Source organism: Monodelphis domestica, chromosome 6 (assembly GCF_027887165.1).
Source record: "Monodelphis domestica isolate mMonDom1 chromosome 6, mMonDom1.pri, whole genome shotgun sequence".
Lineage (NCBI taxonomy): Eukaryota > Metazoa > Chordata > Mammalia > Didelphimorphia > Didelphidae > Monodelphis > Monodelphis domestica.
Window position 1 is genome coordinate 118340937 of NC_077232.1, and position 288358 is coordinate 118629294.

At 33.4% G+C, this 288358-nt stretch overlaps 1 protein-coding gene across 1 annotated transcript; it reads right to left on the minus strand.

Annotated features, from left to right (window-relative positions):
- Positions 1-13632: 13632 nt before the first annotated feature.
- On the minus strand, positions 13633-129989 carry ZC3HAV1L (zinc finger CCCH-type containing, antiviral 1 like). Its single transcript, XM_056803797.1, has 2 exons — positions 129284-129989; positions 13633-13817 (listed from the first exon to the last, which is right to left on the minus strand). The coding sequence occupies exons 1-2, from the start codon at positions 129987-129989 to the stop codon at positions 13633-13635; spliced, it is 891 nt and encodes a 296-aa protein (XP_056659775.1).
- Positions 129990-288358: the final 158369 nt, after the last annotated feature.

A 288358-nucleotide genomic window follows, 5' to 3' on the forward strand; every position in this document is an offset into this window, starting at 1 on the left:
TAGAAGAAGCCAGAAAAAGACAATTTATATATAAAGGATTGCCAATCTGGGTCACACAAGACCTTGCAAGTTCCACTCTGAATGACCGTAAGGCATGAAACATGATTTTCAGAAAGGCAAGAGAGCTGGGTCTTCAACCAAGAATCAGCTACCCATCAAAACTGACTATATATTTCCAAGGCAAAGTATGGGCATTCAACAAAATAGAAGATTTCCAAGTTTTTGCAAAGAAAAGACAAAAGCTCTGTGGAAAGTTTGATATCAAAAAACAAAGAGCATGGAATACCTGAAAAGGTAAATAGGATGGAAAAGGAAAAGGAGAAAATTTTATATTTTCATTTATTCAAACTCTCTTCTATAAGGACTACATTAATATTAATATATATTAAATATATATTAATAGATGGAAAATGTAATGTGTAAATAGGGGGAAAAGAAAAATCAAATAGAATAAACTTTCTCACACAAAGATTCACATGGGAAGGGAAGGGGAAGAAAACTCCTATAAGAAGGAGAGGAAGAGAGTTTTTACTTAAACCTTACTCTCAGGGAAATCAATTCTGAGAGGGAAAAACATACAGATCCATTGGGATCTTGAATTCTATCTTACCCAACAAGGGTAGGGAGAAGGGAAAACCAAGGAGGGGAGGGAGGGAGGGAAAACAAAAGCTGAGGGAAGGAGAGGGGGAAGCGGGAGGGAACAAAAAGGGAGAGTCTAGAAAGGGAAACATATCAAGGGAGGGTACACGGGGGACTGATTTAAAGTAAATCACTGGATTAAAAGTTTAGAGCTAAAGAAGAAAGGTTAGAATTAGGGAAGGATATCAAAATGCCAGAGAATTCACAAGTGACAATCATAACTTTGAAAATGTATGGTATGAACTCACCCATAAAATGTAGATGAATAGCAGAATGGGTTAGAATCCAAAACCCTACCATACATTGTCTTCAAGAAACACAAATGAGGTGGGTAGATACCCACAAGGTCAGAATTAAAGGATGGAATAAGACCTTCTGGGTCTCAAGTGATAGAAAGAAGGCAGGAGTTGCAATCATAATATCTGATAAAGCCAAAGCAAAAATAGACCTGATTAAAAGGGATAGGGAAGGTAATTATATTTTGTTAAAAGGGACTTTAGATAATGAGATATCACTAATCAACATGTATGCACCAAATAATAAAGCACCCAAATTTCTAATGGAGAAACTAGGAGAATTGAAGGAAGAAATAGACAGTAAAACCATATTAGTGGGAGACTTATACCAACCATTATCAAATTTAGATAAATCAAATCAAAAAATAAATAAGAAAGAGGTAAGAAAAGTGAATGAAATCTTAGAAAAATTAGAGTTAATAGACATATGGAGAAAAATAAATAGGGACAAAAAAGGAATACACCTTCTTCTCAGCATCATATGGCACATTCACAAAGATTGACCATACACTAGGTCACAGAAACATGGCACACAAATGCAGAAAAACAGAAATAATAAATGCAGCCTTTTCAGATCACAAGGCAATAAAAATAATGATCAGCAAAGGTACTTGGAAAACCAAATCAAAAATTAATTGGAAATTAAAAAATATGATACTCCAAAATCATTTGGTTAGAGAAGAAATCACAGAAACAATTAATAATTTCATTGAGGAAAATGACAATCACGAGACATCCTTGCAAACCTTTTGGGATACAGCCAAAGCAGTAATCAGAGGTAAATTTATATCTCTGAGTGCATATATTAACAAACTAGGGAGAGCAGAGATCAATCAATTTGAAATGCAAATGAAAAAAACTCAAAAGAGATCAAATTAAAAATCCCCAGCAGAAAACTAACTTGAAATCCTAAAAATTAAGGGAGAAATTAATAAAATAGAAAGTGATAGAACTATTGATTTAATAAATAAGACTAGAAGCTGATACTTTGAAAAAACAAACAAAATAGACAAAGTACTGGTCAATCTAATTAAAAAAGGGAAAGAAGAAAAGCAAATTAACAGCATCAAAGATGAAAAGGGGGATATCACCTCCAATGAAGAGGAAAACAAGACAATCATTAAGAATTACTTTCCCCAATTATATGGCAATAAATACACCAATTTAGGAGATATGGATGAATATATACAAAAATACAAACTGCCTAGACTAACAAAAGAAGAAATAGAATTCTTAAATAATCCCATATAAGAAAATGAAATCCAACAGGCCATCAAAGAACTCCCTAAGAAAAAATCCCCAGGGTCCGATGGATTCACCAGTGAATTCTATCAAACATTTAGAGAACAGTTAATCCCAATACTATAAAAACTATTTGACATAATAAGCAAAGAGGGAATTCTACCAAACTCCTTTTATGACACAAACATGGTACTGATTCCAAAACCAGGCAGATCAAAAACAGAGAAAGAAAATTATAGACCAATCTCCCTAATGAATATAGATGCAAAAATCTTAAATAGGATACTAGCAAAAAGACTCCAGCAAGTAATCAGAAGGGTCATCCACCATGATCAAGTAGGATTTATACCAGGGATGCAGTTCTGGTTCAATATTAGGAAAACCATTCACATAATCGACCATATCAACAAGCAAACCAATAAGAACCACATGATTATCTCAATAGATTCAGAAAAAGGCTTTGATAAAATACAATATCCATTCCTATTGAAAACACTAGAAAGCATAGGAATAGGAGGGCCATTCCTAAAAATAATAAACAGTATATATCTAAAACCATCAGCCAATATCATCTACAATGGGGATAAACTAAATGCATTCCCAATAAGATCAGGAGTGAAACAAGGATGCCCATTATCACCTCTACTATTTGACATTGTACTAGAAACACTAGCAGAAGCAATTAGAGAAGAAAATGAAATTGAAGGCATCAAAATAGGCAAGGAGGAGACCAAATTATTGCTCTTGGCATATAACATGATGGTTTACTTAAAGAATCCTAGAGATTCAACCAAAAAGTTAATTGAAATAATCAACAACTTTAGCAAAGTGGCAGGATACAAAATAAACCCACATAAGTCATCAGCATTTCTATATATCTCCAACACAGCTCAGCAATAAAAACTAGAAAGAGAAATCCCATTCAAAATCACCTTAGACAAAATAAAATACCTAGGAATCTATCTCCAGAGACAAACAGAGGAACTATATGAACACAACTACAAAACACTCACCACACAACTAAAACTAGACTTGAGCAATTGGAAAAACATTAACTGATCTTGGGTAGGATGAACTAATATAGTAAAAATGACCATCCTACCCAAACTTATGTATCTATTTAGTGCCATACCCATGGAACTTCCAAAAAATTACTTTACTGATTTAGAAAAAACCATAACAAAGTTAATTTGGAATAACAAAGGATCAAGGATATCCAGGGAAATAATGAAAAAAAATACAAAGGAAGGGGGCCTTGCAGTCCCAGATCTCAAACTATATTACAAAGCATCAGTCATCAAAACAATTTGGTACTAGCTAAGAGACAGAAAGGAGGATCAGTGGAATTGACTTGGAGCAAGAGACCTCAGCAAGACAGTATACGATAAACCAAAGATCCCAGCTTCTGGGTCAAAAATCCACTATTTGATAAAAACTGCTGGGAAAACTGGAAGACAGTGTGGGAGATTAGGATTAGATCAACACCTCACACCCTACACCAAGATAAATTCAAAATGGGTGACTGATATGAACATAAAGAAGGAAACCATAAGTAAATTAGATGAACACAGAATAGTATACTTGTTAGACCTTTGGGAGGGGAAAGACTTTAAAACCAAGCAAGACATAGAAAGAGTCACAAAATGTAACATAAATATCTTCGACTACATCAAATTAAAAAGCTTTTGTACAAACAAAACCAATATAACAAATCAGAAGGAAAGCAACAAATTGGGAAGCAATCTTCATAATAACCTCTGACAAAGGTTAAATTACTCAAATTTACAAAGAGCTAAATCAATTGTACAAAAAACCAAGCCATTCTCCAATTGATAAATGGGCAAAGGACATGAATAGGCAGTTCTCAGCCAAATAAATCAAAACTATTAATAAGCACATGAAAAAGTGCTCTACATCTCTTATAATCAGAGAGATGGAAATCAAAACAACTCTGAGGTATCACCTCACACCTGGCAGATTGGCTAACTTGACAGATATGGAAAGTAATGAATGCTGGAGGGGATGTGGCAAAGTAGGGACATTAATTAATTGCTGGTGGAGTTGTGAACTGATCCAACCATTCTGGAGGGCAATTTGTAACTATGCCCAAAAGGCTATAAAAGACTGTCTGCCCTTTGATCCAGCCATAGCACTGCTAGGTTTGTACCCCAAAGTGATAATAAGGAAAAAGGCTTGTACAAGAATATTCATTGCTGTGCTCTTTGTGGTGGCCAAAAATTGGAAATTGAGGGGATGCCCATCAATTGGGGAATGGCTGAACAAATTGTGGTATATGTTGGTGATGGAATACTATTGTGCTAAAAGGAATAATAAAGTGGAGGAATTCCATGGAGACTGAAACAACCTCCAGGAAGTGATGCAGAGCAAAAGGAGCAGAACCAGGAAAACATTGTACACAGAGACTGATACACTGTGGTACAATCGAAGGTAATGGACTCCTCCACAAGGGACAATGCAATGTCTCTTAACAATCTGCAGGGATCTAAAAAACACTATCCACAAGCAGAGGATAAACTGTGGGAGTAAAAACACCCATGAAAAGCAACTGCTTAACTACAGGGGCTGAGAGGAAATGACTGAGGAGAAACTCTAAATGAACACTCTAGTGCAAATACCAACAACATGGAAATGGGTTTGAACCAAGAACACATGTGAAACCCAGTGGAATTTTGCGCTGGCTATGGGAGAAATGGTGGGAGGGAGGTGGGGGGAGGAAAAGATAATGATCATTGTTTCCAATGAATAATGTTTGTAAATAACCAAATAAAATAATGTTTAAAAAGTAAAAAAAAAAACAAAAAAATAAAATCCAGTCACTTTTAATCTTTTTTCCCTTCTATTCTATTTTCTATATCATATAATCAATTTTTTTGTGCTCACTTTAATTTTGAGGGACCTCTTACTTTATCTTTTGATGTCCTTATACTCTTATACTCTTGTGATGTTGATTTAAAGAAGTTCTTACCCCCAAAAGTTATACTTAAAAATTCTTCAAGTTATTGATCTAAGCAATTCCACATACCAGGATGACTTTCATTAAAACACAAATATTGCTTCTATAATAATTTCCTCTCATATTCGTAAAGAAATAGGAATTGTTAGTAGCCAAAGTAATCTCACTTTCTCATACTATTTATTTTACCTTGCCATCTCCACTCTTATGACCTTATGACCTCCAACCCAAAAAAGTACAGGAAATGATTCTGATGATTGGAAGAAAAATTAAAAATCAAGATGATATATTTAAAGAGAGGAAACCTCATGATTTATTGGGCAGAAGTAACAGGAAATAAATATTTAAGATTAAAGCCTACTCTGTGTCAACTATATGCAAAATAATCTGATTATAGATTGTAAATTCCTTAGGTGTTGCACTATTGCTATAATAATCATTATATCTGAAGTCATCATATTCCTTTCTTATGTATATATGAATTTTTGAAGATCTGTGATTCTTTAGTGGAGAAGAAACTCCACGTTTAGACATTCCCTCTGCTCATGCAGATTATAATGATATGACTAGGTAAATAAACCTAAGGAGTTTCTTGAGGCAAATTAAAGATTAAATGATTTACATAGAATATGTAACTAATAAATATAAAAGTAGAATTGTAAAGCATGTATGATTGATTCTATTTTTAGTATTGTGCCCATTAAACATGTTGCTTCTAATAGTGACTGAAAGTTTGTAACACAGCTAAGTAAAACCTATGGAAGACACAACAGAAATGAAATGAGTTCTCTTACTGTGCTAGTATATCTTGGCCAAATTATTTTTTTCTGTTTCTGAATTAGCTTTTAATATACACTTTTTGAATTGATTAACTGTTCTATGTTATTGAGGTGTGAAGTTGGTCTATTATTTGTTTGACTCTTTTCTTTCCTTTTCCTAAAAATGTGTCTAAACTTGTGAAGGAAAATTTTAATTAATTTTTAAGAAAAAATGGGAAGTAAGATTTAATTCATATAATTTCCCTTTAATGGACTACTTGGGATTTTCACTCTGATTAGGTTCTCATCATTTACAAGATCTGCTTTTTAACTGTCTCTAGGGCTATACCTAACTTCAAACTATTTTGTTAACTGTGACAATTATAAGATAACATATTATAGTTTATGTTTATATCTAGTTTTAAGATAATGTTTATAGTTTAAAAAGACACACTGCCTTTATGAGGCAAGTATTTCTACTAACTGTCAATTAAATCAAGAAGAATTTATTTTTTAAATGAAAAATAAATTAGGTCTTTTTCTAATAGATTTTTCATTCTGATAGGAAAGAATATGTAAAAAATCTGAAACAGATGAAATACACACAAATTAGGTGGAAAGGTAGATGTGTGAACCAAGAAAGGCTTCCTTTATAATATGAGACTTAACCTGAGTCTTGAATGAACACAGGGAAGACAAGAGGCAGAAATGAAGGGGAAGGTCATTCCAGGGAATAGGAATAAAAAACATGAAGTCATGGAGAGAGCAGACAGAGTATCATATTTGAAGAACTACAAGTAGAATAGTGTAGCTTAGTTGCAGTGTGCATGGTTGGTGGTAGTGTAATGAGATTAGAAGGGCAGAAATTAGGCAGATTATGAACAGATTCATGTAAATAGGATTTTTACATTTCATCCTGGAGGCAAAAAAAGTCACTGTTTAATTGAGTGGAAGTGTGATAAGAAAAATCACCTTGGCAGTTGAGTGGAGTGTAGTCTGGAGTAGGGGCAGACTTGAATCAAAGAATCAAAAAGTGATAAGGGCCTGAACTAAGGTTTGGTTGAATGGGTGGGAAAAGGATATATATATATATATATATATATATATATATATATATATATATATATATATGGGAAATAATGTAAAGGAAGAAATGACATATTTTTACAATGTATGTGGAAATATAAGGTGAGACAAATTATTAAGTTAAAGTGCATTCTGAGGACACAAATCTGAATGACAGGGTGGTGGTGCTCTCAATACAATGGAAGAATTCTGAAAATGAGAGGGTTCAGAGGGAATATGATATCTGATCTGAACACACCAAGTTGGAGGTATTTAAGAGCTTATAGTAAGAGATGTTTAAGAGGCAATTCTTGAGGTATGACTAGCCCTGCAGAGAGACTAGGGCTGTATATAAAGATGTGAGAATTATTTAAATGGAAATTATATATATTCATGAGGGTAGATTACCAAAAGAGATAATAAAAGAGACAAGAAAAGGGCCCATGACAGAATGTTAGGTGGTAGGCATGGTTAATGTGAGTGATATGACTGAAATCCTACAAAGAAGACAGAGAAAGAGTAACTGGAGACAACATATGAATATTCTGAAGCTCACACATTTATTTGTTTTTACTAAGATGACAAAGGTAGCAAGTGGCAGAACAAGAATTTAAACCTTCTCTAATGAATGATATTCTGATTCTGAAGCTATTATGCCATGCTAGTTAAGAGGCTGCAAGGATCTGTGATTTTTATAAAAACAGTGCTTTCCAGACAGGAATACCCTCAACCAAAGAGGACTGATTTATGAGTTGATAAGTCATAGGAATTTACTAGATAAACAGATGTGGGATTGGAGTATAGGATAGATAATAATTTGAGAGACCTGCAGAATAGCCAAACAGGTTATGGCATATGCTTGTAATGGAATACTATCCTGCCAAAAGAACTGACAAACAAGATGACTATACACAAAACAAACAAACATACAATCAAACAAACAAACAAAAAAAACCTTGGAAACACTTCTTTAATTTGATACAAAGTAAAGTAAGTAGAACCAGGGAAATATTGTACAAAGTAGCAACAATAATGCATCATGTTTTATTGTAAGTTAACTTTTATCAATAAAAAGGATCCAGGACAACTCCAAAGGATTCATGTAAAAAAAGGATATCCACCACCACAGAAGGAATAGACACAGTCTGAATGCAGATTGAAATATACCATTCTTCACTTTATTTCCTCCATGAATTTTTCTGTTGGGCAGAATATTTCTTTTTGTTTCACATGATGAACATGGAAATAAGTATTGTATTATTTTATACATGTATAAACATATATATGTACATATGATCTATACCATATCACTTGCCTTCTTTAGGAGATGGTACAGGTTGTAGAATGGGAAAGAATAAGATTGTAAAATTTCAGAAAATAAATATCAAAAATTGTATCAAGATATAATTTGAAAAAAATTAAGAGTCAGAAAGGAAATATGAACCCAAGAGTCCCTTGAATCCAAGCCTCACTGTCTGTCTTTGTCCACTAATCTTTGTTCTGCTTTTCAGATTTGTTTAAATAGACACTGGGGGTTTTAGAAGAGCAGGATTATTAATCATAACTAATCCTTAAAGTTTCCTTTGAGAAATTTCCTCAATAATTCTTCCAGGACATTCTTCAGAACAACTTGTTAAAAGAGATTCCCTCCTCCCCCCCCAAAATAGCATAATACAGTTATGTTAACTTACATAGCTATTTAATTGCATCTATTAAATTTTATAGACAACACAAGCATCTTTTATAATGCAATGGCCAGCATAAAGAAAAACATCAGGCAAGGCACAAGTGAGAGCTAATTTGTTGCTTGAAGTTAGATGTTGAATAAAAAGCACTTTAAATTGGATTTGACTCATAATTTCCAATCATCTTCATCTTCATCAATTCTTTGCCTGAATTACACTTCAGCTCTTTAAAAATTGCACACACAATGCTGACATGGATCTAATTTTTTTTTATTCACCCCAAAATCTGAGGTTCTGGGAGTTAGGTTATTTTTTCCATCCTGATTTTTTTTTCCATTTTGATGCCATTTGTCATGAAACTGAACTGGACAGCTTAGTTCTTTATAAACAGACCATTCTATCCATCATTCCTATAAAAGCTATGACATTAACACTATAGACTTCATATTATTGATTATTTCTCTAAGTTATGATTTCAGAGCTTCCATGATATAGCATGACCCTATTTCACTAGTCAGAGGGGCCGAGGAAGAAAGGGTAAATGTGTGTTTCTATGTCACCAAACTAGTTTGGGACACTATAGGGGATGATTTTAAAAGTCCATTGCCCAAGTCTATTCAACATGCTGCTTTCAAATTTATTCAAGGGGATACTAGGTTCTTGGGGAAATATTGGCATTTGAAAATATAATTAATCTAGCCACCCCATTGCACAGAACAAACACAATTCCTGATATTATGGTGCCATAATAAGAATGTCACTATGTTGCCAGATCATTCTGATTTATATAAAACAATTAAACAATTATTCAACTTGGTGATATCAGGTTAAATTCTCAGACCCTTAGCCAAGGCCACACAGGACTCCTTTGCTAATTGCATAATAAATATTTCATAGACACTTATTTCTGTTTCAATGAATCTCTTTCCTGTTCTCCCAAGTCACTAGCTCTCTACAGAATGAAATTCTCTCATTTTAATTTTGTCTATATTGTGTAGAAGAAAGCTCCACTGTGAAAGGGTAAGCTTCTTGAGAACAGGAACACTCTCTCTCTCCCCCTCTCTGACCCCCCCCTCCCCCCTTAACAGTGCCTGGCACTTAGTTGTTTATTAATAAATGCTTGTTCGTTGATTTCAGTGTAATTTTGTGTGTAAGGGTTGACCTATTTTTAGGTTCCAGATGAGATAAGTGACTATGTATTTGAACACTGATTTACTTACCTATGCACTAAGAATTTTCTATGTATCCAATAATTCACTTTGTCAGATATATTTAGGGTAATGAATGCAATGTTAGCAATCAATTTAAAAACTTCATCTAATCCATGTATGCAAGGTTAGCAAACTTTCCTAATGATAATGCCCTTGTGGTTGGAATAAAGAGACAGAGGATAGATTGCAGTCCATACCACCCACTGATGGACTGCCCATAAGTTGTCCCTTTTAATTAGTCCTTACATAACTGCCCAGAAAGGTCCTATATAAGGGCAAACACAAAAGATATCTGGTCTCTCAGTAAGAATACTCAATCTGCAGCATAACCAGACACCATTCCTTCAATGTCAAAGGGAAGAGAGACTTTAGGGTTAGACAACTGGGCAACTCCATTCCAGGGAGTAACAAATTGCCAAATTGTGGTCATTTGAGTACTTATATTCCTTTTAGGTATCATTGAACCCACACTCTCCTTCCATCCCATTGTAGATATATTTATTGCTACTAAATTATTCTACAATTAATTGGTGCAGGACCTTATGCCACATTAGTACATTAAGCTGAGTCATAGAACCCAGAGTTGTAAAGGATTTGGGGGTTCATTTAATTTATCCCCTCATTTTTCAGATGAGACAAAATCAATTGTAGAGAGGTGAAATGACTTCAGAATTCAAACCATGTTTTCTAATTCCAAAGTCCTAGTATTCAGTCTCCTATATCATGATGCCTCTTAGTTCCTGTCCCTAAAATTGAGAAAATGTGATACTCACAAAAGGGACACAGAAAAGTTAATTAGCATATGAGGGCAGGAACTGCTAACTGCCAAATTACCTCCAGTAGACAATAGGTGCAAATGGAATGCAGAAGCAGGAGAGCTACTTTCTTAAACTCATTCAGGGAAGATGAAGAGCAAGTCATTCCAAAAAGTCCAGTTCTGATCATCTTTTTCCTCATTATCCTTACTTTGCACAGTACTAACTAGCACAGATGTCCGTTGTGAAGAATCATTATGCCAGAGAACTGGTTTAATTCTGTTTTAATTGCATAGCTCCAGGATCACAGCAGTGGTAACAAGCTGTGGAAGCATATTCTAGGCAAGATCTATATCTTGTGAAGTTCAAGTTCCTTGACCTAAAGTCTTAAAAAAAGTCACACTAGATATGTCATTACAAAAGACATATAAACAACTGAATGCAGTTCCCAAAGTCCTCCCAAGCATCCATTACTTGCTTCGTGGATTACATTTAGTTCACTTATGGCTTGTTTTTGTAAATTTGTTAAGGATAATAAATCATCAGAACTCCTTTAAATGTGCTATATTCACAGGGATTAGTGCAATTCATAAAATATTTAATGTCATATTTTGTAATTTGAAAAGGGGATCTACATGGCAACTAGGTGACTAAGTGAATGTTGGTCTGAGGAGTCAGGAATACCTGAATTCAAATTAATCTCAGACACTAAATCGCTGTTTGAACCTCTGCATCTTATTTGACATTCTACCTCAGTTTCCACATTCATAAAATGGTGACAATGATTGTATATACTACATAATCTTGCAGTGAGGATAAAATTAGATAACATTCTACAGTACTCTGCAAACTTTACACTGAATATACATACCATTATTATGATTATAAATATGTAAAATTTAAATATATATAGTACACACACATTTATGTATATGAACATAAAACTAATTCTTAAAACATACTAGTGTAATAGAAATTTTATTATTTTCACTTACCACAAAAAGTAGAATTAACTTGCAGAAAGTATAACCATTGTAATATATACCTATTTTCACAAAAGCAAAAATAAAAACTTATTCTGGGACATATCTAGGAGGAAGAATTAATAATATGCATTTGATATTATCAGAGCACAAATGTCAATTTATAACAATAAGAATGAATGGATATCTGGGTAAGATTTACCAGAAGCTAAAATAAAAGCACTGTAGTGGAGTAACTTTTACAAGACCCACATATAAGATTTCTAGGTACAAAATGGCAAAGGAAAGAAAGATCTTGCCTAATAGCTTCCCAAATGGCTTCTAAACCACTTTGAAATAAAGCCTCTTATTGAATTTTGGAAAAATATATCTGTTTTCCAACTCAAATGTTTAGAGACTCAACAGGGAAAAGGTTTGTCTCTCTGGAATAGAATGTGAAACAAGAGGTCTGAGAAGGATAGGCCACACAGCAGTGTAAAAGAGCTTTAAAAAATTCAAAAATGTAGCTTATAATCATTGACACTCTGTGTCAGCTAAGAAAATAAAGATTTCAAGGCTTTCCTACCAAAAATGAGATTCATTTCCTCTTAATATCTGGCCATGATCACTGTGAGTAGAAGGCAAATGAATTGAACAAGGTTAACAATTTTTCATTTTTAAAAATACAGTAGTACAAATATGTAAATATCAATATCCCCAAAATTCTCAATAGCCCAATTAATTACAATAGCAAACAAACACACTTTCACATTTCACATAAGTTGTATGACATTTAAAAGCCTATGAATTGATGGATATTTGTCACAATTTTTTACAATCATAGCAAATCCTTCAACCTTGGTTATATATATATGTATATATATATATACATATATATATATTTTTTAAACAAGGTAAAACTTATCTTGGGTTAAGAACATAATCAAGAAATCTATATATCATTCTGGTAGAAGTAAAATAGTGAGCTGAAGAGTATAAATAAAGGGGTGCTCCTTTTTCTTGGAGGCTTTTTAGGGGTACAAATGCCCTGAGATTAACTGCCCAGCTTCCATTCACATGTGGGAAGGTTGGGGTTTATAAAATGTATTTCACTTCAGCTACTAGAATGGGCCTTACCTCGTGGTAGGGGCAGGCAAAAATAACCAGAGATTGTTAAAAAAATTTTCCAAAAATCCTATTTAAAAAACCCTTAAAATCATTTGAGATATTTAGCACATTGATTTTTCCAAAGGTTGTTCTAACAATTGTAACCAGTTCTGAAGTCAATCTATGTAATAATTTACAAAGTCAAAATAGAAAGGCTGTTTTTTTTTTTTTTCATATAGGCTTAATTACAATAATATTTTTTCAGCACAGTTATAGGGGAAAAACAGAATTGTAAAACTCACTACATTTAAAATAAATTCAATCAACCTTCAGTGTAACAGAATATTGAATCCAGTAATATATGAACTTAAAATCACAAAGTTAAAACATAACAAAAAATGCAATAGAATACAGAGATTTTTATAAACCATTGGAGTCTGAAATGCCTTAAAATTTCCAGTCTTTAAGTTCCTTGGGTTCTTATCCATTTAAATGTCTATTGTCAGAAGGCAGAATAGTAAGGGCTAGGCAATGGGGGTTAAGGGACTCATCCAGGGCCCCACAGCTGGGAAGTATCTGAGGCCAGATTTTAACCCAGGACCACATGTCTGTAGGCCTGGCTCTCAGTTTGCTGAGTCACCCATTTGCCTCCCCAATGTTGAATCTTTGGGCTGAATCTTTCTTCTGGCACACAGGTAAAATCAATGAAATTACCAGAACAGTCAAAAGGTATCCTTTTAAACAGTCCATTACTTTTTATGTTTCTGTTTGAAAAGTCTGTTTCTTCTCTCCCCCTGCTATGAACCCCCTGTGGTCAATACCCCCATCTACCTGGAGGCTTAGCCTAAGGGAAAATTACCCGTTCTCCTTTCCCTCTCCTCTCTCCCCTCAGCCCACTTGGCCAATACTGCTACCAGCTGGTCGCAATGAGTCCTGAGCTATGTGCTCCAAAGATCTGGGTGATGAGCCGGCTGGGGTCGAGCTCCTGAGTCTGGGGCTGGGGTGAGCAGGGCCGGGGCCAGAGCCAGAGTGCAGACAAGCAGGGCCAAGCAGAGTGGGCAGCCAGGGTGGGGCCGGGAGAAGTGGCTGTCTGAAGCAGATGGTGGTGGCAGGCAGGCAGAAGCTGATCAACAGCTTTGAGAGGGTAAAAAAAGAGACAAGCAGGGCCGGGAGCTCGGGCACCAGGTGAGAGGCTGCAGAAGCAGGAGCAGGAGAGGGCCACAGGCAGGAACTGATCAAGATAGTTTTCTAAAAAGCATATTGGACAGATGTGGCTTAAAAAAAATTCTAGGCACTAGCTATAAAGATTAAATCAGAAGATTGAGAGATTTTTTTTCCCATTAGGTCACCAACTGTAACAGTTAAAATTTAGGGGAGACTGAGGCAGGTAGAAATTAGTTTCTCTCTGCAAGGAGTATTATATTTTTTAGAGGTTTATTAGAGATTAAGGATTAAAGAAAATACAGGATAAGGAAACGTGCCTAGGCCAGAGGCCTAGATAAGACCTCACCTACATTATGGAAAAAGCCACATCTGCTCCAAAATGGAAGTTCAAAAAGAAAGACCCAAAAACCTTTGCCACCAGGTTAAATACCTTCTTGATCTCAGCCCAGGTGAGATTACAAAGCATTCTGGGGAAGTGGAGCAAAGGCTTGTGGGGATTGAAGTCCTGGATTCCAGTCCATTTTTACACCAGGAATGTATACACCCCTACTTAAGGATTAAGTGTTGAGGAGGATGGCCTATGACCGACATGTGCTAGCTAGTGACAAATAAGAAACAACTGACAAACCCCCTGGGCTGTCCTAAGTCAAGCTTAAGCTACCATTGGTACATGTGAGATTCAGGAAATGATGTAAAGAATCGTCTATATATTTCACTTCCTGTCTCTCTTTCTCATGGAGATGTTGGGTTCTTTCAGCTTTGGGAGCTTGTGGTGGCATTCTTAGTGTGTTTGCTGAGTGGTTTAGGCTGATTCCTCTTTTTCTTTACCTCCTAAAGCACTATCCTCCTAGGAGGCCCCTCATCTCGGAGGAGACCTCATGGCTGGAAGCCAATCTAGATTGAGAAGGCCCCTTGGCCTAGGCCTCTGAATTTGTATTGGCTTGCCAGAGCAATCCAATTCCCTTTCCTCTCTCTCTTCTTAATTTCTTCCTTCTATTGTAATTAAACCACCATAAAAATCCCAAACAGATGTGAGTATTTTATTGGGATTTAATTTTAATCCCTGGTGACCATTAGTTTAATATATTCAGTCAACAACCCTAATTTTACCCCTTACAATGGGAAAGCCAAAAAAATACAGTATCATAAAAATGATAATTATACCTTCATTAATTATTCAGTGCCATATCAAACTATCCAAAATATTTAATTGAATGAGAAAAATAACAAAATTCATATAGAAAAACAAAAGATTTATAATATTAAGAGATTAATGAAAAATATGAAAAATAAAACATGAATGAATATAGCCTAGCTTTACCAAATCTCAAAATTATTATAAATCATCAATCGTCAATAGAATCTGGTACTAGTTAAGAAATAGAGTGGTGGATCAACGCAATGGTAAATGACCATAGTTGCCTAGTGTTTGACAAACCCAAAGATTCAAGCCAAAAGACTAACTCACCCTTTGACAAAAAACTCCTGGGAAAACTGGAAAATGTCATGGCAAAAACTATGCATAGTTCAAAACCTCATGCCATTTACCAAGTTAAGTCAAAATGCATACATGATTTACAAATAAAATTTTAAAATGTCATAAACAAATCAGTGGAGCATAAAACAGTTTACCTTTAACATCTTTGAGTATAGGAAGAATTTAAGTCAAAATAATAGGTAGAGAACATTATGAGATATAAAATATATAAATTTAACTAGATTAAATTAAAAAGGTTTTGCATAAACAAACAATGTAATCAGGATTAAAAGGAAAACAATGAGCTGGAAAAATCTTTATCCCAAGTCTCACTGACAAAACCACAAGAGCTTCATTTTGAAAATAAAGAACTTAGACAAATTTATAAGAATACAACGCATTTCCCAATTGACAAATGGTCAAATAATATGAATAGGCAATTCCCAGGTAAAGAAATTAAAATTATCTTTAATTATATGAAAAAATGCTCCAAATCATTATTAATTACAGAAGTATAAATTAAAGCAACTCTGTGGTATTACTTCATATATGGCTAACATGACAAAAAAGAAAAATGATAAATATTAGAGGGGATATGGAAAAATTGGGAGATGTACTTTTGGAGGAGGTGTGAACTGATGCAACCATTCTGGAGAGCAAGCTAGAACAATGTGCAGAGGGCCATAAAATTGTACATATTCTTTGACTTAGCAATACCAATACTAAGAAGAGTAAAGAACTTATTTGTACAAAAATATTTAAAGCAAGCAGCTCTTATATGATGGCCAAAAATTGAAAACTGAAGGGATGTCCATCATTTGGGCAATGGCTCTACATATTGTGGTATATGATTGTAGTGGAATGCTATTTTGCCAAAAAGAAAGAGAAACAAGATGATGATTATGAAAAAATCAATAAACACTTATATTAAGGAGAATAAATATAAAAAATGTTATGAGTAGTAACAACAATAATGTATGATGATCAACTGTGCATGTGACAATAGAATCCAAATAAAGATTGAAACATACCATTCTTAACCCTATTTCCTCAATGATTTTTCTCTTGTGGAAGGTAAATATGTCTTTTTCCACAGATTGAATAAAAAAGTATGATATGATAACAAATGTACAACTGATATCATATTAACATCTTACCTGCCTTTTGGGGGGAAGGCGAAGGATTGGAGGGAAAGAACATGAATTACAAGATGTCAGAAAAAATGTTAAAAATTGTATTGATGTGAGCTGGAAAACAATGAAAATATAGAAATAGAAAAAAATTATATTGTAGTTATTGGGTAAAGATCACCATCTCCATAGACTTAAGTAAGGTCAATATTGATGAATGATTTAGAAATAGTGATACTATAAGCAAATTTGGGGAGCACAGAATAATTTATCCATTAGATCTACTGATAGGGGAAGAATTTAGGGCCAAACAAATGTTAGAAAATGTTATAGGAAGTAAAATAGATCATCTTTATTATATTGAACTAAAATAGTTTAATAAAAAAAAGAAAATCCAATGAAATCAAGATTAAAAGAAAAACAGAAAGCTGGGGAAATTTTCAAAGCATGTTTCCCAGATAAAAATCTCATTTCTCAAATATATAGAGAACCAAGTCAAATTTATATAAATAGAAGTCATTATCCAATTGATAAATAGTCAAATTATATATGTGTGTGTATGTATGTATGTATGTATAGGCAATATTCAGATGAAGGAATCAAACTAGTTATAGTCATATGTAAAAATGCTCCAAATTACTCTTGATTAGAGGAATGCAAATTAAATGAATCTGGGGTAGAATTCAAATTTGCTACTATGACAAATAAAGGAAAATGACAAAATCTTGGACGGGATGTGGGAAGTGGGAAACTAATACATTATTAGTAGATTTGTGATTTGATCCAACAATTCTGGAGAACAATTTAGAACTATAGACAAAGAGTTCTAAAACTATTCATATCCTTTCAATTAGCAAAAACCATTCCTAAGTTTGTATACAAATTTGATTTTTAAAATGGAGAAAGGCATTTATTTGTACAAAAATATTTATTACAGTTCTTTTTGTGGTAGCAAAGAATATGAATTTGAGGGATTGTCCTTCAAGTAAGGAATGGGAAATATCTAGAAAATTTGTATATGATAATGACAGATGACTATTATGTTATCAGAAATGAGAAATTACATGACTCCAAAAAATTGAAAAGATTTATGTGAACTTATGCAAAGTGGAGTGACCAAAACCAGAAGAACACTATATATAGTGACATCATCATCATTATTATTATTATCATTATTATTATTATATAAAAACACCTTTTATTCTGTCTTAGAATCAATACAAATATTGGTCCCAAAGAAGAAGAGCAGTAAGGGCTAAGCAACTAGTGTTAAGTGACTTCTCCAGGGTCACACAGCTAGAACATGTCTGAGGCCACATATAAACCAAAGACCTCCCATTTCTAGGCTTGACAGTGTATCAACTGAGTCACCTAGATGCCTTTCTAAGCAATATATTATGAATGTAGCCCAATTATTTTTAGCAATGCATTGATCTGAGACAATCCCAGTGATACATCAAAAATTCCATTTGCCTCCAGAGAAAGAACTTTTGGAGTACAAATGCAGAAAAAGGCACACACTATTTCATTTTCCTCTTCTTCCTCCTTTTTGTTCCTTTGAGATCTCTTCCACAAAATGACTAATAGACATTTTTTAAACAAATTGCACATGTATAATCTACATAACATTGCTTACCATCTTAGGGAGCATGGAGAGGTGGGAACAATTAATGGAGGGAGGTTGAAATGGAGAAGGAAATTTGGAACTCAAAATTTATAAAAATGAATTTAAAATTGATTTTATATTTAATTGGGGAAAAATGAGTACTAAAAAAGAATACTCAGATCCAAATCATAGCTTAACTATTTTAGGTTTAACTCCATAACCTATAAATTACAGATGATAATATCTCAGCCTGTAAAAATTAAATCATATTTCTAATAATAAAATATTATATTTCATGAGTTTTATTAAGGATCATTAAAAAATCAAGGAATAAAGATGATACAAAATAAAAACCACGTGCCCATGGCTGATTAGCCTGCTTAAAATCCCCATGCTTAGCTTACCACTATACTTGCTACATCATTGCAAAGGAAGGAAGAGCTTGTGGGAGGTGTTACTGCCAGTTAAATACCAATTGTGATCTCGCCAATATGGAGACTCAGGAGAGATTATAGGGAATTCTGGGAACTACCAAGGACTTCTGGGGAATGAAATCTAGGGTTCCAAATCTCCATTTATACAAACCCTACCTTCAAATGAACTCAAAATAATATTACCTCTGGTAAATATTTTCAAACCTGTTAACATGTAGTTTCTTTGAAGCTTCCAATATTTTGTTCTGCCATTTTCTCTCTCATAAAGGTATTATTTTCTAACTTATTTTATAATTTATTAGTGTATTTGGAGGGAACACACTTAGGAACACACACACAAAGGAAACAGGCAGTATATTTTATTTTATTTTTTAATTTTTTAAAATTTAATTTATTTAGTCAATTTAGAACATTTTTCCTTGATTACAAGAATCATATTATTTCCCTCCCTCCCCTCCCCCTACCCTTCCTGTAGCTGACACTTAATTTCACTGGGTATTACATGTATAAATCATCAAAACCTATTTCCATGTTGTTGGTGTTTGCATTAGGATGTTCATTTAGAGTTTACATCCCCAAACATATCCCCTCGACCCACGTAATTAAGCAGTTGTTTTTCTTCAGGCAGTATATTTTAAAATGGCATTGTCCATGCTAAAAGAAGATAACCACTTGTATATTCCTCATCTTCAAACTCTTCTGTATCATCAGGTTCAGAAGCAAAACTTTTAATAAAACTCATTAAAAAGCTTACATGATGCTGACTCAAGCAATTGGAAATCTAGTTTTAAATTAGAAGCTATTATACAAGTCCACAGTGAAGAAGCCTATTCCTTATCTTCTTTGCATGCCCCACATAACTGATCAGAGGGTGGGGATCCAATTTGAAAAATCATTGACAATGATAATATAAACAGGACTCAGATTTTAAATTAGGACTAGCCTCAATGGCTCTGCATTTTTTAAAATAGAAGATTGATATAAGGTCATTTTTATTTCTTTCCTGACTTGTGCTTTAAATGAGCCTGGGTGTGGATGTGGGTCAGGGTATATAGGAGGGACAGAATCTTAAATGACAAATGGATAAAATGTAAGTCATCCTTAAATCATTTCCTTCAACTTTTTTTTTCAGTATGATTTAAATGTCTTATAGTTCTCTGTCATCCTTCTTCTCCAATAAAATGGGAAACAAATTTTGCAGATTATTTTGGGAATACTTATGTTAAGTCAAGGGAATATTTTAAATTTGGAAATTCAGATTTTAGAGCAAGTTTTCACAGAAGTTAACCTTAAAGAAATATTATGTAACAATCCCCATATTAGGGAAAAGCCCAAGATTTTCCTTAAGCTAAGGAATGTATATACACATATCTATATGTAAGATATGTATATGTATATATAAATTTATATACATATGGATGGATAGAAAGCATTGTTTGCTTTACCCTAAAATTCCAAAACAGAAAAAAAAATTGATGAAAAGCACCTATATTATAAGATAATCTGCACTTGGATGGCCAGCATTAGAACAAATGCATAGACTCACAAACACACACACACACACACACACACACACACACACACACACACACACCTGACTGAGGTCATGAAGAAAAACTTAGAATTGAACAGAAAGAACAGAGTTAGTTGGGATGCATTTATTAATAAAATGCATTGTGCTTTCAATGTTCCCAAAATGTTTTTTGAAATGAAAAACAAGAACATTTCATAAGCACAGTTATTCTTAACAACATTACTATATGGCACAAGATTTTATAATACTGTAATTTGAAAAGAATCAGAGTTGTGGGTGCTCTAAGAGGCAATAGAGAAATATATGTTGGTTGTAGATGACATTAAATTGCCTATAATTATATAAGCTTAAGAAGTGGCATAAGGGAATGAAAGAAAGTCATGATATGGATAGATGAGATGGCTCAGTCATGTAATTAGAACATGTACTTTTTATCAGTACATATCAAATATATACATGTGTGTATATAAATATATATATATATATATGTAGAGAGAGAGGGGGGAGTGGGGAGGGAGGGAGGGAGAGAGAGTAGGGGGCAGAGAGAAGACAGGCTTCTGGCACATGGGTGGATCTTCTAAGGGGGTTCAATGAATAATCATAGAAATAATTGTATGGGATGTAAAGGAATAGCAGGGCTGTGATCTGCATGATGGTAGCAAGGTAACTTGGATGAGATCAGATCCCCAGATCTAGAATTAGAAAGATAAGGAAACTGGGGTCATAAAAAGAAATGCCCCCCCAACCCCTTATGTCAGATTTTTAAAAAGATACAAAACAATGATTTAAATTCCCAAATTCTATTCCAAATTCAGGGCTCTTTCACTAGGATAATGTTTCTTTTATAGATCAGGTAGTAACACAAATTTTTATTCTCAGAGTCCATGATAGTTCTCAAAAACATGTCTTTTGCAATTTGGATAAAAGTAGCTCAGAGCAAAAAAAGACAGAAGAACATTTAAACACAACCCCAAACATCACCAAGAATTTCTTTTGTAGTAGATGACTAATTATAGGTCACCTAGCCTCTTTTCAAATATTTCAAATATGTCCCTAAGGAAGAGCTCTCTACTTCCGAGGATGGTGCATTTTACTTTGGGGGCAGTTCTAATTGTTAGGAAATTCTCTTTTAAATCCATCTGAAATTTACCTCTTCATAATCCCTGCCGATTACTCCATCCTGCTTTCTGGTATCAAGCTGAATAAATCAAAAGACATCTTCTAACATAAAAAGCCACTCATATTTTTGAAGATAACTGCCAAGGTATGCCTATTTTCCTTTCTTCAGTCCTAACATTTCTAATTATATTACTTTATACGACATGGTATCTCAGCGTTCCCTCTTTCACATTCCCTCGAATATTGGAGCCCTCTTCTGAATATATTTTAACTTCTCAGTGTCATTCATTGTAGGTGGTAACCATAACTGAACATAAAACTACAGGTATGGCTTAATAGGACAGAAGGTAAAATAGGATTATCACCTACCCTATATTGGATAATTTTTTTCCTATATTTGAAACATAATTAGGGAGAGAGTTCCACAAAATTGGGTATTTTTTTCTTGATTTTGTGTGAAAATCAGCATAATTTTATTTTCTGCTATATTTTTGTTAAAATGCCAGTAGAGGCAAAACTAGCTTACTCAGCTTAGCTTGGAAAATTTCAGATTTGTGCTTACAGGGAGATTGTCTGTGGAAACTGGACTTGTTTTTGTCTTTATGTCTGAAGTTTCTCTTTCTGCTCAATAAGACCTCTTGGAATTCCCAGCTCCAAAGGATTAGTTAAGGAACATTTTCTCTGTGAGTCCCCCTGGTATTCTCTGTACCAAAATGAGATTGTATTTACTTTTCAACATACTTTAAATTTACTTTTTTTCCCCTTCTGAGTGAATACAATCCTGATTCCTCCCTCATCCCACCTTGAAGAGAGGTACTGTTTTGTCCCTGACATGTACAGTGGCCCTGAATAAGAGATTTTGATAAACTTTCAAAGTGTAATTTTCTTGGTATAAAGAACTTGTGAATTAGGAGCTGTTTTAATGCTTTTGATGGGAGCCCGACTAAAGTCTTGGAAGGGTATTAGACTGGAAATACTTTAATGACCATTTCAACGTTTAAGATTCAATGGAGTCTAGTTGTTAAGCTACAGTCTAATGGAGTATATTGAAGTGAGATGACTATAATTAATATAACATTAGAATAGATATCAGTTAAGCTTGTGGGCTTGTAAGACTTTCTGAAGGCAGGTTAAGTGGGCATTCTGCCCTTGGAATTGTGGCTGTGGAGCATTATGTATGATTTATGATTATGTCTTTAGAGGGAAAAAACACTACAAAACTGGATTGGTGATGGTGTGGCACTGTGGCTGCCAGAGATGCCATTTGACCTCAAGATATAAACCAATAAATATAAGAATGTTACAAGCTGTGGTCAATCAACTGTGTTTATGATAAATTGCATTAACTTGGTCAATTACAATAGTTTATAGGATGAAAAGAACCCCAGAAAAGTGGGTACAAGTAGCACAAAAATGATGACTGGGAAAATGGAAAACATTTTTAGTTGCCCAACTTTACTCACTTTGTATCTGTTTTGTTTTGTTTCTACCCTTAAAATTCTGGCTAATTGTACAAGTTCCCATTATCATTGTATATAGCTCCAACACCATTGTTTTAAATAGTCAATAAACATTTATTAAGTGACCGCTATATATCCAGTACTGTTCTAAATGTGAGGATACAAAGTTAATGTAAAAGACAGTTACTATCTCAAGGAACTCATAGGTCAATGGGGGAGAAACATATAAACAGCTATGTTATAAATAAGTATTATTGGAAATAATGAACAGAGGGAAGCTATCATAATTGAGGGGTATCAAGAAATGCTTATACTATAAGGTGGGATTTTATCTGGGATATGAAGTTTGTCAGGAAGCAGAAAGTAGTAAGAAGAGTGTTCCAGTCTTGGGATAATCATTGTAAATGCCTGGAGTAATAGGATGGAGTGTTTCCTTGGAGGCACAGAAAAGAGGATAGTGTCACTTGATTCAATCAAGCAAGAGAATATGGCGGGATGAGTGGATGAGAAAGGTATAAAAAGACTAGAAAAATAAACAAATTCATTAAAAGCATTTACTGAAAACAACAGAAAAACCATCACTTAATTATTTTAAAGTATGTTCTTATAATAAACTATCAGTACAATTAGATTTGCTTAAAAACTATTTATATATAAATTAATTAATTTTAAAGAATAAAAAACTTTATAAACTTTTCATCAAAGGTTTTCTTAGGATTTTTTGTTGATTCATTCTTACTCTATTTCTTTATCTTATATATAGATATATGTAAATAATTATATCTTATTATATTGATCCCACTTCATTTATTTTGCAATATTTCATAAAGTTTTCCTACAGATGTTTAAAACTTTTCATGTACCAAGATTTGCAGAAAATTATATTTGCTATTATTATGTTTACTATTATATATTATTTCTCTTAACTGTAGCACATTTCATTTTAGTCATCATGTACTATTTTTTCTCTTGTTAATGTGCTGAACTCTTTCTACAGATAATTTCTTTAACTAAAACCAGTAACAAAGAAAGTAGCCTTACTTAACACCCCAATCCCAATGTTAGAGAGCCACCATATGCATTTACATTTTCTGCATTTAACCAAACTTTTTATTAACTCTGTTAGACTAGTCTTTCAAATGATGCTGGCACATCCAATGTGTATGGTTGTGGGAAGAGAAGTCTTAGACATCTGGGGACATTTCTTTTCAGAAAACCAAATTATAAAAATAAAATACTGTACTCATATCTAAAGATATAATTTTTTATTGATACTTTTTTTGAGAAAATTACATTTAAGGTAAAGTTCTTTTTAAAGCAATTTAATTTACTTACATGAATGATTTTCAATAAATTAATGGAAGTAAATGTAACACTAATTTTTTAGGCTGATCGTTATCAAAATTAAAAACAACATACTAAAATATTCATTCAGTAGACTCCATTAGAGAACATGTCATGAGCTCATACCCGTTGAAACATCATAAAATATTTCCAGTATTCTAGAATGTGACAAGCCCATTATGAGTTAATTTAATGCACAATATTTTTGCAAATACATACAAGTTTTATTATTTTCAGGAATTAAAAGCCATTCATAAAAATGGTTTATAAGAAACAAGCTTAATTAAGTCATTTTCATTCCCTGGTGACAGTCTTTACACTTGATTGAAGACATGAACTGAATAAGCACCATCATTTTAAATAATTTTTAACATGTCCTCCTAAATACAGTAAACATGATGGTATTAAACTAATTCACACTTATGTTAAGGAACTGGTCAGAATAGAAGCTTGGTGTACATCATAATCTTGAAAATGTTATTACAAATGGGACACACATGGGAGAGATATGCAAAGTGCTTTATTCATGTTGCAGATCCAGGGTTAAGCAGGATAAATAAAATCATATTCTGCAAGTTTTTTATCCCTTACATGATTTTGCCTTCAGAAAATTTCACACAATGACATCACCACATAATTTTGATGCTTTGTCCAGAAACTCAAGATAAAGAATTCAGAGGAAAAAAAGATTTTACTTAAATAGAAGTAAGAGTCATTTGTATATCAGCTTTGAATTATATTTTCTTCTAAATTTGAGTACTTTGTATTTCTTCAATATTTACTTTTAATTGTTTAATGGTTATTGTTTTTTCCATTTACATTGTTGTAGTCATTGTTAGTTGTCATTTTCTTGGTTATGTTGACTTTATTCTTCATTGGGACATATAAGGCCTTTCATCTTTCTCTTTATAATTATAGTCAACATTTCTTATAGTATTAATAATATTCAATTAAATTCACAGCCTCAGCTAAGAGATATGAGAAGATATCATCCTCCCCCACAATTTTGTAGAGATGGGAAATAAAGAGGTATAGAATATTGCATATATAATCAGATGTTTTCATTGATTTAAAAATGTTCTCTTAAAATTATTATATGGGAATGGTTCTTTGGAGGGGAAGGGATAATGGAATATATTTAGGTAACATAAAATAAATTATAATAAAATATTATTTTAAAAATGAAAATTCCCTGCACTAGTTCTACCCAGGTAACATTTTTTTTATGTGAGATGTGTCTATGTTCATATGTACTTTAAGGTGTAGACAAGAATAGAGTATTATCATTGTAGATTCTAGTTAAATTTAGTTGAATCTAGAAGAGACTTTGGAAGTCTTCTCTGCCTTCATTATTTTTAAGAAGACAAAAAATGGTGAAGTGAGAAAATTATTGTCAGTGGAAGACCTAGATTATACTTCATGAATTTTTAATTTTAGGCATTCCTAGGATGCAATCATGAGATCTTTTTACATTTCATTTTCTAAGCAGCATCATGGAATTTCCAAGTCAAGAGTTGCAACAGGGTCTAGTCTACTGATATCTACAATATCCTATAGATAGAGGTCTTTTAACCTGAAATAATGAGTAAAAGAAACCTGAAATGTCCTGAAACAACCTATTTTATTTATTTATAGTTATGTTTTTTTAATTCTATAAATTACTAAATTACTATATAAATATTAAATCACTTTAGCCTAAAAAGAGGAAAATAAATATCTTATAATCATACAGTTTAGCCTTAATTCTTTAAAATATTCAAATTGAAATATTCAAAAATATACAAATTCAAATCCATATCCGTCCCCAATAACTTTTAGTAAAGTCACCTCCTTTACTAGTTAACTCCTAATTCCTAGATTCTTGGAATTTAAGCCTAGATAGGTTCTTATGAGCTTTTGGGTAAACCTTATTAAGGTGATAAAATCTAAATAGTGTAATTATAGGATGATATAATGAAAGTAATCATTTAAAATAATCACAACATTAAAATATTTATTTGAAATAAAATACAGAAATACAAAATCAGAGTTAAGAGATCAATTTTATCCCATTCACTTCCAAACATGAAAAAGAAAAAACAAACCTTCTACAGCATTCATTATATGTAGCTTGTACAGGTTCTACTTGAGGAACTTACTGAGAAAGTCCCATTGTTAAGGTAGTTAGTTATATTTCATTTACTTGATGCAATCAGTGGAAAACTGCCACAGGGAAATTTTTCATTAACCAGGCCAGTCAATATTCTTAAATTCCATCATTGCTAATTGATTATATTAAGGGTTCAACAAGACATGGATACATTTTGAATTGAACTGATACAGCATGTACATCAATGATCAAATTTAGTAAATTGCATAGAGATTTTAATGATCTGCTATATGATATTTGTGCAACAATTCAACCTTTTCACATAAATATTCTCAGTGAAATTCTAAAGGGTTGTGAATCTCGGAACATCATCATTTCTGAGAGTTGAGTGACTTTAATAAGTTACAGTAAGGCTCAAGAGACTAGATGCATATTTAAGGGATGAAAAATACACAAGAATAATCAATGAAATAATCCCATGCCCTATCTATCACTCTTATGTCCTAAGTCTTATTTCCTATTATAACAACATATATATTAAGAAAAAGAAGTAGTCTGAGTCTGGGTCAAGAATAAGATACTCCATTTCACTGATATTCACAATATATAAAATATATATAGGATAATTGAACAGATTGATGGATTACTTGTGGAAGATTTCAGAAAGAATATGTATAAAAATCAGATGGGATGAAAAGATATGGGTGTATTTTTATCTTCACTAATGTAGAAAATGCCCTTCTTCCTGAGGCTGTAGATCCATAGAAATTTGTGGAATTTGTTACCCAATTACAATACAAATAAGTTTTGATGAAACATCTCCTAACCCTCTCATATTACAGTCCTCTAATATATCCAAACTTGCTTACTAAGTATTCTTAAATATATGTCTTCTTCATTTAAGGATATATTCATATATTACAGATAGTAAGAAAATAATGCATATATGCTGAATTGTCACATTAAAGTCTTTTTTTTTGTTTGTTTGTTTATTCAACAGGCCTTAATGATTTTTTAAGTTTAAAATTTCAAGGGGGGTTTTCTTCTTAGAATACTTTTCTCTCTTCCCAGCTGTGTGACCCTGGGCAAGTCACTTAACCCCCATTGCCTAGCCCTTACCACTCTTCTGCCTTGGAGCCAATACACAGTAAATACTCATTTTCTGCACTTAGTTTTTACTCTTGATATTATGAACCATATTAACTTATATATATTTATATATGTGTACATATATATAAATATATATATATATATATATAACAATTATTTAATACATAGCATAGGTTCCTTTACATATTCACATTTGTCATTTTTTTGGAATATGCCTTACTTCCTCAGTTAGAGTAAAAGAACGACAATGACATGGAGAGTGCCATATTAATTTCTAAACTATCACCAATTCTTATGCCTTGGAAATAGTAAATTTCCATTGTTGGTATTGATTTGGATTACTTCATATGTAATCTATTTCAGATATATATTTATAGAGGGAGGTAAATAGTTATATGTTTCAAAATTTATTAAAATAAACATAGCATGAAAACTTACATTTGTTCAAGAGAAGTTGTAGAGCCTGTTTTATCTAGGTAGGTTTGTGGTAAACCATGGGACAGTCAATAAATATTTAAGAATAGTTTTATTCCTCTAGGCAAATACCTTCAACTTAAAAGGTTTGAGTATAACAGAAATCATCAGTAATGTATAGATGTATACTTCAATAAATAATATAACAACATTATATGTAATAAACATATATATATCACATGTGAGTGTGCATTCATTTGTGTATGTGTATACATACATGTGTGTACACATATAAATGTCCTATACAAAACAGTACAAAAATACAAGCCGGCACCAAAAAAAAAGAATAAGAACCCTTTTTCAAAGACAGTAAAGTGATTACATCAAAGAAGCTTTATTTGTGGCTTAAGATCTTCATGCGAGATACTGAATGTAATACTACCCTGACTAACTGCTATTTTTATGAGAAAAAAGTAATCCATAGTGAGTTAAAAATTCTATAAAGTAGGGAAGAATCAAATAGAATATCTAAGACATCACTGTAGGACTAAGATTTATAAGTCAGATGATACATTTCCATAGTTGCATGCATTATTAAAAATATAAAAGAGTACTATAAATTAAGTACCAGCAACTGCCTTTCCTTCTACCTGCTCATACATATAATTTAGTTAGGCAGTATATCATTATCTAAAAACCTCTAGCAAGATAGACTTTTGGACTTAATTTCTGCTTTCATAGTGGTTTAGATTTATTATGGCATGAAGTAACCCTTTGCTTCAATGTACAATGTATTTTTTTTTTTTTGCCCCTGGTGTCTTAAATCCATTCCTTTGTTTTCCCTTGTTTCATCAGTATAGACTTTTCCCTTTAATGTTTGGTTGGATATGGATACTTCTCTAAGTCCTGTCAATTTCTTGTTTTCGACTTGTTTGGTGTGCTATCAAAAATTCCATAATATACACTATGAATTATCAACTTTATGTTAATAGTAATAACAATAACTGCCATGTATATAAAACTTTAATGTCTGTAAAACACTTTACACATATTATCTAATTTGGTTCTAATAACGACTTTAGGAGGCAAATGCTAGTATCTACATTTTATTAATGAGTAAAAGAAGACAGAGGGGTAAGTATTTGAGGCAGGATTTTAAATAAGGTCTCACTGACTCCAAGCCCCGGCACTCTAACCAGCTGTCACTACATATCTCATAAATGTACAATAGGGGTTTACAAAAAGGAAAGTAATTTTTTCATCCTATGTGGTTATCTTTTCTTATAATTTGGAGGCACCTAGAAAGATAGAGCACTATACTTGGAATGAGAAAGAACTGAGTTCATATCTGGCTTCAGATACTTACTAGCTGTAGGAGATTAGGAGAGTCATTTTATTTCAGATTTTCCCACAATTTCCTGATCTTTAAAATGAGGATAACAATAGCACCTACTTCATAGAGATAAAAGGAACAAAGAAAACATGTTCAAATTACTGTACAAATCTTAGTGCTGTATATTTGATAGCTATTATTAGAAATTTGTTGTGCAGGATCTTGAACATCCAAATGGATAAAAGAAGTCTTTTCTGATAAAAGGTTTATAAATAAATTTGTCAGATTTCAAAAAGGGGAAAATGCATATATATATATATATATATATATATATATATACATTTAAAAATAAGTGGGAGGCAAAATGTTTTATTTATTTTATTTATTTATGCTACTCCTTTGCTATGCTAACTGAGGTAAATCACTAGGCCTTTCTTGGTGTCATCTTTATAATCCTTCAGCTATGTGACACAGTGGATAAAATCCTAGACCTCGAGTTAGGAAGTCCTGAGTTAAAACTCATCCCTAAACACTTATGACCTGTTTGAACCTGGGCAAGTCACTTAGCCACTGCCTATTTTGGTTTCCTTAACAGTAAACTCAGGATAATAATAGCATCTCTTTCCCAAGTGTATTATGAGGACCAAATGAAATAATATTTGTAAAGTATTTAGCACAAGAACCTGACATGTAATGGGCACTATAAAATTGTTAACTATTATTCTAATTATTTTCAGTGAGTATATTGGATTAGATATATGAGATTCTTTTCAGTTACTGTGTGCTTTTTATCAATTATTATTCACATTTAGTCATGTGAACAGTAATTCTAGAGAAACATGAGAAACCATAGTGGATAAAGGCATTGATAGTAATAGTAACCATGAAGGATTCTTTAACTCAGCAGTCATTGAACCCTAAATTTGAATGAATCAAACCCTTTAGGTATAACTGACAGTGTTTTTTGGTTTAACAACTGTTTATATATTTTACCTCATTTCTTCTCCCTACTCTCTGCTTTTTTCAGATTTGGAATCTGAAACTAAGGGAAATTAAATTACATTTCCCAAAGTCGCAAGGCTGGGATCATCAATTCACTCAAAGGAAAGTACTTTAGTGAAAATTAAGCTGTTCAGAAGAAGGGGCATCTGAAAGCCAAAGAGGACTAAGCAGAAAAAAAAGGTAATTCATCATCTAGTTCCATCATTGGAGTGAAATGTCATGAAACTATATTAAGTGGTCAAGCAATAATAGCATGGAGGGTGGGGTATAGGGTCATTTGCTCCATTTCACCTTTTCTAAATGGAAGAACAAATGATCAAGTTCCTAAATGATAAGCATTACCAGAGACACAGTACAAGAAGGATGTGACTGTGTATTGTCAGAAATAGGAGTAGGCAGTCTTGAATAATGGTGCTTGCTAAGGTTTATTGAAAATATAGAATAAAAATGTTATGATTAGAGGTAGCCACATAGAATACCTTGTACTGCATAGATATTTAATGACTATATATGAGATTTTTTTATATTGAGAAAATGCAAGACTTTTTAAGATTATTTAACCTGAGGAAAAATTAGAGGTAAAAATATATACAGTGCTACAAGCAAGCTTTATAAACTTTTTGCATATAATTGTCCATTGTGATATGCTGGAAATAAGATGGAAGATGCAGATTTAATATCTGTCTCTGATGGTTACTACTTGTCATTCATTAGAAGGCAAGACCTATCTTTTGACTTTTTTTTATTTACAGTTCTTATCACAATGTCTGGAACACAGAAGGCACTTAATATTTTTTAATTGGCTAACTTTAGCAAGTCACTTAGCTTTCCTAGCAAATAGTTTCCTTTTGTTTGAAATATAGGCATTGGCCTACATGGTATTTGAGATTCCTTTTAGCTCTTAGTTCAGGATCCCAAGAACAATTCTAAAGGTAAATAGTATGGGTAGAAAGTTCTTTGTTTTAATGGCAAGTAAAGTGAAGCTATGAGAATCCAAGATATTTGCCCAGGGTCACTTGGCCAGTAAGTATAAGAGGAAAAATGGTAACCCAAATCTCTTTTGTTCTCAAATAGAGCACTCTTCTCCAAATCATGCTGCCCACATCAACTACATAAATTCAATTTTAAAAGCAAAAACAAGGCATAGTTAATGACCACCAGGAGTTTAAAATATATTAAGAGAAATAAACTCAGAAAAAGTGAATTCATAAAGGTGTCTGTGGTAAATGTCATATTAATGACACAAAAGAAAAAAAAAAGTATAATTTAAATCATTGTGATTGGAGAACATATCATTGAGGAGTTGTAGGTATTTCTGTATATGTCTTAACTCCTTTCAGAACCATAAGCTTTTTGAAATTAAGAAGACTGTATTTGATCATTCACAATACTGAACACAATTTCTTGCGAGCCCTTGATAAATATTTGTTGAATGAATGAAAAAAAACTCAAGGCCCTGAGAGAGAACACCTGCAGTAATGACTGTGGAGAGTCAGCTTATAAGAAAGCTAGAAGTCTGAGGTTTAAGCAAAAAGTAACAAAAAGAACAAGTGCTTCAGCAGAGACTGGGCCCAAATCAAGGCATTCCTTTCCTCTGTTCCTTTGTCCTATTGTTAAAAGTTAAAAGTCTATATTCTAGACCCACTTCTCCCTCAGATCAGGTGAGTGATTTTAATCCAGTCACTTCATCAGTTCTTACATGTAAAATGAAATGATCATACAAAATCATATTCCCTTAAGGTACAAAATACTATGAACCTTTATAAAATTGAATTTTGATGAGTATGAAGTAGTTTTAAGAATGCACCTATTAAAAAATAAAATGACACTAAAAAATCTTAAAGGTCCCCAGTTGAACCAGTTTAGGTAAGTGAGTTATTTTCAGGTTAGGTCATAGCTTTTCCTAATGTATTCCTATTACAAAGATACCTAAAAATACTCATTAGAAAAAAGCTTCTCATCAAGGTTACAAGTTATTATTTCTGGCTCTCCATTCTACCATCATTTTGTGGTGTCCATTTTCCTCACCCCACTAGGAAGATGGTTAGTCTCATCCATTTTGAGTGAACATCATTAAGGTTATCCTACAATAATTTTGGATTAGTATGGTCACCACAATATTATCGAAAAAACTGGAGCAACTGGAGGAACTCATAATCTGTAGGGGATCCTTCTGGAGAGAGCATAGAACATCTTTGACAGAACAAAAAAAAAGATAAGTGAGAAAAATTGATTTATATTATTTCTGTTGTATCATTCAAATGATCTTGTAGGATTTTAACATAATTATGGGAGCTTCCTTATTTGAGAAGTGCCTTTGAATCTTGAACATTCTCTATTGTATTCTTTTTTGGAACAAGTAAGAGAATGGTATCATGTATTGTTTACCATTCAGTTAAATGCATAATTTTGAACATATGTTTAATGGTGGTAAATTACTTAGGAAAACCTGTCCCTTCCATTCCCATACTTTCATCTAGAATATCCTTGATATTGTAAAGGATAATTTTATATTGTTTTGGGATGTTAGAGAAACACTGATAATTAATGAGTAAAAATCTTACCTTAGAATCATGGAATACTGAATTGAAGTCCTGTTTCTGCTCACAACAAATTCTAGGATATTTACTAAGACCTTATAACCTATACGGAGTTTGCAAATCTGTATCAGCAAAAGGAAATCTCACCTGGAAATTCTATGTTCTAATGAAAAACTAAATCCAGTCCATAATTTCTATTCTCTTTTGGGATAAGGATGACAATTGGTACATGATATAGAGCTCTCAATGCCCTTCTTTTGATAACAAAACTCAATTAGGGTTATTTTTATTTGTTTAGTATTATTTCTTCCCTCCCCTTCTATCATAAAACTTGATAGTTCAATTCTCACAAAACTATGTCACTTCATATATGAATTGCAATTCTTAACTTTATCTTGCTGAGTATCATTTTGGTTTCCTCATACTGCACATATGGTACTCATCTGTCCAATTATAAATGTAGTGATTCCATTGTCATCAATTATGACAATAGATTATTATAGAAATGCTGACCTATCTGTTCCATTTTCTATTTATTGCCTTCTTTTCCATTTCATCTATGAATTCATTTCAGTTCATCTGGATTAGTTGCATCACTTACCAAGCTTTTAGCATACTTTTTTTAAAATGACCACAACTTTTTTATCTTTTGTGAAGTGATATTATCAGTAATTTTAGCCACCTTGTGACTAAATAAGCTTATTCTCCAAAATAGTGCTTTTCTTGCCTTATATGTCCTTCTGTTTCTCAAGATGAACTATTCTCTAACTGAAGTGGCTTCTGAGCTCATTTGCCCCCTACTTGTGATTTTCCTACATAAGTTAGCCCTCCATTAAAATGGTAATAAAGTCAGTGACTAAATATTGAAAAATGAAAAATAGAACAAAATAAGTAGCTTATTTAAATAGGTCAAATTTAAGAGCTATACAAGTTTATCCTTCTCATCCTTATCTTTTCTTCTAATTTGAACTAGATTTTGACCTTCAATTTGATATGTTATCACATAGATACTTTATCTAGAAATGACATTGAAATCAAGCTGTTTCTTGTCATTTGGTAATGTATTACATATTATTCACTTTCTATAATACTCACAAAATCTGGTCCTTTATGACTTACTTCTTGAAAATATGATTAATGCTATAAATGCATGAAAAAATTGTACTCTCCTAGACTTTGGCCTATTTCTTTTTCTTAATCCTTAATTACCCATCAGAAGTTTTCATTGTCTTCCTATGTTCATCTACATGTTGAAATTCGTAGTATGAAATCGTGTATTGTTATGTTTAAAGGATCTTGTAAAATTTTCCAGATTTTAACTTTATCTTCTATTATTTATGTTGGCATTTAAATTGTAATTATCTTCATGGGGAACTTGTGAACCATCCCTCTATATAGCTGCAATTTTGTTATAGTACCTAGTGTCATTTATGTAGAGAAAGTTAATACTGAGGTGACTCAGGTCAGGGTAGTGTTAGATCCAGCAATTTAAAATTTTTCCATATGAGTATTTATGCCTCATAAATCACCAAACACTATAAATTAATACTTATTGTTTTGTTCATTGTCTACACTTATGAAAGAGATAGAGAACATTCTAATGATGCATAGTAAAATTTAATTGTGGATACACTTGTGATTTATGCAGAGTTGATTGTTAAACATTCAAAAGTATTATTGTTCAGTTTTCCTCTGTCATTGCATTGAGATTTCAGAATACAAAGAGCTACATTAATGTTTATAAATGATACGAAAATTGAAATTTTATATTTAAAAATGGGCACTCACTAAAAAGGACTCATATTTTAGTTAATAAATATTTTTATTTCATTTATTTGAAAATGTTGAATATGTTCAAGGTAATCAACTAGACATATTTTTATTTTAAAGCAAAATAAATAGCATCTGACCTCAAAAAGCTTATACTCTAATTGGGAAGATAGTTTATGTTCATAAAAGGTGACTACTAATTCAAGTTTAATGCTAATTGAGGGATGCTATAAGACACTAAATTCTATAGAATTTCAGGCATCAATTCTGTGGGTTTGTGGTATCTAGGTAAGGCTTTAAAAATGTTGAGATTTGAGCTGAATTTTGAAGGGTATAAATGATTCAGATAAGATTAGTTAGAGACTAGTGAATAAAATAATCAAGCAAAAAGGCATATGCTTAGCATCTAATGTGAGCAATTTGGCTGGAAAGAAAGTTTCAGGTTGAGGAACTATGAGCAAAAAAGGTGCAAAGTTAATAACATTTTTATTTTAATAATTTAATAAAATTCAATACATTTAAATTTAATAACGGAAGATCTTGAATGATTGTTTTGGGTGGTTTATATGTAACTAAAATCTTAGTTTAAATCAAGGTTTTCTGTACAATAGAAAGTTAAAATTTACCTATTAAGTTGCATTCAGTTTGGACTAGAAGGGGGACAGAGAATATTCAATTAAATGGGTATGGGATAATACCAAACCAAGCTGTACCCTTTATTATGTAAAACTACTCTGGAAATATCTTGAGAAGATTTCATATGAAAATTTCAACATATTTTACTTTTGGTCTTTTCTCCCCCCTCTTTTATGTCAATTTAGAAACTGAAATAGTATTTGGAGAGGGGGAAATTTTTTGAAAAAAGTTGATGATGGAGGGAACTGACATATTGAACTTTAAGTTTCATGAAAATGAATTAAATATGGTAAGGAATCTATGACTATACAAATATTTAAATAAGTCTTTCATATTCAGTATTAATACATTGGGTTACATAAAGAGGCTTGAATTCCAGTTCTGTCCCTGCTTCTAAGAGCAGAGGCAGAAAATTAATGGCACTGTTATCCACTTCACTTTCAGTGTGCTGCCCCACTTTACCATAGGTCCTTGTCAGAATATCTGGCGATTAATTTCAATTCTGATTACACATTAAGAGACTTTGCTATGGAGAAGAGTAGCCCAAAGACAGAATTAAATGGTGAGAAATAGAGATTGCACCATTTAAGTTTCATTTGAAGTAAATGTATATGTAAAGTCCAAAGAAGAAAAGATTTAAGGGGGTGTAGCATGATATTTATTTTTCTATTTGTACTATCAGTGGATCACACAGCACCTGACCCATAGAAGGTACTTAATAAATGCATATTGGTAAGTTGATTCAAGTATTTGAAGAGTTGCCATATGGAAAAAGAAATTAGATTCACTCTACTGGATCACAGAAGGCAGGGTCAGGAGCATTACTTGGAAGTCATAGGTAGATGGATTTAGGCTTAATTCAAGGGAAAATACAAATGGAGCTCCAGAAAGTTAGTGGGTTTGTGATTACCGGAGGAGGTTTTCACTTAGAGGCTGTATGCCTACTACTTAAGGATAAAATACAAAGTTCTTTTAAGGACAAGGTGAATGAACAAGATTTTAATATTCATTCTACTTCTTTGATTCTGAGATTCTGAACCTGCTGTGGATGTACCTTTCCATACATCTTCTCCAACAGAAAGCATAGTCTATTGTCAGAATTGTTTAAATGTGAAGCTAGTCCTTAGTCGCTGAATCTCTGTTGCTGAAAATATTTGAATATTATTATTTTTAAACCTTCCAACAAGTTTGAAAAAATGAAAAATTCAGTACTGCATGTTGATATCCACGAATATGCAGCTATGCAGTTCTAAACACTGACTTCCCTAAGATTTATTATGAAATAATTGGTTTTTAGAATCAGAAAGGCACTAGTGTTTGTTTGGGCCAAGCTATATTCCCTCAACCTTGACCCATGACAATATCCTTCATAGTTTATTACCATTCAGCTACCACTTGAATACTTTCAGTTATAGGTAGATCTCTACCTCTGAAGACAATTTCATTTTTAGACTATTCCATGTTTTAGATAAATTTTGATTAGTTTGAGGCAAAACTTACTTTCCTTTAACTATTATCCATTGGTCCTCATTATATACTCTGGAGTTTTATGGAATAAGTCTAATCCCTCTTCTACATGACAGTCTTTTAAATATGTGAAGACAGCTATCATATCACTGATAAGTAATTTCTTCTCCAGGCTAAATATCTCCAGTTCCTTCAAGGTTCTTAATATGACAAGGTTTCCAGACCTTTTAACATCCTGGTCATACTCCTTGGACATTCTCCAGTTTAATTCTCCCTTCCTTTTCTAAAATGTGGTGCCTAGAGCTGAAAACACTTTCCCACATGGGGTCTAATCATTATAAACTACATTGCAACTATTGTTTACCTTTTTTCTGACTGCTATCTTAAGAAGTAGTAGTAGTAGTAGTAGTATCAAAAATAACTAGTATGTCCGTAGATATGTATATATGTATATATGTGGCAGGTAGGTATTATATTTATGTGTGTGACATATAAATATGCACATTGCTTTAAGGCTTTCATAACATTTTACATCAACTATATCATTGGATTCTAATGAAATCCAAGATATATAAGATATATCCTTAGAACATGTATCTTTTCAGCCTTGCAATCCTTTCTTTTCTTATAAGAGGATTCCAAAATAGAATTTACTTTTCATAATTAAGGGAATTTAAAATTTTAGCTCAAGTTCAATTTTGACCTTATGCTATCTTTTGTAAAACATGAAATACATTTTCTTCTCTAAGCTTAAAATAAAATAGTTGGGTTGGGGTATTGCCTTTATGTCCTTTGTTAATTTGACTTGAATTCTCTACTGAAATATAACACCAAAGAAAGAAAATTAAATGATACAACATTTTGTTAATAAAAAAAAAAGTTCTTCCCTACCATCATTTTGTAGCTTCCTGAATCAAAAGTTTCTACTTGTATTTTTGTATATGAAAACAAGAAAATAATGTAAAAATAATTCCTTTTATTCCCCTTATAACCTCCCACCCACAATGTTTCTCCAGAATACAACCAGATTTATTTACATTTTTCCATGAAATAATTAGTGGAATACATCTCTTTTAGAATCCAATGTCCTTAAAAATATCCTATCTCCACATTATTGCTTGTACTAATGAATTACAGAAACAATGTGACTATCTTCCATTTAAAATTACATTCATTTCTTTAAGAGAGAATAAGGTATAATGGATTGTGTATCGGACTTTGGATCAGGCAGATTCAAGTTGCAATTCTACTTCAAGCAAAAATGTTCAATATGAACCTGGGCAATTCTTTTAACCTCTGTATGCTTAAGATGACTCCTAGAAATTCTTATCCAAGTCTTAGTGTTGGTAGAGGAAGTTTATAAGAACTTAAGTATAGAGCTGGAAAAAAAAAATCTCAGAGTCAATTTGCAAATAAAGAAATTAAAACCCAGTGAAATTAATCAATTTAATCAAATGTCAGAGGCAGGTTTTTGAAGCTCTGGAAATAGCAGATTATTAACATAATCATGTTATGCCTTGTGAATTCATCCAAATCTGAATACTCCCCTGAGATAAATGTTTTACATAAAAAAGCCTCTTGGGAATTGGAATTTTCCCTTCCCCTATTGCTTTAGCATGGAAGAAGATGAAGTTATAACACATGAATTTGGGACAAAAGCTATGAGATTTGGCATCATGCTGAGCTGAAGAGGAATCCTAGCCAGAAGTAATGTAGGAGACAAATAAGTAGAGATGGGAAGAAAGACCATGGCTGTTCAATGGGTTTGAGAGTATTCAGACGGTTTAGAGGAGGGATATGGGGCTGTGACATTATGTTTGTATTAAATGTATGAGACATAATGAACTCCTTCCATGCCAAGTGCATCCTTTTTGCTTTCTTCTCAACTGCCTCCCCCAAACTTTTAGGCTATAGAAAAGCAAAACACAAAACAAAGCAAAATTATTATTTTTCAACCTCTGGCTTAAAATCAATCAACACTGTGCATTTATTCCAAGGCAGAAGAGTGGTAAGGGCTAGAAAATGGGTGTAAAGTGAGTTGCCTAGGGTCACACAACTAGTGATTATCTGAAGCTAAATTTGAATCCAGAACCTCCATCTCTAGGCCTTACATTTTATCCACTGAGCCACCTAGATGATTATATAGTTGGAAAATCTTGAATCCCAGGACTATGTTCCCCAGAATTCCTTCCATATTTCCCAGCATCCTTTACTCTTCATTTATGTGTGTCTTTATGTAATTGTTTATACAATTCTGTGGCTCCTCCCTCTTTCTCTTCTTTCTTTCTCATGGCTTGAGTGAGTTAGCTCCCTTTTAACTATAGTTTTTTTTTATTTTTTTAATAAATTTTATAAATATAATACTTGAGGTCATTGTATATTAATTTTAATTCTTACATGACCCTTCATTCTCTTTTTATACAACAATTTCTTTCCAATAGAGGTGTGCCTTTAATTGAGATCAGAAAATGGAGGAGTAGCTCAGAGAGGTCTTTGTATGTCAGAGACTACCAACTGTAGGGATTCAGTTATAAGGAATCATGAAGATGTTAAAGATATATTCAAAAGCTGACTCTAATGAGCAAAGTGATCATGGGCCAGACTTATGGGTATATTTCTAATATTTCACATGATTGATTTCTGAATCCTTAAATTGGCTGGTTCTCAAATTTTGTGGAACTCAAACCTCTACTATTATCTGCAGTCTGGAAGGCTGGCAAGCAATTTGAATAGTTTCTTTGTAATGTCAAAGACATCCACTCAACATCTGAATGAGATGGTGCCAGTGTTCTGGAAGAAGACAGACTTTCAAATGAGCTTCTTACCTGGGCACTGGCTATATACCATTGTGTTGGTATCAGTTCCTTTATCTTGCAATTGATTGCCAATATGATACTAATATTTCTGTCATGTCACCTGTCTGATTGACATCCCACAACCCCCATTGCTACTTTCCTTAATAAAGGCAGTTCAGCTCACTCACACACTCTTGCCATCTGAGGAGAAGCTGACAAGCTGACCTGATGACACCAAGACAATGTCTTGTCTCTGAGTTTCTTGTTTCTTGCTTCTTGATCCTTCCATGTCTCATTCTCTCTAGTCTCTAGTCCTGATTACTTTCCAGCTTCCAGACTCTCTCTACAGGTGATTCAAACCCAGGTGAGAATTATATGTATGAGCTGACTCTCTACACCAACACTACTACTTTGCCATTTTGGTAGTAGAAGTTAAAAGACTTCCTTGGAGTTCAATAACAGTTGGATAACTTACATAATTGTATAAATCTCTTAAATAGAACTCTAAAACTTCAAAATCAAGGCTTCTTTACCTCCCCTTTAAAATAAGTATTCTTAGACTTTTTGTGTCATGAAGTTGGTTGAAACCAATAGACAATTTTTATGAGTGTTGTTTATAAATACATAAAATAAAAATTAGGATTTTAAAATAATTAGAATTATATTAAAATATGACTATAGAATGCAAATCCCATTACTGTTTATTGGGGCACCTTTGGAAAAAGCTCCAGAACAGACCTGATGAAGTAATTTATATTTGTTGTCTGAACATCAGATACTTTAAGTTTTGAGAAACATTTACTAAGATGGTTGAAAGGAGAGTTCATTTTGTTCACCCCATTTTTAAAGTATAATAACCAAGAAATGAAGCAAATAATTTTTAATAGAAAAATCAAAGATCTTTGTTTAAAAAAAGTTGAAAAATTCAAAAGAAAAATCTAAAAAGAAATAGTATACTCTCAACTTAACAAAAAATCATTATTCACAAATAATCTGTGACCTCTTATACTTTTTAACGTGAACTGAAATATTTTATTTTTTAAAAAAAGTTGTCTCTTTTTGATGAAGTAATCAGAAATGTGCCAGTTATAGAGGACATAGTGATTTTCTATGTATTTTTATAACAACAAAATGATATTTTTGTAACATTTTAAAAAATGAATTGAAAAATGATTGTATTACTCCTTAGTTAGTGACTAAGTGTGAGGGAAATCTGAAATATTTACTATTTATTTTCCACCTGCATCACTTCAGAAAAAGGAGATAAAAAGGTAGATTTGCCACAGAATGAAAAATGTTATATCTAAGTAACTGTAGCATGAGAAGAGAGAAATTCCCACTTTGTGTCTAGCACTGCCTTTCTATGACTTTGAAAGAGAGTTAATCTAATGACTTTATGTAACTCTGCCTTGCATAGATTCAATTTACGCATGAAACAAAATATATCACTAGTAACATTACTTCTGTTGTCTTTAATTACTAAGGAAAATGATGAATCAAACTCATAACACCTTGCCCCTATATTCCAGGCAAACAGGCAAATTCTAAAATACTAAAAACATTATTTCTACTCACTATCTGACTTCTCTGGCCCTTATTACATCACTTTTGTTTGTACAATGAATGTAGCCAATCTTTTTAATACTCACCTTAAGTCCTGCTTTAATTTATTTTCTGAATGCTTTTTCCCTTCTGTCAACCAAAAGTGATAATCTCTCCTTTGATTTTCTCATATAATTTTCCATTGAACTCTTCCTTGTTCCCATGCAACTATCTTATATTAATTTTATAACAGTTATTTGTGTACTTATCACTGTTACAAGATTGGAAGTTTGAAGTCAAGTATCATATCTTATTTTCTTTTTCTTTCCAAATTATCGAGTACATAATCAAAGCAAATATCTGTTTAAGGGAATAGATTGAGTAGAATAAGCTAGCAGTGTATAAAATATTTTTTTTCTAAAAATAATGGTTGTACAAGGCATCTGACAGATTTATCTCTAAGTAGGACATGGATCTGATGAAATTGTTTGAATCTAGTCCACCACTGAGGTCATCTAATAGTATGTTTTCATGATCTGTTATAGTGCAAATGTTTGTCATATCCAGAATTATTAAAATTCTGCTAATTTTCTAGACATTTTGGATAATTTTCTTTTATTTTTTAAATAATTTAAAAAGTTGAAATAGCCTTTCCAGCTTGTTTATTTTATATTTCAACAAACTGGCAATATATAACTAAGCAGAGAGGCTTATTGAATCCTGGAGGTCAACAAGAAAAAGAAGTACAAGAAAATTGTAGCTATGTTTTTTTATATACTTAAAATAAAAATTCATGTTCTTCCTGTGAGATTTAAATCTAAGATTCACAAGGCAAAGACCATCCAATAATAAATATTATTCTATGGCATATTTCTGAGATTTAAACTTCCTTCAATTAAAGTGAACCCAAAGCTGTAAACATCTTTTCAACTTGCCAATATTTCACATTGATTGGACACTTGAATTCTTTTTTAACTAAGATACTAGTTAGGGTGAATATCTAAGGTCATTTAGAATTTTATAAGTTAAAGTACAAATGTTTTCCAATAGCTGTCTTGAAAAAGTTCCCTTCAAAAAGTCCTTAATCTTCATTTTAAGTTTTAATTTTAGCCAAAAACTTCTCTATTAAGTATATTGTTGATTCTCTTCCATTTCTCTGCTGTACTGAGCTTAAGCATTTTTTGTTTAGCCAAGCATACTTCTGACCTGCTTTGTCTCAATGAACATCAAATGTTGTCAAATATAGTAGGCATATGGCATCATATTTGATCTTAACTTCCCATTTACTATTGCCATTTTTTACTTTTTTGCAGGTTTCCCAACATCTATCCTGAAAGCTACCTCTTCTTTTAAATAAAAACGTCAATGTTGATATTCTTCAGGAAATAAATTTCAGTGAAAGGGAACTGAATTAAGAGTCTTAATCTCACTTAATACTGCACTGAAATCAGATGATTGATTGTAGGGTCAAGAAACGAAAGTCCTTTGTTCATCCATTCTCCATGTGATGGAAAACCCCTTCAGTATCCAATTCTTTGACAGTATAAAACAAATATGCTAAAAGTATTTTATAGAAGTAGTCCCTTTTGCCCTCTCTCTTCTTTTGGGGATATAGATCCAGTGTGGTATTGTGGAATGAAGGGTAGACTTAGTTTTATAATTCTTTGAGCATGTTTCCATAATTCTCTCCAGAATGGTTGTATCAGTTCACTGTTCCAAAAAGAAGTGCAGTAGGGTTGCAATTTTCCCACATCCTCTCCAACATTTATTATTTTCCTATTGAGTCAAATCCAATAGTGTGAAGTGGTAACGTAGAGTTACCGTAAGGTTACGTTACAGAGGTAACGTAAAAATTTGCATTTTTCTAATCAATAGTTTTTTGTAACATTATTTTAGAGCATGTTAATACCCTTTGATCATTCTTCAATTGAAGAATGCATTGTAGTGTTATAATTGACACAATTCTCTATATATTTAAGAAATTAAGCCCTTTTCAGAGATATTTGTTATGAATTTTTTCCAAATTTTGTTTCCCTTCCTAATCTTGGTCACATTATTTTTGTTTGTATAAAACCTTTTTAATTTAAAGTAATAAATAATCAGCCATTTGATTTTTTGTAATGTTCTCTCTCTTGTTTAGTCATAAATTCTTCTCTTTTCCATAAGTCTGACAAGTAGGCTTCTCTAACTTGTTCATGCTTTTACTCTTTATTTTTAGATCAAGTATTCAATTCAACTTTATTCTGATATGAGATGTTGGTCTATGCCGATGTTTTGCCATATTACTTTCTAGTTTTCCCAGTAGTTTTTTGTCAAATAATAAGTTCCTTCCCAAAAAAAATTATCTCCTGAGATTTATCAAACACTAAGTTACTATGAACATTACCCTCTATTGATTCCCTAACCTATTTCATTAATCTCAATAACCTTTCTCTCCCTTTTCACACTCCCCTCCCCTCTACCTTCATTATTCCACTTTTACTTCTCTATAGGGTGAGATAGAATTCTATCCCACTATACATCTCTCTGTTTTTCCCTCTCACTACCTATTCCAGTAAGAATGAGATTTAAGTAGTAAAGTTAAGTATTACCCTCATCCTCCCCTTCTTGTAATAGTATTCTCCCCCTTCACCAATAGTCCTCTTTATGTAATATAATTTATCCCATTTTACCTCTTCTTTGCATTTCTCTAAGTAAAATCCTCTTTCCCTCCCCACCTTTTTTTAACATATCATCCTAAATAGCTTAATACCACACCCTCTGCTGATGTATATTTCTTCTATCTACTATGATAATGAAAACAATTTTTAAGAGTTACAGATATCGTATTTCCATATAGGAGTATAATCAATTTGAACTTAATTTTTTTCTCTTTTTCATTTACCTTTTTAATGATTTTCTTGAATTTTGTATTTAGACATTAAATTTTCTAATTAATTCTGGTATTTTCTTTAGTAATGCTTAAAAATCTTCTTTTTTATTAAATAGCTATACTTTCTCCTGAATGTATATAATCAGTTTTGATGAGTAAACGATTTTTGGTTGTAGACACAGTTGTCTTGCCTTCCAGAATATAATATTCCAAGTCTTGCAGTCCTTCAGTGTGGAGGCTGCTAGAGACTATGCAAATCTGACAGGGGCTTTAAAGCATTTTATCCTAAGGCTATCTTTCTAGTTCCAGCTACCATGGCTTGTTAGCCTCACTTCTTCCCAAGTTCTGAGCTCTTCTGTCCAGGCTCTGTGCTTCTCAGCCTTGAGTCTCAATTCTCTCTGCCAAGGTTTTGTTTGTACTGCCCTCAGATGAAAGTCTGTGGTGCCCTCAGCCAGCCCCTAAGAATTTAGAGATTGCCAGGGCCCACTCTCTGACTCTGGAATGGTACATGGTGTGGGGGGAGGGGTGATCAGCTTGTGCTTTAAAAGTATAGTTTTGCCTCCTTATAGCATGGGAATCTCCAAACACTTCCCACCTTTAAGGTTGAAACCAGTGGGAGAGCCCCTTTATTCATTCAATTTTGATTTCTGTCCTTTTGAGATGCTTTGGAATGATCAGTTGGAAGAAGATTAATAAGGCACCTTCTTACAGAGACTGATACACTGTGGCATAGTTGAACATAATGGACTTCTCGAATAGCAGGATAATTCTAAGGGACTTATGAGAAAGATGCTATCTGTATCCAGAGAAAGAATTGTGGGAGTAGAAACCAAGAAGAAAAACATTTGCTTGATCACACTTGATCACATGGTTCAATGGAGATACGGTTGGTGATAGAGGCTCTAAATTAATAACTCTATTGCAAATATTAATTACATAGAAATGGGTTTTGATCAGTGATACCTGTAGAACCCAGTGGATTGCTCATTGACTATGGGAGGTGGGAGAGAGGAGAGAAGGGAAAGAACTTGAATTTTACAACTATAGAAAAATATTCTAAATTAAATAAATAAATATATTTAAAAAAAAAAAGAAGAAGGCTTGTGCTACTATGTTACCGTTATATTTTTGCCAGTTTTATTATTGATATGGTCAATTATTCTGGTTTTCCTAATATTGAGCTATCCTTGCAATCCAGGTTGGAAACCCACTTAGTGTATGATTCTTGTGATATAATGCTGAAATATCCTTAGTAGTATTTTATTTAAAAATTCTGTATCCTTTTTCATTAGAATGATACGTTTACAGTTTTTTTCTTTGTTTTAGCTTTAACTAATTTAAATATCAGTACCATATTTTCGTCATAAAAAATAATTTAGAATCTTTCCTTATTCCATTATTTTCCTAAATAGTTTAGTAGTATTAAAGTTAGCTGTTCTTTGTATGTTTGGTATAATTCATTTGTAACTCCATATGATCCTCTTGCCTTTTTCATGAACATGCTTTGAAAATTTGTTCATTATTTTTTGTAAATACTTATAATACTCAGAGTATTATAAGTTTAAGTATTTAAATTATTTCTTCTTTAATAAATTGGAGGTTGCTATTTTGTAAACATTTATCTATTTCACTTATATTGTCTCATTTTTTGGAACATATTTGGACAAAATAACCCCCCAAAATCTCTTCAATTTCTTTATTATTTGTGATTTCACCTCTTTTAGTTTTGATACTGGTAATTTAATTTCCTTCTTTCTTTTTCAAGTTAACAAATGTTTTAAATATTTAATTAAAAAAAACAAACCAATTCTTTGTTTCATTTATTAATTTAATATTTCTCTTGCTTTCAGTTTTATTAATCTCTCACTTTAATTTTAGAGTTTCCAGGTTGGTGTTTAATTGGGAATTTTAATTTTTTTTCTTTTCCTAGTTTGTGATTTATTTGTGATATGCCCAATTCATTAACCTGCTTTCCCCCTGTTTTTATTGATATAAACACTTAAAGATATCAATTGCCCTCTCAGTACAGTTTTGGCTGAATCATATAAATTTTGGTATGTTATATCTCCACTATAATAGCAATGAGGGGAATATATGAAGAAAGAAGGAAGGAATGGAATGGAATAAAATTAATTGATATTCAATGATATCAATGGACAGAAAAGAAGAACACATGGAGGAAAGAGAAATGAAGAGAAAAAAGGGAATATACTATCTTTCATAAGAAGGCAAGTAAGAGGCAAAAGGATAAATGAAAACATGAAGAGCATCAGGTGATACTTTGACCTTTTTTTCCTCTTTCCACATATATTCCTCTTCATTGTTATAATAGTGATCAAGTTCTTAAGAATCTTAAATACTTTAAGCATGTTGCATACTTTAAATGTCTTAAGTATTTCAAATGTCACAGATATCTTAATTATTCAAATTATCATCTTTCCAGGAATGAATCTTCTTAATTCATTCCAATGGAAACCCTTAAATTTTCCCTTTTACTTTAAAAAAAATAGTTTTTCCCCCCAATTACATGTAAAAGCAGTTTATAACATATTTAAAATAATTTTGAGTTTTGAAATTTCTCCTTCCCTCTTCAACACCAAATTCAAATCTCTATGAGATGGTAACCAATCTCACATATATTTTACCTATGCAAATACATAAAACATTTTCTCATATTAATAATCATTCTATGGAAGGAAATCCAAACAAAATAAAATTAAGGAAGTGAAAAAAAGAAGTTTTCTTTGGTCTAGATTCAGACTACATTTTTTTCCCCCTCTGGAAGCACTTAGTATTTTTTTTAATCATGAGTCCTTTGTGATTGTTTTAGACCATTTCATTGGTAAGAATATCTAAGTAATTACAGTTGTTCATTGTACAGTGTTCCTATCTCTGTATACAATGTTCTTCTGATTCTGCTTATTTCACTCTGCTTCAGTTTGTTTAATTCTTTCCAGAATTTTCCTCTTCCTGCTCATCATTTCTTACAATACAATAGCATTCCATTACCATTATATGCTACAACTTAACTTAGTCATTACCCAGTCCATGAGTATATACTTACTTTCCAATTCTTTGTCCCCACAAAAAGAGCTGCTGAGAATATTATTATTGTATATAAAGTCCTTTAACTTTTTAAAAATTTCTTTCAGATACAAATACCATAATGTTATTTCTGGGTCAAAGTAAATATGCTGTTTATAGTCCTTTTTGCATAGGTCCAAAGTTTTCCTCTGAAGGAAATCTTATGGACTTATTAGTTTCTATTTGTATAATTTTATTTTAGAGAGTTATTTTCCTCTATGAGATTTCTTTTTTTTTTCCACTTGGGAAATGCTAGTCTTTAAAGAATTGTTTTCTTCACTTTTTTATTTAACTTCCATTTCCATTTGATGTATTATATTACTTAGAGAATTATTTTCTTTCATGTATTTTTGCCATGATACTTATGGCCGATTCTAGTTTTTAGGGAGTTTATTTCTTCTATATAATAACCATCACCCAGCTGTTAAGTTTTTCTGTTAATTCTTTTATCATTATCAAGTTCTTCCAGGGTTCTTTTGGAGATAAACATTCTTTAACATTTTCATTTGGCATTTCACAAGCTTCCTTTCTGGCATTGCTATTTTGTTCTGAGTTTGTATTTTCATTATCCTCAGTAACTTTTAAACCTTTCATGTTTTTTCTCTATCTTTACTCATTTTTTCTAGTTACTTTTTCCTATTACCTTATATATCTGTTGAGATTCTTCACTGATATGGGGTAGAAGGAACATTTTCCAAGCTTGCAGAATACTTTTTCTCTTTGGTAGACTTGGCTGCCTTTGTTTCTCAAGGTGTGTCTGTCAACTGGGTGGTCCTCCTCTCTGGGGAAGCTTGCTGCTGCTTTGTCTAGCTAGATTCAGTTCTCCATGCTGCCAATTCTTCTGTTATTTTTGTGAGCTGGGCTGGTTTCCAATCTTCTGCTTCCTTGTCCCTGTGAAGTATCATAGGATGAGCAGGCCCTGCTTTGGGGTCTTCTGTCAGCAGGCAATCTGCTGCTTTGCTGCCTCAGGCAAAATGGAAATGAATTCATCTCCTGCCTGTTCTGCCTTCAATACCAAAGCAGAGTGACTTACATTGGGCCAGTCTGCAACTCCACTGTTTGGCTGACTTGAATGCTCTACCATAGGTTCATGTGCTCTTGGCCTTTGCTACTTGTGCTGATTGATTTATGCTAGACTGGTCCTCCACATCATCCTCTCTATTCTAAAACTGAGGCTAGTGACTTAGCCTGGGTTTATTCACATTCTATAGCTTTGTTGCCTCTGAATTTGAGTAGCAACATATTGGGCTGGTCCAACTTCTAATGGTTCCCATAGAGGATATGTTGCTTTAGCTAATCCTTATTTTTATCCCAGTGAGAAGTGATCTTCCTGCTTTCCTTTGTTTTGAGATAATTTAGTTTCTTGTGTGCGTGTGTGTGTGTGTGTGTGTGTGTGTGTGTGTGTGTGTGTGTGTGTGTGTGCATAGGGTTAGTGGGATCAGAGTGTCCTTTAATATACTATTTTACTTCCTGCAATTCTATTCATTTAGTTTTTATACAAAATCTATTCTAAATTATAATGTATCCTCCATGTAATGAACATCCTTAATATAGCTAGTAATGGTTTTTTGTAGTTCCTATTTTCACATTCTCAGACTAAAACAAATACACTTATTTCCCACAGATTTGCTATTCCAATACATGAATGAGATTATAAGGATTAAAATATGAATCCATTTTTTTGTTTATAGAACAGAACAGAGAATATGTTTATCTCCTTTCTGTCTTTATCCAATGCAACAAAGATTATCAAACATATGTTATAGGATGGCAAATACCCTTTAGATTTCTATTGCTCTTGTTCCTTTATAAATTCTATCCCCCCAAACTACAAGATTACATTATTATTATTACTTTTTAATTTTCTTTAAACCATTCATGAAAGAAAATAGAATTTTTTTTTGTGTAGCAGAATAGAGTCTTTGACTATATAACCATATTGAATCATTTACGTGCCTCAGTCAGACTTAAATTCATTTAAATATCCAGAGTTAAATGATGACCTCTTGTCCTTCACTAAGGATTCTAGGTTAAGAAAACACAGGATATGGACAAATCAGATTATTCTGCAGGAGTTTTGCAATGCTCTGATTTAGCATGAGTTTCTTTCCAATTATTTTGTTATCAGGTACAGAAAATACAATGAAAGTTGTGATGAATGGATATGGAAGTACACTTTAGTTTGGGGATGAGTTAAGGAAAGAAATGGTATGAGGTGGGCATGCTGAAATACCTTAACTGTTAATATAGCTGTTTTATAGTTTTGTGTGGATAGATGTTTAAACAGTTACACTTTTTGTTTGTTTTAAGATCTAGCTTCTTTGCATAGTTAAATCAGTGCTATCTTTACTTGTGATGCATTCTCTTTTCTCAGTCATGGTTTGAAAGGAACCATTAGATGCTTCTCATTATAGAAAAAATATTAGGTGAGAGTTAATAGTCTTAAAACTAAAGATGGAGATAAGACAAAATACTTTGCTAAAGTCTGAAAAGGCAACAAGCAAACTATCCCAAATAGTCAATATAAGACATCCAGGGGATGGAGTCAAGATGATAGAGAAGATATACAGACCCACCTCATTTCCATAAAACTATGATATAAGACCTCAGAATGAATTTTAGAAGTGGCAAGAAGTCACAAAAATATAGGGAAAATATTTTTTAGCCAAAAATACCTTAGAAGGCTGGCACAAAAATCTTGTATGCCAGGGTGGAAATGGAGAAGCATGTGAAGTGAGGTCCCATCACAACAAAAGATCCTGAATATAGCTGAATCAGCCCTAAAGGCTTCTGGACAGAGGTAAGGGTGGGTAACCAACTATTCAGAAGACTATACAAAAGTCCCTTTTCTTGCTCTGGGTGCAAGATTTGAATCATATTGCCCATATATTTATGCAGGTAAATTTTCCTGGATGTAATCTCAGGATGGGGTAGAACACTGGCACATACCCAGGTTTATAACCACAGGGGAGAAAAGGATCCGGGTCAGCATTCCAAACTTGAAAAGAATGCTTCTGGTTGTTGAAAAACAAGAGGACAGGCAGGGTTTGAGGATGGAATTAAACACAACTTTCTTTATATCACATCATTTTGTAAGATTTGGAAGCAGAAAGATTCCTCAGAACTAGAAGGCAACTGAAACAGAGTCTAGAAGTTGGCGCATTGCTTCCTTCACCAAAATTACAAAGCCCAAATTTAGCAGTTATTTTTTAACTGGAAGAAATTTAAAAGATGAAAAAAATTAGCAAAAAGAAACTAAACATAAAAAGTTGTTTTGTTAATAGGGAAGACCAGCACAAACTAAGAAGGAGAAAAGAGAGTGGGTACTGCTTCCAAAGCCTCTCATAAAAAAAATATTCATTTCTCTCAAGCGCAACAGTAAATAATGGAGGAACTGAAAATGGATTTTGAAAATCAAATAAAAGAGGTAGAAGAAAAATGAGAATGATATAAGAAAATCATCAAAAAAGAGTCATCAGTAAATTGGACACAAAAATACTCAAGAAATTAATATTTATGAAAAACAGAATAGGCAAATTGGAAAAGGAGGCAAAAAATCCTTGAAGAGAACCCCTTAAAAACCATAATTGGCCAAATGGAAAAAATTCAAAAGTCCACTGAAGCCAATATTCACAAGATTGGGGGGGGGGGTTAAAATCACTGTGGAAAAGAACTTTTTAAATAATAAAATTAGTCACTGAACACAGTCAGGATAAGAAAACATTTAGTAATGTCTACATCAAAGAATTTGAGGACTTTGACTATCATATTTCAGAGGGCAAAAGAGCTGACTTTAACCTAAGTATCACTTACCCAGAAAATTTGAGAAAAATCCTTCAGGGGAAGTGAGGTGTTAAATGAAGTAGATTTACAAACATTCCTGATGAAAAGACCAGAACTGAATAGAAAATTTGACTCCAAAATGTAGGAGTCAAGAAAATCATAAAAACATAAACCTGAAAGAGAAATTGAAAGACATTCAATAAGGTGTAACTTATGTAGGAAGATGAGTCTTGTAATATGAAAGAATTTTAGCATTGTTAGGGAAGTTAGGAATATAAAGAGATAGGGGCAAGGGTATGAGTTGAATCTGAAGGGGTAATATACAAAAATAAAATTAAGACAAAAAGAAATTATTGTACATTAAAATAGCATGAAAGAGCTTTTATAGTAAAAGAGAAGATGGAAGAAAGGGAAAGAGAAGTATGAGAACCTTACTTTTCTTGGTATTAGTTTAATGAGGGAAGAATATGCACAATAAATTGAGTATTGAAATCATTCTTACTCTATAGGAAAGTAGGAAGGGAAGAGGATGGGGTTGATAGAAATGATTGTAAATTGAGAGAAAGGTGGTCAGAAACTAAACAAGGGGAAATAAGAGGGAAAATAATGCACAGTAATCATAATTCTGCCAACATTTTCTACAATTGTCTCTATTAAAGGTCTCATTTCTCAAATGCACAGAGAAATGATTTGAATATATAAGAATATAAATCATTTCCTAATTGATAAAATGGTCAAAGGATATAAACAGGCCATTCTCAGACAAAGCAATTAAAGCTCTTTTTATTCATGCACAAAATGCTCTATTCACTATTAATTAGAGGAATGCAAATTAAACAATCTGAGGCATGACCCTACATCTATTAAGTTGGCTATTATGACAGAAAAATAAAATGACAAAGTTTGGAAATGATGTGGGAAAAGGGAGACATTAATATTTTTAAATAAATGTATTTATTTAAAAATATTTTTCCACATTTACATGATTCATTTTCTTTCCATCCCCATTTCTGTCCCCCCTCCGTAAGCCTACAAGTAATTCCACTGGGCTGTACAAATATTGTCAATTGATAACTATTTCTATATTTTATTTTGCTATGGAGGGATTTTTTTAAGGCCTAAACCCCAAACTACATACCCATGTATACATGTGATAAGTAATGTCATATGTTTTGCTTTTGCATTTCTGCTCCCATAGTTCTTTCTCTCAATGTATATAGCATTCTTTTACATAGGTCCTTCAGGAGTGTCCTGACTTGTTGCATTGCTACTAGTAGCAAAGTCCATTACATTGGATTTTTCCACAATGTTTTACTTTCTGTGTACAAAGTTTTGGTTCTGCTCATTTCACTCTGCATTTAAGTGCATTCAGGTACTCTGAGTTCATATGGAAACTTTCCAGGTCATCAATCCTTACAGCATAATAGTATTCCATCACCATGATATTAATTGTTCAGTCATCCCCCAATCAATGGACACCTCCTCATTTCCCAATTTTTTGACAACACAAAGAGTGAGGATATGAATATTTTTGTACAAGTATTTTTCCTTATTATCTCTTTGGGGTACAAACTTTGTAGTGGTATTGCTGGATCAAAGGGTATACATTTTTTTAAAGCCCTTTGCACATAATTCCATATTGCCTTCCAGAATGGCTGGATTAATTTGCAACTACACCATCAATGCATTAGTGTCTCAATTTTGCCATATCCCCTTCAACATTTATTATTTTCCTTTACTGTCATATTGGCCAATCTGATACGTGTGAGGTGGTACCTCAGGGCTATTTTTATTTAAATTTCTCTAATTAAAAGAAATTTAAAACACTTTTTCATGTGTTTACTGATAGTTTTGATTTCTTTATTTGAAAACTGGCTATTCATGACCCTTGACCACTTGTCAATTGGGGAATGGCTTAATTATTTTGTACAATTGACTTAGCAACTTATAAATTTGAGAAATTAGAACTTTAAGAAAGATTTTTTTTGTTATAAATGTTTCCTCAATTTATTGCTTCCCTTCTATTATTTTTACATTGGTTTTGTTTGTACAGAAACTTTTTAATTTAATATAATCAAAGTCATTTCATTTTACAATTTGAAGTGTTCTCTATGTCCTGCTTTGTTTTAAATTCATTTCTGTCTCATAGATTTGACAGATATACAATTCTACATTCAGCTAACATTTTTATGATTTCCCTATTGATATTTGTCATTTATCCACTCTGAGTTAATCTTGGTATAGTGTGTAAGGTGTTGACCTAAGCCTAATTTCTCTCATACTGTTCTCCTATTCTCTCAGTAGTTTTTCTCAAATAGAGGGTTCTTGTTCCAAAAGCTGGGATCTTTGGGTTTATCGAATACTATATTACTGTCATTTAGTATTTATTTATATACTATAATACTATAATGCTGTCATTTACTCCAAGTCTATTACATTTAACCATTCTTTTATCTCTAACCTAGTACCATACGCTTTTGATGATCACTACTTTATAGGATAGTTTGAGATCTAGTAAAGCTAGACCTCCATCATTTACATTTTTTTCTTATTTCCCTTGATATTCTTGATCTTTTGTTTTTCCAGATGAAATTTGTAATATTTTATTCCAATTTTATAAGAAGTGTTTTGGTAGTTTGCTAGGTATAGCACTGAATAAGTAAATTAATCCAGTTAGTATTGTCATTTTTATTATATTAGCTTATCCTTCCCATGAACAATTGATGTTTTTCTAATTTTTTAGATCTAATTTTATTTGTTTTAAGAGTGTTTTGTTGTGATGCTCATATAATTCCTGAATTTGTCTTGGCAAGTAGAGTCCCAGGCATTTTATCTTGTCTAAAGTAATTTTAAATGGAGTTTCTCTTTCTAACTCTTGCTGCTGGATTTTTTTGGAAACATATAGGGAAGTGTATGATTTATGTGGATTTATTGTGTACCCTGCCACTTTGCTAAAGCAAATAATTGTTTCTAACAGTTTTTTAGTTGATTTTCTTGGATTCTCTAGGTATGTCATATGCAAAATATAATAGTTTAGTTTCCTCATTTCCTACTTAGATCCCTTCAATTTCTTTTTCTTCTCTAATCACTACTGCTAGCATTTCTAGTACAATATTAAATAGTAATGGTGATAATGGGCATCCCTTGCAGGGTGAAAGGAAAAAAAAAACAGGAAAACATTGTACACAGAGACTGATATATTATGGCAAAATCAAATGTAATAGACTTTTCTACTAGCACCAATGCAGTGACCCAGGACAATCCAGAAGAACTTATGAGAAAGAACTATTCTATTTATATTCAGAGAAAGAATTGTGGGGGTGGAAATGCAGAAAAAAAAGCATATTGTCAATCAGTTGGTTCTATATGAATATGATTAGGGTTGTGATGTTAAAACATCCCTCTACTGAAAATATAAATAACATGGAAATAAATTTTGAACAATGATACATGTATAATGCAGTAGAACTGCTTGTCAGCTCTGGGAGGGTGGAGGGAAAAGGGGAAAGTGGGATCATGAATCATGTAATCATGGGAAAATTTTCTAAATAAAAAAAAAATAATGGACATCTTTGCTTCAATCCTGATCTTATTAGGAAAGCATATAACTTATTCCCATTGCAGATGATATTTGCTGATGGTTTAAAATACATACTGTTTGTTATTCTGAGGAAATGCCATTCTATTCCTGTACTTTCTAGTGTTTTCAACAGGACTGAGAGTTGTATTTTGTCAAAGGCTTTTTCTGCATCTATTGAGATGGTTGCTATTAGTTTTGTTGTTGATATAGTCAATTATGTGGATGGTTTTCCTAATATTGAACCATCCTTGCATTCCTGGTATAAATCCCACTTGGTCATAGTGACTAATCCTTGTGATAACGTTGTTGCCTTTTAGCTAGTATTTTATTTAATATTTTTACATCTATGTTCATTTAAGAGATTGATCTATAGTTTTACTTCCCTGTTTTTGGTCTTCCTGGTTTGGGAATTAGTACCATATTTGTATCATAAAAAGAATTTGGTAAGACTCCTTCTTTGCCTATTTTATCAAATAATTTGTAGAGTTTGGGGATTAATTGATCTTTAAATGTTTGATAGAATTCAGTTGTAAATTCATCTGGCCTTGGTGAATTTTTCTTACTGAGTTCTTTGATGGCTTGTTCAATTTCTTTTTCTGATATGGGATTGATTATTTAAGTATTCTATTGTTTATTAATAGACTGAAGCAATATTATAAAATTATAGTACTATTAATTTATCTATTCAGTGCTATATCAATCAAACTACCAAAAAAACATTTCCTTAAACTAGGAAAAACTATAACAAAATCCATCTGGTAGAACAAAAGGTGAAGAATATCAAGGGAATTTATTTAAAGAAATATAATGGAAGGAGGCCTACCTCTGCCATATTACAAACCATATGATAAAGTGACAATAATCAAAGCAATCTGGTACTGGTTAAGAAATAATGTAGTAGATTTATGGAATGGATTAGGAGATCAACACACAATAGTTAAGGAACATAGTAACCTAGTGTTTGATAAACCAAAAGATCCAAGCTATTCGGGAAAGAATTCCATATTTGACAAAAACTGTTGCAAGGACTGGAAAAAATATGGCAAAAACTAGGCAGAGAACAAGATAAAGTCAAGATGAATACTTGATCTAGGAATAAAAAAGGATATCATAAACAAATTAGGTAAACAAAGAAAAGTTTGTCAGACTTATGACTAAGGGAAGAATTTATGCCAACCAAGACAAAGAGTATTGCAAAAAAATCATACTAATAATTTTAATTACTTTATATTAAAAAGTCTATAGAAATAAAATAAAGCAAAGAAGATTAAATGGAAATGACAAATTGGGGAAATTATAGCTAGTATGCTGACAAAGATCTCATTTCTCAAATATATAGAATGTCTGATTTATAATTTATTAGTGTATAAACTCTGATTTATACATGGACAAAGCATTCCATAATTGATAAATGGTCAAAAGATATGAATGAGGAATTCTAAAATAAAGAAATTAAAACTATCTATACTCATATGAGGAAATGTGACAAGTGACTCAATTAGAGAAATGCAAATTGAAACATTTCTGAGAAACCACCTTACATCTTTCAGAGGCTAATATGCGTAAAAGGAAAATTATAAATGATGGAGTAGATGTGGGAAAATTGGAACATGAATGCACTGTTAGTGGAACTGTGAACTAATACAACAAATCTGGAGAACGATATGGAACAATGCACAAGGGGTCATAAAACTATGCATGTCCTTTCACCTAGAAAATATTAGAGATAAGGGAAAAGAAAAAGACACTAATTATGGAACTATTTTAGGATCATTCTTTTATTATTTATATTTAAAATACATATTAATTTAAATTCATATGAATCTAGCTTTAAAATATATGACATATTAAAGATTATTTATATTAAATATTTTATCATAATTTGTAGCAAATAATTGGAAAATGAAGGGATGTCCATCATTTGGGGAATGGCTGTAAAATTAAATGGTTGTGATGGAAAGCTTTTCACCATTAAAAATGATGTAGAGGATAAATTCAGAAAAAAATTTGAAAACACATGTAAACTTGATACAAAAATATTTAGGAGAATGAAGAGAACAAAATATATGGCAATAGAAATATTTTATGGAAAATTGAATGTGAAAGTCTAAGCTAATATCAGCAAAACAAGATAACACTAAGGGGACTCATGATAAAAAATGTTATTTACAACCAAAGAAGGATTTATTGCAATCTGACTGCAGATCAAGCATACCTTCCTTCACTTTGTTTCCTTCATGAGTTTTTAATTTAAATTTATATGTGATATGTGTCTTCCTTCATGAGATGGGGAATATGGAAATATATATTATATGAAAGCACTAATGTAACATGAAATACCACTTAAAGCCTCAGGAAGGTGTAGTAAGGGATTTCTAGCAGGGCATAACTGGGCAAGCTGACAGCACAAGACCCTACAGACCAAAATTACCCTCAGATCTCCCAGAAAGCAGGACTGGAGACAGAGCAGTTGCAGAAAGTGGTTGGTGATCTCTGGAAGAGTGAGGCTTCTTTCCTCTGGTAGTCAAGAGAGCCCAGGGAGTGCTATCTGGTTATTTCTGGGGTTGACCCAGAGAGCCAATGGTCCCTTTTCCTTTGGTCTTTCTTGTTTCCTGCCTGTTCCTGCTACTGGAACTGGTGCTACTGCTGTGGAGAAGATTTCATCTGAGTTATTACTGGGAATGCTGCTTGATCCAAAGGAGGACTCTGGTATTATGAGAATCTTTGGCCCATTTGTCCCTGGCCCTGTTCCTATCAAAACCCCCTTAACCTTAAGTATTACTTTAGAGATTTAGTTTAGAATAGTTATATAAGTATAAGGAGTTTAATCTCTAAGTGGGTTATAAGTTAGCTATTTAATGATCCCTTTTCCCTTTAGATAAATAAACTGTTAATTTATACATATACATATATATATATATATATATATATATATATTAATCCTTCCTTTAACCTTCCCCATAAGAAAGGTGAGGATAGAGGGAAAGAATATGACTTACAAGTTGACATAAAGAAATTGTTAAATGTTTTTACATATAAGTAGAAAATTAAAATTTAATCATAAATAAAACTAGAAATCAGAAATTCAGATATAATAGGCTCCAAATAAATAAACTTCTTTGTTCAAAACATTTTTATGCTGAATATTTACCAGATTTCAGGACACTTATTATTCTAGGCAAATGCCTAATCATTGAAATGCTCATGTAATTATTTAGAGGGATCTGAGTTTGAACATTGAAGTCAGGGATTCACCTTAGTTTCTCAAATTTCACCTTCAAACAGTGCCTTAAAGTGAATTATAGGGTATCATAAGCAACAAATGGACAGAGTGAAACACTTGGACTGGAAAAGTCCAAAACAACTGGTATGGTCAGAACAGAAGATAAAGATTAGTCTCTCTGGGGTGAAAGTGGAATGCTGTTCATCACAGGCTGAGTCATGAGCCAAGCCAGGCCATACTTAGCAAGTCAGAAACAGGCCTTGAAGATGACTGAATCAGCTCCAGTGATTTCTGGAGTTCTCAGCTCACAGATAATAAGAGGGTCAGAAAACTGTTTAGAAAGAGATTATGGGGGACTCTTTGCTGACATTAGAAGCAATTTGTTATATTGCCAATACATGGTTCTAAGTTGCCATCCCTGGGGGAGGAAGAACACTAGCAGCAGTGTGGATCCTCATTGAAATTCTAGGGAGGAATTGGTTGCTTGTAGTCACTTATAGACCATGGTTGATATCAAGAGAGCCGTGACCACACCTCTCTTTAGATTATAACACAGAGCTAGTTCTATAAACAACTGTATAAAAAAAGCCTAAACCTTGAATGCATCCTATACCTTGGGAGCAGAATCAAACTTTTAAAAAGTCAAGAAATAATCTGGAAAAGATGAACAAACAACAAGGAAAAAAGAATTTGACCATAAAAAGTTAATAATGGGGTGAAAATTGAAGCACAAACTCAGAACCCAATAAAAACAGTTACATGCAAAGCCTCAAAGGAAAAATGAGAATTGGCGTTAGCCCTGAAAAAGCACAGAAAAGATTTTCAAAATTAAATCTGGATAGGTAAAGAAAAAATAGAAAATAAAAGAATGATAGTGATGCAAGATAACCATGAACAAGAGTCAACAATTTGGTAAAGAATGCATTAAAAACAAAAATAAAAACTGAAGAAAATAGAAGTGTTAAAAAACAGCATAGTACAAATAGCAAAAGACACATAAAAATCCACTGAAAAGAAAAACTTCTTAAAAAACATAACCAGTGGGAAACAAGATGTATAAAAATTTACTGAAGAAAATCACTTCTTTAAAAATGGAATTGGCCTAAGGGTAAAAGAGCCACAAAGCTCACTGAAGAAAAAAAGTTCTTAAAGTAAGGTAAATATGTTAAAATAGTAACCACACAAATGTGCTATAATATATTCTACTAATATTTTTAAAGTTTATATATTTGATTCTTCCAATCAAAAATATTCTCCTTACAATTCAATTGCCTACATATACAAAACACATACTAACTTAATACTTATTTAGGGGGTCAGTGGAAAGGTAAACCAATCAAAAATGTTTTTTCTCAGGTGACAGGGAAAAGGAATAATATATTTGCCTATTTTAGTGATTGATGGTCAGACTCCTAATTGTTAGTGACTTAAATTCCTTCCTCAAAACCTATTGCCTGTTTACTTTTCATGGCAGATGACTGAATATAATTTATAACTAAAGGCAATTATTCATAGTACTCAGCATGAAAATATTACAGGATATCTACTTTAAACTATCTTAACTAAAATTCATCACTGAATTTGAAACACAATAAATTTTAACTAAAGCTTATCACTGATTTTGAAACATGAAACTTAATAGAAAGTATGCTAATATGTTAATTGATGATACCCCCTGAATTTTTAATATAAAGTCTGTACAAGCTCAAATTAAGAGTAAGATGGTAGTATAGTAAATTTTGATCCTTTACTTAGTATCAAAGTTGTATATGGCTCATAAAATATTAGGCTAGAATGGAGTTTTAATATTTTCTAATATCTTTCTGCCATACAACTTTTATAGGTGAGGTAAAATGGATAATAATTGATTGGCCAAAGATCACAAAGTAATAATAATGAATGATGAAAGTTTAAGAAGCATCTTACAGGTCAAGATGGTGACTTAGAAACAGCAAAATTTCAAACCACTAAAAACCCTTCCTCGCCCATAAAAACAAAATGCTCCTAGGGGACTGAAAACAAAATCTAACAACAGAACAGAGCTAAGGAACCCTCCTGTTGGACTCAACTTAAAAGGTATGCCCCCCAAAAGCCTGAATTAAAGAACACTTGTGTATAAGGGGAAGGAAGAAGGAAGGTCCCATGACCCCTCCCCCACCCACAGTACTGAGCTTCCAACAGTGGCTGGAATCTCTGGGTGGGTAAGGGTTCTATCCTGGAGTTTTTTTATTTGCATTTCCAACTGATTGATTTCTGCTCTCCCTAGTTTTTTAATATAAGCACTCAGGGATATGAATTTACCTCTGATTACTGTTTTGACTGCATCCCAAAAGATTTGAAAGGATGTCTCGCCTTTGTCATTTTCCTTGATGAAATTATTAATTGTTTCTGTGATTTCTTCTCTAACTGAATGATTTTGGAGTATCATATTGTTTAATTTCCAATTAATTTTTGATTTGGTTTTCCACATACCGTTACTGATCATTATTTTTATTTCCTTGTGATCTGAAAAGGCTTCATTTATTATTCATGCTTTTCTGCATTTGTATGGCATGTTTCTGTGACCTAGTGTATGGTCAATCTTTGTGAATGTGCCATGTAATGCTGAGAAGAAGGTGTATTCCTTTTTGTCCCTATTTATTTTTCTCCATATGTCTATTAACTCTAATTTTTCTAAGATTCCATTCACTTCTTTTACCTCTTTCTTATTTATTTTTTGATTTAATTTATCTAAATTTGATAATGGTTGGTTCAAATCTCCCACTAATATTGTTTTACTGTCTATTTTTCCCTTCAATTCTCCTAGTTTCTCCATTAGAAATTTGGGTGCTATATTATTTGGTGCATATATGTTGATTTGTGATATTTCCTCATTATCTAAAGTCCCTTTTAACAAAATATAATTACCTTCCCTATCTCTTTTAATCAGGTCTATTTTTGCTTTGGCTTTATCAGATATCATGATTGCAACTCCTGCCTTATTTCTATCACTTGAGGCCTAGAAGGTCTTACTCCATCCTTTAATTCTGACCTTGCAGGTGTCTACCCACCTCATATGTGTTTATTGAAGACAACATATGGTAGGATTTTGGATTCTAACCCATTCTGTGATTCATCTACGTTTTATGGGTGAGTTCATCCCATTCATGTTCAAAGTTATGAGTGTGACTTGTGAATTCTCTGGCATTTTGATATCCTTCCCTAATTCTAACCTTTCTTCTTTAGCTCTAACCTTTTAATACAGTGATTTACTTTAAAACAGTCCCCCTTGTCCCCTCCCTTGATATGTTTCCCTTCCTAACCCCTCTCTTTTTTCCCTCCCCCTTCCCCCTCTCCTTCCCTCAGCTTTTGTTTTCCCTCCCTTCCTCCCCCCCTTGGTTTTCCCTTCTCCCTACCCTTGTTGGGTAAGATAGAATTCAAGATCCCAATGGATCTGGATGTTTTTTCCTCTCAGAGTTGATTTCCCTGAGAGTAAGGTTAATGTAAAAACTCTCTTCCTCTCCTTCTTATAGCAGTTTTCTTCCCCTCCCTTTCCCGTGTGAATCTTTGTGTGAGAAAGATTATTCTATTTGCTTTTTCTTTTCCCCCTATTTACACATTACATTTTCCATATACTAATATATATAGAGTGATATAAATGTAGTCCTTATAGAAGAGAGTTTGAATAAAAGAAAAGATAACAATTTTTTTCCTTTTCCCTTTCCATCCTATTTACCTTTTCAGGTATTCCATGCTCTTTGTTTTTCGATATTGAACTTTCCACAAAGCTCTGGTCTTTTCTTTGCAAAAACTTGTAAATCCTCTATTTTGTTGAATGCCCATACTTTCCCTTGGAAGTATATAGTCAGTTTTTCTGGATAGCTGATTCTTGGTTGAAGGCCCAGCTCTCATGCCTTTCTGAAAATCATGTTTCATGCCTTACGATCATTCAGAGTGGAACTTGCAAGGTCTTGTGTGACCCTGATTGGCATTCCTTTATATCTAAATTGTCTTTTTCTGGCTTCTGGTAGGATTTTTTCTTTTGCTTGAAAGCTTTGGAATTTGGCCATTACATTCCTGGGAGTTGTCTTTTGGGAATTTAGTGTAGAGGGAGTTCTGTGAGATCTTTCAGTGGCTGTATTGCCCCCTTGTTCTAGAATCTCTGGGCAATTTTCTTTGATTATATCTTGTATTACAATGTCTAGTTTGCTGTTTATTTCTGGATTTTCTGGTAGTCCAATTATTCTTAAATTATCTCTTCTTCCTCTATTTTCCAAGTCTGACACCTTGTCAGTGAGATATTTTATGTTCTCTTCTAGTTTCTTGATCTTTTGGCATTGTTTATTGATTCTTGCTCTTTTACCTGCTCGTTGTCTTCCAGTTTCTTAATTTTGACCTTTAAAGCCTGGTTTTCCTTTTCAGTTTGGTCAAACCGGTTTTGTAGTTGTGTGAAATTATTTTTGCGTTAATTCCCACTTATCCTGTCAAAAGGCTTCCATCTTTTTGATCATTTTCTATTCAAATTCTTCAAAAGTTTGTGGAGAGTTTCCATTTCCTTTGGAAGGTTTTGGCACATTTGCTTGTGTTTCCTCTTCTATCTCCTCTGTATTTTGTATTTTTGCTCCATAAAATGTGTCCAAAGTTGCCCCCTTCTTGTTTTTCTTGTTGTTTTGTGGCTTTTTTGCTTCTGTGCTGTTTGCCATCTCTATCTGAGTGAGGGGGGATGGATCTTTTGTTATCTGTCTGGTGTTCAGTAGCTTTAACCTCAGGCAAATTGTCTGTCTTCCCCAGGAAGACCGGAATTGCTCGTTTAGGTGTTTTGGTGTTACTACCCTCCTCAGTTCCCTCCTGATGCTTCTCTGTTGCCTTTCTTCTATGCTCTGCACCTGGCTTGATACTCTCAGATGTATTTCAATGCCTCTGCTGGCCAAAGGAGCCTGCACTCTGAGGGGGAGGGGCTGTGGTCTCTGGGAGCTCCAAGGGTTTGTGATAGGAATAACCTCAGACTGAGTATGCCCTGAAGCAGGGACCTTTGGTGAGACTCAGATGGAAGTATCTGGTCAGGGGGCTACAGGCTCCCCCTGTCTCTCTCTGTTTCCCTGCTGTCTAGGTGCCCCTGCGACTGGGTCAGGTTGTTTTCAGGGTTAGACCTTCAGAATAGCCAGTTCCCGAGGCCCTTTTGCCTGCCCTGAGCTTCCTTCTGCTGCCTCGGATTCAGTGCTCTGGATTGGGGGGGATGGGTCCTGGGACCTTCCTTTTGCCTACTCCTTAGATCTGAGTGATCTCGGTTTCTGACTTTTTGGGGGCTATACCTTTTGATCCAGGTCCAGGAGGATTATTCCCAGGGTCTATTCTGTTGTTTGTTTTGAATTTCGGTGCCCTAGGAGCATTCAGTTTGAGATCAGTAAGGAAGGGTTTCTGGAGCTCTGAACTTTAGCTAGCTTTCTCTAAGCTGCCATCTTGACCGGAAGTCTCTCATTTCTTCATTTTAAAGTTGCCTTTTCAAATCCTTTGACCATTTGTCAAATCCAGAATGATTTCTAAACCATAAACATGATTTCTCTACATATTTGAGAAAAGAGAACTTTGTAATTTTTTAAATTGCCCCCCAGTTTTTTGTTTTCATTCTAATCTTCATTGCATAATTTTTGTTTGTACAAAACTTTTTATATTTATTATAATAAAATTATTCATTCTATATCCTAAAAATGAAACATTTTCTAAATACTACCTCATTTTAATCCTCAAAATCATTTTTGGATATAGTTATTATTATTGTTATTTCGGAAACTGTGGGGTCATTGATAAAGTGACTTTATCAGGGTAACAACCTAGTAAGTATCTGAGATTAGATTAGATATCATTTCTTTCTGACTTCAGGTTCAATTCATCATTAACTATGTCACCTCTCTATGTAGTTACTTAGTGTCAATCAGAAACAGAACCTAGTCTAGCAAAGGTGCTAGTCAATTAAAAAATATACATTGAGCACCTATTAATTTAATTTGCAATAATACCCACTGGAAATACAAAAACAAGGCAAAAGACAGTCCCTGCTTTTAAGGAGCTTACAGTCTAATGGTGGAGAAAGTGTACAAACAAATCTATACAAATGTAACTATATAAAGGATAAATACCAAATAATAAATCAATAGGGGATATTAGAATTAAAAGCGGTAGGGAAAGACTTTCTGTAGAATATGAGATTTTAGTTAGGACTTAAAGAAAGTGAGGGAACCAGTAAGCAAAAACGAGAAGAGAAAGTTTTCCAGTTATAGGGACAGTAAAAAAAAAAAAAGATATCTGGGACTAAGAGATTGAATGTCTTATTCATGGAACAGTAGCCAGAAGGTCAGTGTTACTGAATAGAAGATTATATGTTGGAGAGTGTAATATAAGATTGGAAATGGTAGAAGGAACTAGGCTATGTAGATCTTTGAACACCAAAGAGAAGATTTTGCTTTTGCTTTAGGTGATTTGGATCCAGTGGAATTTATGAGTAAAGATGTGGAGATTTACATGGTATTAGCTACGATTCTGGCAAATATGTGGAAATGCTTCTTGAGGAGGAACTGGAGTGGGAAGAGACTCTGACATATCCAGCACCAGGTTACCACAATGGTCCAAGCATTAGGTGGCAGAAGCACATGAGCAATAGCTGTAGCTAGAAAACCATGATATTACTTCATTTTCATGACCACTGTGTATCTCCAATCCTAGTAAATGTGTGCCATCTGAAATTTTGGGGGCCAGTGATTGTGGTTATGTATGGATTACTGGCATAATCATTTCAAAATTCATCTTTTAAAATTATATTAGTACCATATAGGGATTCTCAGGCTATTACTGATTTCTCTGTCAACATCAGTTTTTTTAGAAATGTCCCTTCTCAAACTCAGATCTAGTGGAAAACTTCATGTTCATATATCAATGCTGCTAATGCAAAGTTGAACTGGTATTATTCTGTTGTGTTTTTCATACTGCCATCACTCAAAGCCATGAAGCTATTTGCAATAATAACAAAATTGGTTTCACTCATTTTAGCATCTCCATATAAATAAATGGTTGACAAAAATTAATTTGATGTTTTATTTGTATTCTGTGACATGTATTTGAGAAAGAGAACTAAGGAGGTAGTGGGGCTGAAGGATAACAGTTCCCTCTGCTTGCTTTTCAAACTTGTACAGATCACAGAATTGTTTGTCCTATATGAATTTATTGGGTCTCAATTATTTCACATTAGAAGTTTGGGTTATACCTCTACAATAATTCAATATTATTAGCTATCACATCTTACCAGATCATTTCAATTTCAGGTGATGTATTATAGGATATTTCTATTTTCTTCCTGTAGGTTTCAGAGAACAAGTGAGAAGTTTGATGTTTTTTTTTTTTGCAGAGAATTATAATTGTATATATATGTATATATATCCAAAAGAAAAATCTAATTTTATATTCTAACAGTATTTTTGCTAAGAACTTTAGCCATGGCTTCCACCCAATTGCCCAGAATGCAGCTACAGTCCACCAAAATTCCATTCTGAAAAGGCTAGAGTATTTGTTCCTTGACATTTTCAAAGTTCATGTGATCTTGAACAATGATTAAAGGTTATCTTTAGAGCATATTGGTGATGACAGTTCTCCTAGTTTACTATAGTTTGAGGTAAATAAGAGTGCACTGTATTAAGAATTTTTATTTTCTTCCTCATCCAACTCTCCTATAAGTATTTTAGGCAAGACTTCCCCCCTTTTCTTTAAGGTAGAATTCTGAGTGTGCCAGAAAGCTACATAATTGACAGCGAGGAGAACATGGAGTTTGAAGCTCAGGAAATCATTTTACATCTGTCACATAGCCCTTTGAATTTGTTTCCATCTGAGTGATTATAATCACAGCAATAATTATCCTTGTCTGAGAAAACACAAAAAATGTAGTCCCCAAATCCTCTACTAATTTGGAGCTGTTAGGACAACGGTTGGAAAATATCAATATTATATTCTATTTCCACTGATCAAGTGGGACTCTTAGATGACTATCACTGTCTTCTCAATGCTTACAGTTTAAAAGAAGAAGAATGGACCTGCATTTCTAGCCAGACAGTGATGTTTATTTGGAGGCAGAGTGCACATGAATATAAGAAAGGAAAGAGAAATTTCTACTGATATTTGCATTTGAAAAATTCAAGTAATATGTATAAACCTGTTAGACAAAACATGTTATTGAATCTATATGTATATATATATATATACATATGTATTACAAAAGCCTATTGTTTGATGCTTTAGTTAAAAAATAAGAAATATATTAATAACAATACCAATGAGGAGATAAATTGAAATAGGCATAATTCCAGTTGCAATTGTACTGTTTGTAATTTATTCGCAGCTAAAGTCCTACTCTGATGCCTTTTTGAGAGGTTGAGATTATCCTAGAGTTTGAAATGGTTTCACCAGATTATAAAGTCAGGCCAATTGTCTTCACATATGGACCTGCCATTACAATGTATCTGTATTTCATAAAAAAAAAAAAACAATTTGCCTCTTGTCTGTCTCAGAAGTTCATCATCAGGTATTTAACTCCCAAAGGTTATTTACTAACGTGAATGGAGAATATTCTGCCTCATCAGAGGGAGAATTATCAGTAAAAAAAGCTCCCAGGAATATTACCATTCATATGACATAGTTTTTCTTTTAAATAACTAAAGCATTTTAAGATTAAACATGTAAAGTGATGACTATGTCAGTTATGATAAAAAAAAAACATTTAATCAATGCAGTCCAGTTTCAAACAATGGATTCAATCTTAGGGGGAGGGTTCTATCTTCCTCCTCCCCATCCCCTAATCTGAAGGAAAATCATATCTCACCTTGGACTCACTCTGTGGAATCTTGTAATAGAATTCATGTCTAGGTTCCCTCATATGGAAAAAGAGTCCATTGATCCTATACATGCCCTAAAGGTAACAATGCATATTGGATACAGTAAGCCCCATGGGAAATTAAAAGACACACACACACACACACACACACACACACACACACACACACAGAGCTCCCAAAGTAGTCCATCCGTAACCTCTATAATACTACTCCAATCTATTAAGAAGGTCTTCTCATAGGACTTTTTTTTTAATCCTCTAGACTCCTAATATCATTTTGTGGTTTGTACTCCTTTTGGTGGGAAAAAGAAAAAAATTGTCAATCTCATAACTACTCTATATTCTCATAAATCTCACTGTTATGTGGCTAGACACCATTCTAATCTGACCATCTATGTAACTCACATTACTGAGGTATATAATAGAATTTCCTTAGACTGTGCATATCTATTTCAATTTCTTTTTCCTTTTTCTAACTTAATTTGGAAACTTAGACACTTTATATTCATCCATGCATCTTCAGGAAGAAACAGTCATGATGTCCTACATTTACTAAATCAGTTTTACATGATAAATAGCTTACTTTGAAGAAATTATAGCCTCTGAGTTAATTATTCAGTTATTCCTTTTGGATAACTGTTAAATGCTGAAAATGCCTTATGCATAGTAGGTGCTCAATAAATATTAATTGAATTGATTAAAATGACTAGTTGAATGACAGAACAATGTGATAGGATATAAAAAGGCTACTAAGATGGCCAAGAAATCTGCATGATAAGATTACCCTGCCTGATATGTATTCATTAGACTTTGAAGTCTCTGTAGCAACACTCACCTTTCCCTGGCCACCATTCATGACATTTCTTGTCTTCCCTTATTGGGTATAAGTTCCTTGATAGCTAAGATTGCCTCACTTCTTTATTTATATCATCAGTGCTTAGCATAGAACATGGCACAAAGTAGGATCCCTTTCAAACCACATCACCTAAACTATATCTATCTTCATCCCTTTCCCCTTGGGGACTGGACCCTTAGTGTGGGACTCTGTAGTCTAACCTCTTACCTTGCTTAGAAAGAGTCGATCAAGCAAATTTGGTTGTTTCCAGGCAATGAAACAATGTTGGCTGTACTTATCTCTCCACCCTCCTTCTTGTATTTCCATTTCATGTGTTAACTTCCTTTTTGATAGAGTAAGTTTTTAGAACATGAGGACTGTCTTTCTAATTTGTATTTGTATCCTCAGTGAATAATATGGAGCCAGCTATATTAATACATGTTTTTTAATTATATGAGCAAATATTTTATTAGTTTTTAGTAGTAATTTTAAACTATTGACTGAGATTGGAACTGCCATCACTTTAAATACACACTTTGTATATATACACATATACAAAATCATATAAAGCTATACAAGTATATTAATTTGTATTATACTTGGATCATTATATATGGAGAATTAGTGGAGGACTTCATACTTGCTAAATTTCAAATTATATTCAGCCCAATTTCATTTGAGAATATATTTTTGGAACCTACTTCTCATACATAATATTAGTAATTTATCCCAGTTTTACATAACTTAAATATGTTAAATATGTCATCATACGTAAACTCTCTTGGACTCAGGTTTATCCTCTTCAGAAAAGGGAATGGGTACCACACAAGATGGTCAATATAGTACATTGACTAATAATGAAAAAAAAGCCTAATAACTCAGTCAAGAACACTTCAGAATTGACTTTAGCAAAGTTTATCTTTAAAGTTTCATAAATGAGAAGAAAATACCTATACACTAAGCACTTAATATCATATGCCACAACTTACTCAACTATTTCCTAATTGATATTTATTCCCTCCCTTTCCAAATCTTTGCCACAACAAAAAGACTTGCTACAAATATTTATGTAAATATAGGAACTCCCACCCACCCATCCACCTTTTTTTTTTTTGTCTCTGGTATATAAACCTATTAAAAGTATTGTTTGGTCAAAGGGTATATACTGTTTATAGCCCTTTAGGCATTGATCCAAACTGTTATCCAGAATGGTTGCATTAGTTCACAAATCCCCCAACCATGCATTTTCCCATGTCCCCTACAACTTTGTTCATTTTCTCTTTCTTTCACAATAGCCAATCTGATCCATATAATATGTGATCTCAGAGTTGTTTTCTTTGAATTTCTTCAATTAAGAGTGACTTAGAGTACTTTTGAATGACTATAGAGAGCTTTTATTATTATGTCTGAGAACTTCCTGTTCATCTCCTTTGACCATTCATCAGTTGGATAATGGCTTATAATCGTATACATTTGACTCATTTCTCTATGTATTTGCTGAATTTGGCCTCTATGAAAGAAATTTTAATTTTTTCACAATTATGATTACTATTTGTTACCCTCCACCTTTTCCCCTCCCATTATTCTATTCTCTCCTTTCATTCTGCCCATCCTCAAAAGCTTTTCCCAACCAAAACCTTCCCCAATTTGCCTTTGCTTCTATCATCCTACTGTCTCTTGAATCCTTCACCTCCTACTTACCTGTAGGTTAAGATAGATTTTTATACCCAGTTGAGTAAGTATAATCTCTCTTTGAGCCAATTCAGATGAGATTATGGTTCAGGTGATCTCTTGGCTTACTCCCCAATCTTCTCCTCCATTGTAAAAGCATTTATCCCTCTTTTCTAGTAGATAATTTATTCTATTCTAATTCTCCCTTTCTCCTTCCAAATCATTCTTTATCACTTCTTAATTTTAGATGCCATCTCATCTTTTTCAATTCACTCCCTTGTCCTCTATTTATTTGTAATTCTTCTAATTGCTCTAATATTGATAAAGTTCTTAGTTGTTAAAAATATTATCTTCCATATGAAGATGTATATAGCTTAACATTGTTGAGTCTTTTGATTTTTCTTTCTTGTTTACTTTTTTATGCTTCTCTTGAGTCTTGCATTTGAAAGTGAATTTTTCTACCCAGCACTGCTCTTTTCATCAGGACTCCTTGAAAAGCAGCTATTTTATTGAATGTCCATTTTTCCCCCTGAAGGATTATATTCAGTTTTGTTAGCTGATTCTTGATTTTAGAACTCCCTTTTTTGCCCTCTAGAATATCATACTTCAGGTCCTCTGATCATTTAATATGGAAAATTTGTTTCACTACCCTTTTGGTTGTTTCTGAAACTCTGCGATTCAATTAATAGTGTAATTTTAGAGTTGTTTGGAGAATTTGGTAGAGTTCACCTGAGGTTTTCTATTCTCTGCTATCCTGGCTTTATCATTTTATTTTCTAGCTTGTATTATCTAGTTCTCTGGTAATGGTGGGTAATTCTCTAGTCCCCAAGGTAGCCCAATTCATTTTGGTACAGTATTAATTTCACAAACCTCTTCTCTCTTTTCCCAAGTCTTAATTCACTTCTTTGAAACTTGTGTCTCTTGCTTACTCCTTGTGCTTACCTCTGAGATTAAGAAGATTGTAATTGTTTAAAAGATGAATTTTCCATCTATTGATTAATTTCATTTTCATGTGATATATCTTTAATGATTTGAAGACAGCTGCCATTTCCTCCAAAGATTTTCTTCTGGAATAATAAATTATAATTTTTAAAGAAACTTTCTATATGTGATGATCTTGAGGACCTTCATCACTCTCATAGTTCTATTCAGTATTATTTTTAGTCTGTAAAGTTATCAATGAAATGTAAGAGTTAAATTAGGAGTTTTGACAAAATGAGAGAGCAGCTTTTAATAAATTAAAATTTAATGAGAATATAGTAAAGTTGTAAATTAATATTATCACTTTAAGCCAGAGAAAAGATAACTTCTAGCAGCTTTTAACAATGAACAATTTTGGGGGCAGCTGGGTAGTTCTGTGGATTGAGAGCCAGGCCTATAGACAGGAGGTCCTAGGTTCAAATCTGGCCTCACACACTTCCTTGCTGTGTGACCCTGGGCAAGTCAATTGACTCCCATTGCCTAGCCTTTACCACTCTTCTGCCTTGGAGCCAATACACAGTATTGACTCCAAGAAGGAAGGTAAGGGTTTAAAAAAATGAACAATTTAGTTTTATTAAAAGAGTGATAGTAAAAGAATATAGTAAAATGACCATAATAAAGGAGAGAAATATAGGAAAGTGTGAATCTTAAAATTTCTTAGACTCTACTTCAGAAGAATTGATTAAGCTATTCCCTATTTTAAACAATGTAGGTACTTGATCAGGAATGTATTGAGAACTTTAAAATTACTCCACCCTGCTCAGACAGTGCCTTAGGGGAAGATAAAGTTGTAAAATTCCTTATGGAACAATGAAAAAGTCCCTAACTCATACTTATAGTAAAGCTAGAACCTTAAACTAGGTCTATTTTTAGATCTAATACAAAAGGGTGCTAAGTACCTATAAAGGTTAAATTAATCACTAAAAGGTCAAGCAACTTACAAAGGGCAAGCTTAGCAAAGAGATGTGAAATACTCAGAAGATATAATTTAATCAGAGAAGGTAATAACAAAAGAAGATGTGAACTAAGAATGGTCAGTCCTGGGGAAAAGTCTACTGTGATTGATAGATGTAAAAATTTAGGGGAGGTGACAAGAGAAAATTTTCTTTAAAAGGAAGGAGATCAAAGTGGAATGGGGGAGTTGGAGTTTTGGAGTTAGTGTGGAGGAGCTGGCTCTTGGAACTTAGTTGGAGTTTTGCTTGGGACAAAATCTTGTGGTAAGTGGATAAAAACTGACCCTTTTCCTACTATTTTCTTCTTACTCTGTCTTTCTCCCTTCCCTTAATGCCTTCATTTGTATTAATCTCCATAAATATATATCTGATGATATATATATATATATATGTATATATATATATATATATATATATATATATATATATATATATATATATATATAAAATAAATCTCCATAAAACCCACTTGAACTGGGTATTTCATATTTGGGAATTTTTCCCATGGTGACCACTTATTTTTTATTTAAATCAAGACACTAAAATTATCTTTACAGTTTTGGCAATTCACAGTATTAGAAACCACATTTTTGTGGTTACAAAAGTGATAGAAAAATTGCCTAACTAATTACCCTATAACTCCCTATATCTGTCTATAACCAGCTATAACTGTCAATCAAGAAAATCCAGCTGATCACCCTTCAGCTCAGCTCACCAGGTAGAATCTATCTATTTATCTATATCTATATCTATATCTCCCAACCACCAACTAATCACCAACCAATCCCCAATGACCAACTACCAACTACCAACCCCCTGAAAGGTCAAAAAGCCCCAAAATGCCTCTCAGTCCTCATGCTGACCTTTTATATCCTCCTCTTCCCTCACTTCCTGTGTCTCTGGTTTCTACTTCCTTTCACTGTGGGCTGGTATATATCTTTCTACATCTCTTTGGTAAAAGGACTCCAGGTCCCCACTTAAATTAGAAGAAAGGAATTAAGAACTACCTTTTACAGTAACATTTCCTGATCCAAAGGAGGGATCGTAATCTAATAAATCAGAGGTTCCAGTGATATCCCTGATATGTGAACATCCTCCCTAAAATGTTGCACCAATTACTAAACTATATATTGTCCCCATTAACTGGGTAGAGAAAAGAAAAACTGGCATCACCTCTCTACTTCTAGATACTTTCTCTTGTTTAATATACCCAATATTTTTTACTTTAATATCTTACTTTTGACAATTTTTGAGTCAACTTCTAGTTTTCTCTAAGCTGAACTGCTGTCTTTTACTTATGAAGTAGATTTTGGGGCCTAATTTTAAGACATAGATACCGGATTAATTTAATTGCATCTCAAGAAGCATCAGAACAACATGGGTCAGTTTTAATGATTGAAGAATTAGAAATAAGTCCTGCTTTTGATATGTACTGATTATATAACACAGAATAAGTCATATAATTCAGTGCCCTAAATAACTAAGAATATTTGCTTCTCTATATAGCCAGAAAGGAATTCTCTTTAATAATGATATGAGTCTAATTAAAACATGCATGCACAATAGAAAAAAAAAACTAATCAAACAGTATTAAGATTGCAGAATCTTCAATAATATTATAGGTTGTTTTTTTCAGTTTAGATGAAAAAATAGGTGACTTGTTCAACAACTTGTTGGACCATCTAGCACTTGAAGAGTCTAACTAAAATCTTTTATCATAAATAAGAGAAAATTTTGTGATATAATATTAGTTTGCTCAAACTAAGGCAAGTAATAAGTGGTAGAATGAGGATTCAAATTATTTTATTCTTATTCCAAATTCAGCATTAACTCCACTTCTTTAAGATCCATCTACAAGAATATGAATCTATAAAGGATATCTAATACACTGTATAACAGAATTATGATCTAACAAAAGAAAATTTTATTCTGAACATATAGTAGCAGGATATGACAGTAAAAATCTGGTTGTTCAATCTCATGTGTGCCTTTAAAAAGTAAGGCACCTGACAGAAAGTTCAGCATTATTCAATAGGGTGATATAACTTACAAAAAAGTTCATTTCATCTTAGATGCTATTAATAAAAGTACCATGTCTAGGAGAAGGAATGTATTCCTCTGAACTTTACACCTGTTATGTTTTATCTAGTATATCATGTTACACCCTGAAAGTCCCATTTTTGAAGTTTATTATCAAAAATTACTAAATATGTTCAGAATAGTGAAATGTGAATATTCATGCTAGGTAACATGAAGAATAGTTGAATAGTTCTCTCCCAGAAAGAAGAAAATTTAGGAAGATATGATGAACTTTGGTTTTCTTAATTGACTAACATGTGTAAAGGAATTTTTAATTAAATCAGTGCTTGAGGACCAAAGGAAAACATTTTGAATTAATGTAAGGATATGTTTCTAAACAACAGAATTTGTCCCAAATCAAATGCTGTTTAATTAAATATTGAGTTAAAAGTATTAAAGACTTATTCAAAGTAAACTTAATGGTCATTTTGTGGAGACTATAAAGGCATTTTTATAATGGGTAATTGAACTAAATGACCTAACTTTTTTTTCAGTTGTAAGATTCCAAGATTTCTCTCCAGTAGAATGCAAGTTTCTAAAAATCATAACTTTTTGTTCTCTTTTATCCACAGCACAGAGGCTTGCTTATAGTAGACATTTAAGAAATACTTGATGAATTGAATTACAAATTCCTTGACTGTGAAATCATGAAGTCACAAAAAAATCATCCTGGTGATTACAAAAGAACCAGCAGAATGATTGAATTATTTTTACAGTAGTCATGATCCTTTCATAATCATGCAAACTTTAGACATGCTACAAGCTAAAGATAACTTTCAGCTTTCTATTTGCCATGCTAACTATTGCTCTAGTAAATCAGTGTGACATTAAGATGAACGCCAAGAATTTGTTAATGTTTAGTCAACATGTTAAGTATCAGCTAATAATAAATATAATTTATATTCGACTTACTGAGCAAGATAAAGACGCAGAGGTCCACAGATGTTTAGAGTGGCATTTCCTTTCTTAGACCATTATCAAATACACTTGAAATAAACTGAGGACATTGCAAACACAGCAACCTAAAGACATTAGGCCCTTTGCCTAATACATTCCAAATCCATGTTATTGATAAAATAGAAGTACTTAGAGGTGACATTCTTTAAGACACTTTTAAGTGTCTTGTGACACTTTTAAGATATTCTTAATGTCTTAAAAGAACCAAACACAAGTCTTAGGAAAAATCAAACTCTTTGGAGCTATTTAAAGCATCCTTGCCTTTCTAAAGAGGCCTATTCCTTCTCTCTATTTTGAGATAGTATTCTTTTCACAAAATTACCAACATAACTCAAAGTTCACACTCAGGAACATGCTGAAACTGTCTTTCACCTATTTCTATTAGATGTTCTTTTATCCTCTCAATATTACCTCTCCTTTCATTGATAGAAAAGGTGAGAAGTGGAGAGTTAAGGCTCCTTGCTGAAGGTTATATACTTTCATGGTGACAAAAAACAAGGCATTTTCATTTGCTCCTAGTTTATTATTTTTTTCATCAGTGTATCATATCAATTTTTATATTTATGCATTTAAAATGAGCAAAGATTTCTAAAAGGCCCCAGAGCTAGGGATAAAAATCAATGCTTAGCTCTTGAACATTACAACTTACAATATCATCTTTTTCAGTTGTCAAAATGATACAACATATCTTCTTTCATCTTCATATGACATCAGGCATTTAAAAGTATGAATTAAATTTTAAATCAATTACAGTTTTCATGTATATTGTTTTAGAAATAAGGCAAAGAAAAAGGATTTAGTAACTACTGTTCATAGTTAGCATAAGCCTTTCTAAAATCTTAAATCTCATTTAAATAGCCAAATATTTTAATGTCTACTACATATCAGGCAGTATTCTGGAGAGAATGATTGGTCCAACCATTCTTTCAGATAGTTCACAATAGGGACACATGGTGTCTAATAGGAAAAAAGTCTTAAAAAAAAAGTAAACTCCTCAAACAAGTATTCACATTAACAAATTAAAAGGAGAGAATTTCCTTGCTGACCCCTGTGGGCAATCAGTTAATGCACTAGAGCATGATATTTAATTACCCTTTTTTATTCTCCCTTACATTATTTTAGCTTTCGTAGCTACACATGTTACAATTGGTCATAAAATTATATAGCCCATTTTAAGGTCCAACCACAGTGTTTTTCTGGCTGACTTCCCACTGCAGTGAATTCTATAAGTTGATGATCCACCATGTGAAGGTTTTTCTCCAATTGGTTCTAAATTTACTGCCATTTAATTTCATTGATCCCTTGTTATTGTACCATTAAACTGGAAGTCCCAGGTTCCTTTAACTGATTTGAAAAGCTCAGTAAGTTTCTTCTGCCTTTATCTGATTATTCTAATCTCTATTGAAACAAAAGAAATATAAATTGGAATGTTTCAAATTCTTAGGCATTGTGAATGAGGCTCATATTGATGCATTCTTTCTGGCCTTAAGAAGGACTATTGCTTCTGCTCTCTATGGCACAGACAAAAGTCCTGAGTGACTTGGGGAGTCAGTAGTAATGCTTTAACCAGCAATAATTTAGTCCAAATGGGGAGGTGACAGGGAGGGTAAAAACACAGTTAGCAGTTGGAGGTTAGCATGTGGTAACCCATGTCTTTGAATTTTATAGAATTATGCAAAAAGAGATTTGTGAAGAGGAGATCATTAGAGCAGATATAACATATTAAGGGAGGGTTGGATCAAAATCAGAAAGAAGCATGGCCAGGTAAAAAAGGTGTAAGGCTGGAATGATCTTATTAAAGATGAGCAGTAGAGTACTGAACTAGAAGAAAGAGAATTCAAATTTATTATACTTACTGTTCTGTGAATTCATGACTATATTATCCTTGATTTTCCCCTGAATTCCATTCAGATGGAGCTCCTTTAAAGTTATGATTTCTCTTATTATTAATATTCAGAATAATTGGGACTATACTTAGTAACAGACTTTTTTTCCTTATTATAGAAATTTCAAAACTGGATCTGAGGGCAATCTAAGACAATATAGAGATGTAGTATGTTGAGTTGTTTCAGTTGTGTCTGACTCTGTGATCCCATTTTTTTTTTTGGTTTATTTTATTTTTTTGGCAAAAAAATACTATTTCCTTCCTAGCTCATATTACAGATATGAGACCAGATCTGAATTCAGGAAGATGAGTCTCCCTGTCTCTAGGCCTGGCATGCTCTTCACTCTCCCACCTGACTGACTTATAGAAGTGTTACATTTATGCAAATGAAAAGACACCAGCTTCCCAAAACTGGGAGGTCCTGATGGTATGGAATGCAAGGTTCTGAAAACTGTTAAAGTCTTTAGTTCTATAGACATCCTTTTTTTTTAATAAATAAGAAAATAGCAGCAAAAACACTGAACATGAAGACTAAATGTAAGGATATGAAATCTAGAGATTGATTCTAGTCAAGTTAAGATAATTTTCATCATTTAAATAATATCCACTGGGCTATGAACAGGGAATTTAAATAATCTTTTTTGGGAAGAGCAGATTGGTATTTTTTTTTCCTTTGGGGATATGATTATCATAAAACCTAGATTCACAATGAAGACTGAATTTTATAAATATTTATTAACTATTCACTATAGGGGAAGCTAAGTGCAACAGAACCAATGCTTTCAAATTGTGGTGTTGGACAAGACTTTTGAGAGTCCCTTGGAGAAGAAGATATAATCAGTCATTACTTAAGTAAATCAATTCAAATTATCCACTGGAAGGGAAGCTGAAGCTTAAATACTATGGACACATAAAAAGAAGATAGCACTCATTGGAATAGATCTTACTAGTGGGAAAGATTACAGGAAGGAGAAGATAAAGATAACTATTGTTATGGAAACAATGAACATGAACTTGAGAATTTGAGACAGAGTGGAAGATTGATGGTCCCAGTTGTTTATGGTCCATGGAGTCATGAAAAATCAGACATGACTGATAATTGTACAAATATATATATATATATATATATATATATATATATATACTTCCGTGTGTGTGTATAGTAGAGTGCTATGTCTTAGAATATATATTTTACATGGGGAAATATTATGGCCCTCAACATTTTTATTTTGGGTTGTGCCTGTGTATGTTTGAATTCATGTGTGCTTATAGCTATTTCATTTTTAATAGGAAGAAAAATCAACAGAAAAATAGTAGTAATGTTTATTTAAAAAAATAAAAGTATATAATAGGAGTATTTGAAGCCCATTCACCTGTCTTTTATATCTAAAGAACTATGCAATGAGAAGTCATCTTTAGAATGATTCCAAGCACCACAAGATACTGACTCAAAGAAAAGTGTTATTTTCATTAGACATTTCTCCTAAGGAAGAAAAAAGAGGTCATTGCATGTTTCAAAGGTACTCATCAACAACAAAAATGATTGAGACAGTAGATATTTTGATTCACCTTTCAATTAATTAATGAAGATTGTAGAATGTTGATTGTTATTTTATTTTAGGTCCTTTGCTTCCTCTCACCAATGCTGAAAAGTTGTAATGATACTTGTCAGTCCATTGGTGGCAACATCCTGAGAATTGGCTCTGCATGTTCCTTCTCATTCTCTCTCTCTGTCTCTCTGTCTCTGTCTCTGTCTCTCTTTGTCTCTCTCTGTCTCTGTCTCTGTCTCTGTCTCTGTCTCTCTCTCTCTCTGTTTCCTTTCAGTTCTCTTCTTTCTAATAAGATTGATTCCACAAATAATTCCTAAGGTCCCTTTCCTAATGCTAATTATTCAAAGGTTTCTAAGACATAGTACTCTTTGACACAATAAACATATGTGTAAGAAATGTATTGTATTAGTCATATTCATACATTGGGAAAAATACTTTGCATACTAATATGTGTGTCTCCTGTCCAGCAGGTGATAGAGACTTTGCTGTGGTGATTTGCAGGCACTAGAGACATGAGGAGGGATTGGGGGCCTGTTCTTCTCAGGAATTTACTGTTCTGGAATCTGCCACTGTTCTCATATAACTCCCGGCAACAAGGCTCCATTACTGCCAAGCTATGACCCTATCCTCATGGATATACTATTTTTAAAGAACTCAAATTTATGAGAACAGAATGTAATTCTTCCTGGAGTAAAAATAACTTTGTTGATGCTTTTCATTGTCAGACATGGATTACAACTGGGGACCTCCATTATTAAGAAAGATCCTTCCACAGTATTATTAATTCCATATTTTTTAAAACCCTTACCTTCCATCTTAGAATGAATACTGTGTATTGGTTTCAAGGCAGAGGAGTGATAAGGGCTAGGCAATGGGAGTTAACTCACTTGCCCAGGGTCACATAGCTGGGAAGTGTCTGAGGTCAGATTTGAACCTTTGACCTCCTGGCTTTTAATCCATTGAGATACCCAGCTGCCCCCTTAATTACATAATTAGATATCAGGTGGTGGGAATTTTGTCTTGACCTAAACAGAGTGTTTGTGAAGTCCTCCTTGCTCCAGAATCTACTGAAATGATAACAACTACCATCTATACATGCTAGAACCTACTAAGTACTTTAAAACAACTCTGGGAGGTAGGTGCTGTTATCAGCTTCATTTTAAAGATGAGGAAACTAGGAAAACAGGAATTAAGTGATTTCCAGGATTAATGTCTGAAAGACACATTTGAAGTGAGGTCTTCCTGTCTCTAAGTGTGGTGCTCTATCCACTGTGCTGCCAAACTGCCCATAATTAATTTTACAATTTTGCTTAACTATTGTGCCTCCTCTGCTTTGTGTCATTACAATTTCATAGAATGACTGTGTTCACAATAAATACCCAGGCAGGTGAACAACTCTTCCCTTAGGGCTCCCATGTCTTAACACTAAATTTTCTCAAAGGCTTGGTCCTAGTTTATCCTTTTATATTTTTAAAGACCTTCCCAACCTGGTCACTCTCTTCCCTAGCATTATTGGACATTACTTTCTCCTTCAACACTCCACATTATTGACAAATTTTCTTCTTTCTCTTCCTAACCCTTACTTCTATTTCCTGACTCGGGGTTTTTGTCTCAGATTTCTCTGTGCCTAGAATGCACTCTCCAGAACCTTCATCTACTAGAATTCATCTCCAACAAAGTGACACTCAAGTGACACTTTCCACACAAATCCTTTCATGATCCCAACTCTCCTCTTCTCCTCTTAAGTGTCAAGTAGTTAAATATTAGTATTTATTCCTTCATACTAATTCTCTATGTGTGCTTATATACCAACTTGTTTCACTCTTAAAATGTCAGCAGTTTGTGAGGAGGGATTGTTTCATGCAATCTTTTTGTATCTTAAGCAACTAATACACTGCCTGTCTTATAGCAGGAGGTTAATATTTGTGGAATGATTGATTTCAATGAGAAAAATAAACCATGCAAGTTAATATCAATAGATTGAATGCACACACCATTACCTTTCTAGTCCCTACAACTGTCCTCTAGGCAGACAAGGCTAAAAATACAGGAGTTCAATTCCCTGTTGTACCCAATTGGATGTACATAAGAGATATCTTTCATTTTGGTATTTTTTTCTCACAAACTGCAAGGAAATATTTTGCATAAATTTTCACAAATTCAGAGTCCCAGGCTTCTCTTCAGGAGGAGGCAAGGGTTGAATAAGGAGAGTAACTCTAGTCGTCCTCCTAGGTAGTCATGTTTTTCATTCCTTGATCTCCACTTCCCCTTTGGGGTACTCAAATTTATTGCATAAGTGTATGCTGATGACCTTTTTTTCTCACAAGAGAAAGGTCTTCAAGGGAGGCAGTCCAAAGCTTCAGTGACAATTTCCTTATTTTTTCTTTGTGTTCAAACTTAAGTTTCCTTCTTTAAAGACTACTCCAGCATTCTCTTTCACTTGCATTACCAGCGGCTCCCTCTTGGGCTGAATTTTTTCTCAGGGACTCTTGGAAGGGCCAAAGATGCTATTGTTGTAAACTCCCTCTGTGTTTGGATGGTTTTCACTTGAGTGTCAAACATATTGGTTAATGTGATGCTTTGTGCAAAGTAGTTATCTCTCAGTAGCGTTTCCTTATTGAGTGCAATAGAATCCTGAGAACTTGAGAATTGGAATAAAAATACTTCACCTAGAAACTGAATAAGGACATTTTCCTTCTACCTTCCATTAATTGTTGTTTGGTGATTAACCACATCCCCAGCTGAAAGCAACAAACTTCAAATTTCTTGGATCTGAGAAGTCCAAGCATAAGTAAAGTTTTTCTACCTGACCTTCAAGTTAATCCACATCCAGAGAGAATTATTCAAGCTTTGATAGTTCAGTGTTACTATCTGGGGTACTACAATTTTTTTCCCAAAAATCCGTATACAACTGAGTTGAATTGAATGAATTTCCTTCACTTATATGCAGCAGGGGTTCAGCATCATATTGTTGTAGGAAGGAGACAAGAGAGCATTAGAACACTGATTAAATTGCAAAGGAGAGAGGAAGATTGTGGACAGTAGTATGGGAACAGCATAGATAGCACTTCCCACTTGGCTGGGATAGGTCTTGCTATAAGATGTGAGGAATGATGACAGACAGGTGACCTGCTTTGGTGAGTATATCTGTCATGAAATGCTTAACCAGAATTGACTTATTGAATTGTAAGTTGATGAAAGGATTGTAAAACTGAATTATTTCTAGACTGTGTGTTGGTTAAATTGTTACAAAGTAGACCACACATTTTAAGTCGGCTCAAACTGTGGGAAAAAGAATAAAATGATAATACTGACAATTTTCCTCCTCTTGACATAAGAGCTAGATGCAGATGATTAAGATCACTCAGAATAATATGACTATAATTGTGCATTAAAATTATCTACAAGGGCATGCTGAACAAATTATGAATAGTAAATTTCTATTAATTTGATCATAATTGTGATATTTTGAGTATGGTGCTGCCAAAAGTTAACTAGGCAATCTATTCATCTTCTGGATGTTAGGCTATCATGATATTAATTTGGGCTATTTAAAAAAATATGACTTCCATTTATTTTAAATTTAGACTGACATACTGGAAATTTGAATTTAATTGTTCAGGGTGATTTTATCTCAATATCTTAAAATTGCAAAGTTTTCTTTAGCTAACACATTTTAATAAATATTGGGTTCCTTGATCTGGATTACCCAAATACCTGTTCAGTAATTGGTCAAAACCTCAAGAAGGATTAATATAAAGAGTGCTTTGGGAACCAAAATTAAATCCTGTAAAACTGTATCAAACCCACATAGCCTGGTGCCCAAGATCTTCTAAAATTCAGCCCAGATCCCACTCACCGGATAAATCACAAATAAATCATTCTTTAGATGAAGATAAAGTCTTTTATTCCCCATGGAGGCATTTTAAAATAGTGATTTGAAAGTTAAAGAAGCATAAATTCTAGTTTCAAGTTGACCCCTCATATTTGTGCAACATTGGCTAAGTTTGGGCTTCATCTTCTTTAATATGAGGGAGTTAGACTAGGTGCTATCTAAAGACTTTTCAAATATTAAGCACTTATGATCTTACCTTATTAGTCATTCTTCATTTCTCTAAAGACTAAAAGGTAGGAGATTATGATAAAGGCAGGGGTTATAGTAACTGATGTCACTATACAGCACATAAAGAAAGAAAGGTGGTAGGGAATACTTAGGGTAAAAAAGACATGATAAAACAGTTGCAGCATTAACCATTTAGTATTTTCAACAATACCCTAAATTTCCCTAACAATGCCTCAGGAAATATTTCTCATTAGGCATTACTATTACATTATACTAATGTTAATATTTTATTATTTTAGAACTGAAGACTAATATATTAATATTTATAATTGATAATGAGTAAAATTAGAATATAATTAATATTTTGATTATGCTATTACATTATGAATACTGAAAAAGTCAGGCCATTATTCTGAACATCAAAATCCACATGAAAAGTTTTAAAGAGTCATTTGTTGCATTGCTGGACATTGTGAGATGATTTTATATTTGTATCCTCAGTACATATGGGAAATATCTAATGATGCACATTGATTAACTTATACACTTTGATGAACTCTAATCTACCCAAAGGTATTGAGGAAAAGACAAAATATCTAACTAATGCATTTGCTGAATCACTGTCAAGTTGTTTTGAAGAACTGGAGGATAAGAAAGATGTTCCCAATTTCCATGAAGGGGGAATAAGTCTACGTTATTGAGCTTGACTTTTATTTCTGGTGAAACTGAATAAATTATAATGAAATGCATGGATACGGAACATAAAATTTAAAAAAAGATGACAATGAACAAAATTGCCATAATTTCTTTTACAATACAATAAGCCATGGCAGTCTACTCTAATTTCCTTTCCTTATTTTCCTTTCATATTTTTCAAAGGACAGCTTTTCCTTTTGGCTTTACTCACTTTAAATGGAGAGGGCTGTAAATAAGTGTGAAAATTATTTACAGTACATAAGAAAATAAAAATCAATTAGATATTTTATAAATAAAGAAAATTTTAAATGAGACACCATAAGTAGGTAGTGTTGTTACCATAATGTTGAAATTATTATTTTTAAAAGCTATTCATAATAATTACAAATTTGAATATAATCACATTTTCCTTTGATTCATCAATAGGATTGTTCTTTTTTGATATATATAAAATTAATAACTAAAAATTAAAATTTAAAGTAAGAAAAGAGCCTTCCTAAGGTAATGATTTAGCTTAATGAGATTTGTCAGTTTTTTAACACTTTTATGCCATCTTTGTGGACAAAATGGAAAGATGTGAGTTAAATTATACTAGTGTTGGGAAAACATCAAGCTGGTCTTGAAGATAGATTCAAAGAATATTTATCATTGGGTTAGTGTAAAAGCAGAGGGAGGTCTTTAGTGTTAACTGTTGCCAGAGCAGAACTGTTTAATATTTTAATCAGTGATGGAACAATTTGAACATATACTAACATAAATCATTTATGAATTTACATGATTGTACTTTATACTCTGTCCTTTATCTCTTCAACTAATCCATTAGAAAAGCAAAAGTAACTTTGTCATTGTTAAAATCCACTTGAACTATATCTATAGCATTCTACTGATCAAGTTGTTAACTAGCCTCCCCAATCCCCAAAGAAAAGAATTTAGGTAAACTTGGCATAGTATGATACTGACAAAAATTTATAGTAATGCCTTGACCTTAGAAAGTAAATTTCACTGATCTAATTTGCAGGCATATTCCTTTATTTATTTTTAAATTGGGACAATATTTGGATGTTTGATTATACTAACCAGAACATTTTTAAAAAGTGAAATTAAAAGACAAACATCAGACTAGGTAAGAAAAGGTAAATATGAGTGGCGATGTTTTGCAAAAATAGTGTCAAACATGTTAAACCTCAGAATTATCTGGGGCTGGACAGAGAAAATAAATTGAGGAAAAATATTTTTTTTTTGTTTTGAAGTTTTTGGCCATATTGAGGGAAAGACTGCTTGAAGAGGATTAGGCATTGATAACTGACCACAGAAGTCAGACATACCTGTTTTATTTTCCTCTGTTCTCATTTCCTCTGTCCAGAAAAAATAGCTTTTGCAGTGAATGGTAAGCTGTTAAAAGTAATTGAGAGAACATCTCTCATAGTGACAGTACTGATTTAATAGAAAAGCATGACTTCCAACTAAAAAGTGAAATGATGCCAAATATAGAAGAGTACTAATAAAATGTATTTCACCAATAGGTATAAGGAGTTTTACAATTGGGTATATTTTCATTTATTTTATTTATACAATTCTTTTTTCACTGAATTTTATTTTTTCAATTGCATGTAGAAATATTGTTTGACAATTATTTTTTGACATTTTATGATTAAGAGTCTCTTCTTCCTTCCCCATCTCTCCAATGAGGTAAATAGCCTGATAGAGGCTATATCTGTGATTTCATCTAATACATATTTTTATATTTCTCCATGCCATAACTGAAGACACATATTATATATACAATAAAATAATTTTTAAGAAAATAAATTGAAGAATGGCATGCTTTGGTATGCAATCAGATTTCAACAGTTCCTTCTTTGGCAATGGATACTGATTTTGTTTTTGTTTTTGTTTTTATCATTAGTCCTTTGGTGTTGGAGCCTTGTTTTGCTGATAATAGTTTAGTCATTGACAGTTGATCATTGCACAATATTTTTATTGCTGTATAAATTGTTCCCCTGGTTCTGCTCACTTCACTTTGCATCAGTTCATATAAATGTTTGCAGGTTTTTCTAAATTCATCCTAGTCATTTTTATTTATGGCTTAATAGTTTTCCATTACAACCATATACCATGACTTTTTCAGACATTCCTTAGTTCATGGACATCCTCTAAGTTTTCAAGTCATTGTCACCTTATAAGAACTGTTGAAAATATTCGGTCATTTTCCCTTATTTCTAATATATCTGGTATACAAAACCAGTAGTGATATTGTGAGGTCAAAGGTTATGCATAGTTTTTATGTCCCTTTGTGACTAATTTCATATTACTCTCTAGGATGGTTGTATCAGTTCACAGTTCTATCAACAATGCATTCGTATTCCAGTTTTTCCACATCCCCTCCATCATTTGCCATTTTCCCTTTTGGTCATATTAGCTACTCTTAGCTATCTCAGTGTTGTTTTAATATACATTTCTCTAATCAAGTCATTTGCAACATTTCCTTCTATGACTTTAGATTGTTTTAATTTCTTCATCTGAGAACTGTCTGTTTATATCCTTTGACCATTTATAAATTAGGGAATGGTTTATATTCTTTTAAATTTGTATCAGTCCACTAATGATTTGAGAAATGAGGCTTTTGTCAGACACACATGCTGTAATTTTTTTTCCAAATAAATGTTTCTAATCTTGATTGCATTTATTTTGTTCACATAGAAACTTTTAAATTTAATATAATAAAAATATCCATTGTATTTTTATAATGTTTTCATTGTCTTATTTAGTCATAAATTCTTCCCTTATCCATAAGTCTGATAGGTAAACTTTTCCACAATTACTAAATTTGTTTTTATGTCTTCCTTTATTTCTAGATCAAGTATCTATTTTGACTTTGTCTTGGTGTATGGTATGAGATGTTGGTTTATGCATAATTGTGTCATATTGTTTCCTAGTTTACCTGGAAATTTTTGTAAAATAGTGAGTCCTTTTCCCCATAGCTTGGGTCTTGGGGTTCATCAAACACTAGGTTACTTAAATCATCTACCATTTGTTGATTTTTAAATCTCTTCTTTTGATCCACTACATGATTTCTTAGCCAGTACTAGATTGTTTTAATGATTACTACTTGATAGTATAGTCTGAGATCTGGTATGGTTAGGCCTTCTTCCTTAATATTGTTTTTCATTAATTTCCTGGGTAATCTTAATCATGTCTTCTTCCAGATGAATTTTATTATTATTTTTTAGTTATATGACATGATTGTGGAATAGGTTCATTTGTATAACACTGAATAGGTTATTTAATTTAGGTTAGAATTGTCATTTTTATTATATTGACTCACCTTATTCCTGAGCAATTAATAATTTTCCATTTGCCTAAGTCTGACTTCATTTGTGTGAAGTGTTTGTAATTGTGTTCATATATTTTGAGGTTTGTTGGGTAAATATATTCCAAGGTATTTTATATTGTCTACAGTTATTTTTTAAACCCTTACCTTCCATCTTAGAGTCAATATTGTGCATTGGCTCCAAGCAGAAGAGTGGTAAGGGCTAAGCAATGGGGGTTAAGTGACTTGCCCAGGGTCACACAGCTTGGAAGTGTCTGAGAACAGATTTGAACCTAGGACCTTCCATCGTTAGGCTGTCTACAGTTATTTTAAATGGATTTCTATTTTTTTATTTCTTATTGTTAAGATTTGTTAATGTTAAATAGAAATGCTGATAATTTGTGTTGGTTTATTTTAAGAACTTTGCTAAAGTTTTGATAATTTTTTCAGTTTTTTTTCCTGGTGTTTCCTATCCATTACCATCAGCTAAACTGCAAAGAATATTCTCGCATTTTTTTTTAAATTGGAAGACATGGTCTACCAGCTAAAATAGTTGTTTTAACTACATTGGTAGAGTCCATCCCAGGGCCCTGTACCCAGGTACCCACTAGTATTATCCTTCCACCAACAGAGCATCATAGACAGACACAGATAACATTCTAAAATAAATTCTTCATTGGAATGCTTGCTGCTTAGTATTTCAACACTGAGCACACAGCTTATATATGAATGAGACATCTTCTTCTCCTTCTCTACACCAATGGGAACCTTTAGGGTCAAGGAACATGAACCATAGGATAGTAACATCAGTCTGCTTCTACAACATTCGGATTCTCTATTTACCATGCCTACATCATTTTAAAATGAGCTCTATGTGCTAGATTATCTAAACTAGGCATATAATTCTGGATGCCTTGCTTTCTCTCCCCCAACCTAATTCCTAATCTTTTACCCCTTTTGTTTACCCTGTCTCACAGGTTCCTGCATATGTATCCAAACATCACTGGCATATCATCCCAAGGACCATCCCTCCAATTCTTGTCCAAAGACCCAAAGTAATGACTTTGTGCATTCAAAACTGTGAACCTGAAAATAACAGAATATTTAACTTGGGTTAAAAAGTCAGCTTCACAATACAAGTTTGAGGAGCAATGTTTAAACATCAGTTTGACCGGTGAGTTTAGTAGGTTACAAGCCCTAAATGAATCAATAATGTAATATAGAAGACAAATGGCTACTGTGAATTTGAACTTCATTAGGAAAGAATAGCTTTCAGCAACAAGCTAGTGTTAAGTCCTTTAAATTATGTTTTCCTCAGACAATATGTGAAACACTTTCTCCAGTTCAATGTGTCAGTATTTAAAGATAAGAATAAAATGGATAAAATCCAAAAGGGGGTAACTACGATCCTTAGAGGGCACATTATAGCAAATGTGAATGCTTTATCTGAAGGAAATAAAGAAGTGGGTTTACTAATAAGAACCAAGGAATTGAACATGTATTTGAGTTAGAGACTCGAATGAAAGCAACGATTAGCCCAATAAAGTTTGTAAAAGCTATCAAAAACTAGACTAGTCAAGGTCTTGGTTTTCTTCTTATCTGTTCAGTACCAGACATTTTCAGCAATCAGGAATTCATGTGTAAGGACCTGAAAACTGGTGTGCTATATCTAGCCAGGGCAAAGCAAAGAGGTAACTCTATTGGATGTTCCTGAAATGCTAATCAGTCATCTGATGTGGGGATCAGGGTGCAAGCCTATCTGACTTGGTGAAGTTTCCTATAGCATAGCTGGTGCTCTTGCTCTGTTGGTTAATTATCCAGTCTCACATGAGTTTTCTCTAGTAAAGCAAACAATTAGAGATCTCGGGGCCTAAATGATCTCATACTATTCCAGAAATTTATGTGGGTAATAAGCCTGGATTGCCACCTCGGAGCCTAGTTTGGAGTGTGAATGTCTACAGGGCCACTTTTAAGCTGGTAAACTTAGCTAGTGAGTCCAGGGGAATCCAGTGCAAAAGCAGAGAAGGTGTTGGTTGATATCAACAGTTAGCACATGCGAAAAAGTGTATCATAAAAACTACATACCTTCTAAATCAGCTAGCCCTGAAAATGGATTGAACTGGAACTTAATCAGACTGGAATTTGGCAGTTAGAGTTGATGGCAAAAGTTTTTTTTTTTTTTTTCCTGAATAAGAGCAAATCAAACTCTCTGAAGTTAGATAGTAACTACTAGCAAGGACCCCACTTGTAAACTAGAATGTGGCCCAAGTGGATCTTCTAAGTGTATAGAACTCGAGGGTAGCAGCAAATGTTCAAAAGGTAACAATACCTGGAGATATGTTCCAAGTTACCACGAGTTTACTCATTATTTTATATTATCTATTTTTGTAGCTTCTGACACTCGAACTTTCCAGTTTTTTCTGCTTAAAGAAACATAATGAATAATAGGCATTCTACAAAGGCAGAAAACCTGATTGAGATACAAATGCCTTTCAGCATACCAACATACTTTTCATAATGGTTTTAGAACTGTATCTCTAAATGATCCCTAGCATATTAGTCTAAATTTGCAATTCTACACCAAAAGCAAGTGAAAAGTAACCCAGAAGTGAAGGCAATTTCCTACTTATCTGAGACCCAGGCAATATAGATTTTTTTATATATTACCATTAATTGATTCTAAGCTTTCATTCCTAATATTTTGGGGAGAAAGAGGTGTCCCACTTCCCCAACAGCACATATCAGAATGAAAAATGAATTTGCTAAGATGTTGAGATAGGAGTGGCTAAAAAAATACACATGAAAGCAAGTTAAAACCAGAACCTGTTTAAGCTGCTAAATAATACTCTTTTGACAGGAAAACTTCTCTAGTAGTCCAAGCCAGGCATATTTTATAATTAAAGTGAGCTATCACCCTGAAAAATAATGATTTCTATCTTATTACTTAAAATATACTTAATATGATCCATGAATAGTATACTGTCCACTGGTCTGTTTATTTATTGATATAGTTTATATTATAACAAACTGATATCATGAAGGATCCAGTAAGATAAAAATATCAATGAAAAGTTCCTTCCAGTGATACCTAAATATATTCTTAAGATGATAACTCAATCATGAAAAATGACATTATGTTTGTATTATTAACTTTTCATTCATTAAAATTCACAATTATCTTCCCTGAAGTATTGTGCTTTTAATTCACAATATGTGGGCAATTAAATTATTTGTGGAAATGTATTTGTATAATGTAATTATTTAAGAACTGCCCTATTGAATAAATATGCACTCATTCTCTAACCTGAAGTGTCTGCACACTTGTGTAGTCATTGAATTCTTGGTATTTAACAGGGATATTTTCACTCATATGCAAATATATTTATATTCGTTCCTGGAACAAATTGTTGTAGGAATTTATAAAATAGCTATGCATTTTACCATACAGGCTTTTGTCTATATCGCAAAAACGCAAACACCAGTAGTTTGCAGAGGAATGGCTGTTTTTAATAATAATTATTATGATAGCTAGAATTATAGCACTTAGAGATTTACAAAACTATTACTGTGTTATCTCTCTTAACCCTCTCAAGAGTCTTGTGATGAATGTATTATTATATCTTCATTTTATAACTTGAGAATTCATTTCTTCTTCATGACTGAGAGGTTAAGCAACTTGTTTAGAATCACACAGAAAGGAAGTAAGGTCTATATAAGAATTTAAACCTAAATCTTCCTGACTTCAAGGATAGCAATTTATCTCCTACTCAGATTTGAAGTAATATCATTTGTTCATGAAGCTGAAGAAATTTTCTCTTTTTTTTCTTTTGGCATTATCAGTCCTTTTCATTTATTTATTTAAATTTTAATTTAATTTTATTGTTTAATTAAGAAAAATTTTCTATGGTTACACGATTCATGTTCTTTTCCTCCCTCCTCCAACCACCATCCTATAGCCAAAGCACAACTCCACAGCATTTTACATGTGCCATTGATCAAGATTTATTTCCATATTATTGATATTTGAATTGGGGTGATCATTTAATCTACATCCCCAATCATATAGCCATTGACCCATGTGATCAAGGAATTGCTTTTTTTTCCTGTGTTTCTGCTCCCACAGTTCTTTCTCTGGATGTGGATAAAATTCCTTCTCATAAGTACCTCAGAAATGTTTTGGATCATTGTATTGCTGCTAGTAGAGAAGTCCATTTCGTTCGATTATACCACAGTGTATAAGTCTCTGTGTACAATGTTCTCCTGGTTTTGCTCCTCTCACTCTGCATCAGTTCCTGGAGGTCATCCCAGTTCACATGGAATTCCTCCAGTTCATTATTACTTTGACCACAATAGTATTCCATCACCAACATATAACACAACTTGTTCAGCAATTCCCAAATGAAAATGCATCCCCTCATTCTCCAATTTTTTTGTTACCACAAAGAGTACGAGTATAAATATTATTGTACATATATATTTCCCTATGATTTCTTTGGGGTACAAACCCAGCACTGGTATGACTAGATCAAAGGGAAAGCAGTCTTTTAAAGCTTTTTGGGCATAATTTCAAATAACCTTCCAGAATGTTTGGATCAATTCACAAGTTCACCAGCAATGCATTAATGTCCCTATTTTGCCACATGCCCTCCAAAATGTATTACTTTCCTTTCCTATCATGTTATCCAATCTGCTAGGTGTGAAGTGATACTTCAGAGTTGTTTTGATTTACATTTCTCTAATTATAAGAGATTTTGGAACACTTTTTCATGTGTTTATTGATAGTTTGGATTTCTTTATCTGAAAATTGCCTATTCATGTCCCTTGACCATTTATCAATTAGGGAATGAATTGATTATTTTGTTCTTATAAATTTGAGTAATTAGATCTTGGTCAGAGGCTTTTATTATGAAGATTTTTTCCTAATTTGTTGTTTCGCTTCTAATTTTAGTTGCATTGATTTTGTTTGTACAAAATCTTTTTAAATTAATGTAATCAAATTATTTATTTTCATTTTGTAATTTTTTCTAACTCTTGATTGGTCTTAAAATCTTTCCTTTTCCAAAGATCTGACAAGTATACTATTCTGTGTTAACTTCATTTACTTACAGATTCCTTCTTTATATTCAAGTCATCCACCCATTCTGCGTCTATCTTGGTGTAGGGTGTGAGATTTTGATCTAAATCTAATCTCTCCTATACTGTTTTCTAATTTTCCCAGAAGTTTTTGTCAAATAATGGATAGAAATTTTCATTCATTTTAAGGATTCTGACAACATATACTGAGTTAGAGATGCCTAACTGTTTCCAAAACTGTTGGAAGTGGTATTGCAATGACCCACAATGCCTGGGTAAACAAAATATTTCTGGAACTGAAGCCTACTTTGTGTGTGTGTGTGTGTGTGTGTGTGTGTGTGTGTGTGTGTGTGTGTTTTGCTTTGTTCAGAAGCCTCACAAAATTTTTATGGCACACAAACACCTTTCATTGAACTCCTGTTATTGAATTTGCCTTTAGTTAATTAAGGAGTTATTCTAATCCAGCCCTGTAATTGACATATATGTATCCTGGGGAGACATTTATGCTGACATCAACTTCCTCCAATACAGCAATAAAGGGTATTATATCTCAAGTATGTAGTCCCCATGAAGTCTATAATCCTTTATATATATTTTAATTCATGTAAATTATTAGCAGAAAAAGAACTGTGAAAAGAGAAAACAAAAAAATCAACTGTGAAAAATATTGATATGAAAAACTGCTCAACAATGAAACAAAATCCTGACTATGTGCATTATTATCATTAATTCTCTTGTACTTTCTTCTACACCATGTCCATTCAGTGGTACCAAAGGCAGCCTCTTCATTTCTGGGAGTAAAGGTTATTCTGAGCAATATCCAATATTGTTATTGGCTATAATATTTTAACTGTTATTCAAAATTGGTTACTGTGAGGCAGTATATAGTTGTTGACATTATAACTCAGAGTCAAAGTAAATTTCATTGTTAATTTCCTTTATCTTTTCAAATTACATTTTTTTTTGGTACCAAAATAATCCTTGATGCAAAGGACTATGCATTTTGTATTTGAAGGACTCGGACACAAGTTACATACTGAGTGTGTAGGGTAATTTCAGCAGATAGATTTATAGACTGATTGTCTGAGTGATACAAAAGAGGCCTATTTGCAGAGGTCCTGGGAGATCTGCTGGTTCAGAGTTTTTAAAAAGAGAAGAATTGATTTCCTTATGCTCAAGGATTTCCTTTGGCATGATGAGTTGTCCTGACTATTAGGATAGTTTTCTCTTTGAGGTATGTAAATGGTTCAGCAGATAGAGCACTAAGTATGAAGAACTGACTTTAAATCCATTTTCTGATACTTGCTAGCTGTCTGATGCTGGGCAAGTCACTTAACCTTTGTTAGCCTCAGTTTCTTCAAACATAAAGTGGATAAAATAGCTGTACCTACTTTCTAATGTGGTTGGGAAAATTGAATGAGACAATATTTGTAATACTCTTAGTATGGTGTCCAGAACATTTTAGGTACTGTATAAAGATGCTTACATTCCCTTCTTGACTCCTATTTCTTTCATTATCTTATTTCTTACTAAGAATAATTAGCTAAAGAAAGCAGCTAAAAGTGACTCTTACCAACACTGACTCTTCCCTACTCTCCTACTTCCTTCTTCCAGAGTGGGCTTTCTACTCTTAGAATAATGGTGTTTTGGAGTCTCTCACCACAAAATGATGTTCCAGGATCTCTTTCCCATTATTTCCTTCCACCAACAACCTCATGTTTTTACTGAATAACTTTTACATGTTTAAAGAAACACAGGAAAATAAACTTTTTTCCAGATACCAAATTTACTAGTTATCACTCTGTCTAAATTTATTTTCATCGAGTATTCTGGTAGATCAAATATATCAGAAGATTCTCAAATTCAAAGGTTTATAGGATAAGCCTTTATTTACCACAAAAAGCCTTTTAGTATTTTATTAATTTCAGTCTTAGCCCCTAATATGACAAAAAAGGAAAATGGTGATGTTGGAAGGGATGTTGGAAAATTAGAAGACTAATATGCTGTCCATGGAGCTGTGAATTGATACAACTCTTCTGGAGAGCAATTTGGAATCATGCCAAAAAAAAACATAAAACTTCATGCCCTTTGATTCAGCAAAACCACTACTAGGTCTATATCCAAAAGAGATAAAAAAAAAAACAGGAGAAAAGGATCTACCTGTATAAAGACATTCATAGAAGCTCATTTTCTGTTTACAAATAATTGGAAATCGAAGGGATGCTCATCAATTGGAATGGCTGAACAAGTTGTGGCATATAATTGTAATGGAATACTACTGTGCCATAAGAAATGAGCAGATTTATTTGAAAAATGAAACAAAACTTGGAAAGAATTACACAAAATAATGAAGAGTGAAATGAGTAGAACTAAGACATTATATACAGTTACAGGTTTAATATTTGAAGAATAACTTGTGAATGTTCACTTCCAGATGATATACACTACATATAATATATGTACATAGATGTAATAAATTTAAAAACACATATGTATGTATATACATATATAGCTATATATGTGTGTACAGCAACAATATATGAGCAGTAATTATATATAACTATTATTAGAAATGCTAGGATCCAAGACAGTAACTCCAAGAGACTCATGACCAAAAAAAGCTATCTATTGTCATTGAAAGAACTGATGGGATCTGAATGCATATTCAAGCATACCATCTTTAACTTTATCTCCATGAGTTTTTCTTCCTTGAATAAGCTATATTTATCTTCTTTCACAGCATGATGAATATTGAAATGTGTATTGCATTATAGCACATGTATAACCTGTATTTTATTACCAGCCTTCTTGGGTAGCGGGGAGGACAGAATGGAAAGGTCAATTGCAACATCAGAAAATTATTATTAAAATTATATTGATGAGTTAAAAATTAAAAAGAAAAGGTGAGGGAAGGTAGGGTTATACTATAAGGGGATTCATATGACACTCTGAATAGTTTATTAAAATAAAACATACCAAAATATACTTCATCTTATACCCTCTTGTCCTTGTTTTTCCAGGGCAAAATTTTTCCAGGCCAATGAATCACTTCAGTAGAGAATGTCCTTATATTATTTTTTCAGTTAAACCTGTTCTCATATATAGTACTGTCACCTTGCCATCCTATTAAAAAAAAGTTAATTTGTTATCTTCCTATGAATTAATGTATTTCTTTGAGAGATAAGCAACTAGAATTTCAAATTATTCCAAAAGTACAAGCATACTACTTTAAATAAAGATAAGATTAATATTTTATCAAATGAAATTCTGTGTATGAAATAAATTAATGAGAATTAAGTATTAAGAGTATGTGCTTGCTGTGTTTGTACCCAATAGAGATAACAAGGAAAAATACATGTATAAGAATACTCATAGCTGTGCTCTTTGTGGTGGCAAAAACTTGGAAAATGAGGGGATGCCCTTCAATTGGGGAATGCCTGAAAAAATTGTGGTATATATTGGTGATGGAATACTAATGTGCTAAAAGGAATAATAAAGTGGAAGAATTCCATGGGGACTGGAACAACCTCCAGGAATTGATGCAGAGTGAAAGGAGCAGAACCAGGAGAACATTATACACAGAGACTGATACACTCTGGTACAATTGAATGCAATGTACTTCTCCATTAGTGGCAATGCAGAACACTATCCACATTCAGAGAAAGAACTGTGGGAGTAAAAACACCAAAGAAAAACAACTGCTTGATTACATGGGTCGAGGGGATGTGGCTGGGGATGTAGACTCTAAATGAAAACCCTAGTGCAAACACCAACAACATGGAAATAGGTTTTGATCAAGGACACATGTAATACACAGTAAAATTGCACGTCAGCCACGGGAAGGGTAAGGGTAGGGTAGAGAGGGAAATAAGGTAACCAAGGAATAACGTTCTAAATTGACTCAATAAAAAATAAATAAACAACAGTATGTGCTAATAACTGTACTATGTATTGGGAATAAAAGTAAAAAGTAAATAAAATTCATACTCACAAGGATTTTGTATTTGAATCATGGAAACAACATAACTATAAATTATGTTGAAGGAACTGATGCTTAGAACATACATGCAAAGTAAAGAGAAGATAAAGCCATGAGCATCTGGGAAGATGGAGAAAGATACTCTGCAAAAAGTGATATTTTAGATTTCCTGAAGGAAATCAAAGTTTCTAATGGATGAATCTCAAGTTTCAAAATGAATAGCAGATATTATTATATTTGTTGTTTATTCAGTAATTTTCCTTAAAAATGAATATAATTTTGGAGGATTTTTTGCATCCAAAAGCACATAGGGCCTATAGTAATCTCTGAAGTTTATCACAAAAAATCTTTCAAGAGCTCTCTACCTGGGTATCAAATTCATCATCATTTAATTATAATCTGCATTATTTTTCCCTAATTGCATTCATATTTACCTTATACTTGCCCACATCAAAGTTTATCTGACATTTTTTTCAGCCCACACAGCCTCAGGGATTCTTCTTATAATTTATCCTCATTAATTAGGCATTTCAGTAACTGGAAGAATTTACTGTTTTCTGCAAACTTTAGAAATTTACATAATTATAAAAATAATATATAATACATTTTTCACAAACTAAATAATTTTTAGCAGGAAATAGTTTTGAATTTTCCCTGAACATTAAAAGTAGAAGGTCTCTAATCAAGGTAGATGATAGTGATTTAGGTGACAAAGGAAGGCAGAACTACTCAATTCTTATTTTCCTCCTCTTTTTTTTCCTAACAAGAGGGAATATTTAGCCTTCTGAGCTCAGTTGTGAGAAATTCATTCTCAGTTATTGACTCACAAAGTTTATTAATCAAAATGTAGATTAGCTAATTTCAATATGCATCGATCTTTTCTCAAAGTTTTATCAATTAAAATGCTAAATTGGTATTTGATAATATTTTTAGAATTCACCATGTTGAAATTTATCTTTGTGTTATTATGGTAAGAAGAGAGTGGGCTTCTAAACAGATTAATTAGCATATATCGTTAAAAGAGTAAATTCTTCTCAAGTGTTTAGCAGGACTGACAGTGATAATACTTCTCAAATTATAAACCACTCTCAATTTAGTCAAGTAAATTTAGTTATTCCATTTGGTACCTTATCAGTTTATATTAGATTATTATTGACTGCATATGTTGCATATAATGCGATACAAGGATCAATGATATACTTTAGAGACATGACTTTGGAGAAGATATACATTAGTTTGAAATAGTTATCGTCTTCAGATTACTGAAGGTTTCTCATGTCAAAGATAATAGTTTGGGTTTTCTTGGCCTGGCAGTCAAGATGCTGGCTTAGAGGCAACAGAATATCAGACCTCTGAAAACCATTCCTTACTGATCACAAACTGAATGCTCCTAGGGGATCGAAATTCAAACTTAACAAGAGGACAGAGCTCGAGAACCTTCCTTCTGGACTTGGATCAAAAGGTACGCCCTCCAAAAGCTGGAATACTAGATCACTCAGGTCTAAGGGGAAGACAGAAGGAAGGTCCCCGGATCCCTCCCCACTCCCCCAACCAGAGAGCTGAGCCTGTGGCAGCAGCAGGAACCTCAGGGCGGGCAAAAGGACCTCAGGGCCAACTGTTCTGAAGGGATCACCTTGAAAGCAACCTGAACCAGTCTTGGGGGCGTCCAACACAGACAGCAGGAAAACAGAGAGAGAAGGGGGCTCCATCTGAGTCTCACTGTAGGTTTTTTTCTTCAGGGCACATCCAGTCCAACCCAGATGAACCTAATTCCCTCAGAAGACCTCAGAGCTCAGGGAGGCCAGGACCCCTGCCCCCTTAGAGTGCAGGGTCTTCTGAAAGGACAGAAACCTCAGGGCTGGCAAAGGCCCTGAGTTACCTTGCGGACAGTGCTGGGCAAGCTCAAAGCGTGGAAGTAAGGCAGCAGAGAAGCAACTGGAGCGAACTGAGAGCAGGAATACCTGAAACACTGGCAGTCAGGGGAGGGAAGATCCTGGGCATCCTCAGGAAGACAGCACATCTGTGGAGGACAGACAATTTGCCTGGGGCTAAAGCATTGGACCATCAGACAGATACACTAAGAGCCAGTCCTCCTCATTCAGATAGAGATGGCAAACAGTACAGAAGTGCAAAAGCTTCCAAACACCAAGAAAAGCAAGAATAAGAGGATGACTTTGGCCACATTTTATGGAGCAAAAATACAAAATACAGAGGAGAGAGAAGAGGAAACACAAACAAATGTTCCAAAACCTTCCAAAGGAAATGGAAATTCTCCACAAACTCTTGAACAATTTAAATCAGGAATTATCAAAAAGATGGAAGCCTTCTGGCAGGAAAAATGGGAAACAAGGCAAAAGAAACTCAGCAATATGAGAGACCAAAATATGCAAATGCAGAAACAGCTCGAAGTCTCAAAAAAACAGGTCAGACCAAACTGAAAAGGAAAACCAGTCTTTAAAGGTCAGAATCAGTCAACTGGAAGACAATGATCTTGCAAAAGAGCAAGAATTAATAAAGCAAAGCCAAAAGACTAAGAAATTAGAAGAGAACATAAAATATCTCACTGACAAAGTGACAGACCTGGATAACAGAGGAAGGAGAGACAATCTGAGAATCATTGGTCTACCAGAAAAGCCAGAAATAAACAGTAAACTTGATATCATAATAAATTATATCATCAAAGAAAACTGCCCAGAGATTCTAGAAAAAGGGGACAAAATATCAATTGAAAGAGTTCACAGAATACTCTCTACACTAAATCCCCAAAAGACAACTCCCTGGAATGTAATTGCCAAATTCCAAAGCTTGAAAGCAAAAGAAATAATCTTACAAGAAGCCAGAAAAAGACAATTTAGATATAAAGGAACACCAATCAGAGTCACACAGGACCTAGCAATTTCTACTCTGAACGACTGTAAGGCATGGAACATGATATTCAGAAAAGCAAGAGCTGGGTCTTCAACCAACAATCAGCTATCCATCAAAACTGACTATATACTTCCAGGGGAAAGTATGGGCATTCAACAAAATACAAGATTTCCAAGCATTTGTAAAGAAAAGACCAGAGCTCAGTGGAAAGTTTGATGTCCAAACACAAAGAGCAAGAGAAACATGAAAAGGTAAATATGAAGGAAAGGGAAAAGGAGAAAAATGTTTTCTTTTTTTAAATTCAAACTCTCTTCTATAAGGACTTCATTTATGTCTATATATATTAATATGTGGGGAAAATGTAATGTGTAACTCTCAAAAATTGTATGCATCATTAGAGTAGTAAGAAGAATCACTCATAGGGAAAGTTTGGGGCATCAAGACGATATGGAGAAAGGGGGGATAGAAAGAAAAAGGGAAGGGCGGAATCGTTGATGGTATTAAGATATACTCCAAGAAATAGGGAAAAAAAACTAAATAGAATAATCTTTCTCACACAAAGATACAAATGGGAAGGGGAGGGGAAGAATTCTCCTATAAGAAGGAGAGGAAGAGAGTTTTTAGTTAAACCTTACTCTCAGTGAAATCAACTCTGAGAGGGAAGAGCATCCAGATCCGTTGGGATCTTGAATTTTATCTTATCCAATGGGGTAAGGGAGAAGGGAAAACCAAGGGGGGGTAGGAGGAGAGGGAACACAAAAAGGCAGAGAAGGAAAGGGGTGGAGTGGGAGGGAACAAAAAGGGAAGGGCTAGAAAGGGAAAAATATCATTTAGTCCCATACCCATTGAACATTGTAAACCTCAAAATTTCTTAGGCTTATAAATGTTGGAAATTTCCAACATTTATAAGCCTAAGAAATTTTGAGGTTTACAATTCCCCCTGATGATCATTGGGAGACTAGTCTCCCCATTGATCATTTAACATAATCATTTTGTAGTTCTAAATTCACTTCTAACTAAAGATATACACAATATTCAATTTTCTAAGAGAAATTAGAATAGGGAGAGAGGAAATAGAAAAGAAAAGAAAGCAAAACCAATGTTTGCTAGGCGCATTGAAAGAAAGCCAAATTAGGGGCAGTTCCTTTTGGCATAAATGTGTACAGTTACAATAAATGTTCAATCAAAAGTTCAGTCCAATCAATCACATCCAAAGTTCATTCTTGATCTTCTTGATGAAGTGTAGGTTTTCGGCATCTTTCTGCAACAGTTCATTCTCTGGATATAAAAGTTTCAAGCTTCTTTCTTAAAGATCTTTTCCAAAAAAAGTCTTTACTGATTTATAAAAAACCATAACAAAGTTCATTTGGAAGAACAAAGAATCAAGGATATCCAGGGAAATAATGGAAAAAATAAAAAGGAAGGGGGCCTTGAAGTCCCAGATCTCAAACTTGATAAATGGACAAGTTACATGAATAGGCAGTTTTCAGAAAAAAGAAATCAAAACTATTAATAAGCACATGAAAAAGTGTTCTAAATCTCATAATTAGAGAGATGCAAATCAAAACAACTCTGAGGTATCACCTCACACCTAGCAGATTGGCTAACATGACAGCAAAGAAAGTAATGAATTCTGGAGGGTATGTGGCAAAGTAGGGACATTAATTCGTTGCTGGTGGGGTTGTGAATTGATCTAACCATTCTGGAGTGCAATTTGGAACTATGCCCAAAAGGTGATAAAAGACTGTCTGCCCTTTGATCCAGCCATAGCACTTCTGGGTTTGTACCCCAAAGAGATAATGAGGAGAAAGACTTGTACAAGCATATGCATAGCTGCGCTCTTTGTGGTGGCCAAAAATTGGAAAATGAGGTGATGCCCTTCAATTGAAGAATGGCTGAACAAATTGTGGTATATGTTGGTGATGGAATACTATTGTGCTAAAAGGAATAATAAAGTGGAGGAATTCCATGGAGACTGGAACAACCTCCAGGAAGTGATGCAGAGTGAAAGGAGCAGAACCAGGAAAACATAATACACAGAGACTGATACACTGTGGTATAATCGAAAGTAATGGAATTCTCCATTAGTGTCAATGCAGTGTCCCTTAACAATTTGCAGGAATCTAGGAGAAAAAAACACTATCCACAAGCAGAGGACAAACTGTGGGAGGAAAAACACAGAGGAAAAGCAATTGCTTGACTACAGGGGTTGAGGGGACATGTCTGAAGAGAGACTCTAAATGAACACTCTAATGCAAATACCAACAACATGAAAATGGGTTCAAATCAAGAACCCATGTGATACCCAGTGGAATGGTGCCTCGGCTCTGGGTGGGGGAGGGGCAGGAAAAGAAAATGATCTTTGTCTCCAATAAATAATGTTTGGAAATGACCAAATAAAATAATGTTAAAAAAAAAAAAAAGATAAGCGTTTGTGTGCCTGGCTGTACAAGTAAGAACTGGGTTGATTGAAGTTGTAAAAATGGAGATTTGAACCCTGGACTTCAATCCCCAGTAGTCCTTGCTAATTCCCAAAATGCCCTCTAATCTCACTGGAGGTCCTCACCTAGGCCAAGAGCAGGGGCGGGGGGGGAGTATTTAAACTGACTGTACATGCTGCTCTCTCCCTTCCTACTTCTGCTTCCAAGCAAGAAGTAGTAAGTGAAATAAAATGGGCTTTTCGGCCCTCCTAGGCATGGGCTATCTTATTTTGTATTTTCTTTATTTCTTAATCTTTAATAAACCTCATAAAATATAATACTTTTTGCAGAGAAACTAATTTTACCTGCTACAAAGTGAAATTATAGTGAGGAAGATTTAGGTCCAATATGTATGCATTTAAATGATATAGAAGTATGAGGAAAAAAATTTTCAAATAATAACAACTAAAATAAGAAAAGATTGCATAGTCTAGTCATGAAGTCTGCAACTAGAGACTTTATGTGTTTATGGAGCAATGTGGTAAAAGATGTCCATGCTTCAGATTGGATTAATTGATTACAAAGGGCTATGCATCTCCAAAATTTTATGATTCTATATTTTCTCTAGTAGTTGTAGATTGAGAGCAGAGCATGTGTTTAGAGAGAACAGGATGGCAATAATCCTTCTAAAATTCCTTATTTCCTTTCTTTCCAATGTCTGCCTTCTAGTGATGGAATATGTCTAGAAAACTGCTAAGAAATCCATAGGAATAAATCCTATTCAATTTCACCCATATCCTTCTATATGATTGGGACCCTGAATATGCCTTAATTTGATTTGTTCTTTCATGGGTTATGGAAATGTCAGTCCTATTATACTATGATGTCTTTAGGCATTATTTTTATAGCTTAATAAAATTCTAAAATTTCCCCTAATATAGTTTTGTAAATCCTAGGTTGGCTTGAAGACCCTACACATTTTATGGCTTTTTGCAACCAATACGTTAAGCTTACAAGGTTAATTTGAGAAGACTTTTAACCAATACCACAATTTAATCAATTTCTGAACATGAATACATTTAACCAATTAGTAAAATGCCTTTACCTGCACCATCAAACAAAGAGGTCACTTGAAGTAGTACGTATGTGAAGAGAATGTAACTAAGTGATGAAATGTGATTTCAAGAGTGTAGTTGGTGCTAATGAGTGAAATATGATGGGCTTTTAACGGGATTCGAATTACTTGAACTTAGAAGCTGCCATAATTAAGTGTCTGCCATTTTAAAATTGTAATTAGCCCTGGTACTGGTATTGCTTGCCCTCAGTGTCCTTGCTTATAAGATCATTAAGCAGTTCTGTGATTGTGCTGGTACTTAATCCCATTCACAGGGCTGTGTATCTTTCCTTGAACTATTGTTGAAGGGGGTACTGTGGCATATGGAGAAATACTGGAGCACACTGAACTCAGTACACAAGCAGCAATATCATACATAATTCAAAATGCTTCTATTTCATACAACTGCCCTTTAAGCTGATAACTTTATTGTAGGAGCTGACAAAGGTCACCCGCTCTGTGCCTTACAAGAAATACAACTTATAAAACTGCATGGCAGAATCAAATTATATTACATTAATATGTCTGTTAAAATTATTTTTATGGCTAGATTGACTAAATATAGCACATGTTCACAGCTTTGGAAAAGCCATGGCTACATCTTTCACTTAGCTTTGTCATCTAAATTACTTTTTCTAATTAAAGAGATCTACCTCATTACATAAGTTTCAGGCATCTACACACATTATGAAAACATTGAGAATTTGAATTGTTACCTAGTTTCTAAGTTAGGTGTTACTAGAGAACTATTGCTTCATTAAAATCCTGCATGTTCTCATGTCCTCAGAGTTGAGGGAGGTCTCTGGCCTCTTCTTCAATATATACACAGGTCTGAGTCTCTGAATTTATCATGGTTTTGTGCAAGGAAAAATTTCAATTCAGCTTGCATTTATTCTGAAATGAAAAGTTTAATTGAATTACATGAAAAATCCCAAGCTGGTGGGGGTTCTGGATTCATTTCCCATGTGGAGCAATAAGAAATAACAATTGTCTGAATAGATCCATACAAGCCATTTTTGGGGAAAATCTGTTGCTTTCAATTTGGAAAACATATCAAGCACATAACCTACACGTGAAGTTCAGTGTCATCTCATATGAGAAAACAAATTATATTGAAAAAATAATTAACATTTCAACACAGAATTCAAAATATTTGTGGAACATAATTTTTTAAATTTCATTTCTACTTACTACCCTCTCTAGTGGCAGTCCCACAAATTGAGTACTTGTACACACACCTTGCTCTTCTCAGAGTGCTGCTGATTATGACTTATTCCTTTCAGGGTTCTAGGGATAACAGTGAGATGTTCTGATTTCAAACAATACCACTCAAAACCCCTAATTTGTGGCTTCTCATTATTAATAAGAATCAGTTGAATTCCATTAGCTTTTACAATGAATTTTAATGAGAAGTTACAAGAACAGAGGATATAAAATCACCTCCCTGACCCAAAGCAAGGAATACACTCTTTTCCTGAGGATATAAAGTCCCTACAGGAAGAGATGGCACAAGGAAATTGGCTTGGACTTAGCCCACAAAGTTCAGTGAGGAACATTTGTTGAAAACAGAGGTGGCAAATGGATAAGATCCAAATTGTGGTTACTGTGTGTTCTTTTCTTCCTTTTTGAGTTCTCAAAACTGATACCTGAGAAATTGGTGATGCAGAACTTCTGACTGTACATTTAGTTTCTGCTAAGCATCTCAAAAGTAATTTCTTCTAATTCTATAGCCTATTAGGAAACTTTTCATAATCAAATACTTTTTCTGAGTACCAATCACTCAGTTACACATTGCTGCAAACAGGTTTCCAAAGTTTTACATGTTGGATTTGAGGGAGATACAGAATAACTTTAATTTTTACCCATAGGAACCAGCAGAAAGGTAAAATTAAAACATGCTATTAAGACTAGCTCCTCACAGCCGAAGTTATCCATGACACTTGGAAGAATTCCAACTAGGTAGAAAGTACAAGTAATATTAAGTTCTTACTTAAGGAAAGGAAGTCAAGGATAAGAAAAATGAAGTGACTTGGGGAAGGTCACAGCATTGGATGGCATACCCTGAATGAAAACAGGCATTCTCAGTAAGAGTTCTACATTTTCTATTGCATCCCACTGGTCTAAGAAAGTTATTAAACATCCTAAATCAACATAATTAATTTCATAAACATCAAAAGACTTTCAGGCAAGTATGTGACTTCATATTAATAGCATAATGTCAGTAAGTCTTTTAATTTCTGCTAAACTCATATATAAAAAACCTCCATAATATCAATATCACTTCATTTGTATTAAGTGAAGTTCAGAGTTTGCATTATGAATGACTACAAAAGTAGTATATTAAATATCATTGATTATAGATCAAATCCTATACTGAATCTAATAATAGTTTGACCGGATTGCTAAATCAATTAATTTGAAGATGTACTGAAGTGACAAATGAGTGGCACAAAATAGGCACTTATTGTCTATTGATCAACTCAATAATATTATGGATAGACTATCTCTTCTTTAGCCCAATTTCACATTTTGTTTTTCTCAATGGCGTTTCATCTGATCTTGAGTCAAAGGTTCTGAATCCAGCAACCTTGAAATATTTCCTCACCAGAAACTTCACAGACCATTCATGAAGTAGATCCATCTTCTTTTTAGGAATAAGAAATCCCCTTCCTCTTTTACCATATTAATACTCTAGGTATTCCTGAAATCTTATGTAGACAAATTTACTATGTGTAGATGTACATAATTCATAGTAAAACATAACATACTAAACTATATCTTGAGTTGATTATTATGGAGGGAAGAGTGGAAAAGAAAGGAGATACTTTCAAACAGATAGAGAAATGACTGTTTATTTTCTCTAGCATACAATTTTGTCACAGATTTGATCTCATAGAATTCAAAAGCTGACATTAGATGTGATTCATTAACTGTACTATACAGGTTCTTCAAAGACATTTTTAAAAAGTCACAATGACCCAATCTATTGATTTCTCCTATCAGATTACTGAATATGCCAGAAAAGGAAAAGGATAAATGTTGGAAAGCATGTGGGAAAATTGAAATATTAATGGAAATTAAAGTGATGTCTATCATTTGATGAATGGAACAACTGCTGCCATATGATTGTAATGGAATACATTTGTGCTATAAAAAATATTGATTTCCTAAAAATTGGAAAGACTTACATGAACTGATACAAAGTGAATTGATCAGAACCAGAACACTGTAAAAATAACAGAATATTGCATGATGAATAACTGTGAATAACTTAGCTATTTTCAGTAATGCAGAAATCTAAGGCAATTCTAAAGGCTCAGGATGAAAATTACTATCCACTTTCAGAGAAAGAACTGATGGAGTCTGAATGCAGATCAAAATACTCTATTTCACTTTCCTTCTTCATCTTTTGTTCAATATCTCTTCCACAAAACAACTAATAAAGAAAAAAAATATGATTGCACATTGCAAAAACTTATTTTCTAACATCATCCTTACAATTTGCAATATCTACATCACATTGCTAACTGTTTCAGGGAGGTAGGAGGAGATAAAAGAGAATTAGAGTGAGAATTTGAAACTCAAACTTTAAAAATAATGAATGTTAAAATTATTTTACATGTAATTGGTAAAATATTATTTTTATAAAAGTCTGATCAAGATACCCCTCCAGAGCAAGTTTTAAGTTTATTTATATATAGTTAATATATGTATATATATGTATAATATTCTGTAGAAATGTATATGTGTAAAAATGGAGATTTGAACCCCAGACTTCAATCTCCAGAAGTCTTTGGCAGTTCCCAGAATTCCCTGTAGTCTCACCTGAGTGTGAGATCACAAATTATTATTTAAAGGGGCTCTCTGCCTACTGGCTCTGTCTCTCTCCCTGCTTCCACTTCCAGGCACACACGTCTCTCAAGATGTAGTAAGTGAAATTGAATGGGCCTTTCAGCCCACTAGACACATGCTTTCTCATTTTGTATTTTCTTTATTTCTTAATCTTTAATAAACCTCACAAAATATAATACTTTTAGGAGAGAAATTAATTTTAATATTAACATATGAACAAAATAAATTCCTCATTCTGTTATGTAAAGGAAAGACAAAATAAAGAAAACTGTCCAAAAGTTCTCATTTCTAATTAAAATAAACTGTGATTGTGAGTCAACCACTTCTAGAAGAAAAACAATATAAGGTCAGGTCATAACAACTGAAGAAGTTATGATTTTCTAATACTGTTTGTTCTCTCAGGTCACCTAAATTTGCTCTATAAGCAAAATCTAGATTTAGATAATTCATCCTGAAAAGTTTTACAAAAGGAACTAATTTAATGAGATTTTATTCATAATTATATACATACCATTTCTTCATGTTATCACTACAAACAGTCAAAAATGTATCATCTATTATTCTAAAGAAGGTTTCAATTTTATTTCTCTGTTCATTAAAAAAATTCTACCAGTTTTTTTATTCTTTTCATGAATTTGTATAAGCCATCTTTTTAATCTATATTATTCTTTTTAAAAGGACTAAATTCATCCTCCCCATTTGCTATTTCCTCTGTGGTTCATCATAGTTTCTATTTCCCTACATTGTCTAGAATATTAAGGTAGAATACAATGTTACTCACTGTTCTTTAATAATATATAATATATTTGGCTTTAATGTTTTATTATGTTAATGACTGATAGCTGTACTAATAATAGCTAATATTTGTATGATAATTTAAGGTTTTTAAAGCACTTTATGAATATTATGTGGTTTGATCCACATAACATTCCAGTGATTTAGGTATTATTATTATTATTCCCAGCCTTAGACAAGGAAATTGATGTTTAGAGAAATGTTGCAACAGTGAAATCAGTAGACCCCATCAACATATTAAATATTAGGCGTGTTTGGGTACCTTGTCCAGTGTCACATAAGCAGGAGATGTAAGATATAGGACTTACCCAGGGACTTTCTGGTTTTGATGTTAACTTTCTATTCACTCTACTGTTCTATATCTATTTGTGATGAATCACCAAATTATATGACACAAACTCTTGATAGATACTTATATTGTTCAGATGAGAGAATGATGGTCTGGAAGAGGAATAATGAAAGACTGACAACAATGAATATTTCTAAAAAAAATTATAAGAAGTAAGGCTTAGATCTTAGTCACTTACTTTGTTATTCATCCTGCATTTTCAAAGTGGAACAGTGGCATCATGGGGTGATGTTTTGAGTATGAATTGGATTTAAGTGAGAAAGAGTCAGACAAAGTAATCAGTTTCCCTCTCACTTTCAGAGATGTCAGGGCAAGTGGTGATGTCCCAGGATGCAACAGATGACCTTGGCATGTTTGATATGTAACCAAGCTCTAAGCATCCCATGGAGTCTGTTTCAGCTGCCTTCATAACTGTTGGAACAAATTCTTCTTGTTTGCTCATTCCACAAGAGAAAAATCTTCACATGCTTGTGGTAGATATTCCCAGCTCATCAATAGGTTTGTGATCCATTGATTATGCTCAAACTGGTTTAACATATCTTCTGAGATGGTTTACTGGTGGGGATTATAGTTGCTCATGATACAACTTCTAGAAATCATAGGTGAGAAATGAGTGCCAGGTCTGTATCAAAGGTGAATGTGCAGCACTGCAAAGGGCTCTGGAAGCCCTCACACCGGAGATGATTGTCCTCCTTGAACACACCCTACACTCTCTTACTGGATATATGACCTTTAATAAGATGCTTAAAATCTCTAGAATTCCATTTTTTTCATGCATTCCCAAACTAAGACCTTAAAAGTCCTCAACTGCATGCAAACTCATTCCAATTTTATGTTTAGTGTTTTTTTCATTTTATTTGTGTATGTTTGTGTGTGCATGTGTAGATATGATTCAGGAAAATATGAAAATCTGTTCTCGGTGATCTATATGCTTTTTCCAGCTCTAAGATTATGATTCTTTTACAGGGACCAGGGTGAAAATGGGGGAAAAGTTATTTAGCTGTTGAAATCAATCAAAATAAAAGAATAATTAAAAAAATCAAAGAAAAAGCAACATTTTCCATGTTATCTGAATATATGATATAAAAAGACCCACGAAGCACAACTCTTACTAACTCTACTTCTACCTCAAGAACCATTATTTGACTCCTTTTTTTCCTTTGTGCAAGGAGAATTTCAAATGTACTTTAGAAAGTACAGAATGTTCTTTATAAACAACATTTAGAGATATAAGTAAGTGGTGGCTTTCTGACTCATTTGTTTATGTAGCAAGATTCACTGAAAGAGCCCTAGAGATTGTAAAAAAAAATGTTTTGGAGCTAGTTTTCAAAAGATATAGCAAACATTACTATATAGATTTATAGAACTTGGTCATTATTTTGTTTTTGGTTTTCACTATTGTACCAAAGTAGCCAAAACTACCTGTTGTTAAAGATATAGGCCTTCCACTTCATCCCCCCCCCCGACTTCATTAAATACAGAATATATATTAAGAAATAGCTATTCTTAATAATTGCTGGGCTTGACACTCTACTTAGAAAAATCAGAAGATGGTCATTTAAACAATTACCAATGAAAACGATTCTAATGCTCTGGCTTGTTAATCATAACAACAATAACTTATTTGGAGCTACAAAGGTGTTTTTTTTTAATAATTGAATTAGGCCTTCAAATACTGTGGCTTATAAAACTAATAAACATAGAACCTATATATGTAAATATTACATTTAAATATTTATATTTCAATAGAGAATTAGCTAGTGATCATATAATATATATTAGCATTATTTGTTGCTGTCCTCTTATAAATCTAAGAAATGTAGAGCAGAAAAGGCTTCAAACACATGTGAGGTAATTTGATTATCTGTATAATTTGTCATATTTACATTCTATTCCTAGTGTTAATTCAAAAAATTCAATATATTATATTAAAAATATTCATTTCCTTTTATATGCAAGGTATCAAAATAGAGTAGGGATAGGGAAAGCTGGAAAATCAGGAAGATTAAAATTCAAGTCATTCCTCTGACATAATAGGAATGTGGTATGAAAAAGTAATTTTAAAAATCAATGTCTTAAGTATCTTTATAACATGAGATTGATTATAGATAACTTTGCAAGTTGCAACAGTGAAAGAAGCTAGGGAAACTATTTTGGACCAGCTCAACTAAACAGCTAGAGACCTTCACACAGAATGGGGACTAGGCTGCATACTCAGCACACTCAATTTGAGACCTAGAGAGCTGGGCTAATTCCAAGCATAGTATAAGCATGAGACAATACTCCCTCCACACCATGAATGGAGTTAAGCTTCAGTACCTAAACAAAATTCAGGAGGAAAAAACCTAAATGAGCAAAAGACAGAGAAAAATCCTAATGCTAGAAAAATATCTCAGTAACTGAGATGACAAAAATACAAACTAAGAAGAGGGCAGAAATTTTTAAAAATGGAAATGTATCAAATCTTGAAGAAAATATAAAATATGTGAGGCCAAAAATTAGCCCCTGGAAGAGCTCCTGAATAGAACAGAAAAAACAAATAATGAAACACTTAGAAGAAAATTTAGAAAATACACAAAAATCTTACTGAAGAAAATAATTTCCTAAAAAAGGAAATACATTGCCTTGAATAGGAAAATAACTTCTTAAGAAAGGAAATAAAATGCCTTAAAGATGAAAATGGCTTCCTAAATATTAGAATTGAACAAATGGAAACAATTTTACAAATAAAAAAGAATGAAAAACAAAAATAAATAAAATTTAAAATCTCTAACAGGAAAAACAACTGACCTAGAAGAATGATCTAGGAGCAATCATATAAATATTACTGATTGTCTGAAAACTATTATTAAGAAAAAACTGAGTACTCTATTGAAATAAATTATCAGAGAAAATTGCCCTAATATTATTGAACAATAGAAAAATAGAAACTGAAATTTTAGAAGCTAAAATTTCCCAAATTTTAATATCCCAGTATTATAGCCAAAATTCTGCACTCCCTAGCTAAATGGAAATACTATAATCAGCCATAAAAAATCATATATTGTGGAACCATAATCAGGATTAGACAGGAGCTAGTAGCTTCTACATTAAAAGACTGTAAAGAATGGAATATGATATTATTCAGGTAAAGGATCTAGATAGTCAATGATAAATTACCTACCCAGCTAAACTGAGTGTAATGCTCCAGGGGAATAAATGGATATTTAATGAAATAGGGAAACTCCAGGGATTCCTGATAAAATGTCCAGAGCAAAAAAGAAAATTTGATTTCCTAATTTGATACTCAAGAGAATCATAAAAAGGCGAATAGAAAAAACAAAATCAAGGGAATCAGTAGGATTAAAGTAATCACATCCCAGAATGGAAAAGTGTTACTTATGTTTTCTATAGTGCAAGAGATTCTTAAAGTTCTTAATATATTTAAGTAATCAGGTGAAACAATGTGGTTAATATTTATATTCCTGTCATGAAAGTGATATGTAGAATAATTTAAATACTTTAGCACATGAGAAACTTATTTAATATTCCTTAAGGTAATCAAGAGAAACAATGTGATTAAACTGATTATATTACCAGAAAGAAGGTGATAACTAAAATACTTAAGATATTTATGATATTTGAGGTACCTAAGATACTATGCAAGAGAATATTGGGCTGGGTGGGCAGTTTTTAAACTCTACTTTCATTGGAATCAGCACAAAGTGGGAATTAAACCCATACACAGGTATGGAAATTTGCCTTAAAACAAACTGGAAAAAAATCTTTATAGCAAATGTCTCTGGCAAAGACTTCATATATCAAATATGTAGAAAATTGAATCAAATTTAATATTTGATTTTATATATATAACACTTCACAATTTACAAAATGGTCAAAAGAAATGAATAGGCAATTTTCAGATGAAGAAATTAAAACTGGCTTTTGTCATAATAAAAAACTCCAAATCATTATTAATTAGAAAAAAGCAAATGACAGCTATCATCAAGGCTAGAATCCAGGATTAAGAGACAAGACAAAAAAAGAGTTTATCTACTGCCATAGAATGGAACAGAGTCAAAGGTAATTTGAACTGTAGCATTCTTTATATCCTCTATGAATTCTTTTCACAACATTGAGACCATAGGAATATGTATTATATGACATGTATTATATGACAATATATGTACAATCTCTATCATATTACCTGACTTCTTGGGAAGTGGGGAGAATTGGGAGGGATTGAAAGAACACAGATTCCAAAATATTAGACACACAAGTAATAAAAATTATACTGACATGAAATCTGAAAAACATATATATAGTAGTAGTAGTAGTGGTAGTTGTCTCTCGGTAACCGAGGATAACGATTGTCTTTGTGTGTTTTCATCTATGGTGTATAGATGAATGCACAGATACTTGTGCGTGAAGGAGATTTAAGTGGAAAAGTCGATGCACAGAGACAGTCCCATTCTCGACATTGGAAGCCTGGGTCCAATGGCACGAAAAGTCGTTACACCTGGAGACTTCCTCAGCTGCATTAGATGGTCGTGTTGTCTTTTGTGCTCCAACACGCCCTAAGCACTCCACAGTGCTTTGCTGTATCGCCCTCTCAGCCATTGAACTTTCTTATTGGTTTCTTCCGTCTGTTCCACCTAAGCAGTCTTCACATGCTGGGTGAGCAAAGCCCTAGTTCACCAGGGGTCGATGACCCGATGGCTACCCTCACAAGGTTTAGCTGGCCTGTCGAAGCAGTTGCCCGGGGTGTGGCCGCTGCTGCATGCTAGCAGCTACTGGGAGCCACAAGTGAGAGCTGAGTGTCAGGTGGGGGTCAGTCAGAGGTTGGAGAGCTGCCCTAGAAGGGCACAACAAGACCTCCAGAGATACTACTCCTCCCTGAGCACCCCATACACCCCATATATATACATATATATATAATCTCAAAATACACAGTAATGGAAGTTGTCAATTCAGGAATTCTTTATATCAATCAAATCATAGATCAAAATAAAAAAATAGTGGCAGGTGCTGAAGCCAGACAAAAACAAATATCCCCCCACCCCACAACTTACATTTACTGGGGATTGAGCACATTAACCGAGAGTGAGAGCGAGAGAGAGCGAGAGAGTGAGAGAGAAAGACAGAAAGAAAGAAAGAAAGAAAGAAAGAAAGAAAGAAAGAAAGAAAGAAAGAAAGAAAGAAAGAAAGAAAGAAAGAAAGAAAGAAAGAAAGAAAGAAAGAAAGAAAGAAAGAGAGAGAAAGAAAGAGAGAGAGAGAAAGAAAGAAAGAAAGAAAGAAAGAAAGAAAGAGAGAGAGAAAGAAAGAAAGAAAGAAAGAGAGAAAGAAAGAAAAAAAGAGAGAAACAGAGAAAGAAAGAAAGAAAGAAAGAAAGAAAGAAAGAAAGAAAGAAAGAAAGAAAGAAAGAAAGAAAGAAAGAAAGAAAGAAAGAAAGAAAGAAAGAAAGAGAGAAAGGAAGAGAGAAAGAGAGAAAGAGAGAAAGAGAGAAAGAAAGAGAGAGAGAAAGAAGAAAGAAAGAGAGAAAGAGAGAAAGAGAAAGAAACAGAGAAACAGAGAAAGAAAGAAAGAAAGAAAGAAAGAAAGAAAGAAAGAAAGAAAGAAAGAAAGAAAGAAAGAAAGAAAGAAAGAAAGAAAGAAAGATAGAAAGAGAGAAAGAAAGAGAGAAAGAGAGAAAGAAAGAGAGAAAGAAAGAAAGAGAGAAAGAAAGAGAGAAAGAAAGAGAGAGAGAGAGAAAGAAAGAAAGAAAGAAAGAAAGAAAGAAAGAAAGAAAGAAAGAAAGAAAGAAAGAAAGAAAGAAAGAAAGAAAGAAAGAAAGAAAGAAAGAAAGAACGTGTTTGGTCCTTTCATGCATTATAAAATGCTAACATCAGAAGAAAAGGAACAATTATCTATATGGCAAAGACTGCATAAAGCAATGACTTCTTATATGACATGATTTCAAGGGCATAAAAATCACCTGGTTCTACCCACACTTCTCCCTTTTACCCTCTCCCCTTAGCCAAACCCCCACCAACCAAGTAGTTTATTTCCTTGCTTCCAGGGAGATAAATCCCTGAACTGCATGTAGTTTTGGACATAAGAAACTCAACCTGTCTGAGAATATGCATAATACCAACTATGCCTAAAGTAACTGTATCAGTATCTGATTCATGTTGATATGTGAGGTGAACTAGGTCATAAGGTATTAAATTAGAACAGAGAATAGAGCTCTAGAGATGACTTTTCCTGGTGTTGTTTTTAGACTAATTCACTGAGGTTGTTTTTGAATAGGTCACATCTGTCACCTACATCAGCCCCTTAAGATGAAGGTAGAAAAGGGTTATCAGAATGAATTTAGAAAGTAATCAAGGACTCCCAGAATCATGTTGTCAGGACTTGACTCCAAGCAAAATTGTGAAGTAGGTGGTTTGTCTTTGCTTCCTTATTCTGTGCCCTTTCACAATGCCCTCTCCATCATGAAATCCAAGTAGTTATCAAACAACTAGGGATATAATTCATTCACATTAAAATAAAGATTATTTGATGGCTTCAATTTTATTTTTCCAAAGGTGCTTACATGTAAATAGGAAGTAAAGATTTACTCTAAAGGGAACAGTTAAATGTAGGCATTAGTCAGTTGATAAGAGGATTTTTTTGTTGTTTTTTGTGAGAGGAGAAAATTCCAAACTTTAGAATTTCCTGAGATCATAACATCCTTGTGATTTAAATTGAGGAGGTAAATCTAATCTAATGATTATCCAAGGAGATCTTATGGAGAGCAGATCACTATGTTCATGAATTAGTTGCCAATAAAGATCATTCTAAACAGGAACTTCTGGATTCTTCTTTATTGCCAGAAAAGCTAATTTTCATGGTGACCTATTTATTAAACTTCTTTTTAAATTGAAGCTTAAGGTCAATGTTCCCTAGTAACTGTGAGGAGACTTTTTCAGTATATTCCCTCATACAGGTTTTCTGTTCCATGATTAGGGAATGATTTAGATTCTGTGGCCATTCTTTTTAATTGTTTATGTAAGTTTAAGAATTTGTGACTTTGTTGGCATTGGTAATTCCTTTTGTTAAAATCTCTTGGCCAAATCAGATCTCCTGGACTCTGATTTTTATAGATATGTCCTAAGAAGTTGCTTGAATTGAATTAAGATAAGTGAATTTAAAGAATAATACTAGCAATGTGAGAGACATGGTTTGAACAAGCGTGCCTGTTTCCCAACTCACTCTTGTAACCAATGATATATTACTTGAGTTGTTTTTTTTATTTTAAGCAAATATGGATAAACTATATCACAAAGCAAATTTAGAGCCCTTTAGCATAGTTTCTTACTAAGTTAATTTGAATAAAAATGTGTTCCTATTGGTTTCTAGTTGGAGTTAAAAGTCCCCAGTGAATTTGAAATCTTTGTCTCAGAGTCACAGATTTAGAGCTTGTTTTGTACCAATTGTGATGAGGGAATGAGATTAGCTCTGAGTCCCTCTTTTAGTAAGGTGGGCCAAAGAATGCTTCTGGAATAATTTGTGAAGAGGATATTCTAAAAAGTATTTAAAAAAGTGAAAAGAAAGGAAAATAAGTAATGGAAGAAATAATATTAATATGTAATTTGGAAAGGGAGAAGAGGGAGATTGAAAAAGAAACAAAGACAGTGCTGGTCTTAGTATCATGAAGTTTTGAGTTCATATCCTACCTGTGACATAATGCTGAGTCTGTAACACTTGTAATTATAATAAGTAATTAATTTCTCATTGCCCTAGCCTAGGCAGTAATCCAAGGTTGCAATTTCCTAGTTGGCTTTGATAGAGAGTGTGTTCTTATGGTGAGTTCCACAGAATAGGATAGAGATGGTAGATTTGTTTCCAAGGAACCTTGTTTCAGATCCTAGTTCTGTCACTTGATATCTGTAAGACTTGGAGTGAATTACTTAACTTTGTTTTTGATTTTTGGTTTTTTCTTTGGGCCTTGGATTCCTATGAAAAAAATTGTGTGATAGACTTGACCTCAATGTCTCTTCTGGCTTTTAATATATATTATTACTATCTGAATCCAGTTCTAAATGAAATCACTGGACTTGACCAAAAGTCAAAATACATAATTATTTTTTAAAAAGTCATTCACTGTGAGGGAATAAGTGTATGTATATCAGTTTATGCAGTTATTTTATCTGTCTATAAATTGAGATGAATTAAGGTTTTGAAGGTATATTGGATATAGTAGGATGAATGTTGGATTTGGAATCAGGAAACCTGAGTTTGAACTACAACTCTAATTTCTGTAGTTATAGCCACTAAAGCTGTAACTAAAGCTATTAGATTATAAATCATGTAAACTCTTTGAGCCTCAAGTTTTATACATGGGAATCTTTTATAATGTGGGGATCAAAGATGTTAATAATTTAATTTCACTGATGTGCTTCCCAGTGCAGTGCTTAAGAAATCCCTTGCAATTTTATAGTATCATATCTAAATAAGAGATCATCATCAGTGTCAGCATCATTATGCCAGTATTGTGGTATACTTCCCAAGATGATTCTGTCTACTCATAGGTTTTTCTTTATTAGCCTGTCTGGGTAGAACGCCAAGCTAATTTCATCACCCCACTTGCAAGGTCACCTTTGACTGCTCCTTGCCTCTGTCAAAATGATAGACTTATTTTAATTCTAAATCTTCCTTGATATGAAGAACAATCAGATTTTACACATCAGCTGATGTATAAAAGCAATTCTCCCACTTCACTATAATTTGACATTTTGTGATCACTCAGTTCAACAAGCCAGCCCTTAACTTTTAAACTACATCTTTCCATCCTGACAAGAGTGTTTCTATCATAATTCTCTTCTTATCATTACTATGTGGCATGATATAATAATGCACATAAATATAAAATGAAAATCAAAGAATTAGGAAATAACTTTCTAGTAACTTCTACCTGATTATAGGCAGAGTAGAAGAAAGGAAATAGAACGGAAGAAATATATTTGCTTGTGTGAAACAAATACTGAATATACCTGGTTCTGGTATATTTTTTGCTCTTTTGATTTTTTGCAAAATCAAGCTCCTTAAACTTCTTGAATTCATATTTAAATCATTATGTTTCATCTGTTGAAAACTGTATGTTCTGCAATGCATATTTATTAAACATAATTAAACAGAATTCTTCCAATATTAATTGTAATTGAAATATTTGGTAAAGATGAGAGCATATCTTGCCTCTAAACCCTTCAGCCTTCATGCCATATTATAGAGAAATGGTATTAATTCTGGATTAAAATGAATATAAAGATAAAATTATCATACATATATGACAATAATAAGTACTTATAATAATGGACTTGCTTATTAAAAATAAAAATACTTCATGAAATACTTAACAATGATCACAGACTAAGAGAATCTAATAGTTGGAGGAGATCTCAGAGGTGATATCAGAGTTCATAAAAAGATATTTATAAACTATACAACCACTTTCCAACTATATCCATGTATAGCCTCCTCCAGTGAGGAGGTCACTTCTACCACCTTCTTCTTCTTGTTCTTTTCATGTGTTATCATCCTCTGCTAAAATAGAAATTTCTTGAGGGCAAGGGCTGACTTGTTTGCTTCTTTATATTCTCCCAGTGCTTAACACAGTGCCTGACACATAGTAACTAATTAATAAAGGTTCTCTCTACTGAGCTATTTATCTTGTTCTGAATTCAGGCATTTTTCTCCTTGTTGATTTTTCTTAGGTAATACTTTGAATGATGATTATTAATTAGGGTGGCAAATCAAGTCATACAAATGAGAATTCTGCTTATGCTGTTTTATATCTATGTAACATTGAACAAATTATTTAAACTTTATTTGCCTTGAATTGAAATTGTGGTTTTAAACCTAAGTAAAATTAAATAAGTCAATTATAACTTATTTGTCTTGATTTCCTCATTGTAAATTGTCTTAAAATAAGGTTGATTTCTAAACCACAATTTCTACCAATGCCCATCTATGCATCTAATCCCGTGTTATCTATCAGGAAACCTAAGTCTAATTAAACAGCTTGCCCTGTCCCCTACTAATTCATGCATTAACTAATTCTCCATACCCTACTTCCTTCTTACCCTCCCAAACTTTTTACTTTCTCCTCTGGGGCCAGTACACAATTTAGTACAATTGCTCCTGTCAGGAGTATGACAATTGACAGTCCCATAAATCCCCTAATAGCCCCTATGATGCTCCAAATGAAAATGTCAATTGTTCTTTCAGTCAGTCATCATTTTAACATCCTTTCAGTCCCTGTGATACTTTGACCAATCTTAATACAACTTAATGTTCTTTCTCCCTATTTTTATTTCCAATATTGACCTTCTGCTGATTTGAGGTCTCTTTTCCTTCTTAATATCCAGTGATATTGGACCTTGGTTTTATAATTTCAGGTCTCCTAAATCTAATGTCATTCCTAATATCTGAATGCTAACTTAAGTTTGATGTTAATGACATGTTGAACCATTTAATAAATCAATGACCTCGTGTATAAAAAGTATAAGATTAAGTTTTATGGCCTTAAAAAGCAGAATTAGGAGCAGTGAATAGAAAAGTCAGAATTTTGTTCAATATAATAGACAACTTTCAAAAATAATTGGAGCTGATTAAAAATAGAATTAAATAATGAGCTCTCCATTCATTGAATTCAATCAATGGGGAGTTTTATTATATTTTTTATTAGTGGTTGAATTTTTTGTTGCTGTTGTTGAAGAGGGAAATCAAGTTTAGGTCAAGGTTCGATTAAATGAATTGAGTAGCCTTAAATAAGATTTCCATTCTATGATTCAAGTTATTTTGCTACATGTTTTCTTGGTTTCAACTTGCCCAATGATGTCCTGCTACCACATATGACCTTCTGTCTCTGATTTTAGCCTGTCTCAATAAGCAGCCTACTGGACTTCATTATAATTTTTGTCATTTTATCAAGACATATGCTTTTACATTCTCAGGAGTCTTGATAATAATATTAAAATTTCAAGCAATAGTAAGCATTTCTTTCTATAAATTTAATTGAATGCATAGATGCATTATGCCAAGTCATGAATGGTAAAGAAATACCTTAATAATAGCTCATGGAGTATTAGACAATCTTTTTTTCTGTTGTTTTATACTTGAATACCTTCAAAAAATTTCCTTTAAAAAAGATTCAACTAATGCACTGTAATGGGCACTTGTGTATTACAATTATTCAAACAGTTGGGTAATTCAGATGCTCTTTGAGGCTGATGGCTAGAGCATTTAATTCTCTGGGAACATTATAGGATTACAAGTTTTCATGCTCAATACATCTATTGGGGTTGTTACCTTTCCAAGTCAAATGTAGAAATTATCCTGTTTTTCAGCAAGGGGCTATTTTCTAACTTAGAAGGAAATAATTTTTTCTAGTGTTGGAGTTTATTAAATCTTCAACTCAGTTACTGATAATAGAACATTTAGAGAAAGAAACCTAATAATCCTGAAAAAAAAAACAAAAGTTATTCATCTCTACTTATTCTCATGAGAAAGAAACATCAGCATGTGAACAACAGAGAAGAAACCTTAGTTTTAATAAAGAAAAATCATATTTATATAATTTTGCTTGAGACTAGTATCAGGAATATTGTGATTGCCATTTATAAGCATGATTGGTGCAGAGATCAGTGACAAAGATGGTGCTTATTGATGATCAAGGTTAAACTTTATTTTTAATTTAATATATTTTTATATTTTAATACACATTATATTTATATATATATCCATATAATTAATATATTAATTTTCTGATATTTTGCAATCCATACTCTCTTGATATATCTCACCATTCCCCAAGAAGACAGGTAATAATATATTATATATAGCTTGTACAAATGTTATATTAAAATACATGATTCCATATTCATCAGAAAGAAACATTTCTTTAACTAAAGAAAAATTTATAGAGGAAATAAAGTTATGTTTAAATTTGTATTTGGGCTCCCTCTATTCCTTTTATGAAAGTGAATATCCTCTTTTTGTCTTGAGTCACTTGGAATTGTTCTAGATCATTGCTTCAATAATAATCATTGTCTTTTGTAGTAGATCATCATTCATTATTGTTAATATTTATCAACTTCTCCTGGTTCTACTTACTTCATTTTGCATCATTTCATGCATCATTCAGTAGGTATCTTGATCTATATATCTTCTTTGATTTTGTTCTTCCTACTTTATATATCAACACCATGTAGTATTGGAATTAATTATTATTTAAATCATTTGTAGAATTCATATGTCAATTCATCTGGTCATTTTTTAGAGAGTTCATTAATTGCTTTTTCAATAAAATCTTCATATAAAGCATTGTTTAAATATTTGATTTCCTCTTCTGTTAATTTAATCAATGTTTATTTCTTTTAATCTTTCACTTATAGCATAAAATTTATTGGCATATATCTGGGAAAATAACTCTTAACAATTGCTTTAAATTCCTATTCATTTGGTTATAACCTATCCATTTTCATTTTTAATGTTCATCTTTTTGCTTTCTCCTTTTTTGACCAAATTAATCATTGCTTTATCTATTTTATTGATTTTTTCATAAAATCAATTCCTTTTATCATTTATTATTAGTTCAGTGGTTTTCTTAATTTAGTTATTTATCTCTCCTTTGATTTTTCAGGATTTCTAACTTGGGGTTTAGTTGGGAGGTTTTAATTTTCTATTTATCTCTTGTTTTTTAAGTTGCATATTCATTTCATTGATCTACTCTTTTTCTATTTCATTGACATAAGCATTTAGAGATATACATTTTCTCTTACACACTGCTTAGGCTGCATCTCCAAAATTCTGGTATGTTATCTCTTTGTTGTCATTTCCTTTTATTATATTGTTCTATATTTTTTCTTGAACCCACTCATTCTTTCATGTAATCTTATTGATTTCAAATTTATTTTGCCTTTTTTTGCTAGCCTGTGATAATTTTGATGTCTCTTATAGTCTGAAACAGATGTACTTAAAATTTCTGATTCTCTGAATTTTTATTCTAAGGCTTCAGTGTCCTATTATATGTTTCATTTTTGTGAAGGCAATGTACAGATTTCTATTCTCATTGTTTTCGTTGGAGTTCTATAAAGTTTAAACTTTCTAAAATTTTATTTATATAATTTCTATTTTTGTTTATATTTTTGGTTTTATTTATCTAAATCTGAGGTAAAAGGTTAATGTATTTACTCTCATATCTCATATTATTATTTTATAAAGTTACTCCTGTGGGTATTTGAAAGCTATCATATGATGGATAGACTTCATCAAAACAGATTACAATTGTATAACAACCTTTGGAAAAATTTAAGGCTCTAAATATCTCAAATTGATTTTAAGGGGTCTTCAAACATGAACTTTAGAATTTTTCTCAACTCTGAGTGATCATTTTGCCTGACTCTGAGTTATTTGTAACAAGAGGAAAGGGTTCATTTTAGTATAATGAATGGGACATTACAGTCTCATACCAAAGCAGCTGGGAAGTTGATCCCAGGGCATGGTACCCTGGATGGCTCCCAAAAGAGAGTGTCTTTCACTTATAACTCTTCAGCTCACTTTACCCTTTCAGTAGAAGGATCTCTAGATTCTTGGTGACATTTTTTTAGCCTTAACATCAACAATAAAGAGAATTGCTTTTTTTTCTAGACTCCTCTGTCACATTTTTATAATGATAGCAGTAAAAGATTTTTTAAATATCTCAGCCAAGGTTGAAACATTGCTACACCTGAAAAACTTGTGACAAATATCCATTAGTTTCTAAGGGTTTTTTTTAATGTCATACAGAAGATTCATGTAAATTGTGATAGTGGGTTTGTTTCCTATTGTCATTAAATGGTCTATTATAACTTAGGAGGTTTTGATATATTTAGAATGTGCATTACCTATTGTATTATTGTTCTTTATGAAAAACTGCTAATTTGTGAAAATCATTTGCTTGCCCTCACAGTGGATCATGGCTAGGTTTGAAAAGGACATGGATCTCATTTTTTGTGTGTGAGAAACCTTTGTATTATACCTTTTCTTAGCTGACACAATGTATCAATGATTGTAAGATATATATATATATATACATATATATATATATATGTATATATAATTTTAAAATTCCTTTATTATTGTTTTTGCTTGCATATGCAATATACTATTTCAGTTTTATTTTCTCTCCTTTTTATATTTGAATCACGTCACCAGTATTAAAATTTTCTTTAACTTATTTTATTTTGCAGCAATATGAATTTAAAATACATTTGCTATACTGTCAATGAATGCCCCCAATAGCTTGAGACTATAAAAATCATGTATTTGATTGTTTAAAAAAATTATGGGACTTTGTTTAATGATTCTTTCTGATTCCAGGACAAGAGAATACAAAGAGAGCCATTACACAGTGCCAAAGAAGCACAAAGCTAAACTGCATTGTGCCAATCAAGCACAAGGTCAAAGAGACCAACCAATCCTGGTGGGATTGATTTAATTTTGAGCCAAGACAAGAGGACTTGAACTTGTTTGGGGTTTGAGGTTGTGGCTGTTTAACATGTGTAAAAGGCAGGTCTTCCTTGTTCCTCATTCTACCAAGTATCTCAAATTTGGCTCATACCTAGCTCCTATAATCTAGTCCATTTCTGTGTTTCATAATGTGGCAACTTTCTGTAGTCCTGGCTACTGATTGGGAAAATTCATCATTACTTAAATCATTTTAATTGGACCCTGATTCAAGGACCTGTTATAAATTTATTTTTCCTTTACTTAGAATTTTTACACATAGGACTTTGATAGTCTATATTTCATCCAGAAATCATCTTTTCTATTTGGATTTTTTTTAAGTTTTTGATTTCTCTTGCCAATTGATTCATGCATCCCTAAATGATCCCTGTGTTTTTCAATCACCCTCTTCAGGGGGCAATGTATAATTATTATTATTTTAAATTGCAAAATTTAAATACCTTTTGAGACTAATTCTAGGTCAAGAAACATGCTACCTCTCCAAATCCAGAAAGTGAACTGTTTGGAGAAGACGCCATGAAGATACCTCCCTCCATAGACAACAAGCTCCACCAGAAGATCCAGAGTGAACTTTGGGATGGGTGTTTTGAAATGTGTGGGTTTAAGTGCATTTGTTTTGTATGTATATTCTTATGCCAAAGGGGACTGCCCCCTAACTGGCTTTTTGTCAATGTGCCTAGCAATCTTTGGTTTTGTTCCCTTTTCCTCTTATCGTCAAATTATTGTAATTTCAAAGTTGGCATGTTTATAAGACCCATCAGAGAAACCAGTCTTCCTCGGGCCTCATGGGGGGGAATGTAAAAATGGAGATTTAAACTCTAGACTTCAATCCCCAGAAGTCCTTGGTATTTCCAGAATTCCCTATAATCTCAACTGAGCCTACACCTAGGCAAGATCACAATTAGTATTTAACTGGCAGTAACACTTCTGACATTCTCTTGTCTGACATTGCACTGATACAGCAAGTAAGCTAAGTGTGGAGAATTTGAATGGGCTAATCAGTCATGGGCACCTGGCTTTTATTTTGTATCCTTGATTTCTAATAATCCTTAATAAACCTCAAAGATATAATATTTTATTATTAGATATAAGTTAATTTTTTACAGTTTGATACCCTTTCACATTTTCCTTTGAGACTTTCATTTTGTATTGCTCTCCTATTTTGAGATTGTATTTGGGTCTTGTCTCTTGTAGAAAATTTCTAGGATCAGACTGTCTAGGGACAGTTTTTTTCTCTGTCTCTTGTTTATTTGGAGTTATTTTCCCCTTGATTTTATCTATAAGCTGACACAGCTTTGTTAGGTGATTGGAGAAAGTACTGGCCTATGCTTGTATAATGCTTGGTATTAATTCAACTGTCTTTGCAGCTCTTCACTTTAGCTGGTTTGAGTTGGCTTCTGTTCAATTACAGAGACTGGATTTGGTGTACTGTGCTCCTTCCACTACTACCTGTTGTGGGTTTTTTACTGGTTTCAGTTCTGCTTGGACTATATAGAGCTACTTTCTTCTATACTGTTGCTTCTTCTGTATTATGTTGATTTCCACTATTTTCTTGTTTAGATTAGAATGAGCCAGCTGTATTCTTTCCCAAAGAATTTGTGGTATATGACTAAAGCAGTTCATTGGTCTTTACTTGTACCCCAGTAAGAAGAATCTCTCTCAGTGCTATTAAGGGCCAGAGCACTGTTTCATCCCTTCTGTTGATTCTTCTGCTCTAGTATTCATTTTGAGATATTTTTGTTCTGCTTTGGATATTGTTATGTGTAAATCTTAGGGTTGAGACTTGAATTTATTATTTAATGGTGGCCAGGGATTTAAATTCTAAATCCCAATGAAATATTCAAGTCAGAATGGAATTTTATGGTGATTTATTTACAATAAAAGGAAGAAATTAAGAATAATGGAGAAAAAGGGAAAAGGGTAGAAGATCTACTCCAGCCTGGCCTGAGCCAGTGGGGAGCTCAGAGGCCTCAGCCAAGGGGCCATCCCAGAAGATTAAATCTAACGCAGTTTAAAATCACAAATTTTCCTCCAAGATGAGGAGCCTCCGTGGAGGCTGGTGCCTCCAGAAATCCATGGAAAGAATATTTAGCCTTAACACTCATCACATGGTCACCTAAGGGAAGCAGTCTCAGGTCTCCACACTCCAGCCCTCCAAATCAAGAACCATTGCAAAAAACTGCCAAAGTCCCTCCCATAAGAAGTGATGCAAAATATAAAGGCAGTTCTTTACATCACTTCCTGTGTCTTACATGTACCAATGGTGGCTTAAACTTGGCTTAGGACAGCCCAGAGGGTCAGTCAGTTGTTTCTAATTTGTCACTTGCTAGCACACGTGGGTCACAGATCATCTTCCCCCACCCTTAATCCTTAAGTGGGGGTGTACACATTCCTGGTTGCTAAAATTCTAAAGACTAAGTAGGGTTGAGTAAATCTAAAATTCACAATATCTGGATTGTGTTTGGAAGGCTTTAGTGTCTCCTACTTAATCATCTTGGCTGGCCTTCTGTTGCCTCTGCTGAAGCTATATCAATATCCCTTGTTATCTTTTGTATAATCTATTAAATAGAATCCTTGTAGGTTTTCTTGCCTTCAGGTTCATTTCTAATGCCTTCTTTATTCATATACCAGATTCCCAAAGCACAGGAGATAAAATGAGCCTCGATTTCTTAAAAGTATTCTCAGTTCCCCTCTGCCTCTATGTTAAACATAAAACTCTACTGTTTTCCTTTCAAAATGAGTGACAGGACTTCCGGGTAAACATGGCAGCAATCTAGATACAGGACTCTTCCTCTCCTCAGCACCTACCAATAGAGACTACCTCAAAAGACAAAAAAAAAACCAAATTCATATGAATGAAGGGACACTGCAGTAGGGCGCATCATTGAAGGTACATGGGATTTGGGAATTTCTACACTATAAGGGGTTCAAATAGCTCTCAAGAAAACTAAACATGAACTGATCTACTCCCCCACCCCACCTTCAGAGTCAGAGACAGATTCAGCATATGCAAGAATTAGTGAGTGAACAAGGTACACCTCTTGAGTGAGTGAGGGGCACCTCCAGGTCTTTGGCAGCTGACTAAGACCACCAAAGACCTACCCCTGAGAGCAGCTGAAGAGCACAGACCATGGGTGCTCACAGTAAGATAGCACAGAGAAAGGCAGCAAACAGCAGAAGCTGAGGAGATTGGAGAGCTTGCCTCAGGCAAAATCCTTGCTCCTTAACTCCATACACAGAGAGCCTGCCCATCTCACTCTGATTTCTGACTAAAAAAGAAAGGAAAAACCACCACAGTGATGGCAAATACTGCCCAGGAATAACAACCTCCCTCTACCAAGAAAAATAAGAAGGGTTTGAATATGGATAATTTTTACAGAGGAAAAACCCAGCTTACAGAGGAAATAGAAGAGAAAATTCAAATAAATACACTAAAACCTTCCAAAAATGAAAATTGTCCACAAGCTCTTGAAGAATTTAAATTGAAGCTTATCAAAAATATGAAAGCTTTCTGCCAAGAAAAGTGGGAAATAGTTAAAAAAGAAAATAATGGTTTAAAGTACAAGAATTCCCAACTGGAGAAATAGCTGGAAGCTACAAAAAGCAGAATAGATCAAACTGTAAAGGAAAACCAGTCTTTAAAGAACAGAATTAGCCAACTGGAAGTCAATGATCTTGCAAAACAGCAAGAATTAGTAAAGCAAAGTCAAAAGACTGACAAAATAGAAGAAAACATAAAATATTTCACTGACAAGGTGAGAAATCAGAAAAACAGAGGAAAGAGAGAAAATTTGAGAATCATTGGTCTACCTAAAAAGCCAGAAATAAACAGAAATCTTGGTGTCATACTATAAGAAATTACGCAAGAAAACTGCCCTGATGTTCTTGAACATGGGGTCAAAATTGACATTGAAAGAGTTCATAGAATACCCTCCACACTAAATCTTCAAAAGGCAACTCCCAGAAATGTAATTGCCAAATACAAGAGCTTTCAAGCTCAGAATAAAATTCTGCAAGAAGCCAAAAAGATACAATTCCGATACCAAGGATTACACAAGACCTGGCAGCTTCCACACTAAAGGATCACAAGACTTGGAATGTGATATTCAGAAAGGCAAGAGAATTGGTTCTTCAACCAAAAATCATCTATACATCAAAAATGACTCTATACTTCTAGGGGAAATATGGACATTCAACAAAATAGAAGATTTCTAAGTATTTGTAAAGGAAAGACCAGAACTAAGAGGGAAGTTTGATATCCAAACACAAAGATCAAGGAAAACATGAAAAGGTTAATAAGAAAGAGAGGGAAAAGGGGGAAAATGTTTTTTTTTATTAAACTTTCTTCTTTAAGGGCTACAATAAGTTCAAATTATTTATATTAATATATGGGTAAAATGTTATTTGTAACTCTCAAAAATTATATTCACTATTATAGTCATTAGAAGAATCATTCACAGGAAGAAATTGGTGTAATAAGTGCTATAAGATGATATGCAAAAAAAAAAAACAAACAGAAAGGTAGGGGGGAATAGAAGATGGCACCAAGAGATACATGAAGAAATAAAATAAATAGGATAATCTTCATCACACATAGATATGCATGGGAAGGGGAGGGGAAAAATACTCTCATAAGAAGGAGATTTAATTGGAAATTAAATAATATGATTCTCCAAAATCAGTAATTTAGAGAACAAATCATAGAAACAATTAATAATTTCATTGAAGAAAATGGCAATGATGAGACATCCTTTCAAATTCTATGGGATGCAGCCAAAGCAGTACTCAGGTGAAAATTCATATCTTTCCATTTATATATTAACAAATTAGGGAGGGCAGAGGTCAATGAATTGGATATGCAGATCAAAAAACTTGTAAGTGAACAAATTAAAAATTCTCAGATGAAGACTAAATTAGAGATCCTAAAAATCAAAGGAGAAATCAGTAAAATTGAAAGTCAAAGAAATATTGACTTAATAAGACTAGAAGCTGACATTTTGAAAAAATAAACAAAATAGACAATATACTGGTCAATCTAAAAAAAAAATGAAAGAAGAAAACCAAATTAACAGTACCATAGATGAAAAGGGAGACATCACCTCCAATGAAGACAAAATTCAAGCAACCATTAAAAACTATTTAGCCCAATTATATGGCAAAAAATATGCCAATCTAGGTAATATTGATGAATATTTACAAAAATGTGAATTGCCTAGATTTACAGAAGAAGAAATAGAATTCTTTTTTTTCATTTTTAAAAATTTTAAGAGTTTATTTTTGTAAGGAGTTTGTTGAATAGAGAAGTGACATGATCAGATGTCTGCTTAAGAAAAATCACTTGGGAACTCATGAGGAAGGAGAACTGAAATGTTAAGGAGCTTAAGTGTTCTTTTCTTCTCAATTCTGATTCTTTTCTCTCTAAGCTAGGGATTCTTAATATTGCTTTTGAATGAACATGACTAGGAAAATCTATACATTTATGGATGTGTTCATGTACATATGAATGGTTAAACACATGGGTACTCAAAAGATAATAAATATATAGAAATGCTGACAATTTGTGTGGGTTTATTTTATACATCCATATATATGTGGATATATAAAATTATTGATGGTTTCAACTCATTTTTAATTGAATCCTCAGGATCCATCATCTACAAAAATAGAGTTTTATAATTTTTTGACCATTCTTATTCTTTCAATTTATTTTTATTCTCTTATACTAGCATTTCTAATAATTTCTAATTTCTAATCACATTTCTAATAAAATATTAAATAATATTGGTGATATCAACCAGCCTTGTTACAAAACTCCTGATCCTATAGGAAGGCTTCTAACTTATCCCTGTTACAGATAATGTTTGCTGATGGGTTTTGGTATATATTTCTTATTATCCTAAGGAAAAATCCATCTGCCTCTATGCTTTTTAAGCTTTTTTACTAGGAATGAATATTGTATTTTTTCAAAAGCTTTTTCAACATCTATTGATAATATGATTTTTGTTAATTGATTCTAATCAAATTAATAACAGTTATAATGATTAATAATACTGGAATTAAAACAACTATTAGTGATATTATAGTTAAAACAATAGTTTTTAAACTAATAAGAGCTAATAGCTTTCTTTATATTAAGCTATCTCTATATATCTGGTATAAATCTTGTTTGTTCATAATGTACAATATTTGTGATTATATTTTTGTAGTCTCCCAGCATTTTATTTAGGATTTTTGCATCTATATTCATTAATGAAATATGGCCTAAAATTTCCTTTCTCTGTTTTTGTTTTTCCTGGTTTAGGTATCATCACCATATTTGTTTCATAAAAGGAACTTAATATCTAATCTTTAATCTAACAAACAAATTGATTAAGAAAAAATAATCATGTCACATATATTGATTTAATCTGATTTTATCAGAGCTTACATAAGAACAAAAATAGATCTAGAATAGGCTATCCAATTGTGCAAATTTACATCAACAGAGCTTTTCAACAAAACATCCCAACAGTGGCACTATTGGAGAAATAATCCTGGTTTGCCAGATAAATGGCTAAATTTCATAGACAATATAATATGTTAGAAAGATCACTGGGTGTGGAGGCAGAAGAACAGGGCACAAGTCCAAGTTCTTCTACTTACTACCTGTATGGGAAGGTTAAAGCAAAGAGAACTAGATGTCGATAAGACTAATGAATATTAATTGAAATTTTAAATAAAATCATTACAAAAAGATTACAACAGCATCAAAAGTTTATTCACTAGAAACATGTCAGATTTATAACAGAGAGATAAAAGTAGTTCAAAATTAGGAGGAAATTAACACAATAAATTACATTTTAAAATTCCACCAAAAGACATATTTTATCAATAGATACAGAAAAGGAGAATCCTAAGGAGTGGAGTCTACATGGCAGCTTAGTAGCAGCAAAAGCTGAAATGGCTTTGACAATTCTTTGAAACCAATCTTTAAAAAGCACCTCAAAATGACAGAAGTCAAAAACCAAGAGCAAAATGGAGTGAGGGGGCTCTCCCACTGAATAAATGCAGAAAAGGCCTCTAACAAAGTACAATACTCATTCATGCTGAAATAAATCTTACAAACATAAGCATAGAAGGTTCCCTTTTTAATGATAAAAAGTATGTAACAGAAAGCTAGTATTATTAGCAATGGTGAAATCTTAGGAAATTTCCCAATAGACATGGAAATAATGAAAGATACTATCCCCACTTATTATCCATTTTCTAGAAATGTTATGAATAGAAATGAGACAAGAGAAAGATATTAAAGGCATAAACACTGTAAAATAAGAGATTAAAATTAACCCTAGGGGACAGCTGGGTAGCTCAGTGGATTGAGAGCCAGGCCCAGAGATGGGAGGTCCTAGGTTCAAATCAGACCTCAGACACTTCCCAGCTGTATGACCCTGGGCAAGTCACTTGACCCCCATTGCCTAGCCCTTACCACTCTTCTGCCTTGGAACCAATACACAGTATTGATTCCAAGACAGAATTTAAGGGTTAAAAAATATTAATCTCAACTACTATTGAAATTATGATTTACTTAGAAATACTCATAGAATCAGCAAAGAAAATGAGATAATTAATAACCTCATTAAGGAATGAGATTCAAAATAAGTCCACAAAAAAAAAACACTAGTGTTTCTATCTAGCAATGAAATCCAGGAGGAAATATCAAAAAGGAATTTCTCATTAAAAATAGCTACAAAATACATAAAATGTCTAGGAGTCAACCTACCAAGGAACACTCAAGATATTCATTTTAAAAGAGTATAAAAGAATAAACTGGGGGCAGCTGGGTAGCTTAGTGGATTGAGAGCCAGGCCTAAAGACAGGAGGCTCTTGGTTGAAATCTGGCCTCAGACACTTCTCAGCTGTATGACCCTGGGCAAGTCACTTAATCCCCATTGCCTAGCCCTTACCAGTTTTCTGCCTTGGAATCAATACATGGTATTGGTTCCAAGCCAGAAGGTAAGGGTTTAAAAAAGAATAAACCAAGAAATTTTTTGTGGTTGTTAAGAACTGGAAACAAAGTAGATGCCCCTCAGTAAACAAATGGCTAATAAATTATGGCACATGTATCATTGCATTGAAAAAACAATAGATAAAAAAGCTCAGAGGAGAGTAAGAAAGGTATTCTTCAGAAAGGGCATGGGAAAACTTAAATAAGCTAACATGAAGAATAAAACAAGGGGGCAGCTGGGTAGCTCAGTGGATTGAGAACCAGGCCTAGAGACAGGAGGTCCTAGGTTCAAATCTGGCCTCAGCCACTTCCCAGCTGTATGACCCTGGGCAAGTCACTTGACCCCCATTGCCTAACCCTTACCACTCTTCTGCCTTGGAGCCAATACACAGTATTGGTTCCAAGACGGAAGATAAGGGTTTAAAAAAAAAAGAATAAAACATGTTAAATTACAAAAATAAAAAAAAAGTTATAAGAATAAAAAAGTTAATAAAAACAAGAAAATAATATAAACAATAATAACAACTTAATGACAAATGACAAAAAAGGGGTAACGAGTGAGTAGAATTAGTAAGTTTGCCTCTAAAGAACAGATGAGTAAAATGTGCCTTCCTTACTTCTTTGTTCATCAATAAACAAATGGTTAATAAATTGTGATACATTTATCACTGTATTAAAAAAAAACAATAGATTAAAAACTCAGAAGAGTATTCTTCAGAGAAGAGCATGGGAAGATATAAATGAGCTAAAATTAAGAAGAGTAAGAAAAAAACAAGAAAATAATATAAACAATGATAACGATAATGACAAGGCAAAAAAAGGAGAAATGAGACTGAATAGGATTAGTAAGAAGAGGTGAGTAACACATGCCTTCCTCATTTCTTTTCAGAGATAAGAGATGAAGGATATAAAACATTTTGCACAGTTTCAGCCTTCATTGACATTTGGTTAGTTTTGTCAAGTAGTTTCTTCTTAACTCTTAGTTACAAAAGATAGTTTTCTCTATGGGGGAGGTGGGAGTTTTATTTTGAAATGAAGGTGCAATAAAAAAGTCAAAAGATATCAATAAAAAAATTTCATATGAAAGAACAATACACCCTAAGTGAGCTTGGACAAGTTACTTAAAATCTTTAAAATCTGGAGATTCTTGATCTATAAAATAAAAGAATTGGAGCAGATGGACTCTAGCTAAAAGATTATCATATGGATTTTCTCATTGAGACTGACCAAGCAATGTGAGGCATAGAAGATTTCTCCAAATTTGCAGAACAAACCATTGTTCATGATAGCCCTTCCATTTCTTACCTTTCTTCTTGTCAAAGGACTTGCAGATCTCTCCATGCTTAAACTTGCAGATTCTCTGAATGTTCAAGATGGTGGAGGCATTCAATCCTTGATCCCTCAGTAATTTCATCGCATTTTCAGTATGTAGATCATGAGATCGCTTGCACTTTTGAAACCGACATTCTCTCCAAATGAAATGCTTACAAACATGGAGCTTCGTGCAGTTATCCTGGAGGTTGCAGGATCCATGAGGCCCTTCACCTCTGCTATAGAAGGGACAGACCTCAGGCAAAAGGGAAGGATCATTCTGATAAAGCAGGACTTTAAGCTCTGATTCATTGATAGCAAAAAGTGCATTATTTTTCAGGATTTTGCTATTCCCAGGCAAATGAATATCATGGGAAAATCTGCATTTGTACCCCTGCTTTTTATACCTGCACCTATCCTGCACGAACAGTTTACAAAGGTGTAGCCTCTCACAGCTGTCACACTCGTCCCTCAGGTAGTAGCCGCAGAGGCGCAAGGGACTCACAGCCACCGCCATGGCCACGGAGGGGTCCTCGTCCTCCACCAGCAGGAAGCGCTCGGGCCTGGCCTCCTGCAGGATCTGGCTTAGCTGCGCCTCCGACCAGCCGATCTTCTGGCTCAAACCCTGGACATCCGAGGACCCCGACTTGTTCTTGCACAAGAGCTTGGTGAGGAAGCAGCAGACCTCTGGATCCGCCATGGTAAGAACTGGGGCCCAGGATCCGGGAACAGAAGCAGCAAGCAGCTGGAGCAGGTGCCACAGCTGACTCCTCCCCTCTTCCTTCTCCTCCTCCTCCTCTTCACCTAGAAATAGAATTCTTAAATAATCCCATATCAGAAAAAGAAACTGAACTAGCCATCAATGAACTCCCTAAGAAAAATTCCCCAGAGCCAGATGATTCACAAATGAATTCTATCAAACATTCAAAGAACAACTAATCCCAATATTATACAAACTATTTGACAGCATAAGCCAAGAAGGGGTTCTACCAAATTCATTTTATGACACAAACATGGTACTGATCCCAAAGCCAGGCAGATTAAAAACAGAGAAAGAAAACTATAGGCCAATCTTCTTAATGAATATAGAGGCAAACATTTTAAATAGGATACTAGCAAAAAGAATCCAGCAAATCATCATGATGGTTATTCACTATGATCAGGTGGGATTTATACCAGGTATGCAAAGATGATTCAATAATAGGGAAACCATCCACATAATTGACCATATCAACAAGCAAACCAACAAAAATCACATGATTATCTCAATAAACACAGAAAAAGCCTTTGACAAAAGGTTTGGGGACCAAAATCCACTATTTAATAAAAACTGCTTGGAAAATTGGAAGACATTATGGGAGAGATTGGGTTTGGATCAACATCTCACATCCTCCATCAAGATAAACTCAGAATGGGCGAATGACCTGAATATAAAGAAGGAAACTATAAATAAATTAGGTGAACACAGATTACTATACATCAGACTTTTGGGAAAGGAAAGATTTTAAAACCAAGCAAGATTTAGAATGATTCAAAAAATATAAAATAAATAATTTCGACTACATCAAATTAAAAAGATTTTGTATAAAGAAAAGCAATGTAACCAAAATCAGAAGGGAAATAAAAAATTGGGAAACAATCTTCATAACAAAAACCTCTGACAAAGGTCTAATTACTCAAATTTACAAAGAGCTAAATCAATTGTACCAAAAATTAAGCCATTCTCCAATTGATAAATTGGAGACAAGGGCAAGGGACATGAATAGGCAATTTTCAGTAAAAGAAATCAAAACCATTAATAAGCACATGAAAAAGTGTTCTAAATCTCTTATAATCAGAGAGATGCAAATCAAAACAACTCTGAGGTATCACCTCACACCTAGCAGATTGGCTAATAGGACAGCAAAGGAAACTAATGAATGCTGGAGGGGATGTGGCAAAGTTGGGACATTGATGCATTACTGGTGGAGTTGAGAATTGATCCAACCATTCTGGAGGGCAATTTGGAACTATGCCCAAAGGATGTTAAAAGACTGTCTACCCTTTGATCCAGACATAGCACTGCTGGGTTTGTACCCCAAAGGGATAATAAGGAAAAATACATGTACAAGCACATTCATAATTGCGCTCTTTGTGGTGGCAAAAAATTGGAAAATGAGGGGATGCCCTTCAATTGGGGAATGGCTGAACAAATTGTGATATCTGCTGGTGATGGAATACTAATGGGCTCAAAGGAATAATAAAGTGGAGGCATTCCATGAGAACTGGAACAACCTCCAGGAAGTAATGCAGAGCGAAAGGAGCAGAACCAGGAGAACATTGTACACAGTGACTGATACACTGTGGTACAATCGAATGTAATGGACTTCTCATTAGTGGCAATGCAGTGATCCTGAACAACTTGCTGGGATCTATGAGAAATAACACAATCCACATTCAGAGGAAAAACTGTCGGAGTAGAAACACAGAAGCAAAACAACTGCTTGATTACATGGGTTGAGGGGACATGACTGGGGATATAGACCCTAAAGGAACATCTTAGTGCAAACATCAACTATATGGAAATGGGTTCTGATCAAGGTCACATGTAATACCCAGTGGAATTTCAGGTCAGCTATGGCAAGGGTGGGGGAGGGAAGGGTGGAATAGAAAATGATTTTTGTAATCAAGAAATAATGTTTGAAATTGACCAAATTAAAAAAAAAATGAGTGACAGGTTCAAGCTTACAATTATATTTCCATACCTTCCCATAATCTCATGAATGCATTATACTTCATGCTTACCTACATCTCTTAGAAACTGAGTTTTAATAAAAGCTAAGCTAAAGTGTGACCACCTCTTTCATGATCCACTTAGCAATTAATTGTTCTCACAGATTACATTTTATTTTCTTTATTTTTTCTATCTAAATAATATAACATTTATATAATTTTTACGGTTTTCAGTATCTTATTTTACAGCCACACCCAGTCTGGAATGTAAATCATATTGTTATCCCTGTTAAGTAAGCTCGATGAAAGCAGGAGTGGTTTCATTATTGCCTTTGCTCACATTATTTATTTAATGAATGCTTCCTGAAGGACTGAATGAGAAAACAACTCATGAAAGGGCATTACTTGGTAAAATAGAGCATATATCCATATTGAAAAATATACATCATTAACATTAAATTAAGTGCATAACTTAAATGATTTGTCCAAATTTCTGACAAAATCTAAGCTATTTCATATAGAGGTAGCTTTCAAAAGAGTTTAGGCTATGTTTGACCATCAAATAGACATTACCATTGTGTGCTTTGTTCTCAGAATTTAAATCATAGTGTTTAGAAGGGACTTGATAAGATATGAAAAACAAAACAAAACAAAAAAAAAAGGTGAAGAGAATAACTTGGACTGAATTTCAGCCACTGAAATTAAATCAGCAAGCTTTTGTCTGCAAAGTTCCTCTCACCTCTAATAAAAGTAAGCATCTATTATCAGTGAGTAGATTCATTATCAGAGGAATGAAATATAAATATTTTGACTGATAAAACTTATTATTAATTAAATTTATATAGATACAATTTCAAATATTATTATTATTTGTTTATAAATACATAATTTTATACACATAAAAACAAAATGTTTTGCAATAGGAAGTGTAAGTAATATTATCTCCATTTCCAGGAGGGGGAAATATAGCTTAATAGAACTCAAGTGACTTTACCCATTGTTACATTGGTAGCTCTATGGTCTTCCATCTCAAAGTTTATTTTTCCCCTATTATATAATGATGACTCAATATATGATTTTTGTAAGAAACAAGAAAAAATAACCTTGCCAAATAGTAGTACATATTTTATAGTATTAATTACCAAAATATATGACAGCTAGGTGGAATAGCATATAGGGAGCTAACATTAGATTCAGGAAGATTAATCTCCCCGAGTTCAAATCTGCCTCAAACGCTTTAACCCCATTTGACTCAGTTTCTTCATCTGTAAAATGCAATGGAGAAATATATAGCAAATCATTTCAGAAGCTTTGCCAACAAAACTTTAATTAGGGTCATGACAAATCAAAGAAAACTGGAAAACTCATTTGAAGAAGGGAGACACACAGATTAAAAATAAAGTACTAGAGCAGAATTTATTATGTCTCAGCTAAAGTAAAAAAAAAATAGAGCAATAGCAATCATGATTTCAGACAAAGCTAAGGTTAAAGCAAAAAACAGATTTAATTAAAAGAGATAAGGAAGAAAATTATATTTTCCTAAAAGGTGTCATAGACAATGAAGTAATATCAATCCTAAACATGCACCCAAAGTATTATAGTAGAAAACATTGTGTATAAAATATAAATGTAATTAATTTACCATATATTTCTCAAAGTTGCACAAGGGAAGAAATAAGCAAACATAGGTCAAGGCACAGTTATTTCATTTGTTACCTCTTCTTCAACTATGCTCATTGTAAGGACACTTGAGGTGCCTAAAATGTAATGAGTTAACTTGACTTGACCTTGAATGCATATCAATAGGAACAATATTATATTCCTCTCTGATGATCAACTACTGTCTACATCCATTACCAACATTAGCAAATAGAAAAATGCCAAGAATATTGAATTCCAATGCACTTCACATTTGTTGATTATAAAAAAGCATTTCAACCAGTAGGTTTTAATGCTATCTTCAATGTGCTTAACAAAATAGGAATTGATTTCACTTACATAGATTCTGGAAGAAATGTACCTCAATTATATTATAGAAATCAGAACGTGAAACAATTTCTGTTGTATAATCCTTTTCAGAGAAGTTAAAAACCTGACACATTCAAAGGGAAATAATTTAAAATCTTAATGGGTCCTTGATGTCATCCATATGAGAATATGTTACTACAGTGTAAATCCCAACCCTTCCATATTTACCCATTATGGGTGGCTCTTCTCCATACCTTCCCCAAATTCTCCAAAACAAGTCCACAAAGTTTGCATGGAAGTTTCCTATTAGATTTCCTGAGATAGCATATTCGTTGGTGATATAGTAAATGAAAAGCTAGACTTTTGGAGCCAGTAAGACCTGAATTCAAATATGGCCCAAGAAACCTATTAATAGAATGATCCTAGACAAGACACTTAACCTCTGTTTGCTTAAGTTTCCCTATTTGTAAAATTCACATAATAATAGCTAACTTGCAGAGTTGATGGGAGGAACAAATGAAATAATATTTATTCAAAGCACTTACTTAATACAGGTCCTGACACATAGTAGGCACTCTATAAATACTTATATCCTTATACCACTTCCTTTCCTGGGTTAGCATAAAGGGATTGTAGCTTAGTTTCAGTCAAATAAAGATATTCTTGATGTTGTAAACTATTTTATTTTTATTTCACTGACTTTGACAGCAATCCTGTATATAAATGGATAAATTATTCATCTATAATAGCCTTATTTGGAAGAAGACTCAAACATATTAATAAATTATATTATAATTGGCCATTTGTTAATATAGTAACTGACTTTTATATTATTGACCATTAATTAACCATTAATATGTATTTGACCATTATGAGTTCAAATCTCATGATTATTTAAGTACACACATATACTAACTCAGAAACACATAGGAGTCAAAGATATAGGGATAGGGACTGAACGTAAATTCTTCTAATAGGAAAATCACTTGTAGATAAACATCCTCTACTAATATAGGTCTGTATGTTCTCTGAACATTTTCACTTTGGTGTATTTCCTAAATGGTTGAAAATTTAAGTCACTTAGGGTAAGAAAGGCAATGTTTGTCAGAGTTGGCATTTGAACCCAAGTCTTTCACAATCTGTACTTATATATCATTTTCATCATGCTGTCTCTTGTAAAAGATATATATGTTACAAACTAAATATAAAAAGGTTATTTATGTACGTATGTTTTATGAACAAAACATAGGTATTTCTAAGGTTCTTTTCTCTCATTATTTCATGTCAATTTTTTTGTAGTCAATTTTTGTATAAAAAGCAATGTCAGTGGAGCTAAAAAGTAGAAAGTAATAAACTGGTGAAAATAAGAATACAGTTAAGAATGAAAAAATTTTGGAGAGAAATAGATGTATTATTCTTTAGATGAAATGGAATGTTGGAACCTCACTTAGTTTGCAACAATATTTGGGTATACTCAGGAATAGTCAGGCAAAGAAAACATGGATTTTCAGTTTATCATAGACTACCTAAAGAATTAGTATGCCAGAATTTAAATATGATTAAGATGAATACAATATTCATGTAAGATATTTTAAAATTAACATCAAGAGAAGGAAGAGGAATCATTTTAATTGAAATATTTTATTTAATTAATTAATTTAGAATATTTTTCCATGGCTACATGATTCATGTTCTTTCCCTCCCATCCCTTCTCCCTCCCCACCATCACAGCCAATGCACAGTTCCACTGGGTTTTACATGTATGAGTGATCAAGACCTATTTCCTTATTATTGATAATTGCACCAGGGTGATCATTTAGATTCTACATCACCAATCATATCCCCATCAACCCATGTAAAGAAGCAGTTGGGTTTTTATTTATGTGTTTCTCAAAAGAAGTCTTTTTAATAGCATTAAAAGCATATATCTGAAGCCAGTTTATTAGTATCATTTTTAAGAAAAATTCCTAGAAGCCTTTCCAGTACAGGCAGGAAAAAAGCAAGGATTATTCTTCTCCCCATTATTATGTGCCCTAATTCTAGAAATAACTGACATGGCAGTTATAGAAGAAAACAAAATTAAATATATAATGATTTTTAAAGAGAAGCCAAAATTACTATGATTTTCAAACTATTGTTTGCATTTAGATAACCCTATCCTAATCAGTAGAGAAATAAATTTAGTCCAATAAAATAAAAGGAAAAATGAATAAATATTTCTTGAATTTAAATGATTGCAAGCAATGTATAGATGTTTCCCATTTACTTCATGACTTTGTAGTGAGAAACACAAAACTAGTGAATATGAAAGCACATGTATTTTATCTGTAACCCCTTCCACACCTAGCAGAGTTTTGAAGAAACTCTAATTAAAAACATGAGTTATATCAGAAAGTTATATTTAAATCACCATCTTACACCCTATGCCAAGGTAAATTCAAAATGGGTAAATGACTTAAATATAAAGAGTGAAATCATAAATAAATTACATAAACATAGAATTGTATACCTGTCATATCTGTGGATACAGAACACTACAAAATGTAAAATAAATAACTTTCATTATATCAAATTAAAAAGGTTTTATATAAATGAAAACAATAAAATAAAAATTAGAAGGAAAGCAACAAACTGGGAAATCATTTTATAACATGATTCTCTGACAAAGGATTAATTTCCAAAATGTATAAGTAATGAAGTCAAATTTACAAAAAAACCAAGCCATTACCCAATCAACAAATGGTCAAGGGAAATGAATAGGTAGTTTTCAAATGATGGAATCAAAACTATAAATAATCACATGAAAAAGCATTCTAAATCTCTCCTGATTAGAGAAATGAAAATTAAAATAATTCTTAGGTACCTCCATATACCTAGCAGACTAGGCAATATGGCAGCAAAGGAAAGTGATAAATGTTGGAGGGGATGTGGCAAAATTGGGACACTAATACATAGCTGGTGGAGTTGTAATTTAAACCAACCATTCTGGTGGGCAATTTGGGATTAGGGCAAAGAGCTTTAAAAGAATGCTTGTTCATTGATCCAGCTATACTACTACTGGATTTGTACCCTATAGGGATAATAAGGAAAAATACCTGCAGCAAAATATTCATAGCTGTACTCTTTGTCGTGACAAAAATTGGAAAATGAAGGGATGCCCTTCAATTGGGGCATCCTGAACAAATTGTGGTATCTGATGGTGATGGAATACTATTGTGATAAAAGCAATAAAGAAGTAGAAGAATTCTATGTGAGCTGGAATGACCTCCAGGAATTGATGTAGAGTGAGAAACAGGAAAACATTATACACAGTGACTGATACATGTGGCACAATTGACTGAAATAGAAGTTTCTACTACCTGAAATGCAATGAACCAGGACAATCCAGAGGAATTTATGGTAAAAAATGCTATTCACACCTAGAGAAAGAACTATGGGAACAGAGATGCAGAAGAAAAGCATGTGATTAATCATGTAGTTTGATGGCTTTATGATTAGGGTTTTGATGTTAAAAGATCACTCTATTGTAAATGAATAATATGGAAATAGGTTTTGAACAATGATACATGCATAACTTGTTGTAATCGTTTGTCAGCTCTGGAAGGGGGGAAGATAAAAGGGGTGGGAATAATAATGAGTCATGTAACCATGGAAAAATATTCCAAATAAAAATAAATTTTAAAAAACATAATTAGTTGCATTGAGTTTGAATGTGTATTCATAAGAATAATAGCACATTCCAATGGGAAAATTCATGTCAACAGAAACAAAATATTGACCCCAAAATATTAGCATTTCAATAGAGTTCTAAACCAAATGAAGAAAAATAGAAATGACAGTATTTTATTTGTTTCCCATAGGAAATGCTGAGGACTAGATTGAAAAGGGAAGGACTCTCTGAAGTCCAGACTCCACTATTTGTATCAACTGTTGTAGAGTAAAACATATATAGGCAAAACATAAATATACATACTGATTTCAAAGTTATGAAAATATCCCCAACAGAAAATTAAACACCAAGGAATGATAATTTTGGTTGTTTTAAAGAAATTTGAGAAATATAATTCATTTATCATGATAGAGAAGTGGCAAAAGAAAATAATGATGCAATAAAATTATGAAAACAGAATCAATAGCCAATAGAGGCACTATAATAACTAAGAAAATGATACCTTAAAAAACAGAAATGGCAAATAGTAAATGAAGCACCAAAAATCCACTGAAGATAAAAATTTCTTAAAGAGAAGAATTTCCCAATAATAAAAAAAGGCTTAAACATTCACCGGAAAAAATAAGTCCTTAAGAAGGAGAATTAGCCCAATTTGGGAGGGGGGGCAGGTATAAAAAATTCACTGAAGAAAATAATTCCTTAGAATTTAGAATTGAGAAAATGGAAGCTAATGACTCCATTGGACTAAAAAATAAATTCAAAAGGATTAAAAAATAGGAAAAAAATGTAAATATCTCATTGGAAAATAATTGAACTAAAATAAATGGAGGGTACAAAAATAAGAATTTTTGGATTCTCCAAAAGCCATGATAAATAATAAAGATTATAGAAAATTATATTTCAAGGAATTATTAATAAGAATTCCTTGATATCCTACTACCAGAGTATAAAATAGAAATTGAAATCCAAAAACCACTTATTATTCACTGAGACAGATCCCTAATGAAAAACTCTAATAATCTTTATGCCCTAATTCTAGAACTCAAGGAAAAAATAAATAAGCAGCCAGAAAGAAAATTTTCAAATATCATGATTTCGGAGGTTGGGGGAGGAGGGAGGGCAAATAGGTGGCTCAGTAGTTTGTGAGAATAAAAGGGAATATTGACCCTTGTTATTGATCACTGTTAATATCTGTTGTTAGTTATTGACTGTTGAGGGAATCAACTGTATTAGCTATTTAGGAAATTGCTGGAAACTTGTTATAAATAAGTTATTCCTATTTACTGAACTATTAAGAGGAAAGGAAAGGAATGTAGTAGTATTGAATTGAAGTATTTATATTTTTCTGTAATATAAGAAGTTCTATCTATAAACCCATTCCCAAAACTATCTTGCAAGAGATTTTCTTCTTCCTTGGAAAACCAAAGCTAACCTATGTCCCTTTCTTATCTATTAAAATAAATCTACCTTACTAAACTATTCTAAAATATATCTTAATGATATAGTTTCCCTATATAATAAATTTCTACAGCAATCTCCCTCTATTTGTAAAATGAACGGTTTTTCCTTCTTAAGCAGTGAGGGGTCCACTCAGCAGGGGTCTCCTTCACAGAGGCAGCCAGAGTCTGAACTTGAAGCTCCCTGTCTGGGGAGATCAGCTCCACCTGCAGTCTGTCTGCTACTCTCTCACAAAAATAAATAAATGAATAAATTAATTAATTAATTAAAAAAAAAAACTCTTCTCTCCAAGCTGTTAACTTTCCATGTCTAGTTTCCAAACTTTTCCTAGAGTGATCACAGGTAAAGTCACATTCCTCCTCTCTGAGTGCTCACCTCCCAGAGCAAAGTGTCAGAGAGACTGAGAACAACTGGTAAATTCCCAACTGATCTTTCCTTAGTGGTTCTCTGGAAATTCCATACATCCGACCTGCCAAGAATTCTTCATTCATTCCCTTAAAGGCTCTATACCTCCCTATGATGAAACCTTACTTTTTACTAACAATCTATTTTTAATTAATCAGATTACTTAATTATTTCTTAATTAACTATTACATGAGTCAGATCTAGAGAAAGGAGACCCTGAGATCAAATATGGTCTCAGACAATTCCTAGCTTTATGACCTTGGGCAAGTCACTTAACCCCTTGCCTAACATTTACGACTCTTCAGCTTTGGAACTAATACATGGTATAGATTCTAAAACAGAAGGTAAGGGTTTAAAAATATCATGAAGCTTTTACCCTTTGACTTAAAGTCAATGTTAAGTATCAGATCCAAGGAAGAAAAGTGTTATGTGATAGGTAATTGAGGTTATATGATTTGTCTAGGATTACATAGCTATGAAGAAAATATATTTTTCTCTCTCTTGGGAAGATTCATATGATCTCTCACAGCTAGACCAATGTTTAATATGAGGTGGTACCTAGAGTCAGAAAGACGAAATTTCAAATGAGCCTTAGACACTTACTAGTTATGGGATCCTGGGCAAGTAACAATTTTTTTTTCTGCCTCAGTTTCTTTACATATAAATTGTATATAATAATAGGACATTTTACAAAGTAGTTGTGAGGATAAAATGAAATATTTGTGAAATATTTTTCAAAGCTTTAAACACTATAAAATACTTTATTACTACAACTACTTTTTACTTTTTTAATTTGGGAAACTTTATTTAATTAATTAGTTTAGAATATTTTTCCATGGTTACAAGATTCATGTTCTTTCCCTCCCTTCCTTCCATACCCTTCCTGTAGTCAACACTCAATTCTACTGTGTTTTACATGTGTCATTGATCAAGACCTATTTCCATATTATTGATATTTGCAAGAAGGTGATCATTTAAAATCTATATCCCCAATCATATGCCCATTGACCTATGTGATCAAGGACCTATGTTTTTTCTGTGCTTTGTGATGATAAAATTACTTCTGCCCTGTCCATTTTTAGATTTAATCACCAGAAGTTTATACATCCCACTTACACTTGAGTGGGGAAGGTCTGTGACCCACATGTGCAATAGTAGGTAACTAATCAGAATCAACTGACTGGGAAGTCCTAAACAAAGCTTTAGCTGTAATTGGCACATGTAAAATGGAAGGAAGTCACAGGAAGTGACTCAAAGAGATGGTCTTTAAAAATATCAAAAACTTCCTGTGAGGAAGATTCTTCCATTTTTTGTCTTTGACTTGTCTTTGGAGGAGCTCTGACTGAGGATCTCAGACTGCTTCTACTTTCCTTAAACTACCTTGTGGGGTGAGTGACAAAGGCTGACTCATTTCCTGGATTTTCTGAAGGGACTAGCCTCTGGTGAGAGGCTTTCTCTATCCTCAGATCTTGGGCTCAAGGTTGACCCCCCCCCCTTTCTCCCGACTAAGGGCTAATTAGTCCTGCTTGAGCTGAGCCAGGGATAAAAGCAAAATACTTAGTGTCTAGGCTAGATAGCTTACCTTATTCTGTCTGATTTTCATTATTTTCATTCTTTCTATATTTTATAAATAAATTGTTAAAATAAATCTTTTTTGAATTAATTAAATTCCTGGTGATCCTATTCTTATATAATCCAGTCCAACATTTTATGAAAACCCCACACATTTCTACCCCTTACAGTTTCTACTCCCACAGTTCTTTCTCTGAATGTGGTTGGATAGTGTTCTTTCTCATAAATCCCTCAGAATTGTACTGGGTCACTGCATTGCTACAAGTAGGGAAATACATTACATTTGATTATACCACAGTGTACCATTCTCTGTGTTCAATGTTCTCATGGTTTTGCTCCTTTCACTCTGCATCACTTCCAGGAGGCCATTCCAGTTCCCATAGAATCAGTGAAGGAGTAAGGTGCACCTCTAGGTTCTTGGAAGCTGGCTAAGATCACCAAAGACCTACCTCTGAACACTGCTATTCTTGAGACCCCAACAGGTGGAAGAGCACAGACCTTGGGCATGGAGATAGAGCAGAGAAGGGCTGCAAACAGTAGAAAATGCAGAGACTTGAGAGGTGACCTCAGGCAAAAAACATGCTCCTTAGCTCCATACACTGAGAGTCTGCCCTTCTCACTTAGACTCCTGACTTGAAAGGGAAGGAAAAACCAGCTTAGAGATGGCAAACAATGTCCAGACAATACAACTTCCAACCACCAGAAAGATCAAGAAGAAGATTTTGACCCTGGATAAATTTTAGGTAGAAAAAAATTCAGACTACTAAGGTAAGAGTGGAGGACAAAAAACAATAAAATGTATCTAAACCTTCCCCCCAAACCCCCCCCCAAAAAAACCAGAAATTAGCCACAAACTCTTGAAGAATTTAAATCTGATATTTTGAGAAAAATGGAGGAGGTTTCACAAGAAAAGTTGGAAATAGTTCAAAAAGAAAATAACAGTCTAAAAGACAGGAACTCCCAATTGGAAAATTAAAAAAACAAACAAGGGAATCAAATGAAATGATAAATAAATTGGATAGCACAATTAAATACCTGGAAGTCATAAAAAGCAGGAAAGACCAAGTTGAAAAGGAAAATCAAAAGTTTATACTGGAAAACCAAAAGATTAGAGTGGAAAACCAGTCTTCAAAGACCAGAATTGGACAGTTGGTAGCCAATGATCTTTCAAAACAACAAGAATTAATAAAGCAAAGTCAAAAGACTGACAGAAATAGAAGGAAACATGAAATATCTCTCTGAGAAAAAAAGTTCATGAAAATTGGTCTAGAAGGGGAAATGTGAGAATCATTTGTCTACCTGAAATGGTAGATATGAACAGATATCATACTACAAGGAATTATCTAAGAAAATTGTCCAGATATTCTTGAACAAGAGGGCAAAATAGACATCGAAAGAACATACTATACACTAACTCATCAAAAGAAAATCCCCAGGAATAAAATTGCCAAATTCAAGAGCTTTCAAGCTTAGGGGAAATGTTTATAAGAAGCCAGAAAGAGACAATTCATACATCAAGGAGCATCAATCAGGATTACACAAGATCTGGCAGCTTCCACACTAAAGGACCACGAGTCTTGGAATGTGATATTCAAAAAAGGCAAGAGAATTGGGTCTTCAACAAAGGATCACCTACCCATCAAAACTGACTATATGCTTCTAGGAGAAACTATGGGCATTCAATAAAATAGAAGATTTCCAAGTATTTGTAAAGAAAAGACAAGAACTCAGCAGAAAGGTTGAAATCCAGACATAAAAATCAAGAGAAACATGAAAAGAAAATAACAAAGAGAAGGGAAAGAAAAAAAAAATGATTGTATTTCAATTTTCTTCTTTAAGGACTTCAATTAGCTCAAATTGCTTAATAAAGGGAAATGTGATTTGTAACTATCAAAAATTATATTCACTATTATAGTAATTAGAGGAATCATTAATAGGTAGAGATTGGGCTAATAAGTGGTCTAATATAACATGTAAAAAAAAGAAAAAGGGGGGGGTGAATAGAAGATGGCACCAAGAATAATTTGAAGGAATAATATAAATAGGATAATGTATATCACACAAATTTGTACATGGAAAGGAGAGGGGAAGAATATTATTATAAGAAGGAGAAGAAGAGAAGGCTAGAAGGTAATACTTAAAACTTACTCTTAGTGGGATCAATTCTGAGAGTGAAGAGCATTAAATACCTTGGGGTATCAAATTCTATCTTACCATAAAGGGAAACTGAGAAGGAAAAAACTAAGGAAGGGAGTGGAATGGGGAGTACAAAAAGGGAAAGAAAGAGAGGGGGGAGTGAATTTAATAGACCCTAAAACAAATAAGAAAGGATCAAAAAAGGAAAGGGCAGAAAGGGAACTAAAATAAGGGTGGATATTATTGGGACTGATTAAAAGCAAACCACTAGTTTGAAAGGAAGTAGCTAAAGAAGAAAGGACAGAACTAGGAGATGATATAAAATGTTGAGGAATACAGAGGTGGCAATCATAACTCTGATTGTGAATTTGATGAACATTATCCATAAAATGAAAGCAATTAGCAGAGTGGATTAGAAACAAAAAACCTACCATATGTTGTCTACAAGAAACACACAGTAGGTAGGTAGACAGACAAAGAATGAGGGTCAAAGGCTAAAGCAAAATCTATTGGGCTTCAAATATGAAAAAGAAGGCATGGATTGAAATCATGATATCTGACAAAGCCAAAGTAAAACTAGATCTGATTAAAAGAGATAGAAAAATAATTACATCCTGATAAAAAGCAGTATAGACAATGAGGAAATATCAGTACTCGACATATATGCACCAAATGGTATAGCATCCAAATTTCTAAAGAATAAACTAGTGCAGTTGAAGGAGGAAATAGATAGTAAAACTATACTAGTGGCAGACCTGAAACTTCCTCTATCAGATATAGATGAATCAAACCAAAAAATAAATAAGAAAGAGGTAAGAGATTTGAATGAAATCTTAAAAGAATAATTAATAGAAATGTAGAGAAAATAAATAGGAACAAAAAGAAATACCCCTTCTTTTCAACAGCACATGGTACATTCACATAGATTGACCATGTACTAGGGTATAAGAACATGGCAAACAAGGGCAAAAGAGCATAAATAGTAAATGTAACTTTTTCAGATGATAATGCATCTGATTAAAATAATTAGTAAGAGTACATGGGGAGCCAAATAAAAATTTAATTGGAAATTAAATAAGATTCTCCAAAACCGGTTAAAGAACAAATCAAACAATTATTAAATTAGAATTAATAGAAAATTTCAATGATGAGAATTCCTATCAAAATGTATGGAATTCAGTCAAAGCAGTATTCCTGGGGAATTTTATATCCTTGAGTGCACATATTAACAAATTGGGGAGGGCAAAGGTCAATGAATTAGGCATAAAAATTAAAAAGCCTGAAAGTGAACAAATTAAAAATCCCCAGATGAAAACTAAATTAGAGATCCTAAAAATTAAAGGAGAAATTAATAAAATTGAAAGTAAAAGAGTTATTAAGTTAATAAATAAATCTAGAAGCAGGTATTTTGAAAAAAAAATTAAAATAGACAAATAGATAAAGTACTGGTCAATTTAATTAAAAAAGGAAGAAAAGCAAATTAACAATATCAAAGATGACAAAGGAGACCTCACATGTGATGAAGAGGAAATTAAGGCAATTCTGCCCAGTTCTATGGCAATTAATGTGGCAATCTAGGTGATATGGATGAATATTTAAAAAAATAAATTGCCTAGATTTAAAGAAGAAATAGAATTCATAAATAATCCCACATCAGAAAAAGAAATTGAACATGCCAACAAAGAACTCCTTTAAAAAAATCCCCACGACCAGATGGATTCACAATTGAATTCTATCAAACATTAAAAGAACAACCAATACTTTACAAACTATTTGACATAAAAAGCAAAAAAGGAGTTCTACCAATTTCGTTTTATGACACAAATATGGTAATGATTCCAAAGCCAGGCAGGTCAAAAATAGGAAATGAAAACTATAGACCAATCTCCTTAATGAACATAGATGCAAACATCTTAAATAGAATACTAGCAAAAAGACTCTATCAAGTAATCACAAGGGTTATTCATTATGACCAGGTACTATTTATACCAGGAATGAAGGATGCTTCAATATTGGGAAAATCACCCATATTATTTACCATATCAACAAGCATACCAACAAAAATCACATGATTATCTCAATATATGCAGAAGAAGCCTTTGGCAAAATACAACACTCATTCCTTTTGAAAACGCTAGAAAGTATAGAAATAGAAGGGCCTTTCTTAAAAATAATGAATAGTATATATCTAAAACCATCAGCAAACATCATCTATAATGGGGATATAAACTAGAAGCATTTCCAATAAGATTAGGAGTGCAGCAAGGATGCCCATTTTCTCTATTATTTAACATTGGACTAGAAACACTAGCAGTAGCAATTAATTAGCGAAGAAAAAGAAATTGAAGGTGTTTAAATAGGCAGTGAGGAGACCAGCCTATCAATCTTTGAAGATCATATGATGGTCTAATTAAAGAATCCTAGAGAATCAACTAAAAAGCTAGTTGAAACATTCGACAACTTTATCAACGTTGCAGGATACAAAATTAACCCACATAAATCATCAGCATTTCTATATATTTCCATCACAACTCAGCAGCAAGAATTAGAAAGAGAAATCCCATTTAAAGTCACCCTAGACAATATAAAATACTTAGGAATCTATCTGGCAAGAAAGCACAAGACCTATATGAACACATCTACAAAACACACAATTGAAACTATATATAAATGTTTGGAAAAAAATTAGTTGCTCATGGGTAGGCTTAGCTAACATAATAAAAATGACAATTCTACCCAAACTTATTTACTTATTTAGTAACATACCCATTGAAGTACCAAGAATTTTTTTTTACTGAATTAGAAAAAATCTTAACAAAGTTCACTTGGAAGAACAGAAGATCGAGGATATCCTGGGAAATAATGAAAAAAAAAGTGAAATAAGGTGGCCTAGCAGTACCAAATCTCAAAATTTACTATAAAGTAGTAGTCATCAAAACAATTTGATACTGGCTAAGAGACAGAAAGGATGATCAGTAGAATAGCCTTGGGGTAAGTAACCTCAGAAAGACAGTCTATAATAAAGACAGAGATCCCAACTTTGGGGGCTAAAATAGATTATTTGATAATAACTGCTGGGAAAATTGGAAGACAGTATGGGAGAGATTGGGGTTGGATCAACATCTCACATCCTACACCAAGATAAACTCAGAATGGGTAAAAGTATTGAATATAAAAAAGTAACTATAAATAAATTAGATAGACACAATATGCTTACCAGACCTTTGGGAATGGAAAGATTTTAAGACCAAGCAAAAGTTAGAAAATATCACAAAATGTAAAATGAATAATTTTGATTGCATTGAAATAAGAAGGGTTTGTACAAACAAAAAATGCAACCAAAATAAGAAGGGAAGCAATAAATTAGGAAAATATCTTCATAACAACAATCTCTGACAAAGATCTAATTACTCAAATATATATAAACAGCTAAATCAATTGTACAAAAAATCAAGCAATTTCCCAATTGATAAATGGGCAAGGGAAATGAATAGGCAATTTTCAGAAAAAGAAAATGAATATTAATAAGCACATGAAAAAGTGTTCTAAATCTCTTATAATCAGAGAAATGTAAATCAAAACAAGTCTGAGATACCACCTCACACCTAGCAGATTGGTGAATAAGACAGCAAAGGAAAGTAATACATGTTGGAGGGGATATAGAAAAATAGTGACATTAATGCATTGCTGGTGGATTTGTGAATTGATCCAACCTTTCTAGAGGCCAATTTGGAACTATGCCCAAAGGGCTCTAAAAGACTGTCTGCCCTTTGATACAGCCATACGACTGCTGGGTTTGTATCCCAAAGAGATAATAAGGAAAAAGACTTGTACAAGAATATTTAAAGTTGTCCTCTTTGTGGAGGCAAAAAATTGGAAAATGAAGGGATACCCTCCAAATGGGGAATGACTGAAGAAATTGTGATACATGTTGGTGATGGAATACTAATGTGTTCAAAGGTATAATAAAGTGGAGGAATTCCATGTGAACTGGAAAAACCTCCAGGAATTTTTGCATAGTGAAGGGAACAGAACCAGGAGAACATTATACACAGATACTAATATGCTGTGGTATAATCAAATGTAATGGACTTCTCCATTAATAGCAATGCAGTGATCCACAACAATTCAGATGGATTTATAAGAAAGAACACTATCCACATTCAGAGGAAAAAATTGTCAAGGTAGAAACACAGAAGAAAAACAACTGCTTGATCATATGAGTGAATGAGGATATGATTGGGGATGTGGATTTTAATTGAACTTCTTATTGCAAACATTAACAACTTGGAAATAGGTTTTGATCATGGAAACATGTAAAACCCAGTGGAATTGCTCGTCAAGTATGGGAAGGCGTGGGGCTAGGAGGGGGAAAATTATGATTCCTGTAACCAAGGACAAATGTTCTAAATTGACTAATTAAGTAAAATTTTCAAAAAGAAAACAGTAGGCTCATTAGGAATTTGGTCAAATTCCAGAGATATTTATTTAATCAATTTATTTATGAAATCTAGAAAAAGTGAAGTAAGAAAATCAAAGTGAGGACAGCGTATGATATCTAGCATATACACTAAGTATTTTGCTCCATCCTCTGGCTCAATACAGGCAGGGCTAATTATTTACTTCAAAAATACCAGGAAAGGCCTTTTTCACTCATCCCACATGGTAGTTTAAGGAAAGTAAAAGCAGTCAGAGATCCATAGTCAGAACTCCTCTAAAGTCAAGTTGAAATTGAAAGACCAAAAAGACTCCTCACAGGAAGTTCTTGGCATTTTTAAAAATCATTCCGTTTCATCACTTCCTCTGATTTCCTTCCATTTTATGTGTACCAATTAAGGTTAAAGCTTTCCTTAGGACTGCCCAAAGGGCAGTCAGTTGATTCTGATTCATCACCCACTATCACACATGTAGGTCACAGACCTCCCCCATATGAGTGTAAGTGGAGTGCATATGCTTTTGGTGATTAAATCTAAAAATGGGCAGGGGAGAGTTAATTTAATCTTCAAGATATTCCCCTGTGATCATTTGGGAGACTAGTCTCCCCAACTGATCATTCGACATAATCATCTTGTACTCCTAAAAATTTTGTAACTACAGGTGTATACAATATTGCACCTTTTAAGGGGAAACTATAATAGTTAAATATAAGGGAATAGAAGAGAGAGAACGCAAAACCATTGTTTTGCTAGGAGCATTGACAAAAAGCCATTTGGGGGACAGTCCCCTTTGGCATAAAAGTATACATTCAAAATAAATGTTCACCCCCCCCACCTTAGTTCAATAAATTGCACCCAAAAGTTCATTCTGTATATTCTTGATGCAGTGTAGGTTTCTGAAGGTGTTTTTCTCCAAACAGTTCATTCTCTGGATTCCAGGATGTAACAAGCTTCTTTTCCTGAAAATTTTCTGAATCTACATTTTATTCTTGGATTTTTTTCATGAAAATACAATATAATAGTAATTGTGTTTTCTTTGTTGGAAATAGGGCACTCAAGGATTCTATAATCTAAAATGAATATGGAGGAGAATTATGGAATTTTTGCATGGGAATGGATCTTATTTATTACTTAGTCTATCTTTTCACATTATGTAAGAATCTTCTTGGCAATAATCGTTAAGAAGAGAATATAGTCTCTTAGCATTTCTAGTAGTATCTCCATTTAAGTAAGTAGCCCATTCCATTATTACAGAGATCTAATTTTTTTAACGCCATTCATTTTGTTGAGATTAATTCTGTCTTCCTGAAAGTTGAATGGTTTGAATTTTGCTCTCTTGTGGAACATGAACATGAACACAAGTACATACACATGCACACACACAGTGTTCAGGTACCACTGCCCTTAAAAATTATAATACAATTATCATCCCTATCCCCTCAGGTCACCTTTTCCTATTTAAACACTCCACAGTTGCTTCTTAAGAATTTATACAATATATGGATATCATTTTGATCAATTCCTTCAGCTGAACATCTTATTACATACATGTTCTAATTCATTAATATCCCTTTAATATGTGTTAGATGTTTTCTGATTAGTGAAAAGTAGAGTGAAACTATGATCACCCTTTTCCTTATTTTTACTAGTCTTAAATGCATCTTCAAATGACATTAGGATTTGGGGGGGGGGGGAAGACTACCATCACATTGAAAATTTCAAAATGGTTTATTTCAGACAACTCAGCATTTTTCTAACTTTTCCCTAAGTTTTAAAGGTCTAACTTCTTTGAAAACTTTCATTAAAAAACTGGCCTTTTCTGAAGAGTTAATAATACATTCTGAAATATATGGAATATAATTTGCATTACATGTTCCATTATCCTTAGAAAACTAAAGTTCCAGACTCAAAGAAAGGTATTGTATTCTAGGAAGAAGGTATTGTATCAATGCCAGGAGTAAAGTGAGTTATTGTCCTTTATTTTATTATCCACATTGCTTTGAGAACAACCAAGGAAGTGAGATTAAATAATCTGGGGGTGGAACACTGTGTCAATGACAAGAGAAAATTAAATTAGCTAAACAAAATTGCATAAGGTGTCAATCCAAAAGAGCTGGAATCTTCAGAGACACACAGAAATAAATTTTAGAAGTTAGTGTATATCTTATTCTTAGAGAAGAAAGAGATAAACCCAAAGGAAATAATATGCAAAGAAAACTGAGAAGAGTTCAAGAAGAGTTGGACACAATTGAAATCACTAGACAAGAATGATTTAGTTAATTTGGAAAAACCTCTTGAAAGAGTCAGAACTTGCATTAACTAAACATCTATAAAAGCTGGGAGGTGGGACATGAAATGACATGGGCAGGGAAGAAGCAGTGATGGAGCAAGAGGAGGAATCTGTAATCAGCCTACAAGGATAGACTCAAACCAGATTATGAAGGACTATTAAAAGTCAACAGATTATATAGTTCACCCCCAAGGCAATAGTCAGCCTTTGAAACTTTCAGAACAGAGAAGTGACCATCAAACCTAGACTTTAGGAATATAAATTTGGTTTCTGGGTAGTGAATGAATTAGAGAGGAGTGGACTAAAATATACATCAATTAGTAAATTATTGTTATTATCCAGATCATAAAAGATTAAATTATGAAATAAGGTAGTTGTAATGTGGATGGGGGGGATGAGAATGGATTCTTGGTAACTGGATGCATATGAGTAGTGTTTGAGACCAAAAAAGCAAGTATGACTCAACCCTGAATTCAGCCTTTTTTAAAAACTCTTACCTTACCTCTTAGAATAAATATTATTCATTGGTTCCAAAGAAGAAGAGTGGTAAAGGTTAGGCAATGGAGGTTAAGTGACTTGCCCAGGGTCACACAGCTAGGAAGTGTCTGAGGCCAGATTTCAACCTAGGACCTCTGTTGCTAGTCCTGGCTCTCAATCTACTGAACCACTCAGCTGCCCCCACCCCCTCAATTTAGCTTTGAGATGCTTAGAGGCCATAAAAATGGAGATATTCAGCAGGCAATCTGAGATACACTGGACTTGAGGAGAGTGAGAAATAGTTAACAAGAAAAAGAAGGGAGAGAAAATAAGAGAAGGGAAGAATAGAAGATAACTAGGAAAGAATCCCAGGACAAACACACAAAAAAGTACAGGGTAGAAATCTAAATAGGAGGAAATTTGGAAGAGTAAAGTGTGAAAATTAATCAAAGGAGTAAAATGTGCAGCACACAAGATATGCTTCATAAATGCTTATTGCTTAATGGATTTACAGGTTCCAATCTTAGATCTTTTATTGTTTTCCGTGGTAAGCCACTTTTATTATATCATCTACTTTATTCTTTTGGAAAATAAGAGGATCACTGATGCCCAATTCAAATATAAAATGAAGGCCACTAAACTGTACATAAGGATCTCAATGAGTCACACTTTTATATTAGAAAAACAGATATTAATGCTTTATTTTTTCTGTTGTAGTCATATTTGTTTTGTTAATGTTTACCAATCAGTTGGAATGTTTACCAATCAGTTCTTAATTTTCTTTTTTTTCTTTCTTTTTTTTTTTTTGGTACAACACTGGGAGAAGGGGAGGGTGAGAGTGAAATGTGTTCAATGGCTACATGTTTGACTTTTCTGTTATAGATTATTTTTAGATCACTTCTATTATTGAATTCTACATTTTTATGAGTAAATAATATGCATAAAGGACTGAAATATACCTAATATGACTATTGAATTGAAGAAAATGTATATTTAATTTTGAAATAATTGTGCCTAAAACAGAATCACAGAATTCAACAAATATGTCATTTGGCACTATGTAACTTACTTGCTCATTTTCAGCAATCAGACACATCACACAGTGTATAGTGCTGCAGCCAAATGGTTGTTAAATCACCCTAATTTTTGTCTTTTTTCTTTTTTTTTACTATCTTTTTAACTGTTATTTTTATATCGCTTCTTTTAATAGACTATAATTTGTAGTTGTAACAAATTTAAGTTTCTAATCCCACCTAAATTCTTCATGAAGGGCTTGTAAAATAGGAAGAATCCTGACAAACAGGAATCAGCAAGATTCATATATTTATGAGCATTTTGTATTTATAAACTCATGAATCTCCTATTTCACATTTCTGAAAAAGCAAAATTATTCCAGATAGCACTGTCATCCATATATATAATTCTTTTGTTAGGTTTTATTGTTTTCTATTTTAATGTGTTTTCCTTTTATTACTCACATAAAATAATTTAATGAAAGTCCTCTTTTAAATATACTTAGAATAAATCTAGACTTGATCTCAAATTGTGCTACTTATCAGTAAAATTTATATAATCAAATTAAAAACAATAAATATTAAAATAAGATTAATGTGAGTCAATGCTTTCTAGGATATTAGGTATAGGAAAGTTACAAGATAGTTATATAAGAGAAAAATAAATTTCTACAATTTGTATTGACAAAATTCAAAATACAATACTTGAATACAGTATTTTTGGTTGCCTGTGTAATAAAGGTCTAGTAATGAGTATGAATTATTGGTAACATTTATCTTAATTATCCACCTCTAGAGAAAGACTTGATTGAATCTAAATGCACACATTAAAGCATACTATTTTCACTTTGTTATTCATTTTAATGTGTTTTCTTCCACAACCAGATGAATATATGTATGATAACACATCTATAAACAACATCAACTTACTTAAACCATTTCAGGAAGAAGAAAATTAATGCCAAAAATGTTTTTGTCATGTAATTGGGGAAAAAGAAAACTGGAGAAAAAAAGAAAAACCCAGTCATTTCATAAAAACTAGTGAGACATTAGGTTAAGAAATTATTGAAGGCAAAAGAAATTAATTGAAAAAAGGTATTTTTGCACAAACAAAAAATATCTTAATTAGGACTTTGTGACAGAGACTGGCACTAGAGAAAAAGTGCCAGGTTGAAGAAAATGTGACATTCATCACATTGACAGTGCAAGGGCTCCAGGAATAGAATCCAGAGGGGGAGAAGGCTCTGGCTGGGAGAGCAGTGAGGTCTCTCAGTCTTGAGAAGCCGAAGAGTGAAGTTGGAAAAAAAGACTTTTTCCTGAGGTTTACCCACTTTTCCTGATGGTGACTGGAAATCTTTCTCCCCAACACTGCCCAATTGAAGGGACTTTCTGAAGAGAAATCTGAGCAGATTTTACCTCAGCTCCTATTGCACAGGGATGAGTCAACCTGACTTTGTCTCACTTTCATTTTCCTATTCTGCCCTGCCCATTATTCCTTTGTATTACCTGATTGAGTTAACTTTAAAAGTTATCTGTTCCCCAAGCTGAGTGTGAGTGAACAGATCAAGGGGAAACCTTTTTGGTCTCGAGTAGTGGAAGGGGGACAAGAGGGACAAGAGTGAATCTGGGAGAGCAGCTTCTGCTAAGAAGAGAAGGCAGAAGGGGAAAAATCTTCAAATTCCCTCTCCTCTATCTGAGCCAACTCGTTACATCTGCTGTCTCCCCTGAACCCTGCTTTGAGAAGAGGATTCTCCTCACTTTCCCCCCTCTCCATACGGAAAGTCCAAACTCCCATCAGGGTACAAAACATCCCTTTTTCATTTTTTTTTAATACAGCGTAACCTTAGTAATCTTGATCTTCAATATTGCTTGTAAATGTTCATCTTTTAAGTATGGTGCCATGACATTTTTAATATTTTATATTTGAGAATATCTTTTCACAGAATTGGATATTTTACAAATACTGCTATCAATCTACATGCATTTGGTTTTGTTAAACATATTTTTCCCTTAGAAGGTATTTAAAAACACCTTTAATATTCTGTTCTACATATTTGGTTTTGAGAATTTCTGTACACTGTAGATTTATCATTTCCAATTGAAGGTTAAGTGGAAGCCATTCAACTGCACAGTTATATAGATTTTATTATGAATAGTTCCCTTGGACCTGCATCAAGATCCAAAAAATGCTGACAGGACTGTAGTTTGAGTTTGATTATCTACTGCACGTTTGTGGAGATTTTTCTTATTTTAACATTTAACGCACTAGAAATATATGAATGAGTTAGAATATGAGAATAAGCATTTATGTAGCACCTATTGTGTGCCAGGCACAATGCTGGTATTACCCTCATTTTCCAAGAAAGGAAATTAAGGCAAACAGCATCACATAGACAGTTGAGTATCTGAGGCTGAATTTTAACTATGTCTTCCTGAATCCTAGAACACCCCTCTCTCCATTGTGCTTTCTAGGTTGCTTTAGCCTGCAATTTGACATTACCTCTGATTCAAACAATGTAAGTTGTTACCCAAATTTTTCATAATGTATTTCACTGTTCTCTGTTTTTCAGTGGAATTTATTAAGAAGCATCATTAATGTCAACAGTAAAAGCTAGTATCCAAAGTATTCAGTATTCATAATAGTGGTTGAAAGAGTTTCTACTCATCCAGAAAAAAATCAGTTTCTATAATTTGAAGCTAAAAAAAGACAAAAAGGGAAATTTTTTCTCCTATTTTTCTTGTTTTGACATGATGAGTATATAATGTTAATTAAAAAATAAGATAAAATATCATAATGTGGTGACACCTGCCAAACTTGAAACTCTGTTTAGTTATTAGTGTCTTTATGATTTGCAGTTCATTGTGCAACAATGCAAAACAAAATGAGAACTAGACATATGGTCTCTGTTTCAACTACTCAGCACTGCCATTGCAGTACAAAAGCACCTATAGACAATTCATTAAATGAATAACCATGGCTGTTTCCCAATGAAATTTTATTTTCAAATGTTAAAACCATTCTTAGCTCATAGGTAATATAAAATCCATCCAAGTGCCAGATTTAGCTGTTGTTTGCTTTCACTTCGCTTGGACAAATGGCAAAAACAGTCTGAGTTACCAGAGGGGCTCCATGAAGATATGTGGTAGTGGAGATATTCTTGAATTTTAAAAAATGATTTGTTAAATTACTCAATATATGAGACAAGTGCAGTTGTGTTAAAGCAGAAAAATCATAACAAACAAAAAATACCATTTTACCTTATAATGTTATATAAACCTCTAAATCTATTAATTTTCACTATTTAATAAATACTTAATTTGACTATAAGATGCTTTCATAAAATCTTTGAGATGGACAAAAATATGTAAAAGAAAGAAAAAAGTTATGAAAAAGAGATATTTATAGTTTAAGTATGAAAGCAAATGTTGAGAAAGTTTAGTTTTTGATTTTCAAATAGATAAGGAACCCTTTTCCTCTAAAGAAATAGAGTCTGGTAATGCTTTTTTTTTTAATCATTAATTTGTAACAGATCGGATATCTGGGAATATGCTTTCTTATAAAAAGAAAGTAAAAATGGGTTATCAGGTTTATTTTTACCCCTCTTTTTTACTTTTAGAAATGATGTTTAGATCTGGGAAGACAATATGCAATTGTGGCAGTGATTTCTCTCTATCGCTCTCATTTTTGTAATTATGAATGAACAACAGGAGTAAATAGTCAAGGAAATTCCAATCTGAAAGAGGTCATGCTGTCAACTAGACCAACAGTGCTATAGACCTAACAAAAGCACATGATATAACTCTACAAGTTATGTGTTTGGTGAATGTTTTCCAGAGGCTTGATTTGAGTTAATAAGAGGCATTGCATTTTAGGAAAGTGTGTTCAGAACAATAGCTAAACTTATTTCTGGAGAAATAAAAGGTAAGTGCCGTTAAAAGGCAACATGACTTACACAGTTCTGTCACATAAGAAACCTCATTGAAGTAAAGTTATAAGAGATAAAAGAGATAAAATATTATTTCCCCTTGCTCTGATTCAGTGTGCTTCTTCTTCCTAAACTGCTTCTTGATCATTTCTCCTACTTTACAATACTCCTGTGGACATTTTAAAGCTAATGCCCAGGTTGAACTATTCTTGTCCTCCCATATCATCCTTTAGTATTCAGGATCATAATTTTGAAAAATGCTTCCCTTTCCCAGGAGGCTACCCACCATCCTTCTGTCCTATTAATTACATGTAATCATTGGCACTAGTTGGCCCTATGCTCCCCAGTGGGTAGAAGTTGAACAGAATAACTGAGTCAGACTACTGCTGCATCTTGGGTTTCATTCACAATCACCAAATGATCAAGCCATCTCTAATTGTAAGAATTACATAGGGGAGAAGTAATGAGAAAGGATCAGATGAGAAGCAACAGAGTGAAGACACTTAAAATTAGAGGTATTATATGTACATTGATAAGAAGTCTCAAAAAGAGGCTCAAATAAGGCAGGCTAAACAAATAAAGGGCTAAGAAATTCTGTGTGTGTGTGTGTGTGTGTGTGATGGGATTAGAGGAGTGTCCAATCAGAAAATAAAAAGAGAGAAAGATAGAGAGACGTCCAGTGTCCAAGAAATACTGAATGGTCAGTTTTTCATTTCTACTTTTTTTTTCTAAATAAGGTCAAGCCTGAAATGAGTATCAGCTGTTTCTGACAATTTTTTACTTATTTGGAACAGACCTGGCAAAGGAAGATCCAAGAATTTATTTTTTATACTTTAGCATGACCAGTTGTATTCCATCTGATTTAACAAGAGGAGCTGACAGTTGAGATTACATCAGGCATTTAATAAGTAAAAACATATTGAACAGCTAAAGTTCTGACTACATAGAATTGCATTAACAGTTTATATTGTCTAGCAATAAGACTGCCCAATACTGAATAATGTATTAAATATACTAGTGGGATTTATTTTATGAATTTTTAAAATGACATAATTTCTCATTTCTTCTTGAAATATTTGACTGTTATCTCAGGATACAGGTGAGGCAATGGTTCTAAATGATCTCTCAAAATTATTTTTTTTATTTATAATATTCTTGTGCTTCCTTTTAATTCTTTTTTAAAAATTAAATTAATTTTATTATATACTAAGTAATTATCAGCAAAAACATTTAATTTTATAAATATATAAAAATCACATTCAATACTGTGTATGATTTATTTTTAAATATATGATTCATATATGTCAACTAGTAAAAACCTCTGCTTTTGAGTTTTACTTGGATGTCCTATTCTCTTGATTTTGTGGCTTTTTAAAAAATGTAATGATGTTATGTATAATTATCTTTGCTTCTTTTTTGTCTCTTCATATATTCCACATATTTTCTTTATATTTCCAAAATTTGCCTTTTTTCAATAACAATATAATCCATTACATTCAAATATAATAATATATTCAGCTAGTTATCCCATTCCTTTATTTTATTTCCAGTTATTTTTTCATGACAAAGCTTTCATGAATATTTTCATACAAACATACATACATACATAACTTTTTACTCTCTCAATAATGCCCTTAGGGCTTAACCTTTATATGGGATCTCTAGTTCAATGAGCATGAATAGTTCTTAATTTATAGTTATATCTTGTTTTATAAAAAAATATTTCTGCCTTAGCAATGCAATATTACACCTGATTCTACATGTTCTAGTCAACAATTAATTTTATCACTTTAGCATGTCTGTTCTTCAGTAAACATATTACTGGGACCACATTTTACTAGATTTGTCCTTGGCTTTGGTTGTACCCAGTAGAACTTTTGTTCTAATACAACAAGACATCAGGGATGCAGGATTACTCCCACAGTATGATGAGTGTTGAAGTAAGACTTCTGCAGGCTATTTAAGCTTGCTACACCATTGTTATTCCACCTACGTATAGAATATATATATGTATTTGCTCAGGCTTAGGTCTGCTGCCAACCTTATGCAGGTGTGTGTGGGTTCTCCAAATATCTGTCCTAACTAACTAAACTAAGTTTTCATTTATCTCCTTACCTTCTTTCATATTTAATTTTTGGTTATATTTATCTAGTTCTGAAAGAGGAAAATTAAAGTCCACTACTATTTTTATTTTGTAATCTAATGCTACCTGTATCTCATTTAATTTTTCCCTTTAAAAATCTGGGTGCTGTAACATTTGCATTGGGATCCAATATTGATAATGCTTCATTTTCAATAGTCTCACCCCACCCAACCATAATATAATTATTCTGTTCATCCCTTTCAATTACATCCATTTGAGCTCAAACTGTACCAGAGATTAAGACTGCTACCCCTGCCTTCTCTGGATCATCTAAGGTATATTATATTCTACTCCATTCCCACCCCTTCACTCTATATTTGTCTCTCATTTTCAGTATATTACTTGTAGACAACTCATTGTCCCTTCTTGTATTTTGATCCTTTCTGCTACCCATCTTTTCCCCATAGGTGAACTTTTCCCATCACACTCAATGTCATATTTATTAGTTGTTCATTTTCATCTACTCCATTTCTCCTGTTTGTTCCCCTTTTGCTTTCTTTCTGTCTTATTCTTCAGATGTCCAATTTCTTTTGACCAGTATCTCTTTTATTTATATCGCTTCCCAAAAAATTCTCCCTTAAAATCCCTCCCTCCCTCCAAATTGGCCCACTTTTCATAAAGACACTGCATTATCCCTTTCCTCTTACTTTTTAATTCTTACTTTGTCTACTTTTCCCAAAATCACTTCCCTATTACCCAATTGTGTCCTCCTACTTCCTGATTCCCTTATCCTCACACTTTCCTTTCTCACCTCTTGAAATATACTACCTCTAGATATCCCTTCCTTCCTTCTCTTTTTTTATTTCCTTGTCTTTGTTTCTCTTAACCCACACTTCCTTCTGTTATTCACTCAATTATCCACAGGAGCTCCAAGTCACTCCCTTAGGCCATTACCCTTTCCTCTGTGACCATGAAAATATGGGTTTCAAGACTGTGAATTGCCCAAACTGCAAAGATAAATTTTAGCGTATTGATTTTATATCAAAAATAAGTGGCCGCCTTGAGAAAAATTCCCAAATATGAAACACCCAAGTCAACTGGGTTTTATGGAGATTTTAATTAATATAAATGAAGGAATTAAGGAAAAGAAAAGTGACAGAGTAAGAGGAAATAGTAGGAAAAGGCTAGGGCCTAGGCCAATGGCCTAGGCCAATCTCTTTAAGAGAAAAACTAAGTTAGTCTTTAATCACTCACCACAAGATCTTTCCAAGCAAAAACTCTAGTGCTCAGAGACTCAGCAGCCTCCTCTCACTCCTGACCTCCAATTCAGCTACTAAAGCTGAACTAATTCAAACTACCTTGAACTGGTTCAGACAGCTGCTTTTAAAGAGAAATTTCTCTTGTGTCACCTCCCCTAAATTTTCAAGTCTACCAATCACAGTAGACTCTTTTCCTAGTACAGCCCATTCTTAGTTTTTAGTTCTCACCTTCTGTGGGTAGATTATATCTTCTGAGTACTTCACACTTCTTTGTTAAGCTTGTCCCTTGCAAGTTGCCTGACCTTTTAGTGATTAATTTGACCTTCATAGGTACTTAGCATGCTTTTGTATTAGATCTAAAAATAGACCTAGCTTAAGGGTTTGGCCTCACTATAGGTATGAGTTAAGTACTATTCCATTGTTCAGTAAGGAGTTTTACAACTTTATCTTCCCCTAAAGTATGCTGAAGTATGGGTGGAGTAATGTAAAATTCCCACTACATTCCTGATCAAGTATCTCCATTGTTTAAAATAAGGAATAAACTTATCCATCATCTAAGATAATGTTCCAAAGTAGAGTCTGAGAAAATTTAAGATTCACACCTCCTGTTTCTTTGTATTAAAAAAATTGCCCTTGTAGTTGGATATATTGTTCTCTCTTTATCCCCCTTCTGATGAGAATTGAATTTAAATGCTCTTAGCCTTACACCTACTATTCCCTTTTCCTTGGCAGTTCTTCCACTCATTCTTCCTCTATATGAGATAGCCATTCCACCATGCCTCCTCTTGGTCTATTCCATGACCATTTGGCTTATTCCATTATACTCCCTGGATCTCAAGTCTTCTATCCATACATGCCTCTTCAAAATACCCAATTAATGATGCCTCTCTCAGAATCCCTTGATAATGTTTTCCCCTACTAGAATCTAACAAATTGTCCTTTTGGGTTGCTTATGATTAGCCTTTTATTTCTTTTGTATGCATCTTGGAGATTAAATTTTCTTCTGAGAATCAGATTTTTCTCCAGGAAGAGTTGAAACTCCATTAGTTATTTAAGTGTCCATTTCCCCCCTTTTATAACTATGCTCATCTTTGCTAGATATACTATTCTTGGTTCTAAACCCATTTCTATTGCTCTCCAGAATGTTGTGTTCCATTGTTTCCTAAATCTTGTGTTATTCTGACTGTAGCACCATAGTTTTATTTTTTTTTCTTGTTGCATATAGCAATTTTTCTTTAACCTGGGGGCTACAGAAGTTAGCAATAATATTCCTGTACATTTCCATCTTTAGGTCTCATTGAGGTGGTGACTGGTGGATTCTATCAATTTCTATTTTATCCGCTGATTGCTAGAATTTCTGGACAGTTTTCCTTGATTATTTCTTTGAGTATGGCGCCTTAATTCTTTGTGATTGTAATTTTTTGAAAGTACAACTATTCTGATATTGTTTCTCCATATCTATTTTCTATTTCAGTTGCTTTTGTGATAACATATTTCACATCATATTATGTTATTCCATCTTTAGATTTTGTCATTATTTATTGTTGTTTTAGGAAATATCTTCACCTTATGCAATTCAAGTTCTTAACAGATTTTCTTCCATGACATTCTGAATATCTTTTTTCCATTTGGGTGATATTTCTTTCATAATTTTCAGGTCATACATTGCTCTTATTTTTGGTCCTACTTTTTCCTCAACCTAATTTCATTTTTGAGGACATTTTTAAACTCTTTTAAGATCTCCTTTTGAGATAGTGGGTATTTATTGAATTTCTTTGCTGTTTTTGAAGTAGGTGTTTTTACTTTATTGTCCTCTGAGTTTAAGCTAAGATCTTCTCTGTCCCCATAATATCCATCAATAATTGGGTGTTATTTTTTCTTTGACTGATATTTTTTATTTATTTTTAAAATTTTAGAAGCCAAAACAATAGACTTAATTATTTCTGTATTCCCTGGGTTCCTATTATGTTGATGTATGCTATTTCAGTTTTAAGAGTTTTGTATTTGTTCTTACCTGGGTCTTATTAAATTATTAGAGTTTTTATAGATCAGCATCAAATGTACTCTCAGTCCTTGCTCAAATCCCTGTCCATGATTGACCACAATTACTCCATCCAGATCTAGAAGGGAGTTTTGCTATTGCAACTGCAAGCAGCCAGTCTGCTTTCTCCTATGTCAACAACTAGTAACAACTACAACTGATGTGGTCCCAGTCCCTTATCAACCAAAAATATTGTTACACTCCTTCCTCACTCCTCCTTTCCTACCATCTTGGCCTGGACAAACAAGGTGTCCAGTCTGTATTTTGGAGAGCCTTCAAAATACCTCACTTGTTAGTAATGAGGTCTGGTATACCCAAACTCTGAGGTATCCACTCCTTCAGTCCCCAGCTCCTGGCCAACAGAGTTTTGGGGAGTGAAGGCTGTAGCTGATAGAGCTGCTCCCAAGGTCCTCAGACTGGAGATTCATATTGCAGGAGGATCCTTATGGATGTAGGCTCCCAAAACTCAGCAAAGAAGGTGACACTTAACATTTGGTGCTCCTGGGGCTATTCCATTGATTGTCTGTGGGCTACTCTTTTCTCCCACCCCCAGGGTTTACAGCAATAGAAACCTTTCTCCTTAGTTGTCCTTAGCTGTTCAGCTTTATTCTGGGCTCCTTTATATTTTTTCTGCTTTCAGTATCGATTTTATGGATTACATTTTGGTTGTTTATGGGGAGGGGGTTTAGGTAGGCAAGAAAACTTTGGATATTAGTTCATATTCCCACCATCTCAAAATGTTCTTCACCCAAGGCCTTTAAATGATTTAGTTGATGCTTTCTAAGTTAATAATTTTTGCTACTAAATGTTATTTTAAAAAGTACTATTAATGAATTTCTGTCTACTTAGGGTCAGATAATGATTTGTGTTATGAAGGAGACTAATTCAGGCCTAGAACTATTTAACATTTTGATTATAGAGGGAGTTGTGAAACTACCTATTGAATATGATGGTGACATTTCAACCTGATATTTTTTTTTCTATACTGTGTGATTTTTCTGTTAAAAGTAATATGGTTGTCATATATGGTAAGTTTTTAGTCTTAGAAATCTCTCAAGACACCTCTTGCAAAGGACCCAATTGCTTAAAATATTTCCATATAATAATCTTAATTTCATATGAAATGTATAATTATAGTTTTCATAGCTGTGATGTTTCTTGAATGATGGAAGTCTTGGTCTTGCAAAGAGTGCCTGAAATTGAGTCTCTGGAGTTAGAGAATTTTGACAGCCTATTGTGAGGAGAATCCAAATGACCTGTAGAAGAATTACCTTGGAAAAAGAGACCCCCCATGGATCATTTGGCTAATAATGTGTGGGAAAAGTAAACTTTTTGACTAGAACATTCCAAAATGCTAGCAAGTCACAACAAAGATTATTTTTTTACTTTTTATTATATTAAATTTTTTTCCAGATTAAATGCCAGTAAAAGTTTCCATTATTCATTTTCTGATATTTTAGAATCCTTGTTCTTCTTCTCTCTCCTAATTATCTCACTTTCCCAAGAATGGGGGTAACATGATAAAAGTTGGACTATATATTAACATGTTACCTATTCCCATGTTCATCATATTGTGAAAGAAGATACATTACCTATATTAGTGAAAGTTTCACAGAGGAAATAATGAATGGTGTATCTCAATTTGCATTTGAAATCTATTCTGCCTATGGCAGTGTTTTTTTGTCATGATTCTCTTGGAGCTGTCCTGGATCTTTAACTTGTTGATAGTATTCATTCACAGCTGATCATTATACATTATTGTTTTTAGAGTGTATATGATGTTCTCCTGGTTCTATTCACTTCTTTTTGCATTACTTCATATAAATCTTCCCAGGTTTATTTGTGATCATCTTATTTGTCATTTCGTATGGCTCAATTGTATTTCATTACAAGCATACCCCACAAGTTCAGTCATTACCCAATTAATAAAAATCTTTTTCATTTTCAATTCTTTACCACCCTAAAAAAGAATTGCTATATAGATTTTGGCAGAGATAGACTATTTTGCTCTATGTCTAATGTCTTTGGAATACAGAACTAGTAATGGTATTACTGAGTCAAAGGGTCTGCGGTTCTTTGTCCCTTTGGGTATAGTTCCAGATTGTTTTCCAGAATGGTAATATCAACTTGGAGCTCCACCAGTCATGTATTAGTGTCCTATTTTTGCCTGTATCCCCTCATATATTTATCATTTTTTGCATGTTATTGTGATGGGAGTGAGGTAGCCCCTTAAATTTGTTTTAATTTGTACTTCTCTAATCAATAGAGATTTGGGACTTTTTTATATGACTAAAGAGAGTTTTAATTTCTTTATTTGAAAATTGCTTGTTTATATCATTTGACCATTTGTCATTTAGGAAATAATTTGCATTCTTACAAAACTGACTCACTTTTCTATATATTTGCAAAATGAAGTTTTTGCAGAGAGACATGCTATAAAAATCCTCCCCCCCAAGTGTTACTTTTCTGTGCAGTAATGTTTTAATTTAATAAAGTCAAAGTTATCTATTTTACATCTCATAAAGTTATCTATATCTTGTTTTAACATAAATTCTTCCCTTATCCAAACTGTGATGTTTTGACTTTATGTTGTTCTTATGGTTAGGAAAGTGGTGTCTTTCTTCTTGGGAAGTTTAAAAGATGCGAAGAATAAGTTATAGGAAAACAAGTGCAATGGTGTCCTGAGAAAAAGAAATGAATTTTCAAGTTCGTCCTTATCTAGAATTATTGTTTTTTTTTTTCTTTTGCCTTTTTCTCCCAATGTTGTAGAAAATGGAAGAGAAAAGAGATTTTTGTTTATTGATTTTTAATACAAGTAGAGAGATGAAAGAAATGTGAAATGTTGCATGGATTTTCAGAAAAGGTCATTTTAGTTTTGACTTAACTCTTACATTTTTACAAGAAACTTTTTATGAAAGCAGAATAATCTGAAAATGTGTGTAATGTTTTAGACAAACTCACATAACCCAAAGTGAAAAAAAATAAATCCAAAGAGCAATCTTTTATTTTAAGGTACTTTAAGAGTACCTTCACATTACTTACCCAGGGAGAGCCAAGAATTAGACTCATCTAACAAAGATGTGCACTTTGAACCTGAAATTCGTGACACTAATTCTATATATGAAACAAGCTAAATTGACCTCAATCCTTCCCAGAGACTGAGATGACACAAGTGTAATAGAAACTAAAGGAACTATTTGTTTGGGAAAGGAAACTCTCCTTTGAAAACTGATCTGATAAGTAATTAAATGGAATTGGAGATGCTAGTCCTTCCTCCTTAACTAAAGAATAAACACAGTTTGTTGGAGTTAGTGGTATGGACATCCCAAAGTACTTCAAAGTACCCTGGAATGCTGAGAGGCAATGGAGTCAGCTAGCTGGGAAATGATGTCTTACAAGTTTTTCCCTTTCCTCCTTTCTCTTTTCAGCATCCATTTGTGTGTCTCCTCCCATTAAAGTATATAATCCTTGAGGCAAAGACTGATTCTTTCCCCCCTTATTTGTGGTATCTGGTGCAGAGTAGGCTTAATAAATGGTTATTGACTAACAAGGAATATGCATGCTATACTTGCAATCATAAATTTAGAGAACCAGAACTGAAAGTACTCTCTAGACCATGAAGTCCAACCTCCTAATTTTTTTTTAACCAAGGAGGAAATTGAGGTCAAGAAAAGTTAGAAAATATTTTCAAAGCATCAAAATAAATATCTTCATTGTGATCACTATTCTATTCATCTCCATTCAGAAAAGACTAAGAGCAAGGCTAGGGGAAATCTAATTCACTTAGAAGATTGACACTCTACCCTACTCAGAATTTTCTAAATTATAGTATCAGCTTCAAAAACCTGCAGGGAATAGATAACCACAATGGGTATTTCTTCTGTAAGATTAAAAAGGCGGAAAAAAAGAAGTGATTATCTTGGTAGCCATATTGTACTGATAGGCCACCTATACCATAGATGTAACTACTAAGAGAGATATGTTTTTTGTTTATTTGTTTGTTTTTCCTTAATGGGAAGAGCAGTAAGAAATAGTGATAAGGGAAGAGGGTTTAATTATACAGATAGTTATCTATCTCTTCACAAAAATGTAGAATATTCATTATATTTTGGACAGGCTTCCCTGAAAATATTATTTCTCAAAGGCAGAGGAAATAATATTGGACACTACATGTTTGGATTTAATCCTGAACAAATAGGATGGAATCCAAAGATTTGATTTCTGAGAATGGCAGTGATAGCAGTTATTTAACTAGTAATTCATTCAACACAAATTATATTAAGCTCTTATTATGTTGCAGGCACTATGCTATATGCTAGATATCCAGACAAAAAGCAAAAAAAAAACAATCTCTGCTCTCAAGGACTTGTAGAAGAAGCAAAAATAGACATATTCTTAACATTTTAATGGTTAAAAAAGCAAGTAAACAACACATACTCACATAAACCAACAAAATGAAAAGGTCAAGAATGAACAGCCTGTTTTGGAAGACAATTAGTGAGGCTATTTGAATGGAATAGAGGATTAGTCTAGTCTTTTTTTCCATCTTTGTGGACAGCAGTAAGCTAAAGGGTCCTCCCTAAGGAAAACCCCTAGTCTATTCTTGAGTTATCAGAAGGATGATTTTATTATAAGGGAATGTAGAGTCTTTAAGTGACATCCTATGAAGCTAGTGGAAGAGTCACTTTTCCAAAGTTTATATATTATAATAAGTCTCTCTCTCCTTTTTGGAATACCTGATTTTTGAGAATGATGTCATTTATAAGAACTTAACCCTCTTAGAGTAACCAATTCTTACTGACTGGGATGGGAAAGTACCTTCAGAGACCTCATGACCTCACTTCAAGGAGTCTTAAAGTTTGTTTGTAATCACTCTCTTTTGCATTTTGGTGAATCCTTTGAATTCTTTCTCAGAATAATGTTTGTGAATGTATTAGATAAAATGCATATGATTACAAAAGAAATGATATATTGAAAATCACTCATATACATCATATAAATGTATACATCATAGAAATAACATATACATATATTTATATATATATGTGTGTGTGTGTGTGTGTGTGTGTGTGTGTGCGTGTGTGTAGAGAGAGTGGGTGTGTGCATGTGTGTATGCATAGTCCATGGATGTCAGATTAAGAATTCCTGCCTTGATTATTGTTTTTTAATCTTCCCAGATAGCAATGGTGCAAGATACTTCAGGGGGTGGCAGTGTCTTAAAGAGACTCAAGATATAAGATCTTATTTCTTGAAATGTATTAGAGCAGCCTATAATGAATAGTGGTAACATCTGCCATTTTAAAAATGGTGTTATGGAAAATTTTGTTCTTTACATGGATTGAGTAGTTCAGGTTGCTAGAGTCAAGAAGACCTATGTTCAAATTTGACCTCAAAATTACATAGGCAAGTCACTTAACATCTTATCTCCCTTAGTTTCCATATCTGTATAATGGAGATAAAAGTAACTTCCTCCTAGACTTGTAAAGATCAAATGAGAGAATATTTTTGAAGCACTTCTCACAATCCCTGACACATAATATGTGATTAGAAAGTGCTTGTTTCCTTCCTTCCTCCATAAGGATAAATAAATGTTTGGTCACCTGGGAAATAAATTGGTTAGTTACAATGGGCACAGATTACCCATAACTTGAAAGCTAAGCTGTTATTAATGGCTTTTATGAAGCACTTTGAGTTTTGAAAAGTATTTTTACTTAATTTATTCCTTATCATCCTATGTGCTATTAGCTAATAGGATCATCATTTTATAAATGAAGAAACTGAGGCTGAAAAGAAAGAAGTGCACTGACCTAAGTTTCATAGTAGGCATCAAAGGTACAATTCAAATCCATTTCTTATGACCACAAACTCAAAACCCTTTCTATACCACCTCTTCAATCTTTCATACTGAATTATTTTATTTTACTATATATATTTTCTTTTTTACTTTTTGTCTTTAATCTAAGAAAACACCTCTTTAAAAATGCACTTGAAAGTCAGCTGGGATTAGATTTCTCTTTCAGGAAGTGACTGAATTTCAGTTCCAGAAATCTTTAGACAATTTCTATGAGGAATGAACAAATTTGGTATAAATATTCCTCTCTGAAACCCTAATTTCTTAATTTGACCTTCCTTTATTACTGGGAAAGAGAGGCATTGTGAATTGAGAAAATAAGATATTCACTTTTTTAACTGCAAGAAAAAAAGGAACCTGAAAAAATATATCCAACAAATCCTGAACAAGGCAAATATTTTTGTTGATTCACAATCACTAAACATGATGATTTAAATTTTTCATATACTTCTTTTTATTTCTTTTTCAAATGCTTAAATGTCATGAAGTACTCTTAAAAGAACTTGTCACTTTATTTATAAATTACTAAAACATTCCCCCAAAATTATTCCTGTTATATCTTTCTGATTTTTCTTCAACCAATGTTTAGTTTAAACTGCCTTTCAAAAAAGCAATATTTCAAAAACATTAAGTTTCTCCCTAAAAAAAACTGATTTTCATATACCAATTGAAAATAAAGAATAATAAAAAAGAACCCTGGAGGCTTTAACATTGCTTTTTATCTTAGTTACTAAACCCATCACATAAAATCAATAACAACACTCATGGACATGTATTACACTGGAAGAAAATAATATCTTCTCTTTTGGTCACCGCAGAACCAGTGAGTCTTGCTATTAAAACAGTATTTTTAAAATATTCATTCTTTATTACTTATTCAATGATTTAAATTCCATGAAGACCTTCAGGAATACGTTAGAAATATAGATCTTTCTTAGGACTACAATTATTTGAAATAAAGGCAATATACATTAAATTATCAAAAAATTTCTACAATCAGTTTGAGCAAGCTATCAGTTTATCTGATCTTTACATGAAATTAAAAAGAGATGACATATTGTAGGGGCAAATGGTTGTTTCACAAATTAAATTAATTGTGTGATGTTTGGCTCCCGAATGTTAGACTGTTATTAATGTCTGTTTTTTCTTTTTATTAACATTTTGTTGAGTTTTTCAAGAAGTTACATGAACTGTTATCACCCCAGGTATATATAATTGGAAATGGAGATGGATCAGTCATTTAGTCACTGGGGACAATAGATGGTTATAAAGAATTTCAACTATTATCCATAGAATATTAAAAGATCTACAGGAAGTATCTAACCATTAGGTATATTTTCTATGGAAAGTTCTTGGAAATATAGGGTTTATGTAGGATATATAGATATGAATAAATTGTTATCTCTAGAGCAAAGAAGACTAGCCAAAAAGTGAGACCATGAGGTAATGAAGTACATAAAAAGTGACTCTAATCAAATACACAAATAATTAAATTGAATGCTCTATTAATATTAGTATTTCCTCTTTGTAGGTACGAATTAGTATTATTTGACTGTCTATCCATGTCATTTTTGTCTGTGTCTTCCCATAAGTTGAACAAAGTGAAGACATATGGTGTGATTGAGGCTATCCTTATGTATGCTTGGAAATGAAAATACTAGTGGGACACACATTGACTATTTATCTTCTTTTCATATTCCACCTTCCATTTTGGTCATACTTTGCTTTGATCATATCCCTTTCCTCACAGAACAATAATTGATCACTGGATTATACTCATCGGAATTATTTGTGAACTATAGCATTCCTAGATCCTATGGCAACAGCCCACCTGATGACTGTTTAAACATTTTCACTCCCTTCCAGCAACAAAAGTTAGATATGCTCTCCCACTTTTAACCAGTCTTTTTCATAATCTTTCCTCCCAATTTAGTGACAAGTCTTTATTCCTTCCATAGAGTCCCTATTCTTATATTTCTAAATTCTTCCTGTATGGGATATACAGGGTGTTCAAGGAAGACTTGAACCTCTGGTGTGACAGCTTGTGAACCCTTTTATCTGGGATGCTTTCCTTCTTTGGTGCGGATCTGCCTATTAGCTTTCACCTGTAGATCCAAGAAGCTGTGGAACTCACAGCAGCCATACTCCAATAAAGCTGTCTCCCCAGGATATCTACCATCCCCATGCAGGGAAATGGAATCATTTCCAGTCAGATTGTCTTAGGAAGATTCTGATGATCAGCTGGCAAGGTATCAGACACTGGGGTCCTTTCTCAAGCTGACCAGTTCAGTCTTCAAACTCTTTTGCAGAAGGCATAACTCCAAAGGACTGGGCAGGTTAAGTGACAAATGTATGTTTACTGAAACGGCTATTTTACAAAGAGCTTTTGCAAGGATATCAGAAGAAGGAAAACAAAAACAAAACACTCAATCCTGGGATGAAAGGCTTAAACATTTGAGTACAGAAGTGATGTAAAGGCACTGAAGTCTCCTTCACTATACTCCACTTGAAATTCTCATTGCTTTAAGTATGAAGTTGAGCGCAAAGGGGCATGAAATGAACCTTCTAACAAGAAGCAGCAATTCTTCAATCTAGTAATACTGAGGCAAAAGAAAGGCAGCTCACTGAGGTTACCCCGTCCAGTTCAGAACTCTGGTAAAATGCTCTACAAATTGCAAATCAACACTGTGTCCAGGTTAACCGCTCTTAAGGGGCTTCTTGGTGGAGCAGTCATGAATTTCTACTGTTCACTTGTCCATATAGAGGTAGAGCTGTGCCTGGCAAGAGTCTCCACTGCCCTCCAGAAACCCCATAAATGTGTGCTGAAGAACACCACAGAACTGCTCCCTTCCCCTTACTCCAGTCAGGATTCTCATTTACCAGCTGTGTGTGTGGGCGCAGGCTCAGGTGGAGAGTCTCCAGCATCTGTGAGTTCTGGTGATTCAGTGATTCCCTGCTGGAACATGGAGATCATGTTGGAGAAACCAGCCCCAGGCCGTACCTCATAAAAGGCGACCTTTCTTTGTTTCAGGCAACATCTCCAAACTAATCTCTCAAGACCCTGGAATCAGAAAAGGTGGAGGGAGTTATTCTCCTTTTGAAAAAACACTGATAATTGAATTATTTTTAAAAAAATCTATTCAAACTTAGCCACATTGCCTTTCTCGAATAAATCTTAATTTTAAGGCAAAATCAGCCTCTTTTTATCTTTTTGATCTTCTCTCCTACCTAGGACAATACCTTTTGCATATTAATCAAGATGCAGTTTTTGAATAGGAAAATGAATGTACACGTGAAATTTTTTATTGTTGAAAAGTGAGCAAAATATGAAATTTGACTGTTCCAGTTTTATAAATTATCCCACTTTTCAGATAGATTCTCCTAATTAGAACTATTTATCTTTAGAATTTGAGACACTTTATATCTTGAGAATACCTCCTTAAAACAAAATTGACAAAATCTCAATGAACAATTTCATAACTAAATATGTATGACTTAGAGAAGAATGTATCCTTATGATGGTGTTTGGAAAGATTCAGATAATATCAATCTGGGCTAATCTTTTTTTCATGTCAGAAATAAGAAAAAAACAAAATTAGGTAAGAAAATATGCTCTATTTAAAGCTTAGTAAAATTGTACCTGTGGGAATTTTAAGAATTAAAGGAAAATATAATTTTCTATTTTTCCATATTTCATTATTTTAAGTATTTTTAAAAGAAATAAATTATAAAAAATCTAATATAATGTGACATTTTTGCTTGGGTAACAAGTAACTTTTTCTGCTTCTGCAATATTCACTTTGAAATTTTATTTTTTCAGAAAAAATATGAAAGAGTAGAGTAAAATTAATATGCAATGGTAACTTTTTGTGGTTTGGCAATATTAAGTTAAATGAACTAATTTTAGCAGAAGTAGGCACTACTGAAATAGAACTCCTGGACACAATGAAGGATTTTCCAACAATGATAAAGTCTTACTTAATGGATGATCAAAGGAAGTCATTGTTATATTCCTAATTATTAAATAATTAAATGCACTAAATTGATGATTTCTTTTACCATGGAAATATTTCAAAGATAGAACATTGTACCTTAGATGAACATGTAGTAGACAGTATGAAGAGAGAAACTGATCTGGAAACTAGTAATAAATCTACATAGTTGCTTTTTAGCACTAGAGAATTAGAATTAAGCTTATGGAGCTGAAATGGACCTAAAATAATTTTATTTAATACCCTCATTGTTTAAATTAGTAAAATAAGACACAAAGACTGTAGTTGCCAGAGGTCACAAAATTAATGAAATGTAGGGAGTGGTATGATGAAACACCATACATTCCTGACACAGAATAGTCATAGTGTCTCAAGAAAGAAGCATTAAAGACTTTTGAAGAAGATCAGTCCTTTAATGGATCCTGCTAGTGGAGGGGGACATTTTATTTCCTCTTTACCCTAGGGGCTAGGACAGAAAAAATTCTATAGTTGTTCTGTTAAAATGGGTGGGAGAGCAATTCTTTCTTTCAAAGCCAACTGTATTTTTAAAATTCTGAATCATACTTTTCATTTTAGTCAAATAAACTGAAAACCAGGCTCAAAGCATTCTGGATCAAATAGAGAAAATAAAATGTCTGCAACTAAGCCTAATAATGCATATTTGAAACCAAAAGAGGAGTGCTTTTTATTCCAATTGCAGAATGTTCATGCATTCAAAGCATTACCAATTAAGAATTATGTCTTTGTTGCTTTTGTGCTCTCATGTTTTAATAAAAATATTAGAAGAAAATAAGGTTTTAAAAAATGCAACATTAACATTTCCTAGATAGGATTTCATTTTTTCTTTCATCTACCTCAATACAAACAGTTTTTAAATTATATATTGGTGAGTTCCAGAAGTTGCAAGTTTCTTATTTGAATCTGTGAAAGCATTTTCCCAAGAAAACCGTTATTAGTATGATTAGCATGCTAGCTGATTTGAAGAAGACTATAAAACACTCCATGTAGGTAAATTGACACCTGCCAGCTTTATCACTTTGGATTAATAATTAATCTAATTCTTACTTTGCTTACCTGTAAAATTAGAATCCTTTAATGACTACATTTTGAGGTGACCCTGGATTCTCAAATATAATTCAAGAATATCTTAGGTTTTTAAATATGGTGGTTGTAAGTATTCTGTAATCTTTTGCACAAAGGGTTACATAAAAAGTATAGTAAATATAATCCTGAATTTAGAAGAGATCTCAAAGATATTGTAATCCAATTCCCTCATTTTATAGAAGAGAAAAAATGAAGATTCTGGGGGAAACATGGTTCAGAAGGAAGATAGATGGAACATGTGGCACAAATAAGGCTTAACAGATGGAAAGTCCAAGTGTTGTAGGGATAAACACCTAGAATATGATCTCTAGCATTTGAATAGATACTTTTCCAAGAATTAATAGCAGAACATAAAGTCCAATGCTTAGTACAATGTGTAGGATGTAGTAAGTACTTCATCAATATTGGTTCTGATTAACACTTGAAAATGTTGAAAAGGAGTTATCTTACAAAAGAATGAATATTCTCATCAGTGAGATCACATGATTATTAGGAATGGAAAGTTTGACATTAATTTGATGAAAGGATACATCTATAATTCCAATTGGGATTTTGACAACACAGGAACATATCAACATTTAAGATAATCCTAGCTTGAAAACAGAATAACTCAATTCAACATCCTTTGCTCTTGCAGGAAAAGGGAGAGAAATTATTCTATAAACTGTTTATCTTGGTTAAAAATGTCAATCTTTCCTCCTTTCCCTCTAGGAAGATATCTATCTTAGATATTTATATTTTTGGGGATTCTTATTCCTGAATCTTGTGAATTGTGGCCAATTTCAGTTCACAAAATTTTGGAACTAGAAGATACCTTTGAAGATTACAGTGTCCTACCCAGATGCCACCTTCTTTATCAAAGTTTCCCCCCCAGTTATTACATAATATTGTTTTTTTCATCTTTCTAATATACTTTATTGTATGTAGATTCTATGTTATACTGTTTTAAAGTTTTTCCTAACACTTTTTCTGCAATTAAAATTCTTTCACTTCAAAATTATCATCAAAATTATTCAGCATCTATTTCCTATATACCATATTAGGTTCCATATACACTATTAAGATTAAAAGGTTTCCTTATAAATAGTGGTTAAATTTATCAGATAGATTTTTTGGATAGACTAGAACTGCAAAGTCATGAAATTGCAAAAAATCATAAAATATTTAAAATTAATTTAATTTGTCAGCTTTTTTCCCTGTTAATAATTACTCAGAAATCATGCCTTAAATTTCAGTATGTTCTTTATTTTAGAAAGACCTCTGAATAGATAGCCCTTAAGTAGTTAATTAGCAGATTTCCTCAAAACAAGAACACTTTAAAAACCTATTTTCCATGGTCAAATGTGGCATTAAATTATGTTTATCACATTGCCATGTGCAATAATTAATAATAACAACATGTATCCCAATATAACAATAAACAAAACCCAATTATTATATTGAATTTCATCTAGTGAAAGTTTAGACTTGTGTAATTAGAATTTTGCTCCCCAGGACTCTAAATCCCAGCTTAACATGTTCCTTCTCACCTTACATGCTAACTTAAGGAAGCTATATAGAGTGTAGCTCTGCCCTTTCAGGCTTTTTCCTGGGAACATGGTTTTTGGAGGTTGGAGGAGTGCCAAGCAGGAGAATTTTATTTATGGGATTTTTCTTAGGCTTTCATACTTAATTTTTTAATACTTTCTACTTCAAGTGATTATTAATAAATCTCATAAAATAGAATATGTGAAGTATTGGATATAAATTTAAATCTAACAGACTTGAATATATAATTCATTTTATTAGTTAAAGTAGACATTTGGATTTGACCATCATGTATCCAAGAAGATGAGGAATATTTATTTTTTGTTTCTCAGAATCTCTCACACTTATAGTGAAGTTACACAGAGAAAGCTTTTTCATCTATCTCTGTGGTCAAAAACACCAAGAAACCAAAAATCAGGTAAAAATACAAGCAATTAACATTGGAGAAAGCTACTCAGTAACCTTTAACATGCTTACTTAGTAACTATTTTCCTTCTACTTACTAAACTCACAATAAAAACTTGCAAAATAAATGAGTAGCTTAGCTTTCAAAAGAACTCAATTCTGCATCTCCATCCCCTCTTCTCAGTGCCTTAGAAATACAAAATTTGCTTAAGTAGAACAACAGTGGCCATGCTCCATGTCACAATACAACTTAGTCAGGGAGATAGGGACCAAAAGGAAATATGTTGCACATATATATATATATATATATATATATATATATATATATATATATATATGGCATTCCACTAAGCTTGAGAGAGTCCAGTATTCAGAGAAGTGTTATGTTGCCCTACTAATCCCTTAAAAATCATTGGGGGGCAGAAAGCAAAGCTGTTGGACTATGAATTTCTTTATAGGAGGAACCTGGGAAGATTCTGAATTCCAGTTTCCAAGGAAAATATATTGAAATGAGGAAGGAATCCAAAAACAAATGGTAGGGAGACTATAAAGAGGGAAAAGGACAGAAAATACCAAAGCTCTCAGGTTGAAGAAATTCTAAGTTTTTGTTCATAAGTAAAAAGCCATAGGGAAGAGAGGAATAACAAAAGGAAATATGACATCCAGATAAGTTCAGATAAAAGTGTCCAGCATTCTATGTATAAATTTAGCAAGTTGAAGGAAAATGAGTCCAAACCTGACGAGGCAGAGGATTCTTTGGATTCTCAAGAGCATGGAATTATAGCAGAATGTTTTTATGTTATTTAAAAGAGAAATAAGAATTGTGGAAACAAAATTTATAGCCTGCATAGCAGAAATAAGTGAGAGAGAAGAACAAGTTTAATCCACCCTTTTAAGACTCAATAAAGAAACAGAAGAACTGATCAGAAATGCAAACATGTGGAATTGAAAAATAATCTGGAAGAAGAAAATAAAAAGCGATAACAATAGGAAAAATGATGCATACATTAGCAAAACATATAGAAACCAAAGATAGAGATTGTAGAAATAACTAAACCATTATGCATAGACAAGAATACAGCAGATTAAAAACAACATAATGAAATACCTTAATGGAAGAAATAGCAGAAGAAAACTAGCAAGAATTGCTTAACACATAGAATAAAGTGCTAATCAAAAGAATGTATAGATTGCTTGCAGAAAAGGAAAAAAAAATAGGGAAATCTCTCAATCAAAGGCAACTCATGTTTCTGCAGATACTGTTTTAGTGCATTCCAACTGTATTTTCTTTGTGAAGGGTTTGAAAAATCTAAATCTGACATCTGAGATACAGAAGAGGGACAGTTTCTCTAATGATATTCACTTCATGTCAGGCAAAAGAGAACAATAATGCATTTGAAAAGTAGTCAGTCAGTGGTTTGAGTAGTCATCTCATGGTAATATGCTCTTTTTGTATGGCTGATTAAATGATATGTTTTCCAGAATATAGACACTTATTGTTTTTGTTTTCTTTTTTAAACCAGAATTGTCATTTCTATATATTTTTAATAATTTCAATAGTAAATGCTATAATTCTGAGCCATTGTTTGTTGTGTACTGTATGCTTTAGGAATAAAGTATTAGAAAATAATTGATCTTTAAAATGGTTATGCTTCTTGTGGGAAATTAATGGAAGAAAATTCTGTTAAAAGAGAAAAGTAAATTTGTATTTTTTTTTGTTTTAACCCAGAGGAAATGTGTATCATTGTCCAGCAAAGCAATAAAGTAAACATTGTGAATTAAGATAGAATTAGCATTACATGAACTTATGTGAGTTATATTTGACCATGAATTCATATTAACAGGCTTTGTAAATAGATAATTGAATCCAATATTTATGAAAAAGAAAAAGAGGAAGAGCATTTTGAATTCTTCAATGCATGAAAAAGAATCATTTTGAAGAATGGTTTCTTGGCAGGAATAATTTTGAGAAGAAATTATTTTCTCTAACTTCTTAATAAAAATATAGAAAATATTGAAGAGGGAAATATTTATATCGATATATTCAAATGTCCAACTGATGCCTGTAATAAATGTATAAATATATTTGAAATTATGCAAATCCAAATAAGTCATATTTGGATACTTGTCATTCTTTATCATGATTAGGTGTGGTCATAGTACCTGAAGGATTTTTGAAAGAGGTTTGATTCATGGCTGTTGTTTATTACTTGTATCATGTCAGACAAATCATTTATGGTTTGGGGCCCTTATTTTCTTCATCTATAAAGGATGAAATTGGATTACATAAGTTCAAATCTTTCTTTGACTTCTAAATCTATTATCCTATGGTGGTAGCATTAGAAGCTATGGGATACATCACTGAGGTAAGTAATATGAACTGCTTCTGAATACAGGAAATCAGTGTGATTTAGTAGAGAGAATAACAAATAGGAAGTCATGAAATCTGTTTTTGAGTCATAGTTCTGCTGTTACTTACCTGACTTCATGATCTTGGAAAAGTCACTAAATCTCTACCTAAATTAATTTACCTATTCAGTGCCATACCAATTAAACAACTCAAAAATATTTCAAAGACATAGAAAAAATAATTTAAAAATTCATCTGAAATAATGAAAGGCCAAGAATATCAAGGGAATTAATGGGAAATAAGTATGAAGGAAGGTGGCTTAGCTGTAGTGGATTTCAATCTGTATTATAAAGTGGTAACCATCAAAACAATCTGGTACTGTCTAATAGAGTAGTGAATTAAAGGGAGAGATGAGGAATTCAATACAAAGTAGTAAATGACCATAGTAACCTAAAGTTTTTTTTTTAATATTATTTTATTTGGTCGTTTTCATACATTATTCACTGGAAACAAAGATCGTTTTCTTTTCCTCCCCTCCCCTCTCCCCCCCCCCCCCCACCTTTCCCTCTCCCGTAGCCGACGCATGATTCCACTGGTTATCACATGTGTTCTTGACTCGAACCCATTTCCCAGTTGTTGGAGTTTGCATTATAGTGTTCATTTAGAGTCTCTCCTCAGTCTTATCTCCTCCAACCCTGTAGTCAAGCAGTTGCTTTTCAGCGGTGTTTTTACTCCCACAGTTTATCCTCTGCTTGTGGGTAGTATTATTTTTTTTTTTAGATCCCTGCAGATTGTTCAGGGAAATTGCATTGATACTAATGGAGAAGTCCATCACCTTCGATTGTACCACAATGTATCAGTCTCTGTGTATAATGTTTTCCTGGTTCTGCTCCTTTCGCTCTACATCACTTCCTGGAGGTTGTTCCAGTCTCCATGGAATTCCTCCACATTATTATTCCTTTTAGCACAATAGTATTCCATCACCAACATATACCACAATTTGTTCAGCCATTCCCCAATTGAAGGGCATCCCCTCATTTTCCAATTTTTGGCCACCACAAAGAGCGCAGCTATGAATATTTTTGTACAAGTCTTTGTGTCCATTATCTCTTTGGGGTACAGACCCAGCAGTGCTATGGCTGGGTCAAAGGGTAGATATTCTTTTGTCGCCCTTTGGGCATAGTTCCAAATTGCCCTCCAGAATGGTTGGATCAATTCACAACTCCACCAGCAATGAATTAATGTCCCTACTTTGCCACATCCCCTCCAGCATTCATTACTTTGCATAGCTGTAATGTTAGCCAATCTGCTAGGTGTGAGGTGATACCTCAGAGTTGTTTTGATTTTCATCTCTCTGATTATAAGAGATGTAGAGCACTTCTTCATATGCTTGTTAATAGTTTTGATTTCTTTATCTGAGAACTGCCTATCCATTTCCCTTGCCCATTTATCAATTGGAGAATGGCTTGATTTTTTGTACAATTGATTTAGCTCATTATAAATATGAGTAATTAAACCTTTGTCAGAGGTTTCTATGAAGATTTTTTCCGGTTAAGATGGCGGCTTAGAGAAAGCTAAAGCTCAGATCTCTGGAAAACCCTTCCCAACCAATCTCAAACTATAAGCTCCTAAGGCGCCGAAATTCAAAACGATCAACAGCACAGACCCTGGGAACCCTCCTCCTGGACCTGGACCCGGTTCAAAAGGTACGGCTCCCCTCAAAAGCCAGAACCCAAGATCCCTCGGACCTCAGGGGTAGGAACGCAGAGTCCAAGGCTCCCGGAAGCCGCAGCCCGGCCGGGCTCAGAGAGCAGGGTCCTCGGAACAACCCTCAGGGCCTTCTACCCAAACAGTCCCGGTGAAAGTTACTGCCTGGGGCTTCCGCTGCAGAGAGCTGGTCGAAACAACAGCAACCCTCAGGGCGGGCAAGACAGCCTCACGGGCTGGATCCTGCTATCCAAGTCTCAGTGAAAGTCCTTGCCCTAGAGCTTGGGAAAGCTGCAGCCCATCCCCCCGCAGGCCGACGAAACAGGCCTCACGGCCAGCGATTCTGAAGGCAACTTCCAGGAAAGCGAGCCAGGGGGAGAGTGTGGCCTCGTGGTCCGACCCTTCCATTCCAGTTCCAGTGAGGCATATTCAGTTTAACCCAGGGAAAGCTCATAGAACCAACATCTGCCCAGGACTAAAGCCTCGGATCACCAGAGATAAGAAAAGCTAATCCTCCACATTCAGAGATGACAAACTCCACAGAAGCACAGAAGCCCCAAAATACCAAGAAAAATAAGAAGAAAGGGGCGACTTTGGACACATTCTATGGAGCCAAAATACAAAATACAGAGCAGATAGAAGAAGATATACAAGAAAATTCTCCAAAATCTTCCAAAGGAAATAGAAACTCTCCACAAACCCATGAAGAATTTGAATCAGAAATGACCAAAAAGATGGAAGCCCTCTGGGAGGAAAAGTGGGAAATAATGCAAAAGAAATTCATGCATCTACAAAACCAGTTTGACCAAACTGTAAAAGAAAACCAGGCTTTAAAGCAAGAACTAATAAAGCAAAGCCAAAACACCAAGAAATTAGAAGAGAACATAAAATATCTCACCGACAAGGTGATAGATCTGGAAAATAGAGGGAGAAGAGAAAATTTAAGAATAATTGGACTCCCAGAAAAGCCAGAAATAAACACCAAACTGGACATGGTGATACAAGATATAATCAAAGAAAATTGCCCAGAGATTCTAGAACAAGGGGGCAATACAGCCACTGACAGAGCTCACAGAACACCTTCTACACTAAACCCCCAAAAGACAACTCCCAGGAATGTAATTGCCAAATTCCAAAGCTATCAAACAAAAGAAAAAATCCTACAGGAAGCCAGAAAAAGACAATTTAGATATAAAGGAATGCCAATCAGGGTCACACAAGACCTTGCAAGTTCTACTCTGAATGATCGTAAGGCATGGAACATGATCTTCAGAAAGGCAAGAGAGCTGGGTCTCCAACCAAGAATCAGCTACCCAGCAAAACTGACTATATACTTCCAGGGGAAAGTATGGGCATTCAACAAAATAGAAGACTTCCAACTTTTTGCAAAGAAAAGACCAGAGCTCTGTGGAAAGTTTGATACCGAAAATCAAAGAGCAAGGAATACCTGAAAAGGTAAATATTAAGGAAAGGGGAAAAATGTTATCTTCTTCTTTTACTCAAACTCTCTTCTATAAGGACTACATTTATATCAATCTATGTATGCTAATATGTGGGGAAAATGTAATGTATAAATAGGGGGTAAAGAAAGACCAAATAGAATAATCGTTCTCACACAAAGATTCACATGGGAAGGGGAGGGGAAGAAAACTCCTATAAGAAGGAGAGGAAGAGGGGGGGGGTTTACTTTAACCTCAATCTCAGGGAAATCAACTCTGAGAGGGAAAAACATCCAGATCCATTGGGATCTTGAATTCTATCTTACCCAACAAGGGTAAGGAGAAGGGAAAACCAAGGGGGGGAGGGGGAGAGGGAGAACAAAAAGGGAGGGAAAGAGAGGGGGGAGGGGGAGGGAAGAAAAAGGGAGGGACTAAAAACGTTGTATTTTTCTAATCAATAATGTCTTAGAGTATTTTCTTATATGACTATAGATTTAATTTCTTCATTGAGAACTGCTTGTTTTTGTCATTTGGCCATTTATCAATAGTGACTGGTTTTTTAAATCTTATTTAGTTCTCTATATAGTGAGGAAATGAGGTCTTTGTCAGAGATAATAAAATTTTTTCCCAGGTTTTTGTTGTTGCTATTGTTATTTCTCTTCTGATCATGGGTACATTGGTTTTGTTTGTGCAAAACAAAAACTAATGAAGTCAAAATTATCTATTTTCCATCTTGTAATATTATATACATATATATATATGTTTTTGGTTATCAATTTTTCAATTACGTATTTGATAGGTAAACTATTTTGTTTTCCCCTTATTTGTTTATGATATCACCATTTTTTCCCTAATGATGTATCTATTTTGATTTTATCTTGGTATATAATGGGAAATGTTGGTCTATGCCTAGTGGCTGACATACTGTTTTTTAGTTTTCACTATTGTTATGGTGAGTTTTTTTTTCAAAATCTTCAATCTTTGGATTTATCAAAACTTTAGGGGACTTCCCGGTAATCATGGCTGCAATCTAGATGCCACACGCTTCCTCTCCCCGGCACCGAACAAAATAGACTACATCAAAGGAGCATAAAATCACCTTTGGAGGAACAGAAGGACTCCCCAGTACCCCCACAGAGGCAAAGGTACGTGGGGCTTGAACATTTCCACACTAAAATAAGAAGGAAAAGCTTGCACAGAAAAGTGAACTGAGCCGCCCTTCCCCCACCCCACCTCCCCCACTAAACCAGAGTGAGCTACCTAAGCGCTCACCGGGACAGCGAGTGAGTGGGGAGCGTCTCTGTCTGGGGGGGCACTACAGGGTCCTTGGGATCTGGGGACTGCCAGGAAAAAACGTCTCAGGGCGCTTTCACTGGAAAATCCAGCGGAACTGTACTTGGGGCGGGCTGCACTGAACAACATGGACCAGGCGCTGATTATCTGGGCGGAGCTGAATACCTGGGCTCGGAGGCTGGGAAGAACTAGTCTGAAGCAACCTAAATTCACAGAAAAACCGCTCATATAACCCAGACCCCAGACCAAAAAGGAAAGGGGAATAAAACCACAAAAGGGATGGCTCACATGGCCCAAAATCAAGCCTCCAGGAAGAAAGGGAAAAAAGTGACTATTGAAAACTTTTACGGTGGAAGTACCCAAGGAAAAGAGGAGAATGAGGATGAAATCCAAAAAAATTCAGAACACGCCTCCCAAAATGGAAACTATCAACAAGCTCTGGAAGATCTCAAACTGGAACTTATCCAAAAGATGGAAACCTGGAAAGAAAAATGGGAGAAAGAGATCAGCTATCTGACAGATAAGACTGCTCAATTGGAAAAAGAACTCGAAGCATCCAATAGAAGGGCAGACAAGGCTGAAAAGCAAAACCAGTCCCTAATGACCAGAATTAAGCACCTCGAAGAAAGTGAGATGATAAAACAGCAAGAATCAATAAAGCAAACCCAAATAATTAATGAATTGGAAGAAAACATAAAATATCTCACTGAGAAGGTCACAGACCTGGAGAACAGAGGAAGACGAGAAAATCTCCGTATTATCGGTCTCCCAGAAAAACCAGAGGTAAACAACAAATTGGATATTATTCTACAGGAGATTATAAAAGAAAATTGCCCCCACATTCTGGAGCAAGGGGGCAAAATAGAAATAGAAAGGATTCATAGAACACCTTCTATACTAAATCCCCAAAAGACAACGCCTAGGAATGTAATTGCCAAATTCAAGAGCTTCCAAGTAAAGGAGAAAATCCTACAAGAAGCCAAGAAGAAGAGCTTCAGATATAAGGGGGCTCCCATAAGGATCACACACGACTTAGCGGCTAATACACTAAGAGACCGCAAAGCATGGAACACGATATTTAGAAAGGCAAGAGAGCTGGGTCTCCAACCAAGAATCAACTACCCAGCAAAACTGACTATATACTTCCAGGGGAAAGTATGGGCATTCAACAAAATAGAAGATTTCCAAGCATTTGCTAAGAAAAGACCAGAGCTCTGTGGAAAGTTCGATATCCAAGCACAGAAAGCAAGAGAAACATGAAAAGGTAAATATGAAAGAAAGGGAAAAGGAGATAAATCTTATCTTTTTCTTTAAGTCAAACTCTCTTCTATAAGGACTACATTTACATCAAATTATATATATTAATATGTGGGGAAAATGTTTTGTGTAACTCTCATAAATTGTATCATCATAAGAGTAGTTAGATGAAACATGCATAGGGAAAGATTGGGGCATTAAGAAGATTTGGGGAAAGTTGGGGCAAAGAAAGGAAAAGGGAGGGGGGAACCACGATAATACTAAGATTAACTTCAAGAAATCGGGGGGAATCAATAGAATAATCTTTCCCATATAAAGATACACATGGGAAGGGGAGGGGAAGAACTCTCATATGAGAAGGAGAGGAAGAGAGCGTGAAGTGGAATTACTTAAACCTTACTCTCAGTGAAATCAAATCTGAGAGGGAAGAACATCTAGATCCAGTGGGATCCTGAATTCTATCTTATCCATTAGGGCAAGAAAGAAAGGAAAATCAAGGAGGGGGAGGGGGAAGGGGGTACAAAAAGGGAGGGAAGGAGAGGGGGGAGGGGAAGGGAGCATAAAAAGGGAGGGGCTAGAAAGGGAAGCATCTCAAGGGAGGGGACTAGGGGGACTGACACTTTCTCACTGGTTCAAAAGAAGAAATTAAAGAAGAAAGGTCAGAACTAGGGGAAGATATCAAAATGCCAGCGAATCCACAAATAACAATCATAACTTTGAACGTGAATGGGATGAACTCACCCATAAAACGCAGACAAATAGCAGATTGGATTAGAACCCAAAACCCTACCATATGTTGTCTTCAAGAAACACATATGAGACGGGTTGACACTCACAAGGTTAGAATTAAAGGTTGGAGTAAGACCTTTTGGGCCTCAACCGATAGAAAGAAGGCAGGAGTTGCAATCATGATATCTGACAAAGCCAAAGTACAAATAGACCTGATCAAAAGGGATAGGGAAGGTAAATATATTCTGCTAAAAGGAAGTATAGACAATGAGGAAATATCACTAATCAACATGTATGCACCAAATGGTATAGCATCCAAATTTTTAATAGAGAAACTAGGAGAATTGAAGGAGGAAATAGACAGTAAAACCATATTAGTGGGAGACTTGAACCAACCACTATCAAATTTAGATAAATCAAATCAAAAAATAAATAAGAAAGAGGTAAAAGAGGTGAATGAAATCTTAGAAAAATTAGAATTAATAGACATATGGAGAAAAATAAATAGGGACAAAAAAGAATACACCTTCTTTTCAGCACTACATGGCACATTCACAAAAATATATCATACACTAGGTCATAGAAACATGGCACTCAAATGCAGAAAAGCAGAAATATTAACTGCAGCCTTTTCAGATCACAAGGCAATTAAAATATTGATCGGCAAGGGTACATGGAGACCCAAATCAAAAATTAATTGGAAATTAAATAACATGATATTCCAAAATCGGATAGTTAGAGAAGAAATCATAGAAACAATTAACAATTTCGTTGAAGAAAATGACAACGGCGAAACATCCTTTCAAACCTTATGGGATGCAGCCAAGGCAGTACTTAGAGGAAAATTCATATCCCTGAGTGCATATATTAACAAATTAGGGAGGACAGAGACCAAGGAATTGGAACTGCAAATCAAAAAACTTGAGAATGAACAAATTAAAAACCCCCAGAAGAAAACCATACTAGAGATCCTAAAAATTAAGGGAGACATTAATAAAATAGAAAGTGACAGAACTATTGAGCTAATAAACAAGACTAGAAGCTGGTACTTTGAAAAAACAGACAAAATAGACAAAGTACTGGTTAATTTAATTAAAAAAAGGAAAGAAGAAAGGCAAATTAATAGCATCAAGGATGAAAAGGGGGATCTCACCTCCAATGAAGAGGAAATTAAGGCAATCATTAAAAACTACTTTGCCCAACTATATGGCAATAAATATACCAACCTAGGTGATATGGATGAATATTTACAAAAATATAAATTGCCTAGACTAACAGAAGAAGAAATAGTTTTCTTAAATAATCCCATATCAGAAAAAGAAATCCAACAGGCCATCACAGAACTTCCTAAGAAAAAGTCCCCAGGGCCTGATGGATTCACCAGCGAATTCTATCAAACATTCAGAGAACAGTTAATCCCAATACTATACAAACTATTTGACATAATAAGCAAAGAGGGAGTCCTACCAAACTCCTTTTATGACACAAGCATGGTACTGATTCCAAAACCAGGCAGGCCAAAAACAGAGAAAGAAAATTATAGACCAATCTCCCTAATGAATATAGATGCAAAAATCTTAAATAGGATACTAGCAAAAAGACTCCAGCAAGTGATTAGAAGGGTCATCCACCATGATCAAGTAGGATTCATACCAGGGATGCAGGGCTGGTTCAACATTAGGAAAACTATCCACATAATTGACCACATCAACAAGCAAACCAACAAGAACCACATGATTATCTCAATAGATGCAGAAAAAGCCTTCGATAAAATACAACACCCATTCCTACTAAAAACACTAGAAAGCATAGGAATAGAAGGGTCATTCCTAAAAATAATAAACAGTATATATCTAAAACCATCAGCTAATATCATCTGCAATGGGGATAAACTAAATCCATTCCCATTAAGATCAGGAGTGAAACAAGGATGCCCATTATCACCTCTATTATTTGACATTGTATTAGAAACACCAGCAGTAGCAATTAGAGAAGAAAAAGAAATTGAAGGCATCAAAATAGGCAAGGAGGAGACCAAATTATCGCTCTTTGCAGATGACATGATGGTCCACTTAAAGAATCCTAGAGACTCAACCAAAAAGCTAATTGAAATAATCAACAACTTTAGCAAAGTTGCAGGATACAAAATAAACCCACATAAGTCATCAGCATTTCTATATAATTCCAACACAGCTCAGCAGCAAGAACTAGAAAGAGAAATCCCATTCAAAATTACCCAAGTCAAAATAAAATACTTAGGAATCTATCTCCCGAGACAAACACAGGATCTATATGAACACAACTACAAAACACTTTCCACACAACTAAAACTAGACTTGAACAATTGGAAGAACATTAACTGCTCATGGGTAGGACGAGCCAATATAATAAAAATGACCATCCTACCCAAACTCATCTATCTATTTAGTGCCATACCAATGGAACTTCCAAAAATTTTTTTTACTGATTTAGAAAAAACCATAACAAAGTTCATTTGGAAGAACAAAAGATCAAGGATATCCAGGGAAATAATGAAAAAAAAATACAAAGGAAGGGGGTCTTGCAGTCCCAGATCTCAGACTATATTACAAAGCAGCGGTCATCAAAACAATTTGGTACTGGCTAAGAGACAGAAAGGAGGATCAGTGGAATAGACTGGGGGCAAGCAATCTCAGCAAGACAGTATATGACAAACCCAAAGATCCCAGCTTTTGGGACAAAAATCCACTATTTCATAAAAACTGCTGGGAAAATTGGAGGACAGTGTGGGAAAGATTAGGCTTAGATCAACAGCTCACACCCTACACCAAGATAAATTCAAAATGGGTGAATGACTTGAACATAAAGAAGGAAACTATAAGAAAATTAGGCGAACACAGAATAGTATACATGTCAGACCTTTGGGAAGGGAAATACTTCAAAACCAAGCAAGAATTAGAAAGAGTTACAAAATGCAAAATAAATAATCTGGATTACATCAAATTAAAAAGTTTTTGTACAAACAAAACCAATGTAACCAAAATCAGAAGGGTAGCAACAAATTGGGAAACAATCTTCATAAAAACCTCTGACAAAGGTTTAATTACTAAAATTTATAAAGAACTAAATCAATTGTACAAAAAATCAAGCCATTCTCCAATTGACAAATGGGCAAGGGACATGAACAGGCAATTCTCAGCCAAAGAAATCAAAACTATTAATAAGCACATGAAAAAGTGCTCTACATCTCTTATCATCAGAGAGATGCAAATCAAAACAACTCTGAGGTATCATCTCACACCTAGCAGATTGGCTAACATGACAGCTATGCAAAGTAATGAATGCTGGAGGGGATGTGGCAAAGTGGGGACATTAATTCATTGCTGGTGGAGTTGTGAATTGATCCAACCATTCTGGAGGGCAATTTGGAACTATGTCCAAAGGGCGATAAAAGACTGTCTGCCCTTTGATCCAGCCATAGCACTGCTGGGCTTGTACCCCAAAGAGATAATGGACAAAAAGACTTGTACAAAAATATTCATAGCTGCGCTCTTTGTGGTGGCCAAAAATTGGAAAATGAGGGGATGCCCTTCAATTGGGGAATGGCTGAACAAATTGTGGTATATGTTGGTGATGGAATACTATTGTGCTAAAAGGAATAATAAAGTGGAGGAATTCCATGGAGACTGGAACAACCTCCAGGAAGTGATGCAGAGCGAAAGGAGCAGAACCAGGAAAACATTATACACAGAGACTGATACATTGTGGTACAATCGAAGGTGATGGACTTCTCCATTAGTATCAATGCAATTTCCCTGAACAATCTGCAGGGATCTAAAAAAAAAAATAATACTACCCACAAGCAGAGGATAAACTGTGGGAGTAAAAACACCGCTGAAAAGCAACTGCTTGACTACAGGGTTGGAGGAGATAAGACTGAGGAGAGACTCTAAATGAACACTATAATGCAAACTCCAACAACTGGGAAATGGGTTCGAGTCAAGAACACATGTGATAACCAGTGGAATCATGCGTCGGCTACGGGAGAGGGAAAGGCGGGGGGGGGGGGGAGAGGGGAGGGGAGGAAAAGAAAACGATCTTTGTTTCCAGTGAATAATGTATGAAAACGACCAAATAAAATAATATTAAAAAAAAAAACTTTAGGTTACTATGGTCATTTACTACTTTGTATTGAATTCCTCATCTCTCCCTTTAATTCACTACTCTATTAGGCAGTACTAGATTGTTTTGATGGTTACCACTTTATAATACAGATTGAAATCCACTACAGCTAAGCCACCTTCCTTCATACTTGTTTCCCATTAATTCCCTTGATATTCTTGGCCTTTCATTATTTCAGATGAATTTTTAAATTATTTTTTCTATGTCTTTGAAATATTTTTGAGTTGTTTAATTGGTATGGCACTGAATAGGTAAATTAATTTAGGTAGAGATTTAGTGACTTTTCCAAGATCATGAAGTCAGGTAAGTAACAGCAGAACTATGACTCAAAAACAGATTTCATGACTTCCTATTTGTTATTCTCTCTACTAAATCACACTGATTTCCTGTATTCAGAAGCAGTTCATATTACTTACCTCAGTGATGTATCCCATAGCTTCTAATGCTACCACCATAGGATAATAGATTTAGAAGTCAAAGAAAGATTTGAACTTATGTAATCCAATTTCATCCTTTATAGATGAAGAAAATAAGGGCCCCAAACCATAAATGATTTGTCTGACATGATACAAGTAATAAACAACAGCCATGAATCAAACCTCTTTCAAAAATCCTTCAGGTACTATGACCACACCTAATCATGATAAAGAATGTCCAAAGGGCGATAAAAGACTGTCTGCCCTTTGATCCAGCCATAGCACTGCTGGGCTTGTACCCCAAAGAGATAATGGACACAAAGACTTGTACAAAAATATTCATAGCTGCGCTCTTTGTGGTGGCCCAAAACTGGAAAACGAGGGGATGCCCATCAATTGGGGAATGGCTGAACAAACTGTGGTATATGTTGGTGATGGAGTACTATTGTGCTAAAAGGAATAATAAAGTGGAGAAGTTCCATGGAGACTGGAACGACCTGCAGGAAGTAATGCAGAGCGAGAGGAGCAGAACCAGGAGAACATTGTACACAGAGACTAATACACTGTGGTATAATCGAACGTAATGGACTTCTCTATTAGTGGCGGTGTAATGTCCCTGAACAACTTGCAGGGATCCAGGAGAAAAAAACACCATTCATAAGCAAAGGATAAACTATGGGAGTGGAAACACCGAGAAAAAGCAACTGCCTGAATACAGAGGTTGAGGGGACATGACAGAGGATAGACTCTAAATGAACACTCTAATGCAAATACTATCAACAAAGCAATGGGTTCAAATCAAGAAAACATCTAATGCCCAGTGGACTTACGTGTTGGCTATGGGGTGTGGGGGGGAGGAAAAAAAATGATCTATGTCTTTAACGAATAATGCTTGGAAATGATCAAATAAAATATATTAAAAAAAAAAGAAAAATACAACGTAAAATAACTGAACTACTCACACCTACCAGAGTGACTATTATGATCAAAAAGGAAAATGTTAAATATTGAAGAGGATGTGATCAAATTGGGATATTAACCCACTGTTGATAGAGCTGTGAATTTATACAATATTCTAGTGAACAATTTGGAACCACACTTAAAGGTCAATAACATTATACATATTTGTTGACCCAATAATACCTCTAACTAGATCTGTTTCCTAAGGAGATCAAAAGTAAAGGAAAAGGACCTACTTGTACATTAAATATTTGCAACAGCTCTTTTTGTGGTGGCAAAAATTTTGGAAATTGAAGGGATGTCCATTAATTGGAGAATGGTTGAGCATGTTGGGTGTGTGATTGTGACAGAATACTATTGTGTCCCATAAGAAATGATGAATAAATTTTCTCTGTCTCTCTCTATCTATCATACACACACACACACTCATGCGCGTGCATGTACACACACACACATACACAAATCTTGGAGAGACATATGATATGATGCGAAACGAAGCAAGCAGAATCAAGAGAATGTTATACACAGAGACAGCAATACAGCACAATATTCAAATGTGAATAAACTGGTATTAGCAATGCAAGGATAAAGGATATCTCTAAGACAGTCATTATGAAAAATGCTATCTACTTCCATAGAAGGAATTGACAGATTCAGAATGCATATTAAAACATATCATTTTAACTTTATTTACCTCTTCTATTTTACCTAATATAAGCAACATGTGTCTCCTTTCATAATATGATCAACATAGAGAAATATAGTGCACAGTAGCATATAATAACATGTTACTGGGCATGTCAGGGAGGGTTGAGGGAAGAGAGCAAGTGAGAATACTTGGATCGCAAAAAAGTCAGAAAATTATTATAAAAATTATATTTATGCTTTTAAAAGTCACCAAAACACTTTGGGACCAAATTTTTCTTCTTTGTGAACTGAAATTAAGTGATTATCCATTAAAATGGAACCAGATGTCTCGACTCCTAAGTTAGTGATTATATGCCTTCACTGTAAGGTGCCTCAGTGGATAGAATGCTAGGGCTAAAATCAAGAAGATCTGAGTAAATTATTTAACCTTTGCTTGCCTCAATCCACTGGAAAAGGAATGACCAATTTCTCTAGTATCTTTTCCAAGAAAACACCATGGCATATTATAATCCATAAGGTCAAAAAGAATTATACACAACTTAGTGATGAAACAAAAACAGTAATGAATGCCTGGTCTCAGGAAATAATCTTACCCATAACCCTGTTTCATTCATTCTATTGAATTAGTATTTCATTCTCCATTTATTCTTTCCTTCCTCATTTCTTAATGATATAACTTCCATCAGAGTTATTTGTATTACTTCCTTAAATTTTTCAACAAATAGTATGGGAAAATATTAACTATTATTAAAACATGATTATATCTTCTCTCCCCATTCAGGCAACCATCTGTAATTATAAAATTTAATAAGAACTATAATTGGATATATTTATCATTATTAATAGGATGAGTTTTAAATATGATGTGTGCCTAAAGAACCCTATCTCAAATTATAACATATATTAATGTAATGAATGAATTTATGTAAAAATACTGACATTTTGCAATAATACAAAATTGTGAAATTTAAAACAATTGGAATTTTAAATGTACTATAATTTACTGGAAGGTATATGATTTGGATGAAGAAATTCATTTAAATAATAGAGATTTCTAATTAAACTTTTTGAATTCTGAAAAATTACATCATTAGTAAAGATGAACAGGAATTTCCCACTCCATATTATTAATCCATAGGCCCAAGCAGGAATGAAATATCTATTTCATTTCTAGAGAATTCCAGCGAGTATTATAAAATTTCTGACAGATTTTGTTATTCTAGTAAGATTGTCCTACCATTCTTCCATGACAAAATTTGAATTGCTGAATAATCCACTTTATATCTATATACTGTTTAGTGCCTTAGAAGGATTTGGAAGCCACCCTGTAGATCAAGAGCAGACAGAGTCACAAAAAAGATACAAAGCACAGGAAACACAGACTAGGCTATGGCTTACTGACATTCTCTACAATTACCCATAAAGTTGCTACATTATATGATGCTAAAGAAGATCAAATACAGCCCAAAAGGCAGTTAGGGAACACACAACCATTAAAATTATTATTTTATTACAGTGGAGCAATTCTCCTACTCAAAAAAGAGAATTTTAAATTCATTTTCAGTTTGAGAAAGAACAAAGCGTTTCATCATTGATCTGAGGATTTATTAAATAATGAGGTTTGTCTCATACAAACACACACACACACACACACACACACACATACATTCTGATGGGCAACTCTGTTCTCTTAGTGAACTCCAAATCAAACAAGTTAAAACGTATACAGCTGAAAGATTGTTCACAGGTATATTCTTGAGTATTGAAAACAAGACAGAGAAGAGACACAATTTTGGCATAAGTTAGAGTAAATAGTATCTGAGATAATTTCCAATTTTGGATATCAATAGTTTCTGTAAATCTCTTTGAAATTCAATTTCTTCATCAACAAAATAAAGAAAATGAATTACTTGGGATTAGCATATTAATCAAATACTATTTTTAAATGGGGAAAAACTGAAGGCCAATAGTAAATATATAATATTTACTGTAATACTTTATAAATACGAAATTATGAGAAAATGAACTAAGGATGTCATCAACTAAAAAAAAAAACAGGCTTTGTTTTTGAGTAATGGATAACAGTGAAAAAGGTCCTTCAATGTTATTCTCATATTATCAAGAAAAAGAGAGGAAGGTCCACGGCACATTATTATTATCTTCTGTGATGAACTTATGGGACACTATAGGCAAATATCAAATGAAATGTATAGGGATGGATGAATAGCATTCTACATCATTAGAGGGAACATACATATCTGAGTCCTCATTCTTCTATTATTTTGTTATTTTGAAATTCCTTCCTAGAATTAACTAATAAAATTAAATGTAATTAATAAATTAAATTTTATTAGTAATTATTCATGGAAGGGTAGAGCCAATATAATTAAAATGACAATCCTGTCTAATCTACTTATTCATTGGCACTCCAATTAGATTATTAACTATTATTTTGTCCATCTAGAAAAAATAATAAATTCATGTGGAAAAACCAAAGGTCAAGAATCTCAAAGGAAATAATAATAAAAGAATGATAAGGAAAAAGACTTAGCAGTATCAGGTTTTGAACTATCTTATAAGGAAATAATTATCAAAACAATATGGTACCCCTAAGAAACAGAAAAGTATATCAGTGGAACAGAGTAGACATACAACAAAGAGTTGTAAGATATTATAGTAACCTTTTGTTTGACAAAGTTAAAATGAGCATAACCAGAAGAATGTTGTTCACAGTAACAATAATAACGCATAATGATTAACTGTGAAAGACTTAACTATTATCAATAAGGCAAGGATCCAGGAGAACACCAAACACTCATGCTGAAAAAGGATATCTATCATCACAGAAGGGGTCTTGAACACATATTGAAATATAACACTCTCCACTTTTTTTTCCTCCATTGTTTTTTTCCTAGGATAAGCAATATGAATATTATTTTACAACATGATGAACAGTGATTTTTTTTACATCATAACAAATGTACAATCTATTAAATGAGGGCAGGTGGGAAAGAGTGAGAGAACATGGATTACAAAACATCAGAAAATGGATATTGAAATTATTTTGACATATAATCTGGAAAAATTAAAATTGTAATTTTAATATGGTCCAATTTATATAAGATCACATTTGAGATATCATCCTTAAAGAAGAGTTATAATGGTCATATCTTTTCACAATGGGGGAAGAATAAAATAATATCTAATGTTTTCACCTAACATTTTCCTAAAATTATCTCCAGGCAAGGCAACATCCATTTTTTTCTTTTTTTTTTAACTTTTATCTTTTGTCTTCGTATCACTTTTCAGACTGAATACGATCAAGGGCAAGGCATTTGGGTTTAAGTGACTTGCCAGGGTCATACATAGAGAAAGTGTCTGAGACCAGATTAATACCCACTTCCTGCCCTGCAGGATATATTTTTTAAGACATGGAAAATGAATTATAGTTATGGATAACAATTATTTCCATTGTTCAAATTGCATTTTTTTCTAATAGGAAACAATGATATATTAGGTTACAAAAAGTATCATACATTTAATCTGAGATAATAGAGATCTGGAGTATGAGTTGAAAGCTATTAACTTATGTGAAAATCTATTCCTCCCTTCACCCAAGGCCACCAGAAAGGCCTTTGGTGATTAAAACAAGGCTGTCAGCCAAACTTCGGTGGAGTGACAACTGAAAAGACCATCTTACCAAGGAAAATACTACATTTCAGCTAAAATGAATTAGGTGGGTTTTAAAATGATATTTTCTATTCTAATTTTAAGTGCTATCTTCCTCAAAGGCATAAAACATGCTGGATACTTTTTTGAATCTTTATATTCAAAAATGCATATGTGCCTTTGGGGTTTAATGTAGTAATTTGTAGTTTTAGGATATCATTTATCATTCCAATGCTTCTAATCCCAGGAGGGTTCGTTATGAGTTGGATGTTCCAGAGGAATGCTGACATTATTTGGGTTTCTTTCCAGTAGATAAACTCAATGTAACAAGCAGGAGGAAATCTTTATAGTATGAAATTAAAGGTCATTTTATAAGCTTAAAATGACCTTTCTTACAGGAAACTATTAAATTTAAATTTGTAAAAATGGTACTAATAAAAAAAGACTTTCAGCTGCAAGATGAATAAACAGACATAATGACTCTCTGAAATAGAAAGGATGGAATATTAAGAAATACATATATTAATTAAAATCAACAATTTTCTGATACATATTTGAGGTCTAGTGGAGGTCAGGTACAACAATATTGCAGTTACCTATCAACTCCCAGGACTAAACAAAGTTGCCATTTCAAAAAACAAAGAGGATAGAAGTCTGACAAAAAGGGAAATTGGTCCCCTAGTATGATTTCTACTCCATCATAGGGATAACAAGCTGTAGTTACAGTCAAATAGGGATATCATTGCATCTTGTGTCTTATAGCCTGAAACATAAAAGGCCAAACTCAGAACTTTTCTGAGTTGCCACTTCCTTGATTCTCACCAGAGACAGCTCCTCCACTTTGGCATTGAAATTTCCCACCCTCTTAAGGGTTATTAACATCTGTGGTCATCTGCTCATTAGCACCGCTCATTGGCTTATTAGCAGTCCCTTTGTAGTTTTCCTAGAGTGAGATTCAAACATCATAGTCCCATAAGATTTAGTAAACAATCACAGGTTCCAACAGTCTAAAGTTTGTGGTATTTACGATGTTGTCAGGGCTATTAGACATTTATAACTCCATAAACTGAAGTTTAAAAAAATCACACTTAAAATAAAAATAAAAATATCAGACAACCACATTAAACAATATAAGTTAAAATATGCATAAATATAGACTGATTACTTAAAAGTTAAATCTATTATCTCCTTATCATGGTTATGATCCTCAGTATGCATGTACAAAGGTTTTCTCTTGATGAAAGCTTAACATACACTTTAATACAACAACTAAGGCAAAGTATGAAAAGGACAAAAATTTCTAGGATCAAAAAGGACCATTTGGCCACAGTTGCCAACAGACTTGTGCCCTATGCCATGAGAGGTTCCAACATGCATCATCAGATGCCACAGGATAAACATTATCTTTACTCCAGTCATCAGAATAAGGAATAAAAGAGGAAAATGTAATATGGCTTAATACTAAGAACAAATTATAACCAAATGATGGTAGAATTTTGTTTTTCAATTTTATGACCAAGAGTTATTATGTGTCGTAGCTAGAATTAAAACCCAGGTCTTCTCCACACCAACAGTAACCTTAACACCTACTTTCAAATTTGGTGAATCATAGATATAACATTAGAAAGGATCTGAGAGACCATATAATCCAACATCCTTATTTTACAGATGTGGAAACTAAGGTCTAAATTGGCTGAGCAATTTGCTCATGATCATCTAGGTAATCTATGTTAGAGGTGACATTTTAATCTAAGTACTCTGACTACAATACCATTTCTTTAAATTTGTAGCACATTGCTCCCTATAAATACTAAATAACTCTTCTGGCTTACTTTTTCTCTTTAGAAAATGGTTTTGGAATATAATGTTCATTTTGTTTAATTAGAACAACTAATATATGTGATGATTCTAGTATATATCAATATTAAATGTATACTAATGCTATATAATATATAATATTTTTATTCTATATATGAGAGAGTTGCATCATTCTTTCAATGTCAATTGGGCAGTATAAATATATTTCACTTAACAATAATACTCTAAAGTCTTTGAATTAATTCTGTTCTAATGTTAGTATTTACTGTATCTACTATTATCATATCATTTATCACTTAGAGCTATTGTAGTGACTGTAGAAAGCTCAAATCTAAACTCATTATCCTCTTCTTGAAATCAATGGCTTCATGGTGCTCCATGAATTTAGGTAAAGAAAATTGATTTTATACACACACACACACACACACACACATATATATAATTGTTTTTCTCCAATCATATGTTAAATTAGTTTCCCCCATTTAAAAATTAAGTGTTAGTCTTATATTCTATCCTTCCTTCCCCCCTTTACTGAGAGTAAACAATATGATAAAAATGTTATATCTGTAATCATATAACACGTTTTTTTTCATAATGATCCTTTTGTGGTAGGAAACTTGAACAGAAAAAAAAAGGTTGAGAAAGAAAGTGGAAAAAAAAGTTTGCTTTGGTCTGAATTCAGACTCCACCCATGCTTTCTATGGAAGCAGATGACATTTTTTTTTCATGAGCCATTTAGGATTGTTTTGGATTGTTGTATTTCTGAGAATAACTAAGTTATCCACAGTTGTTCATCATATAATAATACTTCTGTCACTGTAAAATGTCCTTCTGATTCTGCTTACTTCACTCTGCTTCAATTGGCAAAAGAATTTCCAAGTTTTTTTTTCCCCTGAGCTTCTCTTGTTCCTCATTTCTTCTAGCATAATAGTATTTCATTACATTTATATACTAAAACCTATTCAGCCATTCCCAAAACCTTCCAATTTTTTGCCCTGACACAAAGAGCCACTTTAAATATATTTATTCATATAGGTTGTTCCTTTTTAAAGTAAATCTCCCTGTGATACAAACCCAATAATGATGTTGTTTGGTCAAATGGTATGTACTGTTTTATAGCCCTTTGGGCAGAGGTCCAAACTGCTATCCAGAATGTTTGAATGACTTAAAAATGCCCCTCCTCCTGCATTAGGCTCTCAATTTTCCTATAACCTCTCCAAGTTTCATCATTTTCCTTTTGTCATGATAACCTGATCGGTACAAAAATTTATTCAATAACTGTACTGCCTAATATGAGCTTCATCCTTTTTATGATTACCTTGCTTTACTTTGCCTTGACTAATTAGATTCATTCGAGCAGGACCACCACTTTCTCAACTGATCTTGGAAATCTGCTTTTCAAAAATATGCTTGTCTTGTTATGTATGCTAAAGCTTGAACCCCTCACAATTTTCAGAAAGATTTCAAGAAACATCAGTTGATCTTTCATGAAGCAATGGATGTTTGTAATAGGTTTAAGCCATAGTGAAAGAGAGAAAACACAAAGTTTGACATAATTTTAATGTTGTGAAACACACACTTTAGTAAGAACCAGCTTTACAAAAATAGCTTTATAAAGCCAAATTCCCCTTTCCTTCTTAACCCAGATAATTGTGAGTGGCTTTAATGATTCTTTCTTAACTAGAGTCATATATAAGTCAAAAATCTTAATTACTAAATTTTCACCCTACTTGCTATCATTTTAAATTAGAACTATATCCTCAAGTGTTAAACTAAAAAGGAAAATGCATTTGGGGTATCTTAGATTTCAGTTTTGCTTAAAAATAACTGAATAGCTCCCCTGCTGCAATGTCTAAGTCAGGAGAAAAATAACTTTTGCAAATGTTGCCTACAGCACAAGGTTCCAACCTTCAGGCTAATTTAAAAATTCTCCATTTCCTTGAGTTTCTAAGAGTCTAATGGCAATAAGTAAAGCAATCACAGGATTACCAAATGAATACTAATTGTCATATTTCTAAAATATTTCTAGAAATCTCTTTTAAAAGTTGGTGATTCAAATCGAATGCTCTAGGTAATATTTTATTAATTACTGACTAAGGTAAGATATGGAAATTTCCTTTAAAATAACAATTTCTAGAAATATCTTAAAAATTATTACACCCACCCATTAATGATTGATTAATTAATTGAGTATCAAATAATTATTGGTATTGCATTAAATGGATATATGAATGTGAAGAGACTGAATAAATAAGGCTTTTTAAAGCCATTTGTTTTATTGATGTTGACAGTAATCAACATTTAGATGCTGAAATTATTTATGTATCACCTGTTTTGCAGAGTATATTGCCAAAATAAAATTTTTTAATTTAATTTTTAAAATTATTTACAAAATTAAAAGTAAACAAGGTCTCTATCCTAAAAGGGTTTGTATTTTAATAGTTTATTTTTCTTCTTTGGGGGAGGGGTATAATTGCTCCCATGTTTTTTCTATGCATTTAAAATGAATGCTTTTTCCAAATTCCTTGCATTGTTTATCAGAATATGAAGACTTTAAATGGAATAAAAAATTATTATTCAGTTAAAAATATTCTCAAGAAAACTCATTTATGGCAGCCTATTTCCAGAATTAAATTATAATAATGTCTAATATGAATAAAAAAGTAACTTTGGGTCTATCTATAATCTCATTTTGGAGCTCACAGTATCTCACAACAGCCTGTGATACAGGTACAACAGATGTTATTTCATGCACTTTGAAGATGAGGAAATGATTTCAGAGAAGCTAAGTGATTTTCCTGTAGTCACACAGAAAGAAGTAGAGGAAGAATTTCAAAGAAGTCCCAGTGTGATTCTGGGTTCAATGTTCCTTCTACCATACCATACTGCCTCCTATTAAGATCTAGGAGGCCATCATTTACAAACAATGTTACTGCTTATGCCATCACCTGATGTCTTTAAAAGATAATAAAGATAATCAGTTTATATCGAGAATTCAAATGCTTGACCAAAGTTGCTCACTACTGGTATGTCCATATGTCATATCCTATCTTCACTCACAACTGGAAATATTTCCCCAAGAAGCTGGTTGAAGAGGTTTTTTTATGTTTGTTTTCATTTTCTAAAGAAACACATTTTCTGGTCCCGCCTTTCTACACTATATCATAGTATACTGTAAATAGAGATAAAAGTACCTCTGAGACCATCTATCTCATCAGATGTCTCATTTCAAACAAAGGAACTTTAGAATTAAGAAGATGAAAGTAATTGTTAAGGATATAAAGGGACTAATTATTATGGGTGGGAGTTGAATCATATAGGAATTTTAGAAAATTAAAGGTTACCAGCAAAAAAAAAAAAGAAAGAAAGAATTTAGGATAGCTCCAATGGACTCAAAAGAGAAAAAAGGCTCTCCACTGCCATAAAAAAAGAACTGATGGGGTCCTGTAACAGTTTCTAGTAATAAAACATATTATATTTTATGAGGTTTATTAAAGATTATTAGAAATCAAGGATACAAAAATAATAAACCACCTGCCTAGGGCTGATTAGCCCATTACCAGCCTACCTACTACATGTTGCAATGTCTATTGGGAGGCAGAGAGCCCGTTAAATACTAAATTGTGATCTCGCCCAGGTGGAGACTCGGGTGAGATTATAGGGAATTCTGGGAAGTACCTACCAAGGACTTCTGGGGATTGAAGTCTCGGGTTCAAATCCCCATTTTTACAGTCCAAATGTAAATAAAGCTGAACATACTTTATTCCCTTCAATAATTTTACTATCATGTGAGAAATATGTCTTATTTCATGTCAGACATGGAAATAAGTTTTTGCACAAACAAAACCAGTGCAAGTAAGATTAGGAGGGGAAAAAAAACTTGGAAAAGTCTATAACAAATTTCTCTGACAAAAGCCTCATTTCTCAAATTTATAGAGAATAGAGTGAAATTTATAAGAATACAAAGCATTCCCTAATTGAAAAATGATCAGAGTACAAATAGACCATTCTGAAATGAAGGTTAGAACTCTCTTTAGTTAAATGAAAAAAAGATAAATCAGTATTATTTAGGGAAATATGAATTAAAACAATTCTGAAATATCCCCCCTTTCAGACTTAGTAAAGTGACAAAAAAGGAAAATTATAAATGTTGGAGTCAAAGTGATAAAACTGGGACCCTAATACACTATCAGGTAACTGTGAAATGATATAGTCATTCTGCAGAACAATTTAGAACCATGCCCAAAGAAGTAGCAAACTGTGCATAATCATTTAATAAGCAATATCTCTACTAGGTCTTTATACTGAAAAAATCAAAGGAAAGGGGAAAGGATCTCCTATTCAAAAATATCTATTTCAGCTCTTTTTGTGGTGGCAAATAATTAGAAACTGAAGGGGTTTCCATCAATAAAGTGAATGGGGAAAAGCTGAACAAATTGAAGATTATGATTGTAATGAAATACTTTTGTACTCTAAAAAATGCTGAATGAGATAATCATAAAAAACAAACAAACCTGCGAAGACTTATATGAAGTGATGTGAAATGAAATAAACTGAACCAGGAGAACTTTGTACACAGTAACAGTGATACAGTACAATGATCAACTGTGAATGAAATAGTATTAACAAGGCAAGGATCCAGGACAACTACAAGGACTTATGATGTAAAATGCTATCTACCTCCACAGAAGAACTGACAGTGTTTGAATGTGGATTAAAGCTTATCATTTTGAATTTTATTTTCTCTATGAAATTTCCTGTGCTGTAAATAAGATGTATCTTCTTTTACATGATGTGTAGTAGTCTCTTGGTAACCGAGGATGACGATTGACTTTGTGCGTTTTTGTGCACTAAGACACTTGTGCATGAAGATTTAAGTGGAAAAGTCGATGCACAGAGACAGTCCCACTCTCTCGGCGTTGGAAGCCTGGGTCCAATGGCACGAAAAGTCATTACACCTGGAGACTTCCTCAGCTGCATTGGATGGCCTTGTTGTCCTTTGTGCTCCAAATCGCCCTAAGCACTCCACAGTGCTTTGCTGCGTTGCCCTCTCAGCCATTGAACCTTCTTTTTGGTTTCTTCCACCTGTTCTGCCGAAACAGTCTTCACATGCTGGGTGAGCAAAGCCCTGGTTCACCAGGGGTCGACGACCCGATGGCTACCCTCACAAGGTTTGGCCGGCCTGTCGAAGTCGTTGCCCGGGGTGTGGCTGCTGCCTCATGCTAGCAGTTACTGGGAGCCACAAGTGAAAGCTGGGTGTCAGGTGAGGGTCAGAGGCTGGAGAGCTGCCCTAGGAGGGCATGACAAGCCCTCCATACCAAAGATATTACTCCTCCCTGAGCACCAAACACTGTATAATAACACATGTATGGCCTATATTATACTACTTGCTGTTTGGGGGAGGTAGGAGAAGTAGAAAGGAGGAAGAGAACATGGATTGCTATTATCAGAAAACAATTATTAAAAATGTATCAAATTGCAATGTGGAAAAAATTAAAAAGAGGGAACAAAATGTGAAAGTAGAAGTTTGTGTTTATGGGGGTCAAAGAGCCTAGATTAAAAAGAGTCAGGAAATCTTTCCTCTCCAGCAGTCTAGAGCATCAGTCTGATCTTTACAATGTAACAAACTTCATCCTCACAGCTATGTGCACAGATGAAACTCTTTAAGGTTTGGGCTTTGCTTCACTGCCTCCTCAGAAAGAGTATTTTGAGTAGTGCTTTCTTCTGAGTCATCCTATTGATTCAGGTTTGATTGCATTTGTAGGCTCAGTTCCTTTTGAACTTTTTTTGCATTTGCTGACAAGGTCTACCCTCAGAATCCCCTTTAGCTGCTTCATTTGTTTCTATCCTGGAGTTCAAGAAAGACTCTGGTTATTTATACTCTTTCAAATCACCTTCTATAGAGCACTACATCTAAGTGAAGCGCAAAGGAAGCTGCCTGCTTCTTGGCTAATTAAAGAGAATAATTGCATTGTCAAAGTGGACAAGCTTCTCGGTGTCCTATGCTACTGCTGAGGTTCCAGTGTTCAGAACTGATGATTCATTCAATTATGGAGCTTCTTCCCTCTCAGGATTGTGTCTATTCTACCTTCTCCTCAGAATAACACCTGGTGATTTTATCCCTCATATTAAACTGTGTACTGGCCTCCTTATCTCCCCCTACTCTTATATACAGTAGCTTATAGTTTACTCAAACTCTTTCCTTTTCCTATCCATCTAATTTTTTGTGTATGCTACTCTTTTGCCCTCCACAGTAGTTATCCATTTTTCCTTCTTCATTTTATGCAATGTTGACAAATATAACACTTACACAATTGCTTCCTAAGCAATCTTCCTCCCCCTCAACCAATCAAAAATGACAAAAATCTATTTTTACAGTCCATTTGCTGTGCCCTGCACTGACTGCACATGAAACAAATGTAGCAAAACCCAGTGTTATCCAGCAGGCATCGCAGAGAGACCACTCAAGTCCTAGCAATGAATGTCACTGCATACAGCCTATTCTCTGTACTATACAATTACTGGATAAATGCTTTCAACAGCACATGCGTCTGATGTTACTCTAAGAGGCCAGAGTTTCAAAGAATCTCCTTGGGGAATTATTGATTCTGAATTCTGCCATGCTTAAAACTTCCAATGGAATTTTTGTTTGAACAATTTGCTCAAGTCAGAAGGGACAAAGACAAGAGTGAACTGAGGCAAGCACAGAGTGTACACTCAGTTATTTTTTTTGGGGGGGGGGGTTAGCATATGTAAACAGGAGTGGCGGCAAAGGAAAAGGAGTCTTATGAAGTGCTTCTTTACAGGGGGAATACCACTTTAGAGAAACATCCATTTCAGTGTAAACTGACAGTCTGCCTTTGAATCTTCACGTTTTGCTTTTCTTGACCCCAGATCTTGGTCTAGGTCAAATCTAAAGGAAAACGGAATCTGCTCTGTCTTGAATTCCCAAGGCCAAAAACAAACTAGAATATTAAAAAGTCTCTATCTTCTACCCCAGACATCAATCTACCAGGCTAGTCCCAATGGTTGATATATTATGAACCAAGCATTATTATGTTTTGTTCATAATATTTATGCCTGGAAGCAATAGCTTATATTCCGTAATTTATTTAGCCCATATGGACTCCCCTCTCTATGGATATGTGCCAATTAACACTTCTTCCTTCCTTGACTAGTAACTATGGATTAAATAAAGCTTTTGACTGCTTATATCTTAAATATAAATGGTGTATATCTTTATGCAAAAATATATAATTACAATATAATAAAATTTAAAATATAATTAGTTTATTGGAAAGCCAAGTCTAAAGACATTCAATAATCTCTGTGATATTGGCAACTAGATAGCATAATGGACTGAGTACTAAGCCTGAAGTTAGGAGACCATAGGTTCAAATGTGGCCTTAGAAACAACTTCCTAAGTTGTGACCCTGGGCAAGTCACTTAATACTAATTGTCTAGTTCTTATCATTCTTCTCTTTTGGCATCTATTGTGTCAATTCTAAGATATAATGTAAGGGTTTAAAAAAGAATCTATGAGGAAAATGTCACTAATTTTTTTGGCATCATGGGACAGCTTCATGGAGTAGGTGGTATAAGAGGTAAGCCTTTCAATACAAATAAATTCAATTTTTAAAAATTGCATCTGTTATGCACAAAGCAATATGCTGGATACTATTGACACAAAGAAAACTGAATAAATAAAATTTCCTGAAATCAAAGACCTTTTGTTATTCTTCCTTGAAATATGAGAAGAAATATGTTTAAACTACTATAAAAGAAAACGGTAGTTCATTCTAGAAGTGAAGGCTATTAGGAGCAAATGCAAAATTATTTGGAAAACAATTAAATGGAGAAAAATATAGCTTAGATTGACTTGACCACAGAGAAAGTGATATAAAATAGCAGAAAATATGACCATGACTACTTTGTGAAGGATTTTAACTACTAGTCCTTTATGGTTTACATGGTAGATTCTGATGAGGAACAGAAACCAATTGAAAATATTGAGGGACATAAGATTAGTTGCTCAATATCGTGGAAGAATTTTTGTATCTGAAGTCAGAAGAACTGGATTTGAATCCTCACTTAGTTATTAACTTCTTTTATAACATTTGGCAAATAATTTACTTCTGTGAATGTTTCTTTTCCTTTTTTTGACCATTTACCAAATCAGAAGATTACAGTGGATGATCTCTAAGGTTTCTTCCAATTCTAAATTCTGTAATACTGAGATTATTCAGTCAGGGAACTGGAGTGATAGAAACTGGAGACAGGAGGAGTAGTTAAAGCATAAACCAAAAGTAATGATAATAATTTGTAAATGGGAATGTAAAAATGTAAAAGGGAAATGCAAGAATCAGCTAAAGGAGGAATGACAATCTGGTAGATTTCTTTATTTTTAAGATTCAGGAGTTACTGTGGCAAAAAATAACACCACTCAGTGATCAATTTGTACATAAAAAATTCAAAAATTTTAAATAGGATACTAGCAAAAAGACTCCAGCAAGTGACCAGGAAGGTCATTCACTATGATCAATTAGAATTTATACCAGGAATGCAGGGCTGGTTCAATATTAGGAAAACCATCCACATAATTGACCATATCAACAAACAAACAGACAAAAATCACATGATTATCTCAATAGATGCAAAAATGCCTTTGATAAAATACAACACCCATTCCTATTAAAAACACAAGAAAGCATAGGAATAGAAGGGTTGTTCCTAAAAATAATAAACAGTATATATCTAAAACCATCAACTAACATCATCTGCAATGGGGATAAACTAGATGCAATAAGGTCAGGAGTGAAACAAGGATGCCCATTATCATCTCTATTATTTAACATTGTACTAGAAACACTAGCAATAGCAATTAGAGAAGAAAAAGAAATTGAAGGCATCAAAATAGGCAAGGAGGAGACAAAGCTATCTCTCTTTGCATATGATATGATGGTCTATTTAAAGAATCATAGAGAATCAACCAAAAAGCTAGTCTAAATAAACAACAACTTTATCAAAGTTGCAGGTTGCAAAATAAACATGCATAAGTCATCAGCATTTCTATATATTTTCAACACAGCTCAGGGGCAAGAATTATAAAGAGAAATCCCATTCAAAATCACCTTAGACAAAATAAAATACTTAGGAATCTGTCTCCCAAGACAAACACAGGAACTATATGAATACAACTACAAAACACTCTCCATACAACTAAAACTAGACTTGAGCAATTGGAAAAACTATTAACTGCTCATGGGTAGGAAGAGCCAATATAATAAAAAGGACCATCCTACCCAAGCTTATTTATCTATTTAGTGCTATACCCATTGAAGTTCCAAAAAATTGTTTTTCCTGACTTAGAAAAAACCATAACAAAGTTCATTTGGAAGAACAAAGGGTCAAGGATATCCAAGGAAATAATGAAAAAAAAAAAAATACAAAGGAAGGTGGCCTTGCAGTCCCAGATTTCAAACTCTATTATAAAGCAGTGGTCATCAAAACAATTTGGTACTGACTAAGAGATAGAAAGGAGGATCAGTGGAATAGACTTGGGGTAATTGATTCCAGTGAGACTGTATATGACAAACCCAAAGAGCCCAGCTTCTGGGACAAAAACCCACTATTTGACAAAAACTGCTAGGAAAACTGGAAGACAGTGTGGGAGAGATTAGGTTTGGATCAACACCTCACACCCTACACCAAGATGAACTCAGAATCGGTGAATGACTTGAAAATAAAGAAGGAAACTATAAGTAAATTAGGTGAACACAGAATAATATACATGTCAGACCTGTGGGAAGGGAAAGACTTTAAAACCAAGCAAGACATAGAAAGAGTCACAAAATGTAAAATAAACAATTTTGATTACATCAGATTAAAAAGTTTGTAGAAACAAAACCAATGTAACCAAATTGAGAAGGGAAGCAACAAATTGGGAAACAATTTTCATAACAAAATCCTCTGACAAAGGTTTAATTACTCAAATTTATAAAGAGCTACATCAATCGTACAAAAAATCAAGCCATTCTCCGATTGATAAATGGGCAAGGGACATGAACAGGCAGTTTTAAGCCAAAGAAATCAATACTATTAATAAGCACATGAAAAAGTGTTCTAAATCTCTTATAATCAGAGAGATGCAAATCAAAACAACTCTGAGGCATCACCTCACACCTAGCAGATTGGCTAAGAATGCTGTAGGGGATGTGGCAAAGTGGGGACATTAATTCATTGCTGGTGGGGTTGTGAATTGATCCAACCATTCTGGAGGGCAATTTGGAACCATGCCCAAAGGGGAATAAAAGAATGTCTGTCCTATGATCCAGCCATAGCACTGCTGGGTTTGTACCCCAAAGAGATAATAAGGAAAAAGCCTTGTACAAGAATATTCATAGCTGCACTCTTTGTGGTGGCCAAAAGTTGGAAAATGAGGGGATGCCCTTCAATTGGGGAATGGCTGAACAAATTGTGGTATATGTTGGTGATGGAATACTATTGTGCTAAAAGGAATAATAAAGTGGAGGAATTCCATGGAGACAGGAACAACCTCCAGGAAGTGATGCAGAGTGAAAGGAGCCGAACCAGGAAAACATTGTACACAGAAACTGAAACACTGTGGTAAAAGAGAATATAATGGACTTCTCCATTAGTGTCAATACAATGTCACTGAACATTCTGCAGGGTTCTAGGAGAAAAAAACACTATGCATAAGCAAAGGACAAACTGTGGGAGTAAAAACACTGAAGATAAGCAACTGCTTGACTACAGGGGTGGAAGGGACATGAATGAGGAGAGACTCTAAATGAAAACCCTAATACAAATACCAACAACATGGAAATGGGTTTGAATCAAGGACACATATGATACCCAGTGGAATCATGCCTTGGCTAGGGGAGGGTTATTGGGAGGGGGGGAGGAAAAGAAAAGGATCTTTGTTTCCAAGGAATATTGTTTGAAAATGACCAAATAAAATAATGTTTAAATTGGAAAAAAAAAGAAATTCATGGTATTAAGACAGGCTTGCCTTCCAAATCTAGCCTGGTTCTAGAATAATATTTGATGTCTTTCTAGCAAAACAGATCTACTAAAGCTTATTTTTTCCTGGAATAATATTTGAAAACTCGAGGTCGACATCATCATCATAATCTCATCATTCATTAGGCATTAAAGTAGGATTGCTTGAAAGAAAGGAAGAATTCCAGCAGAGTGTGGGGACCTTTTGTATTGAATTTATGGTAAAGAATAGACAAAAGTCCATATAGGAAGGAATTAAGGAGATGAAAGTTCCATCTTTTTTTTTTTAAATATATTTTATTTGATCATTTCCAAGCATTATTCGTTAAAGATCATTTTCTTTTTCTTCCCCCCGCCCCCCATAGCCGACGCGTAAGTCCACTGGGCATTAGATGTTTTCTTGATTTGAACCCATTGCTTTGTTGATAGTATTTGCACTAGAGTGTTCATTTAGAGTCTGTCCTCTGTCATGTCCCCTCAACCTCTGTATTCAGGCAGTTGCTTTTCCTCGGTGTTTCCACTCCCATAGTTTATCCTTTGCTTATGAATGGTGTTTTTTTCTCCTGGATCCCTGCAAGTTGTTCAGGGACATTACACCGCCACTAATGGAGAAGTCCATTACGTTCGATTATACCACAGTGTATTAGTCTCTGTGTACAATGTTCTCCTGGTTCTGCTCCTCTCGCTCTGCATCACTTCCTGGAGGTTGTTCCAGTCTCCATGGAATTCCTCCACTTTATTATTCCTTTTAGCACAATAGTATTCCATCACCAACATATACCACAGTTTGTTCAGCTATTCCCCAATTGATGGGCATCCCCTCGTTTTCCAGTTTTGGGCCACCACAAAGAGCGCAGCTATGAATATTTTTGTACAAGTCTTTTTGTCCATTATCTCTTTGGGGTACAGACCCAGCAGTGCTATGGCTGGGTCAAAGGGTAGATATCCTTTTGTCGCCCTTTGGGCATAGTTCCAAATTGCCCTCCAGAATGGTTGGATCAATTCACAGCTCCACCAGCAATGAATTAATGTCCCCACTTTGCCACATCCCCTCCAGCATTCATTACTTTCCTTTGCTGTAATGTTAGCCAATCTGCTAGGTGTGAGGTGATACCTCAGAGTTGTTTTTATTTGCATCTCTCTGATTATAAGAGATGTAGAGCACTTCTTCATGTGCTTGTTAATAGTTTTGATTTCTTTATCTGAGAACTGCCTATCCATGTCCCTTGCCCATTTATCAATTGGAGAATGGCTTGATTTTTTGTACAATTGATTTAGCTCATTATAAATATGAGTAATTAAACCTTTGTCAGATGTTTCTATGAAGATTTTTTCCCAATTTGTTGTTTCCCTTCTGATTTTAGTTATATTGGTTTTGTTAGTACAAAAGCTTTTTAGTTTGATGTAGTCAAAATTATTTATTTTACATTTTGTGATTCTTTCTATATCTTGCTTGGTTTTAAAGCCTTTCCCCTCCCAAAGGTCTGACATGTATACTATTCTGTGTTTACCCAATTTACTTATGGTTTCCTTCTTTATGTTTAAGTCACTCACCCATTTTGAATTTATCTTGGTGTAGGGTGTGAGGTGTTGATCTATTCCTAGTCTCTCCCACACTGTCTTCCAATTTTCCCAGGAGTTTTTATCGAATAGTGGATTTTTGTCCCAAAAGCTGGGATCTTTGGGTTTATCGTATATTGTCTTGCTGAGGTCGCTTTCCCCCAGTCTATTCCCTGATCTTCCTTTCTGTTTCTTAGCCAGTACCAAATTGTTTTGATGACTGCTGCTTTGTAATATAGTTTTAGGTCAGGGACTGCAAGGCCCCCATCGTATGTGTTTTTTTTTCATTATTTCCCTGGATATCCTTGATCTTTTGTTCTTCCAAATGAACTTTGTTATGGTTCTTTCTAAATCAGCGAAGAAGTATTTTGGTAGTTCAATGGGTATGGCACTAAATAGATAAATAAGTTTGGGTAGGATGGTCATTTTTATTATATTGGCTCGTCCTATCCATGAGCAGTTAATGTTTTTCCATTTGTTCAGGTCTAGTTTTAGTTGTGTGGCGAGTGTTTTGTAGTTGTGTTCATATAGTTCCTGTGTTTGTCTTGGGAGATAGATTCCTAGGTATTTTATTTTGTCTAAGGTGATTTTGAATGGGATTTCTCTTTCTAGTTCTTGCTGCTGAGCTGTGTTGGAGATATATAGAAAAGCTGATGATTTATGTGGGTTTATTTTGTATCCTGCAACCTTGCTAAAGTTGTTGATTATTTCAATTAGCTTTTTGGTTGAATCTCTAGGATTCTTTAAGTAGACCATCATGTCATCCGCAAAGAGTGATAACTTGGTCTCCTCCTTGCCTATTTTGATGCCTTCAATTTCTTTATCTTCTCTAATTGCTACTGCTAGTGTTTCTAGTACAATGTCAAATAGTAGGGGTGATAATGGGCATCCTTGTTTCACTCCTGATCTTATAGGGAATGCATCTAGTTTATCCCCATTGCAGATGATATTAGCTGTTGGTTTTAGATATATACTGAATATGCCTCACTGGAACTGGAATGGAAGGGTCGGACCACGAGGCCACACTCCCCCCCCCCCCCCCCCCCCCCCCCCCCCCCCCCCCCCCCGCTCGCTTTCCGGAAGTTGCCTTCAGAATCGCTGGCCGTGAGGCTGTTTTGTCGGCCTGCGGGGGGGATGGGCTGCAGCTTTCCCAAGCTCCGAGGGCAAGGACTTTCACTGAGACTTGGATAGCAGGATCCAGCCCTTAAGGCTGTCTTGCCCGCCCTGAGGGTTGCTGTTGTTTTGACCAGCTCTCTGCAGTGGAAGCCCCAGGCAGTAACTTTCACTGGGACTCGGGTAGAAGGCCCTGAGGGTTCTGCTCTCTGAGCCCAGCCGGGCTGCGGCTTCCGGGAGCCTTGGACTCTGCGCTCCTACCCCTGAGGTCCGAGTGATCTCGGGTTCTGGCTTTTGAGGGGAGCCGTACCTTTTGAACCGGGTCCAGGTCCAGGAGGAGGGTTCCCAGGGTCTGTGCTGTTGATCGTTTTGAATTTCGGCGCCTTAGGAGCTTATCGTTTGAGATCGGTCGGGCAGGGTTTTCCGGAGATCTGAGCTTTAGCTTTCTCTAAGCCGCCATCTTAACCGAAAGTTCCATCTTCAATATGTCAAGTCACAAAGCAATTTTTTGTTCCTATTATGTACCAGATACTGTGCTAAATGTTGGAGAAATAATTTCAATAATATTACAAAGGTATTTAAAGATAAATATACTTGGCCAGGGATTGGGGCAGGGGGTGACAAGATTCCATAGGAATATAGAAAGATAGGCACTAGTAATGATTATGGGCTATAGACATCTTCTTATTCAATTCTGTAGCTTCTCTATTATTCTAATTCAATTATATAATTTGTATATTCTTCTATAACTTCATCTAGTTATAGAATTCCCTTCAAAATAGACATGTTCCTTCTTTGGTCCTAATGGATAACATGGGAGTGATGTATGTGCATAGATCTTAGAGAATTCACGTATTTGGTTGGGAGAAATATATTTTATTTTTGCTACCTTAACGAGAAATTTAGCATTTACTTCAACAATGATACACACACACACACACACACACACACACACACACACACACAATGTTAAGAACTCCTGAGTTAGGTCCTAAGTAAACATTTCAAATAAGTAAAAGCTTATTATTTTGTGAAGTAGTCATTTCTATATACCTGCCTACTCAGTTTTTTTTTTCGTTAATGACAACACTGTTAAGTAATAGAGAGTATTACTATAAATATCTCTGCCTTACAGAGGAGGATACTGAAGTTCAAAGTGTTCAAATTCTTATATTAGGTTTACTGAGAAATGCAATTCATCTACTTTTAGAAACCACTCATTTAAAGTTGTCAATTGATCTTATAATTTCTTCTATTGTTCTTCAATTAAGAGTTTCCTTCCAGTATATCTTCTAACTTTTTAACAGTTTGAAAATAATTATCTGTGGGTTGACAAAAAAAAATGAAAAAAATTGATTGCTTCCTTTCATTATTCTCTGTTAGCACTGCTCCATTAGAAGCTCAAATTTTGAGCCTATTCTTTCCTTGTCTTTCTTGCAAACATGTCAAATTACTCATAAATATATTCACCAATTTGAAAAATCTCATCTCATTCTTGATTTTAAGTTGATACAACTGCTACAGGCCTTTGTATTCATATTTAATAATTAGTTCTCCCATGAATTTTTAACTTGTGCTTTTATTGTCTGAGCTAATCAGAGATTCCCTATGGAGCCACATGGATTTCTTTACATACTTGACTTGCTTAACCTTTTTTTCCTCATCTCTCTTCAGGAAAACTTGCTGTTGCATCATCAGTATTTTGTTTTGGGAATATCTTTCTCTCCCCCATTTGAGCAATGCAAATCTTTTTATTCACTTTTCATGGAATTATATATATATATATATATATATATTATCCAGACTATTACTCTTCTTCATTATTATATTGCCAATTCTCAAAATGTAGCTTGATTTTCACCCCTGATATTCCTGTTACTTTTATATCAATAAACAATTTTTTGTCTCATTGATCAGAAATCATCCATGGTTACATTATTCTTTGTTACTCCTCTTACAAAGTGAAAAATGAAATTATCTTTAAAAAAAAAAACAATTAGGAGTACTGTGATCAAAGAATGTTTTAGTGGAAGGAGAATGAGATGCCCAAACAATTTAGATCAGGTCAGCCATGCACATTCAAATAACAAATTGGACAATTGTGTGACTGTCATTTACTTTGTATAGGAAGCAAAAAGAGAACTAAAGACTTCATATTTTAGGAGTTCGTGCTGAAAAATACAGATTCAAAAAATCATCCTTGAGAATTAAGAGAAAGGATTAATATTAAATAGGTGAGATTATCCAAATATATGTACTAAGATAATTTCTGCAAATATTGATAAGATAGTGGTCCTACAAAGACACTAAGATTTAATGAAAAGAAAATTGACTCAGAAGGCAGAGGACTTGGGCTCACACAAGCTTGATTTCAATTAAGATCTTAGAAAAGTCTCCTTTCCTAAATCTCTTTATAGATACTTTATATTTATGTATATATTGACTTCACCCTCTTCTCCAAGAGAGTAAATTCATTGAAATATGGATTGTTTCACTTTCGTCTTTATACCATCTATCCCTATCCCAATACTTATTACTTAATAAATGGGCACAATTTATGCATATTTAAAGCGAGGAGGCTGCACTAGATTGCTGCTGAGGTATCTTCCAATTTAAGAAATAATTTCCTATGCCCTGAGTTCCACGCTTGCTTCTGGTAATTACTAACCCTTTAAAAGTTATTTAACATCTATTTGCTTTACATATCATTTCACATATGTTTTCCTCAGATAATACCTTAAGGCCATTTTACTAAAATACAGCTTGGTTATGATCAATCAAGTATTTATTAAACACATGGTATATGGCTGACATTGATGATATAAACAAAGGCATGAACAAATAGAGGTTGCCCTTCAGAAATTGAACTTCTCTTCAAATACAAGATAGGTATAAGATGATTTTCACAGGAGGGCTCTAGCAACTCCAGTGAATAAGGAATGGTTTTATGTAGAAGGTGCATGAGCTGAGTTCTAAAGAAATCTAGGGAGTTTTAGAGACAGCGTCAGGGAATTTCACTCATGATGGACAACTAGTACAAAGAAAAACATGGAGGTATGAGTTGGAATGTCATGTATGAAGAACAGGGAGGAAGCCAAAATTTATCTGGATTAGTGTGTGTGAAAGGGAATAATATTGGGAACCACAAAAATGACATAAATGGAGGGGAATGTGTGAAGATGGCAGAACAGGACATGAAGCTTCTTGGCCCTCTTAACAGCCACCACAAACAATCAAAAATAAGTCCACAGAATTAATGCTAAAAGCTGCAAAATCTGACAGGAGTCAAGAGGGAAACTAAGTGGCCAGGAACAACTAAGGAGACACCTCTGAACAACCAACCCAGAATCAACAATGTAACCCCTAGGGGCAGGACTCACAGCCTTATCTGTGGAGGCTGGGAGCTTGCATCCTCTAGGATACCACTGGAATAGGCAGGTAGAGAGCCCTGGGAGCAGCTATGACAGCTACAGCTTTAGCTCTCCTCACCTACACCTAGGAGTTGAAGATTGAAAGAGTGAACACCATTGAGTCTTGTACAGGGACCAGGTTCTGAGAGCAGGACCTTCAACCTCATTGATGACCAGAGAAAAGACTTTGTGGGCTTGAAGCCTGTTTTAACCCAGGCAGTGCCATCAGGAGAGGAGGAGTGAGGAAGGAGCTACACACCACTAAGAGTGGTTTCTGAGGGACTAGAGATCCTATCAGCTGTGGCCACTTCCAGGATGGGGGAGTTCCTGATTGCTGCCCACTGGAGGAGGTGGGCTGTCTTCTTGAAACTGCAATAGCAGAACTGCCCAGGGGGTTTGGTTGGAACAATTGAGCTTAATCACAGACTGGGGCTTAAGCAAGAAACCTGGAATAACACTTGACCCTAGTTTATAGAAATTGAAAGATATAAATAGGGCCTAGGAAATAATAAACACAATAAAGCCTGAAACATCCTCCCTCAAAATCCTTAGGTACCCATGGAACATAACATAATGTTAAGACTTAAGTCTATATGCCTTGTTACTAAAATTAAAACAAAAACAAGAAATCTGTGAGCAAGCAAAGAAGAAAAAAATATCAATTATTTTAGTAAGGTAGCAGGAAATAAATCCACATAAATCATCAGTACTTTTATATATTATTACTAACAATGTCCTTCAAGAAGAGAAAGACAAATTCCATTTAAAGGAACTCCAGATAAAATAAAGTTCCTGAGAGTTTATCTGTCATTACAAACTCAGGAACTACCTGAACAAAAGTATAAAACACTTTTTACAAAAATAACATCAGATCTAAATAATTGGAGAAATATTAATTTTCCAAGAAGGAGTAGAGCCAATATAAATAAAAATACAGTCTTAATTGAATTAATCTACTTATTCAATGTCATTCCAATTAAATGACCAAAATTCTATTTTATTGTTAGAAAAGTATTGTTAACAAAATTCATTCATAATAATAAAATATCAAGAATATCAAAAGAATTACCAAAAATGTATAGGAAGAAGGTCTAGCAATACCAGATTTTAAGTTATATTATAGCATAATAATTATCAAAATTATCTGGTACTAGCTAAGAAATAGAAAGGTACATCAGTGGAACAGAACAGACATATAATAGACCACATAAAAGGTTATGATAACCTTGTATTTGACAAAAGGCTAGCTCCAGTTTTGGGGATAACAAATGATAAAAAAAAAATTATTGGGATACCTGGAAAGTATTTATTATTATCTCACACCTATCAGCCTGGCTAAAATGACAAAAAAGGCAAAATGGCAAATTTCGGGAGAGATTATAGATTGTAGATGGACTGATGAATTGATCAAACCAGGTTGGAGAGCAATTTGGAATTATACACAGAGAGTTATAAAACTGTGCTTACCCTTTTACATGAGCATTTTATTGCTAGTTCTGAGAGACTTAATTTACAGGAATATGTCAGTCTTGTGGAAAACAACTTCTGTGATACTGCGATAGTCAGGAGAGGCTGGGATACTTGTGGATGTCATTTATTATGTACATATGATGAAAAGTAAGTTAAACATACCAGAGATTTATGATTTCATAATATGTACAATCTACTTTTCACTTTTTTTAAAAAATATTTTATTTGATTTTGTAAAATTTTGAATAAAAAAAAAACAGATGTATTACAACAATGTGAATTGAAAGAACAACAAGAACTGCAGCAACAAGAACCCACCAAAATACTTATTGAGTAATTCTACTGACCAAGCTTGTTCTCCAAGAAGAAATCCAGGAAGCCTTTCCTTATTTATTTTGAGGACTATAAGGACTATAGGTATGGAATTTTATTTGTTTGTTTTTTTCTGATTTCTGTTGTTAGCTTTGAGGAAAGTTCTTTCTTATTCTTTATGATAAAGATTGACTTTCTATGGAGAGGAAGGAAAGGATGTAAATATTAAGGGCTTATAAAAAAAGGTATCAATAAATTTTTATAAATAAAGGAAATAATATTGATTATGAAAGAAGTTTGGTCCATGGTGTGAATAATTTTATTGCCAAATTTAGTAGTTAATAGAGAACCACTAGAATACATTATTAAGTAATTGTGTGACATGGCCTGGCATGTACTTTATTTTTTTCCCCATTTGAATAAGTTTATTCAGTCAATTTCGAACATAATTCATTGGTTACAATAATCACATTATTTCCCTCCCTCACCTACACCCACCTTTCCTGCAGTCAACAGGCAATTTCAATGGGTATTACTTGTGACCTTGATCAGAATCTATTTCCATGTTGTTGATTACACTACGATGTTCATTATGACTCTACTTCCCCAACCATATCCCTTTGACCATGTATTCAAGCAATTGTTTTTCTTCCTTGTTTTTACTCACACTGTGTTTCCTCTGGATGTGGATAGTGGTTGTTTTATAGTGTCCTGCTGCCTTGTGAGGTCACTTAATTCTAGTTGTATTTTGGTTCTTAAAGACTGGATTTTATCCCTGGCTTTTTGGTCATCCTTCTCTTTCGGATCTGATTTTCTATGGGAGTCATATTTCATTCTCTTTATCTCATCTTTTATCTCCTTTGCCTCATTTTCAGCTGGTTGTTTTTGGCTTTCAAGACACTCTTTTCTCGTTTTAGTTCAAGTGCCTTTCTTTCCAGATGACTTATCTTAGTTTTTAAGTTCTTTTCCCAATTGTCTTCAGCCTCTCTTAATTGTGTTTTGAATTGCATTTTGAGTTCTTACAAAGCCAGTATCCAATTCTCTGGGATTTCTGATTTATCCTTTGCTTATCCTCCCCCCTTTGTTCCCTTCTCTGTATAGAAGCTTTCTACTGTAATTTCTTCTTTTTCTGTTGTTTGCTCATATTCACCCCCTTTTTGCTCCCCGTATGTATCTGTGTTCTTGCTCCTCTCACTTTTTTGGTTTTGGGGACATCTGTCAGTCTCCCCTCTTGGAGGTCTGACAGGATTTCTCTTGGGGCAGTATGTGGGGGAGGGTTGTTGGGGTTTGAGTTTCCCTGTCCTCTGGAGGCTTTTAATTGGATTATAGTCCAGTAGTCAATGTGGGAGGGGTGTGGAGCAGGGGCTTCCCTGAGTTCTGAAGACTTTTGATTGGATTAAGTTCAGTTGGATTGGGCTGTGTGTGCTCTGAGGCCCAAACCTCCTGGAAGGCTGGCTCAAATATGGAGGATCTCCACAGCTCTGCCCAGGCTGCCAGGTCTATGCTCCCTCTCTAGCTCCTTCCCCACCATCTGTATCCAATGCTCTGAGTTTGGCCCAGCCCTGCCTGCAAGGTACACCCTCCAGACCATTACCTTTCACCGCCCAGAGGTTCCCACTGCTGCTGAAGGCTCAGCGCTCTATGTGGGCAGGGGGGGGGGAGTTGACCTGGGACCTTCTTTCTACCTTCCCCTTAAACCTGAGTTTTCTCAGATTCTGGGTTTTGTGGGGACATTCCTTTTGAATTGAGTCCAGCAGGAGGGTTCCTTGGCTCTGTCTTATTGTTATGTTTGCTTTTCAGTCCCCTAGAAGCATTCAGTTTGTGATCAGTAAGGAAGGATATTCAGAGGTCTCAATTTCTGCTCCTTCTAGGCTGCCATCTTGACTCCACCTCTTCCTGGCATGTACTTTAATAAAATCAATGTGGAAGAATTTCCCACAACAAAGTTCCCAATAGTATCAAAATTACAGATCCATTATGTTAAGACATTCATGTGTGTATTCAAGTAAGGATTTTTTCAGCTAGGTTAAGAGTTGGAAATGTTTTCCTCTTCTCTTTCTTCCAAAATGGGAATCCTTTTACACATATACATGAGAATTTAAGGCAATACTTTATTGTCTTAATTTTAGGGTAGTGATACAGAAGATTTTTTTTCAAGTTGTAAACTTTTAAAAAATCATGTATGTATGCATTTAGTATAATGCTCCCTGGAAAAGATATATATATATATATATATATATATATATATATATATATATATATATATATATATATATATATATATATATATGTTTGATAGTGGCAAAATAGTCCAGTTCCCTCAAAGCTATGTAACTTGCCATACATTTATAAACTGTCATTCCAATGTCTAAGACAATCCCTCATTTCTTTGGCTAATGGCAATTAGCTCCACTGAGTTTGATTATCTGCAGATGTTCTAGCAGTGTTGTGTTCCTGACTCCACAGAACTGAGAATTACAAGTCACTTGTAGAGATGTATTCCCATTAATGGCAGCCAGACCAGCCAGAGTACAGGAAAATTATCTTTGACAATGCTGCAAGTCTTTGGTTTTATAATCTTTCCTTACTATGCAAGTTTCAAAAGAATTGATCTTTCTCTTTATTCATTGGGTAAAATATAACATTCATTTAGGAGAAATGACAACATGCACTGTCAGATATTTGGGATTGACCATCTTGTCAATGTTGACACTAAAGATTATGTTATTGTGCTGTGCTAGAATGCTTTCCAAATGTCCATTATACGCTAGGTGTTTGTGGGTTGCAGAATGGAGCAATGAAAAGAAAATGCCTCTGTAAGAATTTTTTTCAAGCATGGTAGGTGTTTGTCTTAAAAAAAAAAGTTTAGAAACCATCTATTTGATTTTGTTTGTTGCCCTTCCCACACTTTCAAATGTATTTTTGTTAACACCCACAATATACTCCACAGGCGACCATCTGTGTTTGTGCCTTAAAGCACTAAGTGCTTGGAGCTGTTCCCTATGACATTGCTACCTATTTCATAAATCATATGGACATTCCACCCCTTGGAATGCAATCAAATCCTCACAAATATGACTGTTGTCAGTTTTCATAAAGAGTATAATTAATAAATTTATTATTTAGGAGTGAAGCTTTTCCCTTCCCCAAATTACACAGAAAATTTGGGACATAATGAAGAGTTCAGGGAAAATAGTTGCTACAATGGGTAGAGTGCTCAGTCTGAAGTCAAGAACATGCACCTGCCTGAGTTCAAATCTGGCCTCAAATACTATTCCCCTGGGTTATACATATATCATTGTTCAAAATCTATTTACATGGTATTCGCATTTGCAAAAGAGTGATCATTTAACATCAAAACCCTAATAATTTCCCCATCAAATCACGTGATGCATCATCTATTTTTCTTCTGCATTTCTGCTCCCACAGTTTGTTCTCTGGATGTGAATAGCTTTCTTTCTCATAAATCCCTCTGAATTTTTCTGGACCATTGCATTGGTACTAATAGAGAAATCCACTACATTTGATTGTACCACAGTGTATAGGTCTCTGTATACAATGTTCTCCTGATTTTGCTCCTTTCACTCTGCATCAATTCCTGGAGGTTTTTCCATTTCACAAAGAATTCCTCCAGTTCATTATTCCTTTTAGCACAATAGTATTCCATCACTATCAGATACCACAATTTGTTCAGCTATTCTTCGACTGATGGACAACTCCTAATTTTCCAATTTTTTGCCACCAAAAAGAGGGCGGCTTTGAATATTTTTTACACATATTTTTCCTTATTATCTTTTTTGAGGTATAAACCTAGCAATGGGATGGCTGGATCAAAGGGCAGGCAATCTTTTAAAGCCTTGTGGGAATAGTTCCAAATTGCCCTTCAGAATGGTTGGTTTAATTCCCAACTCTACCAGCAGTGTATGTGTCCCAATTTTGCTACATTCCCTCCAATATTTATGACTTTCCTTTGCCACCATATTGGCCAATCTACTAAGTGTAAGGTGCTACCTCAGAGTTGTTTTGATTTGTATTTTCTAATTATAAGAGATTTAGAACACTTTTTCTTGTGTTTATTGATAGTTTTGATTTCTTCATTTGAGAACAGCATATTCATTTCCCTTGACTATTTGTCAATTGGAGAATATTCTTACAATCTTCAATAAATGATATTAAAGATTACAACTCTACTAAAACTTTTTGAGTTTGTTTTGGGCTTATGATTTGATTTGATTTGATTTGACTTTCCAGAGGTAATAAAAGCAAAATTCAACTGGAAGTTACCATGAAGGACAGGCCACAATGAAAAATTTATTGTCACATATATTATAAACATAAATATTACATAAATTAGGTCAGAATGATATCTTTCATACAGGGAGGAATATAAGTAATAATGATTGAATTGTTTTTTACCATTTAAATTTAACCTCACATTTTTAAAAACTAAATTGTCCATCTGGTCTTTAAAGATAAATGTATTAACTTCCTGAATTTACTTAAAACTAGTGCATGATCTAATTTCTGTAAGAAAGTGCCATACAAATTCAGGACAAAGAAAGTTTGTTAAAGTTTTTTCGTGGTCAGGAATGAAAGATGTGCTAGTTGGAAATATTTGCGGAGAATCTTTTAGGAATAATGTCTTTACATTTGAATATCACTAATTAGATTGATTTTGAAATGTAGACAGTATTTTAAATGGTATTGCATAATGATTTTTTTTTAATTTCACAAATGATGAAAGGAAACACCAATCTGTTGTGATTTACCAAAAGTAACCCAGCTAGTAATTATCAAACACTGGATTTGAAACCAGGTCCTGTAATACAATTCAGTACATCTTTCATGACAGTTTGCTATTTCTAAGCTTTTAAGTGGGCAAAAACCTATACTGATGATTCTTTAGGATATTGAAAATGCATGTCACTGACCCCAAAGTACACCAGGAAAGAGTGGAAAAGACTTTATCCATTATAGTAATAGATTAAATGCCTTAAAATTGTTCTATATGTGTATGTATTTGTCATTTTCTATTGCCCCTCTCTAAATTCTAATACTTTTCTGTCTCCATGCAAAATAACATGGATTCATGTGTCTTTCTATTCTTCTGCCTTACCCATCTTCTTTAATGAAAACATTTTTAGAGCAGGGAACTTCATATTATCTAATCTTTTATTTCCCATAACATCCATAGGACACACAGTATTTGATTAAGAAATGTGTGTACCAAAATTATAGGGAAAATAGGAAACTGGGGTGTGTGTGTGTGAGAGAGAGAGAATTACAGTAAGTTCCTCTGAAAAACCCTCATTTCAGAAATAAATAACTGAGTCCATAAGGAAAAAATAAAGAGCCATTCACCAAGCAACAAATGATCAAAGGATAGGAACAGGTAGTTTTCATAAATCAAAGCTAATCTCATATGAAAAAAATGCTCTAAAATTCCTATCGTTTAAATAATACAAATTAAAAGAACTCTGAGAACACACCTATCAGATTTGATGACAGAAAAGGAAAATGAGAAATGCTTAAAGGGATATGAAAAATAGGTACTATAATGAACTTTTGATGGAGTATTGAACTGTTGCAACTATTCTGGAGAACAATTTGGCACTATGCCCATAGGGCTAGAAATCTCTGCATGCTCTTTGACCCCACATTAAAACTACTAGGTGTGTGTCCCAAAGAAACAAAAAAAGGGAAAAAAAGACTTATCAGTACAAAAATATTTCTTGTAGTTTCTCTAATATACTTCTAGTTAATATTCATACAACCTTTTCATTTAAGTTTCCTTCATCCACTTTTTCCTAGAGTATTTATTGTTTTCCCTGCTATCAGCATTCCTTCTTTCCATTAATTCCTTCTCTACATAGCTGCCATATTTGTATTCTTAAAGCACCATGTCACTATCCTATTCAGTAAACTCCAATAGTTTCCTCATACCTCCATCATGTAATAGAAATGTCTCTTGTTTTGAAAGCCTTTCAAATATCTCCCAACTAACTTTTCAGCCTTATTAGAGATTACTCCCTACTTAAGGCTATATGATTCATAAAAGTAGATCTTCTTGCTCTTCATCACCCAAAACATTTCATTTCCTGTCTCAGTTCATTTCTTTAGACTGTCTTGAATACACTGAATGTCCTCTCTTCTGAACTTTGCCTCTTGGAATACTTTGTTTTCTTTAAGTAATAGTGCAAGTGCACTTACAGGAAATCTTACCTGAAACATTCCCAGCTTTCCGTGCCTCTCATGAAGTGTATTGTTTTTGTTTGTTTGTTTATATTTATTTACATTTGCACATGGTGTCTCCCACTATTGAGTGTAAGCTTTGTCTTTGAAGCCACAGAATAGCTGTTAGGTGGGGAAGTGGATAGAGTTCTTTACCTGGAGTTACTTCAGTTCAAATCTGACCTTAAATACTTAATACCTATGTTATTCTGGCCAAGACACTTAATCTCATATTCCTCAGGTTTCTCATTTATTAAATGATATGGAAAAGGAAATAACATACTACCACACCATCTTTGCCAAGAAAATTCCAAATGGGGTTACAAAGAATTGGAAATGACTAAAATATCTGAATATCAATAAATTCAAAGCATATTCCACAACACAAAGAATGTAATTACTAAATGATTATTGAAGTGTGGACTGGTTGACTAATTTAGGTTCAAAAAGGTTAGGAGCTTTGCACAACTATTGAGTATCTGACTTAGTTTTTGACTCCAAATCTTTCAGACATCTAGATCTAATATTCTACCTAACATAACAGGCAATTTTGGTAGAATAACAATTTTGTGTCTTCGAGGATCAGGGTTATGTTTGGTTTTAGACATATTTCCTTGCCCCATTCCATGTCCAATTGAAATAAAAAAGAAAAACTAATTCATAACCTGGGGATTTTCAGTATTCGGTTTGTAGGTGTAAGCATGATCTATATCTGGCACCTGGCAATTGTGTCAAGCTAGTACGTGTTCATCTTCCATCTGTCTTTTTTGTTTTGTTTTGTTTTGAATACTTGAGAATATGAAAAGCATGACTGCCACTCTTTAAGGTGGGTAAAGTAAGATAGGTGGAGATTTTTTAGCTTTTCTAAACAAATTCTAACCCAATTTAAGAACAATAGTATCATATTTTCAATGCACTGTCAGAAATGGAATGCATGGGTTTTCTCCAGGCTGCAGAATAAGTGAAATGTTTGTCAGTGTTACATGTAGGCTTATAGCTCATAAACAGAAGGCTGATGTGACTTTCCCTAGTTGGAAAGCTTCAGCATGTCATTTGCTTTTCACTTCCCAACTCTTTCTGTCCTTGTACAAATAATTAGGCCAGGCCAAGTTAGAAAAGAATCTTATTATTACACACTATCTTTCTCTTAAAAAAAAAAAAAGTTGAACAGTAGGATTTTTTTCTCTTTAACAAGTCAAACTTAAAATTACCTAACTATATGGAGAATAAATCAACACTTGAAAAATACCATTGTTTGATAATTGCATAATATAGTCAAAGTCATGGATTCTATGCCATAGGAACACAAGATTTATGAGATAACAAAGTTTCTTTATATGTCACATGTGGATGTCCACCCTTTCTTGATGCCCATGGCTCTTCTTCATCATTATTTTCTTGCTATTATTGGTGGTTCCTTAGAGCTTACATTTTTGAAGTATTTTATTTATGTATGCTTTCTCATTTCAGTTTTACCTATTCCGTGAGTTAGGCACTGCAGGTAATATTTTATGACTATTTTGAGGATGAGGAAACAAGACTTGCTGAGAATTACACTATAGACAAAGAGAAGGAAAATATAATGTTTCTTGTTAACCACTGGTATTTCTAGAACATCTCTTATATTTCTATTAATCAGTAGCCTCTCATTCTTTGAGGCCCTCTTCATATTTGTGTTTTCTGTAATCTAGCTCCTTGTGACCATGGACTCCATTTCACATCATCTTCCTTTCTCAAATAGACTAGCATCTGGTTTAGTCTTCCCTTTTGCCCTCACCCAGGGCCATGGACATTTCAACATAAAGATTAATATTTTTTCTAACACCATTTTGTTAAATAATTCATCCATTCCTATTAGTTGTACTTTCTGTTCATTTCATTTTCCTAAAGAAGTGTCCATATTTTAATCTCACTTAGTCATAACTCTATCACCTCAAAATAAAGTTTAAATAAGATTTGATCATTGGAGGGAGGGTTAACATTGCTTAGAATTTTCCTATAACCTCATTGCTACACATTTCCAGAGTCATCCTCTTAATACAAAAGTTGCCATTTTTTAAGATGAAGAGAACATAAATGCATAAAATTGACAAAAACTGCAATGAAATTTGCAAAAAAATAATCTGTAATCAACTATCAACCCCTAGATCTCCCCACATACCAGAAAAGAAAGAACATTTCTTCTCCTTTTCCTAGCAGTTTTCTGGGGTGGGGCAAAGTTTGTTCTTAATAATTTAACAAAATGCATTTAGTTTTAATGTGTCATGATTATTGTGCTTTCCATTTACATGGTATGTATTTATTTGTGTTGACTTGAATGTTAGTCAGTTTATAATTATTTATTTATTTATCACATACTATGTGTTAGGCATCATCTATGCAGGGAGAATATAAAGAAAAGTCAGTCCCTGGCTCTCAAAGGGCTCACAGTCTTTCCATGAGAATCTAAATTTTTGCAAGCATTATATCTTACCATTGAATTAACATTTCACAATTCATTTCATATAGCATATGCCATGTCCCCTCCACCCCCAAATCCATTGGCATCTATTTTATTTCTAGATCATTGCTATTAAACAAAGGACTAGTAGGATTATTTTAAAGACTATGAAACTTTTCTTTTATGTACAAGCTCATTGTCAGTAAGCCTAGCAATTGATTATATCTATTAAAAAATCCTTACCACAAGGTCTAGTTTCTTCCCAATATAGTCCTCTGTTTTCCTGATATATCACCCATTTCCTAGCTTCACCTTTATACCATCATATTCCTGACTCTTTGGAACTCACACAGCCTTACTTACTGAATTCACTATAAATCCATGTCATCAAATCATCATTGGTGCCTCACTTCTAGAATAAACTTTTAACATGTTTTCTAAATGACTTTTGGTCATAATTAAGAGGATGATTATTTCAAATTTCCCCTCAACCCTTTTAATACTATGTCTCATCTTATTACTTCCCATCAACCAATGATGGCAATAATCTAGTCTCCTATTTCAGTAAGAATAATCATTTTTATGAATCACATATCCCCTCCCACTGCTTACTGCACATATCAAAAATCCTGTCTACTTTCTTCAATCCTATTCTTTGCTTCAGTATCTAAAACAGTGGAATCCTTTTTCTAACCACTTTTACTTATAATTTTGATTCTATTCCCTTCCATCTCCCCTGACAATTTGTTCCTTTCACTTTTCCTTCTCTCTTCTCTTGAGTATGTCCTTATCTACTTATTTCTTTGATTTTCAAATTTCTTATAATACTTAGATACCCCATATCCTTTAAACCAATAACAAATACTTTCAAATGAACTTTGAATCTCTTGAACTTTATATATATATATATATATATATATATATATATATATATATATATAATCTTTCTTATATACTGCTAGGTTTATAAACATAGATTTAGAATGTGAAGGGATCACATGCATCAATAAATTCAACCCTTCTTTTTACAGAAAAGGAAACTGAGACCTAAAGAGAATAAGTGACCTAAGTAAGCTCATAAAAGTAATAATTGACAGAGGAGGTAGAATTCAAACCAGGACATCATTCCTCAAACATAGCCCTCTCCAAAAATCACAATCTATGAATGCTCTCTTCAAAGCAGGGACTGAAGAATTTGGGTGTGGCTGTGACCTTATCCTATAGTTGCCAAGAACTACAATGTGGGTATGTTTACTCAATTAAGGTGATAGAAGATTCAATTGTAGCCTACTCTCACTTCGACACTCTAATATGGGCCCTATCTCCAAAACAATAATACACCTACTCCTAGCCTCCAACACTTCATACCTCTTATCAATGCTGTAGCTCCCAAACCTCTGCATTCTTTCTGAGTTGAATTGTTAGTCTTTGGGGCTCTCAAGAACACAACAATAGGTATATAATTTCCATTTTAAATAATCTCATATTAGGGGCAGCTTGATGACTTATAGGATAAACATCAGGTCTAGAGACAGGAGTCATGAGGTCACATCTGTTCTCAAAACTTTCTAGTTGTGTTACCCTGGGTAAGTTACTTTGGGACACATTGCCTAGTCCTTACCACTCCTCTGCCTTAGAACCAATACCTAGTATTGATTCTAAGATAGAAGATATGGGTTTTAAAAAAAAACCTCATTTTTCCCCTTCAGATCACCTTTTGTCTAGCTTACAAAATGGAGAAACAGTCTCCGGGGCCCCCACCTTCAGCTTCCTTCAGCGCAAGCTTCTCAGAGCACACCACAACCACTCCAACCAACTCCTCCACCCCCTCGAGTCTTCAGACCCCCCTATCCTTAAGGAAACCATCCAAGTTCCCTCCCCTCAGTCCTCACATCTACCAATCACCTGTCCATCAATTTCCCTGTGCCAATGGAGGCTCTAGATTAACCCAGGACTGCCCAGAGGTCTCTGGCTTTGCACATGTCTGTTGAAGGTCATATTTTCAAATAATTAAATCTTTGATCCTTTGCCACAGCCCTTTCTAAATCCTGTTAACCTGAGTAGGGTAGAGATTGGAATAATTAAATTTTGATCTAGGCTGCAGCCCTTACTCAATCCTGTTAGGACTGAATAGGGTGGAGATTGATTCCAAGTATCTCCATTATATCAATTCTAAAATCAATCATGACTCAAAGAAATTCCTGTTCTATGCTTAAGCATAGGTCAAAGTCCTTTCCATTGTTCAGCAAAAGGTTTCTGTCCTAAAGTAATCTTAAGAAGGGAGGAGAAGGAACCTCCCATGCCAATGGGGTTCACATTCCAATAGTCAAGACCCACTATCAATAGGAAATTTTTCAAGTATGAAATTTCCCAATGGTGAAATTTCCAACATTTATAAGTCTAAGAAATTTTGAGGTTTACAATTGTGAGATTGTAGAGAATGAGTCATACAAGGTAAATAGGCATGGATGAATCATAGTGTGTACCAAAAATATTGGGGCACTTAGGCAGTACAGTGGATAGGTAGCTAGACTGAATGAAGTTCCAAAGACTTATCTCTCTCAATTCAAATCAGATACTTACTATCTGTGTGATTCTAGGCAAGAACTTAACCTTCTTTGCTTTAGTTCCTCATTTGTAAAATGAGGAGGAGAAGGAAATGGCAAACCACTCATCTTTGCCTAGAAAACCCCAAATGGAATCATAAAGGTTTCAGATACAACTGAAATGACTTGAATAACTACAAAATCATTATCATAATAATTATTTCCAGCTACTCAAGTAAATCTTCATTTTATTATCAAGAGTATCACCATCTGTCTAATCAACAAACTTCTTACAATATCAGTATCATCTTAACCTCCTGATGTTTCCTCCTGCCATATATGCAATGAGTTGCCAAGTCTTGTAATTTCTACCTCCACGACAACTTTTTAAGACTTTTTTTTCTACTAGTACAGCTATTACCCAACTCTAGGCCTTCTACACTTCTCCTGGGACTTTTGCCGTAGCCTATTAATCTATCTCCCTGCTTCAAGTTCCTGATCCAAACAATTCATTCTCCAAAGTGAAGTTCCTAAATTACATGATTGATCAATTTCATTACTATAGTCAATAAATTAAGGTGGTATCCCATTAACTTTAAGATCAAATATTGGTTCAGTTGTGCTTACCCTTTTAAAGGAATTTTTTATTTTTCACCTAATTTAGAATTACTAGTAGAGAAGTATATTCATCTCCTTTTTAAATAAGTAAATAACCAAGTTAGGAACCACCCTGTTTTATGTGGCCCATCAGTTAATAAGCATTTTTAAATGTGTTCTATGTGCCAGGCCCCTTAGAATTGAGGCATACAAAGAAAAGCAATGAATAAAAAAGGCCCTACCCTCAAGGTATCTAATATTAACATTTTATTTCTTTATGGAAATCAGTTAAAAGATGGATTTTTGTACTAGTTAAATTGGAAAATCAACTTAAGGAGAGAAACAATTTCTCAGAGCCTTAGTTAAAGTGGGCCCTCTCTGAGGCAATAGTACTGATTAATGGACATTTTATGCCAGCACCCAACTTACATGTGACTATTTTTTACAACTTAGAAACTTATTGTTGGAAAACTCTGAATCAAATAATTATTTGGGGAACTATGAGAAACTTGTATATTTACTTGCTTTCATATCTGACAGAAATGTGGATATTAGGTTTCTCAGACTCAGTTTCTAGCTTCTAATGACAGTTTTAAAATTATTCTTCAGTCTCAAGTTTGGACTTCCTAGTGTGTAATGACTAACCATATCATAAGTAACTAAAGCTAAAATATGCACTAATATTTGTTCCCTACAGAAGAGATTCTGTCTCCTACATTGTTGCATTAGCAGCACAAACCTTTCCAAATGTTTCGACAAGCTTTTCCTTTTCATCTCCCCTTTTTCTGAATCCATTTTTCCTATAGGTAAATTTTATTTTGTTATAAGTAAACGTTATGTGGACCAAATACAACAAAAGCTTTTAGGGATAAAACCCTTTTAATTTTTTGTCTTTATGACTTCAAAATATATACAAAGCCTAGCATAAGAGGGGAACTCATTAAAAGTTTGTCAACTTAAACTGAATCAATAAAGTTCAACAGCAACATTTTGAACTAATCTTGAAAAATGTTTTTATCTAAGACACATAATAGAATAGATTTTGAAGCAAGTTCTGTCAGAGGATTGTATGCAGAATCATTACTGTAGAAGTTGAGGGCACAGTGAAAAACATTCAGGTTCCTTAGTCAGGAAAGATTTTATGAAAGTGGATAGAACATTTTGTAAAATCTTTTGGACTTGAATAGAGAGAAGGAGATGACATTAAGGGTAGTAGGAATTGTAGGCAGATGGAAAGCCTTTTGGAAGAAATGCAGAAAAAGGAAAGAACACAGGTTATTCTAATATTCATAAGTAGGTTATCCCTTGGTCAAGACTTCTTACTTCCCCTTAGTCATTATTCATTTTTTCCTTAGCCTCTTGACTCCACAAGAAAATTTCATTATCTATTAACCTGTATTCCTTCCAATCCTTGAGCAACTCACTCTTGGAGATCCCCCACTGTCCTACTGGGTCTTGGGCCATATAAGGGCAGGTCTGACTTAAGAAAGGTCAGAACCAGTAGTCCAGCAACAGAGGAGTGATCTGGCACATTTGCTATTTGTAGCTGGCAAGAAGTTCAGTTCCAGAGGGGCCTGAAGCCTGGGTCAATGGAGAAGGTCAGCCAAGTTAGTTTCAAACAGCACTAATAAGCAGGAAACACTAGAGGTAAGTGCCAACCATAGAAGAGAGTCCAGTTAGTCTTTGCCCTCTTTTGTCCTCTCCACTGAGATGGGAAAGGATTCAGAGATGATTTTCTTTTTTTTTCCTCTTCTTTTTTCTAAGGTTTTTTCTTCCTTCATTTTTTGGGGCAAACAGAATAAAGAAAAAATCCAAGTTCTGTTTCTTTTTTAGAGATTGAAACATAAAAATGGGTTTCCTAGGAGATTCTTAAATAAGAAAAAAATAATAAATAGCATTTTATCATCCATTAATGTTTGCAAAGAGCTTTACACACATTGGCTTATTTGACCATCTTTTGAAGCAGTTGTGGTTATTATACCTATTTTACAGATAGGGAAACTGTAGCTGATAATAAGTGATTATCTTCTTTACCAGAATCATACAGTTGATATATATCTGGTAGTAGATTCAAACTCATGTCTTCCTGACTCTGTCAAGCACTGTATCTACTGTGCCAAGCAATTGTTTTCTGTTCCAAAGCTAAAATCTTGGCATTTCTGAAGTTGATTCAGTTTTTGCTGTCAAAATGGCCTTCCATGCTAGCAGAGTCAGATTGGGAGCAACATTCAAACAATAACATTTATTCAGGGCAGAAATTTATAATAAAAAAGCAGGCCACAATCACATTCCACATTCCACTATGTATAATCTTCTTCCCTTTCCTTTATAGTAGCAGGAATTTTGTTCTACTTGCACATACTAACAAGCTGTTAGGAAAGGGTTATGTAAAGTAACTTGGTGGCCAAAGTGACTGTATAGAGGATTTAATGAATGTCACATCTCTGCTCAAATCTTTATGATGCAAGTATCTCCCAACAGTGTATATCTGTAAATATTACATATAACATACATATATGAAGATATATGCATATATATATATATATATATATATATATATATATATATATCATCTTATCTCTTGGTGTTTCAAGGATGGTCTAGAAATCCTGGGTTCCTAGGTACTTGCATGCTCAGTAGGAATCCATGTTGGCTGTTCTCCACTGGCAAAATATTTCAGCATTTCTCTTCCTGTGCCAATCTAAAGCTCTGCTATTGAAGTCCATAGGCTAGCGAGATATTGAATACTTATTTTCCACAAAATTCTTGCATACTATGCCCAGGCATCCATGTCATTTTAATTCTTGACTTGTCTTATTTTCTTTTTACCCATGGGAAATATAAAACCATGAATCATTCATTCAATTATATATCACAACAAATATTACATTTTACTTTACTAGTTATATTTTAATCTTAATCTGGAAAAAGCTACCTTTGATAACTAAGAAAATAGCTGTAGAATTTTATTGGTACAGTAGAAAACTTCATTTAACTGTTCTCTTCATGTAGGTAGGAGATTTCCAAATTGTTGTGAGCAGTGCTGAACTACAAGAAATCTCTCCGGAGTTTAACAAAATCAAATGTGCTACAAGAAGGCAACAAGGATATAAAATTGGATTGACGTGGGAAATTGGTGTCAGTTTGCCACTATTTCTCTATGAAAGTGACCATTTCATCTCCATGCATCTCAGTTTCCCTTCGTGGAAAAAGAGTGGTTTTGCCTAAAAGAGTTCTTAGATCTGTTCTAAACCCCTAATATTTTGTGCTTTAAATTGTTGTCTCAGACATTATCACTGTTTTTTTCTTTAATCTCTCACTCTTCTCAACACTCCATTTATTTGCTGTCTCTTAGAGTACTCCAACAGTTTCCAATTTATTCTATCAAAGTTAAACCTTAGGTACCTAACAATTTATGAATTCACTAAGACTTCCTTTTAGCCTGCAGTCAAAGAATGAACAGTCTAAGAGGTCAACATTTGATGCTAGAAACAAATTGGCCATTTTAACAAGGACAATCAAACAGTTTAGATGAAAGACAACAAAACCTTTGATTACATTGACAAGAACAACATAGACAAAACAGTAATTATTTACAGTTCAAATAAAATTCAGGAAATAGAACCTGACATTTCCAGTAAATAATTCAAAGTTTACCATCAGTGTTTATGTATTTAATATGTGTATATCTTAATGTACACATATATAAATATATATGTGTATATGTAGATTTATATAAAATACACATGTACAATGTGTGTACATATGTATACCTATCTATACACATTTTATATTTAAATGTATATAAACATATAAACAGTTTATATTTTATTTTTATATAATTACTTCATGTCTACATATAGTTATAACTTTAACTAAGGAGTTAAAAGTAACAAGCACAATATAATATATGAGTATATCTTATAGATTGCTCTCCAAGTTGTACTCCTGATTCTATAGAGTCATGCTACAGAAACAGAAATTCTCAAATGTGAACTATTCACATCAAAAGAAAGCTCTATCTCTGAGGTCTCTCTTACTAATAGACTGGTTCTTTCCAGAACTTTTATTGAAAAGAAGACACCCACACCAGCCATGTTTTCATCCTCCTGATTATACTTCTGACTCTATGGAATTTTCCTATTATGCCCCTCTTAGAAGGGTACCTTTATCTTCCCTCTGTTTTCAGCTTCCTTTTAGGCCTTCCTGCAGCAGATTATTACCTCCTTGAGAGCAGGAGTTGTCTGGCTTTATACCTATTTTAGCATTTCCAGGGGCTCCTCCATAGTATTTGATATATAGTAAGTAGTTTATAAATACTTATAGAATTTACTTTAGAATAAATATACAAAATCATATGAATATTGAAAGTGTTAATTTAAGATAACGTCTTTGATTTACAGGTTAAATTATTGGCAAACAAACTTCTCTACAATTTTGGGATAGAAAGTGCATTAATTTTGGTCTCAGAAAACATAGGTTTAGGGTGAACATAAGCAAATCATCCTTTCTTTTATTTAAGTCTTCTTCTTTGTTGGATAACAGGACAGTAGAACTAACACATGAACATCTGAAAATGTCATAAATCCTTACAAATATTAGATAGACCCATTACTTTCACACCCATCATTTAAAAGATACCTTTGAAAAAGGAAAGAATGGAAAGCAATCAGGAACAACTCCCTAGGGACCTATATCTAGCAATTTTTCAGGTAAAGATTAAGAAAAAGTACTTCAGGAAAGGCTAGTAGAGAATATTATTTGCTGTTGTTCTTCTTTTTAATATTCTTCTCATCTGCTCCCTACATTCTCCATGCCTTTATATCTTTAGGCAAATTACAAATTTTATTTCCATAGGTCTGCATTTGAATAATTGCAAGCCTTTTCACTGTTCCTTTTCTATTTTGAAAATCCTGATGCTTTCAACTAGAAAAGCCTAGGCCTTTAACAATAATATTCTCCTAGTGATGCTACATAAACATAAATCATGAAACTTCAGCAACTGAAATGACAAAATTGTAAGTCATTTAATGATCAATGGAAAGATGTACAAGAATGCTGTCTTTACTTTGAATGGCCAGCTTTAACTTTATTTTGTTACATTCCAAGCTTCAGCAGCATTTCCCTAAAGACATCTTCAGTTATGTTACTTCACAGATACCCCCACCTTCCACACACACAAGCTCTAGTTTCCTGTTAGAGATTTTCTTCCTCTATGAGTGTGTAGCCTCTATAAAATATCAGACTTGCTTTTATTTCTATCTCCAAAATTTTATACAGTATCTGGAACATTGAAAGAGTTTAATAATAATATCTATCTGCCTGTCTGTCTATCTCTCTCTCTCTTTATCCGACTGTAAGGGATAAAATTAGGGGATATTGACTGAATATATTATGCTAGTGGTTGCCAGGGATTAATTCAATCCCAATAAAATACTCAAGTCAGTTTGGGATTTTTATGGTGGCTTAATTACAATAGAGGGAAAAAATTGAGAAGAAGAGAGACAAAAAAGGCTATAAGATTCCTCTGGTCTAACCTAATCAAAAGGGAAGTTCAGATAACTCAGCCATGATGTCTCTTCAGAAGACTAAAACTAGCTCAGCTTCCAGCCACGAGGTCTACTCTGAGGGGGGCCTCCTAAGAGGATAGTGCTTTAGGAGGTAAAGGAAAGGAGGAATCAGCCTAACCACTAATCCAGGTCACTCAGAAAAGATGCCTCACCTAACCCATGTTACAGAGCTTCTCCAGTCACATCATTGGCAAGCCGCAACTCCCAGACTGCCAAGACGCCCAGTATACTGCCACAAGCCACATGAGCCAGAGAGAAAGGCACATCTCCACCAGAGAGGCTGGAGAGAAGTGACACAAAATATATAGACTGTCCTTTACATCACTTCCTGTGTCTCATATGTACAAATGGTAGCTTAAGCTTGACTTAGGACAGTCCAGAGGGTCTTTCAGTTGTTTCTTATTTGTCATTTGCTATCGCATGTCTGTCATAGGCCATCCTCCTCAACACTGAATCTTTAAGTAGGGGTGTATACCTTCCTGGTTGCTAGGATTTTAAAGATTAATCAGGGTGGAGAAAATCTAAAATTCACACATCTATCTATCTATCTATCTATCTATCTATCTATCTATCTATCTATTTTTATCTAATCATCTTATATAAATATCGATAAAATGTATAATCAGAAAAGGAGGTAAGTAGATAAAGTTTCAAGAATGAGAGAGAGAAAAGTTTGAACACAAACATTGTGAAGGTTAAAATAATATGAAAAAAGTTGAAGCATTGTGGATAGATACTTGATAGGGAATTAATAGGAAAACATGGTAAAGAATCATATAGGACAAGGATATACATAGACTGCAATTTGAAAGCAATAATTTTTCCAAATTATCAAATATCACATATATGAATATTCAATGTTGGGCATTATTTAATATGTTCAATTTTTCACTTTTTAGCAAATGGCAGAATGAGTAGCAGAACTGTTTGTAGAATATACAATAGCATTAGACACTATAGGGAATGGAAAGAATAGATTTAAATGTAAATTTTCATCTCTTACTTCTGCATTAGATACAGTACATTCATTTGCTACTTTGTGTACATATGTCTATGTGACAAGATATTCATTAAATATAAATGTGATTCTTCTATATGATCTAAAATTCTTTGCTCTGAGTAACAGCATCAGTAGCAGAAGTATATTTGAGACTCGCAGCTCAGATATTGTAAGGGGGTCAGACAACTTGTCACAAAGCAATTACAGGTTAGATGTTCTTAGCATAGGGAACAGCTGGTTGTGATTGGCAAAATTAAGATCTATAAGCAGTTCTGACTAAAAGTTCCAGAATGAAGACAAACATGTGTACTATTTACATGGGAGTAAAGTCACTTTCAGGGTAAACACCAGAGTTTAGACCAAGAGAGCAATGATTATACCACTCCACAGACCACACAGCACTGGGAGAACTGAAAAGTTGCAGAATTCACAAACTAGATTTTAAAGTAGCAACATAAAAAAGCATGAAGTTTGGCAGATTGTCTTTCTACCTCTAGGTAAGCAGAGCCCAATTTTATCATATAAAGTTCAAACTCAAGAAATAAATGAGAGACAGTAGCAAACAAAATGGATATGACTATAAAAAACAGTTGTGATAATAGTAAAGAAAAAAAAACACAAACTCAGAAGATAGTAATAATGTGCAAAAAGATATAAGGGAGATCGCAAAGAAAAATATTTATTGAACAGAATTTCAAAGAGAATTCCTGGAAGGGTTAAAGAAAGGGGTAATACTGGTAGAGGAAAGATATGGAAACTTAGAGAGAATGATGCAAGTAAATTATGAAAAGACAATGAACAACTTAGTAAAAAAGACACCAAAAATACTTTAAAAAATAACAGCCTACAAAACAGAAATAGCCTCATGATAAAAGAGACACAAAGATTCAGGGAAGAAAATAACTTTTAAAATAGTAGATAGAACTGGCCAAATGGAAAAAGAGGTTCAAAAATTTACTAAAGAAAATAATTTCCTAAAAACTAGAATTGGGCAAGTGAAAGCTAATAAATTTTCCAGATATTAAGAAACAATAAAACAAAGTCAAATGAACATAGAATAGAACCATGCTAAAATTGAAAAATTGCCTTATAAAATAGATCAAAGAATGATAACTTAAGAATTATTTTACTACCAGAAAGCCAGCATAGAAAAATAATTTGGATATTATATTTCAACAAATTATCAGGAAAATTGCCCTGCTATCCTAGATCCAAAGGGCAAAATGGTATTTTAAAGAAATCATGGTCACTTCCTGAGATTCCCAAATGAAAACACACAAGAATAATACAACCAAGTTTTAGGGATACCAGATAAATGAGAAAATATTGTAAGCAGCCAGAAGAAAACAACTGAAATATTGCAGTGCCATAGTCCCAGTCATAAACGATTTAGTGGCTTCCACTTGAAAAGTGTGGAGAATTTTGAATATGATATTCTGGAGGGCAAAAGAGTACGCAGTATAATCTAGAATAAACTATCAAGCAAAAGATAATATAATACTTTGAGGAGAAAATAGATATTTAATAAAAAGGGGTCTTTCAAGAATTCTTGATGAAAAGACCAGAAAAGAATCAAAACTCTGAAACTCAAATAGAAACACAAAAGAAGAATTAAAAAGTAAACATAAAAGAGGAGTCATAAAGCATTCATTAAAATTGACCTTTTTACATTCCTATTTGGAAAAAGCTATGAGTGACTAAAAATTTATTCTTAGGGCACTTAGAAGGAGTTTACACAGACAGAAGGCAAGAGTGTGAGCTGATTATCTTGGAATGATTCCTCTCTCATCCCCCAGAAAATATTAAGGGATAAGAAAGAGGGATGAACTGGAAGAAGTTGGAAGGGAGAGTTAGAATGAGGAAAATTTTGTCACATAAAAGAACTGTGCAAGGAAGAGTTGTTATAATGGAGTCGAAAAATGGGCTTTGGCTGAGGTATTAAAGGCAAGGATAACAATCATGATATCAGATAAAGCAAAATCAAAAATAGATCTAATTAGAAGGGATAATCAGAAAAACTACATTTTACTAAATGGTATAATGAACAATGAAGTCATGTCAAAATTTTTTACAAGTTATTTCTCAACTATATAGAGAACAGAGTCAACTTTATAAAAAATAGTCCCCAAATAAATGACCAACGTATATGAACAGGCAATTTTCAGAAGAAATCAAAGGCATGGCATAAGATTGGGTTATAATAATATTGTTCTGTATGATGAGCAGGTGGTTTCAGAAAAACATACAGACAGAGGAGTAGGAGATCATTGTCCAAAGAAAGAGTAATGTTATAAGGATGTTAAACTGTGAAAAACTTGGTTAATTTGATCAATATAATGATCTAAGATAATTTTAAAGGAAAATATACGTTTCTAGAGAGAGAACTAATGAACTCTGAGTTAAAATGGAAACATAGTTTTCTCTTTTTTTTCCTTTTTTGAACAGTTTGGCTTATGTCAAAATATATTTTGCATGTATAATTGTTATGTTGTTTGCTCTCTCAGTAACTTGGGGTAGTGTAGGAAGAGAGAGAATTTGTAATTCAAAATTTGATCATGAACAAAGTTAAGAATGAGTAAAATTACATATATACATAGATATATACTAAAACTGGGACAAAAATAAAATTCTTTACCCTTTTTAATTACTAAAATATGAATTATCCTCAACAAAATGTTTCACAGTTCTCCTTGGCACCTGTTTATATTTTGAATGTATTTCCAAATAGTTAAATATTTACCTAGTTTAGTGAATCCTTGCTAATTCACTTAAATTGAATTATAAAACAAAACCTTTGACCACTTCATCAAAATTCAAGGATTCTGTGTAAGATGCCATTTACATATCATTGAATGATATATGTAAACAACTTTAAATATTGCTTTGTGCTGCATTTTGAAGAAATGCTGATCCTGGGATCTACATTTTCAGGCACAAACAGTTAATTGAAAACATTATTTTGAAGCATTTGTTGCATTTCTATAGCAACTCAAATATGTTGAATGTATATTTTACCATAGAGATCCTATGGCACCTCAAGTATATCAGTGTTTGGCAGTGACTCCACAAACAATTAGTCAGAAAAGTTGACTGCATTTCCACATAATAATTTGTTATGTTTTCAACAAGAGTATATTATGCAGTAAAGTACTTATGTATATAATAACATAATATTTGCTTATTATAACATATAACAACATACAGCATAATAATATAACTCACTACTTATTACTACATAAATCCCTGAAAAAACTGAGATGTAACTTTTAGTGGGGAGATGAATTATACATGTAATAATTTCATTCCATTATAATTCAGTCAATCAGCAAGCATTTATTAGTACCTGCTTGGTGACTAGGCACTCAAGTAGCTGATGGGAATAGAAAAAAAAGAAAGAAAATTGAAATAGTCCCTACTTTTAAGGAGTTATATTGTATTGAGACAAACACAATAGATGTGAATATGTCTATGCAAAATATATATAAAATAAGTATGAGGCTATTTATAGATCATGGAGTACTATTACCTAGATTGTTTAGGAATAACCTTTTAGAAGAGGGAACATGACCTATGTTTTAGAGAAACCAGGGGTTCTAAAAGACAGAACTTGGGAATGGATACCTTCTCACCAAGAACAATTATAATGAATTCTAGGAAATTCCCAAATACATCAATATTTAAGTGAAGGAAATAGAATTAGAGCAATATCAATAATATTGGCTACATATGTATGTAAATCATATACTAGGTGTCCTAAAGGTCTTGGTGCAGCTAATTATTTTATTTTAATATTTTTTCCAGATTACATGTTGTTAATGAGTGTTTTCTGACATTTTATAGTTCAATCTCTCTCTCTCTCTCTCTCTCTCTCTCTCTCTCTCTCTCTCTCTCTCTCTCTCTCTCTCTTCTCTATTCCTTCACTCTCTCCAAGGAGGTAGATGATATAATATAGGTAGTACAGAATTATTATGTAATATGTATTATCATGTTGTAAAATAACAATCATATTGCTAACACTAGAGAAAAAATAATGGAGGAAATAAGGTGAATCTGCTTTCTAACTCTCTCTGTTTCTTCTATGGCAGTGGATATCATTTCTTGTCATGAGTCCCTTGGAGTCATCCTGGATCCTTGCCTTGTTGATAATAGCAGTTTTAAGTTTTAATAATAAACTTTAATAGCTTGAAACTGCATAAAGACTATTGGATGACAAATGTAAAACCCAGTGGAATTGCATGTTGGCTACAGGAGGGGGTTGGGACGAGGAAAGAGAAAGAACATCAATCATGGAACCATGAAAAAATTATCTTAATCAATTAAATAAAATTTAAAAAAGAAATAAAATAAAATAAATAAATAAGACTATTGGAACACTCTCTCTGTAGAAATGTACATATCTACCTTGGACATCTTTCTCTATGTGGATATATGTATATATATATATATACATGCATATTTTTTCACACATGAATAGGCAAAGTAAATTAAGTGAACAGGGATAGAAAGATAAATTGTTTTTATTATTTTTCTACGACATGACGACATGCTTTCATTCTAAGTAATTTAGATTTTTTTATATTGTCACATGAATAAGAATTATTAAAACTGTACTAGTGTTAATAATTGATGGAGTTTGCAACAGTATTTCCCCTATTTTCTTCTAGAGATTTCACAAGAAAAAGTATACATTTCTCTTGAAATCCAGTGTGTTTAATCAAGAACAGGATGTGTTTCACACCAAATCATCAGGAATGAGCATACATAAAACACTTTATGTAGTTGGTTAATGGATGTTTCAGTGAGTGTTTGCTAGATAGTCAGCCAATACAGAGACATATTAGTTTGGGCAATTACTCTCAGTTGTGTTTAATAAAATGAGAGAGAATTGTCAAATGAGACTAATAATAATAATCCTCTTCTATAGTAAACTTAGTGATTCAGCTATAATTACATGTATTAATCTCACTTTTTTTCCCTTCATTATGAATCTTCTAATCCTGGACATTTCGTCATAACTGGAATGCCAGATTTTCTGCAATGAATTGTGGAAACTCAGCAGTAACTTTGGCACAGAAGACCTCCCATTATTTTTGATAGAATAAAACAGTACTAAGATAATTCTTAGCCATTATGATTTGTGTTTGTTCTGGTAGAAAGGAGTCAATAAAATCATATTGTCAACATATGACACTGTGAGCATAGATAATTCCTAAATGTGTCCACTAGTGCTTTAAACCCAAAATAAATAAATAAAATTAGAATACCCTTCATTATTTGCTACTGGGATAGAACAGTAAACAAGTGATGATAACTGAGTAGCAATGTACTATTTATATTTGAAGGGGATGACTACTTTCATTGTATAGATTCCACTTGCATTTATTTTTGTTGTTATTGTTATTTGTTTGCTTGATAACTTTCTTCTTAAACAGGCTGGATATTATTATTCTTATCAGGATTACTCAACAGACTTAGAATTTATTGGTTGAGTTGCAGAGGGAATATAATTAATTTGGGTATACTTAAAACTTACTTTGATACTTGGAATATTATGAATAGAAAGAAAGTTCTAAAATTGATCCCAGTGGCTGGATATTTTTTCAAATTTTTATCAAATCATTCTAGTGTATTAATGGGTATTTTGATGACCTGTTATAGCTTATGTTGTCAAACCACCTGATTGTTCAAACATATAAATATAACTTTTGATATAAAATAATTTTAGAATTTAGCTGTGTTATACACAATTTTTAATTAAAAATAGAAAAGGGAAAAGTGATTAGATCACATTAGTAAAGCTGTTAAATGTAGGACATAACTTTTTAACTTTTTTTCCTGACAAAATGGCATATCTATCTATCTATCTATCTATCTATCTATCTATCTATCTATCTATCTATTGTATATAAATACCATATATGTATGTATGTATATATATATATATATATATATATATATATATATATATATAGAGAGAGAGAGAGAGAGAGAGAGAGAGAGAGAGAGAGACAGAGACAGAGACAGAGACAGAGACAGAGACAGAGACAGAGAGACAGAGAGACAGAAAGAAACCGAAAGAGAGAAGTGGGGGGTATAAGCTTTTAGAAGCAAATGGATATTCAGAGTTTTGATGGAGCTCCGTGACAGTTTCAGACTACAAGGCCAACATTTGGCTTCTGATTTGAATAATCTGTTCTTAAGTTAGAATTATAATTATAATGGATGATCACAATGTCAATCCAAAGATATCCAGATGGGTTTTAGCTGGCCTGAGTCTAGGCACAAAAATTGGATAATTTCTAGTCTCATCAGATGTTGACCTGATTTAAAATTGTTTTAGCTTATTTCAGAAAGCAACAGAAACTATCACTTTTGAATTTGATGCTATTTTTCATATATGTCACTTGTAGGTAGTAAATTAATGATATATATATGTATATATATATATATTTCTCTTTTCAAATGACTCTAAAATTTACTATATAAGTGTTCTAACTGCATAAAATTGGTGAAATTTCAGAATCTACCTAAATATCAGGAACTATTTTATACTTTAAATGAGATTGTTTTTTAAATTTCTTGTTATTTTTAATATTACCATTTCATCAGAGAATTTTAGATATGTTTATAATTTTTAAATACATATCAGTATTATCCTGGACCCATATTTTCTTTAGAAAACTGCTTGCAGAATTTAACAACAACTCGTGTTTTTGTTTGATTGTTTGTTTTTTAGGAAGAGGTTTTCTTTACAGTTAAGAAAATGAGAAAAGGGGATTTTAGACACATTGATATTTTCAATAAAAGGGGTTTTAAACTATGTCCTTGAATAAATAAATAATTATTTTCTAATTATTTAATAAAGTTATATTTCAATGATAGAATTTTTAAAAGAATGTAAAAAAAGATATGGGCTCTTGAATAGGGAATAGTCTAGGATGCTTTGTTCATTAGGTAAAAATTTTCTTTGTAGGGGGCAGCTGGGTAGCTCAGTGGATTGAGAGCTATCCCTAGAGATGGGAGGTCCTAGGTTCAAATCTGACCTCAGACACTTCCCAGCTGTGTGACCTTGGGCAAGTCACTTGACCCCCATTGCCTAGCCCTTACCACTCTTCTGTCGTGGAGCCAATACACAGTATTGACTCCAAGACGGAAGGTAAGGGTTTTAATTTTTTTTTTCTTTGTTATTCCTCTATAATCATATTTTTACTCTCCTACATCATTTTAGGCAATTTCCCTTTACCACATAAATAAAAGGACATATGAAATTTACTTATTTAATAGAACTACTGGAAAAATTAGAATGAATATTTAAACTATTCTAGTACAAACTCTTACTTTTATAAAAGAGAAATATGGAACTTAGAAAGAGGCTTTAATCAGTAGCTAAGAAATAACACCAGGCTTTGTCTTAGAAGATCTATCTAGATTGGAGTATCACATACTGGAACAAGTCATTTCCCCTCTCTAGAGTCAGTTTCCTCACATTTAGGATTCTCTAAAACATCATCAAAAGATCAGACCCTCCAACCCTATCCCAAAAGACTATCATGGGTTAACTTTTACTTAAGTACATAATTCCCAGTGAAACCACAGCTACAAGCCAAATCCAAAACTTTCCCATTCACAGAAACCTATTCTCATGAAGCCAGCACACAAATCAATCATAGAGGCCCATACAATAAGTAGAAGTACATAAAACTTCAATATGCCTCAGTGACTCAATTACACAAATCAGTAACTCAGGAACTCCCTAGGAAAACCCCTGCAAAATGATCAGATTACATTTGAATTGTGTTCCCAGTACCCCTTAACCTCAATGATATGATTGTTGAATTGTCTTTTAAGAACTGTTGATTAATTATTACATTTTATTAAAAGCAATAAGTAATTTTCCTTGATTGTTTGTGAGCTCAAAACTTCTCACAGGGTAATGAGAAAATTAAGCCACCTGTGACAAAATCATTTATCTTGTGTGTAACCTTTTATTCTGTCTATAATCACAATACAAGAACATAGAATGTTAATCAAGTGATTTGTTAAAAGTTAATGTATCACTTTTCCAATTATCTCTTTTTGAACATGTGTGTTGGCTAATGTATCTGTGTGCCAAGAAAATGGGTATAAAATAAAATCCAAGCCTGGGGATGGTGGAGCAGCTATCAGATGCAAAGCAGTCCTATGGCCATAATGATTAAGCTGTCTTCTGTTGTTATTTTTTTTTTGACTGATCGTTCGCCACCTGTCTGGAAACCCTGGAGTTGCGAGTGAGGCTGGACCTTGCCAGTGACAGTCCACAAAATTAAAAGGTGTGTGTGTGTGTGTGTGTGTGTGTGTGTGTGTGTGTGTGCATGTGTGTTAGGAGCTCTTAGTTTGGTGGATCTCCAAGGCCTTTTCCTCTTCCAACAATGCCTAATTCCAGAATATATATGTTGGCCAAAATCACAGATAATTGAGAAGCATTATATCATCTTCTTCAATGTGATGATATATAGTAATAGGCAAAATTAATCAAATGAACTAATTCTTTTTTAACGTATTAACTAGCTAATGTTTCATTTAAAATGATAAAATACGTTAACCTAATTAAAATGTTTACTTCATAAAAGTTTTAAATGAAAATATTCAATATTTAATTTGATATTGATATTTCTGAACATATACTCATCCAATTTTGTGTTTGAAGCTCTTACTGGAGTGTGATTTGTACTACATACCCATGTATCTGGGAACACTCATGTAGAACTTATAAATCCTTCCATGCTTGATGAAGGGATAGCTGAACTTTAAATAATCATTATCAGCCTTATCTGAAGCCTGATTTCTCAGCACAACTATGCTCCTCCAATTACTTCATCTCTTAAAAGATTTCACCAGGATCAGTTTGAGGCAACTGGGGATAGAATGGATAAATGCTGAGGCAGAGTCAGGAAGGTCAAAAGGCAAACCTAGCCTTAGACAATTCCAGATTGTATGACCCTAAGCAAGTAAGTCTGTCCCAGTTTCTTCAAATGCAAAATGTGAATAAAATAGTATCTATCTATCACGACATTTGTGAATATTAAATGGGATAATATTTATTAAAAGCAAAACAAAACAAAACACTTATATTTTGCACAGGGCCTGTCCCATATTAGGTAATATATAAATATTTATTCCCTTCCTTTTTCTCAGTACTACTTTCTGACAACAAGTATAACCATATTAAAATTCTATAATTTATAAATAATTCCTAAATGTGTATATGACCAGAGGTCTAAAACTAATGCAGTGACATAGAGACATTTTAACAATAAATTATTTATTAAAATAATACTTTCAAATTTTGTGTCTTTCTCTGAAACTCAGAAAGAGGCTAATATAGGTAAAGACAAAAATAAATGTGTAGCTCAAGATGATCTGAATTACATTACTGCTTGATAGTTGTGGGAACTTTGGCAAGTTACTTCCCCTCTCTAACATCTAGGTGATGGATTAGGTGAGGGCTTCTTAACCTGGGTTTTTTCTTCTATTTCTCTCTGTCAGGTGTACAAAATTATTTTCTTATTGCTTAAAATGAAAAATTTCATGCAAATATCACCATGAAATTAATTTATCTGATCATATTTTTTTTCATTCCATCTTTCCAAAACATTTTAACCCATCACTTTGGGGTTCCTTCTTCATCATGCCTCCTCATTGTAAAACATTCAGAAATACTCTCTCACTCTGTTTTTCTTCACTTTGTTCTTAGATGAGGAGATAACCCTTCACATTCCCTCATAAATGTTGTAACCTTGAAGCATCTCCTACCAACTTGTACAATAGTTTTCCCTTTATATCTTCACAGCTCTCTCTGAGATTTCATTTCCACTTCTCTATTGGGTCCAATGCTAACAAACATAAAGGGATCCTTAAGTCATGAAAAATAATCACTCTTTAGGCATCATTTAATAACTCTCTTCTTTTTGGCAGCCAAACAGCTTAACTAACTCATCTATATTCATAACCTCAACTTACTTTCTTGTGATTCTCTCCAAAATCCTTTCTTGTCAAACATCACTTTTTAAGTGAACTTTCCCTTGTAATAGAATGAATGCCCCACCTCACTTTTAAAAATTAAATTTTATTATCAAATTATTGATGATCAATTGATTAGATCAATAATCTATTTCTTTTTTTCATATTCCTATCTTTAAACCCCCACCCCTACCCTACACAAAAGGAAAATCATGATGGATTACTGTGCTATTCTCTTAGAACTTTGGAAGGTTTTTTGTTTTGTTTTTACAATGTTAATACTAAAGTATAAATTATTCTCATACCCTTATATGTCTTAGAAATGAATTTGCTTTCAGAGAGATTTGCTGTAAACTTTTCCAACTAAATTTCTCTTGTAATCTTAACTATATTATATCTGTGCAAAAATATCTAACTATATTATAAATGTGCAAAATGTTTTTGATATTTACAGATCCTATCCTATGATATACTTTTTCATCTTTTTTTGCTATCTACATTCTTTTTAAATAAAATAAAATGGGTATAAAATAGGAATTTGCTAAGAAAGAATGCTCCGCATTTATTGCAAAAACCTTCTTTTCACCCATCCTTTTTGTTTTCTCATTATGCACCTCCCTGTTGCAGGTTCTAACTAAAACTTTATTTTATTTTAATTATTTTCACTCTCATACCTCTGAAATTAGGACTTATTTTTGTTTATGACTAATTACTCTTTAAATTTATCATTTTATTTATTCCTACCTTTCCACTCTTCTCCTTTCCTTTTATTTCCCTATTGAATTAAATGTACTTCCTCAGCAAATACTGGTATGAGTTAATAAAATGCTCCTACACATTTATTTTGTTTTTATATCCTCACACTCTTTCTTTTCATTTCTTTTTTAAAATCATCAAAAAATTACACAAATATCTCCCATGTTTCCCATCTTATTTAATTATCCTTATGAATCTAATGGCATTTATAATTCTTAGATTATGTATGTATCACCTGCTCTGTTATTGTAATGTAAATATTTTATTCTTAGAAAGACTTTTCCCACACTTTTTATCTTCTATCTTTCTTATATTTTTCTTTACTCCCATATTTGTATTTCAAAATTACTATTCAGTTCGAGTTTGTCTGTAAATCTACCATTCTTGGAAGTTTTCTATTTAAAGTTCCATTTGGCCCCTATAGGATTATATTAAGTATAGTGGATAAGTTATTCTTGGTTGGATCCTAGGTTTTGTAAATTTTGGAATATTATATGCTAAATATTACATTCTTTTAAGTAGTACCTGCTAAATATTGCATGATAATGACTGTGATTCCTCTTTGTTTTTGCTTGCATATACTATTTTTTCTTATGTCTTTCAAACTCGATTTTGGCTACAATATTACTATAATACTTTTGTTTGTTGTTTCAGAATGGAACACTTGGACCACTTATATTTTCCATTTTACCTTCAGGTTCTAAGTGTAATTTTCTTTCATAATTTATTGAAATATGATTTCAAGACTCTTTTTGGCATAGCTTTTTTTGAATCAAATTATTCCTAAAATATCTTTATATAATCTGTCATACAAACCATTTTTCTATGAAATATATTGTCTTCTTTTTTCAATCTTTTGATTTTTATTTAATATTTCTTGCTATTTCATGTTGATATTCTTATTTAGACCATTGTAATTTTCACTGTTTGTTATTTGGATAAAGTGTTCTAACATTTGTGATAAACTATTACTTTTCTATCCTTTAGACCTCTAATTTCTTTTCCTATATTTTATATATCAATATCTTTTTATTTATATGCTTGACTTTTATTTAGTGTCATATTATTTCTTCTAGGAATCGTAGGAGGACTTATTGACCAGCTTTCTCCCTGCCCTTAAGCCTTTTGTTATTAGTGTTTGAAAAAATTATCTTCTCTTGGTTTTGATGTCTCTGACCTAATATCTTTTTCTCTTCTTTTCTTTTTTCTTTCTTTCCTTTCCTTTTTTCCTTTTCATTTTTCTCTTTTCTTTTCTTTTCCTCATTTACCATTAATCTTAACTGAATAACAATTGTTGCTAGAAAAATGCTAAGAGAAGAATTTATTTTTTTCAAATCCAGATAACCTTAACTCAGAGTTCCAGGAGCACCTGAGTTCTCTGGAACCCCTGTGCTTCTTGAAGACTCCTCACTCCTAACCCATGCAAGGGGCTGAGCCCCTAGGCCACTCTTTGTGTTTCTGCATTGCTGGCTATGACCCTTCTGTGAATCTGCAATCAGCTTCTGTCATCTCCATGCTGTTGGCCTAATTCTGGGCAATGTTTTGGTAATTCTGACCCAGCTCTGTTTCATTCACTTTCCTTCCTTGTCATTTGACTACAGGTCAAATTTATGATTAGGTGTTATAAAGATGATACAGTAGAGTTCTCTCCAATTACTTGATCACTTCTCTGTGTAGTGTTCTTTTTAGATAATTGATGGCCTAATTGTATAAAGAGTGAATCTGTAGAATTAATTCCCAATCCAATATTTTAGCCTCAAAGATGTTTTTGTTTGATTAAATATTTTATTTTTCTAATTATATGTAATACCAATTTTTTTCATATAATTTCTAAAAATTATAATATGTAAATTTTTGCCTTCTCTCCCTCTCTCCCTCCCTGAGATGAACAAAATAAATTGGGTTATCCATGTATGATCTTACAAAATGTTTCCCAAATGGGCACATTATTAATGAATTAATCAAATGAAACCAAAACCTCAAAATATACATAGATCAATAAAGTTAAAAATAATATGCTTGCATCTGCCTTCAGACTGTATTAGTTCTTTCTCTGAAAGTGAATACCATTCTCTGTCATAAGTCCTTCAGAATTGTGTTGGATAATTGTATTGCTCAGAATAATTGTTTTTTGGAGTTGATCATTCCAAAATATTTGTTTCTATAAACAATGTTCTGATTTGCTCACTTTACTTTGCATCAGTTCCTAAAGGTCTTTCTACATTTTTCTTAGGCATTCTGCTCAACATTTCTTATACTAGAGTAGCATTCCATCACAATCATATAACACAATTTGTTCAGTCATTCTCCCAATGATCTATTAAGTGACAAATCTAATGTTCTTTTCTCAATTGTTATCCTTCTTTATTTCTCTATAGCATCTGACATTGCTGAATGCCTTCTGATTTCCTTCTGAATTAACTTTTCTCATTAGTGTTTTTTGACAATGATTTTAGGAAAAAATTAGCAAAAGGAAAAAGTTGTTTTCTTAATTTTAGAAGAACATGAATAATAGAAACTTGGAGCATCCATTTAATTCAACCTCTAGCTAAAGTGTGATTCCCCTCTACAGTGTTTCTCTAAGATAGCTGTCTGACTTTTGTTTATATACATGTCTCTTGAGGCAAATTCTTTTTTTGGTAATGTTATCTAAAAAAATGTACACTATATGTATGATATAAGACACTGATGTTTCATTGCAATAGTGATGAACAGCTGATTTTAGGAACATGGCTATTTGCCTAGCAACCAAATCTTTACTTTTGTGCTATTTTTAATATTACAATAAAATATGTCAATTAAGAACTAGAATTCTCTGTAGCACAATGGTAACACAGCTGGATTTGAATTCAATTGATCTGGGTTAATTTCCTAACACTGTATAATCATTGTGACTTCAAAAATATCTTAAAGTTTTCTTTTATTAGTCAATAATCTTTTATTTTCCAATTACATGTTAAACATGTAACATTTTTTTTAATTTCCAAAATTTCTACATCATTCTCACCTCACCACCATTGGAAGGCACTATATATAGTGTGTATGTACATATATAAGTTGTAAACCTCAAAATTTCTTAGACTTATAAATGTTGGAAATTTCACCGTTGGGAAGTTTCATACTTGAAAAATTTCCTATTGATAGTGGGTCTTGGCTATTGGAATGTGAACCCCATTGACATGAGAGTTTCCCCCTCCTCCCTTCTTAAGATTACTTTAGGACAGAAACCTTTTGCTGAACAATGGAAAGGACTTTGACCTATTTTTGAGGTTTACAAAGTTGTACATATTCAGTAATGCAAAACTTATTTCTATATTAGTAGTCATGTCATGAAAGAAAACACAGATGAAAATAAGAAAAATAAAGATTTGGTTCTAAAAAAAATCTGCTTTGATCTTTATTCAGATGCCATCATACCTGTCCTACTAGGCAGAGAACAGTTTCTACAATACGTCCTTGAAGATTGCCTTAGATCAATGTATTGCTAAGAATAGTTGTTATGAACAGTTGATCATTGAAAACTATTGCTACTATGTACAATGTTCTCCTGGCTCTGTTCCCTCACTTTGCATCAGTTCATGTAAAATTTCCTATGATTTTCTTCAAGTTTGCTGTTTGTCATTTTTTATAACAAAACAGTATCTTGTCACAATCATATACCACAACATATTCAGCCAATTCCCAATTGATGGGCATTCTCTCAATTAACATTTCTTTTCCATGATTCAAATAGTTAATATAAATATTTTTAAATGTAGGTCCTTTCCTTTTTCCTTTGATCCCCTTTCAAACTCAGTAATGGTATTTCTGTGTCAAAGGATTAGCACAGTAACCCTATAGTCATAGTCCCACATTGCTCTTTGGAATGATTGGATCTGTGCACAGCTACAAAAGTGCATTCTTGTCACTATCTTCCCCTATACTCTCCAACAAAGATGATCTTCTCATTCTATCATATTAGCCAATCTGCTAGATATGAAGTGGTACTTCAGAATTATTTTAATTTGCATTTCTCTAATCAAAAGTGATTTAGAGCATTTTTCTTTTGAATAGATAGGTTTGATTACTTCAACTGAAAACTGCTGTTCATATTATTTGACCATTTATCAATTGGGTAATGACTTATTCTTATAAATTTTCATAATTTCTATATATTTGAGAAATAGAGCATTTATCTGAGAAACTTGTTGTAATTTCCTACTGATTCCAAGTGCTCTATTTTTTCCTCATCCCTGGCTGCATTGGTTTTCTTTGTGTAAATCATGTTTATATAAATATAATGAAAATCATCCATTTTATACCACATAATGTTCTTTAACTCTTGTTTGATCACAAATTTTTATCCAAAGATTTGAGAAGTAAATTATTCCTTCTTCCCCTAATTTGCTTATGTTACCACTTTTTATGTCTAAATTATGTAATATAGTTTTTTATTCACTTCCCTTTTATGGGTGAGTTCATCCCATTCACATTCACAATTTTTATTAATATATATTCCCCTCCAATCTACTCCTTGTCCATTTTTCCTGCTTTCACCTTTCAATCTTCCAGTGCTCAAAAGGACTACTCCCTCCTCCAGTCCACCCTACTTACTCTCAAACCCCCATCCTTTTCTTACACTTCATCCTTATCTGTCAAGTAGGATACATTTCTGTAACCAGATGAGAAAAAAAATGTCAAATCAGTTTTGATTAGAAAAATGGAATTAGAATAATTCTGAAGTACTACTCCATATCTAATAAATTGGGCCAATCTCAATCAGAATGATATTCAAGTATTGGTCAACAAATTTCCATCATCCCCACCACTATAAAACTCCTCTTTTATTCCATTCAAACTTTCCCTTCCCTCTTCTTCAGAGGCAACTATTTTAATCACTCTTTTATTTTATTTTTATATTTTTGTAAATCATTCAATTATAATCAACTAATGCCAATGCCCTTTTCCTACGTAGACTTACCTCTCTATCTCTTAAAATGATAAAGTTCTTCAAAGTAACAAGCAAAATCTCCCCATATAGAAATAAAACAGTTTAAAATTATTGAATCCTTTGTTGATGTGTTATTTATTTTTACCTTTTAGTACTTTTCTTGAGCCTTGTATTTAAAAGTCATATTTTCTATTTAGATTTTGTCTTTTCATCAAGAATACTTAAAAGTCTTCTATTTTATTGAATATATATTTTCTGCCTGAAGGGTCTTTGCTCAGTTCTTTTAGGTAGATTATTCTTGGTTGTAATACTAGCTTTTTTGGCCTTGAGAATATCATATTCTAAGCCCTCTGATTATTTAATTGTAGAAGGTGCTAAGTCTTGTGTTAAGCTGATGGTAACTCTACTATATATGAATTGTATCTTCCTTGCTGCTGGCAGTATTTTCTTTTTCATCTGGCGACTGCAATTTAGATATAATCATCCTAGGACATTCATTTTGGGACAACTCTTCTAGGAGATGAACTGTAGCTTCCTTTAATTTTCAATTTACTCACTAGATCTAAGATATCTAGGAAGATTTTCTTGATTTTTAAAAAAATATACTGTCTAGGCTCCTTTTTTTAGATTGTGGATTTCTGGTAGTCCTATAATTCTGAAATTTTCATCACTCAGTTTATTTTATAAATTAGCTTTCTCCCCAGTGAGATATTTCAAATATCCTTTTTTCATGATGTTTCATGGAGTCATTAATTTCCATTTAAAAAAATTCTAATTTTAAGGAATTATTTTCTTTAGTGAACTTCTGTACATCTATTTCTATTTAGTCAATTCTACTTTCATAAGGAGTAGTTTTCTTCAGTGGAATTCTGTACCTTCCCCTCCAAAACCTCCTCCTCTCCATTATTTTGGGCCAATTCTTCCTTTTAAAGATTTTTATTCATTTGATTTTTCTGTCTCTTTTGCCATTTGGTGTTTTCTGTCTTTTAAGATGTTATTTTCTTTAGTTTGCTCTCTATGTCTCTCTGTTTCTTTGTCTCTGTTTCTCTGTCTCTGTCTCTGTCTGTCTGTCTGTCTCTCTCTCTCTGTCTGTCTGTCTGTCTCTCTTTCTCTCTGTATTTGTCTCTCTGCATGCACACTTCTTTTACCAGTTTTTTTTTACCTTTTTCATGACTTTTTTGTATCACTCATGACTGAATCATCTTCCCATTTTCCCTTGAAATGTTTATTTTTTTTAAAATCCCTTTTGAGCTCTTCTAAGAATTACTTTGTTTAAAGCTCTGCATTTAGCTGTTTTAACACTCTTATAGTCTTCTGAGACTGTGTATTGATTTTTCTCTGTGACCATAGTAACTTTCTATGATGAGATGCCCTATTGTTGTGGTTCTTTTTTTTTTTCATTTTCCAAACTATTTCTTAACTTGCTAAATTTTTATTCTATTCCAAGACAGAATAGAATACAATCCCATGGTTCAGGGTTTTCATACTATTTTTTTCAGAACTAGTTATTGGGGACAGTAATTTTTCATTTCTTTCCAGATAGTATGAAGTAAGGAAAGGTATGATCACTGATCTCCTGGCCTGTCTTTTCTATCCTGACACTGTGTCCAGAGTTTCAGCTCCTCCTACTGCCCCTTCTTACTTTGTGACTATGACAAATTAAGAGTCCTGCTCCCAAGGTCAGCAAAAGGTCCACTGTAATCTCCTTCTGACCATTTGAACAATTCTCTTACCATATATGGTCTGAAAGCTCTGGAAATAACTGCCACTGATTCATTGACCCTAATGCCTCTTGTTGGCTTGCCTTGGTGCAGCCTGTACTAATACAGTCTATACTGGACTGTGTCTTCTTCTTACTCCACAGAGTCAAACCTTTCCTGCCAACTTCTATATAGTCTGTAGTGAGAGAATTGTTTGACTCCATCTTTTTTTTTTAGTTTGTTGTTTTAAAATTTGTTTTGAGGTATTATTTAAATATTGTTTCAAAGGTAACTGGGAGAACTCATGTGAGTCATTGCTTTTACTCTGCCTTATTGGATCTAACTTAAATCATTTTTACATTTGGCAAGTGATCTTATACTCTTAGCCCCAATTTTCTAATTTGTAAAATGAGGGGATTTGACTAGATGAACTTTAAGGTTCATTAAACTTAAAAGAATACATAATATGCATTTAATATGATGTATAATATAACATATAATATATAATAATATATAATATGACTGTAATATCATGGGAAAATGCTTTACTAATTACCTTTTATAATTGTACCATTATTAATTGTGCAAATATGGTTTATTTATTTCTGAAATTTCTAAAATATTGTGTTATAATTTTTAGTGGTTTTTAATCTACCATGTATAATAAATTTTAGCTTTCTATATTTATTAAATGGATGTATTCTGCAAACATTTGACTAAATTACCAATAATTATAGTTATTTAAGTCATTTGAAGGACACACTTCCAAAACTGAATTATTGACACCATGTTGTCTCCTAGTGGAGTATATAGTTTTGAAGATTTAAATTTTTACAACTTATAACTGTAATTCCTAATTGTGATTTTTTTTGACACTCTTGGGACTATAGTACTGAGGAACAGAGAGATCAAGATTTGTAAGTGATTAGATAGATATATACATAGATAGACAGATAGTCAGAGTTATCTGCATGAATTTCACAATGTAAGTAAGTAATTTAGGAAAATAACAGCTAATATTCTGGGCAAAGTCTAACCTAAGCTAGTCCACATATCATATAGCTCTTCTAAGGAGGAATTTTAAGGGACTCCCCACTGTTCTATTTTCAATCATACCAGAAATTGAATTCCATGCTATAGTAGAGAATCTAGACTTAATTATCAAAGCAATCCCATTTATTTATTTTCTTCCCATTAAAATATATTATATATATACATATCTGTATGTATATATGTTCATATATTAAAGAGATGATTATAAATTGTGTAGGGGTTATAAAGCATTGTTCTAAGAGCTATGCATTTTCTGCCAACCCTATATTATCAAGAATACTACATCATCAAAGTCATATCACACTGATGATCTATTAGACTAATAAAGCGCTTCAACTAGCATGGTGATGCATTTGTGTGACATAATACATCATCACCACAGTACCACTGCTGTGATTTATCAGGGCACTTCTCCACTTAAGTGATGCTATATTGATGTTGATGACCATCTGAAGTCATCCTTCAGTCTTAATGTCACTATTTTTAATTATAAGAATATTATTTTGTTATCTTTTTATCATAAAATAATTGATAGAAGAAGTTATGTTGATTAAAACCTTTGTGGTTTTTAAATGCTACCATTTGGTTTTAGGAAAAAAGTTAGGGGAAAATCATTCCAATATTCAATGGTTTCCCCTCTGCCCCTCATTTTGTTTTCAGTTGAGGATTGGGTTCAGTTTGTTTCTGAATGACTAAGTTATCTCCATGAATGCTTGAGTTATTCTGGAAATCCAATTAAATTTAAATGGCAAATGATCATTTTTCCTTCTAGGCTTTTTGGATTTCATCCCAGATGTACCAAGCTGAACTTTTATTGGTTAACAATGATTTTGTGAAAAAAAAAAGGTCTATTTTCATCTTTATTCTTGATAACCATGGAAAATGCTGTGCTTGAACATCAAACCCTTTGGTGACCTAGTCAACCCTTCCACCAATTAGAAATGAAAAGATGCAGAGATGGGAACAGTTTTTAGTCTGTGCAAAAGCAATGACTCACTTGCTAATTAAATGGGTGTCTTTACTGTGAACTCTCACACAAGGTGCTGTGAGATGCCAGCTGTTCAATAGGATTGCTTCTTTTAAACCCACTCACTTTGAATGGTCACAAAATGATGAATTTATACTGTTCTTCACCATCACCTGCAGAGAAAAACAGCAGGAGTTTAGAAAGATAGAGTTGCTTTCAAGGAGATGGTGTAAGGGCACTATGACCCATTAGGCAGTGTTTCTTAGGGTTTAAGTATCCCTACATGGTGAGAGTTGTCATCACAGATTTGCTGATTTTGAGGGTGGTTTTCATAAAGTTTTATATCCAGAGTTATTGCTAAAGTTTGCCTTAATGTAGGAAATTAGAAGAAACCATAATTGGTTAATAAATTAAATATTAATTCAGTATGAGACAAATAAAATCCTATAAATAGGATTAATAGTTTTAAAAGGGTGATTTAATCTACCTCACTTTAGGAAAAGAAAAATTCTTTCTGTTAAGAGAGTTAACCTGAGTGCTCTTCAAGAATACAATGTCTGTGTTGACAATTGATAAATATATCTCACGTATTTGTCAGATGTATTGGAGTTCCTGAGAAGAATTCCAAGGTTATTCAGATCCCAGAATATTCTTCAATGATGTTCAAATGATGTGTTTTTACTAATCTTTGCTGTAAAATCAAATCAAGCTAAAGAGAATATTGGACAAAACCATTATTCATCATATCATTGGTATAGATGCATCTCTCAAATTGGTGTTCTGTTTGGCATTTCTAGATTTAAAAAAAAAAAAAAACTTTCTTTGTATTCATTTGTGCCCTATTTCTTTCTGCCCTTTGCACTTCTATGATTCCTACTATAACCACTCTTCATCCTGTCTGCCTATAGTAATTGATGTTTTGTATGTAATACATTTTTGTGGATTTTTTTCTTTCATGTTGCCTTTTCTCCTTTGGACACATTCAGATGTTCAAAGGACCCCTAACAGCATCCAGAAGAATTGCCTTTTATATGTAGTTAAAAAGCTTTCTGTCTGTTTATGTTAGTCACTCACCTTACTCTATAACTGTGTCTAAAGAATGCCAAAACAGCTGGATGAAAAATGAAAGAATGAGTAGAACAAACATTCAGGTCTACTCTACATGATGCCATTTGGATCTCTGGCATTATATAAAAATGGTTGACTGAACTTTCCCCTTTTCATCCAACTATTTTTCTCAATGTGTAGACACAGTATATGTATTTTTATATTGACACAGTTTGGATTAAACTTCAAACTCTTGAAGTATAGGAGCTGTTTCACATTAGCACTGAATTCATTGTTGTAATATATTGTATGTCTCAGCTCAATCCATGCTTAGTCATTAGTGTTTCCTCAAATGTATTTTTATTTACACAGCTAGTTCTATGTTGTCACATACTGTGGAATACAATTTCCTCAAATTCAGTGATTATGTGCCATTTTTGCATTTGTATACTATGTGTATGCAGTACTGCTTATACTGCTTCTGGGGTGAGTTCAGCAGTGTGTTGTAAATTTTACATGCTTAATGCATGCTATTTTAATCAGATTTGAGTATTTATCCAATATGAATTATAGGTAAATAAAATTGAAAACCCCTAGGCAAAGTTCAATACTAGCAATAGAATACAGTACAATAGAAGTGTCAAATATACAGTGAAGATATCAGGACCACAATAGTGTTACAGGATTTAGATGAAAATATAATTTTTAATTATTTTAAAAATAAATAAAAATCCAATAAAACAAAAAATAATATCACATTTTTAAACCAATATGTGATCTATAGGGATACTTATATCTGTATTAGTGTAATTTGTTTATTTTTAAGTTAAATGAGACTACTACTCTAAAGTAATTTTGACAAATCAAAGGAGTCACTGAGCAGCATTGAGTGTTAAGGAAATAAAGCAGCAGTCCATCACTAACTGATATCAGGGAAGATAGACTCTGATGTAAACATGAAATAACTGAGGAAATCCACTTTGGGACATGTGACTTGTTTTCTATCTAGAAAAATAGGAAATTGAGCATTGGTATGACTAGAAGTTTGATATTATTAGAGTCTTAAATTATTTTTGTCTCTATACTAAATAATTCCTTTGCTCTTGCAATATAGCATCCTTAGAATTGGCAATTTTCATGTGATCATAGTCCTAGAGCCATAAGAGATTGCCATCAGACCTAGGATATATATGTTACTGGCTCAAGGCAATATAGTCAGTGTTTTATGTGGAGTTTGAGTTTAGGTCCTTTGACTAGAGACAATCCTTATAATACTATACTACTCAGTTTCTTCTCTTTCCTCTTTGTATATCGATCACTTTTATTATAGGTACATTATCTGTATTTTAAACCCATTTACAGACATAATTATACCCTTCCATGACACATGGAGAGGATTCAAATTTCTACATTGTCAAAATGGCTTCTATATTCCCTTCTAACTATGAGGTACAACAATTATATTACTGTAAAACTTGGAGAATGCCAGTTGGGAGGGGAAATTAATGTCAAAACAAATCTGTGAAGTACAAATGATATCACACAATAGACATGAATGAATTTTAATAGTTCATTGATGATGAGTCATCCATTTAAGAGATTTTTAGATATTTTTACTTTCTATTGGAAAAAAAATAGAATGGTTTAATATTATTAGTGTAATAAGCTGTTACAATGACTACTTTAACTCTCTTTCATAGTGACAAGATCTGTAACATTTCATTCCTCCTCCCTGAATTCTCCAGGAACCTTAAATTTGGGAGATCTATTCTCTGAAATTGTCTAAAACTTCCACTTATTTTGTACTCTCAGTCTTAGTGATCCTATTTTCTTCTTCTTTCTTTCCCTCTTTTTATTCTGTTCCTTCTCAAAAATCTATTTTAGGAAATCTGATGATAGAGGCAAGATAGGCAGAGAAACTCAAGGTCACCATCAGAATCCCCTCCAATCAATATTTTAAAAAGTCACAAAATGAATACAAGAGTGAAAGAAACAACAAGGAGAAAGAAACAACTTTCAAGAAAAGAAAGACTTAAAAGCTAGGCAGAGAACATCTGAGGCACTGGGGTGAGAGAAGAGCACAGTAAGCAAGGAGTTAAGAGCAAGTCAGGAGCAAGCCACACATCACCACCCCCCATCTGCTGTCCCAGGTTCAGGAACATAAACCCAAACCAACATTCAGGCTCTGAGACTCTTCCTGGGCAAATAGATGTCCAACCCAACCCAAATACCTGAAGTTTTCAAACTTGTGGTGAAGTTGGAATCCCAACTCAGAGCAGTCTTTGATGAAGTGGGCTGATCTGTGTGGGATCAGAGGAAGGCAGGAGCCCCAGCCTGGGCCTGTGGTGAAGACATAGATGCCAGCTTGAGATAAGTGCTTGACACAAGGCCACAAGGTGGTGTTGAGGTCTTTTTGTGAGGGGCTCAGGGTGAAGCCCCAGGACAGGACAATTAACTGTGTGCCTGATTGAATCAGGTATACAATGAGACCAAAAACCTAAAATTGAACATGGGATTAGAATTTGAGCATCCCCTGATCTGAGGTAAATCCTTAAACCATCAGCATGTCAAGGGTTAATTGGATCAGCATGGGAGGAGCTCCCAACCCTCAGACAATCAAACACCTTGGAAGAACTAAAACTGGAAGAAACTCAAAAAACAAAGGGGAAAGATCAAGGAAGGACTGAATTTTAAGAGGGTACTCTAACTTCCAAGAAAACATAGCCTGCCTACAAGAAGGTGGAAAAAATGAAGAAACAACAGAAAAAGCACCTAACTCTAAAAACATTTTGTGGAGAAAAAGAGCAAGGTACAGACACAGAAGGAGCCAGCAAAAGCAAAGCAAATGCACACAAAGTCCAAAAGAAAAGAAAAATATGGATTGCATACAGATTTTGGAAAAGATCAAAAGAGCTTCAAAAACTAATTTGGAGAGGCCGAGAAAAGGTGGGCATGAGAAATGAAAGTGATGCAAGAAGAAATGGGACAATTGAAAAAGAACCAAAATCTGACAGAGGAAAACCAGTCCTTAAAAATCAGAATTGACATTTAGAAACAAGTGATTTGATGAGAAATAAAAAAAAATGAAGCAGAATCAAAGGAATGAAAAAGCAGAGGAAAACATGAAATCTTATTGAAGAAACGAGTAATCTGAAGAATAGATCCAGGAGAGGCAGTTTGAGAATCATTGGAGTACCTGAAAGCCATGGTCAAAAAAAAAAAAAGCTTGGGTATTATTATACAAGAAATTATCAAAGAAAACTGCTCAGGTCAGAAACTATTTAAATTAAAGACTCAAGCTTAGGCATAAGTTTTTGGTCTAGTTTTTAGTTGTTTTAATTAACTCACAAGCTGTCTTAGAGCTCCACCCTGAGCTTTAGGCAAAAAGATTTATACTTAGTACCATCATCCACCCCATACTGTGAATTATGTATTCATCCAAAGCCTAACCTGGACTCCTGGCTTCATTCTGGGCCCATGGAGATCAGCCCACCTCAGCCCAGACTATCCTGGGCTGGGACTCTGGACTTCTCCACAGCTTTGAAAATTCAATAAATGTGAATTGGTTTGATTGCCCAGGCAGGATCTCAGGGTCTGAATGTTAGCTAGAGTTTAGGTTTGGAACCTGGGACAACATCTGTGAAAATATAACAAATTACAGTAATCACTCAACATTTCCTGCTTTGGAAAACCCATACTACTTCTATAAGACAAAGATTTAAACAGATATTCAGTTGGGAAGAAAAACTTCTGCCATCTAACAATAAAATAAACACAAGAATATTTTTTATAAACCCCATAATTCCCCTTTTCAAATCTGACTGCCACACTTTTAACCATATTATCATTATTTCTATGGTAATGTTAACTTTCTCCTTTCTTAATCTAACTTCCCAAATTCTGTGTTGTATTCATAAAATATATATTGTGTATTTGTGTTTCAATAACCCCACAAATGCTTGGTTTAACCTAAATGCAACATTATGTTTATATTGAGAACTGGGAAGACTCTATTTATATCTTATAGATGGTTCTAAGTTCCATAATATCTCAGAGATACACCAACTTATATGTAAACTAGTCATTAAGATCTTCAAATGTTATCCAGTGCTCTTAGAAAATATTATTTTTGGACTAATTTTATAAAATACGTCTATATTCTTCTTCCATCGTACCTTCTCTGAGCACAGTAAACATGATCAAGCTTGGCATGAAGTCTAGAACGTTAATAGAGCAGTAGTGCAAATAAGTATAATATATGCCACAGAGATAAAATTATTCTGTCCTAAAAACAAGACTAAAATATTTTGATGGGTCATGAAGTGAATCTTGAGATACTTACTAAATAATTAAAGATTGAAACAAGTTCTTTAAATAGGACTATGAGTTTAGTATATATCATGAGCTCAAAATTCTAAAAATATGGGCTTTTAAGAACATTGTTAGAACATTTGATATGTTAATAGATTTTAAACTTTATTCAATTTAGCTTATATATGTTCCATAAAATTTAAGCATCAATATTTTCTACAAATCTAATGTAAATGCAGTTTAGTTTAGTGGTACCTTCATTTTTTTTTGAGTTTGCTTAGGAGATTACATGAGACAATTCTCAAAGGCCATATCTTGAATTATTGTCCATTCAGCAAATGTGACTGGGAGAACTATTACTTCCCCAAATAGGTTCAAGTGGGGAAAGAGCTATTAAAAATTGTGTTTAAGTTGTCTATGAAAAATGACAATTTTTCATCTTTTTTGGAGTGGTTGTAAGAAGGGGAGTCATATAACGTACTGATTTCCTGCTAAGTTGAGCTAAAAATTGGCCAAGTCATCCTGAGGAAAGGATTAGGAATAATATTAGAAGGCTAATTTAAATCTCCCATTCCCTTTGACTAATAGGGCATAAACCCTATGTGGTGCAATATATATATTTCGCCACATAGGGTGGTGATTATGAATATAATAAATATATAGACAGATCTTGTGTAACCTTCAGAAGCAAAAATCTTGAAAAATGTAAATTACTCCAATAATATTGTTGAGTTTTATAAATTTCTCCTTTTTCATATTTAAGAGAAAAAGGAGCAATAATATTTTTCAGTAGGAGACCCCCCTGCTGTGTAGGTTGTCAGTTAGTAACTGTTAGAAGGGTGTGGCTGAGGGAAGTTAGTCAGTGACAGAGAGTTGGAAAAGGACTTTTTTCCTCTTGGTCTCCTGGGGGAGAGGTTGTGCTACTAGCACTATCTCTTGTTGGAGACAGAACAGAATTAAGACCTTAATAGCCTTATTGATTATTAATAACTTGGGTAGATAAGGTAGATAGTGGCTATATTTAAGATAGTGACAGTAGGAGAGTAGGTAAGGGCTTCGGTCTAGCAGAAGATACTGCCCTCTGAGGCAGATAGATTTAGGGTTTTTTAGAGAAATTTAGTTAGCATTGGAATCTGGGGTATAATTGCATGATACTATAAGATTATTTTCAATTCCTCCTTCCTATTTCCTATCTGTATTTCCTAATAAGAAACTAAATGATTTGTAATTAAAAAACTGAGCCCTGGCTTTTCTTCAAACTATTACCCCCAAAATTTAACCTTTCACAATATAAATAAGAATAATTCTAACATGAAATTAAATTGATTTATTACCATGACAACTCTTACAGATAACAGAATGAGAAGTAAATTTAAGAGGTCAGCTAGTCCATTTCCTCATTTTACATATTTATGGTGATAAACTGAACCACCAGAAAAAAATGAATAGACTCAAGAGTAAAATAGGGATATTAATTCAGACATTTGACTTCAAATCTTATGCTATGGATTGTAAATCATACCTCTCTCCTCTTCATAATAAAGAAAAGAGGACTATGGATGTTATTCATTGTATACAAATGAAGGGACCTTTTTTTCTTTGTTATGAGAGGATTCATAAGTATTGGGGGGTATATTTGGAAATGACTATACATTTTAAATTATATTTAAGAAAACTTTTTGTTAAAAGTTTTTTTTTAATTACAAAATCAATACCACTTTCTCTTGTACTTTTTCACCTTGCCAGAAGCAAGAAAGTCAAAGTGAATTCTGAAACTCACCATGTACAAACATTGAGGAAAAAATAAAGTTTAGTACCTTGTTTAGCATATATGACACATAGCAGATGATCCATCAGTATTTATTGACTGAAATGTTCATAAATTAAATTAATAATTAATTAAATTAGTATATACATAAAGTATAAAGTATAGAAAGTTTAAAAGTATATAAAGTAAATGATAAAGTATATAAGTACAATAAATAAATATAAATTATAAAATAAATAAAATAAACATTATTAAAAAGTATAAACATAATAAACAAAATTTAAAAGTATAGAAATTTTAAAAATAAATTTAAAAAATATTTGAAATTATTTGCTCAACCATAGCAGTTCTAGGAAAACAATAAATTGTCATTTTATATATAGAAGAAAGACTCATCCTGTTGGCAAGAAAGGACATTCTTTTAATACCAGCAGAGTGGATTGGACTTCGCCTAATCCTGTACTATGGAAAATACTTCACTATTCCTGCTCCCAGATATTTGTGACATGGCTAAATAGTTTGTACTCTAAAATTACAAAGTCCTTATTTATTTTCAGATCTAAAGACTCAGCTCACTGACTGGTTCCTTCAAAACTCCTATTTTGCTCATAAATTGAGTCATTCATGTCTGAAGATGTTTCCCCCAAAAACCATGTGAGAGATGAGGTAACTTGTGTCTGATTACACCTTCTTCTCAGGATTCAGGCTGCAATGAGTGCATGACATATAAAATACACATCCTGTCTAGTGAAAGCTGAGTTAGGACTTGAATGCTTCCTTTTCTTTATTATTTCCTGATTTTCAGTGAATGAATATTTACCCTTAGAGAGAGATGTTCATATTTGGTACAATTTTTTGAGGTAAGAGTTCAAATATTCCATTGAATTTAAACTGAATTTCAGAAGTGAAGTTACACACAACTATCTGGTTAGAAGCACTGATTAAAGAATTGACTTAAGTACAGATATTTTTATCTATAGATACGTTTCAAAATTGTTTGGACAATGAAGAAATGAGGGAAAGTTTAAAATGGTTAGTAATTTAAGTAAAATCTTTATCTAGGTCCTGAGATAAGGATTTTAATGAATGATAAAGAGGGGGAAATGGGTTCCATTCTCATTAAAGTCCAGTTTTGACAGGATTGAACCAGGTCCAATAACATGCCATCATACAGAAAATGATGCAGTTCCTCAACCCCTGCAGGGCCTATAATGGGGCATCACAGTTAAGACCTATTTGTACTACGTACCCCTTGGGAATCCTAGTAAAGTCTATAGATCCCTTGTCAGAAACATGTTTTTAATTTAACTGAATAAAGGAAACAGGATTAAAAAGAAAGCAAACTATTCAGAAATACATTTAACGTTTACATGTCCCTTAAATTTCTTTCCCTCTAATTTTCCTTCCCTCTCCCTTCTTTTATTTACCTCCTTTGCTATATTGATTGTGTGTATTCTTCCTTTCTTTAACCAATTAAGATGAGAGGGATGTTTGATTGTTAGGCAATCCCCTTTACCATTCTCCTTATTTGCATAGGTGAATATTTTCCACAATAATAGTGTGAGATAATTTTTCCTAAACTTCTATCCTTCTCCTATATACTCATTCCTTTATTCTATGAAAATTGTAAGAATATCAAGACATAAAAAACCAGCCCATGACTTTATCTTATTAGACTCCCTCAACAATTCCTGATGAGGATAAAATGAAATATCTCCCTCTATCAAAATGGAACTATTTGCCTTTTGTTAGTCAATTATTATTTTTTTGTTCATTTTAATCTTGTATCTGCCTTAACTCATATGGTGAAATGCCAAAGTTTCTGGATTTATTATTTAGTCTATGTAGAACATTATTCCTTGGTTACAAGAATCATATTCTTTCCCTCCCTCCCCTCCTTCACCCTTCCCATAGCCAACTCACAATTTCACTAGGTATTGCATGTGTCCTTGATCAGAACCCATTTCCATGTTCTTGATGTTTGCACTAGGATGTTCACCCAGAGTCTACATGCCCAATCATATCCCCCTCGACCCATGTAATCCAGGAGCTGTTTTTCTTCTGTGTTTTTACTCTCACAGTTTTTCCTCTGAATGTGGATAGTGTTCTTTCTTGTAGATCCTTCTGGGTTGTTCAGGATCACTGCATTGCCACTAATGAAGAAGTCAATTACATTTGATTGTACCACAGTGTATCAGTCTCTGTATACAATGTTCTCCTGATTCTGCTTCTTTCACTTTGCATCAATTCCTGTAGGTCATTCCACTTCACATAGAATGCCTCCACTTTAATATTCCTTTGAGCACAATAGTATTCCATCATCAACTTATATCACAATTTGTCCAGTCATTCCCCAATTGAAGAGCATCCCCTTATTTTCCAATTTTTTGCCACCACAAAGAGCACAGCTATGTATATTCTCATACAGGTCTTTTTCCTTATTATCTCTTTTAGGTACAAACCCAGCAGTGCTATGGCTGGATCAAAGGGCAGACAGTCTTTTATCGCCCTTTGGGCATATTTCCAAATTGCCCTCCAGAATGGTTGGCTCAATCTACAACTCCACTAGCAGTGCATTAATGTCCCAACTTTGCCACATCCCCTCCAACATTCATTATTTTCCATTCATGTCATGTTAGCCAATCTGCTAGTTGTAAGGTGATACCTCAGAGTTGTTTTGATTTCCATCTCTCTGATTATAAGAGATTTAGAACACTTTTTCATGTGCTTCATAATAGTTTCAATTTATTTAACTGAAAATTGCCTGTTCATATCCCTTAACCATTTATCAATTAGAGAATAGCTTGATATTTTGTACAATTGATTTAGCTCTATATGAATTTGAGTAATTAGACCTTTGTCAGAGTTTTTTGTTATGAAGATTGTTTCCCAATTTTTGCTTCCATTCTAATTTTGGTTGTATTGGTTTTGTTTGTACAAAAACTTTTAATTTGATGTAATCAAAATTATTAATTTTGTGATTTTTTTCTAACTCTTGATTGGTCTTAAAGACTTTCCTTTCCTAAAGATCTGACATGTATACTATTCTGTGTTCACCTAATTTACTTAAAATTTCTTTCTTTATATTCAAGTCATTTACCCATTATGAGTTTATCTTGGTGTAGTGTATGAGATGATGAATCAAACAAAATCTCTAGAATCCTGTCTTCAAATTTTCCCAGCAGTTTTTATCAAATACTGGACTTTGGTTCCAAAAGCTGGGATCTTTGGGCTTATCATACACTGTCTTACTGAGGTCAGTTACCCCACATCTTTTCCACTGATCCTCCTTTCTGTCTCTTAGCCAGTACCAAATTGTTTTGATGACCACTGCTTTATAGTATAGTTTGAGATCTGGGACTGCAAGGCCACCTTCCTTTGCGTTTTTTTTCATTATTTCCCGGACATCCTTGAATTTTTGTTCTTCCAAATGAACATTTTTATGGTTTTTTTCTAATTCAGTAAAAAAGTTTTTTGGTAGTTCAATGTGTATGGCACTAAGTAAATGAATTAATTTTGATAGGATTGTCATTTGTATTATATTAGCTCATCCTATTCATGAGCAATTGATATTTTTCCAATTGTTTAGATCTAGTTTTAATTGTGTGGAGAGTGTTTTGTAGTTGTGTTCAAATAGTTCCTGTGTTTGTCTCAGGAGGTAGATTCCTAAGTATTACATGTTGTCTAGGGTGATTTTAAGTGGAATTTCTCTAATTGCTGTTGAAATGTGTTAGAAATACATAGAAATGCTGATGACTTATGTGGGTTTATTTTGTATTCTGAAACTTTGCTAAAGTTACTGATTATTTTGACTGACTTTTTAGTTGATTCTCTAGGATTCTTTAAATAGACCATCATATCATCTGCAAAAATTGATAGGTTGGTCTCCTCATTGCCTATTTTAATGCCTTCAATTTCTTTTTCTTCTCTAATTGCTCCTGCTAGTGTTTCTCTTACAAGGTTAAATAATAGAGTAGATAATGGGCATCCTTTTTTCACTCCTGACCTTATTGGGAATGCTTCTAGTTTATCACAATGGCAGACAATATTTGCTGATGGTTTTAGATATATACTGTTTATTATTTTTAGGAAAGGCCCTTCTATTCCTATGCTTCCTAGTGTTTTCGATATGAATGAGTTTTGTATATTATCAAAGGCTTTTTCTGCATCTATTGAGATAATAATATGATTTTTGTCAGGTTTCTTGTTAATATGGTCAATTATGTGGATGGTTTTCCTAATATTGAATCATCCTTACATTCCTGGTATAAATCCTACCTGGTCATAATGAATAACCCTTGAGATCACTTGTGAAGTCTTTTTGCTAGCATCCTATTTAAGATTTTTGCATCTATTTTCATTAAGGAGATTGGTCTGTAGTTCTCTTTCTCTGTTTTCTGATTTTGACATTCCTGGCTTTGGAATTGGTACCATATTTGTGTTGTAAAAGGAATTTGGTAGAACTCCTTTTTGCTTATTTTGTCAAATAGTTTGTATAATATTGGGATTAGTTGTTATTTGAATGTTTGATAGAATTCATTTGTGAATCCATCTGGATCTGGATATTTTTTTCTTATGGAGTTCTTTGATGACTTATTTAATTTCTTTTTCTGATATGGGATTGTTTAGATATTCTATTTCGTCCTCTGTTAGTCTAGGCAATTTGAACTTTTGTAAATATTCATCCATGGAACCTTGAGTACTATATTTATTGCCATATAATTAGGTATAAAATTTTTTAATGATTGCCTTAATTTCCTCTTCATTAGAGGTGAGGTCTCCCTTTTCATCTTGGATACTGTCAATTTGTTTTTCTTCTTTCATTTTTTGTTAGATTTACCAGTACTTTGTCTATTTTATTAGTTTTTTCAAAGTAACAGCTTTTAGACTTATTTATTAAATCAATAGTTCTTTGAATTTCAATTTTAATAATTTCTCCTTAGATTTTTAGAACCTCTAATTTAGTCTTCATCTGAGAATTTTTAATTCATTAACTTTCTAGTTTGTTTGTTTTTTAATTTGCATGCCCAATTCATTGACCACTGCCATCCCTAATCTGTTATCAGATGAACTCAAGGAAATAAATTTCCCTGACTGCTACTTTGTCTGCATCCCATAGATTTTGAAAGGATATCTCATCATTGCCACTTTCTTCAATGAAATTGTTAATTGTTTTTCTGATTCATTCTTCAACTAACTGATTTTGGAGAATTGTATTGTTTAATTTCCAATTAATTTTTTATTTGCCTCTCCATGTACCCTTACTAATTATTATTTTCATTGCATTGTGATGGGAGAAGGTTGCATTTATTATTTCTGCTCTTTTGCACTTGTTTGCAATGTTTTTATGCCCTAATACATGGCCAATTTATGTGAATGTACCATGTGCTGCTGAAAAGAAGGTATATTCCTTTTTTTGTTATTTTTCTGCCCATATCTATTAACACTAATTTTCTAAAATTTCATTCACTTCTCTTACCTCTTTCTTCTTTATTTTTTTGGTTTGATTTATCTAGTTCTGGTAGAGGAAGTTTCAGGTCTCCCACTAGTATAGTTTTTCTACCTATTTCATCCTTGATCTCCACTAGTTTCTCCTTTAGAAATCAGGATGCTATGCCATTTGATGCATACATACTGACATTTCCTCATCATCTATACTGCCTTTTATCAGGATGTAATTACCTTCCCTATCTCTTTTGACTAGATCTATTTATACTTTGGATTTGTGAGATATCATGGTTGTGACTCCTGCCTTTTTTTATCAGTTGATTCCCAATAGATTTCTCTCCATCATCTTACTTTTACCCCATGTGTCTGCTTTCCTCATGTGTGTTTCTTGTAGACAACATATGGTAGAGTTTTTGTTTTGAATCTACTCTGCTATTTGTTTGCTCTTTATGGCTTATTTCAATGCATTCACATTCAGATTTATGATTATCAGCCATGTATTTTCTAGCATTTTGATTTCCACTTCTAGTCCTGCCCTTTCTTATTTCACTATTTCCTTCTATACCAGTGTTTTGTGTTTATTCATTCCCTCTAATTGCCACCCTAGATTTATTTCCCTTTTTGCACCACTTCCCTTCTTTTCCCCCTGCTATTTTCTTTACAGTCTTAATAAATGCCCCCATCTACTCCCTCCCATGTATTGCTTCAATTCCCACCTGTCCTTTTATTACTCTTCTACTTCCCTATAGGGAGCAAATCAATTCTCTGCCCCAATGTATTTGAGTGTTCTTCCCTCTTTGAGTCAATTTCAATGCATGTAAGAATTGGTTGTTTCCTACCTCCAATCTCTTTACCCTTCCAGTGTATTGATGTTTCCCCCCCTCCTGCCATGTGATTCTTTGTGACATATAAATTTCTCCCATTTTGTTTCTTTTCCCATTTCTCTTTATAGTAACCTTTTTAAAACTCTAGTATCTATCTATCTATCTATATATATATGCATAGATATTTATATACATATTTTTCTTGGCATTTCAACCTATACAGTTTGTCATTGTTTCCTATCAGTATAATTCTTCTAGCTAACCAGGTGATAATAACAAATTGTAAGAGTAACCAATATCCTCTTTTCTTATAAGAATACATATTATTTTAACTTATTGGGTCCTTTAAGAAAAGTTTGTTTCTTTTTTGTTTTGTTTTGTTTTTTTCCCACTTTCTTAAGTACCTTTTTGGTGATTCTCTTGAGTTCTGTGTTTGGGCATCATATTTTCTGTTCAGGTCTGGTCTTTTCTTTTTTGTAAAGACAAATTCTTGTAATTCTTCTGTTTTGTTGAATGACCATATTTTCCCCTGTAAGAATATAGTCAGTTTTGCTGGGTACTTGATTCTTGGTTGTACATCAATTTCCTTTGCTTTCCAGAATATTATATTACATGCCTATCGGCCCTTCTGTATAGATGCAGCCAGATCTTGTGTTATCCTCACTGTAGTTCCATGGTATCTGAATGACTTCTTAGCAGCTTGTAATATTTTTTCCTTGGTTTGTAGTTGTTTTTTTTTTAATTTGGTTATAACATTCCTGGGTATTGCCTTTTGGGCAATAAGTACTGGAGGTGATCTGTGGATTCTATCTCCACTTTTCCCTCTTGTTCTAGAATGTCAGGGCAGTTTTCTCAGATAATTTCCTGTAGGATAATATCCAGGTTTTTTCTTTTTTCATGGTCTTCCAGTAGACCAATGATTCTTAAGTTGTCTCTCCTGGAACAATTTTTTAAATAATCTGTTTTGTGAATGAGACATTTCATATTTTCCTCAATTTTTTCATTCTTTTGATTTTGTTTCATAGTTTCCTGCTGCCTTGTGAAGTCATTGCTTCTATTTGTTGCATTCTGTTTTTTAAAGACTGAATTTCATCCCTGGCTTTTTGGCCATCCTTCTCCTTCTGATTTGGTTTTCTTTGGAGGTCATCTTTCATCTTCTTTGCCTCATCTCTGATCTCCTTAGCCTCTTCTTTCATCTCCTTTGTCTCATTTTCAAACTGATTAATTTTGGTTTTCAAGACACTATTTTTTCATTTTAGTTCAAGTGCCTCTGTTTCCAGATGACTTATCTTGCTTTTTAAGTTATTTTCCCAGTTGTCTTCAACATCTCTAATTGTGTTTTGAATTGTATTTTGAGTTCTTCCAAAGCCTGTTTCCAATTCACTGGAGAATTTTGATTTTTTCTTTGTAATCCTTGATGCTCCTCTGTTAAATTTGCTCTTTGTTCATTGCCTGGACAGAAACTGTCAATTATAATGTATTTTTTCTTTTTCTCTTGTTTGCTCATATTTGCCCCATCTTTACTCCCTGTAGTTGACTTTACTCTTGCTCCTCTCATTGTGTGTTAGATCTGTGGGTTTGGGCTTTTCTGTCAGCCTTAACACTTGGAGCTTAGCAAGGCTCTCAGAGCAGTCTGTGGGGGGAGGAGTGTTGGAGTTTGAGCTTCCCTGCCCTCAGAAGGCTAGATGAGATTGAATGTAGCTGAGTTGAACTTGTAGAGCTGTATGTGCCCTGGGGCCAAAACCTCAGGAAGGGGTGGGGGGCAATATGAAGTGCCTGAGTTGTTGTGACTAGGCTGGGTCCTCTGTGCTTCTCCTCGAGCTGCCTCCCAGCCACCCGTATTTGGAATCTTGAGCCTAGCACAGCTTTGGCTACAAGATACTTCCTCCAGACTAGCGCCCTTGCCTGCCCAGAGATTCCAGCCACTGCTGGAGGCTCAGTTCTGTGGGTAGTGGAGGGGTCCTGGGAAGTTTCTTCTTTCTTCCCCTTAAACCTCAGTATACTTGAATTCAGGCTTTTTTGGGGGGGTGTACCTTTTAAGTTGAGTCCAGCAGGGGGGTTCCTTAGTTCTGTTCTATTGTTAGATTTGGTTTTCAGTCACCTAGGAGCATTTGATTTTTAATTGGTGAGGAAGGGTGTTCAGAAATCTGAACTATTGCTCACTGTACACCACCATCTTGACTCTACCTCGAAACTTCAAAGTTCCTACACAATTCTGGTCTTTTCATCAGAAATGCTTAGTAGTCTTTTATTCTGTTAGATATCCATTTTGTCCCCTGCAATGTTATATTGAGTTTCACTAGGCACCTTATTCTTGGCTATAAGTCTACGTTCTTTGATTTCTGGTGATCATATTTTAATTATTTTCTTCTTTAGAATTCTGATTGTCAAATCATATATAATCCTGACTGTTATTTCCTTCCTTTTCTTTTTTCTTGATCTTTGCATTATTTTTTCCTTTGACCTGGAAGTTCTGTATTTTGACTTTGTTTTAATATTTCCTGTGATCTCATGTGACCATTAGCTTCTATTTCAGCTATTCTAATTTTCATATCTGTTATTTGGACAAAGTTTTTTTTTATCTCTTGGGCTAAACACTTAATTCCCTCTCACATTCTTCCCTCCCTCCCCATAGTTCTTAGTTTTTCCCTCAAGCTCTCTAATTCCATTTATTAAGAAAAAAAAATTTAAACTCTTGATTTATCTCTTTTAAAAATTCTATTGATGTTAGGTGTAAGCTACATATTTTGCCAAGGCAGTATTTGCAAATGTTTTTGAATCATTCTCTGCTGCCACATGTGTGTCTCTTTGACAGTTGGGTGGCTCAGTGGATCGAGAACCAGGCCTAGAGATGGGAGGTCCTAGGTTCAAATCTGACCTCAGACACTTCCTAGCTGTGTTACCCTGAGCAAGTCACTTAACCCCCATTTCCTACCCCTTACCAATCTTGTGCCTTGGGACCAATACACAGTATTGATTCTAAGATGAAAGGTAAGGGTTTAAAAAATAGAAAATAAAAGAGATAAAGGCATTTTGGGTGGTTATTTATGGCGGAATTTGTAAGCATGTAGAATATAGTAATACAATAAAAGAACCATAAGAGGTAGGTGCCAGAGTGGTCAGCTTGAGGGTCAAAATGATCTGAATTCCAATACTGTATCTGCTTTATACTTACTGACTATAAGACCCCATGTAAGTCACTAATCATTCCAGTAGCCCATGGCAGTTTTTCTCAACTGGTAAAATGTGGGAAAGCTTTTGGTCTTTACTGCTTGAGTTGTCCTCTACCTGAGAGATGCCTACACAGAAGAAATCTCATGTGTAAAGTCACATGTGGGATATGATCTGTCATAGGTAAGATCATGGACTTACTAATATATTGAAGATAAAAGTAGTTCACATGTTCCTTAAGGTGTAATAAATAGAAGGAAAGGGACAGGGAATCCAAGTAAAAAACTTACATGCAACAAAAAATAAGTTTTAAAAAAATCTTAGTACAGCCACTTTCATTTCTAGGAATCATCTTTTTGTATGTCGCAAAAAATTATGTCTCATTGGGAGGTAATATTATGTAACATATTTTGCTTCTGAAATTCCTTTAACTCAGGCATATTCTTTTTTCTGAGCATCAGAATTATAATAAACTCTACTGTTAATGGAAATTATTATACCAAAGGTGAAATATTAAAAAAATAACTCCAAGCTGAGGAAAAGAATAGATGAGCCTCCTTCCAATAGATTCTATGTCACCATGAAGCATTGCAAAAGTCTGAATGGTTAGGGTTACTTCACAGAAACTATGTACTTTTGTAAACAATTAAAATGTATAAATATACATATCAGGTTTTAGTGATTAGAGATAATTTGTATTTTTTGTGTATTTATATCTATTCTATATGCAATTTGATGTGTATTCTCTGTTTAGAGATGCTATGCTAAAGAACTGAGTAATATTTCTAAAATTAAATCCATAGATCAGTCTTTCATTGACCTTGACCTTTATTTTTAATAGAAAAATAATTACCTTGATGTTTCTAAGAAGAGTTAATACAATGAGGCAGAAGCTGTGCTTTCCAGAAGGAATTAGAATCCAGATTATATTAATCACTGTCTCCATCCTCTCAATTTTGTGACACTAAAATCAAGGACAAAAAAAAAAGGACAAAAGACTAAAAACAGAAAGACTGCCAGCAAAAGTGAAATATATATTCTGGAAACCATTATTATAAGTCACTTTAAATGAAATTAAATTTAACTAAGGTTCTACTATAGAACATGCAATATTTCTGGGAGAAAAAAATGAAGAATTTGCTTTAACCTACTTTGAACAATATTTTTTTAAATGAAACTCATTCTCATTTTTGTCCCAGCAACCACATAATTATGTGGTGTTACTTGATATGAGGTCATATGAAGTAGATGTATTGTTTTTTCTTACTTAATACTGAGAATAACAAATTTTTTTGCTATTTGTATTATGAAAAAAACACTGAGTTTAAAAGAATATATTCAATTTTCAAATTGCTCATTCTCTGAGACATGATTTTGTTCAATAGTTTTCTTGTATATAATCTATATTTGTAATACACATGCCCTCCACATTCCCCCACCCACATATATGTGTAAGTATATATGTACATGTACACATATATATAATGTATGTGTGCATATATATAATATGTATGTATATATATATATATATATATATATATATATAAATATATAACTTAGATGTTTATAGAACAGGATCTCACCTGTACTTAGTGGTTGTGGTAGGGCTGAAGAACTGAAATTAGTGGTAACAAAACTATCTTTTGTTTTTCTTTAAATTGTTTTTGTAAATGCTGTTCTTTAGCTTTTTCTTCCTGTAGGATTTAAAATACTATTCATGTTAAAGTGCTATGTAGTTATCTCTTATTATTTTTCTATAAAACATAGCCATTGAATGGATCATGGAGGACTTCATATCACATTTATCTGTGCCTTTAGTGAACAAAGGAGTTTTATAAGGTAAAAAGTTATGGAGGGAATTCTTTCCAGGCATGAGAAAGTCAGTGCAAATGCTTGAATCAAAAAATCCTCATAGTTTTGTGTGAGCAACAAATAAAAGAATGATTTAGCTGTTTCCCACAGTAAAGAGAGGGTGTAATGGACCAAGAGGCTGTAAAAATTGGTTGGGACAAGGATTTGAAGAAATGCTTTAAGAACTAAATTGTGGAATTTATATTTTATTTTAGAGGCAATAATTAGCCAGTGGAGTTAAATGAGTAAGGAAGTGATATGATTATATCCACATTTAGGGAAATTACTTTGTTAATGCTGAGATGGGAGAGTAGTTGTCTACTGGATATTTAAAACTATCTGTTCAGAGACATTTTGAATTAAATATGTCTGAGACAGAATTATCTTTCCACGAAATAAATAAATCATCTCCTTCCAATTTACCTAATTCTGTTTGACTTGTTATTAAATTTCTGTTCTCCCAAATTTCTAACTCCATATCCTTTTTTCCATTTATGAATTATTCCCAGAAACTCAAATTTGGGGAAAGGCTCAAGACTAGCCATTCTTTATTCTCCATTCTAAGAAACTGACTCAGCTTCCTCCTGATTCTGCAATTATGGACCTAATCTTACATTGATAAATTCTTTCCAGAACATCAATTTTTTAAAACCCTTACCTTCTGCCTTAGAACAAAGGCAAAAGAGCAGTAAGGGTTAGGCAATGGGGGTTAAGTGACTTACCCAAGGTCACACAGTTTAGAAGCTTCAGAGGCCAAATTTGAACCCAGGACCTGCTGTCTCTGGGTCTGGCTCTCAATCCACTGAGTTACCCAGCTACCCCACTATCCCTCCCCTCCAAAAAACATCAATTCTGAGTAAGTTTACAGGCTAGTCATCCCCCATTCTCTGGGCTTGGTTATCATAGCCTTGCCAGGGTACCTCTTCCTCTACCCTCCACAGCTCTTTACATAATTTGATTTTTTGTATGTGTTATCTTCTCCCATCAAAATGTAAACAGATTGAGGAAATGGTATATCTTTCTTTTACTTCTATCTGTATTCAAAATGCATTTTATAGTGTGTGACATCACAAATTCTTAATGAAATCTTGTTTACTAACTGAATTAAAGGTGCTATTTTTGACTCGTCTCTCCCTAATTGCAAATAACAACAAAATAGCATTTATATAGTATCTCCTGTGCAAGGCATTGTGCTGAGGGTTTTACAAATATGATTGTTTTTGATTCTTACAACACCTCCAGGAGGTAGATGCTATTATAATACCCCTTTAATAGAAGAAGAATATGAGGTCTACAGAAGTTAAGTGACTTGCCCAAGATGACACAAATAGTCAATATTTGTGGCTAGATTAGAACCTATCTAATTAATTATCATATTGTGACATTTCTTCCTCCACAGCATCTCTTAAGTTCAGCCTTTTCCATCTTTACTTACAGAACTGCCACCTTGGGCCTTATTCAACTATTTCAATTTCATCCTAATGATTTTCCTGGAAGTCCCTCCCTATTATAGTCCATCTTCCACAATGTTTCTGAAGGAATTTTATTTAACCATTTACTTATAAAAATAATTAGGAAAGCTAATCATTCCACTATCCTACTCAATGCATCATAGTATAATTGCCTTTAAAATCAATTATAAATTCTTCTGTTTACCTTTTGAAAAATCCTTTCCAACTTTGTTTTTATTTTGTTTGGAAATGCTTTGCCATTTCATACTCTGGAATCTAGCCAAATTGCCCTTCTTACTATTCCTCAGAGTACAGTACACTGTTTTTAATTGATTCTCTTCCACTGGTTGTATATTTTACCTAAAACCACTTCTAACTATCCCCTCATAATAATCCTTGATTTTTGTTAACTTACACATTACTGCTTAGCATAGAAGCAGGAACATAATACTCATTTAGTGAAATATTTTTGCAATTTATTTCATTTTCATTAATTAATATGTTGGTTGAATTAAAATCCCTAGTATATCCCTATCTTTCATTCATCATACTATAGAAGATGAAATTAGTTGTTCACTAGTTTCAGTAATTGCATGCCATATTCAAATTGATCAATCTACTAAAACTGATTTAAAGGATTAAATAAATTAAAGATTTTGACTAACATTTTCTAGAAATCTTTCTCAAGACACATGTATACTATAATGCTATAACATAGAAAATGTTTCATTTTTGGAAAGAAAACAAAATTGAAGTCCCTACTATTTTCTATGACTTATTTTTAGTGACATCTTTGAGTGAAAATCACCTGGTTAGCCACATGACTTTCTACTATTCTCACACCACATCAATTACTCACTTGGGATTAGATTCAAAATGTATTTTTATATCTAATAAGTGCCCACAAAATTGTTTTGAAATTGCATTTTGGAACCAAAAGGAAGTTACTGATCTGTTCACAAATATCTTGATTACATACAATTTCTGTGAACCAAATACTCATGAATCTCTCAGCCTTTACTCCTCTGAAAGACTTACCTAACCCATGATTAGTACTGCATTCTCAGAGAGTAGTTATTGAACAGTCCAACCCAAGTTAGAAAAAATCAACCACAATCTGAGAAGCTATTTAGTAATTATCATATTTCATATTCTGCTTTCCTTCTGAGAGGAAAGTAAATGTAGAGCCCCTTTATCATGGAAGTACAGGGTTGGCAAGGTATCTGGCAATGCCCTGTGAAACAGTTTAGTCACTGTCTATTGCTTTTGAGGTGAGATATACACATATATAGTTGAAAAAGAAGATAAGAATTTGAACCCAGCTTCTTTACATTATAAAAAACAGCAACTGTCAGAGATTCATTTTTAAACCCTCCAACAATTATGTGCTTTTTATAAGAATAATAATTTTGCTATTTTCCTTCATGTGTCTATGAATTCTAGGAAAGGAACATTTTAAAATCCATGTAAAGTCTATATGTATACCTTGCAAGCTTGTTTCCTGGGTGACAGTGTCATCTATACTTGGGAAAGCAATTTAGACTCACTGTAATTTGTATAGCAATGTCAATGTATTTGTTTGATATTCAAATGTGATTCTATGCTCAGCTTGAAGCACTATCTTTGTCTTTTCCCATGAGCCTTCTCTGGAAATGACTTTAGATTCTTGAATGTGAAGTTGGAGTTCTCAAGATTTTCTTTTAAAATATATTAATTTCTCATGATTAAAACAAAAACAACTAATCAGCTTAAGGTTAAGATAGTTCATTCGGGTTCCTTATTGATCTGAGTTAGACCTACAAAGTGCAGTCAAAAATACAGTGATTCCCAAGTGTATTGAATGATACTAGTATATGGTATACATAAAAATAAAATAAAAACCATCATACTGTGGAGAAATAACCTTCTCTTGCCCTTTTCCTTGCCTTTACAAGTCTGGAACATCTGGGAATTCAACAGAAGAGCTAAGGAAGCTTTGAAAAACTCCGTTCTTATTAACACCTGAATTTTGACCTTGAGGTTCTCATCTGTTCTCTTTATGTTGAATTCTGTACCACAGTCACAGTGCATTTCTGATAGGTTACTATATTCAGCACAACCTAATACAAAGTGCCGATTTCAGAAGAAGAGGGAAACTAAGTTAGCATGAAGTTTCTTGCTGATTAAATAGCATGTTTCCATAGCAGCAACCAATACTAAATAAATGAAAATGATTTTAAAATTATAGGTAAAAGAAAAAAGGTTCAGCAGGTAGTTCATAGCCATGAAATATAATATGGGTCAAGAATGACACTTAAGCAGGAATTCATTTAAAGTTAAATCTTTTCTATTAAAAATCTATACACAAGGTTTCTGGGTCATATTATTGGAAATCTTTCATATAACTGTTTTTTTTAATAATGGTTATCATGCCAATTATAGTTTTTTACCCCTACCATGCCTCTAAATCATGAAGATAAATGTCAAATGAAATGGTATAGGGGTACAGAAAAATGAATACTAACATCTTTTTAAAGTATTCATAAGATACCAATTTTTGTAATTTTCTGTTTTATGTATATGTTTATAATATTCAACTTTTTAATATTTATTATCCCTTCTTTGTATCTCTAATAAATAGGAAGTACTTAATGAATGGGTATGCTAGGAAATGACCAAAAACAGGTGAAGTAATCTTTGTTTCGATTTTGCTCCCTATAGCAATAGAGAGATAGATAGAATCTAGCTAGCTAGCTACATAGAGATAGAGATAAAGATATAGTAGGTATAGTAATCGGTATAGGTATATCTATCTATCTATCTATCTATCTATCTATCTATCTATCTATCTATCTATCTATCTATCTATCTAACCTATCTATCTACCTAACTAGATATCCAGGTATCTAATTGCCTATCTACCTGTCCGTCTATTCTATCTATTTATAGATAGACAGATAGATAGAAAACACTATGTCTATTCAAGTATGTATATATATATATACATACTTATATAGCGTTCACTAAAAGAAAAGTCAAATTCTGATTTAATTCTCTACCTCCCTCTCATCCCTCTTCTACTCTTTGTAAGACCAAGTAATGCTTTATTAATTGCATAAGGGAAATTAAATTATGGAAGTCATTGGCCATCACAGTAATACAAATCTATGCTTGAATCATTGATAGCAAAGTGGCTAATATTTCTTGGTTCCATAAAGATCTACAACATTTTAAAAAAAGAAATGCAAAAAAAATAGAAAAAAAATAGATGGGAAAAACAAAATATCTTGAAGAAAATTAAAGATATCAAAGTAACATCTTATACAAAACTGGACATGATAAAAGACAAAAATGATAAGGACTTAGCAGAGTTAAAACATCTGGTAGAGGTGGCAAGAATAATAAGAAAGAAAAAACATACAAGATGCTCCTTACCATCACCAATAACTATCATAGTGTAGTTATTGATCTAGAGCAATACATCCTGGAGAATGAAGTTAAGTGTTCCTTAGGAAGGAATGCTCACAATAAGGGTAGGGAAAGTATTAAAAATCCAGCTGAGCTATTTAACATCCTATAAAAGATTAAGCTATTAAACTCAGTATGTTAGCAAATTTGGAAAACTCAGCAGTGAATGATGGATTTCAAGAGATTAGTATATATCCCAGTTCTAAAGAAGACAATGCCAAAGAATGTTAAAATGAATGAACAATTGTTCTCATTTCATATGGTAATAAGATTATACTTAAGATATTGCAAGCTAGGCTTTAGCAATATGTGAACCAAGAATTATCAGTTCAGGCTGGTTTTCAAAGAGGCAGAGGAACTTGAGACCAAATTGCCAATATTTGTTGGATTGTGGAGAAAGCAAGGTAATTTGCGAAAATAAAATAAAATATCTACTTCTTGTAAATGACTAAAATAAAAACTTTCTCTATGTAAATCAATTCAAAATTTTGGAGTACCAGATCATCTTACTTGTCTTTTAAAGAACCTGTATGTGGGTCAAGAAGTAACAGTTAAAATTGAACTTGGAACAACTGATTGGTTTAAGATTGGAAAAGGAGCATGCCAACACCATATATTGTCACTTCTATCACATTTTTAACTAATACACTGAATATATCATGTAAAATGCCAGGCAAGATGAATAAAAAGCTGGAATGAGGTTGCCAGGAGAAATATCAACAATCTCCAATCAGCATATGAAAATATTCTGAAGGCAGAAAGTGAAAATTTAAGAAGCCTCTTGATCAGAGTGAAAAAGGACAGTGCAAAAGCTGCCTTGAAATTCGACATTAAAAAATATCAAGATTCTGGCAATTGCCCACATTGCTTCCCAGGAAATAGAGGAAGAAAAAAATGGAAGCAGTCATATTTTCTGTTCTTGAGTGTAAAGATCACTGCAGATATTGGCTACAGCCATAAAATCAAAAGACACTTGATCCTTGGAAGAAAAGCTATGACAAATAGGAACTGCAAAAAAAAGTATATATGACCTTGCTGAAAAAGGTCTGCTCAGTCAAAACTACTGTTTTTTCAGCAGTAATTTATGGCTGTGCAAAGTAAATGAGGAAAGGTTAGTACAGCAGAACTGACACTTTCAAACTGGTGTGCTATAGAAGACTTTTGAGAGTCCCTTGGACAGCAAGGACACCTAGCTGATCAATACTTAAAGAAATTAATTCAGAATGCCTTTTATTTCTAGAAGTAAGGCTTATAAACAGCAAATTTAAGTAAGAAGATCCAGACTTGTATTAGTTTAAAAATTCCTTTAGTTTGATACCTTTTAACTATACAATCTATGGTAAGAATATAGTCCCAGGGTGCAGCTGGGTAGCTCAGTGGATTGAGAGCCAGGCCTAGAGATGGGAGGTCCTAGGTTCAAATCTGACCTCAAACACTTCCCAGCTGTATGACCCTGGGCAAGTCACTTGACTCCCATTGCCTAGCCCTTACCACTCTTCTGCCTTGGAGCACAGTATTGACTCCAAGATGGAAGGTAAGGGTTTAAAAAAAATAATATAGTCCAAGACAAGAAACTGTGATTATAATCAGAGTAAGAATATAGTCCCAGGGTAATATCTAAATTATAACTTCAAGTGATTGCATTATTATACTAATTTTAAGTGTGTGTGTTAACATATTAATCATAAGTAAGTCACTGTTAATCATAAGTGAATGAAACCATTTTATAATGTACTTTATATCAATCTAATTCATATATACCCTATAGGCACCAGAAAGTCACTCCTATTATCTTGGAGGACAGGAACCCTTAGAAGGCTGGATGGATCCTTGAAGGCCATTGGCCCTTAGAACACTCTTGGGGGTTGAGGACAGACTTGAAACTATAAATTTGTATGTTTTATAAGGCAAGGATTCAGGTTCTGGATGGGGGGAGAAATCTGAGAAATTCTGGTGGGGGGAGAAATCTGAGAAATTCTGGTGATTTCTTCTGTTCACAATATTGCTAAATCTTTACCCAGAATGATCTTCCAGTACCCTATTTTTACAAGCTTAAATATTTTGATCACATGAAGAGAAAATAGGTATCACTGAAAAAAACCCTGATTATCAGAAAGGTTGAAGACAAGAAAGAGGAGATGGCAAAGGTTGAGGTAGGCAAGAGTGTTATAGAAGCATTGAAGAGGAGCCTGGACAGACTCCAGGAGAGAGTGGAAGATAAAAAGTCTTACGGTCATTAGGGTCAAGAAGAGTCAGACACAAATGAAAGATATGACAAGCAATTAAATAATGCAAAACATTTCCAGTTAGCAATATTGCAAAGAAAGAAAAATAAAGTTAATTTTTTTTCTTAAATCTGCATTCTGATTCTATCAGTTTATTCTCTGGAGATAGATGTTTTTTTTCTTTTTTTTTTTTTAATAAGAGTTTCAGAATAGGCTTGGACCATTGAAGCACATTAGGGTCTTCCCCAGACGTTCATTTTTATTACTTGTCTTTCTGTTTCAAAAATATTGCTTATAAACAACATCTTGTTGGATTCTGGTTTCTAATCAATTCTGCTATCAGTTGTTGCAACTATCTCCAAGGTTTGAAAACAAAGCCTTAATTTCCTGTGTTGTCTTGGGGTGGAAAGAATGACTCCACTAAAATTTTTGTTGGATAGACCCTCTGGAATTTGATTTAAGGCATAATTTTAAAGTTGTTTGGAGAAGAATGTTAGAGGATTTCAACTGACTTGCTACATTCACCATGTCATCTTGGCTCTACCACCCCCACCCCACACAAATACATACATGTGGCATTTTAAATCAGTCAGTGTTAAATGTACATCCTATTTGAAATAGATTTTGACTGCCTAGAATCAGGGGACATATTAAATATGATTAATTTAATTAGGGATATATGAAAAAATCTCTCTCTTTGATTGATGAATAAGTGAATGAAAGAGAAAGCATTTAATATGTGTTTATTTAGTGCCAAGTTCTACATACTAGAGGTAAATATTTGCTAACAATAAATAAAGTTAATTAAATATTAGGATTCATTAAGAGAAATATAGAATCACAAAATAGTGAGTTCTGATTTTCATTGACATATGTTAAGATGCAGGACTCCTTGAACCACACTCTGTAAAATATTTTCTATCAAAGTACCTAAAAATTGGCTGTTCTGGATCCCCTATCCCTGAGAAATTATGAAAGATCACACCAGGGAATGACACTTCCCTTTTACACAAAAATCTAGTCATTTTTTCTCTCCTATAGTATGGCAACTTCCTATAGTCCCGATTTATAGTGTATAAATTCAATATTACTGCATTTTTTCCTACAGATTTGAGGGACAAAAATTTGCTTTAATTAGACCCTAATACAAGGGCTTGTTATAAAGTTATTTTTGTTTTATTCAAAATTTTATATGCATAGTTTTTTTATATTTTCATTCTGGATTTAATTCTCTTATTTTCCCCAAAGATTATTATTTCTTCTATTTGTTTTTCTTTTATGCTTTTGCTTGTTCTTCTGATAATTGACTCATCTAGCCTCCATAACTCAACCATGTATTACATTGATCTGAGTGTGGGTGAACTTCCTCTTCAGGGAGGATTGTATTGTATTTCTTTAAGCAATGGGGATTAAGTGGCTTGCCCAGGGTCATACAGCTGAGAAGTGTCTGAAACCAGATTTGAACTTAGGACCTCACATCTCTTGGCCTGGCTCTCAATCCAATGAGTTACTCAGCTGCCCCTGCATTGTATTTTCATAAAAATCCAAATTTTAAAATTTTGTTTGAGAAAAATTTCAGGAAAAGAAGCTTGGTAAATCTTTGAATCCAGAGAATAAACCAGCTGGAGAAAGATGCCTGCAGAAACCTACACTGCATCAAGAAGATCCAGAATGAACTTGTGGGTGCAATCAATTGAACTAAAGTGTGTTGAACATTTATTGTAAATGTATACTTTTATGCCATAGGGGACTGTCCCTTAATTGTGTTTTTATCAATGCACATAGAAAAACGTTGTTTTTTTCTTTCTCTCTCTTCGATTTCTCTCTTATCTCTATTGTAGTTTCCTCTTAGATATTACGATATTGTATATACCTGTAGTTAGAAAAATTTTAGGTGTACAAGATGATTATTTTAAATGATCAATCATGAGACTAGTCTCCAAATGATCATCGGGGGGATTGTGAAGATTAAATTGAACTCTCTCCAGATTGTGAAAATTCAATTAAATTCTATCCCTATGATTTCTAGTGTTTTCAATAGGAATGAGTGTTTTATTTTGTCAAAGGCTTTTTCTGCATTTATTGAAATAATCATGTAATTTTTTTTTTGGTTTGCTTGTTAATATGGTCAATTATGTGGATGGTTTTCCTAATATTGAACCATGCTTGCATTCCTGATATAAATCCCACCTCATCATAATGAATAACCCTCTTGAACACTTGCTGGTATCTTTTTGCTGGTATTCTATTTAAGATTTTTGCATCTATGTTGTTAGGGGTAAATTTATTGTTGAATTGAATATATAAAATTTGTTGATTGCCAGGGATTTAAATTCTAAATCAAATCCCAATGAAATATTCAATTCAGAATGGAATCTTATAGTGGTTTATTTACAATAGAAGGAATAAATTAAGAATGAGAGAGAGAGGAAAAAAAGGGAATGATAGCTGCCCCAGTTTGGTCTGAACCCAGCAGGATTTCAGAGTCCTCAGCCAAGCAGCTTTTCTGGAGGCAAAAGCCTCCGGAAAAGCTAAGTAAAGGGGAATAAGCCTTGAACTCACCATGTGGCAGTCAAAGGGAAGCTGTCTGCAGTCTCATTTTCTCACTCCTCCATTGTCAATTCTCACCGCCAAAGTCCCTGTCATACGAAGTGACGTGAAATACAAAGTCAGTTCTTTACGTCAGTTACTGTGTCTCACATGTACCAATGGTGGCTTAAACTTGTCTTTTGGACAGTCCAAGGGGTCAGTCAGTTATTTCTGATTTGTCACTTGCTATCACACATGGGTCATAGACCTTCCTCCCTGACATTTAATCCTTAAGTGGGAGTGTATACATTCCTGGTTGCTAAAATTCTAAAGACTAAGTAGGGTGGAGTAAATCTAAATTCACAATGTTCATTAAGGAGATTGGTCTGTAGTTTTCTTTCTCTGTTTTTGACCTGCCTGGGTTTGGAATCAGTATCATATTTGTGTCATAAAATGAATTTAGTAGAATACCTTATTTGCTTATTCTGTCAAATAGTTTGTATAATACTGGGATTAGTTGTTCATTGAATGTTTGATAAAATTAATTTGTGAATGCACCAGGTCCTGGGGATTTTTTCTTAGGGAGTTCTCTGATGGCTTATTCAATTTCTTTTTCTGATATGGGGTTGTTTAGGTATTCTATTTCTTCCTCTGTTAGTCTACGTAATTTATATTTTTATAAATATTCATCCATATCACTTAGATTCTCATATTTATTGCCATATAATTGGGCAGAATAGTTTTTAACTCTTGCCTTAATTTCCTCTTCATTAGCGGTGCTGTCTCCCTTTTCATCTCTGATTAAGTTGATTTGGTTTTCTTCTTTCCTTTTTTTAATTAGATTGATAAGTACTTTGTCTATTTTGTTTGTTTTTTAAAATATCAGCTTCTAGTCTTATTTATTAACTCAATAGCTCTTTGACTTTCAATTTTATTAATTTCTCCTTTGATTTTTTGAATCCCTAATGTAGTTTTCATCTGAGGATTTTTAATTTGTTCACTTTCTTGTTTTTTTTTTTTAATTTGCATGCCCAATATATTGACATCTGCCCTCCCTAAATATATTAACTCAAGGATATACATTTCCTCCTGAGTAATGCTTTGTCTGCATCCCATAGATTTTGAAAGAATATCTCATCATTGTTATTTTCTTCAATTAAATTATTAATTGTTTCTATGATCTGTTCTTTAATTAACTGATTTTGGAGAATCGTATTATTTAATTTACAATTAATTTTTTTTTTAATTTTTCTTTCCATGTACACTTCCTAATTATTATTTTCATTGCATTGTGATCTGAGAAGGTCACATTTATATGGTGACTCTATTTTAAATATGATCCAGTCTAACCTTTTTTTATAATTAACCCCTTTTTCACCTTTACAACTGGTATACTCATATCTTGAATCTCATGCCTAATCTTCGCATTTTAGTCAGTAGACTAGCTACTATAAGGATGATATTAGAAATTAAGTCTAGTTACATTAGTTTAGAGATAAGAAGTAGAAGCTAGCTTGAGAAAGAACTGGAGTTAGGAGCAGAGCTGAGACAGAGTGCCAGTTTCAAATGTTGACAGTTTCATTTTTTGTGACAGTTACTTTCTCTGGAAGGTAGATGGCTATTACACTTTCTATCTCTCTCTCTCTCTCTCTCTCTCTCTCTCTCTCTCTCTCTCTCTCTCTCTCTCTCTCTCTCTCTCTCTCTCGGTAGTAGGAGAAGGTGACATCTTTTTTTCTCTCCTCACTGTCTGAGGTAAAAGGAAAGAAGGGAAAAACCTGAAGGATTTTTTTTTCTTTTCTAACTTGGGAAACACTAGTGACTGCCTATTGCTGTTTCATAAATTGTTTTTATATCTGAGAAGACCAAAGAAAGAAATATTCTTTGGTTTGGACTCTGAGTTGGCTTCTCCTGTTTCCATAGGCTACACTGATCCTTCCTGATCTGACTAACCCAAATTTTCAGTATTCTACAATAAACACTATTATCTTTATTCTTCTTAACTTTGTCTCCATGTTATGAAACTTATAAAGGCTAGCTGGCTGAGCCTCAGCAAGACCCAAGTTACAGCTGAGCTTCAGCAGACACATATGTGTCCTCTCTGCTTTAGGTTAATGCAATTTCCCCATTCCAAAATAACCTGGTTTTTTGCCATTGATGTGTTTAAGGGAGTAGAATGCATTCTTGTAGGGATTTGAAAGAAATTAAAAAAATTATACCTGAATTGTCTAGCTACAGGTTAACAAGAGGCATTCCTAGTAAGAACTAATTCTAAAATCCATATTTCCTTGGATTCCTAATTGTGATACCATATCTTGGGATTTGGCTTTTATTCGTCAACAGATAAAACAGTCCACAGGAAGAAGAATAACTTGTACAGATTTAATTAAATGGGGATGGAAGGTTCAGGAGGTGGCTGAGTGTATTGAAAGCTAGGCCTCGAATTGAGAGATCCTAGGTTCAAGTTCAACCTCAGATATTCTCTAGTTCTGCATACCTGGACAAGTCACTTAATTCCCATTGCCTAGCCCTTATCACTATTCTGACTTAGAACCAATACATAGTATTTATACTAAAAAGGAAGGTAACATTTTTTTAAAAGAGAACAAAGAAATTAAACACCATTACAAATATATGTAGGCATTTAAAACAAATTTTATGCATTAATCTTGTCCCAATTTTTTAAGAATGTAAAGCAATTCTATATATTTCAATATACACACAAAGTTCATCTGTTCTCTCTCTAGAAGTGGATTACATGGACATGAGCCCTTTGGAATTGTGGTTGGTCATTTGTTGATCAGATTTACTTTAAGACTTTAAGAATTTGTTATCTTTGCAATGCATAAATTGTTTTCCCAGTTCTGCTTACTTCACTTTGCATATGTTCATCCAAGTCCACCTAAGTTTTTCTGAAACTATACATTTTATCATTTATTTTGGCACAGATGGTATTTTTATGACATTCTTAAATATTACATAGTCTGTTCAGCCATTATCCAATTAATGGGCATCCTTGTGGTTTCCCCTTCTTTATTACCAGAAAGAGAGCAACTATAAATATACATTTGTAAATAGGGTACCTTTTTCTCTTTCTTTGACTCTTTAAGGTATAAACCTAGTAGCAGTATTGCTAGGTCAAAGGATATGTACATTTAGTAGATTTTGGGATGTGGTTCTAAATTTTTTTTTTCTGGAGTAGTTGCATTGATTCACAATTCCACTAATAGTGTGTCCATTTCCCCACATTCCTTTGAGCACTTGTTATTTTCCACTTATTGTGTGATTAAAATCTCATTATTTGAAAGGATATTTAAAATATTTTAACATTAAAAATTACTACTTGGAGAGAAGAATGAAACCAGATTATTAGGTAGTCACAGAATTCATTAAATTGTAGTTTAATAAGACATATTTTATGAACATTTACCCAACATCCAAAAAATAATAAATGTGTATCTGAAAAAAATGATACAAAACAGAAAAAATAGCAGTTTTATAGTATTTCAAAATATCTTTCATAATTATGGTTTCATATTTAGGTGGTATTGATTGAGACTTTTTTAATCCAAGAAAACAGAAAAGTTAAAAAGGGAAAAGAGATGAAAAACAGTCATATCATGACTTTGAATGGAACTGTAAAATTTTCAAAATTTTCATTGAATTCATTGAAAAACAGAAGTGTTGCTAGTTGTGGTACAACTACAATTTTTTTTTTTAAAAATGGGAAACATTATCATTTATGTTGACTAACGAATTCAGGGGATCTTTTTTGATGTTGGAATAGCATAACTTTAGGTACCCAGAGCAATACCTGTTAGATGAATAAATAATAGGATTCTATTTCTATATCTGTTACTTAAAAGTACTAGAATCCACTTTCAGAAAAGAAAAACATACTGAAATAATTTTGACACTATAAATCTAATTTGTGGACAATTAAAAAAATAATGATAAAAATAAGATGCCATACATGACAAATTTCTAGAAGGCATACTAGATTAAAAGGTATACAATGTGAATAATTATCTTTCTTTTTTAAAGGAAACAAAAGAAATAAAAAGAAATAACTCAAATATAAGACCTTGAAAATTTGTCATATGAAATTCTAAAAATTTAAAGTGAAGCTACAGAGAAAAGTCAGTTTTAAGCAGGATTGTTTTTACAAATCACCTGAGCAGAAAGGTGAACTTGATGAAAATTGAATAGGAAAAACAAACCAAATTTATGAGAAGAAATGAAAGGTGTTTTGTGATTGCATTTACAAAGTCTTATTATCCCATTAACTGAAAAATAAAATGTATAATACATAAAATATTGTTATGCTACCTTATGTGATGTAGATATTTAAAATATATGGAGGAATGAAGAATGTCAAATATTCAATTTTGCCATTATAACAAGAAATTATTCAAATATAAGAAATTACTGATATCTTAAAAAGAATATTTTGTTCCTTTTATAAACATATATATCTAACATTTATTATCGCTATTCTTTTCTTTTAAAATTTTCTTTCAAATTGCCTCCCTCCATTCCATCTCTTCATTTACTCACCAAGAAGACAAGCATTATGATATCAATTATACATAAAGATTCATGGAAAATACATTTCTATATTAGCCATATTGCAAAAAAGGAAGAGAAAATTATACTTCATTTTTTTACTCAGAGTCCATCAGTTCTCTCTCTGTAGGTGGATGGAATTATTTTTTCATCATGTGTTCTTTGGATATGATGTGGATCTTTTTATTTTTTAGAATAGCCAAATCATTCACACTTGATTGTCATTCAACATTCTTGATATTGCAAACAATGATCTCCTGGTTCTTCTCCACTTTACATCAGTTCATATAGGTCTTATCATATTAATTCCTGAAATGATCTCCCTCATCATTTCTTACAGAAGTAAAAAACTCCATCACATTCCTTTGCCACAACTTGTTCAGCCATGATCCAATTTCTAGGCGTCCCCATTATTTTGAATTCTTTGCTTCCAGAAAAAAAGAACGGATATAAATGTATGCAAGGATGTACATCTACACAAACTTTTAAAAAAATGTGTATCTTATACAGTAATATGGCAGATATTTATAGCCCTTTTTGCATAGTTCTAAATTGTTTTCCAGAATGGTTATACTAGTTCTCTATTCCACCATCAGTTCACTTATGTACCTATTTTCCCACATTCCCTCCAACATTTCTAATTTCTAATAGTTTTGAGGTGGTATTTCAGAGTTGTTTTCATTTCTATAGTGATTTAGAATATTTTTTCATTTGACTGTAAATAGCTTTGATTTCTTCTCTTGGAAACTTTCTGTCTATATTATTTGACCATTTATCAAATGGGGAAATGGTTCTTAATTTTAAAATGTAGTTTCCCTCATTATAATCCTCTTTTAATTAGATCTTTTTGTTCATTTGTTTCTTGCTTTTGCTTTGTTTGAGATCGTGATCACCAACTCTGTGTTTTTACTTCATTTTAAGCATGTTAGTTTCTACTGCAGCCCTTTATTTTAATTGTTTATGTCTTTCTGTTTCATGTGTTACTTATAAACAACATATTGTTCAATTCCAGTTTATAATCAATAGTGCTATCGGCTTCTGTTTTTTGTTTTTTTTTTTATTACAGTAATGATTACTGTGTATCTCTAATTCATATCTTTTGTGTCTATTCTCTTTATCCAGACCCTCCTCAAAAGTACATTTTTCTTTCTAACTGATGCCTCCCTTAATCCATCCTCTCTTTTGTCACCCCCTTCACATTTAGGCAGTCTTGTTTCCAATTTTACTCATGATAAACAAAAGACCTTTTCCCTATTCTTGTTATGTAAATTATCTTCCCATCAAAAAAGAGCAGATGAAAGTTAAGGCATTCATTTAAAATAATATAAAAGGTCAAGAGAGGAATATGAACATAACACAAGGGTTAAGAAAAGATAGCTATATATTTCAAAGTGTCAAGCACACATCCGAGTTCAACAAATTAAAAAAAAAAAAGAGAGAGAGAAATCATCATGAAGTGAAGATGAAAGATCGATAGAAAATTATAGACTGGCATTACTGTAATTAAGGGAATGAAAAAATATCTTCCTTTCAGGATTTAACAATGTATGTCATTTATATCTGTCAGTCTATAAATAATAAATATGGAGGAAGAAAGAACAAATAAAGCTAAGAGCACTATTATTTTGTAAATATATAAAAATATTATATCCTTTTTCATGAATCTAAGGGTAATTTATTGATGCAGAATCTTGTCACCACATAATTCACAGAGGAAGACAAGAGACAGATGTCAGAAGCAGATGTATACTTCCCAGAGCTGGAGGGGGTAGAAGAAATACTGAAGGAAATTAGGATCATGCCCAAAATATAAATTTAGAAAAATTTTAAAATTTGAAGGTTTTCATATTTCTAAGTCATAAAAAGACCATGAAAAATTTATTGATACAGTAAAAAGAAAGGGAAATTGAGTTATTTTCTTTTCCATCCCCCCTACATAAAGAACGGAAAAGGTTAGAAAATATGGGGAATAAGGATCTAATTCAATCTAAAATGCATTAGTTAAATACACACTATATACACCTTATTTTATCATATTAAGCATAAAAATTTTTAAGAATATGCAATATTTAAAATTTAAGAATTTAAATACCCAATCATTGCCTTTTCTCTTATTTACTAAAAATTAAGTGAATTGAAAACTTGACAATGTCTTTGTACTGATTAGTACATAGTACATATGTAAACATTGGTTATGATCAATATTTTTATTATAGCTTTGAAACAACTCCCAAACTTCTTCTGCCTCTCCTTCATATCTGACTGTTACCTCACATACTGTATAAAATTGTATGTCACTCTGTTATATTCATCTTTTAAGTTATTCACAGCACTGAACACTATGTTAAACCCAAAGAGGATTCTGAGCCCCACTTTATGTAGACTGGAACATCATTTTAATAGCTTCATAAGCAACAGTGCCATACTATTGACTAGTTTGGGGATTTTAATATGCTTAAGTGCTCATATGTTTGTCATATATTCCTTTATTTCTAATGGTCCATAACTTATGGACCCATTGTTTGGTCTTTTATCTTAACACAAGTTGGAAATGTGCTATTTCCTGTACCCCTATTACTTACTGAGATTTTGCTTTTGAATGATCCAGGCTTCTGGTCTTTTACATTCTAATGGAGCTTGTTTAGATATTTGAACATAGACAAAATTACCACAGGACTTGCTTTAGATTATTGGACTCTATTTTTTCACTAGTAATTATTATATAATTCAGGTCAGTGTTGGCAGTATATAATTATACTACCATATTCAGCTTATTATGTGGTTCCTTTTCTCACATAAGAGGAAATTAAAAGGATTAAAGCAGTTGAACAATAAGCCAGTGTGGTTGGGTTTATGTATAATAGGTATAGAATCATTTCTATATATGAAGTTATTTTAGTATCTCTATTTCTGTCTAAATATGGAGCAAACTTTACCTGTAAGCTTCTGATAAACTTCTGATTATAAATATCTTCTATAGAAACAAGATCTCCAAAACCCACCAGAAAAAAATGAATATGTTTATATAATATATATATATATGTATATATGTAAAAAAGCAGAACAAACAAAAAAGGGTAAGCAGCTGCTGTGTTAAAGGAATGTAAAAAGCCAACACACCCTTTTTAATGATAGATTTGTTCACCTTTCCTGTTGTGAAAATGAACATAACACTTCTCTTTCAGTAAAACTCATTTTCTGAAGAGGTTTTGAACTGACCAGTCACAGGCCTAAGGTAAGGAATAAATTTCTGCTCTTTCTTGCTTCCTATATTTACTGAATTTCTTTGTTTCTGAATTTAATTCACAATTCAGTTGGTCAGTGATAGGATAAGTTTAGAAGTCCAGTTCTTCTGCTAATAATTTGTGCTGGCCAAGGTGGGCTGCATGTGAAAGAAAGAGTATTGTTGGGCCTTTTATCTTTAGCTACCAAGCTGCACTTAAAGGATGTTTGTTTTGCTTTCCAAAAGTTTAGACCATTATCTTTCACCTGAACACCAACAATGAGCTTTTCTTATTCCCTTGGGAAATTATGGGACTTGTTGCTAAAATCAATTACCAAATTTCCTTTGTTATAATAAATATTTATTTTTCCAGATTACATGTTAATATATTTTTAAATTTTTAAACATTCATTTTCTAATATTTTGCAATCCACTTTTTCCCTCTTCCTCTCATCCTTGCTCTCTCTTAAGAAGGCAGGTAACATTGATAGGTTATACATATGTTTTCATACTTTCAATTACATATTACCATATTTCTCATGATGAAAGAAGATATATATTACTCAAATGGGAGAAAAAACTCATAGAGGAAATAACATAAAGAATGGTAGGTTTTTATTTGCATTTGACTCCATTTGTTCTTTCTATGGTGGTGGATATCCAATTTTGGCATGTCTGGATTCCTGCCATATTGATAATAGTTAAGTAATTTATAGCAGATCATCATACATTACTGTAGTTACTGTATTTAATATTCTCCATGTTCTGCTCACTTCACTTTGAATCACTTCATATTAGTCCTTCCAAGTATTTTTGTGATCATCTTGTTTGTCTCAATTACCAAATATCTAACCAATCATATTTCCTGTTTCTCAACTTATTTTTTACTTAATCCATTGATGTCATTTACTCCCATTCTATACTAATCTCTTCCATCTTAAATATTTTAGCTTAGAAGTCCATCTATTGTAACAGGTATTGGGCATTCTTGTGTTCTGGTCCGTGTAGTGTCCTAATGTACACATGCCCTGGGCTGGTACAATTAAAGGGGCAATCCATAGACTATGGCTCATCTGGTCTGACTATTCAGAATATAATTAATTGTATGCTGTATACCTCATCAACTTGTTACTCTCCTTGCCTTAGCTGATGACCTTGATATTAGGTCCTTGCTTCATCAGACCTAAATAATTTCTGGATACCACCTAATTAGATGGTTTCCTAATTCCATCTATTTTTGTGATTTTTGATGATACAGTAAGGAAAATAGGGCAACCAGATGTGGAATCTGACAGAGTGAAGAGCTGCGGTCAAAAACCCTGAATTATGCTCTTGCTCTGGGGCTTCCTACAGTCATGGCCACCATAAACAACCAATTTTTATTGATGCTGTTTAAGAACAACCTCTGTTAAAGTTAACTTTTCATGTGCTGGAAAAAAGAAAAGGATACTGATGGGATTTAATCATGGCAGGGCTACGTAATACCCCTATGAGATCCAGGTGTTCCCGAATATCTCATGGCCTGAATAAGCAATTGCAATTCCCAGTAAAACTATCAATGTGGTAAAACCTGCTTTCATGACATCTGGGATGCAAAATCAATTGTTATATTTCTGATAAGCAACATTAGTTTAGAAGTTTTCTCACAGCTAGTGCCAGGCATTTCATGTTACAGTGAAGGTTGGGAAAGAAGATTTCTCATCTCTTTCAACATTATGATTCTGTAATATTATTATTTTTTTCATTGTCAAAGCATTAAGCTT

What these genes read in the sequence shown, in the direction of transcription:
- ZC3HAV1L (XM_056803797.1), bottom strand. Translation starts at nt 129,989, where the DNA reads ATGGCGGATCCAGAGGTCTGCTGCTTCCTCACCAAGCTCTTGTGCAAG. An exon ending in GTCCTTTGACAAGAAGAAAG is followed by an intron (nt 13,818 to 129,283) that starts GTAAGAAATGGA and finishes GCTGTTGATCAG; the next exon opens with CTTCTGCCTGCCTGCCACCA.